This window comes from Rhineura floridana, chromosome 21 (assembly GCF_030035675.1).
Source record: "Rhineura floridana isolate rRhiFlo1 chromosome 21, rRhiFlo1.hap2, whole genome shotgun sequence".
Lineage (NCBI taxonomy): Eukaryota > Metazoa > Chordata > Lepidosauria > Squamata > Rhineuridae > Rhineura > Rhineura floridana.
This window is the reverse complement of record NC_084500.1, coordinates 3541732-3785953: the sequence shown is the minus strand read 5'-3', so window position 1 is coordinate 3785953 and position 244222 is coordinate 3541732. Positions and strand designations below refer to the sequence as shown.

At 45.9% G+C, this 244222-nt stretch overlaps 2 protein-coding genes, 1 non-coding gene and 1 pseudogene across 13 annotated transcripts; 1 reads left to right on the top strand and 3 right to left on the bottom strand.

Annotated features, from left to right (window-relative positions):
* Positions 1 to 9520: 9520 nt before the first annotated feature.
* P2RX1 (purinergic receptor P2X 1) lies at positions 9521 to 58844 on the bottom strand. 8 transcript variants are annotated; one of them, XM_061604713.1, is made up of 14 exons: positions 58716 to 58844; positions 50257 to 50561; positions 36599 to 36746; positions 32746 to 32817; positions 31338 to 31407; positions 30415 to 30511; positions 28165 to 28245; positions 25102 to 25243; positions 24239 to 24369; positions 22097 to 22187; positions 20526 to 20591; positions 17215 to 17316; positions 13075 to 13138; positions 9521 to 9832 (listed from the first exon to the last, which is right to left on the bottom strand). In XM_061604713.1, the coding sequence occupies exons 2-13, from the start codon at positions 50391 to 50393 to the stop codon at positions 13079 to 13081; spliced, it is 1197 nt and encodes a 398-aa protein (XP_061460697.1). In that variant the 5' UTR covers positions 50394 to 50561; positions 58716 to 58844; the 3' UTR covers positions 9521 to 9832; positions 13075 to 13078. The 8 variants fall into 8 exon arrangements, with proteins under 8 accessions (XP_061460697.1, XP_061460696.1, XP_061460695.1 ...); XM_061604712.1 differs by having other exon boundaries at positions 58720 to 58844; XM_061604711.1 differs by lacking the exon at positions 58716 to 58844 and adding an exon at positions 53885 to 54062.
* On the bottom strand, positions 12682 to 12799 carry LOC133374553 (5S ribosomal RNA; annotated as a pseudogene).
* LOC133374519 (5S ribosomal RNA) lies at positions 24645 to 24763 on the top strand. Its single transcript, XR_009759914.1, has one exon. It is a non-coding gene; the product is annotated as a 5S ribosomal RNA (ribosomal RNA).
* A 9752-nt stretch (positions 58845 to 68596) lies between the features above and the next one.
* Positions 68597 to 227740, bottom strand: ATP2A3 (ATPase sarcoplasmic/endoplasmic reticulum Ca2+ transporting 3). Of its 4 annotated transcripts, XM_061605528.1 has the most exons (23): positions 227573 to 227740; positions 208641 to 208765; positions 141376 to 141440; positions 139615 to 139632; positions 135795 to 135877; positions 127116 to 127220; positions 125795 to 125933; positions 125038 to 125118; positions 123656 to 123741; positions 122769 to 123233; positions 100150 to 100238; positions 93424 to 93526; positions 90533 to 90664; positions 89140 to 89265; positions 84833 to 85051; positions 84036 to 84371; positions 81698 to 81918; positions 79795 to 79997; positions 78011 to 78096; positions 76392 to 76525; positions 75196 to 75313; positions 74014 to 74131; positions 68597 to 68951 (listed from the first exon to the last, which is right to left on the bottom strand). In XM_061605528.1, the coding sequence occupies exons 2-23, from the start codon at positions 208667 to 208669 to the stop codon at positions 68932 to 68934; spliced, it is 2976 nt and encodes a 991-aa protein (XP_061461512.1). In that variant the 5' UTR covers positions 208670 to 208765; positions 227573 to 227740; the 3' UTR covers positions 68597 to 68931. The 4 variants fall into 4 exon arrangements, with proteins under 4 accessions (XP_061461512.1, XP_061461514.1, XP_061461513.1 ...); XM_061605530.1 differs by lacking the exon at positions 141376 to 141440; XM_061605529.1 differs by lacking the exons at positions 141376 to 141440; positions 208641 to 208765.
* Between the last annotated feature and the right edge of the window lie 16482 nt (positions 227741 to 244222).

Genomic DNA, 244222 nt, shown 5'->3' with positions numbered 1-244222 from the left:
CCGCAGTCCCATGGACTCTTCTCAGGGACTAGGGATGGGCAAGGATTTTGATTCAGTTCACATTTCAAGCCAAATCTTATCAAGCGTGCACTTTCCAAAACAACAAGAGAACCAGAAGACACACTTGTTTGAATTTTGCAACGCAGTTTGCCAACCAATGTTTACGAAAATGCATATATTAGGGGAAAGTGTGCATAATAATGAATATGAGTGAAAATAAGCAGTTTTGACTCAGGCACACATTTTTGAGGCCTAACCCACCTCACAGGGTTGTTGTGAGGACAAAATTGGGAGGGGGAGAGCCATGTCTGAATGCCACCCTGAGCTCCCTGGAGGAAAGGTGGCATATAGATGTAATAATAATAATAATAAACCATTTTTGCAAGCCATTTGACGTCTTTTCATGCATGCTTTTCCCTGAGAGATGCATTTTTGGAAACACTGCTGAGCTGGAGACCGCCAAATTCGGATAAGAATGAATTTTGAAGGATGGCTGTGTTTGAGTTCTCATGCTGTTTCAGAAAGGGCAGATTTGATAAATTTGGCTTTAAGTGTGGACTGAATCAAATTCCCCCACCCCCATCATGCCGAAGCGTGAGCAAGCCAGGAAAAGTTAAGATAAAATGAACCGGGAGGGCACAACTCTAATGGGATGGAAGCAGCTTCAGGTCCAGGGCCGCAGGTTGCCCACCTGTGATAAAGGCAATTATTCAGTATTTGTAGCCTTCCTTTTCCTTTGTAGGTCCCGGAGGCATAAGGAGAGCTCAGTCCAGCCGCTGGGATCTTCCTCAGCCTGTTCATTCATATTTTCCACACGGCTCTTTCCACAGCCTCTGACTCATTTGCAGGCTGCCTTTCACTTTTCGCAGACGAAATATCTGGAAAGTGATGGGGTCCCATGGGGAGAAGATGAATCTATGAGAGCCTCTGGAACAGCTTGAAACACACACCCCAGAAAAAGAGAGAGGAGGTCTTAGGGGGAGAACGAGAGCCGCCGCAACAAGGATGCTTGTACCCATACAGGGATAGCCCAACAGCAGGGCCAACCCAAGACTGTTTGGGGCCTTAGGCGAAAAAGCACCCAACATTCCACAGATGAAAACCGGGTCAATGCTGTGATGTCCCAAATTCTCCTACCAAGGAACACTATTGCCCTAAGCACTTTTAAAAACAATTACATATATCTTCCACCTTCTGCTTGCTGTATTTAAGTTGGATTCCTTATAGGCCCTTTCCAACTCTCCTATTATTATATTTATTTTATGGCGCAGGGCCACAGCTCAGTGGCCCAGCATCGGCTTTACATCCTCAAGGTCCCAGGATCAGTCCGCCACATCTCCAGGTAGGGCAGGGAACGACTCCCTGCCTGAAACTCTGGAGAGCTGCTGCCAGTCAGTGTAGACAATACTGAGCTAGATGGACCCACGGTCTTATTCGGTATCATAGATCACAGAATAGTAGAGTTGGAAGGGGTCTACAAGGCCATCTAGTCCAACCCCCTGCTCGATGCAGGAATCCAAATCAAAGCATTCCCCACAGACGGCTGTCCAGCTGCCCCTTGAAGGCCTCCAGTGTCGGAGAGCCCACTACCTCTCTAGGTCATTGGTTCCATTGTCGTATGGCTCTAACGGTTAGGAAGTTTTTCCTGATGTCCAGTCGAAATCTGGCTTCCTGCAACTTGAGCCCAATATTGAGGCAGCTTCCTATTTTCCTATGTGTTGAACGCCCTGGCATTTTGTTTTGGTTGGTTTTACATGTTGTTATAGTGCTGTCTTGCCAGTTTTCAGCTGCGTCGTTGTTTTAACAACATTGTTAGCTTTTTACATTGTAAATATTTGAGGTATTTGGTATACGAAGTGGGTTTTTTTGTTGTTATGTGCCTTCAAGTCAATTTCGGCTTACGGTGACCCTATGAATCAGCTATCTCCAATAGCATCTGTTTATAAACCACCCTGTTCAGATCTTGTAAGTTCAGGCCTCTGGCTTCCTTTATGGAATCAATCCATCTCTTATTTGGCCTTCCTCTTTTTCTACTCCCTTCTGTTTTCCCCAGCATTATTTCTAGTGAATCATGTCTTCTCATTACGTGTCCAAAGCATGATAACCTCAATTTCCTTATTTTAGCTTCTAGTGACAGTTATGCTTTAATTTGTTCTAACACCCAATCGTTTGTCTTTTTCGCAGTCCATGGTATCTGCAAAACTCTCCTCCAACACCACATTTCAAATGAGTTGATTTTTCTCTTATCCACCTTTTTCACTGTCCAACTTTCACATCCATACACAGAGATTAGGAATGCCATGGTCTGAATGATCCTGACTTTAGTGTTCAGTGATACATCTTTGCATTTGAGGACCTTTTCTAGTTCTCTCACAGCTGCCCTCCCCAGTCCTAGCCTCCTGATTTTTTGACTATTGTCTCCATTTTGGTTAATGACTGTGCCAAGGTAATCCTTGGCAAGTTCAATGTCCTCTTTGTCAACTTTAAAGTTACATCAATCTTCTGTTGGTTTACAAATGCTTTTAAGTAAACAAATATGCACCTGGATAATTAGTCCACACTTTAGCTAATGGGTTTTTTAAAAAGTGAAATAAAAGGAGAGGTTAGATGTTAGAAAAGATTTTAAAAGTTGAATGCTGCCACTCCTGCCAGGCCTCTCACTGGAATTAATGGACATGACTGATTTAGGCCTATTAATTTCAATGGGTCTACTCTCAGTAAAACTAACTTGAATGCCCAATATATTTCAGTATTATTTGTCAATCTCATTTAAACATCATGGGCAGGTCCACACACCATACATTTAAAGCACATGACTTCCCCCAAAGAATCCTGGGAACTGGAGTTTGAAAAGGGTGCTGGGAATGTGTAGCTCTTTGCAGGGGAAATCCACAGTTCCTCCAGATTCTTTGGGGGAAGTCATGTGCTTTAAATGGTATTGGGATGTGCTTTAAATGAATGGTGTGGATCAATAGTCTTCCCAGCTTGCTGGCAAAGGAGCCAGGGTTTAGGAAGCAGATGATGTTGCTTGCAAAACTTTAGATCTGAGCTATCTACCTGGTCTCCCAGCTGTGGCAAAATTAACTCAGAGATCAACAGAGATCTTGCAGAGATGACCTAGGAAGACTTGTAGGCTGTAGTCCCATAAGCACCACATCATGGTGCATTGAAACAGGTAGCCTCAAGATACCACAAGGCTCTTTGTTGACTTTGCCTCAATTAAAATGCGGTTGTGGCCGTGCACTGTCCCACACCTTTCAGAACCATGCCTGCAGGTCCATCTTGAGAAAAGCTCAAATTCTTGGCTTGAAAATGGGGTGCGGTGGAGGGGTGCAGGTGGGACACTCACTCACTGGAAGCAAAAATGTGATGCTAAGCATCTCTGTGTGAGAGTTTTGCAGTGGCGCTATTGCAAATGCTCTCACCCCCCTCTGCTGGCCATTTTCTGATACTACAAGGATGAGTCCTCCGTTGCCGCATTTTATGAAGGTGTTCCTTTGCAGAGCAGAGATTCTTTGGAGCAGTCCTTGTCCCTACTTAAAAAAAAAAAGTTGTGAAGGTAATAGCCTTCTCTCAGTGTTGCTTCCTGGCAACTGATATTCAGAGGTATACAGTCTCCGAACATGGAGGTTTTGTTTGAGCTGTTTGCTAGAATGCTTTCCAGCTGTGTTTTAGAATGTTTTTTTTAATTGAAAATGTTGTTTTGGATTTGTTTACAACTGTTTTTAGTATGCTTTTCTTGTTAAATTGTTTTGTTTGCTGCCCTGGGCTCCTTCAGGATGAAGGGCGGGATATAAATTAAATTCATCACAATCATCATCACCTTTGGTAGAACTCTCCTTTGTGGATTTGCCTCATTCCCTTATAAAGCCATCTAAGCCACCGCCATCTCATGGGGTGGAGAATTTTTTTTTTGTCCAGCCTGAGGGCCATATTCCTTTCCGAGCAACCTTCCAAGGGCCACATGTCAGCAGTGGGAAGGGCTAGAGGCAAAAGTCGCTCAAATGGGGAATGGTCGTTTAACCTTTGTCCAGTCGGCTCATTTCTACACGCATGCATACATCCCTCTCTATCCTCCGTTCAGCCAAGCAAGACGCATGATCGGCGTTCAATAGCACATTCCAGCCAACCAAACCTGTGAAGACAGGGGCAGTGAGAGGCATGGCCTGGGAAGCCTTGAGGGCCGGAAAGAGAGGCTTAGAGGGCCGCCTTTGGCCCCAGGCCTGAGGTTTGCCGCCCTTGACATATTGGATGGCAGATAATTTCAATAAATTAACGATGGGCCAACCAAGTCCTGCACAGAATAGACCCATTGAAATTGACTTCATGAGTGCACTGGCAAATTCAGAAGTGCAGGGTCCCTTCGTGACAGTCACAGCCATGCCCCCTGCTCCCTTGTTTTGCTGCTGGGTTGAGAATGAGAACCTTGTTAACGCCTTGTCTCACAACAACAGATGTCCGTAGGAGCCAATAAGCAGGAATGGGGAAAGCGTTAGCTACTGAGAAGATGGCTTCTTAATGGCTGACTCATCTCCTTTCACTCTGAGTCCAGTCAGCAGGAAAGAACAAGGAAGCAAGTTAGAAGACTCTTCTCAGTGGCTAATACACTCCCCTCTCATGGTGATTGGGTCATAAGATGCTGGAGACTTAGGGACCCTGTTCCTAAAAAAGCAAGGGATCTAACCCCCCCCAAGACCCTGTATGTCTACACCCCTGAACTTAAAAGACCTAAGTTAGTCGTGGTCATTAATTTTAAATGATCTACTCTGGGTAGAACTAACACAGGATGCAACCCTGTGTGATCAATCAAGAAATTCTTTCTTTAGGATCATATCTCATATCTAGTCCTAATTAGAGTAAATCTAATATAATGCATGTGTGTGTGTGTGTGTGATTCTCACCAATGCATTCATTTTTATGCACACTATCGCTTAAATCTGTTTCTTTTTGTAAACCTTGTTTGGTTGGTGAACTGCATTGCAAAATCTGGATAAGTGTGAATTTGCCCCCGGAGCACTGACATTTGTGCTTGCCTTTTTCTGACAACAGCAGACTTGGGGAGCCTTTCCCAAGAGAAGAGATGTCTCCTAGGAGGGTCTTTTTGTCCGTTATTGGAGGATTTTTGGATTTTTAAACAAAGTGCAGGCAGAGGTAGGTTAGTCTGCCCAGAGTCTTCATGGGGGCACTGAGCTTTCCAGAGTGGGTTGGGAAGGGCTGGGAGGATTGACTCAGGCTGGGCTGTAAGATTTGTGGGATGGAAGAAATTGTGGTTATGTTCTATGGGGTTGCTTGAGGAATGTGGGACACTGAGAGCCTCTAGGTGTAGTGAGTTGGGGCTGGCAGATTTGTCCGTGGGGTCTGTCCTTCCGAACAAGAATCTCTGGGTTGTGGTGTTGATCTGCTACCGTGTTCACCAAGCAGTCAGGAACTGCTACTACGGTATTGGCACCACCATTCCTTCATTCAAGGCAGGGAAAGGTGAGGCATGGCAGTAGGGCAGGCTTGGGGTGTGCCCACCAATGCTGAGAAGACGTTGCTTCTTCTGGGGCTGACCAAGATCATTCAGGGCAACAAACGTCATGAAGGAAATCAGAGGTACCGACAGCACTTGGGCGAGATCGTCTCCCACGGATTGGAGGCCTCTGGGCTACTCTGATGCTTGCCCCGTGGCCAGTGCCTCATCCTTTCCCAGCTCTTGGCTCTTCATCTTCATTTTTGGAAGGAGCATTGGTGGTGGTGCTGCTGGTGGGAATGTCAGGTCCCAGCCAGGGGCGTCTCCAACAGAAGAAGACCAGGAAGCTCCAGTCTTGGACCCAGCTATGGCTCAGGCTCCATCTGAGGGTGAGGGGCCAAGGTCCTATGATGAGGTCCAGGACAGGCCATCTGCACCTGGGGCAAGTCCTGGCCTTTGGCATTGAGGCTGAGCAGCCCCCGAGTCCAAGAGAGAGGTGTCACCTCCAACACCAGATGGAGACCTGGCCATCCAGAGGAGCACCTGACTACAAGCACAGACTCTTCAGGCCTGGTTGCAGGTGGTCTGTGGAAGTCAGCTGAGGTTTAGGGTGTGGTTCCAGCCGCTCCAGCATAAAACCCCCAGTACTGGACAGGAAAGGCTGCTGTAACAACTTCTAGATACCAGCTCTGTACTGGACCTGTCTGCTGATTGCCTGTTGACTCCAGACCTGGCCATGGCCTACTCTGGACATGCCTCTTGCCTTGCCCTTGACCTGCATTGTGCACTGGCTGCTTGGTTCCTGACCTTCGACTGCTGCTCTGACCTTGCTTCTGGCTTGACCCCTTTGTTGTTGCGGACTCTGACTTGGGACTGCCCCTCGATTCTGCCTTGGCGTTGCCCTCAACTGTATTAGGAAAAGGCAAGATGGAGGAAGAGGCAGTGAGTGCTCCTGTAATGTGTGAGGAAATATTGGGAAAGCAGGAAGAGCTGAGGAAAGCAGAGGAGAGCAAGAGGAGTGGATGAGCAGGCCTGCAAGAGGACTTGTACCTACATATGCACATGCGTGGTTGGTAGGTATATATATGTCTGTGTGGTGATCACGTGTGGGCAGCCACACCTGCTTTAGCCCTGTCCACCCCTGCTTCTGGCGTTGCGGTCCTTGGAGGGTTGGCTGATGAGGAATCCTTGGGCCTCCTGTGTTAGGCTTGTCTCCCTCCTTTATTGGAGGTCCTTACAGAGAGGGATGGTGGAGTTGCAGATTCCTACCCTGAGCAAGGGGTTGGGCTAAATGACCTCCAAGGCACTTCTCAGCTCTATCCTCACATTTGGTCCCAGGAGATCTCCGAAACCCACGCGGTCTCTTATACCCAGAGCACCCCCTGAGGGGCAACTTACTCAAAGGGTTCCATCGCCCCTTTTTCTCACCGCTATATTTATTTTGGATCTAAATTGTGTTCTCTTCTGTCTCCCCTTATCCAGCTCTTCTCCTGGCTTCCCTTGGATGAGGTCCAATCCTGCTCGCTTTTTCACCTCCTCCTTTCCGGCTCGACACTAGGGGATAACCACCCTAGACACTTCTTTCCTATCGCTCTGCCTCTTCATTGGCCTTGCTGAGGCAGCCCAAATTCCTTTTGTAGCTCACCTCTTTTCTCTCTACCACTGTTGCTTATTAATTTCTGTCTTGGGTCTCTAAGCCATCCCAGCTTCTTTGTCAGAATTTGTTGCTCCAGTCCTCCTCCTCCTTCCCCCTTCTAGGACTCCTCTCAGATGCTGACCTTTTATCTCTTGAAGAACACTCTCAGCGTCCACAAACACTTCTGGCTCCCGCTGGGCTGTGTGTTGGCTCAGCTGCAGAGTTAAACTGGGAGTGCCAGCATCCCAGTTGGAGTCCTTCCACAGTCCCCTCCAACCCTAGAATTCTGCGATTATGGCCTGCCATATGCACATAAGTGAAATCACTGAGCAAAGCAAGTGGAGGTAGTACCAAAACTAAAGGTTTTATTTTCTCTCTCTCTCTCTCTCTTTAAAAATAAAAAATGTATTATTTCAAAACAGGACTCCCCAACCTTCCTTTCCACAGATTCATGCAACAGAAACAGTAGTTGGTGATGTTGACTGAAAAGCACGGTGTGGAGGTGTGGGAGTGAAGGAGAGTTTCTCATTTTTCCAATCTCAAATTCAGCTCTCCATATTTCTGCAGCAATTTGCAGATTTTAAAAAAAATATCCTCGTGAAAACTCTCCAGCCTTTTAGTGCAATTTTTTCTCATAAATAGATTTTTGTGTACAGTTTTGACCAATGTAGACATTTTTGCAAGCGTGTTTGTATATTATTTTCACTCATATTTTTAATGCACACTTTCCCCTAACATATGCATTTTTGTAAACATTGTTTGGTAGGCAAGCTGAGTTGCAAAATTCAATTTAAGCGTGAATTTCGAAGGATGGCTCTGTTTCGGTTCCCACACTGTTTCAGAAACAGTGTCAAGCCAAACCGTCCAATTTGCACTTTCAGAAATTGGACGGATTTGGCTTGACATGTGAACTGAATCAAATTTCTCACCAATCCCTCGTGTAGTGTGTATCCAAACCGCTGAGTTGCACCATTAAGCAAGGGACCCATTCGGACTAGCAGACAGAACATTTGGGGCCACCAGCAAGCATTGTGCTCGGGGTGCTTGGAGCCTTGCATAGAATCACCATCTCTGTAGACTTAAGCTGTCCACCTGAGAATGGCCTGTTAGTCCACAGACAAGGTTCAGAACAGGACTGGCACAACGGCAGGTCACTGTAACAGCATTTTGCTGCCAGAGGTAAAGGCAAAGATGGGAACCTCTTCCATTTCACATACAGGATCTGACCGGAATAGCAGTTGAATCTTACATCATCGCTGCCAATGGAAAAACAGCATCCATCATACATAACAGCAGGCTAGCTTAGACAGAAAGGCACAGAGCTGCAACTCAGGCAGCTGCCTCGCTGTACCTAAGGCTAGGGGTGGCCCTGGGCTAGTTCAGAGATGGGCAAATCTAACCGTTTCATTTTCTTTGTTTCTCATTTGCCAGTCTTCCGTTCCATTCCCACATCAGTTTGAGAATGATTGGCAAGTCCTCACGGAAAACCCCGAAATACAAGTTTCTCCAAGTGTACACACTCGGGCATGCCGTTTGGCCTAGCATATACACGCTTGCAAAGCAGTTTCCCCTAATATAATGCATTTGGTATATGTGGCTGGAGAACTAGTCTGCAAAATCCAGGGAAGTGCAGATGCCAAGGGAGAGATGCGTTTCTGTTCAGGCAATGTGCAAATTAGGTAGGCTCGCCTTTAAATGCCAACTGAACCAAATTTCCCTCTCATTCCTTGGCTCGTGTGACGTTACTGGTTCCTATCTTCTGAAACGAACGAGGCACAATTTGGCTGGATCCAGAGGGCACCTCTAAGAACATGGAAAGCGGCCTTATACTGAATCAGTCCATCTAGCTCAGTATTGTCCACACTGACTGTCAGGGGCTCTCCAAATTTTCAGGCAGGAGCCTCTCCCGGCCCCACCTGGAGATGCCACTGGGGATTGGGACCTTCAGTACGCAAGGGAGATGCTCTGCCGCTGAGCTATGGCCCTTCCCAAAGGACCATCACTGCTTTTGGCAATGTCATTAGCACACATCTTTTGCTTTTGCACGGTCCATGTCTGGGACTCCTGACGCCTGTCCCCGCTGTGTCCGAGACAGCACCCATCTTCTGGTTTATATGGAAGTAACAAATTCCTGTGCTCCCTTGGAGTGACTCTTAAAAACACATGTCCGCTGTGTTGTTCCCACTGTTAAGCGCTGAAAAAAAATTAGAGCAGGGGGTCTGAAACTCCCCCCCCCGCAAACCACTTGAAAATTGCCAAGGGTCTTGGGGGACCCCTTAAGGATTTTTCTCCCTGTTGTAACAATTGCAACGCACTGTGATGGATGATACATTGTATTGCTGCTGCTCCTTCTTATATATTGCGTTTTGTTGTGTTACAATTTGAATTCCACAGAATAAAATATAAGAAAGAAAAGAAGCAATAAAAGGCCATTAAAAATCAATATGTATATTTAGTGTGATGGATGTGTCATCTCCCACCTTCAAGTGCAAATCCACAGGTGTGCCACAGACCGCCTGAATAATGCTTACGGACCACTGATGGTTCAACAAACCACGGTTTAGGGACTCTTGCATTAGAGGATTCTAGAAAATGCCTTCCCCCTTCCCTGGAAGGGCTGCAAGCCCAGTGCTTCAGAAGTTCAGCAGGTGTGTGCTCGGGAACAAATAGGTGGATAAATCTCTAGGGTCGCTGGCAATGCATTCAAGGAAGAGGAGATGGGGCTTGTGTTTGACATGCAAATCCTGCAATAAATGAAAAAATAAATATAAAAAAGAATGAGATTTGCTAACACAAAAAGATGCCATGCCTGGATGCTATTTTCCAGGGCTGTATGTACCCTAACTCAGTTCTACTCAGAGTAGACCCATTGAAATGAATGGACCCAACTTAGTCATGTCCATTTCAAGAAGCCTACTCCCAAGTATGACTAACATTGGATGCATCTACGTAAAGCCGCTGGGAGCTATCATCAGGAGATGTGGGCTGCAATGCCATCAGTATGCAGATGACATCCAGCTCTATCTCTCATTTAAGTCTTCTCCGGGGTTGGCTGTGGAAACCCTGTCCAAGTGCCTGGAGTCGGTGAGTGGCTGGATGGGAAGGAATAAGCTGAAGCTGAACCCTGACAAAACCGAGGTACTGTTCGTGGGAGACAAGAGAAGGTTGGGGGATGTTAAGTTGGTGCTTAATGGGGTACAATTGCCCCTGAAAGACCAAGTCCGCAGCCTGGGGTCATTCTTGACTCCCAGCTGTCCATGGAGGCTCAGGTCTCGGCTGTGAGCCGGGCGGCGCTGTATCAACTCCATCTAATACCATCTGCTCCCATTGGTGGTACATGCCCTGGTCTCCTCTTGCCTAGACTACTGTAATGCACTCTGCGTGGGGCTACCCTTGAAAACGGTCCGGGAGCTGCAACTGGTACAGAATGTGGCGGCTCACCTGATTAAGGGTAGCCGCCGGCGAGATCACATCACTCCAGTGCTGAAGGAGTTGCACTGGTTACCAGTTGCTTTCCGGGCCCAATTCAAGGTGTTGGTTTTGACCTTTAAAACCCTGCACGGTTTCGGCCCAGTCTATCTGAAGGAGCACCTCCAACATCATCAACGTTGCTGCCCAACAAGATCCGCCCCAAAAGACCTTCTCTCCATCCCACCAGTTAAAACAGCTAGACTGGTGAGAACTAGGGAGAGGGCTTTTTCAATCGTGGCACCCACTCTGTGGAACTCTCTCCCAGATGATCTCTGCCAGGCCCCCTCCATGATGAGCTTCTGCTGGATCTTGAAAACCTGGCTCTTCCGGCAGGCTTTTGGGGTGGGTTAGGTTTTAATGTTACTGTTGGAATTTTAAGGTTTTAATGTGAATTATATGTTTTATGTTGTACATCGCCCAGAGTGGCTGGTAAACCAGCCAGATGGGCAACTAATAAATTTAATAAATAAATAAATAAATAAATTTTGTGTGTGTGTGTGTTTTAGTATGTTGCTGTTTTAACTACTTGTTTTTATCTGTTGTATTGATAATTTTTGAGAGCCAGTGTAGTGTAGTGGTTAAGGTGTTGGACTATGACCTGGGAGACCAGGGTTCGAATCCCCACACAGCCATGAAGCTCTCTGGGTGACCTTCAGCCAGTCACTGCCTCTCAGCCTCAGAGGAAAGCAATGGGAAACCCCCTCTGAATACCACTTACCATGAAAAGCCTCTTCATAGGGTCGCCATAAGTCGAGATCGACTTGAAGGCAGTCCATTTCCATTTCAATAACACTCAGCACCCTCCACAATAATATTGCTAATAATGTTGAGAGTCAGTGTGGCGTAGTGGTTAGAGTGTTGGACTACGACCTGGGAGACCAGGGTTCGAATCCCCACACAGCCATGAAGCTCACTGGGTGACCTTGGGCCAGTCACTGCCTGTCAGCCTCAGAGGGAGGAAATGGTAAACCACCTCTGCATACCGCTTACCATGAAAACCTTGTTCATAGGGTCGCCATAAGTCGGAATTGATCTGAAGGCAGTCCATTTCCATTTCATTTTTCATTGATAATTTTAATGTCTTTTGTAAACCTCCTGGAGGTTGTCTTGATTTTTACAATCAAGCAATATATAAGTTTTTAAAACAAGTCAATTAAATAAATAACCTACACACACACACACACACACACACACAGACAGACAGACAGACAGACAGACAAACACAGAGAGAGAGAGAGAGAGAGAGAGGAAACACTAGCCTAACGGCCAAGATCTGTGATTGGATACCCTGGCTATATTTTTAACTCAAAGGCTGCTACAGTTAATCTGAAACGGCATCTCTCTCTTGATCAAAACTGCCCCCAGCCAGCCTCAGCTGCTGTTTAGCATTTTGTTTATTTAATATTGGTTGATCTCACTTTTCTGTTTTGTTTTTCTTTAAATTAAGCAGCTGAAAATCAAGAGAATGCAACGGAAGCAAAGCAAAATGGTAGAAAACAGGGCATCCCTTTCAGCAGTGAGCAGGGAGTAGGGCTAAAATTGGGGAGGGAAAGCAAAAATATTCCTCTGCTCAGTAGGTCTGACAGCAGTTTATTTATTTAATTAATTAGAATCATAGAATCATAGAGTTGGAAGAGGCCTTGTAGGCCATCGAGTCCAACCCCCTGCTCACAGCAGGAAATCCACAGCTAGAGCATCTCCCGCATATAGCTGTCCAAATTAATTAATTTGTATCCCGCCCTTCCTCCCAGCAGGAGCCCAGGGCGGCAAACAAAGCACTAAAACACTTTAAAACATCATAAAAACAGATCTTAACATACATTAAAACAAAACAGCATTAAAAACAGTTTCAAGGAAGGATGGGGGCAAGTTAGATCAGGACAGTGGAATCCTACATACACTTAATTTGGACTAAGTCCCATTGAATTCAGAGGGATTTGCTTCCCAATAGACATGCACAGGCTAGCTGTCATCTCATTTGATACTATTTTGTTTTTTACTGTTGTTATATGCCTTCAAGTCGATTACGACTGATGGCGACCCTATGAATCTTTTTTTGATATATTCATAGGGTTTTCATGGTAAGAGGTATTCAGAGGTGGTTGACCATTGCCTTCCTCTAAGCCTACGGCACCCGGTATTCCCAGGCGGTCTCCCATCCAAGCACTAACCAGGCCTGACTCTGCTTAGCTTCCGAGATCAGGCAAGATCGGGCATGTTCAGGGTAGTATGGCATAGCCTTGTTTTTTTATTTGTTGTTGTTATGTGCCTCCAAGTCGACTACGACCTATGGCGACCCTATGAATCAGTGACCTCCAAGAGCATCTCTCATGAACCACCCTGTTCAGATCTTGTAAGTCCAGGTCTGTGGCTTCCTTTATGGAATCAATCCATCTCTTGTTTGGCCTTCCTCTTTTTCTACTTCCTTCTCTTTTTCCAAGCATTATTATCTTTTCTAATGAATCATGTCTTCTCATTATGTGTCCAAAATATGTGTTTTTTTATAGCCACTTACAATTTCACTGAGAAACCTTTTCCTTCCCTTGTAAGTTGCAGGAACTGACAGCATCTTCTTTTCCCTATTAAAAAAACAACAACCAAAATGAGATAAGTCTCACTTTGGTTTATCCCAGCGTAGCATGCCAATAATTTCTTTTTTTCCATTGGATTCACAAGAGCAAAACGAAAGCCTTCCCCCCAAAATCAGTGGGGTGAGGGAAGAAAAGAAATTTATTTGCATGTTTTAGGAAGTTGTTGCCTGGTGGGCCAAAGGTCTCCCAGGCTTTTCCCCTTGCTTTTTGCATTAGTCAAAGTTCTGTATTTCCATTAGCCACAAGCTATTACAACTGGAATATACAGAGAAAATAGAAACCAGATAAACAGCTTGATCAAATTACCCAACTAAAATTCCTGCATTCACTGGAAATGCCAGCCAATAAAATTAATGTATACAGATTCCATCAGCATAAAACAACTAACAAATAAAATTATAAACTGAGCAAAAAAACCCCCAACTATATCAGATTAAAACTCCAGGTGCCACAATAGATCTTATTCTAATGACACCTGCTAAAAATTGGGCTCCTGCTGGGAGGAAGGGCTGGATATAAATCAAATAATAAATAAATCAAATAATAAATAAATAAATAATTTTTTTGCAGACTTTGCAGACCGTCTGCTCTTGCAACGACAAAAAGTGGCTAGCATCCAAACCAGGGAAAAGAAGGAGGGGCCAAAGCCAAGATGCTGGAAAAATAGAAAATTATTTGTATTGTAAGCCCAACCCGTTTCAGCCTGTTAATTTTCAGGCCTTCATCAGGGGCTATAAATAAAACAAGGATAAATTTACTCACATAAACACATAAAATCATACATATAAAATCTATAAATCAGTCTATGACTTACAATGGAGGATAACGAGATGTTTGAATGAGCAGACTGCTTACAACAGTATTTTTCCTTGTTGTTTTATTTACAGCCCCTGATGGCCTGAAAATTAACAGGCTGAAACGCGTTGGGCTTACAATACAAATAAATTTCTATTTTCCCAGCATCTTGGCTTTGGCCCCTCCTTCCTTTTCACTGTCTGCTCTTGGTCTGCAAACAGAAAAGTCACGTCAAAAATAACTGAACGCCCTGAAAAAGATGACAATACCAGGGTAATCAGCCCGCTTCTCCGATCTCTATAGAAAGAGCAAAATAGCGATACATGGGCTACTGTTTCAACACTGCACTAAAAAAAGAGAAACAAAACATAGCAGCACAAGGATCTCTCCGCAGCTTCCCACCAGAACGCCTCGGGAGCAACGGAACATGGTTTCGGATAGTGTTGCTCCCAAGGAACTCTGGGAAGTGTGGCTCTCAAGGTATTCCGGAAAGCGTGGTTGGGAGGAAGTAGAGAGAATGTCCATTTCAGTTAGTCTCGGTTTCTAATTTTACCACTCTTAAGTTCAGTTCACATTTCCACATGATGAAAATTCATCAGTGTTTTAGTGCGTCTTCCTCCAAATACACACATATTTTTATGCAATTGTGCCAAATAAACTCACTTTTGCAAAGCAGTCTCCTCTGATACAAGACATGTCTGTCTGTTACTTTCATGAATATAGACATTTTGATGGATACTTTACCATAAAGTATGGTGTGCAATCTTATACACCTTGCTTGACTGGAGGACTGCACTGCAAAATTCAGAGAAGGGCAAATTCTGAAGAACGGCTGTGTTTTATTTCACGTACTGTTCCGAAAAGGGCAAATGAGGTCGATTTACTTTTAAATGTGACCTGAATCAAACTTCTCCCCCATCTCTTATGGGAAGCGGCATGAGACACTCTCCAGAGCTTCCCAGTGCGGCTGGACTGCCGGGTTAAACTCACCAAGGGAAGCAGCAACTTCCTCTTAAAAATGGCAAAGAAATCCCCCCCACCACCACCAAGAGATAGGAATGGGGGAGAATTCAGTTCTGTTTGCATTTAAAGCTGAATTTATGAAATTTTCAGTTTCCAAGATAATATGAGAACTGAAAAACACTTCAAGAAGGATGCAGACACACTGGAACGGGTTCAAAGGACGGCAACAAGGATGATCAGGGAACTGGAAACAAAACCTTATGAGAAGAGACTGAAAGATCTGGGCATGTTGAGAAGAGAAGACTGAGCAGAGATTTGACAGCTCTCTTCAAGTCCTTGAAAGGTTGCCACACAGAGGAGAGCCGGGATCTTTTCTCAATCGTCCCAGCGTGCAGGACACGGAATAATGGGCTCAAGTTGCAGGAAGTCAGATTTCAGCTGGATATCAGAAAAAACTTGCTAACTGTTAGAGCGGTACAACAACGGAACCGATGACCCAGGGAGGTGGTGGGCTCTCCAACATTGGAGGCATTCCAGAGGCAGCTGGATAGCCACCTGTCGGGGATGCTTTAAGTTGGATTCCTGCATTGAGCAGGGGGTTGGACTTGATGGCTTTAGAGGCCCCTTCCAACTGTGCGATTCTGTGATTCTTTGAAATTCACATTTATCTGAATTTGTAATGCAGTTCAACCAAACAACATGTACAAAAATGCTTATATTAGGGGAAAGTGTGCATAGAATTGAATATATTAGTGAAAATAACATACAAAAATGCAACTGAATTTAGACAGGCACTCTCCCTGTTGAACTTAGACGCACGACTGACTTTCTTTTTCCAGCAGGCATTTTCAGGTAGTGATTGGTTTTATGAAGGTTTTATTGTTTCATTTTATGTATGGCTCCTTTATTTATTATTTATTTATTATTTGATTTATATCCCGCCCTTCCTCCCAGCAGGAGCCCAGGGCAGCAAACGGAAGCACTAAAAACGCTTGAAAACATCATAAAAACAGACTTTAAAATACATTAAAACAAAACAACTTTAAAAACATTTTTAAAAGCTTTCAAGACACGTTAAAAAAGGTTTAAAAACACATTAAAAAAGGTGTAAAAACATATTAAAAAGCAATTCCAACACAGAAGCAGAGTTTGTATACACACCACTCAGAAATGCGAGTAAGTGGTATATAAATGTCTTAAGTAAATAATGATTAGGAGACCTTGCTTGCAAAGACGTGCACATTACTCAAAGCTGCATACAAAAAGGTGTTCATTAAGAGAAATTTGCACTGAAAGGGTGAAGAATTTTCAGGAGGGTTTTTTAAAATAACAGAGAGATCCAAAACGGATGGATACTTCCATCCCTACCAAGATAGCAGCAGAGAATTACCCTCCCGGTCTACAGCTGGATAACATTTTCAGGAAACTGAGCCCCAGTGAGGGGGTCAAGGGGCAGGCAGAACATTTTATCATGAGCAGTGATCACGGCTCAGGTACCTTGATCTGAAGGGTACCTGATCATGCAACCTTGCTGAAGCTAAGGAGGTCTAGATGGACTCAATGTCTGGATGGCCTGAGGGAATCCTTACGCCTTTGAGCTCCCTGATGGATGAACTCCATTTGATAAAAGCAGTTTTGGGGTACAGGTTGGATCAAGGCCAAGCCGGCTGAAAACATTTTGCTGCCTTGCAGCAACGGGCAAAACAGTGCTTCTACAGAAGCTCACAGGACTGTGAGCTGAACCTCATGTCAACGCTGGCAATGGGGCAGCAGCCTTCACCCTTTAAACACTTTAAAACATCATAAAAACAAACTTTAAAACACATTCAAACAAAACATCTTTAAAAACGTTTCTTTAAAAAAGCTTTGAAAGCATCTTCTAAGATTAAAAACCTTTTTTTAAAAAAAAGGTTTAAGAATATATTAAAAAGCAATTCCAACACAGATGAAGACTGGGATAAGGTCTCTACTTAAAAGGCTTGTTGAAAGAGGCACCAAAAAGATAACAGAGATGGTGCCTGTCTGATATTTAAGGGGAGGGAATTCCAAAGGGTGGGTGCCGCCACACTAAAGGTCTGTTTCCTATGTTGTGGTGAATGGACCTCCTGATAAGATGTTATCTGCAGGAGGCTCTCACCTGCAGAGCGCAGTGATCGACTAGGTATATAAGGCTTCCCAGCCCTACCTTGAGACATCATTGGGGATTGAACCTGGAACCTTCTGCATGCATGTCAGGTGCTCTACCACTGAGCTTCAGCCCTTTGCCAAGAAGACATGAGAAGAAGAGGAATGTGACACCTACTCACCAGTTTGATAGGAACTTGTTCTGCATACTTGAATTTCTTCTGCTTGTAGTAGTCCCGATTGGATAGGAAGTTCAGGAGAAGGAGGTCACAAAGTACCGAGGCCTGCCAAAAACAAAACAGGTTGGGAAACCTGGGACTCTAACCTTCCAGCATTGTGACCGGAGCTGCTGAAAGCATATGTGGTGAGAAGGACCCAAGCAAGGTCTCCTCCCATCATCCCCACAGACATTCCTTCCATCCCTGTACAAGGTACTACCATCCCTGTCTCCTGGTATCTGTCCCTAACAAAGCACCATCCTGGTTTTGCTCCCCGTCTCCATATTCACCTGTTGCAGAAATATTGGGTCTCTAGAAGTTAAATCTCTGAAGGGGAGCAAATGAAACTTGGCACAAGAACATCAGTGCACACACATAAGAAAATAACATCAGCGCGTGGCTTCCCCACCCCACCCCATTTCCTTCCTCCTAGGCTGGCCACGTATCCTGCTGTACAGGTGAAACTCCTCTAGTTTCCAGTCCAGCGGGTGGAAAGCATCGAAAGCAAATGCGGCTGTGTAGACACAGAGTTTTACTCTAGAATCAACGGAGACTGAGTACTTGTTTTTCGTACGGAGTCCACACATTTTAGATCTACTGCATAGAGGGGGGTGGTTGTCCCTGAAAAGCGCTTCTTGAGAAAGGGGTTTCATTCAAAAAATAACACAGCTCATAATAATAATAATAATAATAATAATAAACTTTATTTCTACCCCGCCCTTTTTCCAATAGGACTCAGAGCGGCTTACAACTAAAAACAACACCATTAAAACATACAGAGTATATTATTAAAAAAGAATTAAACTATGAGAAAAATTAAAACCATAAAATATAGGTTAAAAACAGCGGACAATTTAAAATAATAAAATCATATAATGTAATCACCAAACCTATGACACTTAATCCTGGTCGTTCTTTATCCCAAATGCCCGTTGAAATAAAACAGTCTTTACTTGTCGCCGGAAAGACGGCAAGGAGGGAGCTGATCGCACCTCACTCGGAAGGGAGTTCCACAGCCTAGGGGCGGCCACCAAAAAGGCCCTATCTCGTGTCCGCGTCGTATGTGCTTGTGAAGGTGTGGGGAACACAAGAAGGGCCTCACCTGAAGATCTCAAATCCCGGACAGGTTCATGTAGGGAGATACGATCTGTCAAATAGTCTGGACCTGAGCCGTATAGGGCTTTGTAGGTCAAAACCAGCACTTTGAATTGTGACCAGAAACAAATTGGCAGCCAGTGGAGCTGTTGTAACAGGGGAGTTGTATGGTCCCTGTAACCAGCCCCGGTTAGCACTCTGGCTGCAGCTCTTTGTACCAATTTAAGTTTCCGAACAGTCTTCAAAGGCAGCCCCACGTAGAGCGCGTTACAGTAGTCTAAGCGGGATGTAACCAAGGCATGCATCACCCTAGTCAGATCAGGTAGCTCCAGAAACGGGCGCAGCTGGCGCACCAGTTTTAATTGGGCAAATGTGCTCCTGGATACAGCAGCAATCTGGGCCTCCAAATTCAAAGCTGAGTCCAGGAGTACACCCAAACTGCGAACCTGAGACTTCAGGGGGAGTGCGACCCCATCCAGCACTGGTTGAAACCCTATTCCCTGATCTGCCCTCCGACTGACCAGGACTACCTCTGTTTTGTCAGGATTTAATCTCAACTTGTTTGCTCTCATCCAGTCCATCACTGATGCCAGACACTGGTTTAGGGTCTGTACGGCTTCCTTGGCTTCAGGTGGAAAAGAGAAATAGAGTTGAGTGTCATCAGCATACTGATGGCACCGAACCCCAAAACCCCGGACAACCTCTCCCAGCGGTTTCACGTAGATGTTGAATAACATGGGGGACAAAACGGAACCCTGAGGGACCCCATAGGTCAATGGCCAAGGGGTCGAGCAGGAGTCCCCCAGTACCACCTTCTGGGTTCGGTCCTCCAGGAAGGATTGGAGCCACTGTAAAACAGTGCCCCCAAGTCCCATCTCGGCAAGGCGGCCCAGAAGGATACCATGATCGATGGTATCGAAAGCTGCTGAGAGGTCCGGTAGAACCAGCAGAGACACACTCCCCCTGTCCAGTTCTCTGCGTAGGTCATCCACCAAGGCGACCAAAGCCGTCTCTGTCCCATAGCCAGGCCTGAAACCAGATTGAAATGGATCCAGATAATCCGTATCATCCAGGAATCTCTGGAGTTGGGCGACCACCACACGCTCTATTATCTTGCTTAAAAATGGAATATTGGAGACTGGCCGGTAGTTACCTAGTAAAGAGGGATCCAGGGAGGGCTTTTTCAGCAGTGGTCTTATAACTGCCTCCTTTAAGCATGATGGAATTCTCCCTTGTTGTAGAGAGGCATTAACTACTCCCCTGACCCATGGTCATGGCTCATGGCCGATTGATTCTGCATTACCCTGCAACGTGTCCATTTGAAAACATAAAATCGGATGTAGGTGGTCATGGCAGTGGGGGGGATATCCACACCTGCCCAATGATGTTGTGGGTGGGTGCATACCAGGATCACAACCATCACTTCACCTGATGCATGCGCAGGGAGGAAAAGGTGTGGAAAACCTAATCGAGGGTTGTTGTTTTTTTCAAACGGGCATTACATAACCATGCTTTGTGATTTGTTAATGTATTATTATTGGATGTTGTAACTGCTGCTTTTTGTAAATTGTATTGTTTTTTATTGATGCATTTTTATATTTGTGTTTATTTTTTGTAAGCTGCCTTGGGGGCCTTTTGGCCAAAAGGCAGGGTAGGAATCAACCACCACAACAATAACAACAACCACCCCCCCATCCTTGTACTAGAACTCAAGGGGGTCACGCAATGAAGCTGAACGGTGGGAGACTCAGGACAGGCAAAAGAAAGGACTTCCATGGTTAACTTATGGGGTCCTCTCCTACAACATATAATGGTGGCCACCAGCTTGGGTGGCTTCAAAAGAAGACTAGACAACTCCATGGAGGATAAAGCAGAGCTTGGAAAAATTACTTTTTTTGAACTACAACTCCCATCAGCCCAATCCAGCGGCCCTGCTGGCTGGGGCTGATGGGAGTTGTAGTTTTAAAAAGTAACTTTTCCAAGCTCTGGGATAAAGCTGAGCGATGGCTAGTAGTCCCTAGTTCCTGATCAGTGCCTCTGAATGTCCGTTCCTGGGAATCACACCTGGGGAAAGTGGCACTTGCTCTCGGGCCCTGCTTCCAGGATTCCCATGGGCATCCTGGTAAGAACAGGATGCTGGCCAAATGGGCCACCGTAGGGGTCTTCTTAATAGCACTTACCACTCCAAAGATGCCAATTCCAGAGCCTATCGTTGTCATCGTTGGAATAATGTCAAATTTTCCTGCCTGGATACGAACAGAGAGAGTATGAAGAAGGTTCTGGGTGTAGCTGTCAGCATCCACTAGAGCCATCCCCAATTAAAGAAATCAAGTGAGCTTTAATGGCTTAATTCTTATGCCCAAGTGACTTACACAATGTTAAAACAAAACAAATAAATCTGTCAAATGCCCAGGAGAAAAGGTACGTCTTTACCTTTACGTCAATGACGGCACCTGGCAGAACTCACTCATATAGTCATTCTTATGCACACTTTCCCCTAAAATATGCATTTTTGTAAACAACGGTTGACGAACTGCATGCAAATTTCAAAGGACGGCTGCGTTCCGATTCTCATACTGTTTCAGAAAGTGTAAATTTGAGAGATTCGGCTTGAAACGCAAACTGAATCGAAATGCTCACTCACACCTAACTGACAGCCAGGTCATCCTACACAGGTGTATTTGACTGAGGTTACCCAAGCCAGTCAGAAGGAAGGCTCCAGTCAAAATTATCTAGGCCACAAGGACAAAACCAAGCAATTATTCAGCAGGCAGGGCCCAGAGGGAGATGATACTGGAGGGATTTCAGGAGCAAGCTGAGCGGGAGTCAAAGCTCACTGTACAGAAAATTCAACATCCTGTCCAGTGGGAAACTTCAGAACTGGCCTTTGCTCCCCAGGACTCAGTGGACAGGCATCAACTCTCCACCACAGTCTCCGACAAGAGGACTGAACAGGAACAATACTGCTCTATGAACCATTTCCAGGTGCTCCCCCCCCCATGCCAGTGAGCAGCTTGGGGCAATGGAGAGAGAAGAAGAGACCACTAGATTCTGGCACAGAGGGAGAAGGAAGGTGCTAGAGAAGGAGGAAGTCTCTTGCAGGGAAGATACTGCCCAAAGCCCTGCTCCCCTTCAGCAAGATCCCAACTGCCCTGTGGCTGCTTGTCACATTTCCAATACTCCGCCCCATCCACTTGCCAATGGCCCCTTGACAGCTCACAGGCCCTGTTTAACAACATTTTAATTGCTTAAATTAAAAAATTAATATACATATATATACATATTTACTCTCTGGACACATTGGCACCTCATGGCCTGAACCTGGAGGACAGTACAAACATCACTTAAGCTTCCGCAAAGGAAGCCCCTCTGAGCATTCCATCCTCCAAGCTCTGTAACTGCCACCTTGGTAACAGCGTTTGTATGGTGGCAGCTGATGAAGGCAGAAGCTGAAACGTTCTGTTAATGCAATAAAAACCTCTCTTTGGTTAAACACAATTACGTTTATATATACACATACACACACACACATATATATATATATACACACTGTACACACACTGACGACAACAGAACAGTGCCAAAACCAGAGTAGGGAGCAGGGGGAGGAGGGGAAGGAGGCAGACAGTTTCTTTACAGTAAAAACAGGAGTTCAATCTCAGCAGAAGAGGAGCGTGGGGTCCCCTAAAAATACCCATCTAGGGAGAGGGAGGTGGGCAAGAGGGCAATTATTGTGCAAAGGAAACATTACCTTTCCATTCACCAGAATGTCAAAGCGGATGCCAAACACCTTGTAGAGGGTTCGTAGGTCTCTCCCGTTGTCTCTGTAATACCTGGCATACCTGTCAACAGCAAAACGAGACATCTGTGCACACAAAAATACGCGAGAATTGCTATATCAGGAGGAAGAGCCTCATACCCATGCCCTCAGTCTGGCCCTTGAGATCTCTCTGTCAGGCCCTCGGAACTTTCCCAGGCCACACCCATCACTGGCCCCACTTCGCCCCCCTCCTCAAGTGTGTTTGGCCTGGCTGGGATGTGTTCTTGAACTCTGATCATCCTTCTTATTCACTGGGTGGAAGATAGACACGGGCAGGTGTGTGTGTGTGTGTGTGTGGAAGCTAGCCGAATGTAGAAATGTAAAATGTGCATTTGTTTTCCCACTCACTTTTTCCTCTGGCCGCTCCCACCACTGGTACATGGCCCCAGGGAGGTTTCCCAGAAGGGGATGCGGCCCTCAGGCTGAACAATATTCCCCTCTCCTTTGCAACAGGTAAGGATGGAAGGATCTGTCCATTTCCATTCTCTCCGTTCCTCATTGCCCAATCTGAAATGCAATTCTCCACATGTCTGCAGCAATTTGCAATTTCTTTTGCAAATCCTCATGAAAATTCATCAGGGTTTTAGTGTGAATAATAAACACACGTTATATGCAGCTTTTGACTAAGGTACAATATTTTGCAAGCCATCTCCCCCTAATATAATGCACTTGTGCATGTTATTTTAATTAATATCTTCATTTTTATGCACAATTCCCCCTAATATATGCATTTTTGTAAATCTTGTTTGGTCGGATAACTGGATCACACAATTCGGACATGTGCAAATTTTGAAGGATGCCTGTGTTTCAGGTCTCACATTGTTTCAGAAACTATAAATCTGATGGATGTGGCTGTAAATGGAATTAAATTTCTCCCCCATACCTAGCTACAAGATATAGATGACATTTGACCATGGAAAGACTACACAAGATAAGTGGGAATTTGGATCAGGAACACTGAAAAGGCAGACTAAGTGAGGGACGTTACAGTGGTGGCCGTGATATAGTAACAGACTTTGGGCTATTAATAAAGATTATAATAGAAAATATAGCAAGGGTACAATTACATTTCATTATATTTTCAGTACTCATTCCCCCCACCCACCCAACGTGCCTAATCCTGACCATTGAGGATAACACTTCATGAAGAAGTTCAAGAAAACTAGGCATGGGGAAGAAATTCAATTTAGTTCGAATCCATTTCCCCACGGTGGCTGACCAGATGCTATGGGAAGCCTGCAAGCGAGGCTCGAGTGCAACAGTACTCTCCTCACTTATGATTCACGGCAACTGGCATTCAGAGATAAATCAGCTCTGACAATGAAGACTGGTGACTATTATTATTACTTATTACATTTCTACCCCGCCTTTCTTTTCATGCTCGAAACCCAAGGCGGCCTACATATGGTTCCCAGGTGGTCTCCCATCCAGGCACTGACCAGACCTGACCCTGCTTAGCTTCAGCAGGGTGCTGACCTCATGTGCCTTCAGACCATAGCCTGGGACTAGTAGCCGTCGATAAGTTTTATCCTCCATGGATTTGTCTAATTCTCTTTTAAAGCCATCCATGTTGGTGGCCACCATCACATGTTGTAGGAGAAGATTCCATAGTTTATCTGTGGGCTGTGTGAAGCACTTTGATTTAACTCTCCTGAATCTACATGCAGCTTTGGGTCCTAGCACTATGAGAGAGGGAGAAAAACTTCCAATGTTTTCACACTGTGCATCGTCTAACACATCTCAATCATGCCCCCACACTTTCACAGTCAGAACATACAGTATGACAGTGTGCACAGCTTCCTCAAGGCATGAGCCACCAGGGTGCTGCAAGGTTAGAGTGCAGCAAAGTGTTATTTCGTTCAAAGAGACTCCCCACCCACTCAGCCAGCCGTTGACCTATAAAGGCTTCCCATATCAGTCCTAAATTTTGCCCGGGCGAGGAAAGTATCTCTTGGGTCATTTTTTGTCTCTGGTTCCTGGCTCTCACTCTGCATCTGCCTATGTGTTGTTGACATTGGCGCTCGCTGGAGTGCGAGTGGGACTGAGCAGAAGAACTCCAACAGGCCACCATACCTGAAGTTGAACCCTGGAGAGATGTTGTTGTCCTCATTGTAAAGCCCATGAAACTTGTAGACTGGCACACAGTACCTCACTGGCCAATCCAGGTCACAGTCCCAATTGATGGTGATTCCAACGACACCGCCCTGCCCAGACAAAGAAGAGGCACACCCTTTCAGTGGTCAGCTGGATCTAGGTAGGTTAATCCATAGACAAGTTGGTTAATCCATAGACAAAATCATGTCTGTGTTGGGGGTGTGGCTGTGGGGGTGTATGCAGAATTAAACTCTGCCCCAGGGATGTAGGATTTTACTTGTTTGGTCCATGTTGGAAAATGACTTGACCTAATTTGCATCCAATGGGGTAAAATACGTATTTAAATGTGTATTTTGTGTTGAAATACATATTTAAGCATGTGTTTGCCTACGGCCATACTGCCCTGAACACGCCCAATCATGTCTGATCTTGGAAGCTAAGCAGAGTCAGGCCTGGTTAGTGCTTGGATGGGAGACCGCCTGGGAATACCGGGTGCCGTAGGCTTAGAGGAAGGCAATGGGAAACCACCTCTGAGTGCCTCTTACCATGAAAACTGTATGAATATAATATATATATATATATATATATATATATATATATATATATATATATAGATTAGTAGGGGCACCATAAGTCATAATTGACTTGAAGGCATATAACAACAACAACAAAGGATGTATTTTAATGTATATTTAGTTTTGGGGATTTAAAAAAAATAAAATGGATCAGAAATCAATTGATCCCTCCCTCCCTCCCTCCCTCCCTAGCTTGGGCCATCTTGGCTCAGGTCTACCATCCAACCCAATTTCTGTTGCCCCGATTGGTCAGGAGGAAGCCAGCACCTTATGAGCGAGGATGGAAAATGTCTGTCCAGATTGCTCCACTATGTATCCCAGTTCAAAAACCGGGCACAAGGGGTCTCTGACTTTGTGATAGGTGCAGTTCCTCAGGTAGCTCTTGGTGACTCGCTCCACAAGGTTGCGTCTGCGGAGAATAAAATGAAAACCCAATGATCTCTGAACTATTTACTGTTTGGTTTGTTGATGGCTCATTGCATGATGGCTCTTAAATGATGGGCTGTCAGCCACTTTGAGCGCCGCACCTTGAGCTGAAAGGCAGGACACAAATATAATACTGAAAAGATGAGCAACGGAGGGAAACTAACATTGACAGATTCGCCCATCCCCAAGTCCTCCCCTCTGGGGCAGCAGAGAACATGTGGCAGTTTTTCAGGTTATATCCCCACTTAGAAGACTATTGTGGCATTAAGCAATATATTTAATAATATAATTCAGTACAGTATGAGAAATATTGGACAGTAAGACCACATTATACATTTAAAGCATTCCTATACCACTTTAAACAGTCATGGCTTCCCCCAAAGAATCCTGGGAACTACAGTTTGTTAAGACGCTGAGAGTTGCTAGGAGATCCCTACTCCCCTCACAGAGCCACAATTCCCAGAGTTCCCTGGGAAGAGGGATTAATCATTAAACTGCTCTGGGAGGGGGGATAGGAGACCTCATATATAACAGCTTTCAGTACCCCAAACATACTATGGTTCCCAGGATTCTTTGGGGGAAGCCACAACTATTTTAAGTGGTATAACAGTGCTAATGTGGCCAGGGAGGTTTGAAGCAACTAGCCAGGTTTAGGCCTCTGGTTTTTTCCATGTGCAAATCTGAGAAGCTACTACCACTACTACCACCACTATTACCACTTGCACTTCACTCAAAGGTCCCAGGGTGAGTTACAACAGTTTTAAAATACATCATTAAAAAACCCCAAAGTCACAACGTCACAAAAATAGGGTTATAAAATATGCATCTCAGGTGTCAAAGGCCAAGGTAAGGAGGTGCATCTTCAACATTCATCGAAAACTGAACAGTGACGTTGCCTGATCCACCTCTGTGGGGAGGGAGTTCCACAACTTAGGGGCTGCCACGGAGAAGGCCCTGTCCCAGGCCACCTCCCTGAAGCTCCTGAGGATGGTGGAACTACCCCAGAAAGGTCCCATCTGCTGATCTCAGCACCTGAGAGGGTCTGTAGAGATGGAGGCAGTCTTTCACATATTTGGACCTAAGTCTTTTAGGGCTTTCAACATTAACATGAGCACCTTAATTGGGCCTGGAAATGAACTAGCAACCAATGCCTCTGTTTTGAAACAGGGAATATATGAGTTCCAAAAGCATCTCAAGCCAGTAATCTGGCTGTTGCATTTGGACCAGTTGAAGTTTCCCAGTTGTCTTCAAGGGCAGCCCCATGTAGAGAGCATTGCAGTAATCCTTCCTGGAAGTAATCTAGAGCATGAACCATGTGCCTGGCAGAGGGCGAATGGGAAGATCTAAAAAAAAAAAATATTGGGCTTGGAGTTTTGGGGTCAGGGGTGTGTTGGCACCCTCTCAGTCAGCCTGGTGTTTTTGCCCACCCTTTCCCTGCTTAAGAACTTGCTGCCACCATATAAAGGAGGAAAATTACTATTAGGGCTGTCCTTGGTCAATCAGCCTAAAAAGCCTTCTGTGGGTCTTCCTGACACTTCTCAAGGTAGTGTAGTTTTACGGCTTCTAGGTGCGAGCATACTAAACTGAGATGGCAACAAGTTTATGAAACAAAGTCTAAAGACAAAAATAAGGAATTTTAGGGGAAAGTCGGACATGAAAAGGTTCCAGAAAACCCAGCATGTCCTCAGTGGAGCAAAAGCCTAACAAACGGTAAAACACAATCCTGTACCTGATCTCTAACACATTCCCTAAAGTTTGAATCTTGTGTTCCTTTTGTTGTGCTCTGTGTTATTCCCTGCGTGCTCTCGGGGAAAGGCCGTAGTTCTGTAGTAAAGGATCTGGTTTGCAAGCAGAAGGTTCAATCTCTCCAGGTACGGCGTCTCCAGGGATTGTCTTCCATCTGAAACCCTGAAGAGCTGCTGCCAGTCAGTGCAGACAATACTGAGCTAAGTGGATCAGTGACTCAGTATAAGGGAGTTTCCTATGCACTCCTCGTTGTCTGTTATCCAGGTGTACAAAGCTTTCATCTTTCTGGAGCTCCTCCTTGAACTGCCCATCTCCAGGCAAACTATCTGTAGATATAGTCTGTGACTACCTGTCCCCCTGCCAATCACAGGCTCTGCCTAGCAGGTGACAGGCACAGAGAAATCTGTAGTTTTTAATTTTCCGATCCTCAGACAAGAGGCATGCTGTCTCTCACACATACAATGGAGTTCTACTGCCTTCTCATCTGAGCCCCAGGTCAGGTCAGGCATAGCACGTTAACCCTATTATCCCCAAATGAACAAGGTATGTTTCTTAATCCCCAAATGAACAAGGTATGAATCTTAATTTCACATATACGCTCATGGGGTCTGAACTGGTGGTGACCAACCAGGAGAGAGACCTCGGGGTTGTAGTGGACAGCACGAAGAAAATGTCGACCCAGTGTGCGGCAGCTGTGAAAAAGGCAAATTCCATGCTAGCGATAATTAGGAAAGGTATTGAAAATAAAAAAGCCGATATCATAATGCAGTTGTATAAATCTATGGTGCAGCCGCATTTGGAATACTGTGTATGGTTCTGGTCGCCTCATCTCAAAAAGGATATTATAGAGTTGGAAAAGGTTCAGAAGAGGGCAACCAGAATGATCAAGGGGATGGAGCGACTCCCTTACGAGGAAAGGTTGCAGCATTTGGCCCTGAGCATATACTTCTGGTTCTGTCGTTATGCCTGCTCAAGCGGTGCATTTTATAGAATCAGCAAATGGTTGCAAAGACAAGAAATGCTACCGCTGTAAAGGTTAGCTCACATGTTCCATGACTGGGTGGACAGGGGAGCAAAAATAAGGGAGGGAGGAAATCCGTAATTGTTTGAAATGACGTATCGGGACTGTCTTTCGATATCACAAGGTTCTGGGCTTACCTGGAGACTTTGAACCTGGGGAAAGTGATGCTGTTCTTGATGAACAAGGTGAAGTTTTCAGCAGCTAGAAGCAGAGGCGGCCTAAAGACACAAGCAGGGTTAGTAAATGTGTGTCAAAATGCCGCTGTCCACAGGAGATGGGGAGACCTCCTTCCCCACTACCCAAATTCTGGAATACTAAAGTATTTATTACACATATCATGGAACTCGCACAGCTGGCATAGCACAGTGGGGAGAAGAGCCTGGCTGGGAGTCCAGAGTCTGTGAGTTCTAATCCCCGCTCTTGTCTCCTGGGTGTCAAGGGCCAGCTAAAGATCACCCCCACAGTGAGTGGCTCAGGGGTTATGTGCCCTGCCACCTGTGCAGCCGTGAGCAAGCTGCATAGTCCCAAGGAGCCCAGTTGTCCCCCAGCTGGCAGTTGCAGACAAGGAAGGTGCTGGCTTGTGCAGCTGTGTCAAGCTGAGCAGGCCCTAGCCAGCTGGTGAAGACTAGCCCAGCCTTTCCCAACTAGTGGGCCACCAGATGTTGTTGGACCACAACTCCCATCAGCCTCAGCCAGCATTGGCAATGGTCAGGAAAGATGGGAATTGTGGTCCAACAACATCTGGTGGCCCGCTAGTTGGGAAAGGCTGGACTAGCCTCAGAGGAAGGCAATGGTAAACCCCCTCTGAATACCGCTTACCATGAAACTATTATTATTAAAATTTATATCCCACACTTCCTCCCAGAAGGGCAGGAAACAAAAACACTAAAAGCACTCTAAAACATCTTAAAAACAAAAGACTTCAAAACGTGTTAAAACAAAATATCATTTAAAACATATTGAGAAGAGAAGGCTGAGGGGAGATATGATAGCACTCTTCAAGTACATGAAAGGTTGTCACAGAGAGGAGGGCCGGCCTCTTCTCGATCGTCCCAGAGTGCAAGACACGGAATAATGGGCTCAAGTTGCAGGAAGCCAGATTTTGACTGGACATCAGGAAAAACTTCCTAACTGTTAGAGCCATATGACAATGGAACCAATTACCTAGAGAGGTAGTGGGCTCTCCGACACTGGAGGCATTCAAGAGGCAGCTGGACAGCCCTCTGTTGGGAATGCTTTGATTTGGATTCCTGCATTGAGCAGGGGGTTGGACTCAACAGCCTTGTAGGCCCCTTCCAACTCTACGATTCTATGATTCTATGAAAACATCTTAAAAACAGCTTTAAAAAATACAGCTAAAAAAAATCTTAAAAAGCAATTCCAGCACAGATGCAGACTAGGATCATCAAAAGACTTGTTGAAAGAGGAATGTGGCAATCCTTCAAAATTCACACTTATCCAAGTTTTGTGACTCAGTTCTCCAACCAAACAATGTTTACCAAAATGCATGTATTATGGCAAAATGTGCATAAAAACGAATATTTTAGTGAGAATAACAAAAATGAATTAGGAAAAAGTGCTTGCAAAAATGTGCACGTTAGTCAAAATGGCATACAAAAATGTGTGCCTTAGGAGACACTCTCAGAAAGATGCTGAGGAATTCTCATTCAGATATTTTATTTATTTATTTAAAAGTCACGGATTGCTGCAGAAATGTAAAGAACTGAATTTAAGATTGGAAAAAATGAGAAGGTTAGAGAAGAGAAACTGATAGATGTGATCATCCCTACCCTCAACCCGGAACCTGCAAATATTCTCCCTTTCTCCCTCCTCATCAGGTAGGGGAAACCATAACTGAGGGGAAGAGCATGTACTTCATCTGCAGATGGTCACAAGTTCAAACCCAAGCCTCTCTGTCTGAGACCTCAGTGAGCCAATGCCACTCAGACTAGACCAAGGGTCCCCAACCTTTTGGGGGCACATTTTGAATTTTGAGAAACCGTCTAAGGGATCACCACAAAATGACTGCCGTGAGGAGGAGGTGTGGCTAATTAGGAAAGGGCTGCTAAGTCACAAAAGACAAGCAACTTGGCCACAAAAATGAGTTGGGTCTAAGTCCCAAAAGCAGAGCTACAGATTTGACCCCACAAAACACAACAAAATACCCATTTCCAAGAAGGGAAGCCCAGGGATGCCCTCCCCCACAAATGACACACAACTCAGACAACACCCCACCCCAAAATACAAAAAAAAATATCCAGTCCATGCTATGTTTAGGATCCCAGGAGTAGAGAGTCCTAGGTTATATGGACCAGTTGTCTAACTCAACTTAAGACCATGAGAACTAGTGTCATTTGGATAAGAAAGCAGAGACCTCCATCCCTTACTTAGGCACTTTGTCATCAATCTCCACTGGACACCATCCATAGATCTCACAGGTTTTCTCTGTATGGCTAAAATTCACACACTTCCCAGTCATGATACCTGCAGAAAGTACACAACACAGTCCAGTCAGTAGAAGAAGCTTGCCTAAAAGAGGAGCATGAGGCATGTGAAGCCTCTGGACCTTTAGCGGGCAGAGAGGTGGCACAAGCAGGGCAGTGTCGCTCATCTGCCTTCCCAATGCCAGCACAGCTGCTGGTTCGGGAGAGGGGGAAGGATGGGGCACTCAGCATGGTGTCGGCAAGCTGGAGGTCTCGCACCCCTATTTTTAAACATTAATATAACTTTGAAAATTTAATACAATTAATATCATTATTAAAAATAAATGGACCATGTACACAGGCAGGCTGCCTCTGTTCAAGATTTTTTGGGGTGGGTGGGGTGGAAGAGGATAGCTTTGGAAGACTCTTGTCTCCATCCCCTGCTTCTGGAATTTCCAGAATAGGCATCTAGTTGGCCACTGTGGGAAACAGGAAACTGGAGCAGATGGGCCTTCAACCTGATCCAGTTACAGAGCTCTTCTTCTATATCCTGTTCTATATTTGCCTAAGGATGTCATCATGCAGCAGTTCACCTGACCACTGACAAGTGGTGCTGCGAACTATAGCAGGATGGCAGACTTCCAAGAGCTGGCGTGCCAGCAGAGGAGGGAGATGGAGGCAGGGAGGCAAACAGGTGTAAAGGGAGGGATGGGTGGCAATGGTGAAGGGTAAAGGGAGGAGGGTTGAAAAGGGGTCGTTGTTGGGGTGTTAGGGGGTTGGTGAACGAAGCAAGCAGGGGCACAGACCCTAGAGCTGTTGAAAGTACATATGTAACAAGTCATATGATGGGCGGAACAAGGTTAATTGCTTATCCAGTTCCTTCTCACCTTGGCCCTGACGAAGGAACTTCCCTGCAACACATTTGCTGTCTTCATCACATTTCCCTGCTTCAGGATGCTGAGATAAGGAGGGGAAATGGGTGTCATTCAGCAACCAGGTTGCAAATTTACTGTAATATCTTCTTTGGCATCTTATATAACAGACATCAGGGCTGGGGAACTGTGACCCTCCAGTTCTTGACAGATTACATCTCCTAGCATCCTTGACCATTAGCCATGCTGGTTGGGAGTGTGAGTCCAACAGCATCTGGAAGGCCACAGATTCCACACCCATAGACACCCCAAGGAAGGCTAAAGTTATCTGGCTTGTTGCAACCTAATAAGTGCACATCGCGCTTTTAAAAAAAAGCAATTGAATTACCAATTGCAATTAACAGCAGTCACCTTCCGAAGCCATTTCCTCTTTCCAACTAAATGTGTTGCTTCCAAAGATTTCGTGATGATGAATACAATTATGCCCATGAAATGTGGGTGGGAATGGGCGAAGGGGTAATCAAATGTTTACCAGCATGCAAATTAAGTAGGCTGATTCCAGTTCCCCCCAATTTACATAATCATTTCCCCAAATATAAGGTTGTATCCAACGTTAGTCATACTCAGAGCAGATCAAATGAAATTAATGGGCATGACTACATTATAGTGAACACTGTTAGTTTGCACATTAAAATTGATTGAACAGTTCTCAAGATATCTGTAGATAAAGCATATAGGATAGGGGCCATTTTGATGCCATCATTACTGCTAGACATAATCTTTTCTGGAACTGTCTCCCAGCTGATTTTCAAAGTACAATATATATGCAACTATAATCTGCAATTTGGAGCCAGTAGACGGAAGTGAAATGTTTTTACACTATTTGCTGCTAAAAATGTGCACTAATACAATTTAACTAACACACACGTTTTTGCAAGCATTTTCTCCTAACATAATGCGATGTATGTTATTTTCATGGATATACTCATTTTTTTATACACACTTTCCCCTAATAGATGCATTTTCATAAGCATGGCTTGGCTGGAGAACTGCAACGCAAAATTCGGAGGAGTGCAAATTTAAAAGGATGGTGGGGTTTGTTCTCACGTTATTTTGGAAAGTGCGAATTTGATCGATTCAGCTTTCAGTGCAAGCCAAATCAAATTTCTCCCCCACCCCTCTGCAGAGTCCAGAGCTTGGAAAAATTACTTTTTTGAACTACAACTCCCGTCAGCCCAATCCAGTGGCCATGCTGGTTGGGGCTGATGGGAGTTGTAGTTCAAAAAAGTAACTTTTCCAAGCTCTGAACCCCTTTGCACATGATTATGTTTGCTGCTGGCTGTCCTGAACACAAGCTGAAGATGCAAATACAGATTCTTCAAAACAATAAATAACCAGTAATAATAAAAAAATAATAAATAACCTCAGGGCATGTTTCCTGTTTCTGTCCACGGGTGATAATGAAGTTGGTCATCACCACAAAGGAACTGTCTCCCTACAGAGGGAAATAAGACCAGATAAGTTGGGTTAGCAGATCAGCGATTAGACATCTTATGCCCATTCCCTTCCCCTGCTTTTTAGTTTGATGGCGCTGTTATCAAATGCCAGGTCAGTTCCTAATGAGTGTCCTGCATTCATTCTTCAACCGTGGATGTTGATGATTGGTTCATAATATATCAACCTGCTGTATTGACTTGCCTATGCTTTCAGATCAGCTGTTGAGGGGCCCCTGGTGATCCTTAACTATATGGTGTGGGGGCCCAGGGCAGGGCCTTTTGAGTGACAGCTCCTCACCTGTGGAACTCCCACCTAACTGAGGTGTGCCTGGCCCACTTTATAGTTTTAGATGACTGGTTAAGGTGCACCTTTTTTTTGGTGGGTGCTAGCAGGAAGAGAGAGACCTGATTAGACTAGATTAGTTGCTGCTGCTATTAAGAAGTTTGTATTAAATTGTTTGTTATCAAATGCTGCACTGTTATTTTCAAGGACTGTGCTATTTTATGGATTTCATGTATTTTAAAAAAATCTTATTTAGCTATGGCTTGTACAAAGGGCGTTGTATAAATCATCTAAATATATACATGCACAGAATCTCCCATATCCATTATTTAATCGTGTACGGTTATCCATTATTTAGATCTGGTAAAGCACAGTGGGGAGGGGAGCCTGGCTGGGAGTCCAGAGTCTGTGAGTTCAAATCCCCACTCGTGTCTCCTGGGTGTCAAGGGCCAGCTAAAGATCACCCCCACAGGGAGTGGCTCAGGGGTTACGTGCCCTGCCACCTGTGCAGCCGTGGGCAAGCTGCAGAGTCCCAAGGAGCCCTGTTGCCCCCCAGCTGGCAGTTGCGGACAAGGAAGGGGCTGGCTTGTGCAGCTGTGGCAAGCTGAGCAGGCCCTAGCCAGCTGGGGAGGACTAGCCTCAGGGGAAGGCAAGGGGAAACCCCCTCTGAATGCCACTTATGATGAAATCCCTATTCATAGGGTTGCCATAAGCCGGGATCGACTTGAAGGCAGTCCCCATCCATTATTTAATTGTGTATGGTTTGGTTTATCAAGACCTAGGTGGATGAGCTGGTGGAGAGTTAAGGTTGTATTCAACATTAAACATACTTAAGAGTAGACCCATTAAAACTGAAGGGTACAACTAACTTAAGTTCATTAATTTCAGTGGGTCTCCTCTGAGCAGAGCTTCCTGCATGCATGTCTCACACAGCAATCCAAACTCCCTGCTGCCAGGACAGGAAGAAAGGGTGAATGGCTGATTTCTGGGGGACGGGGGAATACAATCTGTATCTCAGAGAACAGCCTCTCAACAAAAAGACTTCTTATCAGCCACTAGGGATGGAAAGTTCTGTCAATTTTGCTCCTCTCCATTTCTCAATTTTCCAGTTTAAATTCAGTTTTCCATGTTTCTGCAGCAATCCGCGATTTTTTAAAAAATCCTCGTGAAACTTCATCATTTTTGTGTGAATTGACACACATATTTGTATGCGGTTTTGACCCATGTGCACATCTGTGCAAGCAATTTTGACTAATATAATGCATTTTTGCATATCATTTTCACTAATATATGCACATTTCCTCCTAATATATGCATTTTTTGTAAACAGAGAACTGCACTCCAAAATTCAGAGAAGTGTGAATTTCAAAGGACGGCCATGTCTCGGTTCTTGTACCATTTTGGAAAGTACAAATTTGACAGATTTGGTTTTAAACGCAAACCGGATCACATATCTCCTCCATCCCTATTAGCCACTGATGCACAAGAGGAATTATCTGGACACATTCCCCCCAAAAAGATAATTTAGAAAACTTTTCCCAAGGACTTAGGACATATCTGAAAAAGACCTAATGGTCAAAACAGATCTATATACAATTGTTCCAAAGTATCATTATTATCGGATCATCCCCACGGGTGTTGAGATGAACCTGGGGAAGGTGCACAGTGTGCTCTCTTGGCACCCTCCCCAAACCAAAAAGGACTTGCAGAGATTTCTGGGGTTCACCAGCTACTACTGATGTTTCATCACCGCTTTCTCCAACATGATGACCCCCTTAACCAGCTGCCTGAAAGGACCTAGACCCTTTTGTTGGACCGATGCAGCCAACAGGCGTTCAAGAAACTGAAGCTGTTGTTTGCCTCAGAACCCATACTCCAGCATACAGGCCCCCATTGACCTTTCATGGTGGAGACGGATGCCTCAGACGTAGCCATCAGAGTGGTGTTATTACAACCAGCCGAACAAGGGGGTGGGCTTCATCCCTACGTCTACTTCTTGCGAAAGCTGACTAGCGTGGAAAGAAATTACACTGTCTGGGAAAAGGAGCTACTAGCCATCAGCGATGCGTTTGAGAGTTGGCGGAACCTCTCGGAAGGGGCTCGACATGAGGTGGTCAGCACCACCCATCAGAATCTAGAGAGTGAGTCTTCAGACGGCACGCAAGTTGAACCAACGGCAGGTGCGATGGGCGCAGTTTTTCACTAGGTTCCACTTTCATATTACCTACATACCCCAGGCACAAAACCGCTGGGCTGACGCCCCGACCCGCAAGCCAGAATACAACGAAGCCCAGTCTCTGTCCCCGCTATGTCACACCATACCCCCTGAAAAGTTGGTGGTGGCAGCTTGCTCCAATCCTTGCCACACGCAAGAGCAAGACCCTTTTGCCCAAGAGAGGGTGAGGGAGTTGGAGCAGCACCCCAGGACTGCACGCCAGGATCGTCTCAGAGAGGGGGGTTGCTCTACCCAGAGCTTGGAAAAGTTCCTTTTTTTAAACTACAACTCCCACCGGCCCCAGCCAGCATGGCCACTGGATTGGGCTGATGGGAGTTGTAGTTCACAAAAAGTAACTTTCCCAAGCTCTGGCTCTATCACTATGAAGGGCTGTATGCGCCTCTAGGAGAGGCCAGGGCCAAGGTCCTTTGGCAATGCCACGATTCCCTGACAGCAGGGCACTTCGGAGTGTTTAAAATTTTACAGGTGGTCATGCAAGACTCCTGGTGGCCAGAGGTAAAGCATGACGTGGAGAGGTATGTCCAGTCTTGCCTTACATGGATGAGGGCTAAGCACGCCCCAGGGCGACCAGCGGGGTTGCTAGAGCCACTCCTCACACCTGAGGGTCCATGGCAAATGGTGACCCTGGACTCTATCACGGACTTACCCGCCTCCCAGGAAAGACACATTTGTACAAGTTTCCTGGCTGGAGAAGTGGATTGAAAAATTAGGAGGAGGGTAAATTTGAAGGATGGTTTTGGTTCATGTATTGCCTCAGAAAGTGCAAAGGACACCAGACATTTATTCCACTATCATTCCACTTTAAAGAGTCATGGCTGCCCCAAAGAATCTTGGGAAGGATAGTTTGTGAAGGGTGTGAGAGTTGTTAGGAGACTCCCTATTTCCCTCAAGGAGCTACAATTCCCGAGTTCTCTGGGAAGAGGGACTGACTGTTAAACCACTCTGGGAATTGTAGCTCTGTGAGGGGGAATAGGGGTCCCCTAACAACTCTCTGCACCCGTAACAAACCACATTCCACTCTAAACAGTCATGGCTGCCCCCCAAAGGATCCTGAGAAGTGTCATTTGTGACAGGGTGCTGAGAGTTGCTGCTGCTGTTTAGGTTCGTTTTAACCGTCTTAATTATGGGTTTTAATTGTTGTGACCCGCCCTGGGACCTTTGGGTGAAGGGTGGAAGTGGAACGAATTCCTTTTTAAACTGAATTTTCCAAGCTTTTTTTCCTTTCATTGGACACGCCCCGCCCACAGCCCTAATTCCTTACCTGAGGTGGGAAAACATAATCGGCCACATCCCATATGTAAGGGCCCATCTCACTGAAATTGGTAAGTGTTAGTCCTTTGAGCTTCACAGAGACAGAGCTGATGACGCCATCTTTAGACTGGTAGCCTTTCTCATAAAGGAAAACCCACCTAGGGAAGAAGTGGGGTGGGGGGAGGAAACAGAGATAATTAATAACCATGAGGGGTCATTGGTACTGACAACTCTTAAGGACAGAGCTTGGAAAAGTTATTTTTTTTGAACTACAACTCCCATCAGCCCCAGCCAGCAGGGCCACTGGATTGGGCTGATGGGAGTTGTAGTTCAAAAAAGTAACTTTTCCAAACTCTGTCTAAGGGTGCATTCACACAATCACATTGCAGATTTTATACCTGTCCTCTAGTTCTAGGAGGACAGTTCAAAATAAACCACAGCAGGTGTGAAAGAGTACATGTGGGCATTTACATCAGGAACTTTTGGCCCTCCAGCGGTTGGCGAACTACAACTCCCATTGTCCTTGGCCATTGGCCATGGGGCTGATGGAAACTGTAGTTCAGCAATCTCTGGAGGGCCAAAGTTTCTGCACCCCTGATTTACCTGCATGTGCAATAGAGGTAAAATAGTCTCTCCCCCCTGCATTAATGGAAGCACTTCAGATTATATATTTTTTGGACTACAACTCCCACAATCCCTGACCATCAGCTGGGTTGGCTGGGGCTGATGGGAGTTGTAGTCCACAACATACAATGCTGGGGTGTATCCTTGGCGATGGGGAGGAGTCACCTGGGCCAGTTCTTTGCCAGTTGTTCCTTGCATTGCCACTCATGCACAAGCTGATCTATGGAACCCCAAGGTTTGCAGAAGTATCCAAAAACCTTTAGAGAGGAAAAAAAACTCATAAGGGTAAATTCCCTAAAACCATCCAACTAGGAATGGAAAGATCTGTTAGTTTTGCTTCTCCCAGTTTCTTGTTTTTCCAATCTTAAATTCAGTTCTCCACATTTCTGCAATTTGCAAATTTTTAAAGAAAATCTTCACGAAAATTCTCCAGAATAAATTTCTCAGAATAAAACACATTTTTGTAGTCAGCTTTGACTAAAGTAGACAGTTTTGCAAGCCCTTTATCCTAATATAATGCATTTTGTATGCTATTTTCACTCAGTCATTTTTATGCCCACTTTCCCCAAACATACGCATTTTCGAAAAACAATGTTTGATTGGCAAACTGCATGGCAAAATTCAAATAAGCGCGAATTTCAAAGGATGGCTGTGTTTTGGGTCTCAGATTGTTTCGGAAAGTGCGGACTTGATAAATTCGGCTTGAAATGCAAACTGAATCAAATTTCTTGGCCATCCATCCCTACAGAGGACAACGCTCAGTGGCTGTGAAATGCTGATGGGGAGGCGGGTGGATGGGTGGTTGTACGCCACACTGAACAGGGACGTCAGACTTGCCATTTCATTTGTGTCCAAAGGATCCTCAAAACCCCTCGGCTGTCTTTTCAAGCTAGCGATAATTAGGAAAAGTATTGAAAATAAAACAGCCAATATCATAATGCCGTTGTATAAATCTATGGTGCGGCCACATTTGGAATACTGTGTACAGTTCTGGTCGCCTCATCTCAAAAAGGATATTCTAGAGTTGGAAAAGGTTCAGAAGAGGGCAACCAGAATGATCAAGGGGATGGAGCGACTCCCTTATGAGGAAAGGTTGCAGCATTCGGGGCTTTTTAGTTTAGAGAAAAGGCGGGTCAGAGGAGACATGATAGAAGTGTATAAAATTATGCATGGCCTTGAGAAAGTGGATAGAGAAAAGTTCTTCTTCCTCTCTCACAATACTAGAACTCATGGACATTCAAAGAAGCTGAATGTTGGAAGATTCAGGACAGACAAAAGGAAGTACTTCTTTACTCAGCGCATAGTTAAACTATGGAATTTGCTCCCACAAGACCCAGTAATGGCCACCAGCTTGGATGGCTTTAAAAGAAGATTAGACAAATTCATGGAGGACAGGGCTATCAATGGCTACTAGCCATGATGGCTGTGCTCTGCCACCCTAGTCAGAGGCAGCATGCTTCTGAAAACCAGTTGCCGGAAGCCTCAGGAGGGGAGAGTGTTCTTGCACTCGGGTCCTGCTTGCGGGCTTCCCCCAGGCACCTGGTTGGCCACTGTGAGAACAGGATGCTGGACTAGATGGGCCACTGGTCTGATTTAGCAGGCACTTTGTATGTTCTTATGTTTAAGGGGAGAGCCTTACTCGGGGAGTTTGGGCACCTCTGACATCACAGGATCTGCTGCCTTTGAGGTCTGTCATTTTCTCCCACTCGCCCCTCTTCCTGGCTCATCAATGGGGTTAACAACCCTGGATTCCCTTAGCTCTGCTTTCTGCTTTTCCTGCCATCTCTGTTTCCTCTGTGGCAACGGACTCTGCTCCTGGGTTCTCCCTGTTCCTTCCCTCTTGTCTCCGCTCCTCTGGTCCACCTCCCTCCCTTCCTGTTCCTCTGGTTCACCTTCTCTGCTCTCCTGTGATGCCTGGGACTCGTCTTTTCAATGCTCCCCCAGCCAACCCTTTCATGACGCTTGCTGAAGCATTAATGAGGCTTCAAATGCCTGGTTCCATTTCTGATCTGTCTGGCTCAGTGTCCAGTCCAGCTGTGGGCTCCACTTTTCAAGCCATTCCCATTTGATAGGGCTGGGTTAAAACCCATACGGGAAGGCTGTGCTGTTTTGCTTTCATGCAGGACCACAGTAAGATCTGGTTTAAAACATTCACTTCACGCCTAAGTTCATGGGAGTAGTGCTCACATTCTGCAGGGGGATGAAAGCCACATTTCTCTCCTTTTTTAGTCCGGCAGCCGCGAAGACACCATGCCACCCAGTCTTGGGTTTCAGCTTGAAAAGTAATGGCTTCCTCTACTGTCTCTGCAAACCAAGATTAATCAAACCACCGTGTTTTGCTTGTGACTTAACAGGCTATTTGCAGAATACAAATGGAAGAAATCTTGTTTAAGGGAATGTTAATCTAGCCGAAAGGGACATGTCCAGCCACATATGGCATTTCTAGAGTGAAGCAAAATTAGTTGCTGGATATTTTACATTTTTACTAAAAATAAGCTGCACTATAACTAGGGATGGGGGAGGAATTTGACTCCGTTTGCACTTATCGCCAAATCTATCAAAGTAGCACTTGCTGAAACAATAAATGGAACTGGACTGCCTTCAAGTCGAGCCCAACTTTTGGCGACTCTATGAATAGGGTTTTCATGGTAAGCCATATTCAGAGGGCGTTGACCATTGCCTTCCTCTGAGGCTGAGAGGCAGTGACTGGCCCAGTCACCCAGGGAGCTTCATGGCTGCGTAGGAAATCGAACCCTGGTCTCCCAGGTCGTAGTTCAGCACCTTAACCACTACACCACGCTGGCTCTCGATGCTGAAACAATATGTAAACCAAAATACGGCCATTCTTTGGAATTCGCACGCGTCTGAATTTTGCACTGTCTGTGACATGTATGACTATCTGCCTGTTGGACCAGGGCAGTGAGCTCCTGGCTTTCTGAAGGATGTAGTTCTGGAGGAAGTTTGCTCCCTTGAGGTCAAGGTGGCTGATCTGGAGAAGCCGAGAGAGGCAGAGAGATGTGTGGCTGAGTCTTTGTGGGACATTCTAGCTGTGTCCCAGGATAATAGCTCTCCTGCTATTGTGGAGAATGAGGGCCTCAGGGAAAGGAGGGCACCTATCCAAGGAAGAGGGAAATGATCCCTTAGAAGGGACCCATTCTTTGGGGGATGAGCAGATTTTGTCCTGTGCCAAGGACACTTCTCCAGGGGGTGGAGGAATCCTGGTAGTGGGCAATTCGATCATTAGGAACTGCGATAGCGGGATGTGTGATGGGCATGCAGACCGCAGGGTGATTTGTCTGCCTGGCGCAAAGGCTGTAGTTGTCACCCATCAGCTAGATAGCTTGGCAGATAGTGCTGCAGAGGAGTCAGTGATTGTTGTGGACATTGGCATCAATGACATGTGGAAATGCAATTGTGAGGTCCTGGATATCACTGAATACTTAAGTCAGGATCATTCAGACCATGGTATTCCTGATCTCTATGTATGGATGTGAAAGTTGGACAGTGAAAAAAGCGGATAAGAGAAAAATCAACTCATTTGAAATGTGGTGTTGGAGGAGAGCTTTGCGCATACCATGGACTGCGAAAAAGACAAATAATTGGATGTTGGAACAAATTAAGCCAGAACTGTCACTAGAAACTAAAATGAAGAAACGGAGGTTATCATACTTTGGACACAGAAGACATGATTTGTTTGAAAAGGCAATAATGCTGGGAAAAACAGAAGGGAGTAGAACAAGAGGAAAACCAAACAAGAGATGGATCGATTTCATAAAGGAAGCCACAGAGCTGAACTTACAAGATCTGAACAGTGTGGTTTACAACAGATGCTCTTGGAGGTCACTGATTCATAGGGTCGCCATAAGTCGTAATCGACTTGAAGGCACATAATAACAACAAGGCATGATGCTGAAAGCCAGGACTTCCAACATAGCTTTCTCTGAAATGCTACCAGTTCCACGTGCAGGGCCAGCTAGACAGGCAAAGCTTTGCAATTTCAATGCGTGGATGAGATGATGGTGTCATGAGGAGGGGTTTGGGAAGACTTTTGGACACGCTGGACCTTTACAAAAGGGTGGACTCTGCTTGAACTGGGATGGAACAAGACTGCCGGAGCTTAAAATCAAAAAGGTGGCAGAGCTCAATAAAACTTATTGAGGGGGGAAAGCTGACAGGAGCTGAGGAGGGCCTGATTCAGAACAAATCTCGTCCTCACGGCATAACAAAATGATGAAAATTTAAAAGGTCAGTCTAGGACTAGGCATTGTGAGGGCAGGGGGGCAAGACAGCAATCCAGAGAGGCTGAAATACCACAGGCCGAACCAAAAGTGCCAAAGATGCTCAAAGAGAGACACTGTATATCAATGTTTATATGCTAACGGGAAGCTCGGAGGATGGCAACAAGGGAGAGGGCCTTCTCAGTGTTGGCCCCCAAATTATGGAATGACCTCTATGACAAGATGCGCCTGGCACCAACACTTACCTTTTTGGTGCCAGGTCAAGACTTTCCTCTTCTCCCAGGCATTTTAACATGTGTTTTTAATTGTTTTATATTGTTTTTTGTGTTTTAAAATTTGTATATTTGTTTTTATTGTTTTTAATTGCTGTAAACTGCCCAGAGAGCTTCAGCTATGGGGCGGTATATAAGTACAATAAATAAATAAATAAATCCTAAGCCAAGATGGCAGAAATGGAGCGCTTGGTCTGAGAGTATTGGTACAGCTAACATAATGGAAACCTGGTGGAACAGAGAAAACCAGCAGGACATGGTTATGCAGAGCTTGGAAAAGTTACTTTTTTTGAACTACAACTCCCATCAGCCCCAGCCAGCAGGGCCACTGGATTGGGCTGATGGGAGTTGTAGTTCAAAAAAGTAACTTTTCCAAGCTCTGGTTATGCCTGGGTATAAACTCTGTCGGAAGGACAGGGAAGGACGTATTGGTGGTGGAGTCGCTCTATACGTGAAAGAGGGCATTGAATCCAGCAAGCTAGAAACCCCAAAAGAGGCAGACTTCTCCACAGAATCGTTGTGGGTGGTGCTACTGGGCCCCAAGAGTAATTTAGTACTGGGGATGTTCTATTGTCCCTCTGATCAAATTGCTAAGGGAGACCTTGAGATGAAAAATTAAATTGAAGAAGCTTCCAAATGTTGGTAGTAATGGGTGACTTCAGCTACCCTGACATAGACTGGTAACATATGTGTTCCAGTCACGGCAAAGAGGTAAAATTTCTAGATGCCTTAAGTGACTCTGCCCTAGAACAGTTGGTTATTGAACCGACCAGAGGGAAGGTGACCTTGGACTTAATCTTAAGTGGTGCCCAGGACCTGGTGTGAGATGTAAGTGCTGTCGAACCAGTTGGGAACAGTGACCATAGTGCTATTAAATTAAATATATATGTAAGTGGCCAATTGCCAAGAAAATCCAACACGGTCACTTTTGACTTCAAAAGAGGAAGCTTCCCCCTAATGAGAGAATTGGTAAAAAAGAATGTTGAAAGGCAAAGTCCATTATCACTCCATAATGCTTGGGAGTTGTTTAAAAAACACAATATTAGAAGCTCAACTGGATTGTGTATCACAGATCAGGAAAGGTATCACCAGGGCCAAAAGGATGCCAGCGTGGCTAACAAGTAGAATCAAAGATGCTATTAGAGGCAAGAAGGCTTCCTTTAAAAAAAAAAATATGGAAGTTTTGTCCAATTGAGAATAAAAAGGAACACAAACTCTGGCAAAAGAAATGCAAGGAAGACAATCAGGGATGCTAAAGAGAGAATTTGAGGAGCATATTGCTAAGAACATAAAAATTCTTTAAATACATTCAAACTGGGAGACTGTCTAGGGAGGTGGTTGGACCCTTGTATGACAAGGGAGTCAAAAGTGTGCTAACGCAGGATAAGGAGACTGCAGAGAAGCTAAATGAATGTGCTTTGGGCCACTTTGGTGAGAAAAGCATCCAATAAATTTAAAATATAACATAATACATAAGCAGGCTCCCCTCCCCTCCCCCTTTTGTTACAGACACAACCATTGAGAGGAGCATCCTACGAGCGAGTGTCCCCTTTCCCTTCCCTTGGTGTCTCAGATGATGATGGGACCCTGAGCAGTGAAGGACCTGGGCATCAGCTGGGACTGTTTTTCTTGGCTCATGCGCCAAGATGCCTTTTCATATTAAAAAAAAAACCCACCTTGGCAATGTGCCCATTGTTATGTTCTCCAGTAGAAACACGGAATGTCAGAACTTATTTTATGGATGGAACTAAAATTAATACACCCTGCCCCTCTTCTTGGCAGGTTTGCGTTCCCAGCCTTTTGAATGATGGGCAAAGGGCAGCTATGCTACAAGCAGGAAATGTCTGGAAGGTTTTGTATTTATATAGGAAATCCCATATATTCTAGGATGTTTACTTTTTTCAGTTGAGACCCCAGAAAGACTGGGAAGGCTTAAAGGATTTGCCATGCAAGCGTATGTCTGTCTACTTGGAAGCAAGTCCTATTGGGTTTACTGGAACTTACTCCCAGATAAATGTGGAGACTGCTGCCTTAGGCTTATTAATTTCACTGGGTCTACTCTGAGCAGGACTTAATTAAATACAACCCTATGTAAACCGAAATGCAGCAATCCTTCGAAATTGGCATTTCTCCAAATTTTGCACTGCCAAATCATGTGTACTGCAAATATTGGGGTTTGCATAAAATGAATCATATTCATGAAAATAACATTTTAAAATGTATTGATATCAGAACTCTGTAAAAAATATGGATATCAGGCAAAACTGCATTAGAAAACCTGTTTAACAGTAGAAATTGCACTAAAATGCTTATGAATTGTCATGTCTTTTTTTAAAAAAATAGCCAATTTAGGAATGGGGTAGAAATGCACTTCAGTTCACATGTAAAGCCAAATCTATCAATATGAGCAGAACCAAATATGTACCATATGTTTGAACATGTGCGGAATCACACTTCAGATTGGGGTGGAAAAATACCCAGACAGAAACAAACTGACAGATTTAGCCATCTCTAGTGATTTAGAAGATTTTTGGGAGAGGGGTGGAAAGAGATCTCTCTTCCATTACTCAACCTATCTTCCCAGGACAGCAAAAAGCAAAGAGCTGGCACACTGTGCAGTTCTGTAAGACAAGATAGCTTCCAGGTTTCTGTGTATTACAAACATTGACAAACAGAGAGTAACAGTTGTAAAACTATGACAATCAAAAATTTAAGCCACTCTGCGGGGTGCTTACATCTCCGGGAGTATGTTTCAACAAGGCAATGCAAAAAGTCCTAGAATGGTTGCTGGCAAGATGAATTAGGGATGGGCACATCTGTCAACTTCATCTTAGTTTTTCATTTTTTCCAACCCCAAGCTGTTCTACACATTTCCACATCTCTTTTTTTTGGGGGGGGGGAGGGAATTCTGCACGAAAACTGTCAGAGTGCGTTTCAGCTCTAATATACACATTTTCTATGCAATTTTGCCTAACATACACTTTTTTTTGCCAGCAGTTTGCCTTCATATACTGTTATTTTTGCATGTCACTGAAATGAGGGCCACACTGAATTTTCCCTCTCCATCTCTAAGACATTTTCGATATGTGTGGGCCTCTGCAGTTCAACAACAGATCATTCGTCAGACCTTTGAATCTTTAACTATTTTCTCCCCAAATGGTTGTGTAATGGACTGGGCATGTCCTTGTACTGTCAAGGTTGTAGCCAACCAAATTCTACTCAGAGAAGACCCACTGGAAGTAATAGACTTGTGTTACTTATAGGGATCGAAGGATTTGTCAGTGACAGTTCCCTCAGTTTCTCATTTTTCCAATCTTAAATTCAGTTCTCCATATTTCTGCAGCAATTTGCGGGGGTTTTCTAAGAAAGAGAATCCTCATGAATATTCAGCATTTCAGTGTGATTTTCTCCTAATAAATATGTGTGGGTGTAATTTTAACTAATGTACACATTTTTGCAAGCACTTTCTCCTACTGTAATGCCTTTTTGTATGTTATTTTCACCAATACATTCATTTTTGTGCACACTTCCCTCTAATATATGGATATATATTGCATACTCCCTCTGAAAGAACAGATTCGTAGTCTGGGTGTGCTCCTGGATCCATCCTTGTTACTAGAGGCCCAGGTGACCTCCGTGGCTAGGAGTGCCTTTCATCAGCTTCAGATGGTAAGACAGCTGTGGTTGTTTTAGGATAGCCTGACCACTGTTGTCCATGCACTGGTACCCCCAGACTTGATTACCATAATGCATTCTATGTGGGGCTGCCCTTGAGATTGGTTCAGAAGCTGCAGCTGGTGTAAAATGCAGTGGTGCAACTGCCCACTGGGGCAGGGTATTGTCAACATGTCACTCCGCTACTGAAAGAATTGCGCTGGCTGCCTATTAGCTACTGGGTCAAGTTCAAGGTTCTGGTTTTGGTGTAGAAAGCCCTGTACAGCTTGGGACCAGGATACCTGAAGGATCATCTTACCCCTTATATACCCAGTCAACCACTGCCCTCTGCAGGTGAAGGCCTCCTGCAGATATCATCTTATCAGGAGGTCCGTTCCACACAACATAGGAAGCAGACCTTTAGTGTTGTGGCACTGACACAACTGGAATTCCTTCCCCTTAAATGTTAGACAGGGGCCATCTCTATTACCTTATTGGTGCCTACTGAAGACCTTCCTCTTTCAACAAGCCTTTTAAGCAGAGACCTTATCCCAGTCTGCTACTGAAGACCTTCCTCCTTCAACAAGCCTTTTAAGCAGAGACCTTATCCCAGTCTGCTACTGAAGACCTTCCTCTTTCAACAAGCCTTTTAAGCAGAGACCTTATCCCAGTCTGCTACTGAAGACCTTCCTCCTTCAACAAGCCTTTTAAGCAGAGACCTTATCCCAGTCTGTGTCTGTGTTGGAGCTGCTTTTTAAAATGCTTTTAAAGCTTTTTTGTTTTTTAAAGATGTTTTTAAAGACATTCTGTTTTAATATATTTTAAAGCCTGTTTTTACGAAGTTTTAGAGTGTTTTCATTGTTTTGTTTGCTTCCCTGGGCTTCCTTCTGGAAGGAAGGGTGGGATATAAATTTAATAAATAAATTGTTTTTGCAAATATTGCTTGGTTGGAGAACTGCACCCCAAAATTTGAATAAGTGCGAATTTTAAAGGATGGCTGTGTTTCAGTTCTCATATTGTTTCGGAAATGCAGATTTGATAAATTTGGCTTGAAATGCGAACGGCATCAAAATTTTCAGCTATCCCTAGTTACACATGGACATTAATCCATGTATCACTAATGTTAGATACAACTCATAGTCTTAAGAGTACGAAAGATAAAACTACTCCATTCTACACAAAAAAGGGTGTCCTGTTTTATGATGAAATGGATTTGTTGCCTACACTCCTCCACAATGGCGATGTCACGTTTACTGTTCCACTGAGATCTGTCGTGGCCAAATGAATGTCAACCAAAGATGCTAATTTCTCACGGCGGATCGTGTTGGGTTTGTTACAGAACAGCTGATAAAAGCTGTAATATTTACTATTTTGACAACGGGGTGGACAGGATGGAAAAGTGCATCTCACACCTCGCCCACCTGCTTGCACGAAAAACATTTTCGCATTCTTCCCAAGGACAGGAAGGGTCAAAACTGGTGACCGGGAATAACTAAGAAGAGGTGCAATTCAATTTCTGCAGTTCCTTGTTTATGTGAAAGCCAAGGTGGGGAACAATTTTCAGTAGCCCAAGGGCCACATTTCCTTCTGCGCAACCTTCTGAGGGCCACATGTCAGTAGTGGGCGGGGCCAGGGGCAAAGCGGGCAGAGCAATGAATGAAAATTTTAACTTTGCACAGTAAATGTCTACACACACTCACACATCCCTCTCTGTCTTCCTTCCAGACAAGCAAGAGGCCGTTATCACAATCTGCATCTGTGCCGCAAGTTTTTTCAAAGACGTTTTCAAAAGTGGTTTGTTTTTTTTTTTAAAAAAGAAAAAGATCGCTTTTAACATGTTTGGGTTTTTATGACGTTTTCAAAGAGGTTTTGCTTTTAACATGTTGAAGAGCTGTTCCTAGTGGTTTGTGGTTTGCTTGCCATCCTGGGCTCCTTCTGGGTGGAAGGGTGGGATATAGATTTAACAACATCAACAACAGTTGAAGTTTCAGTTTGGAACTGGCTTAATGCTTTAAACGTTTTTTGTAATATCGGCTAATTATATGTATTATTATTATTAATTATTATTATTATTGAGGATGACGATGATATCTTAATTCAAAAGGTAAAAATAGGAGCATATACTGAATCGGCCCAGTCAGTCTACACTGCCTGGCAGCAGCTCTCCAGGCCAGATTATTTTACAGCCTTACGAAGAGATGCCTGATCTTGAACTCGGGACCTTCTGTATGCAAAGCTTGTGCTCCAGGGCTGAACTGTGCTCCATCCTGAGCTAATAAGCTCAAATGCTGGCTCTTCCTAGAAGGAAGATAGAAAGTGGCCTTCTACAGTGTCAGACCCTTGGTCTCAGTATTGTCTACACGGACTGGCAGCAGCTTTCCAGAGTTTCAGGCAGGGATGGTCCCCATGATTATTATCTAGTTCAGTTTTCTCTACAGAAATGGCTCTTAACCATTTTTGGGTCACTGGCCCCTTTGAGAAGCTGCCTACAAAAATGTGTTTGCTTGGAGAAATTCACACTGAAATGGTGGAGAATTTTCATGAGGATTCTTTCATGCAGAAGTGTAGAGAACTGAATTTAACACTGGAGAAATGAGAAACTGAGAGCACCAAAACCGACGGATCTTTTCATCCCTAGTTCAGAGAAAAGGCGATTAAGAGGAGACATGATAGAAGTGAGCAAAATATGTGTGGCATGGAGAAAGTGGATAGAAGAGCGTGTCCCTCTCTCATAACACTAAATCTCGGGGACGCCCCATGAACATGATGGCTGGAGGGTTCAAGGCAGACAAAAGAAAGGACTTCTTAACAGAGTGCAGTTAAACGACGGAATTTGCTCCCACAGGAGGCTATGATGGCCACCAACTTGGGTGGCTTGAAAAGACACAAATTCATGGAGAAGGCTACAAATAGCTATTCGCCATGCTGACTATGTATTGGCCTTTACTGGGGGAGGCACTATGCCCTGAAGACCAGATCCTGGGAAACGCGGGAGGGAAGAGTGCTGGTGCAGTCAGGCTCTCATAAGCATCTGGGTTGGCCACCGTGAGAAAAAGACTCTGGACCGGAAGGGTCATGGGCCGGATCCAGCAAGGCTCTGCTGATATTCTTATGTGGTGTGGAAGAGGGAATTTCAGCTGCACTAAAACTGAACACCAACGTCAGGATCATTCAGACCATGGTATTCCCGATCTCTGTGTATGGATATGAAAGTTGGACGGTAAAAAAAGCGGATAAGAGAAAAATCAACTCATTTGAAATGAGGTGTTGGAGGAGAGCTTTGTGCATACCATGGACTGCGAAAAAGACAAACAATTGGGTGTTGGGACAAATTAAACCAGAACTGTCACTAGAATCTAAAATGATGAAACTGAGGTTATCATACTTTGGACACATCATGAGGAGAAAGGATTCACTAGAAGAGACAATCATGCTGGGGAAACGTAGAAAAAGAAGAAGGCCAAACAAGAGATGGATTGATTCCATCAAGCAAGCCACAGACCTGAACTTACAAGACCTGAACAGGGTGGTTCATGACAGATGCTCTTGGAGGTTGCTGATTCATACGGTCGCCATAAGTCGTAATGCACCTGAAGGCACATAACAACAACAACAAAAGAGAGTCCTGCTCTCTTTTTTTCACCTGGCCACCTTGTCTGCCTGAGTGATTTAAACTGGAAACTTCCTGGTTTAAAGGACTACCCTGCTGTGTTGTATCAGCAGGCCGGCTACCATCACCAAGTCTGAGAGCCAAGGTGGGGTAGTGGGTAGAATGTTGGACTAGGACTGTGGAAATCCAGGTTCAAATCTCCACACAGCCACGAAGATCACTGGAGACCTTGGGCCAGCCACCATCTCACAGCCTGTCCTACCTCACAGAGTTGCTGTGAGGTTTGACTACAAAGAGGAAGGGAGAACTGTATTTGTCACTCCAAGCACATTTGAGGAAATGAAATGAGTTAAAAAATAACGAATGCACGCATAAATGTTAAGCAACTGACCCTGTCAAATCTGTTGTGGAAATGGGACAAAACTGGAGTCATACTGATCCCAGCACAGATCAAGTAACTGGGTGATCTTGGGCCTGTCACCATTTCTCGATCTAGCCTACCTCACAGGTTTACTGTGAGGATAAAATGGGGGGGGGAGAGGGCTCCTTGGAGGAAAAGTGGGATTTAATGGAAATGATTATAAAAACTCACTACTGCCCATTAGGCCAGTATGGAAGAAAACTAGGAACGGATGAGAAATTCAATTCAGTTTGCATTTCAACCCAAATCTATAAAATTTGCACTTTCTGAAACAATATGAAGACCGAAACATAGCCATCCTTCGAAATTCGCACTTAATTTGAATTTTGCAATGCAGTTCGCTAGCCAAACAACGTTACAGAAAATGCATTTGTTAGGGGAAATTGTGCAGAAAAGCGAATATGTGATTGAAAATGACAGGCAAAATATGATGAGAAATGGCTTGCAAAAATGTGTACATTAGTCAAAACTGCCTATAATAATAATAATAATAAATAAAATCAATAAAAATGTGTTTCTAAGGAGAAATTCATACTAAAATGCTGAATTGTCATGTGGATTTTAACAAATCACAAATTGCTACAGAAATGCCGAAAACTGAAGGTAAGAAGTGGAGAGAACCAAATTTGACGGAACTTTCCATCCTTAGAGAAAACACACTTCATATTTATTTTGCGTGGATGAATGCATCAGTACTCTGGTTAGTCAGGAGAATTAAATAGACTGGGGGAGGGGAGATGCAGTTGGCTAAGAGTCTGATACCAACTGAGTCACAGGACAGCCAGTGGTGCTCTGGTCTAGCTAAGCGGCTTATCCCAAAGTTGACCCAACCCTGGAGGATGCACTTACCCTATAACGTAGGCAAGGACCACCAGCTGGATTAATCTGAAGGTAAGTCCCACCTTCTTATTGTGCACCAAAACCATCCTCGGGGTGTCATATTCAAAGAGGAACGAAGACACCTTCTCCGAGAATTTGTTCCCCATGGAGAAGTGGTGGAGTGCCTCCGCCTGGTTCTTCAAACTTTTGTCTGCTCAAGTCCTGGGGATATTGTCTTGCGGCTCATCTGCTGTGCCTTTTGCCCTGCCGTAGGAGAAGACAGGGAGTTCTCTCTCATGGGCACAAGCAGGTCACTTTACATCGCCTTAGAAGGTCTGGGGGTGGAATATGGGTGTGTTTTAGGAAATGAATATAATTTTTTTTAAAAGCCCCGAGACACCACCCAGGAAATACCACCCAGTTATAGAATAGGCTGAAGGAGCTAAGACGACTGCGGCTCCAAACCCTCTAGCTTTTCGCAAGATAAAATAGGGACACGTGTGCAGTGCTCTGAGTCCCTGCCAAGGTTCTCCACTGTGACACATTACTCTGACTTCCGTGTGCTGTAAATATTTACTCTGCAACAGCAAATGATTTAAAACTCTGTGCTGATTTTTTTTAAAAAAATAATCCTTATTAAAGAAATGAAAAATACAAGAAAATAAAAATAAGGAAAAGAGAATTTTTTTACAGAAATAGATCTCATTCAACTTGTACATATATGTGTGTGTGTGTGTGTATAAGAGAAAAGGGATAAATAGCATATTATCAAAAGCAGAAACACAACTACATATATTGGATAAAGGAAAGCAAAGCAAAATAATTTGTATGGATACGTATTCTCCGGATTCATTTGGTTACAAAAAATAATAAAAATTGCCCAGTTTTCTATGTATTTATTTGCCCATTTTTTCCTCTTAAATAATATGTTACTTTTATCAAATTGTGCCAGTTTAAAACACATGTATCATGCATTCAATGAAGCTGACTGTTGGAAGGCCAACAGACAAAAAGAAAATAACCTCTTCACACAGCATATAGTTAAACTATGGAATTCGCTCCCCCGGGAGGCAGTGATGGCCACCAACATGAATGGCTTTAAAAGAGGATTAAACACATTCCTGGAGGATAAAGGCTACCAATGGATCCTGGCCACAATGGCCATGTTCTTTCTCCACAGTCGGAGGCAAAATGCTTCTGATTCCCAGTTGCTGGAAACTGCAGGAGGGGAGAGCTGCTCTCGCACTCGGGTCCTGCTTGTGAGCTTCCCATCGGGGCATCCGGCTGGCTACTGTGACTAGATGGATGCTGGACTAGATGGGCCACTGGCCTGATCCAGCCGAATACAGAAAATGATGCAGAAACTGGAGTGAGTGCAGAATGCTATGGCACCACTGCTGAAAAGAGGGAGACCCTGCCAGCATGTTACACCTGAGCTCAAAGATCTACACTGCCTGCCAGTAGTAGATGACGTGGTGGGATCCTGCCACTCACCTGACCTCCGGTCGATCATGTTGCTGCTGTTTACTGGAGGTAGTGGGGGGGGGCGGAAGAGAGCTGAGGTGGTGGGGCGGCTGGGAGAGTGCAAACGCGCTGGCAGGAACACCATCTTGGCTGCGGCACTGCGTCTGCATCGTACTGACCTCGCTGCTGTGTTGCCCCTCTGCCTCCCAGTAAGCAGCAGCAATGCAACTAACGGGAGAACAGCTGAACGGCCCTCCATGGTATCTGCAACAGCTGGCTGCTGGCTTACGATCAGGCCAAGTTCAAGGCTTGACTTTTGGTATCTAAAGCCCTTGACGGCTTGGGACCAGTTTGCTTGAGGGATCGCCTTGCCCAACTGCTTCAACCTTTAAAACTTTTAATTTTGCAAGTGCTTCTACAATGTTCGTCCCATATCTGTGTGGAACAGATTTTTCAGTGCGGCAGCACCTCTGCTGTGGAACTCTGCCTGTTAACAATAGCGAGGCCCTCTTAACAAGTATTGCCTTAGATGCTGGCTAAAAACTTTATTTCAGGAAGCCTACCCTGACAGATAAGATCCTTCGTGACGCAGAGTGGTAAATGGCGGTAACGCAGCCGAAGCTCTGCTCACGGCCGGAGTTCGATTCCAACAGAAGGAGGAAGTCGAATCTCCGGTAAAAGGGGTCGAGGTCCACTCAGCCTTCCATCCATCCGTGGTCAGTAAAATGAGTACCCGGCATATGTTGGGGGGTAAAGAAAGGCCGGGGAAGCAACTGGCAATCCCACCCCATATATACGGTCTGCCTAGTAAACGTCGCAAGACGTCACCCTAAGAGTCGGAAACGACTCGCACTACAAGTGCGGGGACACCTTTACCTTTACCCTGACAGATAACTCCTGTTATGTACACTGAGTTTTAATATTTATACATCATTTTTTATCTGTGCTCAGCTGACAATTCTTTTAGGTATACTTGCTTTTTAAAAAACAGACATGGACAGTCCTTTTTGAGGAACTCAAACGCGGCAAGAGGCTGTTAAATTAACCCCCCTTTGCATCAACAGCAAGGCCATCCACAGCCACATCCTGAAAATAATGCAGTCAACATCAAAGGGCCTGGATTTGCATACCCTTTGGGGCAAGAGGGACACCCCTTTGGGAAATTAGCATTTGACTCTTGGCTGTTTTCTGTTTGTCTGCTACCCGTGAAAGTTGAACAGGAACGAATTGAGAGCAATTTTTTTCCCCAGTTGTGAAAAAAAGTTCACTGGTTTGCAAAATACTGTGGAACAGCAGCGGCCAACCCCCAGCTAGGGATGAAAAGCTTTGTCAGTTTCATTCTTCCAGCCTTAAATTCAGTTCTCCGCATCTCTGTAGCAATTTGCGTTTTTTTAAAAACCCTCATGAAAATTCTCCAACGTTTTAGTGTGAATTTCTCCAAACACATTTTTATAGGCAGTTTTGATTAATGGAAACATTTTTATAAACAGTTTCTTATCATACGATGCATTTTTATGTTATTTTCATTCCTATAGTCATTTTTATGCCCACTTTCTCCTAACCATATGCATTTTTGTAAACATGGCTTGGTTGGCAAACTGCACAGCAAAATTTGAATAAATGCAGATTTCAGAGATTGGCTGCGTTTGCATTCTCATCTTGTTTCAGAAAGTGAAAATTTGATAGATTTGGCTTGAAAGGTGGACTGAATTCTGGTAGTAGTAGAAACTTTTATTGTACATAGCCAAAGGCCTTAACAATATATACAAGTATTGGTTAAAAGGCCCTTCTGGTCAGATCACACGGCTTAATTTAGCCTCCAAGGCCATTTTGACCAAGCTACGCCCACCTGTCCTACACATCGTATGTCCTGTCAAGTGTGGGGCAAGTAAACATTTGCTCCTTGCTAAAGAGAGGGTAACAGACACTACCAATCAATGGAGACTGGTGGCTCCAACGTCAGTGGGGCTGTGAATTCACGCCAAGTTTCATAGGCTCAGCAAGTTCAGAACGTTTGGACTAAAACCTGAAGTGGATTCACTGCCCCACTGACATTGGAGCCACAAGTCTTCCCTGCCTCCAGTGAACCAAGTGGAGATGTCTACAAAGACTGACACCCACCAAACTCTAGGAGATGACCCCAGAAGTAAGGGTCCCAGGGAGAGAAGATATAAGCCTTCATCAAAGTACTCACGCATCCAGACAAGACTGCTGATGCAACACAATGAGGTCAAGCCAGAGAACTGGTCAAAGCCCAGACATGATTCAAAGACAAAGTCAAGCAAGAGCCTAAGGTGAATGCCACAGGACATTCTGGCAAGCCAACACAAAAGCCATTCTTGTTTCCAGCAACTGTGAGGCTTGAAAGGCCTTCTACACTTTGGCCTCCTAAGCCACACCCCGACCACAGCTGCTGGCAGTGAAGGAGATCCAGGGATTGCTTACCCTTGAGTAGACCCTGTACTCATGAGGAGACGCATAAGTCTGAGTCCACCTGTCCTGCCGTTTGTCAGGTTGGACCAGAGGTTTCCGGCACTGGCCCTCTCAAGGACTTTGGGGGCTGATCTATCTCCTCCTCCAATGGTTTCAGATGTTCTTTGTTGGGTATTGTTGACCCACAGAGCCTCTTAAGGAGATCCTCAGCACTGGATTCAGGGTCTCTTGCCTGAAATCTCAGGGTTTGGGATGCTTCTGACCTGGCAACCCTACTGTTGTGTCTAGTTCTCACCTGGTACCAGACATGGAGGGTGAATCAGACACCCTCCTATTCTTAATGTCCTCAACAAGGTGAACATTCTTCATAGCAGTTGCTGACAGAGAGGTTTGGGATGTTTCCTACTTTGAGATTAGCTGGCCCTATAATCACATCTTACCCAACAGGTTTGGCCCTTGGGGATCAGAATTCTCCTCCACATGTGAATGGCATTTATTGATTTGTTTGTGTATTTTCCTGCCCTTTCTCCCAGAAGGAGCCCAGGGTGGCAAACAAGTGATTAAACACGAAAACGTCTTGAAAACATCTTAACAACACAAACACTAAAAAGTCTTCTAAAAAAATCTTCAAAAACATCTTCAGTATCAATTCCAACAGAGATGCAGACTGGGATAAAGTCTCTTTTGTTGAAAGTGGAAGGTCTTCAGTAGGTGTGAGAAAAACCACAGAGACTGCACCTGTCGACTGTTTAAGGGGAGGGAATTCCAAAGGGTTGGGGCCACCACACTAAAGGTCCACTACCTAAGTTGTGCAGAATGGACTTCCTGATGAGGAGATCCTCACCTGCAGAGTGCAGTGATTGACTGGGTAAATCAGGGGTAAGACAATCTTTCATCTTTGATGAGCCCACAGATTCCATTATACTAGAGGCTGAATTTTACAAGGCGTTACTGTTAAATTTAGACGTCGTTCATTTTCCTTATTGTCCCTGCTTTTGCATAGCAAGCCACTCGTCCTTCCTTAGAAGGCTTCCTTTCAGGCCATCAGTCCTGATCAGCTTCCTCCCATGGGCAGACCTTTCTTTATAAGGCCAGCTTGCTGCACTTGATCGCTAGATCGTAAATGATTGTCATCAGGTTCTGAAGTTTGCATTTGGCTGCCTGATCTGATGGTTATCAGACATTGTTTCAAGTTTAGGGGCCTGGCCAATGTCATGTCGACGGACCCGTTATCCTCTGATCTTGGCATCTCCCCATTGCTTCATGCCCCAAAGATTCAGAGCAAACCATTTCAAATGTATTTCCAGCTAAACAATTTCAAATGGCCATCCTTCCAAACTCATTGCAATGGCATGGGGGAAAGCAAGGCCCAGCCAAATGGATTGGTTCAGGTCTCTCAGTGACTTGCCCTGTCTGGCATACACTGAGCTCTACTGTGGAACTGTTGTCGTGCCTACATCCAATAAACAACAAGGTACAGGTCCTCAGTTTGTTTTAGAGTTGGTGGGCTATTCTGGGGCTTAAAAGATTCTCCTTATGTTGTTGTTATGTGCCCCCAAGTCGACTATGACTTATGGCGGCCCTATGAATCAGCGACCTCCAAGAGCATCTGTCGTGAACCGCCCTGTTCAGATCTTGTAAGTTCAGTTCTGTGGCTTCCTTTATGGAATCAATCCCCCAGGCACCTGGTTGGCCACTGTGAGAACAGGATGCTGGACTAGATGGGCCACTGGCCTGATCCAGCAGGCTCTTCTCATGTTCTTAATCCATCTCTTGTTTGGCCTTCCTCTTTTTCTACTCCCTTCTGTCTTTCCCAGCATTATTATCTTTTCTAATGAATCATGTCTTCTCATTATGTGTCCAGAGTATGATAACTTCAATTTCCTCATTTTAGCTTCTAGCGACAGTTATGGTTTAATTTGTTCTAACACCCAATTGTTTGTCTTTTTCGCAGTCCATGGTATCTGCAAAACTCTCATTCGACACCACATTTCAAATGAGTTGATTTTTCTCTTATCTGCTTTTTTCACTGTCCAACTTTCACATCCATACACAGAGATTGGGAATACCATGGTCTGAATGATCTTGACTTTGGTGTTCAGTGATACACCTTTGCATTTGAGGACCTTTTCTAGTTCTCTCACAGCTGCCCTCCCCAGTCCTAGCCTTCTTCTGATTTCTTGACTATTGTCTCCATTTTGGTTAATGACTGTGCCGAGGTATTGATAATCCTTCACAAGTTCAATGTCTTCATTGTCAACTGTAACGTTTGTTTTAGAGTCGGTGGGCTATTCTGGGGCTTAAAAGATTCTCCTCATAGATCCCACAAGTTCCATCTTGTCTCAAGCTGGGTTTAATTTTCATTGGCAAATGTTTTTGGGTCAAAAAAGAAAAGAAAAGGTGTTTGGATCCATTAAAGAACCCCACAACACCTCTTTTTCAAATCTCATTTTGCTGCTTTGGCCCTTTGAACATATACACACGTCTCTTCTGTTTGTTGGCTATAATGATCTAGCCAATCACGGCTCACGTAGCCTGCATCGTATCATGTAGCCAGTCAGATTCAGCGATGGTTGTGGTTAATGCTTCCTGGATTAGCTGCAGGACTGATTTCCCTCTCCCCCCCCAAAAAATCAGGATCAGAGTCCCTGTTGGCAAGTGGATTGAGAGTGAGGGCCAAGCCAGGGCAATGTAAATGAAAAGGGGCCAACATTTTTCACAACAATCCCAAAATGTCTCTGGTTAGAAAAGAGGTCGATGCCCCAGGCGTGTTGCAAAAAACTCCAAACAAAGCCTGAATAACTTTGACAAAACTAATTTTTAAAAAGCATTTGGTTGTGTGTGTTTTTTAACGGCCACAGTTTAATCATGAATACCTCCAAGAGCAGCCCTTAAAACCTTGCTTGGATTTGAAACATCAGGTGGTGCCTTTGTAGTGAGCAGTTTAAGTTTTCCTTTAAGGAAGAATATCTGCTGCTGGGAGAGCCAGTGTGGTGTAGTGGTTAGAGTGTTGCACTACGACCTGGGAGACCAGGGTTCGAATCCCCACACAGCCATGAAGCTCACTGGGTGACTTTGGGCCAGTCACTGCCTTTCAGTATCAGAGGAAGGCAATGGTAAACCCCCTCTGAATACCGCTAACCATGAAAACCCTATTCATAGGGTCGCCATAAGCCGGGATCGACTTGAAGGCAGGCCATTTCCATTTTCCATCTTTTGCTGGACTCCTAAGTTCCCACGTCCTTTTACATGCATTCCAACCTCCATTTACAATTTAGTATCATGATAATTATTTGTGTGAAGGAACAGGGGAGAAATTCTATTCAGTTTGCATTTGAAGCTGAATCTATCAAATTTTCACTTTCTGAAACAACGAGAATCAAAACACAGCCATCCTTTGAAATTCACACATATCCAAATTCTGCACTGCACTTCTCCAAGCAAAGAATGTTTGCCTAAATGCGTAAATTAGGAGAAATGTGTGCATAAAAATGAATATATTAGTGAACAATAACATATACAAATGCATTACTTTAGGAGAAATTGCTTGTAAAAACATCTACATTAGTAAAAATATGTGATTAGGAGAAATTTGCACAAAAAATGTGGAAGAATTTTCATAAGCATTTTTTGAAAGAAAATTTGCTCATTGCTGCAGAAATGTGGAGAACTGAATTTAAGACTGGAAAAAGGAGAAACGGAAAAACCCTAATCAGACAGCTCCTTCCATCCCTCGTTGTGTGCGACTTTTAAAAACTAAATTACCGAGGCTTCTAGAGAGCTAGGACAAGAACTGAATAAGCTGCAAGAGCTGGTTAATACAGATTCCTGTTTGCCTTGGGTGGGAAGAAATACAGTTTCCCACCTCCATATCCAAGTCTCAGGGTTGGCTGCAATTGGAATCTCCCTGCTCAAATGCAATGCTGACAGTCTCTCTTTATTTAAGTAAGGTTTTGGTTGTCCTGGTGATAAGAACCCACAACAGAGTTACAAATAAAATCCACCGTAATCTAATATAGGCAACCATCACATAAGCACAGGGGTGTCGTTGTCCAGAGTCTTACACCTCTTACTTTTTTGGGAGCAGGGTCCCAGCATGAAACAGGAGGATTTTACTTATTTATTTATTTATTAAATTTACATACCGCCCTATAGCCGAAGCTCCCTGGGTGGTTCACAACAGTCAATATCAAAATACAAGAAAACACATTTTAAAACAAAATTGGCCACTGAGGAGGGTCTTTGAACCTGCTGCCTTGTCCTTTCCTGCTGACTGGAACCAATCAGAGTGAAAGGAGGCGAGCCAACTACTGAGAAGACTCAAAACACGAAAAACACCTTAAAACGTCACAAAAAGACCTTAAAATACATTAAAACAAAACAACGTTAAAAACATTTTTAAAAAAACCCTCTAGAAACAACTTTACAAAAAAGAGAGGTTTATTAAATGGGTTTTATTAAAATGAAAGCCCAACGCGTTTCGGCCACTCAGGGACTCGGCCTTTGTCAGGGGCTGTGAATAAAATCATGAGAACACATTCAGTATCTTACAGCATAAAACCAGACAGTTGCAATGAGAAAACGTTACTTACTTACATATACAGGTCTAAAGTTTTCTTCTCCAACAAATCTGTACACATAGATATCGACCGTGAGGAAGTGTACATAAACAGGTCTACAAATTTTCTCCAACAAATCTATACAACTGGATAGTGACCATGAAGCGACATACCCTGGGAGTGTTAAACATATGTACACACTCAAGTGCCTGATTGAGGATAGACTAGGGAACTACTCACAGCTGGGGCAAAGGGACATATAAGGGATCATCACTATTTTGTGAGATCTACAAAAGAGGAAGAAACTCGAACCCCTCATTAAGGCCACCAGGGATCAGCATTTTTAATTCTAAAATCCATGCTAATTCTCTCCTTAATAAGACGAGTCTTTTCTTCACAGTAATTTTTTTCTAACACCCAAAATTTTAAGTCTACAAAGGAATGACCACATCTTGTGAAGTGCTCCAGCAAGGGAGCGCCAGATCTGTTATTTTTGATGTTGCTAATATGTTCTCCTATACATTTCTTAATGATTCTTGATGTTTGACCTACATAAAACTTTGGGCAACTGCACTGAATAACATAAACGACATTGGCTGTGTTGCACGTGGAGAATTGATTCAGAGTGTATTACTTATGGTTGACAGGATGAACAAATTCTGTCTTTTTTTTTTTTAATAATTTTTATTCAAATTTTTCAAAAGACAAACAAAACAAAGTCAAAAAAACAAACAAATTCTGTCTTCTTACACTGAGTGGCCAAAACACGTTGGGCTTCCATTTCCAAAAAAACTTTTTTCTAGCATCTTGGGGTTCCCCCCTTTTTCTCTCTCGTTGGATCATCTCCTCTGTCAGTGGGGCCCAGTCAGCTTTCCTGGTTGTGACAGAAGTGCTTCCAAGCCGTGTTCAGATGTTGAGGGTCTAGTCAGCCTTTTAATTTCCCACAATGCCCCTGAACAATGTTAGGTCAAGGACTCTTTGGGAAATGAAAAGGCCAACTAGATCCAGGTGCTTGGCATAGCTCAGAGCATTGAGCCAGTTGTTTTCTTAAAAAATAAAGTGGGGGGAACCAAGGTCCAGTCTCCCGCAATGGACCCTCCCAAGGTGGCAGGGTCCTGACAATTTCCCCAGGGATTCCAGCTGCTGCTGTCGGTCCTGGTAGCAGTAACAGATGCCCCCTGCTGACTCCTCTCCCCTGAGCCACTTGGCTGTGCCTGTTTGGACTAAGTCCCTGCTCGTGGCCCCGCGAACCCTGTCCTGCCCTCAGTATTGCACCCTTGTCTTGGCACCCAACAACCAACAGCGCCCCACTGCTGAGGGCTGGTGAGATCAGGTGCTGGCAATGTGCAAAGGGGTTTGGCTCTGGATGAGTAAATTAGAGAAGGCACAAACAGGGAGCCTTCTCCTCCTTCCAGTCCCTGGCCAATCTGACCGGCAGGAAGACCCTTCTCCACCTCTAAATGATTGTTGTGGGCGACTGTTGAGAGATGCGTCTCTGGGTGTTCCTCCTGTCGAGCACATAACCCCCGTCCTCAGAGCATATTTACATTCTAGGACTGTACATTTCCTGCCAGAGGGCGAGTTTGTGTGCATGTCTCTGTGGTTAGCCCCTTTCCACCGAAAAGCTTGTCACGAAAGCCATACAAGAAATAAATGGATCTATCCATGCCTTTGGGGGGGGGAAAGGAAGTAGTCCAGATGTTTTACTGGCTGTGCCCTTGGCCCATGACTTATCCTGTAACTCCAGCTAATATTGTCAGGCTCAAACTGTTTGCTAGGAAAGGTGCAACTCACGTGACTTGAGAGATCTGCTTGACGCACCGTGAGAAAAAACACCGTTACATAATTGTTGTGTACTCAAATTACTCGCGGCAACTCTGGAACAAAGGACACTGCCTCCTCCCGGATCTGCCTCTTTTGTCATTCCAACCCAGGTGCAGTGACTTGATCCTTTGAACTGGTTGTGCTGGGATTGAACTGGAGACCTTTGGCAAGCTAAGTGAGTGGTGATCCTTCAACAACAGGGTTGACAATCCAGTGCCCATGGATGCCATGACGCCTGTAATAAAAGGAAGTCTCTAGCCCTCCCAGAAAGTTATGAAGCAAACGGTGCAATTTCCTTGGAATGGGCCAGCCTGCCTGCTCCCACCTGTCAGCATTTTTAGCCAATGAGAGAAGTCAGAGCTGCAATTGATAAGCGAGTTGTTTTAGACACCAGGCAATTGGTATCAGTAAAAGCTGTTTTACCCTCCCCTTTAGTGCACTTTGCAGCCAGTGTGGCGTAGTGGTTAGAGTGTTGGACTATGACCTGGGAGACCAGAGTTCGAATCCCCACCAGCCATGAAGCTCACTGGGTGACCTTGGGCCAGTCACTACCTCTCAGCCTCAAAGGAAAGCAATGGTAAACCCCCTCTGAATACTGCTTACCATGAAAACCCTATTCATGGGGTCCCCAAAAGTCGGACTCAACTTGAAGGCAGTCCATTTCCATTTTTAGTGCACTTTTCCTGCTTCTGTCTTTCTAGTAGTCCTTGGGACTTTGCCCTTCCTTTTTTTCCCTTTAGCAACGAGGACGCATCTTTCCTGTGCTGGGTTCATCTGCTATCAGGTACTCCCTAGAAGTTGTTTTCTGCAGATACAACTACACAACAAGTGCAAGCAGATGTTAAAGAATCCCTTTCCCCAAATGACAAATGCAAAATGTGGAAACTTTGCCAAGAGGCTTAGGCATGTCTCCTGCTTTGCAAGAGCTGACCTCTGGGCACTCAGTAATAATTCACTGTGTAGTTACAGTGTAACTGTCTACATGTCTACTTCTGTGTTTAATAGGGCTTACTCCCAGGTAAGTGGGTACAGGATAGCAGCCTAGGTTTTGGTTGAGGAGTGGCATTGGGGAAAGCAGAGTTCTTGTGCCATTAATAGCTGTATCTCCACAGTCAGGACCAGCAAGCATGAGTTTGTCTGGGGGGGGGAGTGAGAGAATAAGTGTATTATTTATTTTATTTATATCCCACCCTTCCTCCCAGTAGGAGCCCAAGGAGGCAAACAAAAGCATTAAAAATGCTTTAAACCATCATAAAAACAGACTTTAAAATATATTAAACCAAAAACATCCTTAAAAACATATTAAAACAAAACATCTTTAAAAACATTTTTTTAAAAAAAGCTGAAAAAACTATCTTTAAAAAAGGTTTAAAAACATCTTAAAAAGCAATTCCAACACAGACTGGGATAAGGTCTCTGCTTAAAAGGCTTGTTGAAAGAGGAAAGTCTTCAGTAGCAGACTGGGATAAGGTCTCTGCTTAAAAGGCTTGTTGAAAGAGGAAAATCTTCAGTAGCAGACTGGGATAAGGTCTCTACTTAAAAGGCTTGTTGAAAGAGGAAGGTCTTCAGTTGGCTCTAGGGGCTAAATGGTCTCTGTCTGGCCCTTGGGACTCTCCCCAGGTCCCACCCCTCACCAGCTCTGCTTTATGCCTTATTTGAGTGTTTTTTGCCTGGTTGGAACGTGTCCTTGAAGTGTGACCTGCCTGGATGGAGGAGAGTCCGTGTGAGTGCATGCAGAATCTAGCCTGCCGTGCACAGGATAAAAACCATATTAGTTGCTCCACCCACGTTTCCCTCTGGCCCGGCCCATGGCAGGCATGCGGCCCCTTGAAGATTGCCCAGCAGGGAACGCGGCCCCTTGGCTGAAAAAAGTTCCTCATCCTTGATCTAGAGTAAGGATATGCTAGAATTCTGCCCAATTTGGATTGGGTACTAAATTTTCTATTAATTTGCTACTGTAGTGATTTTCCATGGCTATTTTGAGAAGCTTTTTTTTAAAAAAAGTCTGCATGTAAACTATTGATATTAATATTGATCTTTTTTTCCAAGGGGGAAAATGGATTGGTAAAGCTGTGACTTGCAGACAGAGAAAGAACTCGAATTGATATCAGCTTGTTAGGTTGATGGAGTGTTTTTGAACCGGCACTGGCCAATGGATCCTATCCCTAATCTAGATGCATTCCAGTCTGAGTCCTGAGTTAGTTTTGGAACACTACTGGCACTTAAGTGCCTGCTTTAAAACTCACCTCTCCACTCTGTCGGTGTGTCACTTTGATCTGTTGATGTGTGATGCATTTGGCGTTTGTCCATACAATTTTATTGCTGATTTTATTCTCTGCCTTACAGAATGTTGAGTGCGGGGGTTCCCCTTTTGGACATTTTACTAATTTTTTTTTTAAAAAAAATTAAAACGCCAACAGAGATCACCTTGGCCGAAAGAAAACACACATACAACACATCCAGAAAGTGAAGAATAAGTTTTCTTTCTGTTCCTTAAAACAAGTTTCCAGAAACCACACAGTATCTATAAAGGTCTTCCCCCCCCTCCAAAAGCTCCATATTAAAATTCCTTGAATACATTTATATATTAAATACAGTAACAACATTTCATGCAAGGATTTTTTTTTTCTGTACAGCTCAACCAACTCAGTAGTATATTCAAGTCTATACATTCCCAGAAGCTTGGTGACTCTCCCAACCTTTGAATGAACATTTTATTTTATACAGTGCTGGTGATAAAATAAGAAAGAGCGGCCTAATATTCTTTCGGCATACTGGAGGATTGTTATTTTTTTTAAAAAGTCTGATGTTTAAAGCAAGGCTGATGCGTGTGATTGATCTCTTCTTCGAAACAGGGTAAAACACACAGACGAACTTGTTAGGGGCAACTGTCGGACTTCAGCCTATTGAAACTATATTGTGAATACTTCAGCATATTGAGGGCCGGCCCAAGTCCTTCTCCCTGAGGCAAAAGACAAGATGGTGTCCCTTCTGTTCAACCTACAGCAGTCAACGGGGCTGCAGCCGAACCTTACGGCAAACATCTTCCACTGCACCAGAGGGCAGCCCTCAATTTAAAGGGTCTACAATGTGCATGGCAAAGAGAAGGGGTCAGGGGGTTCCAGAGGAATAGCTGAGGGCGCTGTCACTGCTGCCACACAGCACCAAACACTTCACTCTGCCCAAAAGCAGGGCCGGCCCTAACCACATGGGGAGCTTCTGGCTTACCATCCCCACCCTTCCAAAAGGCCAAAAGCGTTACCTCTAAGGCACCTCCCCACCCCGGTACAGAAATACTACAAATCAGGCTGGAAACTGGTTAAACCGCCATGGCTTTCCCTGAGACTTTCAGTAGCTTTTATGATCACGACTGCTTAAGGGACGGTGAGACTGTCGTGCGAGAATGCAGTCGGCCTTTCCTAACATGATGCCCTCCAGATCTTTTAGACTACAACTCCCATCAGCCCTTGCCAGCATGGCCATGGGTCTAGGATGCTGGTCATTGACTGGAATAAAGAAAGATTGGTTGATTGATGGGAAGAGTGGTCCAAATCATCTGGAGGGCATGGTGTGAATGGGTGGGGGAATTAGAGCTTCAGGAAAGGTTCTCCCATTTTGATTTTAAGTGGGAACTGGCCATTTTGGTACGGTAGAGATCCTTCCCTATGAATTTAGATGGCTCATGCTTTTAAAATCATCATCCTGTTTGCTGTCTTTGTTTCCCCAGTTCCTACTTCTTCTTCTAAGATTCATCTCATGGGCAATTCCATCCAATCGGGGATTATCACACAATGAAAAAGTTGCTGCCACAAGGCTATGAGTAGCCAGCACCAGTGGCGGCTCCAAGTCTTTGGGGCAGTGGAATCTGCTCTGGGTTTTAGTCCAAACTTTCAAAGAGCTAAAACCTGGAATGGATTCCACTGCCCCACTGACATGGACCCACCAGCAGCTCCTAGTCAACACAGTAGTGGCCTCCAGTTGCTATTTGATGACAAATCCCACCATAGCTGGCCATTGGCTATGCTGGGCTGGGGATGATGGGTGGCCTCATGGGTTGTAATCCAACAAGAGCTGGAGGGTGTTGCATTGGCCACCCCGGGCTATCTGATGACATCAGTTAGGGTAGAGCGAGAGGAAGGTAAACCAATAAGCTAACAAGCTTTGCAAGAAAAGGCATCCAAAAAGGGGGAGCAGTTTTTCACTACCCCTCCAAAACTTTCACGAAACAAGAACAACCCCATCATTTTGGCTCCAAGGATTCACAGCCTAAAAGATTACATTTCCCATGTGTCTTTGGGCTGAGAACCATGATTGATATGCAGGTTCAAAAAATGGTTTAAGTTTAGTGAGGGAGCCAGTGTGGTGTAGTGGTTAAAGTGTTGGACTACGACCTGGGAGAGCAGGGTTCGAACCCCCCCACAGCCATGAAGCTCACTGGGTGACATTGGGCCAGTCACTGCCTCTCAGCCTCAGAGGAAGGCAATGGTGAACCACCTCTGAATACCCCTTACAATGAAAACCCTCTTCGTAGGGTCGCCATAAGTCGGAATCGACTTGAAGGCAGTACATTTCCTTTTTCACGTATGGGTGTTTGCATGTTACATTAAGCCCAGTTTAGTACCAAAGTGCAGGAAATTATGGCTGCTTTACTTCACCCTGGTTGTTCTGCGGCTGTGCCACAGTAAGCTGAGCTATAGTTTGGGTTAGCATGTCATCTGAACCTGGGCTCATGGTTTATCTCTCTCCAGACTAAACATGAGTTGTAACCAATGCTTGCCCTAGCGGCCATGACTCATGCTTTGTCCAGGAGAGCTTAATCACTAACTCAGGTTCAAATGTCACGTTCAGCCAAACCATGGAGAGGAGCGAAGCAGCCACGACCTCCTCCCCTGGAGTCACCACATTCACACTAAACCATCGTTTCTCTTGGTGTGATCCATGAACCAATGCAGAGCCTGTCGAGACACAATGGAAGGCAAACTTGGCTACCAAGGAGATAACTAAAGGAACAGAGACACAACACACACGCTTTGGGTTGCCACCGGCCTTCCTGGTAGTGCTCCTGTCCACTTAACAAGATGTGTCGGTGACTTTAACTTGTCTGTGGCACGACAGACAAGAGTTCAACAGATACAGCTTTTGGGAGCCTGCAGATATGAAAGAGAAGTTTAGTCTACCAAATAATTTGCTGCTTGGCTCAGCTGGCATTCAGCTTCAGGAATGCCCTCAGATTGGTTAATAAGCCCCTAATTCTGCAGTTCCAAATGGTCCACTGAATTGGTTCTTTGCTGAACGTGACCAGTTTGGAAGGGTTCAAAGGTCTTAGAAAACCTTAACAGGAAAAAAGGGGGCAGAATTTCATGTCTTCACACAATACCCCACACCAAAATCTCCTCTCCACACAAAGCGTTTGTTGGATGCGTAATTTTGAAAGCAGCCGCCGTTGCAAGAAGCCAAACCCTTGAATTTGCGCAGAGGTAGGAGAAACCTGAAAGTGCCACGGAATCATCCCTGAGACGACGGTGCAACACCAACATTTGTTATGTCAAGTTGGTACGATGGTGACAGTGACCTGGCAATAGCATTGATTCCCCAGGGCAAACAGACCTACGCAACCAATTTGGGTTGGAACCAGCTTGAACTGAAATTGCACTTCTTGCATACAAACAGCAAAGGGAGAACTGAATAACAGAACCCTAAACCCTAGGAACTGTAGGATATCCAGAGGCCATTCAATTCAAGAACTTGAATCCCCAGGGTTCATAGACTGAAAGCCAGGACAAGTAAACAGAACTGAAAGTAAACCAGGTCCTTTTGGGTTGCAATAACTGCCCTGAGAGCATTTGCCAGTGTTCTTCAACCTTGGGTCCCCAGATATTGATGGACTACAACTCTCATCATCCTTGACCATGGGCCATGCTGTCTGGGGGGGTGATGGGCATTGTAGTCCAACAATATCTGGGGGCGCAAGGCTGAAGAACAGCGATCGAGGACAGCCTTGCCTAACATGGTTCCCTTCAGATGCTTCGGACTACAACTCCCACCTGCCCTCGTCAGCACAGCTCTGCTAGCTGGATCTGATGGGAGTTATAATCCAAAAAGTCTGGAGGGAATCTGGTTGGACAAGCCTGATCTAAGACATTGTTACCTGCTCAGTAGTAAACAGCGCCTCCAAATTTCAGCTCCTTCCCATTTACAGTTTTCTTTTGGTACTCAAAAAGCACCTGGGAGAAAAATGAAAATCCCATGAAGCCTGTTATTAATTTTTGCCATGGGCCCCCCCTCTTTTTGCCCCATGTAATGTGATGGGGATAACCCCTCCTCCCCCCAAAAAACTGCATCGCTGACTCAGTTTATGCACCCAGTTTTATGTTGTACTGAAATCCAAGAAGAGTGTGCAGGTAAAAATTATCCCAAGAAAATGATATATTTTTGCCACTGGGGTGATTTCTTTTTAAAGCTCCAGGTAATGTTATCAGTAAAGATGCCACATGCTGTTTTTCATCAAAAACTGATCAAGGGAAGTGATCCCTTAAGAACGTAAAAAGTTCTTATTGATTCAAGCTTTCCCGGATGTTTATCTGATTTTTTAAAATGGTTTTAACTTTGATTTTCTTACATTATGCTGATATAACTTCTGTTTTAACTTTTAAGCGCCTGCTGAAAACCTTTTTTTGTTTTGCCAGGCTTATGCAGGCAATTGAGAAGATGCTTTTTTCGCAACACCTGACCTTTGGTTTTTATTGTATTTTTAATGGTTTTTATTCTATGGTGGTAGTGGTAGTTTTAAAAGTGTTGTAAACTGCTTTGATCTTTTTAACGAAATAGCGGTATACAAATATTTTTATAAATAAAATAAATAAAATTTGTTGTTATGATTTTTTTTCTTGATTCACAGTTCACAAATTTATAAAATAAATAAACAATTTCCTCCTGACACCGCATTGCTGGTTTGATTTTGGGGGCATTTTCGCATCGCATCAATCTTTATTTACAGTCAACTGACCACAAATATAAAGCATAATAGGGACATTTTACTACCCTGAGATACATTGGAATGAAGCTTAGGGTAGACAAACGCCCCCAAAAACAATTTGTGTGATTTTTTTTTTAAAAAAAGGGTCTTGGTGAGGGTTAAATTTATAGTGAAATCATGCACTTAAAGCTAATTTGTAAATTAACCAGTGTAGGATTTTTTTGAAAAAGAAAATATATAGAAAATATCTCGTGTGAACGACGATACGAAGCAACCAATGACTATGAGGAGTCAAAAGCAGCATTTCCAAGAGTTATTTTAGAGCCTCAGAGATATACAAGAGACCAGCATTTAAATTATGTTGTTCACACAAACTGATGAGGCCCTGACTGCACTACACTTTTAAACCAGTATCATATCACTTTAAACAGTCGTGGCTTCCGCCAAAGAATCCTGGGAACTGTAGTTTGTTAAGGATGCTGAGAGTTGTTGGGAGAACCCTATTCCCCTCACAGAGCTACAATTCCCAGAGTGGTTTAACAAATAATCCCTCTTCCCAGGGAATTCTGGGAATTGTAACTCTGTGAGGGAAAGAGGATTTTGAGAGTATAAACTTAGCATGCAGGAAACTTTAGCTCCAGGAAACTCCAAAGGGACCTTTTCTGCTTTGGAGCACCTCTCCAGTAAGTCTGCCATTGCAGCAGCTGCAACAATCTCTCCAAACCCAGAGCTCCTGCATTTGGGAACCTGACCGAAGTCAGGCAGGGTAAAGTCATCATCCGGACAAAAGTGGGGAACTACAGGGCAACCAATCAGGCCAGCAAAAATGTCTCACGAACAGCGATAGGCCAGAAGAGGTCACCCGGCACTTCCTGACCCCTTTAAAAACTTGCAGGTCAGAGGATGAGGGGGGCACTGAGGACTGTCTTCATGCTCTCGCTTCTTCAGCAGGAGTTGCATCTCGGCAACAAGTCATCTGTAACTCACCCTGAAACTAACGCAAACTCCGTTTCTTTGCAAGACAGAATAATACAGTACTTAGGGCACTGATTTTTTGGGGGTGGGGGGAAGAAACACAGGGAGAGGGAAGAAGAAATTACAGAAAAAAAGAGGATAACATTTTAAGAAGCCAATATTTAAGGATCTGGGTTATCCTGCCTCCATTACATTGCAAATTCTACCCCCTAAACCATAATTTAGCTGTCCAATATTTGCACCACTATTTACAGGGGGCGCGGGGGAAGCTACGTAACAAAAGTTGAAAAGAAAACTAAAAATCAAATCAGTTTTTTCCCCATTTCTTTCAATGATTCACCCGCATTGTCCGAGACTTCCAAAGCATGTGTGTTCCTTGTTGCCTTCTGGTGATGTTCAAGCATGCAAATTCTTCAGTCCCAATCAGGAGCTCAGCGTTTATTTGCGGTGAAATTGAATATCTTTTTGTATCATTCATTTCTTAGCATCTTTGCCTGGTATGAGGAGGGAGAGGGGGGAGAGAGAGAGAGAGAGAGAGAGAAGAATAAGTTCTCTTTTTTAAAAAACAACCCTTTTTACCCCTCTCTTTTCCAGAATGGGGGCGACCCCACAAAACTGATAGGCAGCCAAATGAGGAGCCCCCTCAAAGGAAGTCATTCATGTAACAGATTATTGCTTTGTTCGCCTTGTTGCCTCGTGATGTGCCGAGAACCACAACCTCATATAGCTTTAAAAGGGCAGTTAGACAAAATCACAGTGCAGTGCCTCTTGCAGCAATCGTAACGCGCTGTCCTGGGTGCAGTCTGGTTTCTAAATTGCTTATTTTATTTCCTATGTTGTACGTCACTGTATTACAGTTTCCATTCCTTAGATTTCAAATTGCAACACAATAAAATGCAAGATAAGAAAGAAAATGAACAATAAAATAAAATAAAACCTGTTATGAATATTTAACGCACACAACCTGAATGGAGCTCACAGACCCCTGGTGGTCCACGGACCAGTTGAGGAAACCCCTAGTATAGACCCATCAGTGGTCCATGACTGATAAATGGAACTTCCATATTCCGGGGCAGTGTTACTTGCTGCGATAGCCATGCCAGAGTGCTATGTGCTGTTCCTGATGCCTCTGTTTTCAGGAGGGCATTGACAAACTAGAGTGTGCTTAGAGGGAGGCATGCCAGGATGATAATGGATCTGGAAGCCAAGTCCTATGAGAGCTGGTTGTAGCAGAACTTCCCTAATCCAACGATTAGCATTAATCTAAAAAAAAAAGCTTTTACAAGCTTATTTGTCCATGGTACTTTACACCGTTACGATCAAATCGTATTTACAGAACAGCAAGCAGTTTATGTTGGGCGTTGTTGAAAAATAAACGCTGACATGCAGCATATTTTCTGGACCTGCCTGAAAATAAATTCTGGGCCAACGTAGTCAGAGAAAATGAGATTATCACAGGGTTATTTACGCCCAATGGACCCATTGGTTGTTTTCTTGGGTTGCATAGACATTCAAGTCTTCTTAGGGGACAGGGAAATAGCCAACCCTTTATTGACAGCTGCTCTTTTTACAGTCTGCCATGACTGGGGGAAAATAAAGACCCTTGATAGCAGAAGATTATATGATCAACACTTGGGAAAGAGTAAATAACCAAATCTCATCCGACTAAGTGAAGGGACATAGCTTTAGAATTCCTTTGCAGAAAAGTGAAGTATGTTTATTTATTATTTATTAGATTTATATCCCGCCCTTCCTCCCAGTAAGAGCCACAACAGACTAGTGCAACAGAACAAAGGAAAATGCAAACGTATTTATTTTTTAGGGATGTTGTGAGTCACTTAATTATATGTATTCAGCTTGGATAAACAGCATTATTGGACTATATTTGCTATTCTCATAATCTGCTTTTTGCTGTTTATATACCTTATTTATATCAATAACATATCTCTGTTTCACCCCTTTTTGTTGTAATTACAGTTTGAGTAACTTGTACTTTTTAGCTGCAACCGCTTTAAAATGTTTTTAATTGTTTGGAGAATGTTCTTTGTTGTTGCTGTTAAATTGCTCTGTTGATGTGTTTTGGACAGTGACAAAAAGCGGATAAGAGAAAAATCAACTCATTTGAAATGTGGTGTTGGAGGAGAGCTTTGCGGATACCACGGATCGCGAAAAAGACAAATAATTGGGTGTTAGAACAAATTAAACCAGTACTATTACTAGAAGTGAAAATGATGAAACTGAGGTTATCATACTTTGGACCTTAGTGAGAAGACATGATTCACTAGAAAAGACAATAATACTGGGAAAAACAGAAGGGAGTAGAAAACAAGGAAGGGCAAACAAGAGATGGATTGATTCCATCAAGGAAGCCACAGACCTGAACTTGCACGATCTGAAGAGGGTGGTTTATAACAGATGCTATTGGAGGTCACTGATGCATAGGGTCGCCATAAGTTGAAATCAACTTGAAGGCACATAACAACAACAACAACATTGATGTGTTTGCTGCCCTGGGCTCCTTTGAGAGGAAGGACGGGATATAAATTCAATAAAGAATAAACTCTGATTGAACATAATAAAAAACTAGCAACAAAAGCAACAGCTTGAAAAGCCCTCTCCCCCAGCCCTCCCTTTGCGCATGTAGCTTTGGCTCCAAGGTAACAGCTGCGAAGGATTACCCTACAAGGTCATATTATGGCAAGGAGAACAACGGAGCAGACACAAAGGCTCATTCTGTGCCCACCGGTAAATGTCACAATGGAGATCCTGTTATACTTGCAAGGGGCCTTTTACGGTCTCCAACAGAGCAGGTTACACCGGCAGACAAATCCCATCACCATCGATTAAAGAGGATTTGTAAATTCCTGCAATGTGCTAGAGGGGAGGAGTGAGCGAGTTGGTCTTTAACCTGCTCTGGATGGGGTTGCATTCTTCCACAAGGATCAGAGTTACAATTTGGGGTGTGTGTCTCTCTCTCTCTGTTCCTGGTGATATATCCAGCCCTGTCATTGCAAGCTCAGGCGAGGTCTGTGGCACACGGCTCCTTCAAGCAGCCAAATGTGACCCCGCCTGGGCAGCGGTAGCTTAGTCAGTGCTTTTTGGTGTGATGGACCTCACCGGTACAGAGTACTGGCACCTCTTTTTTAGGGTAACCATTTTGTGCTGGCACTCCCAGCACTTTTATCAAAGTACGAGGGCTTTTTTAAAAAAAAAATGCGTGTTTAAATTTGTATATTTGTTTTTAATGTTTTAATTGTTGTAAACCGTCCAGAGAGCTTCGGCTATGGGGCGGTATATAAATGTAATAAATAAATAAAATCTCATTATTTTTTTTTACTAAAAAACCCCCACCACTGGTCAGAGTTATTCTATGCTCCAGCTGTTAAGAGTTTTCATTGCAGAGGAGTGAAGAAATAACTGGTCTGTTAAGACAGGTAGTTGGAAAAAATAAATAAACTTAAAGTTTACCAAGCGACAAAGTCACACATACTGAAGCAGCCCTGAGGCTTCCACTTGGTTACTTGCCCATCACAAACTAACCAAGAACAAAGGCAGGAAGGGGAGGCGCAAAGCCGGCAAAAACAACAAGCACCTTAGAGGAGGAATCAGCAGAGGGAAGAATAGATTGCCTTTCTGTCTATTGCCCCCCCCCCAGTTCAGGTCACTTGTAACATTCCTTGGTGCTTTACTCCCAATACCAGCAACCTCCAGAAACAATGCACTTGTTCATAGCAAGGTAGTCGTACGTGAGGATGCCTTTGAAGGCTGTGTGAGGACTCCAATCAAGTCAGTTCAAGCCACTGCTGGTGAGTTACCAAGTGGGTTTGGCTAAAGAGAGCACATCTCATCAGGTCTTATGTAACTTAAGCAAGCAGCTGGTTCATTTCCAGGCATAACAATAAAAACAGCATGTAACCACAATATCTGAAGGACTCCGTTTGGCTCCACAAGCTTGTCTGACTGCAACTTTTTCCATCAGATGCCTTTCTTGGTGCTCCTCAGCCTTCAGATGTAGAGCATGGTCAAAGCCCCCTTCCCAGCCTTTGCATAACCTTTGTCCCCTAGCAAACCCCCTCACCAGGCTTGAATCTGATGAAAAATGCTGGGCTGAAATTGTGAGGCCATCCCTATTCTCAAGTCAAGGCTCTACACACTAAACCAGGCCTGGTGACCACCCTGATGACTTTCTGGCACTTGGCAAAGTTTTTTAATTTTATTTACCTAGGCTTTCTGGAAAATCATCTAGCTAGTTTTAAATCAGCTGGGTTTTTTTATTGCTTTCGTTGGCCAAATGGGTCTTATCATGTGCAATTTCCTGCAGTCAGTGTTCTCTCATCATCACCAACGCAGAGGCTGCACTGGTTGCTGATTTGCTACCCAGGCAGTCTGAAGGTACTAGTGTTTATTCATAAATCCCTAAACAACTTTGGCCAACGGTCCTTTAAGGATCATCTGATCCCTTATGCCTCGATCTCTGAGATCTGACAGGGCACTTTGGGGAGGTTCCACCTGCCCCTGAGGTTTGGTATTGTTGAGCCTGTGTTCACCCACGAGGGCTTGGGAGAGGGAAGACATGAGCTTCAGACTCCCCAGCTGCCAGGAGGCGCGGAAGACGCAGGAGTGGTGCAGTCTCAACAAGACCTTGGGAGAGAGGGTGAGGCTGAGTTCGGGTCAATTCCCACGGATGGCGCGATATCCGAAGAAGAGAGCGCGCCACCCCCAGACAGATCAGAGGAGCCGTCGGAGGTTGCCTCCGAGCGTGCGTTAACTCCCTCTTCACCGAGCGGCTTGAGGGAGCCTCCAAGTGCGTCTCCGCCCCCCGACCTAGAGCCTGTTGCTAAGGAGCCGGTTCTTTCGGATGAGCCGCTGGAGGCACAACCCCCGTCACCCTGCTCGCGACGCCGTGAGAAACGGACAGGACAGAGGTCGGACTTGCGCAGGAGTCAGAGATTACGATCAAAGACTTTCCCTACTTAAGACTGCAGCTTTCCGGTTTAAGCTACTGAGTCAACTTCCTTCACATGTTGCAGAGCATGTCTAGAGTGTAGTTAGGGAATTCTAGTGAGCTAGCGTAGAGGTTCTTACGAAGCGCACTGCTTTTGATGTATCCATTACTTTAATAAAACAAGATTGAATCGCACCTGTGTCTCAGCCTTGTGGATCCCGCTCTGAACGGGGCAGGTATTTTCAAAATTTTCCTTTCAAAGGTGCACTGATTCTAACCAAATTTTACGTGCTGGTTCCTGAGATGAAGGAGGAGGTGTTCATCTATGTTTGGATCCAGTTGGACAACATTTTGAACCAAGAACCTGGACTGAATTTTTCAAACCTGCACTGGTGTTAACCACCGATTTCAAAACTGCTCTGATTTTCTTTTCTTTTTTAAAAAAATTCTTAGAATTCCCAAGCGAAGGTGGGCACTTTCTGCTAGTTCACAAATAAAATCAAGTAAGTTGGCATGTGGCTGCTTATTTTGTGTTGTACGTTCTGTCTCTGCTATTTAGGTTCACAAGGGACACAAGTGCTGTTTGGCAGCCCTACCACAGGGGTGCTCACCTTCTAAATGATTGCGGGAAAGGTACTTGAGGCCTTCATCCAGGAGGATAACCGGCAAGGAGATCTTCAGCACAGTCACCCATTGAGGCCAGCTTAGCGGCGTCACCTGAAAGATCAGCTGAAAAGCAAGAAGATGATAGATATCACATTCATCCTTCTATTTCCAAAGTTCAGTGGCAAGTGCCAATCCTTACGTAAGCAAAATGGCGCCATCCATATACAAGAGGGAGGAATCAGCGGACTTGTGGTAACCCTGAGGTTTGAACTAGTACAGAAAATCTTTAGAAAAAGATCCCTAGGAGTGTGTGTGTGTGTGTGTGTGTGTGTGGGAAGGACATGCCTCAGTGACTGGAAATGCACAAAGGAGTACTCCATGCTTCAATATTTTTCTTGCAGGACTTGCTGAATATCATTTTTACTTTTAAAAAACACACCTATGGATGTGCATTTTTAAAAAACACACACAAAACACACTAATGGACTGCCTTCAAGTCAATTCCGACTTATGGCAACTCTATGAATAGGGTTTTCATGGTATTCAGGATGGGGGGTTACCATTGCCTTCCTCTGAGGCTGAGAGGCAGTGACTGGCCCAAGGTCACCCAGTGAGCTTCGTGGCTGTGTGGGGATTCAAACCCTGGTCTCCCAGGTCGTAGTCCAACACCTTAACCACTACACCACACATATACATATACAAATTTAGCCCACAACGCTTTGCATGCACGAGGTTCTAGGTTCAATCCCTGCTCTGGCATCTCCAGTTAATCAAGGCGTACCTGGGGAGCAGCTGTCGGTCTCGATCAAGGACGGAGAAACTGTGGCCCTCCCGACGTTGCTGGACTCCAACTCCCATCAGCCTCAGCCAACATGGTCAATGATCAGGGATGATGGGCGATCCAACAACATCTGGACAGCTACAGAACCTCCATCCCTGCTCTTGATGAGCTAACTGCTGGCTTCAGTTACAAGGATGCTGCTTAACTTTACTCTGCCAGGCCCAGCCCTGAGAGGACTTTTGTGAAGGTGGGAAGGCAGGTGCCATCTTTTCTTGAGGTTCACGGCTTCCCTCTTTCAAGGCGTCCAGATGGCCAGATGCAGAAGAGGCCAAGGGGCTCCTGCACCTCCAATAGTTGAGAAGTTCTGCATCTGGTCACCCGCCACTGGGCAGATCGCGTTACTTACAGGCAATGGCTTCACGGAGAGAATCAGGAAGTGCAGAGCCATGGACACGACAATGGCTCCCAAGAGCCAGATGTTGAGCCAGGGTGGCATCCTCAGCAGCGACTGGTTTTCAGACACACTGCGGAAGAGACGGTCGTCAGTCCCCCGTCCCCTGTTCCCACAAACCTGGTTTCTCACCTTAAGGCAGACGAGAGGAAGAAAGCGGAGGCCCTCCAGATGTTGCTGGACTACAGCTTCCATCGCTCCTGACTCTGGGCCATGCTGGCTGAGGCTGACAGGAGTTGGAGCAATATCTGGAGGGCTCCATCCTTGCCTTACGGCCTCCTTGTCCGTAAAGCAGTCATAGGCAGAGCTTACCAAAACTCTTCATGAAGGTACCCCAAACCCATGAAATCCATGCTCCAATCTAAACCAAAGTGCAATGTACGCAATATATAACAACGCGTTATACTACTACTACTAATAATCTGCAAGAGAGTAAGCATACCCTACCAAGTTAATTTTGTCCATGCGTGGACCAGAAGCACACACAGACATCAAGATTCTCATGCTTTAGGTTAATGTATTATTAAGATATGTATTTTATATCTCTGTGTCAGCAGCGTACCCCTAACAAACCTTGATTCACTATGAGTGGGTATCTTTGGGTGAGCTCTTGTGATGTGAAGTAGGCAGACCTCTTTTTTAGTAGAATGTTTCTTCTCTCTAGGACAGGGGTCCCCAACACTTTTTGGGCCAGGAGCACATTTGGAAATCTAAGAAACTGCTATGGATACCACAAAATAGAGGAAGAAGGGGGGAGGAAATTGTCAGAGCTGTGTAGTTAAAGGTGTGGATTGGTCTTCTGTTTCCTTTGATTTTTAATTTGATTTAATTGACTGTTTTGTATTTTGTGTTTTGACATGTATCTGTATTATATTTTTGCTGTACGTCGCCTAGAGTGACAGGATTTTACCTGCCAGATAAGCGTCTAATAAATTTTAGATAATAATAATAGATAATAATAATATATCTACACACGATTTAGACATGATACAAAAATCCCCTTCCTGGACTACAAGGGCCACAGACTGTGCCTGTTTTAGTTAGTCCCCATTTGCCAGATCATTTCTTCTTCATTTCATATCCAGATCATTTGGGGAGTGGGGGAGAGAAAGAGAGAGAGAGAGAGAGACGCCTGGTGGGCAACGTCATACCTGTTAAGCGCATTGCACATCTCAATCGTCACTAGCACAGAGAGCGCCATGGTGGTCGGGTATCGAGACTCAAAAATGACACAGTCAATGCCTTCAAAGATGGGGTTGTCCTCTGTGCATCGCATGAAGTTCCTCTGCGGGCAGGAGAATACAAACACAAGGCTGGAGCAAGAGGCTGCTGCAAAACAAGGTCACTTCCACCTTTCACAGCCACCCCTGGGTTCTAGAGCAGTCCTTTGCTGCTAAAAATCACCCTGTACCTTGCTTTGACAGTGGGGGTCACAAAATAAGTTTCCTATGGGTTCACAACAAGCACAGCTAAGCTTCCTCATTGTTGGTTAAGGAGGAGGAGGAGGCGGCCACAGGTTCCCCATCCTTGTCAAAAATAATTCCTGCACAAATTTAGGGAATTAGTCTGATATATGGCGATGGACCACAACTCCCATCATTCCTGACCACTGGCCATACTGGTGGGTGGAGTCCAATAACTACTGGAGGCAGGGCTGGCACCAGCCTTCCCCGGGCCTGCAGCGCCCGTCCACCCGCCCCACCTACCTCTCCCGTCTCTTCATGTGAATGGCGTGTGTGCTGCACACACATGCCTGCCATCAACCAAGATGGCAGCCAAGGCTTCCCTAAGGGGTTGACGGCTCCGCTGCCATCTTGGTTGATGGCAGACATGTGTGCGTGCATAGCATCAGCCCCTTAGGGAAGCCCCCTTTAGGGGCCCCCCTTAGGGTGGGAGGGTGGTGCTCCTGTTCCACGATCCATGGCACAGTCGGCTCCCAACAGATTGTGGCAGGGGTAGCAGCCCCTTAGGGAAGCCTCAGCCACCATCTTCATTGATGGTAGGTATGTTCGTGCAGCACATTCACCACAACAGGAGAGGTAGGTGGGGCATGCAGGCGTGCTTGCGGGACTGCCTGGGACCTCCCTCTCTGCAATCTGAGGCAGGGTTGGGAGCCGACGCTGCCGCGGATTGTGGAACGGGAGCCCTACCCTCCCACTCTAAGGAGGGCCCCTAAAGGGGCTCCTCTGGGCCACAGGGCTCTCAGCCAGGGCCCTACCTGGCCGTCCTCTGGCGCCAGCCCTGACTGGAGAGTGCTATCTCTGCTGTAGCATCTGTCACTGTATACAAGAATAATTTCTTAAATTGCATAGGATTTATTTTGGAGCAGTTAAAAAGAAACAGCATTGTGTAAGATGGCAGCCTTAGACTTGGACTCATTATTATTTTTGTTCAAAATAATTCCTATTCATCTTAGGGAATTCCTGCACACTTATCAAGGAGTATGTCCCACTGAACTTCTGAGCAGACTTGTCATTTAACCAGCCAGGTAACTTTTCTTTTTTAAAAAAGGAAATCCTAACCCTTCTTGAGAAAGGATGAGGTGTACGTTAAACTACAGAACTAAGCTCTGAATTATGCCTTTGAATGCCAGTTGCTGGGAATCGCATGCGGAGAGAGCACCGTTGCACCAAGGCCCTGTTTCAACCGTTGTCAAACATGCTGGGAGTCTGGTGAGCCATTGTGAGAAGCTGGACTAGATGGACCTTTGGTCTGACCCAGTAGCCAGGCTCTTCTGATCTGTTTTGCTGGCTAGGGACTATCAACTTACCAGCTGGTGGAAAGTAACTTGTGGTCCTTCAGGGTCATACAAAAACCACCAGGTTGCTGAACCCACGGTTGCAAAGCCGACATACACTGCAAGAGAGGGGTGAAAAACAAGAAAAGGCAACTGAGAACAGATCACACACTCTAGTAGTCCTCATGGTGCTGTGCTGCCTTCAGAATGCGGCCATTCAATGGTAAGCACACATCCCCCTGGCAGACTTTACAAGGCAGGCCCACATCACTGGGTATCATTCATTCACTTCACAGGTGGCCGAATCAAAAGAGCGCCTCTAGCCACCTTACACCTTCTGCTATACCCGCATAATTTCTTACGGTGCAATCCTATACTCCAAAGTCAGAGCTTGGAAAAGTTACTTTTTTGAACTACAACTCCCATCAGCCCAATCCAGTAGCCATGCTGGCTGGGGCTGATGGGAGTTGTAGTTCAAAAAAAGTAACTTTCCCAAGCTCTGTCCAAGGTATATGTACCCCACCTAATGCAGGCCAGGTTTAACAGGTAGGCGGGGCTTCTACCTGTCAATCCCATGACATTGCAACAACATCAGGTGACCCATTTTTGTATAACGCTGTGCATGGAAGAACGTAAGAACAGCTGGCTGGATCAGGCCAGTGGCCCATCTAGTCCAGCATCCTGTTCTCACAGTGGCTAATCAGATGCTTCCATGGGAAGCCCGCAAGCAGGACCTGGGTGCAAGAGCACGCTCTCTCCTCCTGCGGTTTCCAGCAACTGGTCTTCAGAACCATGCCTTCTCCAACTGTGGAGGCAGAGCATAGCTGTCATGGCTAGTAGCTACTGACAGCCTCATCCTCCATGAATTTGCCTACTCCTCATTTAAAGCCATCCCTGTTGGTGGCCATTACTGCGTCTTGTGGGAGCAAATTCCATAGTTTGACTATGCGCTGAGTAAAGAAGTGCTTCCTTTTGTCTGTCCTGCATCTTCCAACGTTCAGCTTAATGGGATGCCCACGAGGTCTAGTGCTATGAGAGAGGGAGAAAAACTTTTCTCGATCTGCTTTCTGCATGCCGTGCATAATTTCATACACTTCCATCATGTCACCTCTTTCTCACCTTTTCTCCAAAAAAGTTGTTATATGCCTTCAAGTCGATTACGACTTATGGTGACCCTATTATTCAGCGACATGAACCGCCCTGTTCAGATCTTGTAAGTTCAGGTCTGTGGCCTCCTTTATGGAATCAATCCATCTCTTGTTTGGCCTTCCTCTTTTTCTACTCCCTTCTGTTTTTCCCAGCATTATTGTCTTTTCTAATGAATCATGTCTTCTCATGATGTGTCCAAAGTAGGATAACCTCAGTTTCATCATTTTAGCTTCTAGTGATAGTTCTGGTTTAAATTTGTTCTAACACCCAATTATTTGTCTTTTCCATGATATGCGCAGTCCATGGTATGCGCAAAGCTCTCCTCCAACACCACATTTCAAATGAGTTGATTTTTCTCTTATCCGATTTTTTCCCTGTTCAACTTCCACATCCATACAGAGAGATCAGGAATACCATGGTCTGAATGATCTTGAGTTTAGTATTCAGTGATACATCTTTGCATTTGAGGACCTTTTCTAGTTGTCCCAAAAACTAAACAGCCCCAAATTCTGCAACCTTTCCTCATAGCAGAAGCCATTGCTGGTGCTTGCAAACTCCTGGCTGGCCTAGCTGCGCCTTTACCTGCCCCCTGGATTAACAAAGTTCGCCTCTGTCATTAATTCCTAATGCTGGATGTGGCCCTGGTCTGGTTTTCTGGGTTGCCTCACCTCCAATCGCAAGGTAGCGGAAGAACAACCACCCACTGATGAGTGGCTCTTTGGGGTTCCGCGGAAGCTTGTCCATGATGTCAAGGTCGGGGGGATTGAAGCCGAGAGCTGTAGCTGGCAGGCCGTCAGTCACCAGGTTCACCCAAAGCAGCTGGACCGGGATCAAAGCTTCGGGGAGGCCCAGGATGGCTGTCAGGAAGATGCTGGAAGCAGAACACACAACTTAGTTTCAGCAAGAAAAATATCAATGACAAAGGATCAACACAGGGCCTTTATCTGTCTTTCGATTTGAGCAAATGGATACTTTGATGAGTGAGATTTTGGGGCAAGACAGACTTTGTATATGTGGAGCTAATGGAGTGGAAGATCTGGCCCACTATTTACCAGAATGTCAGCTGTCAACTAGGGAACATTAGTTACTCCCATTTGTTGGCCTTATGAGAAATTGGGAGGTAGTGGGTAAACCGAATTTTCTCTTAAGGCACTCTAACCAGTTTGTGACTCAGAGGGTTGACCTCTTTGCCACGAAGGAGGCTGGTTTAAGGGGGGAAAATGTCTGATCAATGAGCCATGTAACTGCCTTTAAATCATGTGGGCCATTTATAATTAATAAAAATATTTTAATATTTTAAATTTTAGATTAAGATTTTAGTTACTCATTTTAAGATGCATTCACCAATTGTTTTTTAAATATGTTTGTTTTTATTGTATTTGACATGGTCTGAAGACTCGTTCAATAAAATTTGATGGGCTGATTGGAAGCGGAACATACAGAAATTTGAACATTACATCTGACCATGATTTGAAACCTTTTATTTTAGGGGTAGAGAATCTCTGGCCCCTGGACCACGTTTGGCCCAACAGGCCCCCCCATTTAGCCTTGGAGGCTGTTTTCCCTAAACCACAAGCACCTGGCCCGCACCTGATGTCCTATATGATGTCAGGTGTGCACAAGGTGGAGATGCAGCTGAATCCTGCAGGATTGATCAGGTGATGGACAGGGGCTTCAATCCTGCTTTGCTTATGTGCTGACAGGTGGGTAGTCCCGCCCACCTGTCAGAATTGGCCCATGGGATTGGAGGGTAGTTTGCTCAGGATTGCACTCAGTAAATAGCATGAAACTAGGGATGGAAAGATCTGTCAGTTTTGCTTTACTCACTTTTCTCATTATTTCCAACCTTAAATCCAGTTTTCCACATTTCTGCAGTAATTTGCGAATTTTTAAAATGCTCATGAAAATTCTCCAGCATTCTAGTGAGAATTTCTCCTTAGACACATTTTTGTAAGCAGTTTTGACTAATGTACACATTTTTGCAAGCTATTTCTTGTCATAGAATGTATTCTTGCGTTTTATTTCACTCATATTTTCATTTTTATGCACACTTTCCCCTAACATATGCATTTTTGTAAACACTGGCTGGTGAACTGCATCAGAAAATTTGGAGAAGTGTGAAATTTGAAGGACGGCTGTGATTCATTCCTCACATTGTTTCGCAAAGGGAGAATTTGATAAGATTCGGCTTGAAATGTGAACTGAATCTAATTTCTCTCCCATCCCTATTGGCTAAAAATCTGTTCCACTGGGATAAGAAAGGCTCCCAAACATGACTTATTGTGACAAAGCTTATGAATTAAGGGTGGAATCCATGTTCAAGCCATGTTTGTTGGCTGGGGAGCAACATACGGAGCAAATGTTTCTGGAAAACAAGAAGCATTTACATGATAAATCTTGGATGGCTTTGGAATAACCTTCACCAACATGGTACCTTCCTGATGTTTTGGACTACAACTCCCATCATCGTGGCCAATGCCATTTGGCCATGCTGGCTGGGGCTGATGGGAACTGGAATCCACCAACACCTGGAAGGTTCCCCATCCCTGAATCAAGAAATCAAACACTTACCAGACAACTTCTCCAACGTTGGAAGAAATGAGGTAGCGGATGAACTGCTTCATATTGTTGTAGATGGCCCTGCCCTCCTCTACAGCAGCAACGATGGTAGAGAAGTTGTCATCGGACAAGACCATTTCCGCTGCTGATTTGGCCACAGCTGTGCCAGAACCCATCGCAATCCCAATTTCAGCTTTCTTCAAAGCAGGGGCATCGTTCACGCCATCCCCGGTCTGGAGCATAAGGAGAAACCCTGATTATCAGATCAAAGGTCTAACCTTCCATCCAGCTACATGCCCCGAGGAAACCCTTAATCAAGGCACAACACCAACAGCCATCTCCCACTGTTGCATCCTACCCCCCATCAAATAGTATTCAGAGCACAATTTCTGTACGTCAGATGAGGAAACTGCTGGCCCTGGGTTGCATGCGGCCTTCCAGGCCTTTCTATTCAGCCTTTGTGACTCTCCCACACCACGCCCATCTTCAGGTCACACCCTCTCTCCACAGGCCACGCCCATCTTCACGTCACATCCTCTCTCCACAGGCCACGCCCATCTTCAGGTCACACCCTCTCTCCACAGGCCACGCCCATCTTCAGGTCACACCCTCTCTCCACAGGCCACGCCCATCTTCAGGTCACATCCTCTCTCCACAGGCCACGCCCATCTTCAGGTCACATCCTCTCTCTGCAGGCCACGCCCATCTTCAGGTCACATCCTCTCTCTCCAGGCCACGCCCATCTTCAGGTCACATCCTCTCTCCGCAGGCCACGCCCATCTTCAGGTCACATCCTCTCTCCGCAGGCCACGCCCATCTTCAGGTCACACCCTCTCTCCGCAGGCCACGCCCATCTTCAGGTCACATCCTCTCTCCGCAGGCCACGCCCATCTTCAGGTCACATCCTTTCTTCTCAGGCCACGCCCATCTTCAGGTTACATCCTCTCTCTCCAGGACACGCCCATCTTCAGGTCATATCCTCTCTCTCCAGGCCACGCCCCTGACCAGCCCCCCTATAATCCTTTTTGCCAGGGTAGAATGTGACCCTGAACCGGGATAATGGTGTTTTTAAGATATTTTGTTTCAAAGATGTTTTTAATGCTTTATCATCTGTTTGTTAACCTGGACTCCCTTTGGGAGGAAGGGCAACACATACATTTAAATAATACTCAGTCTAATGATGATAATAATAACGTATGGACAACAGCTCACTTTCCATTTCTGTGGGTCTGTTGGCCCCCTGTGCAAACGGAGAGCAAGTCTCTGCAGCCTTCAAAGGAGAAGGGGGAGGATTTCCCCCACATTTTCAGGACTGCTCTCCTTGCCACAGGTCCTTTTAAGAATGCATTTGGGCCCACTCCCAGGACGAAATACATCAGAGTCTGTACGGCCTAGAGTGACTCACGCTTGCTCGAGGCCACTGAGCCACAGTTTTCAAAAAGTTTAAAAACCACTTTGTTGCCTAGTTTAAGATTTGAAAAATGTCCTGGGGACATTTCTGTCATTTCATCCCATTTGATGGGGGTGGGTGAGTTTTATATCCACTCCAACTCCTCCAAAAAACTTTTTTAAAAAAAATCCCTGGGTTGAAAATATTAGCAGAGCTCTAGACCACCGAGATTCCACTTAGATATTACTGGGCTCCTGCTGAGAGGAAGGGCGGGATATAGATCAAATAATAAATACAATAAATAAAATATTATGAGCTGTTGGTAATCTAGTTAGAATGTATTTAAATCCCTTCAATTCTAACAATATTATCTTGGATGCATTTAAGAACATGGGTAGCCAACCTGGGTCCCTCCAGATGTTGTTAGACATAACTCCCATCTACCCCGGCCAACATGGCCCAATGTTCAGGGATGATAGCAGTTGTAGTCCAACAGCATCTGGAGGACACCAGGTTGGCCATCCCTTAATTTAAAGGCAGGGCTGACCAAGGAAGAAACACTATAGCCTCATCTGCACTTTACAGTTAAAGCCGTACCATGCCACTTTAAACAGTCATGGCTTCCCCCAAAGAATCCTGGGAACTGTTGTTTGTTAAGGATACTGGGAGTTGTTAGGAGACCCCTATTTCCCCTTTCAGAGCTATAGTTCTCAGAGTGGTTTAGAAATCGATCCCTCTTCCCCAGGGAACTCTGGGAATTATAGCTCTGTGAGAGGATGAAAATCACACAGAAAGTATAACATTGGGCACATTTACCTTGCCGCGCTATTTTCTGAGACTCTTAGCAGGTCCAGCAACCAGAAAGGGGATTTCCACCCAACTCCAAAATCAGATTTGGGAACATGATTGGACATTCAGATCCAGGAAGGAGAGGACCCCATTGTCAAAGCCCGTGCTCACCATAGCTGTGATTTCATTGAACGACTGTAGGTATTCCACTATCTTGGACTTATGGGCAGGCTCCACCCGTGCAAAGCAGCGCGCTGAACGGCAGGCATCACTCTGGGCCTCTGGCGAGAGATCGTCAAATTCTCGGCCCGTGTAGGCTTTGTCCATCACCTGCTCGCCTTCCAAGAAGATCCCAATCCTCCGGCAGATGGCCACAGCGGTCCCCTTGTTGTCTCCGGTGATCATGATGACACGGATGCCAGCTTTCTTGCACATCTCAATGGACGACATCACTTCCTTCCGGGGAGGGTCCAGCATCCCCACACAGCCGACAAACGTCAGGTTAATCTGAAAGCCAAAGGACTGTAAGGTTCCCCCAAAAGTCATTGTTTTATCTTCTCCTTCCTCAGCCTGGTTGATTAATCGCACACAGCCCCCTAGTTCCAGTGGAGACCGGTGGCTCCAATATCAATGGAATCCACTCTGGATTGTAGTCCAGACTTTCAAGGATTTGTCCTAGGTGCTGAAACCTACGCCCAAAATAGGTTCAGCACCTTGGACAGCTCCCTGAAAGTTAGTCTGCTCTGAGTTTTAGCCCGGCCTTTCAAAGAGCTGACCAAAGTGTTGAAGCCTATTCCCAAAATATGCACAGCACCTTGCATAGCTCCATGAAAGTCTGGACTAAAACCTGAGTGGATTCCACTGCCCCACTGACATCAGAGCCATCAGAATCCACGCATTGCCCCACCCACCTCACCTAGACCTAACCCAGGCTGTTCTTTTGCCTCTTTTCCTTCAGCCAGCCTTACCTCATAGTTGATGAACTGGCTGGAGTCATCCAGACGCATGTCTTCTTTCCGGGGTGGGTGGTCTCTTGTGGCCAGTGCCAGGCAGCGCAGCGTGTCTATGCCAGTGCCCCATTCCCGGATTTTGGAGAGTATCTTCTCCTTGGTGGAGAGAGTCAGGGGCACCCGGTTGTTGCCGACCCGGATATAGTTGCAGCGCTCGATGACACTCTCTGGGGCTCCCTTTGGAAAGGTAAGAAAGTCACAGAACAGGTCCATTAAAGGAGAGATGCAGAAGGCAAACAAACTGGTAAGAGGCTGGAGGACAGCCACCTCAGGAGCTATGAGGTGTAGCCATCCTAGCTCTACGCTGCTTTTCCCAGCTTGGTTTCCATTAACATCCAGACACTGGACATCCAAGTAAAGGCCAGAGAGTACAGTCATCTTAACACTATCCTGCTTTTCCTAGCTTGGTTTCCATTAGCACCCAGATACTGGACAACCAACTAAAGGCAAAGAGGTACAGCCATCCTAGTGCTGTGTTGCCTTTCCCAGCTTGGTTTCCATTAACATCCATACACTGGACAACCAACTAAGGGGGTGCAGCCATCCTAGTGCTGTGTTGCCTTTCCCAGCTTGGTTTCCATTAACATCCATACACTGGACAACCAACTAAGGGGTGCAGCCATCCTAGTGCTGTGTTGCTTTTCCCAGCTTGGTTTCCATTAACATCCAGACACTGGACAAGCAACTGAAGGACTAAGGGGTGCAGCTATCCTAATGCTGTGCTGCTTAGGTTCCTTACTTCTTGCAACACCCAGACACTGAATATATGGTGCCCCAGGCTGAAAGGAATAGGAAAGACAGTTATAGCAGTGTTAGAACAATCTACCTGCCAAAAAGAAACTTGGGGGGGGCAGGATTTGAGGCATGCTGAGGTCCTGCCCTGGGCAAGAAACTGAATAGTGATTCTGCCATTGGTGGCTAGTGGCTCCACGTCAATGAAATCCACTCCAGGTTTTAGTCTGGACCTTGGACAGCTCCTTGAAAGTTTGGACTAAAACCCAGAGCAGATTCTACTGACACGGAGGCACCAGTCGCCACTGGCCACTACCAATGTAAACTCCGTTGTATGGAAAAGACAGAACACCAGGCCCGGTTAGAGCTCTTTCTCACTCTCCTATAATACTAGCACTCAAGGGTCAATGGATGGCTTTCAGAAGATTCAAGCCGCAGAAAAGAAAGTTATCTCCACCACCACCCCGACCAATGCCTAACCAGCTTACAGAACTCCGTGCCACAACCAGAGTGACAGCCACTTGCTTAGATGTGTGTGTGAGTTTTTTTAAAAACATGATTAGAGAAATTTATGGGGCATTCTGGGACAGAATGGGCATTGACCAGGAGAGCTCCACAGATTATCCACCGTGCCAGGCGCTAGAGATAAACAACAGGAGAGGAGTTTCCCCACAACACCCTGCTTGTGGGAGTCTTTGCTGCCTACTTCTGTGCATCTACAGAGGGGATTCTGACAGGTGGATGGGACAAACCATCTGCCATTCATGTGATACCATGAAAAATGGCCTGCCTTCAAGTTGATCCCGATTTATGGTGACCCTATGAACAGGGTTTTCATGGTAAGCGGTATTCAGAGGGGGTTCACCATTGCCTCCCTCTGAGGATGAGAGGCCGTGACTGGCCCAAGTTCACCCAGTGAGCTTCGTGGCTGTGTGGGGATTCGAACCCTGGTCTCCCAGGTCGTAGTCCGACACTCTAACCACTACGCCACACTGGCTCTCATGTCATACCATGATTGTATTTAATTTACAAAGCCCTGAACAACTTAGGGTCAGGGTAGCTTAGAGGGTACCTGAACCCTTAAATCCCAGTTATTACTGAGATCATCTGCATGAGTGGCTTTGGTTGTCCCCTGAGTTGATGAGGCTCATTTAACATCGACACGAAATCGAGACTGCCGTGTCGTCGGCGCAGTTCTCTGGGACGCTCCGCCAACAGAGAATTGGCAGGCACCTTCTGTCTTAACTTTTACATGCCTGCTGAAAACCTTTCTGTTCCGCCAGGGTGATGCAGGCAGTTAACAAGATGTCTTTTGGCAGTAGCAGACGTCTATTTTTACAGTATTTTGAAAACGGTTTTTATTGTACAGTTCCTGTCCGTTGTTAAACCACTTTGATTTTTTTCTCGTTTAAAAAGTGAAATGGCAGCATGCAAACAGGCGTATAAATAATTAACAAAGAAATAAATATTGTAAGGGTGTCATTTGATTGGCATGTGCTGATCTGTCAAAGTTGGCCTGTGGGGTGGCGTCACTGGATGTTGGACTCCAATTCCCATATTCTCTGGCCATTGGCTACATTGGCTGGATCTGATGGGAAGCGGAAGTCAACCTCATCTGGAGAGTCACAGGTTTCCCTACCCTGCCATGTCCAAGGATCTCGTTGTTGTTGTTGTTTTGTTTTACTTAAGTCACCTTTCCCCAGCCTCTTTGGACATACAAGCAACTCTCCCAAATGAACAACAGGGGAGGTATCTGCCCTTTTCACAATGATGCACTTCACTCAATACCCAGTTGAAGCACCTTAGCCTCCCCAAGGCTGGCTCAGCTCACTGGAACTCAGGTGATGCCCAGCATTTCCTCTAGATGGCGCTGTTTTGCCATTCCTCAATGCAACAACTTGCACAGTTGGCAAGGCTGGACAATGGGGCAGTTATGGGGAACACAGTACAAATGAGTAATAAGAAGAGCCCTATAGCTGGATCAGGCCAGTGGCCCATCTATTCCAGCATCCTGTTCTCACAGTGGCCAACCAGATGCCCCAATGGGAATCCCGCAAGCAGGACCACGGTGCAAAGAACACTCTCCCCTCCTGCGGTTTCTGGCAACTGGTATCCAGAAGCATACTGCCTCTGACTATGGAGGCAGAACATAGCCATCGTGGCTAGTAGCCACTGATAGCCTTATGAACTCAAATTGATATGACTTGTTAGGTCAGCGGAATGCTTTCGAACCAGCATTGGCCGACGGATTCCATCCCTAGCCAGCACTGGGATGGATAAGGTGCTTCAACTGCGTATTGAATGGCATGCTTAATTTATTTTCGAAACACACTCACATGCACACAAAACCTTTGTTTTTTGTACACTTAATAGACCCCACTCTATGCCAAACTTGCTCATGGGTGAATGAGGCCCCTGCTCAGCGTTCTCAATATCAGAAAAGTCAGAGGGTTCTACATACTCAATCACACCTATCCATCCATCCATGTAAGCAAGCAAGAGGCATCAGCAGAGTCAATAGACACATCCTGGCCACTCAAGCACCTCCAAGAAGGGAATGGAGTAGGCAGGGCTGGTGCTAAAGGGTGGCCAGGTCGGGCCCGGGCCACAGGGGCCCCTCAATAGGGTGAGGGAGGAGTAGTGCTCCTCTTCCGCAATCCGTGGCAGAGTACTGCTGCGGATTGCAGGGAGAGAGTTTCCCAGCTGCCCCCGTTCGCTGGTTCCACCTACCTGTCTCTCCTGTCTTTTGTGGCTGTGTGGGCAGGGCTGTCATTAACCAAGATGGTGGCTGAAGTTTCCCTAAGGTGCTGATGCCCCTGCTGCCATCTTGATAAATGGCAGGGATGCGCACACGTAGCATGCATGCGTGCCATCAACCAAGATGGCAGTGGAGGCTTCAGCTCCTTAGGGAAGCCTCGGCCACCATCTTGGTTAATGGCAGCCCAGAGCGCACAGCCACAAAAGACAGGAGAGATAGGGGCCTAAGGCAAGCTGGTGCCCAAGGGCCCTGGCATGCCTGGTGCCGGGCCTGGGAATAGGGCCAGAGAGAGGTATACCTTGAGGAGAGGGTGTATAACCTAGGGAGGGTCCCGAGGGCCAGATAAAGAGGGCTGGAGGGCCACATTTGGCCCCTGGCCTGAAATTCCCCGCCACTGGTGTAAAACCAATAGCAAACTGTATCTTACATATGTGGACCCTTATATAGCCAAAACAGTGCCACTTTTGCATGACAGAGAGATGTTAAGCAGACGTGGGGGAACCCCAAGATTTTCAGAAGGATTAAAAAAACCTTTCAGGGGGAAAAACGTTAAGTCGACTGAAGAGTACTGAGAATGCTTAGCGGGCATGGGTGGGGGAAATCGAATCGAGTTATCTTGGCTAGCTGTCAGGAGCCCTCAACAAGACAACCCCACACTGCAACATTGTGTTGCCGGCTCCACTTGTCTGGCCCTCTAATGCCAGCTCATGAAAGCCCGGTGCAGCATTCCATGACAATTCAGCAGAGCCGGACTCCGCATGCGCAGTGCCGATACCTTGACAAAGAGCTTGCTGCTGGAAGAGTTGCGGCTGGAGGCCACCGGCGTACAGTAGACGGACATGGACTTGCGGTCGCGGGAGAATTCAAGGGTACACTCCTTCTTCATCAGCTGTTTGATTACCTGAGCAGGGGGGTAGGGGAAAGGATGCAGTTGTGGAATCATCAAACCTACAGAGACATGAATTTCCTTCAACAGAGGCAAGAAAAAGAGAAAAACAGGCCGGTCCACTCCTAGGTCACTCATCGTCAGGGCAGAACTTCATGTGCGCCAAACAACGTCCCTCTGAGCATACGTGCCCACCCTCCCACTGTGGACAGTTGCAAAAAGACCTCTTTGAGCCTTCACAGCTAGCAGGATTTGGAGCATTGGGCCAGACTAGACAGGCTGTGTCATTTGCACAGTGGCTACCAGCCACGATTGGCTGTGGTCTACCTCTACTATCAGTGACAGCAGGCCTCCGAACGTCAATTGCTACAAATCGCAGGTGGGGAGAGTGCTGTTGCACTCATGTCCCGCTTGCGGGCTTCCTACGGACATCTGGCTGGCCACTCTGGGAAGAGGGCGCTGGACTAGATGGGCCACTGGCCTGATCCAGCAAGGCTCTTCTTGTGTTCTTACGGGATAAACTCTCTTGGTTCCCACCTGGAAATAATCTGGTAGGCCTGAGAGCTTGGAAAAGTTACTTTTTTGAACTACAACTCCCATCAGCCCAATCCAGTGGCCATGCTGGCTGGGGCTGATGGGACTTGTAGTTCAAAAAAGTAACTTTTCCAAGCTCTGGCACCCCATGCACCACTCCAACGTCTTATGTGTAGCCACAGCTTGAGGAGGCTATCCAGCAGCGTCACACATAAATGTCGGGCTTAAGCTATCAGTAGTTACTAGCCAGGGTGGCTGGGTACCATCTCCACAGTCGGAGGACGTATGACTCCAAATGCCACCTGCTGGATAGCCCAGAGTGCTCAGGTCCTGCTTCCAGGTTTCTCTACAAGAGGTATCCGGTTGGCCATTATAAGAAACAGGATTCTGGATTAGATGGACCTTTGGCTTGGCCCAGCTAGAGGACTCTTCTCAAGTTGGATTCCTTGTCAGCCATTTAATGGAACATAATCAGAAAAAGCTCGAGGAAAGAAGATGGGAAATATTTATTTTTCTCACTGGGCCATCTGGTTGGCCCCTGTGAGAACAGGATGCTGGGATAGATGGGCCACTGGTCGCATCCACTTAGCTTCCTCTCTCAAAGATACTAGTCCTGCTTATCTTGCCAAACAAGCACAGAGATCTAAACTGGTGTTTTTAGTGCTTTTGTTCACCGTCCTGGGCTGCTGCTGGGAGGCAGGGCGGGATATAAATCAAATGATATATAAATAATGAACACCCTACGCACTGTATTGCATGCGTTGGCCCTCTCAACTTTAGAGACACTGCTTGTATCCGTGTCGAAAACGTTCATCTTCTCCACCAAGCACGTCAACGCTGTCTCCGTGGCTTCGCCCACTTTTTCATAGACTTTCTTGGACTGTTAACAGGAAGAAAAACGGACAATGAGGAGAGGAGACAGAAGCTTTCCACTATAGTTCCCGTGGAACCAGTGGCGCGTTTCCAAAAAAGTGATGAAAATCCAATGCTCAAGATCACGAACAAGGTTCAGCGCATTTATTCAACTCATATTCGAAAACAACACTTTACAAAGGACGCCATGTTAATTTGATGTGTCGTACACAATATCTCACGTTTTTCCAAAAATATGAGAACCTAAATATTTGACCGGAGAAAAACATATACTCAGTGGAACAACCCTGTACTCATTTACTCAAGAGCAAATCCACTGAGTTCAATGGATCTTCCTCCCAGGGAAGTAAGTACAGGTCTGCAGCCATACAGTGCAATCCTACAGAAGTCTACTGAGAAGCAAGCCTTACGCTGCAATCCTATACTCACCTGCGACTAAGCCCCATTGAACTCAATGGGGCTTGCTCTTGAGTAGACCTGTACACAATTGCACTGGCAGCAGCTGAAAAGTTATCTTCAAAGCAAGTTCAAACCTTTATGTAAAAACTATTTTATTGGAATATGTTTAAATGCTTAAGGGCATTCTAACATAATAGCATGTTCTTCCTTTACATTTTTTTTCCAAATTAAGGTGTTGAAAACCTTTTAAACATACAGATAATCAACTGCAGAGGACAGTGGAATGTAAAAATAGAGGCAGACTGATGGAATGCTTGGGGGCAGGGCTGGCGCCAGGCATGACTGAGCCCTTGGGCACCAGTCTGCCGTGGGTGTGCTGCTCCTATCTGTTCCACCTACCTCTCTTTTGTCTCCCGCTGGTAAATGCGCAGGGCTACCATCAACCAAGATGGCAGTGGAGGCTTCTCTAATGGGCTGATGTCCCCACCGCCATCTTGTTTGATGGCAGGCATGCGCATGCCTGCCATCCACCAACATGGCGGTAGAGGCATTAGTACCTTAAAGAAGCCTCCCCCACCATCTTGGTTGATGGAAACCCTGTGCACACAACAACAGGAGAGAGAGGTAGGTGGAATGAGCGAACAGCCACATGGCCTGGAGGCTCCCTCCCTGCAATCCACGGCAGGGTCCCTGCCGTGGATTGCAGATGGGGAGTGCTACTCCCCCACCCTAATGAGGGGCCCCTGTGAGCCATGGGGCCCTCGACCAGGGCCCGACCTGGCCGCCCTTTGGCGCCGGCCCTGCTTGGAGGTGCTCCTAGCTTGGAGGCTCAGGTGGTCTCGCTGGTCAGGAGTGCCTTTCTCCAGTTCTAGCTGGTTCATCAGCTTCAGACCCTTTTGGTCAGAGATGACTTGGCCACTGCACTCCATGCTGTGGTATCTTCCAGATTAGGTTATTGCAATGTGCTCTAAGTGGGGAAACCCTTGAAGACTACTTGGTCATTTCAACTGGTCCATAAAGCTGCAGCCAGATTACTGGCTGGGGTTCCATTTATATCTCGTATAACCACTGCATTGGTTGCTTGTTCATTTCTGGGCCCAAACGAAGGTGCTCACGCGAGTGTTTAAAGCCCCAAACGACTAAGGCCCCAAATATCTGAAAGACCACCTCTTTCCCTACAGACCTTCTTGGGAGTTGAGATCGGCGGGGGGGGGAACTTAGGGTAGTTCCTCCACCCTCAGAAGCTCATGGGGTGGTGGCCCAGGAGAGGTGGCCCCTAAGTTGTGGCAGCCCATAAGTTGGGGAACTCCCTCCCCACTGAGGTGCATCTGACAACTTCACTGTACAGGATTTGGTGAATGCTGAAGAAGCACCTCTTTACCCTTACCTTGGACACCTGAGATTAGGCATGGGAGAGAGATTCAATTCAGTTCATGTTTAAAGCTGAATCTATCAAATTCACACATTCTGAAACAATATGAGAACTGAAACACAGCCCCATCCTTCAAAAGATGCACCTTACCAAATTTTGCAACGCAAAAATTCATTATGTTATTATTTATTCATTTATTGCACTTGTCTGCCGCCCCACAGCCGAAGCTCTCTGGGCAGTTTACAGCGACCAAAAACATTAAAACAAATATACAATTTAAAACACATATTTTAAAAACAATGTAAAACACAATTTTAAAACTGAAAACAATATAAAAAACATTTAAAACACATGCTAAAATGCCTGGGAGAAGAGGAAAGTCTTGAACTGGCGCCGACAAGATGACAGTGTTGGCGCCAGGCGCACCTCATCCACTATTTCATTCCATAATTTGGGGGCCACCACTGAGAAGGCCCTCTCCCTTGCTGCCACCCTCCGAGCTTCCCTTGGAGTTAGGGGGAAACGTGCGCAAACGTATTAGTGAAAATGACATACAAAAATGCATTATATTAGAGGAAATTGCTTGCAGAAATGTGTACATTAGTCAAAGCTGCACACAAATTTATGTTTATTAGCAGAAATTTGAACTAAAAGACTAATGAATTTTCATGAGGATTTTTAAAGAATCACAGATTGCAGCAGAAATGTGGAGAAAGACTGGAAAAAACAAGAACCAGCGAGAATCGAAACTGACAGGTGCTTTCATCCCTACCTGAGATGCATATTTTGAGAACCCAGCCTACTTTTGTGAGTGTATGCTATTTTAAATTGTTTTCAAGGATGCATTTTTGCTGTAATCCACCCTTCACACTCAATAACCGTTGAAGGCTTGGGTGGCTGATTGGAACCTTAAACTTCATTCCATGCTGCAACATTTTGCTGCAGGTCCCGCTTGTAATCATCAAGCAAACAAACAGGTCTCAAGGTCAACTCACCTCATTGTAATCTAGGGAGGAGTCATTGCAAAGGGCACAGATTGTGGCAAGTTCCACCAAGCCATCAAACTGTCCACATCGAACAGGGCTATCGTTCTTCAAGCTGCCATTGAGGGGAGGGAGGAGGAAAATTGTTGCTATTAACTATTACAATGCATTAGATCTGTTCATCGCTTTTCACAAACCATCTCAAAGCAACTTACAAACTATTAAAATACAGAACTACTAATCAAACATTTTAAAATCCATTCACGTGGAACAAAACCTAAGAGCAGCCTTTCCCAACCGGTGTGCCTCCAGATGTTGTTGGACCACAACTCCCATCAGCCTCAGCCATTGGCAATGCTGGCTGAGGCTGATGGGAGTTGTAGTCCAACAACATCTGGAGGCACACTGGTTGGGAAAGGCTGCCTAAGAGTAGTAAGTGGTCATCCATCAACAAGGATAATAAGGACAAATTCTATCCACATTGAAATCTGACTAGGAAAAGCAAACCATTGCTGTTTGCACTCAAGGTGTCATGAACAATGAGACGGAACAACATGTTTAACTATTGATTTATCACTGCATTTCTGTCCCTCCCTGCTATGTAAAGGATATAGTTAATGTGGCTCCATGTCAAGACAAGTTCCATATCCTGCAAGAGAGATATTCCTCACGGCATCCAACAGTATTTGATGTTTGGCAGTTAGTGCTGACGTGTGACAGGGCCTTTTTGGTAGTGGTTCCTCATTTGTAGAATGCCCTCCCTGTCTCTCTCATTATTTGCAACCAGGAAGAATTTAAAAGCATGTGAGGGCTGACAGATGCTGCCCCGAGCAACCTTGAGACTATTAGCTATGTAACTGTTTTTAAAAAAATTCTTTTGATGTTTTTAAACACATTCTTTGTTTTATTTTAATTGTAGCCAAAGACGACGGAAAGTTTGAGTGCGGCAGCAGAGCAAGCCTCCCCCCCCCTTCTTCCAACCAGATGTGAGTTTGGAATTGATTGGAGTACCTCAGGGGATGGATCCACCGGGGCGTGTGTCAGAACTAGTCATCCAGGCTGAGCCACAGGCATATTTAAGGCTCAATCTGAAGTAATATCCTTAAATCCCCTCCAGTTTCCACCTCAAGCAGAAGAGGCAGCTTCATCTGCAGCGTCCGGCTGTGATTGCTCAGAGATACTGAAAGCACACTTTGCACATTCTCAGAGGCTGCCTTACACTAAAGTCAGGCCTCTGGTCTACGTAGCTCAGTCGTGTCTAATTTGGCTGGCAATGGCTCTCCATGGGTCTTCGGCCATCTACTCCTATGGCAACTGCGATTTAATTGGAGGTGCTGACCTTGGGGGTTGAACCTGGGACCTTCCGCCTTCAAAGAAGGTGGTCTTCCTCTGCGCTGTGCCCCCCTCCCCACAGTCACAGCCCTTCCCACGTCCCCGGCCAAGGCCTGGCCCAGACAACCAGCTCCAAGGCCAAGCGCTGCTGAACTTTGTTTCAAATTAGATCCCGAATCTGCCCTAATAAATCCCTGTAGAAACGCCATTTTTGGAAGGCCGGAAGACAGCCTTCTGTCAACGAGCTGTTTCTAACCGAGTGACAAATTGTACCCTTTCACGAGGCATTAACAAATGTCTCGGACTAAGCACAGCTGTGATGGAAAAGTTCCTTGCTAATTAAAGAATCATCAGAGTCTCGGGGGGGGGGGAAGGAAGAAAAGTTTATATAACCAAAAGGAGAAGAGAATGAACACAATTCTGTGCTCAAACAATCCCAGATCTGTTGGCAAGGTTTTGTCTTTGCTGAAGTTCCATAGGAAGGCATAAAAAGAGCTGGGTATTTCAGCTTGCTTTAAATAAAGGGAAGTTTCTTGCCCTTATGACTGCAGAGATCTGCTTGAAAGTGGCCAGTTTTCTGGCTGCTGAAAATTTAGAGGCTGGAGAGGTGTCTGAATAAGATTTCCACTGGTGGGGGTAGTGTTTCAGTTAGCTCTTCAGCCGGCCTTCCGAAGAGCAAAACCAGTGTTAAATATCAAAAAATATAGTACAGATTTCAGCATCATGGCACAAATGTAACCTATGGCCCAAATGCACACAATTTATACACATGGTAGAATTGAGCTCTAAATTGTTTGTCTCGTTGCAGAATTTTATAAATATCTCTCCAGCATAGAACTGGTATTAACCTTGGAATAAAAAGAAGAGGTATCACTTTCTAGGCATGCTTCCGAATTTTTCCTCATCGGAATTCCTCCTGGGATTTTTGGATGTCCGCGTTACCAGGTTATGCTTCCTAAAGTGGAACCCTTGTGATAGACACACTCTGTTTTTTTTATTTTCCACTTATTGTACAGAGTACTACGCACCCACTAAGTTGCAGTTCACAGTTTGACTCTCTCCCCACCTTCTGCACACACAAAATTTACATCACCAACGGGACTTCTTGTAAGCAGGAACACAAGTAAGTGAAGGCAGGCTACGCACAGGCTGGGGACATGCTAGAATTGCACCCAATTCAGATTTGGTACCAAATTTTCCATTAATTCGCTTACTCTCAATCTTTGAGTATTGGATTTTAATGTAGCAAATTTCCGCTGCTATTTTTGAAATGGACTTGAAAAAAAATCCACCTCTAACAATGTCATAAGGACATAAGAAGAGCCTGCCAGATCAGGCCAGTGGCAAGTCTAGTCCAGCATCCTGTTCTCACAGTGGCCACCAGATGCCCCAATGGGAAGCCCACAAGCAGGACCTGAGCGCAAGAGGACACTTCCCTCCTCTGGCTTCCAGCAACTGCTTTTCAGAAGCATCCCACATCCCACTATGGTGGCAGAGCATGTCGATTTTAAGAACGATCATTTATCAATGTTTCCTTTAATAATACTGATTTTCCTTCAGAACGTCAATATTTTTAAAGGTAATCTTGACATTTCCTTCAAAATATCGACATTTCCTTCTGTATTTTTTATATCTGTATTTTTTTCCAAGCCAGAAAACCCCACAAACCGGTAAAAGCAGCGGCTAGCAGAGAACGAATGAAGTTCTATTTCTTTCTTTCTTTGATTTATATCTCCCTCTCCCTCACGGTAGGAGCCCAGGGGAGCATCAATGCCAACCTGTTAGGCTGACAGAATGCATTTGAACTGGCACTGGCCGACAGATCCCATCCCTCGTGCAGACTGAGGTTGCCCTAATGGATCAGTCTCCACTGCTGGCTGGGACCAATGGGGGTTGTAGTCCAATGGCGACCGGACGGCACCATGTCGGCTTCACCTGCTCTAGTTAAACTGGAATTCAAGAGGAGTGAATGGTAATGCAGAGCGATCCCAAGGCACGGGACCCTCTCATGGCTATCACATTCTGTGTTGTGGGACAACCTAATTTGATCAGCCAGCCTCTGCTAAAGTCTTCACTAGCTAATATTTGCCCTTCAGCATTTGGATTCCATTTCCCCATTGGTCCCTGCTCTAAACCGTTGTCCTTTCTACGTTATACTCAGGGAGGGTTGAGGGAGAAATTGCATATTAATGCAGACCTAATTCTCATTGCCCCATATACCAGCTGCAAAGCAGGTATTCTTTTGACATCCGAATTTTGCAATGAGGTTCTCCAACCAAAAAAAAAGTGCACGCAAAAAATGCACTATTAACACTAGCACACTACATCAAGGAGAACATACAATGTATGTATTAGGGCAAAACAGCATACCAGGAGAACATCATCTAAACTGTTATGTACCCAGTTGATCACTGCACTCTGCAGGTGAAGACCTCCTACAGATGCCATCTTATCAGGAGGTCCATTCTACACAACGTAGCAATTGATTCTTTAGTGTGGTGGCACCTGTCCCTTGAAACTCCCTCCCCTTAAATATTAGACAGGCGGTGTCTTTTCAACTCCTGCTGAAGGCCTTCACTTTTCCACAAGCCTTTTAAGAAGATGCCTTTACCCCTACCTGCCTCTGAATTGGAACAGTTTTTAAGACGTTTCGCTTTTAAGATGTTTTGTTTTAAAGATGTTTTTAGAGTTTTATGACTTCTTGTTTGCTGCTCTGCACCTTGGACGGCTCCTTGAAAAGGTCAAGCTAAAACCCAGAGCGGATCCCACTGCCCCACTGACATGGAGCCACCTGCCACTGATCTCTAGCTATAATTAGCTACTTTCTAGGCAGTGAATCCAACTTCTGCAACATTTGGATGCTCCTTCAGGATAGGATCTGTGAGTTCCCACAGATCCAGGGGAAGGGAAGTATGGCAAAAACTGCGGCTGATCCATCCAGCCTTGTTTCCAATCATTCTTGAGTCGGAAAAGCTACATCCAGCACACATTCTTCTGCAGAGCTTTATTTTACTTGCCGTTTCCCATGGCATGATCTTTTAAAATAGCCAGAGAGTTAAAAGTGGACAAAAGGTTACTTGACCCTTGGTGACTGCAGCCTCGTGAACTCCCATCGTGAAGTCCAGCTGGGGTAGAGCATGATCTGAACACGTTACATAACCCAGAGCTTGGAAAAGTTACTTTTTTGAACTACAACTCCCATCAGCCCAATCCAGTGGCCATGCTGGCTAGGGCTGATGGGAGTTGTAGTTCAAAAAAGTAACTTTTCCAAGCTCTGAATAACCTAATGGTACTGTTGCAGTATTCCATGGCAAACTAAATACAACAACTTTAAAAAGTGGAATGCGACGATTGTATCCAGTGTTAGTCATACACAGCGGAGATCCACCAAAATTAATGGACGTATGTTAATCATGTCTATTAATTTCAGTGCGTCTACTCTGAGTAGGACCAATGTCAGATGCAATCCTGAATTCCTCAAGGAAGCACTCATACAAGGATGGATGAGGGCGAAATTCAATTCCGTTTGCACTCGAGGGCGAATCTATCAAATTTACACTTTCCAAAACAATACAAAGGCCTGAAACACAGCCACCCTTCACAACGTTGTGATGCTCTTCTCCGGCCAACATTTAAAAAAATGCATTGCATTAGGAGAAATTGCCTGCAAAGGTGTGTACATTAGTCGAAACTGCATGCAAAGACGTGTTTATTAGGAGAAGTTCACACTAAAACGCTAAAGAAATTTCATGAGTGTTTTTTTTTTAAATCACAAATTGCTACAGAAACGTGGAGAACTGAATTTAAGACTGGAAAAGTGAGATTCTGCGAAAAACGAAATGGACAGAGCCTCCTGTCCCTAGTTCCAAAAGATTCTTTTTCGAAAATCAACCAGGGTGGGCTGGGGACAGTTAGATCAAGGCTGTGGCACGGGGGTGGGGGCCATCCCAGGGATGGGACGCCTCAAGATGTTGTAGGACACCAACTCTCAACACGCTCAACCAGCATCCAAAATCCCTTTTTTGAAGTAAAAGTCACAGAACTCTCATTTAAAAACTAGATTGATCATAGGCATTTCTAATGTTTTAAGTAAGGCCAGAACAAGCCTCACGTCTCTGTGAAGTCTAGGCCATCTGGAAATCAATGCACCATGGGAGAATTGGAGAGTGGGGTTTGTGTGTGTATGTGCGTCTTGAGGGGGGAAGACAGCTACTGGAAGTTTCTGGGAAACCAAACCAAACGGAGGGGGCGTTTTGCAACATTTGTGGAAGGGATCTTCCTGTTCTCTCCTCACACCACATGGCACGTTCTGGGGCTAAATGACAAATTTAACTCTGGGTATCCCCAAGGCCGCCACTGCAAATATGGAATTTTAATTTTATATCTTTAAAACACTTTTGCCTTGTTTCAAATTTATAGAACTTTCCAAATCTACTATATATCTTGGATAGCGCTTTGTTTGTCCACTCTGCAACCACATTTTGCATGATAGCTCCTGAGATCAAAGAAAAAGCAGGTTTTTGTCTATGTTTAGTAGGGATGTGCAATAAAAGGTGAAGGTGTCCCCGCACTTATTGTGCGAGTTGTTTCTGACTCTTAGGGTGACGTCTTGCGACGTTTACTAGGCAGACCGCCAGTTCCTTCCCCGGCCTTTCTTTACCCCCCAGCGTATGCCGGGTACTCATTTTTCGGAAGGATGGAAGGCTGAGTGGACCTCGACCCCTTTTACCGGAGGTTCGACTTCCTCCTTCTGTTGGAATCGAACTCCAGCTGTGAGCAGAGCTTTGGCTGCGTTACCGCCGCTTACCACTCTGCGCCCAATTCGGATTTGGTACCGAATTCTCCATTAAATCACTTAATCTCAATTGGATTCTAATGTAGTGGATTTCCGCAGCTGTTTTTGAAAATGGACTTTGTTTTAAAAAAATAGCTGCCACTAAAACATTGATTTTAAGAATCGATACTTCCTTGAAAAATATAAGTATTTCCTGCAAAATTGTTACAGGAAATATCAACATTAATTCTGATAAACATGAATTGGTAAAAGCAGATGCTAGCAGAACTTGAATCAGTCTAGTAGGTCGACTGAATGCTTTTAAACTGGCACTAGCCAACCGATCCCATCCCTCATGTTTAGATGCAATTGGATGCTATTTTGATTCAAGGTGGCAGACTAAGCCTTTCCAAACTGCACTGATATCAAACACTGATTAATTCATTTATTTTTTTGCTTTCTTAGGAATTTCCAGGCAACGGCAGGTACAATCTTGCTAATAAATACATAAAATAAAAATTAAACATCTAATCTCCCCCTCCCCTTAGCATTCTTTTCCAAGGCTGTCTCTGCAGAATTTTGCCAAGCCCTTAAGTTATAAATAAAGATGAACAGAAATGCCAAGTGCTTACACTTGTCCCTCTGGGGTGTATGTGGACCCAGTGATGGTGAACTCGTGAAGGCTGCAGTGGATTCCTTCTATCTTCTCAACAATGAACATCTGCAAAAGAGAGAGAGAGAGGTGAGCAATGAAAGGATCACACATTGCTAAACAGCCATTTGCAAAATGTAATCAGTCTGTTTCTTCCCATTTATTTGTGCCCTTTTCTTCAGCTAAAAAGAGAGGCTTGTATACAATCAATTAAAACAAGCTCACAATCTGAAAAGACACCACACAAAAGGAAAAAGGGATGGGGAGGGAAGAAGAGAAAAATCCTTCATCATTGTCTTTTATTTGTATGCCATTTTCCCACCAAAGTGTCCCCAGAGTGACTCACGACATATCAAATGAACAATGAGTACAATAATTGAAAATAAATACTAGAAACAATTAGAGTTGCTGATGTCGCTGAATTGCTCCTCGTGTTGCTGAATCCCAGCTCTGATCAGCCTCAGCCAACATGTCAGAGATAGTGGGTGTCCCAATCCAACAGCATCTGGACAGATTGCCCACAGATTACCCATCCCTGCTTTAAGGGGTTTGGTTGGCTCTGCACCATTTTATCCACACAACAACCCTTGAGGTAGGTTGGGGGGAGGGACAGAGAGAGACTGTCCCAAGGCCACCTAGTGAGCTCCACGGCCGAGTGGGGATTTGAACTTGGATCTCCCCAATCTTTGTCCAGCACCCTAACCCACCCTTTCCCAAATGTTGGGTTCCCAGATGTCGCTGGACTACAATTCTCATTATCTCTGACCATTGGCCATGCTGTCTGCGGCTGACTGGTTGGGAAAGGGTGCTTTTAACCATTACGCCTCCTTATGTGCACCGAACCTTCTTGACGGTGAAGAACTACAGATTTCAACATCATTAGTTCTGCTCCAGCAAAGCTGAAGCCGAAAGCACGAGAATCCAGGGAGAAATCCAGCAGAGGGACCCTTTTTGCAAGCAGCTCTGCTAATGAATGGGAACTGCAGCTTGACACCATGGTCTATGAATGCAACAGCTCAGTCGCAGAAACTGACGGGTTTTTCAGAAGGCCCGCGGCCTCTGCAGAAGTCCCCAGATGGAATGAGCAACAGATATGGGCTGTGATCATGACTTCAAAGCTACTCAACCTCATTGGCATGGATGGCCACACCTGCCTTTGTCGGCTGTGCTCCTGTGCCTTTTGGTGGGTGAGCGTCAGGAGCTGCTGGGATCTCTGTGCAGCTGGTCCCATGTGCTGATCCTTTGGCTTGCAGGTAGCAGCTTCTCGGTGAAGCACCCTCAGGCCCTGGACTGAGTCCATTCCCCCAGCACCAGGCTGTCTGTTGGATTCTTCTGGCTGGGAAGGAGCACAAGACAGGTTCTTGAGCCTTGCTTGAGTAACAAGGTTCTCCTGAGCTCTGACATGTCCCAGCATCCTTGGTTGGTCCTGAGTTTGGGTTTGTCCATTAGGCCTGACTCCTTGTTTGAGCCACAATACTGGCTTTCTCCTTGCTCCCACCTCATTTGCCCTTCGGTCCTGACTTCTGGCTTCCTCCTGGCTCCCCATTTGTCCTTCGGTCCTGACTTCAGGCTTCCTCCTGGCTCCTCATTCGTTTCGGTCCTGACTTCTGGCTTCCTCCTGGCTCCCCATTTGTCCTTCAGTCTTGACTTCTGGCTTTGTCCTGGCTCCTCATTTGTCCTTCGGTCCTGATTTCTAGCTTCCTCCTGGCTCCCCATTTGTCCTTTGGTCTTGACTTCTGGCTTCCTCCTGGCTCCCCATTTGTCCTTCGGTCTTGACTACTGGCTTCCTCAACCCTGCCTCGTTCGTCCTTTGGTGCAAGCTCCCAGCTTCCTCCTGGTCTGCGTTTGTCCTCTGGTCCCAGCTTCCGGCTTCTTCCTGGCTCCGTGCTTGTCTTTCGGTGCTGACTTCTGACTGCCTCCTGGCTCCTGGTTTCACTTTCAGTTCCAACGTCTGCTTGTACCAAGTTTATCCTTTGTTCCTGACTTCCACATCTTCTGGTTCCCTCCTCCTGGCTCACCTGACACAGCAGTCCATGGACCCAGCCTGGACAGTGAGCAAGAGCGGCGTACCTGTTCCCACAGTTCTCTGGGAAGAAGGACTGACTGTTGAACCACTCTGGGAATTGTAGATCTGTAAGGGGAATAAGGGTTTCCTAACAACTCTCAGCACCTGTCACAAACTAAACTTCCCAGGACACTTTGGGGGAAGCCATAACTGTTGGGATAATTGTGGAATAAATGTATGGTGTGAATGTGGGCCAAGACAGGCCAGTGACTATGGTCTGCTAGCTAACGCATGTAACTCTTGTGCACCCATATCATTTACTATCCGTTTCACTACGGATTTGGCTTGAACTAGAGAGCCAGTGTGGTGTAGTGGTTAAGGTGTTGGGCTATGACCTGGGAGACCAGGGTTCGAATCCCCACACAGCCATGAAGCTCACTGGGTGACCTTGGGCCAGTCACTGCCTCTCAGCCTCATGAAAACCCTATTCATAGGGTCGCCGTAAGTCGGAATCGACTTGAAAGCAGTATATTTACATTATGTCCAACATCAGGAGATAATGTATTTTAAGATCTGTTTTTATGATGTTTTAAAGTGTTTTTAGTGCTTTGTTTGCCGCCCTGGGCTCCTGCTGGGAGGAAGGGCGGGATACAAATTAAATCATAAATAAATAAATAAGAAGGGGTCAAACCAGCAACAGTCCCTATTAATTCTCTTTTCCGTATAGACTTAAAAGACTGGAGCCCTAGCAATGGTTGGAGAATTTCTCCTTTCCTTGGAGAAATTGAGCACAACGATTGCCCCTGTCCCAACTCCTCTGCCCTCAAAATAGGGTGGAGAATTTCAAGAAGTCACTTGTGACACCTCTGCCCAAAAGCAGACCTCCGAAGACCTAACAGACACTACCCCACACAAAGCCAAAGAGCATTTCCTATTTTGAATCCCTCGCAGCTGAACAATGTCTTCTGAAGCGTCGCCACATGCCGTTAAGGAACCCAGCCCTCTGGAAGTCAAGCCAGGAACAAAGACGCCCATTGCTTTGTGTTTCAAATAAAGAGCTGAAAAGACACTGTTCCAACTTTCTCCAGTTTCGTCTCTGAAAATTAGGCAATAGAGAATAAACAGCAAACCGTGCAAAGAGTCCACCTTCAGTGGGCAGAGATGAAAGCTCGTGAAAAACAGCTGGCTTTGGGGGCGTTGCTTTTTTAAAATCTAAAATAGCTGATAGAGATGGATCCCCTGACAAGTTAATGTCCGCCCAGCTCACATTTATTTGTCTTATTTCTTACATGCATATGCCATCCAGGCACTAACCAGACCAAGACCTGCTTAGCTTCAGCAAGGTGGCGGCCTCATGTGCCTTCAGACCACAGCCTGGAAGATGAGCTTTTGGAGGGTGATGGTGGCACATTGACAAACCCTTGAGGCCTATGCATGAGGATTTTAAGGGTGTCTACCATGTTCAAAGACCCTCCGTGGCGCAGAGTGGTAAGCGGCGGTAACGCAGCCGAAAGCTCTGCTCACGGCCGGAGTTTGATTCCAACGGAAGGAGGAAGTCCAATCTCCGGTAAAAGGGGTCGAGGTCCACTCAGCCTTCCATCCATCCGTGGTCGGTAAAATGAGTACCCTGCATATGCTGGGGGGGGGGGGTAAAGAAAGGCCGGGGAAGGAACTGGCAATCCCACCCCATATATAAGGTCTGCCTAGTAAACGTCGCAAGACGTCACCCTAAGAGTCGGAAACAACTCGCACTACAAGTGCGGGGACACCTTCACCTTTTTTTTACCATGTTCAAAGATGACACCCAAGGACTGAAGGGTCCCAGAGGGCAGGGACCTCCCATGAGTGGGACAGGAGGGCCTGATTTCATTCCCTCAATGCATGCTGGGAGTGGATAAGATGGCATCATCTAAACCAAACCAGTGATTATCCTGGTTCATGTTCCAAATTTGCATACTTGGGCTACAGCTAAGTAAGTTCTACTCAGAGTAGACCCATTGAGATTAATGGACCTAATGAATTTCAGTGGGTCTGCTGTGGGTATGATTAATGCTAGCTACAACCGTAAAGCAACATCTGACACATGGGGAAGGTTTGACGGTTATCTAGGGCTGGGATGAAACATCTCAGGGAATATTTCTCTAACTTTTTTTAAAAAAAGTTTTCTATTTCAAGATTCTATTGAACTGTTGGAGAATTTCAGTTGTTCCCTAGAGAATGTATTATTATTATTATTATTATTATATTGCCACATTTATATCCCACTTTTCCTCCAACGAGCTCAAAGTGGCGAACAAACCTGGTTTTCCCCCTCCTGATTTTATCCTCAAAACAACCCTGTGTGGTGGGCTGAGAGGCAGTGACTAGCCCTTGGATTGAACCAGGCTCTTTCCTAAAGACCTGAATTGGGGACAGTACCAAATCTTGTAGGCAGCTCTACAGATGGGTGAGAATTTCAATTCAATTTGCATCTCAAGCCGAATCTCTCAAATCCACACTTTCTGAAACAATAAGGACCGAAACATATCCACCCTTTGACATTCGCACTTACCTGAATTTTGCAGTGCAGTTTGCCAACCAAGCAATGTTCATAAAAATGCAAATGTTAGGGGAAAGTGGGCATAAAAATGGATCTATGAGTGAAAATAACATGCAGAACTGCATTATATGATGAGAAATGGCTTGCAGAAATGTGTACATTAGTCAAAACTGCCTGCAAAAATGTGTTTATCAGGAGAAATCCATCCTAAAATGCAGAATTTTCATGAGGATTTTTTTTTAAAAAAATTGCAAATTGCTGCAGAATTGTGAAGAACGGAATTTAAGATTGGAACAACCAGAACTGAAACCGACAGCTCTTTCCAACCTTAGTGCACACCCCTAGTAAATAATACACAGGCAGCAGAATGAAGTAATAGAATTCCGTCAGGGTAGAGTGGATTGTACCATGCACAGACTTTGGCTGGGGGAATATATTTTAAAACAATTATTCTGCCACATATCAAGCACAAAGCAAAGGAGCTAGCACCCCAGGGAGAAAGGGCCTACCCTAGCACTCTCCCTGCCGCTCTAGGTTTCCGGCTGCAGAATGTAATTTATGCAGGGGGGATATTCGATACAACGATTCCCCGCACACAGCTGGACATGAGACAGTCCTAAGAACTCCTCCACCTCACTCTTCTGGATGTGTTTGACCCGACCCAGAAGAGAATCCAATGACGCAAGAAGAAAAACAAAACGGAGCTCTTGCGAGTTGTATACATCTGTGTGTCACATGCCTGCTGGCTCACCCCACAAACATGCAGTTCCTTCCTCCTGGCTTTTGTTCGGTGTCACTGGACTGTCAACCCTGCCAAAACCTGCTTAGTGTTCCAGAACAAACCTGGCCTGGAAGATGCATCTCAGGGGAAATGATAGACAGAGCATATCAAAGTGGGGCTGAGCTGCTGCAGACAAAGGCAGCTTGCAATTTTATTTTATTTTATAAAAAGAAATCTTTCTGAGAGAGCAAGAACGAGGGAGAAGCACGGAGATCCAAGGAAGTGTGTACAGCAGTCTGGTCCATACACTTGTACCTACTTTCATGGGCATGACTGCACAGGCGCTGTCAAAGTTGCACAGGTGCTTTCAAAGTGAACATATCTCACCAGTTTTGAAAAGTCTGTGCTAGATACCACTTCTCGGCCCAACTCAACGGCTATACCCTCAAAAGTCCCGGATGGCATCAGAGCCCAGTTCCTTAAGAAGACTTATTTGTGGGGTCTATGTGGGTTTTTTAAAACAAGAATCCCAATTAGTTTAAGGACTGTCTCCTTCTATAGAGTAGTTCCACTGAAATTAATTTATCTCTGAGTTTAACTAGCACTAGATCCAACCCCCAGTTCTCACGAAGCCGGGCAAATCTGAATTCAATATGTGCAGACCACCTAAGCATGATGGATGCGATAGAGAGGGACTTAGACTACAAAATCCAGCTGGCTGGCAGAAAATTCTGAGATTAGGCTCCCAGGGTTATGGAATTTACCCATCTCTGCATTAAGTCTCTCTTTAAGAAGCTGGTTTATACTGAGACAGACCACTAGTTCATGTCGCTCAGTACTGTCTACACTGACTGGCAGCGGTTCTTCAGGGTTTCCGAAAGGAGACATTCCCAGCCCTGCCTGGAGAAACCAGGGATTGAACACAGGACCATCTACATGCAAAGGAGAGACTCTACTGTTGGGCTACGGCCCTTCCCCTGACTTTTTAGGAAGCAGCCTGGGCATTTTGAGATCCATCCAAGTTGAAGATTAAGCCTGTGTCATTCAGAAAGGCAATGCCATATCCTATGGCAACCAAGAACATGAGAACGTAAGAAGAGCCTGCTGGATCAGGCCAGTGGCCCATCTAGACCAGCATCCTGTTCTCACAGTGGCCAGCCAGATGCCCATGGGAAGCCCACAGGTGCAAAGTTGACTCTCCCCTCCTGCAGTTTCCAGTAGCTGATATTCAGAATCATACTTCTTCCGACTAGAGGCACAGCGTAGCCACTGATAGCCTTATCCTGCTTGTAATCATACTCAAAGAATGCTTATCAATGGTTCCTTCACAAAGTGGGGGGAGGTAATGAGCGAGGTACCGCAGGGCCCAGTCCTGGGCCCACTGCTCTTCACCATTTTTGGATGAGGAGGTGCAGGCAACGTTTATCAAATTTGTAGATGATACAAAATTGGGAGGGATAGCTAATACCCTGGAAGGCAGAAACAAAATTCAAAAGGACCTTGATAGGCTGGAGCATTGGGCTGAAAACAACAGAATGAAATTGAACAGGGATAAGTGCAAAGTTCTACACTTAGGAAAAAGAAACCAAATGGACAGTTATAAGACGGGGGATAGTTGGCTCAGCAATACTACATGCAAGAAGGATCTTGGGATTGTTGTTGATCATTAGCTGAATATGCGCCAACAGTGTGATGTGGCTGCAAAAAAAGTAAATGCTATTTTAGGCTACATTAACAGAAGTATAGTTTCCAAATCATGTGAAGTACTAGTTCCCCTCTATGCGGCACTGGTTAGGCCTCATCTTGAGTACTGCATTCAGTTCTGGACACCGCACTTGAAGAAGGATGCAAACAAACTGGAACAGGTTCAGAGGAGGGCAACAAGGATGATCAGAGGACTGGAAGCAAAGCTTTATGACGAGAGACTGAAAGAATTGGCCATGTTTAGCCTGAAGAAGAGAAGGCTGAGGGGAGATCTGATAGCACTCTTCAAGTACATGAAAGGTTGTCACACAAAGGAGGGCCAGGATCTCTTCTCGATCGTCCCAGAGTGCAGGACATGGAATAATGGGCTCAAGTTGCAGGAAGCCAGATTTCGACTGGACATCAGGAAAAACTTCTTAACTATTAGAGCGGTACAACAATGGAACCAATGACCTCGGGAGGTGGTGGGCTCTCCAACACTGGAGGCCTTCAAGAGGCAGTTGGACAGCCACCTGTCGAGGATGCTTTAAGTTAGATTCCTGCATTGAGCAGGGGGTTGGACTTGATAGCCTCACAAGCCCCTTCCAACTCTGCTATTCTAGAATTCTAATCCTCTTTTAAAGCCACCCAAGCTGGTGGCCATCGCTACCTCTTTGTGGGAGCTTTGCATCCCATTGCCTCCCATCGCAAACCATTTGGTGACTAACGCAACCGAAGGTGGGGCTCAAAGTGCAGCAGCAAAGAGATCCAGTAGTAGGTATTCTGCGGTATGTGCTGTTTGTGTGCGTTTCATGAAAAGTTCATCTTTCCAGGATGAATGTAAACAGCCAAGCAGAAATAGCCGGCGGCTAATCCCCAAACCGGATAGGCAAGTGTTCAATCCTCCTCCAGCCACTCTAAAGGGACCTGGAAGGCAGCCAGCTCCACAAAGCTCCGTTTACTTTGAAAGGCTGAAGGGTGCAAGCTGACAACTGCGTCAAAAAAGATGGAAAACTCCACTGGCACAGGCCCAAATGCTCACTCATCCAGAGAAGCCAACGTGAGGCCTTTCCTCACAACCTTCCAAGAGCAAGGCAGCTGCACACTGACTTCCAATTGCACCCATTGTCCAGACCTTTGTTATTCCTCCCTCTCTGGGGATGAACTCTTTTTGTTTAATGTCAGGTTGCCATCACAGCTGTTGCTCGGTTGAGGATGCTCAAGGGCTTTGGGAATCTGGGAAATCTGGGAAGCCAGACTGCGACTGAACGGAGCAACAATTCCCAGAGTTTCCTGGGAAGAGGGACTGACTGTTAAACCACTCTGGGAAACTGTAACTCTGCCAGCGGATCTCCTAACAACTCTCAGCATCCTTCACAAACTACACTTCCCAGGGTTCTTTGGGGGAAGCCACGACGCTTTCCAGTGGAATAATAGTGGAATAAATTTATGGTGTCACTGTAGAGCAGGGTTTGGAAACTGACAAGCCATGGGCTGGATGAGGCACATGGGACAGTCCCTTCCAGCTTTCACCCTCCCCTCCTCTCGACCCCCAGCTTGTAAAGAGTCTTCTCGCAGTGCAAAGCCCTTGCTGCCTGTGAGGAAACACAGCTCTCATGCTGAAGCAGCCCCCCTCCCTTGCTAAATGCCACGGGTTGCCAATCTTTCTTATATGAAACTACCCGTACACTGCGCTCAACATCTAAGGCCCTCCTCCGAGTACCATCCCATCAAGAAGCTCGGAGGATGGTGACTAGAAATAGGGCCTTTTCGGTTGTGGCTCCCGAACTGTGGAATGGTTTCCCTGATGAGGTGCGCCTGGCGCTGACGCTGCTATATTTTCGGCACCAGGTGAAAACCTTTTTATATGCCCAGGCATTTTAAAGTGTATTTTTACAGTATTTTATTACTATGTTGTATTCTGGATGTTGTTTGGTTCTCGTATTGTTTGTGTGTTTTTGTTTTTTGAGTTATTATATTTATTGTATTTATATATTGTGCCTGCTTTTACCTTTTATGTACACCGCCCAGAGAGCCTTTGGGCTTAGGGTGGTATATAAATAAAATAAAATAAATAAATAAATACAAAATATGCATAAACTATTTAATTATTTATTATTTGATTGATATCCCTCCCTTCCTCCCAGCAGGAGCCCAGTATAAACTATGGATACTGGCTTTCCGGCTCAGGCAAACAAAAACCACATGAGGCATCTTTTTGTCTCTGAACAAATTTCCTCCTCCCTGAGAGAGAGAGAGAGAGAGAGAGAGAGAGAGAGAGAGAGGAGAGAGAGAGAGAGAGAGAGAGAGAGAGAGAGAGAGAGAGAGAGAGAGAGAGAGAGAGAGAGAGAGAGAGAGAGAGAGAGAGAGAGAGAGAGCCAGTGTGGTGTAGTGGTTAAGGTGTTGGACTACGACCTGGGAGACCAGGGTTCGAATCCCCACACAGTCACGAAGCTCACTGGGTGACCTTGGGCCAGGCACTGCTGGTTTTGACCTATAAAGCTCTATACGGCCTAGGTCCAGGCTATTTGTCAGACTGTATCTCCCCATATGAGCCTGCCCAGGCGTTGAGATCCTCAGGAGAGGCCCTTCTCTCAGTCCCAACACCTTCGCAAGCGCAATTGGTGGGGACGCGAGATAGGGCCTTCTTGGTGGCTGCCTCCAGGTTCTGGAACTCTCTTCCTAGGGAAGCACGAATGGCCCCTTCCTTGCTATCCTTCCGTCAGCAGGCAAAGACTTTTTTATTCTGACAGCTTTTGGACTAGAAGATGATTAAGATAGGACCTCATAAGGTCTGTTGTATGGTCCTATTCTTAATGTTTTAAATTGTCTTAGTATCTTAAGTGTCTGTTTCATGGTTTTAATGTTACGAATAGTTTAATTCTATTTTAATTGTATATTTTTGTATGTTTTTTACCTATGTGTAGTTTTTATTTGTAAGCCGCCCTGAGTTCCAGTTTTGGAAAAAGGGTGGGGTAAAAATAAAGAGTAATAATAATAATAATAATAATAATAATAATAATCACTGCCTCTCGGCCTCAAAGGAAGGCAATGGGAAACCTCCTCTGAATACTGCTTACCATGAAAACCATATTCACAGGGTTACCATAAGTCGGAATCGACTTAAAGGTAGTCCATTTCCATTTCAAGAGAGAGAACGTATGCACACCTCCCATCCTTCTATCATCCCTTTAAAATGCTGAGCCTGAATCTGCAACTGCTTGAGCCGTGAGCCATCATCCCTAACCTCCAATCAGCATACCATCAGTGTTATGTTATGTTAATGTTTATTTATACCCCACCTTTTGGCCAAAAGGCCCTCAAGGCGGCTTACAGAAAAAGTAAATGCAAATATAAAAATACATCAACAAGGCAATACATCAACAGAGCAATACATTGTACAAAAAATTAAATTAAATAGCAAATAACATTATATTAAGAAAAAATATCCAGGAAGGCATTCTGTCAGTGGTCTCATCTCCTAGCCAGCAGCCTGAACAAGCACTTAAAAGCATGCTGTTAAATACCTTATTGATTAGGAGGGAACTCAGACAGACCAATACATTTTTTTGCTCAATCCCAAAGGCCCTGAAGCCTCTCCGAGGCACCTACACGAAAAGGCCCCCATTTGCAAGAAGAGATCAAAGATTCTAAGAAGAAGAGTTCAGCTAACCTTCTATCAAGAAGGAAGACCTAGAAATATTGGCCAGCGATCTAATACTCTGCACCTAGAGAGGGCAAGACGGCTGCAAATGCACATTCTGTCCCAACTCGCCATAATTAAAAAATAGGGGCATGGCTATTAGGTTCAGCACTTTGGACAGCTCCTTGAAAGTCTGGACTGATACCCAAAGTGCATTCTACTGCTCCATTGATTCAGCCACCATTGAATCTAAACATGAGACTACAAAGGAATAACCATGGCAAAATTATCGTTATCCAGGAACGGCCGTGATGGCTGATAGACAGTCCTTGCCACAGAGGCCACCTGTGCCTTTGGTGACAACGCTGGATCCAGGAGTAGCCCCAGCCTATGGACCTGCTCCCGTCATCTAATTCCTGGTTATGGGAAGCACCTACCAGGAGAACCATGTGATGGTTCTGAAAGTGATTTTAGATGGACAGATTTCCTCTGGGCCACTGACAGGTCAGCACTAAAACAGAAAAAGTAGCAAGAGAAATCAGAAAAGAAACCATCCTTGCATGCTAATTAAATTTAGCGAGGTGGGAAGAGCCGTGTGATTCATATGCTGGAAGTGTTGCTGACCCCAACCTACACATTCATGCAGAAATTGCATGGAGGGGGGAATGAAACAGATTGCAGCCCTGATCAATCTGCAATGAAAGGCATTTCAGCAACTCCTGGAGGGCAACAAGAGAGCTCAGTCATTCATTAATCTTTTAATTAACTCTACCCAGGGCGGGATGTTCTCTGTTTTGTTAAAAACAAACTCAAAATGTTGCATCAAGAAAAAATGAATCTCAAAGACAGATCGCAAGGGGTCCAGCAACATCCAGTTCCCCAGCCCTCCTTTGACTGTTTCAGTTGGGAAGTACAGTTCTACCTAAATTGAGCATTAATCTTGAGCCACCATCTAATGAGTACAAAGCCACTGGGATAAAGCCAATGGGGTATAGAGGTCAGAGTGTCGGACTAGGACCTGGGAAGCCAGGGTTCAAATCCCAACTCAGTTATGAAGCTTGCTGGGTGACCTTGGGCCTCTCAGCCTAATCTACCTTGCAAGGTTGTTGTGAGGACAAAATGGAGAGGGAAGAGAAGCATGTTTGTATGCCACCTTGGAGGAAAGGTGCGATATAAATGTAATAAATAAATAAACTGGGCCTGCATGAGGCCCTCATATTTGGGTTGCATCCAATCAAAATATCACTTTATTAATGTTTAAGACAATTTAATGCCCCTTCAGCATATCCGCATATCAGGCTACCTGCATTTATGTTCAAATGAAGCGGGGGGGGGCAGTGGAAGTCAGCCCTGGGCAGGGATGGAAGGATTGGTCCATTTTCAATCTGTTTCTCATTTTCCCAATCTTAAATAAGATATGGATTATTACACCCACTTTTCCCTAATGTAGACAGCCAGTGTGGCGTAGTGGTTAGAGTGTTGGACTATGACCTGGGAGACCAGGGTTCGAATCCCCACACAGCCATGAAGATCACTGGGTGACCTTGGGCCAGTTGCCTCAGAGGAAGGCAATGGTAAACCACTTCCGAATACCGCTTACCATGAAAGCCCTATTCACAGGGTCTCCATAAGTCGGAATTGACCTGAAGGCTGTCCATTTCTATTTTCCAATGAGAAAACATGATTCACTAGAAAAGACAATAATGCTGGGAAAGGCAGAAGGGAGTAGAAAAAGAGGAAGGCCAAACAAGAGATGGATTGAGTCCATAAAGGAAGCCACAGACCTGAACTTACAAGATCTGAACAGGGTGGTTCATGACAGATGCCCTTGGAGGACGCTTATTCATAGGGTCGCCATAAGTCATAGTCGACTTGAAGGCACATAACAGCAACAGCACTTTTGCATATATGTTGTATACATAAATCCATTCCCTCCCATCTCTGCATTAATCTGTGATTTTTTTTAATCTGCACAAAAAATCACGTTCAAATATAATTATTTAAATCATATTTTTGAAAATATTTTAAGTCACAATACAAGCGTTAATAGGCATTTTGAGCCAAGAAGCACATTGCATAACCCAAGGAAGAGCAAAAATCACTGAATGCACACCATAGGAGGATTTCAAAAAGCTTAGCTGTTTTATTGTCTTAATTTGGCTCCCTGTGGTATATTGCAATTGTTAACAGTACCATGTAAACTGCCCTGGTATTCTGAATGGATGAATACATGCAGAATAAATCTCAGAGGGTTCCTACATTCTGTTCTACACATTCCCCCCAGAGATGTGGATCACAGCAGTTCAGTTCACGTTGGAATTTGCAAAAACACCAAATTTCTCAAGCATCCCTAAGTAAGAGTCATCAAACACAGTGGGATTTCACATTTTAAAATTAAAACGTTAAAACTGTGCAAATGGCTTTTAAAAAGGTAAACAAGCATGCCCCCCAAAAAATCTGGATTGGAAACCTAGTGGGGAGCAATTTTCACATATAAAATTGTGTGCATTTTTAAAATTGAATGGGTTATATTCAAGTCTTACTCAGGGTAGACCCACTGAAATTAATTAACCTCAGTTAGCCACATCCATTAACTTCAATATTTATGTATGTATGTATGTATGTATTAAATTTATATCCCACCCTTTCTCCCAGAAGGAGCCCAGGGTGGCAAACGGAAACACTACAAACATTTTAAAACATCTTAAAAAAGAGATTTAAAAAGACTTTAAAACATATTAAAACAAAACATCTTTAATAAACAAGTTTAAAAGCATCCTATAAAAAGCGATAGGTCTACTCTGAGTAGGACTAGCGTTGAACACCACCCAGTGATGATAACCCTACGGGGACCACAATTCAGATCTGCTTGGCAAAAAATATCATTATCTGCTCTTAGGGATCAGTGTCTCTTAAACCTGCAGCCTCAGTGTGCAGGAAGCAGAAATAACAATGAAAAACAAAAAAGAGGCCAATTCAGGCACCAGCAGTTATTATTACTGAAGCTGAGCTGTTCCTCAAAATGCTTGAGGAGAAATGTCAGCGTGGAGAATGTGCACAGATGCTTCTCATCTCCAGGAAGATAAGCAGCTGTGCTATCCCAAGTCAGGCCACCACTCTGTCTATAAATATCTGGCAGCGGTTCTCAGGAGTTTCAGACATGCTTCTCTCTTTTTCCCAGCCCAGCCTCAAAATGCCAAAGTGGACTGTTGGTCCCAAGTTAATTAATATGGTCTACAAACTGTCTGTTTATAGGGTTTTCGTGGTAAGAGGTATTCAGAGGTGGTTTGCCATTGCCTTCCTCTGAATTAGGATGCATTTTAGTCCAAGGAGATTCAGAAGAAAATCACCCTGTGCTTTATAGATTACAGCAAAGCCTTTGACTGTGTAGATCATGAAAAACTATGGAATGCTTTAATAGAAATGGGGGTGCCACAGCTTCTGATTGTCCTGATGCACAACCTATACTCTGGACAAGAGGCTACTGCAAGGACAGAATATGGAGAAACTGACTGGTTCCCAGTCGGAAAGGGTGTGAGACGGTTGTATTTTATCACCCTATTTATTTAATTCTCTACGCAGAACATATCATACGGAAAGTGGGATTGGACCAAGATGAAGGAGGTGTGAAAACTGGAGGGAGAAATATCAATAATTTAAGATATGCAGATGATACCATACTACTAATAGAAACCAGTAATGATCTGAAACAAATGCTGATGAAAGCTAAAGAGGAAAGCACAAAAGCAGAACTATAGAAGACTAAAGTAATGACAACAGAAGATTTCTGTAAGTTTAAAGTTGACAATGAGGACATTGAACTTGTCAAGGATTATCAATACCTCGGCACAGTCATTAACGAAAATGGAGACAAGAGTCAAGAAATCAGAAGAAGGCTAGGACTGGGGAGGGCAGCTGTGAGAGAACTAGAAAAGGTCCTCAAATGTAAAGATGTATCACTGAACACCAAAGTCAGGATCATTCCAGACCATGGTATTCCTGATCTCTATTTGTGGATGTGAAAGTTGGACAGTGAAAAAAGCGGATAAGAATACAATCAACTCATTTGAAATGTGGTGCTGGAGGAGAGATTTGTGCATACCATGGACTGCAAAAAAAGACAAATAATTAGGGGTGTTAGAACAAATTTAACCGAAACTATCATTAGAAGCTAAAATGATGAAACTGAGGTTATCATACTTTGGACACATCATGAGAAGACGTGATTCATTAGAAAAGACAATAATGCTGGGAAAAACAACAGGGAGTAAAAAAAGAGGAAGGCCAAACAAGAGACGGATTGATTCCATAAAGGAAGCCACAGACCTGAACTTACAAGATCTGAACAGGGTGGTTCATGACAGATGCTCTTGGAGGTCACTGATTCATAGGGTCGCCATAAGTCATAATCGACTTGAAGGCACATAACAACAACAAAAAAGAGAGTCAGCAGTTCTGCAAAGTTTCCACCAGGGAGTCCCTACAGTTGGATCAGGCCAACAGGGGCTTGTCTAGTCCTGCATGCTGTAGCCAACCAGATGCCTCTTCCAGGAAGCATGCAGGCAGGACCCGAGTGCTTCCCAGCAACTGGCATTCAGAGGTGGCTAGCGGCCACTGGGAGACCAATTCATGGAAGAAAAGGCTAGCTCTTTTCAAGCCACGCAAGTTGGCGGCCATCGCTAACTGTTGTGGGAGCACATTTCATAGTTTAGCCCAAGAACATTCCAGTGACTGCAATTTGTTTTAACTGTTTTTAACCATTGGATTTTAAATGGTTGTAACCCACCCTGGGAACTGCTGGTGTAGGGTGAGCAATAAATGATTTTAACAACGATGGACGGTAGTGTAGTAGCAAATTCAGCAGTGCAGGGTCCCTTCATGATAGTCACACCACACCCCCTTACAACCACTCCCCCTTCTAAGATTATACAATAAAATGAGCTTTCGGTCTCTTACTTTGGAGTATTTTCTCTTAGTGATGCATGCAATGACCAATGCAGATCCCCTTGTGTTGCCTTTCAGCTAGCTCTGCTATTTTCTGCGCGCATACATGGGCAAATGTATTAACATGCTGTAAGGTAAGGAACTTCCGTTGCTGAGTTTCCTTTTTTGGTTGCCATACTGAAACTAAAGGGGAGTGTGTTAGCTACTGAGAAGAGTCTTCTCAGTGGCTGACTTGCTTCCTTTCACGCTGATTGGCTCCAATTAGCAGGAAAGGACACTGAAGGCATAGGGACTCTGCTCCCAAAAAAGTAAGGGGACTCTTGGATGCTGGACAACTACAGCCCTGACAATGGAAGCTGCCTAATACTTGAGCCAGACCATTGTCCCATCTAGCTCAGTGCTGTCTACACTGACTGGCAGTGGCTCTCCAGGATTTCAGGCAGGAGCCCTACCTGGGCATGTCAGCGATTGACGCTGGGACCTTCTACATGCAAGGCAGATGCTCTGCCACTCAGCTATGGCCATTTCCAGAGGAACTCTGTGCTTTGTGAAGAAGCATACTTGGTCAGATAGGGAAAGCGCAGGCAACAGTTCTTTTATGATAGTTGGTGTCTTACAAACATGACCTTATTTTTCGGGGGGGGGCATACTATGTCAAATCGGATGCTGTGAAATCGGTGCTTTGCATGCAAAAGGCCCCAAATTCAATTGCTTGCATTTCCGGGTAGGACCGGAAAGAACTCCGCGTCAGCCTGCTAGCATGGCCAACGGTCCGGGGTGATTCGAGCTGCAGTTCAACAACACGTGGAGGGCCACAGGTGCCCCACACCTGCTGCAGACAACACTGGACTAGATGGACCAATGATCTGCTCAGCATCACATAAGGACGCAAGCCAAGAGCCCTGTTGGTTCAGGCCAGTGGCCCACCTAGTCCAGCATCCGGTTTTCACTGTGGCCACCAGATGCCACCAATGGGAAGCCCATAAGCAGGACCTGAGCGCAAGCGCACTCTCCCTTCCTGCAGTTTCCACCAACTGGCACTGGGAAGCATGCTGCCGCTAACAGTGGAGGGAGATCATAGCCATCGTGGCTAGTAGCCACTGAAGGCTTCCACCCCATGTCTACAACGGAATCAAGCTAACCATTTATTCAGGATCTTCCCAGGTTATACATTGCTAAGGGCAGGGCATGAGTTAACCCAGCCTTTCCCAACCAGTGTGCCTCCAGATGTTGTTGGACCACAACTCCCATCAGCCTCAGCCAGCATTGCCAATGGCTGAGGCTGATGGGAGTTGTGGTCCAACAACATCTGGAGGCACACCGGTTGGGAAAGGCTGAGTTAACCTGTCTAGTGACAAATATCACCTTCGCTGGAGAAGAGGCTGTTCCACAGAGGCCGGGCAAATATTTAACTTTTTTAAAGAAGTGTGCAAACTTATGAATGATCACCATATTCCTGCCGTTAACATTTGCCTTTATTTAACCAGGGAACTCCTGATGGTTAAACATTAACTAAAAATTTGCACCTTGTGCCTGGAATAATAAATGTTTACCTAAGGGACCCACCATTTTGCTCTCTGAAATTCATATGGCACCTATTCATAGCTTGGATTTGAATGCGGATTCTCCCCAGAGAAGCTGATGTGAAGCCCCAAACTTCTTGGGATCTGAGTTCGTGAAGGATGCAGACAGGTTCAGAGAAGGGCAACAAGGATGATCAGGGGACTGGAAACAAAGCCCTCTGAGGAGAGACTGAAAGAACTGGGCATGTTTAGCCTGGAGAAGAGAAGACTGGGGGGAGATATGATAGCACTCTTCAAGTACATGAAAGGTTGCCACACAGAGGAGGGCTGGGATCTCTTCTCGGTCATCCCAGAGTGCAGGACATGGAATAATGGGCTCAAGGTGCAGGAAGCCAGATTTCAGCTGAACATCAGGAAAAACTTCCTAACTGTGAGAGCCGTATGACAATGGAACCAATGTCCCAGAGAGGTAGTGGGCTCTCCGACATTGTCAGGAATGTTTTGATTTGGATTCCTGCATTGAGCAGGGGGTTGGACTTGATGGCCTTATAGGCCCCTTCCAACTCTACTATTCTAAGGTTCTCAGGAATGCATCCGCCTACCCCAGCCTGCCTGCATTTCAAGAACTTCAGAGGAGGCCTTTTGCACTCCCAGCTTAACAGAATTAGAACTGAATACTCTTTGGGTAGTTACAGTGCCGGTATTAACACATAGGTTTGTAGAAGCCATCTTTCCTCAGCACAGGACTTGAGTTCATTTGGCACAATTATTTTTTTAAGCTTTCAATTCAGTGGTGGCTGGTGCAACTTGTGACTGGTGGGGCGGAAGGCAGGGAGCCCAACTGTAGGCGGAGCCAGAGCGAATGACAGGCGGAGCCAGCTAATCCCAGTCTTAACCCCCATTTTCCTCTTTGCTGAGTTCGACAAGGCACCAACACCGAGGCTAAGGTGGGGGAAGCCGGCAGGCAGTGTCAACCACCTGGACTGGTTATAAGTAAAAAGGCAGGCAGGTGGTAGGGGGCTGGCTGAGGTTGTTGGGGCAGTGCCCCATTTGCCCTTCTAGAGCAGCCTCCAGCGGCACATGTGATTGTGGTGTTTCAATCTGACTGGTAGATCTCGAGAGCAGATCAGAGGCCTTGCTTATGCGAGAATCAAAGGGGGAAAAAGTTGTCTCAATGCTCTCAGATCCTAAAAACAGGTTCCTAGAGAGATGAGCTGTTCCCTCCCACCATCACCATTACTAAGAGACGTTTCCATCACTGGGCATGACCTCATGAGTTCTGCAAAGGAACGGCTTGCCGCCTCCCCCACATTCAACGCAGAGAATCAACACAGGGCGATCACACGGCTGCCTCTCCAAGGAGACAGCGAGGAGATGCCTCCTCTCTACCGCTCACATCCCAATCCCGACACGTATTTGCTTTCTAGTCCCAAAGGAACACATCAGAAGAACATCGGAAGAGCCTGCTGGATGAGGCTGTCTGCACTGACTGGCAGCAATTCTTCAGGGTTTCAGATAGAGACATTCCCAGCCCTGCCTGGAGATACCAGGGATGGAACCCAATACCTTCTACATGCACAGGAGATGCTCTACTGCTGGGCTGCGGCCCTTCCCCTGACTTTTTGGTCACTTCAGGAACCAGCCTGGGCATCTTGAGATCCATCCGAGTTGAAGACTGAGCCTGCATCATTCAGAAAGGCAATGCCGTATCCTATGGCAACCAAGAACGTAAGAACATCAGAATTGCTGCTGGATCAGGCCAGTGGTCCATCTAATCTAGCATCTTGTTCTCACAGTGGCCAACCAGATGCCCATGGGAAGCCTGTAAAAGCAGGACCCGAGTGCAAGAGCAACTGTCCCATCCTGCAGTTTCCAGCAACTGGTTTTCAGAAGCCAGCTGCCTCTGACCATGGAGGCTGAGGATAGCCATCGTGGCTAGTAGCCGTTCATAGGCTTATCTTGAATGAATGTGTCTGGTCCTCAAGGGGGTGGGAAAGAGGCAGGAGGGGGAGAAGGGGACCCCAAGGGCATCAGGGAAACCCTCTATGGGTGCATGGGTGCCCACGGATACCATGTGCCACATTTAGCCCAATCCTATGTATCTTTATTTGGAAGCAAGTTTCATTGGATTCAGAGGGGTGGGATGTTGTCTGCAATTAAGGGGAAGCCTTTCAGATTACCTGCAACAAACAGTGTCTGCATATTTATGATGCAATCAACAATCCTCTGCAAAGTCCCTAAGTAGCTGAATTCTCAGTGTTCATTGTATTGAATTAGGAAGGGAAAGGAAAGGAAATATTATAATCAGGTAACTGACCCAACAGCTGGCAAATACAGCTGATGTAGAAAAATGTAAAACAATTTGTCTGGGACCAGCAACTAAAGAAAATGCACTATGTGCCTCAATGGAACAATAATTCAGCATCCAAAAAGGATTTTAAATGGTCTTTGATGGAATAAAATCATTGGGTCTAAGCAGCTAGTATACAGCTGCAAGAAAGTTCTACACTAAACTTACAGATGGCAAGAATGCAAAAACAAAAGGTGATATAGTACAGGAGCTCTACAGCTTCACACAACGGCACATGGCATACTTTGTCGATCACACAAGGAAGACAATATTGCAGTGTGGATAGTGCAATTGGCAACAAAGATAAATTAGCAAAATGGTAAAAATTATTAGTGCAAGGAGTTGATGCAGAACACAGTTCTGTGTTCTGCATAAAGTATGTGTTACAGAATAACTGAAAGCTGATTTTGCATTGCATGTTGACTAGATAATTCTTATTCTCCTAAAAACTTCAGGGCTGTTTCTCACAGTACTGCTTTTAAAATACAAATATGTTCTTGGAAACATATATGTCGGAAATTGCACCAGAATATAAATTGATGGAAGCCTAATTCCCGAATTTGTGGATATATAAAATCTTGTTCTGTGTTAACTTTATTTGAAAACAGGAATGTGTATGACTAGGTGTGCCATATTGCATATCAACTGATATTGTGATACAAATTCAGCTCCTTTCACTCAATAAGTAGCCCTCTCAATGGTAGCCTTCTGTTTTAATTGGGAGAAATGTTATTTAGAACATGATATATTTTTTACCATGATATATTGTATTTTACCTTGTTTGTTCACCGCCCTGAGAGCTATTCTGCTAAGGGCGGTATATATAAATTGAAATAATAAATAAATAAATAAATGTTGGCAGCCCATGTACAAAATACTACAAAAGCAACAGCACAATGCCACTTTGAGCCAAGCACGCGCATGCAAGCGCGCAGGGATTTTCACAACTGCAAATAAAAGACCTACTGAAATGGCCACTTGGACCACTGAACGACTCCCATACGGAGTGGAATCCTAGACTGCACGAACAGACCACCCAAAGGAAAAAGCCGTGCCCCAACATGATTCAGGGAAGCACTAACACCATCCAGCCTCTGCAAACCTTTATTTATTTATTCCATTTATTAATTTTATATCCCACCCTTCCTCCCAGTAGGAGCCCAGGAGGGAAATAAAAACACTCCAAAACATCCAAGACTTTAAAATATATTAAAACACATCTTTAAAAACATCTTAAAACAAAACATCTTAAAACAAAACATCTTTAAAAACATCTTTTCAAACAAGCTTTAAAAAGATCTTAAAAAGCAGTTCCAAACCGTACATGTTGGTTGGCGTTAGGGGTGTGCTGCAATTCAACCCAATTTGGATTTGTTACAGAATTTCCCATTAATTCGCTTCTGCTCCATAGCTGAGGATCGGATTTTTAATGTAGTGATTTACCACGGCTACTTTCAAAAATAGTTTTTTTTAAGCAAACAATCCGACTCTAAAATATCAATATTAAGAATTATAATTTTATCGGCATTTCCTTTCAAGATAGGGATATTTCCTTTCAAAATATCAGTATTAATATCATTTTTTTTTTTTGCAAGAAAAAATCAACTCGCGAAAAACAGCAGCTAGCAGACAAAGAATGAACTCAGATCGATACTGGGGCTTGTTAGGTTAATGGAATGTTTTTGAGCCAATGGATCCCATCCCCAGTTGGCAGCCTTAGCAATTTCTGGAACAGGCCACAGCTGAACAGCAGAGCCCATGCTTTGCAATCAGATGATCCCAGGTTCAGTCCTGGGATTTTCAGTTTAAAAAATCTCTGGTAGCAGGTGATGGAAAAGACCCTTCCTCTGCCTGAGATCCTGGAGTGCTCAACAGCCAGAGTAGACAATATTGTGCTAGACAGTGTGTGACATGGTATAAGGCGCCTAGGATCACTGGCGCCTAATAGAAATAAAAGAGTGCATCTGAGCATGTGTGTAGTCTTTGCCCCTTGGCAAGTCTGACATGGCATAAAGCAGCTTCCCAAGTTTACTTATTTATTTATTATTTGATTTATATCCCACCCTTCCTCCCCGCATGAGCCCAGAGCGGCAAACAAAAGGACTAAAAACACTCTAGAACATCATAAAAACAGACTTTAAAATACATTAAAACATCTTTAAAAACATTTTTTTTAAAAAAGCTTTGAAGACATCTAAAAAAAGGTTAAAACATATTGTTTTTTAAAAAAAAGGTTTAAAAACATATTAAAAAGCAATTCCAACACAGACGCAGACTGGGATAAGGTCTCTACTTAAAAGGCTTGTTGAAAGAGGAATGTCTTCAATAGGTACCAAAAAGATAACAGAGATGGTGCCTGTCTAATATTGAAGGGGAGGGAATTCTTAAGATAGCATATTGACACCTAGAAGAAACAAAGAGTGTCTCTGAACATGATTTGCCTTCCAGTGAGCACAGCCAGACCATCGTGATCTTAACTGGCAAAGGGCTTTGCATCGTGACCTGTAGGGACAGCCAAGCCTAGGCAAATCCCTTTGCATAAATGAACCACAGATAACAGCAGACTGTGGGGGCTGGGGGCTCCATGTCAGTGGGGCAGTGGAATCCACTCTGAGTTTTAGTCTGAACTTTCAAGGAGCTGTCCAAGGTGCTGGAGGGCTGCATGTAGCCCTCCAGACCTCTCTACGTGGTCCCCAGAATTCTCCCTAGACCACACCTTCTCTCTCCAGGCCACACTCCTCGCTGGCCCTGCTTTGCAACCGTAAGTGTTGGCGGAAATGTCTCACTGAACTCTAGCAATGCCTTTGCCTTGCCTGAATCAGAAGGACAGAGAGGTGCGTGTGAGTGTGGGTAGAAACCAGCCTACTATACAAAGAAGCCATTCACATCCATTTATCCCCCCACTGGCTCCCCCACCACTGTAATGGGGCCACAGAATGCTGTCCAGAAAGGAATATGACCCTCAGACTTTCTCTACCCCTGCAGTAAAGTGGCAGCCCCTTCCCAAAAATATTGGAAAAATGTTCCTAGGAGGAGGAAAATCTCAGAGAAAGTGTGAGAGGGGGGATTCGATCCAGCCTTACGGGAATCATAGAATAGTAGAGTTGGAAGGGGCCTATAAGGCCATCAAGTCCAACCCCCTGCTCAATGCAGGAATACAAAGCAACCCGCGCCCAATGCTCAAAACTCACCCTGCACACGGACATCTGATTGGTTGTTAAAGTGCCCGTCTTGTCGGAGCAAATGACTGATGTGCAGCCCAGGGTTTCCACGGAAGGGAGACTCCTCACAATGGCATTCTTTTTGGCCATCCGACGGGTCCCCAGCGCCAGGCAAGTGGTAATGACTGCGGGGAGCCCCTCGGGGATTGCAGCCACGGCCAAGGCGACGGCAATCTTGAAGTAGTAGATCGCCCCGCGGAACCAGGAGCCGCCGTGGACGGGGTCGCTGAAGTGGCTGATGTTGATGACCCAGACGGCAATGCAGACCAGAGAGATGACTTTCGACAGCTGCTGGCTAAACTCATCCAGCTTCTGTTGCAAGGGGGTTTTCTCCGGCTCAGTGGCAACCATCTGGTTCCTAATCTTCCCGATTTCCGTGTACACCCCCGTGGCGATGACAATGCCGACAGCCTTGCCAGCAGCAATGTTGGTACCCTGGAGAGAAGCATTGATGCTTTTGGATTACAAAATTCAGGTAAGTGAAAATTTCGACAGATGGCTGTGTTTTGGTTTTTGGATTGTTTTGGAAAGGGCGAATTTGATAAGATTCGCGAACCGAATTAAATGTCTCACCGATCCTTACTTGAGAGTAAACGAACTTGCATAGCAGGGAGACATTGTGCTAGCCCACCTCACTCCCAGCCGAAATGCTTTCCTCCCTGCAGGGGCTTTACAATATATGATGAAAGGAGCAGTCAGCAAATGGCAGGATGTACCTGCAGGCTGAAGTACACCTGAGAGTCCCCCGAGGTTCCCAACAGGATGGCCATTCAACTGCATAAGGTGCATACAAGTTTATCTATGCAACTTGCTCCTGGAAGCAAAATCTCCCAGCGGGGAGGCATGAAGATACTTACGGAAAAAAGCATGTTCTTTTTATCCTGGTTGACAGCCCTGGGGTCAGGAACGGGATCTGTGTGTTTGATGACAGAAATGGATTCTCCTACAAAGGAAAAGGAGTTGAACATAATCTTAACGATTAATACTGAAAAGGTACAGAATGATTCGTTTTCCATCCATGGCGTTGAGCAGGAACTGAGTTGTTGTTGTTTTTTGGCCCACGGGCCCATTCCTTTCTGGGCAACCTTTGGGGGGGCACACGTGGTCATAAGCCAGTGGCGGGCGGGTCCAGGGGGAAAAGTGGGCGAAGCAATGGATGCAAGTGCTACCTTTGTACAACCGGCTAGTTTCCTACTCACTCACACACCCCACTCTATCCTCCATGCAGCAAGCAAGAGCTCAAGGTCATATTTCAGTCAGGCAAAACCACTTAGGGGGCGCAGCAGAGCTAGTGAGGGGTGTGGCCTGGGGAAAGGGGGCGTGGCCTGAGGAGCATTCCAAGGGATACAATTCTTAGAGTGGTTTAACAATCAATCCCTCTTCCCAGGGAACTCAAGGAACTGTGGCTCTGGGAGGGCAACAGGGGTCTCATAGCCATTCTTAGCATCCTTCACAAACTACATTTCCCAGGACTCTTTAGGGGGAAGCAATGTCTGGTGACAGTGGTGTGACACTGCTTTTAAAGGTATAGCGCAGGTGGAACCTTAGTTAGAGGACAATCCTCATCGCTGCACCCAAAGTAAAAACAATATACTGTATTGGTTGCCTGTATGTTTCCAAGCTCGATTCAAGGTGCTGGTTTTAACCTGTAAAGCCTTACACAGCTTGGGATCACAATACCTGATGGAACGCCTCTCCCAATATGAACCCACCCGTGCACTGCGCTCAACATCCAAGGCCCTCCTCCGGGTGCCTACCCCAAGGGAAGCTGGGAGTCTGGCAACAAGGGAGAGGGGCCTTCTCAGTGGTGGCCCCCAAATTATGGAATGAACTTCCTGACGATCTGCGCAGGCGTGAACAGATGGAGCCAGCTCACCAGCCCATCTGCCGGTGCAGCCACTGTTTGGCCCAGTCCCGATCTGGAAGACAGTTCTCGTGCAAGTAGCGAGCCCGCCCCAAGCTTACTTAAGTGCTGTCAGGGTGCGTATTGAAATTGTGGTGACGTGTTCGCTTGAGTAGACCTGCCTAGAAATACCATGTAGAGACCTGGAGACCTGTGTTGCCTGTAGTCTGGTCTATGTGCTGCTCTAGAGTTAAAGTTCACATTGAAAATAACAGAGAAAAGCAAGTCAGCGATCCCAAGTCTGATTGCGATGGGGTGAGTTAGGGCATGGACACAGAGGTGCCTCAGTAGGCATGAAAGACGGTTCTGTGTGCACCGTGGCAAACACACGCGTACCAGTGAGAATGGACTGGTCTACCCGTAACGTCGTGGACTTGATCTCAATGATCCGGATGTCAGCAGGCACTTTATCACCAACTATAAGAGAAAAAAAGGACAAGGTTTGCAAGTAAAAAAGTGTTTACATCTGATCTCCAGCGTAGAATGATTTAAAGCGGGAAGAGAGGGCTGTCCTTGCTCCGACACCTAATTCTTTGGTTTACTCTGTCCTGCATTCCCATTCTTAAAGCCCTATTTAAGCATGGCCACAGTTCAACCTTGCCCAGAGTTAAAATCTGGGATCTCCTTGGAGGAAAAGCAGCGGGGCCAGTAGCCCCAGCAACAACCAGGAATGATGGAGTTGAACATCTGGAGGGCCACACGGCCATCCCTGCCAACACGGCATAAGGGAAATGCAGTTGCTGACACTCTATTGTTGTTCTTATGTGCCTCCAAGTCGATTACAACTTCTGGCGACCCTACGAATCAGAGACTCCAAGAGCATCTGTCGTGAACCACCCTGTTCAGATCTTGTAAGTTCAGGTCTGTGGCTTCTTTTATGGAATCAATCCATCTCTTGTTTGGCCTTCATCTTTTTCTACTCCCTTCTGTTTTTCCCAGCATTATTGTCTTTTCTAGTGAATCATGGCTTCTCATTATATGCAAAAAGTAGTGTGCTAAGGCCTGGTTCTTAGCTGGTCATCCCCCCCAAATAAGAAGGAATACAAGGAAAAAGAAAACATGACACAAAGAAAGCACGCCTTTGAGATCATACCTGCCACCTCTACAATATCTCCTGGGACAATGTCTCGTGCGCGGATCCGTTGAACGCCGTTCCTGTCTGCCCTGATCACCTTCCCCATTTCTGGTTCATATTCCTTTAAGGCTTCAATTGCACTTTCTGCATTCCTCTCCTGGAAAAACAGGCAGTTTTTAAATGTACAAGTTCCCCCCGTCAATTTAACAGCTTCCTGAAAGGTCTGGGTATGCCTCCTTCCATAAGAGCCTTCCCCACATTTGAGATCAGTCCATGAAGACTTGCTTGAGGTGTCCATCCTCTTTGGATGCCCAGTTCAAGCCCACAAGGAGCAGGGCCTTTTTGGTGGTCGCCCCAGAGCGCCTTCTCTGCAGCCATTCATTTGGCTAGCAGACCGATGTCATCTCAGAGACAGCTGGGATGCTCTTGTCCCATGGAACTTAAACATCCAATACCACTTTGGACATGTTGGCTTGAAAAGCAGTATAAACATTTCATATATCAGAGGTCGGGTACATCAGGCCCCTGCAGGGGACAAATGTGGCCCTCTAGGTCTCTGTACCCAACCCTCAGGACTCATGTCAGGCTACTCCCCCCCCAACCCAGGCTATGCCCCAAAATGGCCCTGATCCATGGCCTCCTCAAATTCTTTTGCCTGGCCGAATGTGTCTTTGAACTGAGATAATGCTCCTTGTGGCCTAAGCGGAGGATGGAGAGAGATGGAGTGTGTATAAAATGCTGGAGAATTTTCATGAGGATTTAAAAAAAAAAATCACAAATTGTTGCAGAAATTTTGGAGTACTGAATTTGCAACTGGAAAACTGAGAAACAAAGAACTGAAACTGACAGGTCCTTCCCTCCCTACCCACCAGTGACACGCGGCTCCCAGAAGGTTGCTCATCGAGAGACTGCAGCCTACAGGCTGAAAGAAGTTCTCCACTTTAAACCACTGGTTCCCAAACTCCCCACCCGCCGCCTCCATGGACCGCTTGAAAATTGCTAAGGGTCCCGGCAGACCGCTTAATCATCGTTTTGCCTGTTACAGCAATAGTAACGCTTCTGTGTGAGGTGCAGGATGATTTCCAATTGCATTTTTAATGCTTCTCTTGTTTCTTAGATTGCACCTGCGTTCCACAGAATAAAATGCAATATAAGGAATGGAAGAAACAATACAAACGCAATTAGAAATCGCTGTTAACGCTTAAGGCAGACACGCCACCGTAGCCATCTGAATGAAACCTGTGGACCAGGGACCACGGCTGGGCAACCCTGCTCTAAACAACGCAGCTTTCCCAAAGTTCCGTTTTGGAGCTTACAGAAATGGGAAGGCCCCCCGTACCTGCCATACTCCCACCACGGCGTTGGCAATAAGGATCATGATGATGACCACAGGCTCCACGAAAGCTGTTGTCGTTTCTTCACCTTCCTCAAACCAGGCCAGGACCTGCAGAGGGAAGGAAAAGGTACAGGAAGGATGGAGAACTCAGGCCGTTCCTCCCCACTCCCCCAAAGAAAGTTCAACATGTGCCTAAACAGATGCAGCCATACACAGTGGAGACTTGTCGTTCCAATGTCAGTGGGGAAGTGACTCTGTGGCATCTTTTAGTCCCAGCTTTCAAGGAGCTATCCAGGGTGCTGACGTCCATTCCCAAAACAGGTGCAGCACCTTGGACAGCCCCTTGAAAGTTCAAGGCCACATTCACACCAGACATTTGTTCCACTATTATTCCACTTTAATCAGTCATGGCTTCCTCCAAAGAATCCTAGAAGTTGTTAGGAGACCTAATCCCCTCATAGAGCTACAATTCCCAGAGTTTTCTGGGAAGAGGGACCAACAGTTAAACCACTTGGGGAATTATAGATCTGTGAGGAGAAAAGGGGTCTCTTAACAACTGTCAGCACCCTTCACAAACTACACTTCCCAGGATTCTTTGGGGGAAGCCATGATGGTTTGAAGCGGAGTAATAGTGGAATAAATGTCTCATGTGGATGTGGCCCAAGATCCACTGTCCCACTGACATCAGAGCCACCAGTTTCCACTAGTCATAGGATTGGGCAGGTCAGTCTAAAATCATTAGTCTGGCATCATCATCATCATCATCACCACCACCACCACCGTCATCTATTATTATTATTATTATTAATTATTATTATTATTATTATTATTATAATATCCCGCCCTTCCTCCCATAGGAACCCAGGGCAGCAAACAAACACACTAAAAGCACTCTAAAAATCTTAAAACAGACTTTAAAATATATTAAAACATCTTTGAAAACATCTTTTAAAAAAAGCTTTTAAAACATCTTAAAAAGCAGTTCCACCACAGACTCAGACTGGGATGAGGTCTCTACTTAAAAGGCTTGTTGAAAGAGGAAGGTCTTCAGTAGGCGCTGAAAAGATAACAGAGATGGTGCCTGTCTAATATTTAAGGGGAGGGAAATCCACAGGGTAGGTGCCACCACACTAAAGGTTCGCTTCCTATGTTGTGCGGAAAAGACCTCCTGATAAGATGGTGTCTACAGGAGGCTCTCACCTGAAGAACTCAGTGATCAACTGGGTATACAAGGGGTAAGATCATCTTTCAGGTATCCTGGTCCTAAGCTGCATAGGGCTTTGTACATCAAAACCAGAACCTTGAACTACAGACCATCAAAACGATTTACAAGAGAACGCACAAGATACAATGAAAACCATATCAAATTATTACATAACAAAATATGTGAACAATATCCATTTGTATAAACACAATATACAAGTCAAAAAGTATGACAAGGCAGTATAATATAAAATGCCAACCAACACATAGCTCATGCAACTGCTTAGCACCCATTCCATGCAACCACTACCATCAGTCACTAGCTCAAACGTATCAACCCATCACTCATACAGCCGTCACCGTGCACAATGTTATAACAACCTACAAACAAAAAATCGCTACCAAGCATGAAAGATGCTGTTTTTTAAGAAGAAAAAACAGCATGAAAAACTGCTTTTCAATAGCATGTTTGAACGTACTTCTCTCGCCCAAATTGCTCATTTTTATATGCTGGTAATTAATTTTTTTTTTTGAGCCGAGAATTTGGTTAAAATGTGCACAAAAACGCAGATTTTAGATTTTTTTTAAAAAAGACAGGTACAAATATTTTTAGGGGAAAATACATAAGCGTGCATTTTCTCCACAAAAAGATATATAAATGTGGATTTCCATGTGGGATTTAAAGTAAAAGTATTCGCAGGTTGATTCGGAAAGATCAATGGATTGAAATGGACTTCTAAATGAGAAACTGATACAAACTGGAACTGGACTGAACTGTCCGTCCCCACCAGGGATACGTGTTTCAGTTGTGGCATTGCAGCTCTGAAATTCAAGCCCTAGGGAGCCTCCCCTGCTGCCAAGGTCTTCAAAATTCAGGAAGCACTGTCTTGTGTGGGTTGGGAATCCCAGGCTAAATACGGCCCTCCACGGCTGTCTACGTGGCCCTTCAGGTTTCTCCCAAGGCCACGCCCCTCACTGGCCCAGCTTTTCACTATCCTTGATTGGTTTTGCCTGGCCGGCTGATTGTGACTCTTGCCTTCCTGGCTGGAAGGTAGAGGGGTGTGTGTGAATGTGTGTAGAAACCAGCCTACCATACAAAGGTAAAATGTACCTTAGTTGGTCCACTCACTTGTGTCTCTGGCCCTGCCCACTCCCAGTATGCGGCCCTCAGAAGGTTGTCCAGAAGGGAATGAGGCCCACCAGTGCGGAAAAAAACCCTCGCCCCCTGCTCTTTCGGCTTGAGAACAGCATATAATTCACATGTTCAAAGTCAGAACTAGGGGTGGGGGAGAATTTTGATTCAGTTCACACTGAAAGCCAAAGCGAACCAATTTCCAAAACAAGACAAGACCCAGAACGCAGCCATCCTTCAGAACATGCAGCTATCCGAATTGCGCAATGCAGTTCTTCAACCAGGGACCAGTTTCAAAAATGCCCAAGTTAGGGGAAAAGGGGCATAAAAATGAACATATTAGCCAAATATAACACACAAAAGTGCATTTTGTGAGGAGAGAGTGCTTGCAAACATGTGTCTGTCAGTCAAAATGGCATACAAAAATGTGTTATTTAGGATAAATTTATGACCCTCCGTGGCGCAGAGTGGTAAGCGGCGGTAACGCAGCCGAAAGCTCTGCTCATGGCCGGAGTTCGATTCCAACGGAAGGAGGAAGTCAAATCTCCGGTAAAAGGGGTCGAGGTCCTCAGCCTTCCATCCATCCGTGGTCGGTAAAATGAGTACCCGGCATACGCTGGGGGGTAAAGAAAGGCCGGGGAAGGAACTGGCAAACCCACCCCATATATACGGTTTGCCTAGTAAACGTCACAAGACGTCACCCTAAGAGTCGGAAACGACTCGCACTACAAGTGCGGGGACACCTGAACCTTTTTTAGGATAAATTTGCACTAAAATGCTGAAGAATTTTCACAAGGATCATTTATTTATTTATTTATTTATGCAAGCTGCTGCAGGCTGCTGCAGAAACATGGAGAACTGAATTTAAGGATGGAAAAATGAGACAGTGAGAGAACCAAAACTGACAGATCCTCCCATCCCAAGGAGAAAGGCCTGTAGGGCAGGGATGGGGACGCTCTGACCTTCCAGACTTTGCCAGCATCTCTATCGGCTATGCTTGGTCAGTGCAGCGGGTGGGATTTGGGAACCCAACAAACTCTGGGAGGACTTTTTTTAATGCCAAAAATATCCCCCACCGTTGGCATAAATCCTTTCTTTGTCTTATTCACGGTCGCTGAATCAAGCCATTCAAATATAGTGCAATTATTCATTTCAAATGGGTTTGCTGCTGGTAAGACAACTTGGACGAGACCCTGGTTAAACAAAACAACCACCCTCCAATGCTCAGGCATTGTTTTAGGCATTGTCGAAATGGACAAGCTAAGAAGGATGTGGTGGAAACCTACACATCAGGATACATCTTTTGGGCAGAGGCAGTTGGTGGCTGCATGTCAGTGCAGCAGAGGAATCCGCTCCAGGTTTTAGGCTGAAGTTTCAAGGAGATTTCAGCACCTTGGACAGCTCCTAGAAGTTCGGGATGAAACCAGGAGTGGATTCCACTGCCCCACTGACTTTTTTTTTTTTTTTGAGATCACCAGCCATCACTGTTTGTGGGCATATAAAACTGGAGAAAAGTTTATTTTTGTGAACCAGGAGTGGGGAAACCCAAGCCCAGAGGCCTCCTTATCTAGCCCTCTGGACTCTTTTCCAGGCCACACTCTCCACAGGTGCCTTTTGCCTGGCTGAAATGGAACGGTGATAATTTCTCTTGCTTGCTTAGATGGAGGACAGAGAGACACGTGTGTGTGTGTGTGTGTGTGTGTGTGTAAACCTCTGACTTGACATGGCTGGAATGTGTCCTAAGGCACATTTCACACCATAACATTTATTTCACTATCATTCCACTTGAAACAGTTATGGCGTCCCCCAAAGAATCCTGGGAAGTGTTGTTTGTGAAGATCCCTATTCTCCTCACACAGCTACAATTCTCTGAGTAGTTTAACAGTCAGTCCTTTTTCCCAGAGGATTCTGGGAATTGCCGGCCTGTAAGGGGACTATGGCTTTCCTAACAACTCTCAGTATCCTTCATAAACTAGCCTTCCCAGAATTCTTTGTTTATAATGGAATAATAGTGGAATAAACGTAGAGTGTGAATGTGTCTCTACTCTACCTAGAGTCACAACCATTGTTCTACCACTTTTGCAACTAGCCCCACCACTGTTGGCCTATGGCCCCTGGAAGATTTCCTGCAAGGGAATATGGCCCTTGGGCTGAAAACAGTTTCCCACTGCTGGCTTAAACCATCCCAGCTGTATCTTTGGGGCTCAGCAGTTCACATATATGGGCGCACATGCTATATATTTTTTCTGTTTTCCGGGTTGCGTGTTTTTTTAAGTACAAAAACAATTTAAGTACAACAATTTGTTCTGGGGTCCCTTACGGTGCAAAACAGAGCTTGGAAAAGTTACGTTTTTGAACTACAACTCCCATCAGCCCAATCCAGTGGTCATGCTGGCTGGGGCTGATGGGAGTTGTAGTTCAAAAAAGTAACTTTTCCAAGCTCTGCAAATACGTGCATTTTAAAGATCACAGTCAACAAAATTAAAAAGGGGAAGTTGGCTTGCATGCTTCAATAGAAGTCTCTCTCCCTCCCCCCCCCGCTCAAGCACAGCCAGCCTTCTGCAAATACTTTACAGCTTCCACTGACCATTAGGCCATAAGCTTTTTAAAAGCTTTGAAAGGGTAATCTGGAAATTGGACCAGTTTATTTTTAATGGCTTATTTGGTGAAAGTGGTGGGTGGTGCCGGCACACTCAATTCCTCTAGCCAAGTATTTTTCCCAGGTGGGGGTACATCAAAAGAGAGGAGAGTGGCTCTCCTCACTCAGGAATCCCTTCCAACTTTCTGTTTGATGTGAAGAGAGAGGCTTTAAAAACAGCGGTCCCCAAGTGGAAATTGACTTAATTCTCTGTTATTAGTTGATGTCTTTTTAAAATTCCATTTCAGCTAAGTTTTCCCCCCCTCAGGGAATATTCCTCAGGCAGCTGCAGAGCATAATTCTCCTTTTTTCAGGTGGGAAGCCAACTTGAAAAGCAAAGGAATAGGTGCCCGTCGAGTTAATGCTACGCTTGAAGAAGGAACAGAGCTGTTTGTGCAAGCACTGTTGCGTTCCCACCCAGTTGTTCAGCATTCCCTGTTTTCATTTTTATCAGATTAAGTAATTGGCGTTAATAAGGAAACAAAGGGAGGGAGGAGAAAGGAAACCCACCGGTACTAATCACTCTTTCATTCAAAACCTTTTAATTCTGCAGAGTGGGAGGGGGGGAAGTGTTAAAGAAAAACAGGACATCATACTATTTCAGACTCAGTTTTTGAAGGGCTTTTTTTTTTTTAGCAAGCCACAATTCTGCTCACAGGACACATATAGAATCATAGAATGGTAGAGTTGGAAGGGACCTATAAGGCCATCTAGTCCAACCCCCTGCTCAATGCAGGAATCCAAATTAAAGCATCCCCGACAGGTAGCTGTCCAGCTGCCTCTTGAACACCTCTGCTGTCTGAGAGCCCACCACCTCCCTAGGTCACTGGTTCCATTGTCATACCGCTGTAACAGTTAGAAAGTTTTTCCCTGATGTTCAGTTGAAATCTGGCTTCCTGTAATTTGAGTCCACTATTCCATGTCCTGCACTTTGGGATGATCGAGAAGAGATCCCGGCCCTCCTCTGTGTGGCAACCTTTCAAGGACTTGAATAGTGCTATCATAACTCCCCTCCTTCCTGGGTCACTGGTTCCATTGTTGCGCTACTCTAACAGTTAGGAAGTTTGTTGTGATGTTCAATTAAAATCTGGCTTCCTGCAAGTTGAGCCCATTATTTTGTGCCCTGCACTCTGGGATGATCGAGAAAAGATCTTGGCCTTCCTCTGTGTGGCAGCCTTTCAAGTACTTGAAGAGTGCTATCCTATCTCCCCTCAGTCTTCTCTTCTCAAGGCTAAACATGCCCAGTTCTTTAAGTCTGCCCAGATCTTTACGTCTATATTTCTTGATTGCGGCAGGTCTGCCCACTTTGCCTTGGGCCCTTGGAGTACTGCAGGTGTGTCAGTAAAAGGGGCACTTTTTTGAGATCACCAGAATGATGCACATTTTTTCAAATGCAGAGACAGTGCAGATTTAAATAAAACTTTGCGATACTGTCAATTTTCTTTTCAATGCCCTTTCCTGTTTTCTTTAATTATTATTATTAATAATTAAATTTATTACCTGCCCTTCACCATCAGGTCCCAGGGCGGGTTACAGCAATTTGAAATTCAGTGTTAAGAACAGTTAAAACAAATAGCAGTCACAGGAATTGTGTGGGACTTGGAAAAAACATCTCAGGTGTCAGGGTAAAGTGATGAATCTTTAGCATTCCCTGAAAACTGTACAGCGAAGTTGCTAGACTTACCTCAGTGGGGAGGGAGTTCCACAACTAAGGGGCCACCACAGAGAATGCCCTCTCCCAGCTTCCGAGGGTTGCACAACTACCAAAAGGGTCCCCTCAGCTGTTCTCAACACCCGAAACGGTCTATAGGGAAGGAGGTGGTCTTGCAGATATTTGGGACCCAAGGCATTTGGGACTTTAAACACTCGCATGAGCACCATGAATCAGACCCATAAAGAAGAAAGAAAGAACCAATGCAGGTGTTTGAAAACAGTGGTTATATGAGATCTAAAAGGGACTCCAGCCAGCAATCTGTCTGCTGCATTTTGGACCAGTTGAAATTTCCAAGTAATCTTCAAGAGTAGCCCCAAATCTAAATCTGGAAGATACCAGGGCGCAGAGTACAGCGGCCAAGTCATTTGTCCAAAAGTGGCCAGAGCTGGTGAATTAGCCAGAGATGGAAAAACACATTTCTAGCCACCAAGGCAACCTAAGCCTTCAGTGACAGTTTGAATCTCAGGAGCCCCCCCCCCCAAGCATTCCATCAGTCCACCTCTGCTAGCAGAACTACCAAAAGGGCCCCCTCTGCTGATCTCAACACCCGAGAGGGTTTTTAGGGAAGGAGGCGGTCTGTCAGATATTTGCAGAGCTTGGACGATTACTTTTAAAAAGGAATAAATTACAATTACAATTGCTCTGAAAAGAATTGATTACTTTACCGTTACTCAAAAATAATCACTACAATTACACTTAAGTTACTTTTTTAAAAAAAACTAGAGTGCGTACAAGGTGCTGGCCTTGGCTGCTGCACACCTAAGTAGCCTAAAACAACATTAAAAATAAACACACAGAGGTAGCAGTATAATTCTTTTTATCCATAAGATAGAAGCGGTGATCTCTCTGCTGGTAAGGGAGGTGGGGAGGGAGGCAGAGGCCACTATTCAGATCTTTGCATGTCAAACCAAGTGCAACCCCCCCTCACTCAGCCAGCCAGCATAATCTCTCTCACTTCACCACCTCCCGGACCCTGCCCTTCCACCAACTAAGGGACACTCACTCAAGCAAACATTTTCCCCTGAGATGCAAAAAAGTTAAAATACTGCAAATGCAGCACAGCAGCCAGAGAGGGCGGTGGAGGCCACTTTGCGTGCCAAGTGCAAACACAGTATTCACACACACACGTTGTCATCTTTCACCTCCACAGTCCTTTATCTCCATTCTGCTGCTGCCTCCTTCTCCTCCTCCTTTATCCATGTTCTTGACCTCTGGATCCTTTTCCCCTCCACTCCATTCTTCACCACCACCGTCCATTTTTTAAAACACTTCCCCTGCTCCCCCCCCCCAAGTAATGCCCCAAAGCGATGCTGGAAACATTACCATTACTCCTCAAAAGTAATACAATTACTCCTCGTTCTGTTCCAATCAAAATGTAAAGGAATTACCCACTCGTTCCTTAAAAAAGTAATGAATTACAAGCAAATTGTTTTTTGTAACTAATTACTTCCAAGCTCTGGATATCTGGGACCTAAGTCCTTTAGGGCTTTCAACCCTAGCGTGAGCACCTTAAATTAGACCTGGGGACAAACTGGCAAGCAATGCAATCTGGGCTTATCGACCATAATTGTTACATTTCTTGATATGCTGCTCTACTTAAAAGTAGTTTACAACAACTCGCCCTCTACTAGTGATATCAGCTGGTGAGCACTGAACAGATGGGACCACTGAGGATCAAGGGGGGGGGATTCGTGTTCTCAGGAGAAGTCTGAGATTTGCACAGGCACACACACATGCACACAAAAAAGATGTGGGGGACTAAAGATGGAGCAGGCTCAGTGGCCACATAACGTTGCTTTGGGCTCAAATTCATGGGGTTGTAATTCAACTAGGCCCTACTCAGAGTAGACCCACTGAAATGAATCCACCTAAGTTATTCAACTCCATGAACTTCAGTGGGTTTTCTCTGAGTAAGACTAGCCTCGAATGCCACCATGGCCTTGACATGATTAGTTACACGCTCTCGGCAACTGAGGCAGTCGGCAACATACTTACAAATGAAACAAAGGCAGCCAAGAGAAGGATCCGCACCAGGAGATCTTCAAACTGCTCTAATATCAGCTCCAGAAGTGATTTTCCTACGAAGAACAATTTAAAAACAAGCAAGTCATCCAAGTCTATCAACCAGCAGAGGGTTGTGGCCCCGATGTCAGTGGAGCAGTAAATCTGCTCTGGGTTTTAGTCCGAACTTTCAAGGAGCTATCCAAGGCACTTTGGACAGCTCCTTGAAAGTCTAGACAAAAACCCGGAGCAGGTTCACCGCCTCACTGGCATCAGAGCCGCCAATCTCCACTGCTTTCAATAATGCCAAATACTAACCACCTACTTCATCCCACAAATTCCTTCTCTTTCCCACCCACCCAAAATGTAGAAGGCATAAACCAGTGATTCTCAAATGGTGCGCCCAGGCACACTGGTGCGCCCTAAGGGGTGGCTAGGTGTGCCTCAAATATTATGAAAGTATATTTTAAAAATGAGAAGAAACCCATTTGTATGGTGATTGAGCGAGTGGCGGCTGAACAGTTACAGACACACTTGGAGGAAGCAGATTATTTACCAATCGGGCTTCAGGACTGGACATGGAACTGAAACAGCCTTGGTCGCTCTGGTAGATGATATGAGGAGGGCGTTGGATAGAGGAGAACACACTTTCCTCGTCCTCCTGGATCTCTCAGCGGCTTTCGATACCGTTGACCACGGTATCCTTTTACATCGCCTGGAGGGACTGGGAATAGGAGGCACTGTTTTACAGTGGTTCCGCTCCTATCTCTCCGGCAGATACCAATGGGTAGCGTTGGGGGATGAGGTTTCAGACCCTTGGCCACTCAACTGTGGCATGCCACAGGGTTCTATCCTCTCCCCCATGTTCAACATTTATATGAAACCGCTGGGAGCCATCATCAGGAGTTTTGGGCTGCAGTGTCACCAATATGCGGATGACATGCAGCTCTATCTCTCATTTAAATCTTCACCAGAGTTGGCTGTGGATACCTTGTCCAATTGCCTGGAATCCGTAAGTGGATGGATGGGAGAGAACAGGCTGAAGCTCAATTCCGACAAGACTGAGGTGTTACTAGTGGGGGATAAGAGAAGGTTGGGAAATTTAGACTTGGTACTTAATGGGGTGAGATTACCCCTAAAGGACCAAGTCCGCAGCCTAGGGGTCATATTGGACTCCCAGCTGTCTATGGAGGCTCAGGTTTCGGCAGTGAGCCGGGCAGCTTGGTACCAACTTCATCTGGTACAGAGGCTGCGACCCTACCTTCCTATACATCTGCTCCCACGAGTAATACATGCCCTGGTCTCCTCTCGATTAGACCAGTGTAATGCGCTCTACATGGGGTTACCCTTGAAGACGGTCCGGAAACTGCAGTTGGTACAGAATGCGGCAGCTCGCTTAATAAAGCAGAGCCATCGCCGGGACCACATCACCCCAGTGTTGATAGAACTACACTGGTTGCCAGTTGTGTACCGGGCCCAATTCAAGGTGTTGGTACTTACCTTTAAAACCCTATACAGTCTCGGCCCAGTTTATCTGAAGGAGCGCCTCCAGTATCACCAAATATGCCGCCAAACAAGATCTGCTTCACAAGACCTTCTCTCAGTCCCACCGATGAAAACAGCTAGGTTGGTGTGGACCAGAGAGAGGGCTTTTTCGATCGTGGCCCCCACCCTCTGGAATTTACTTCCATTTGACCTCCGACATGCCTCCTCCCTGATGGTTTTTCGCCGAGCCTTAAAGACCTGGCTATTCAGGCAGGCCTATGGGATCTCTGGGGTGGGTTAGGTTTTTATACTGTATTACTGAAGGGATGGTCTTAGATAATGTGATCTTAATACTGTGATTGTTGATTTTATGTGTTTTATTGTGTTTTGTATTTTATATTGTTGTACGTCGCCCAGAGTTTCCGTTAATTCGGACAGATGGGCGACTAACAAATACAATTATTATTATTATTATTATTATTATTATAGGGTAAGTAATAGTTTTCTAGTTTGTTATTTTTATTCATCGTTTAAAATATATTAATATATTTTTAATTTTGTACATGAAGTGCGCCAGAAAATTTTTATGTTTTACAGTGCGCCACGAACCAAAAAACTATGGGGTTTAGCCTGCTAAGTTTTACTCAGAAATTAATGAGTTTTACTCAGAAATTATTGAAATTAATGTATGTGACTAACTTAAACCCATTGATTTCAATTGGTCTGCCCTGAGTACAAGTAATGCTGGATACAACTCTGTATGGGCACTTAAAATCCACTTCCATGCATTAGTTTTATTGGGAAAATAAATATCCCAGCATGCCACATTGCCTGGGGTAAAAAAAAAGGGGGGGCAGATAGGTTTGGGTTGTTTTTTGTCACAGCCTATTTTTGAAGAAAACTGTACAGAAAAAAGTATAAATAGGAAGTGGATGCAATCTAGCCACATTGTTTACTACTGTACAGGTGACCATATCCTTGAACAAAGGTGCCAACATGGTACCCTGCAGATGTTATTGGACTACAACTGTCCTCACTTCAGGCACCATGGTGGCCTATAGTGAGGGATGATGGGAGATGTAGTCCAACAACATTTGAAGGGTGCTACATTGGCTACCTCTGGAATGAGCTGTCTGATAGCAGAACAGATGGCCACAGGAGAGGGCAGGCCCTTTCTCTCTAGAGGAATCTCACCAGAGGCTGGATGGCCATTTGCCAGAGGTACTATAGATCAAGGATGGGGAACCTGTGATCCAACAGACGCGGTTTGGAGTCCAACTCCCATCAGCCCCAGCCAGGATGGCCAATAGCCAAGGATGACGGAGGGGTTAATCTATAACATCTGAAGGCTGCTATGGTGGCTACCCCTGTTCTAGGCCGCATCCACACCAGACATTTATTCCGCTTTAAACAGTCATGGCTTTCTCCAAAGGAAGTGCCGTTTGTGAAGGATGCTGAGAGTTGTCAGGAGACCCCTATTCTCCTCCCAGAGTTACCGTTCCCAAAGTGGTTTGACAGACAGTCCCCCTCTTTCCAGGGAACTCTGGGAATTGCAGCTGTATGAGGGGCATAGAAGGGTCTCCTAAAAACTCTCAGCACCTGGAGCTTGCAGCAAAAGAAGGACCTGTTTTTGTCCAAGGAATAAACACAGGGCACTGAGCTGTAAATGCATTTCTTTGGAGTGGGGGCAGTGTGTGCTCATTACATCAGAGCCCCTACACCCATCGGAGGTGCTGGTTCACCCAATCAATGTCCTTTAAGCAGTGGAGCCTGGTGGCTCTGATGTCAGTGAGGCAATGGAATCCGCTCGGGGTTTTAGCCCAACGGCTCGAGGAGCTGTCCGAGGTGCTGAGCCCATTTTTGAAATGGGTTTCAGCACCTTGGACAGCTCACTGAAACCCAAAGTAGATTCACTGCCCCAATGAAAAGGGAGCTATCAGACTCCACTGCCTTCAAGCAAAGACATGAAGCCAGTTTGAACTAGGCCAAGACACTGGATATCTTATTTTATTGTCACATGCTTACTCAACTGGCCTTCCCAGTATACTGTAAGTTTTTCACTCAACTTGCCTTACTAGTATATCGTAAGCTTTCATTTTGTAAGCTGCTGTGGGAGCCAGGTGGTGGAAAGTGGGGTGTACATTTTAAAAAGAAATGTATGAAAGAAACAAATGCAAAGTGACCTTCATGGCTGAGCAGAAACATAAACCAGAGTCCTCCCAAATCCTTCATTCTCTCCAGAGACAGACCTGGGTGCCACCCTGAGCTCCATCCCCAGCCCAAACAATGCGGCTCTTAATGATCAAGCTGGATAATTAAGTCTACCTACCTTCTTCAGCAGGGAGTTCTGCAGGTATCCAGTGGAAGATCCCCAAAAAGAGCAGAGAGGGACAGGAGGGAAGGGAAAAAGAAAAACCAACAGTTATTGATTTGCAAAGACACACCATCCCAATCCTTCATAGGCCCCATCCGCACTATACATTTAAAGCAGTTTCATACCACTTTGAACACGCATGGCTTCTCTTAAAGAATCCTGGGAAGTGTACCCTACTCCCCTCACAGAGGTACAAAGCTGTGTTGGAATTGCTTTTTAAGATGTTTTTAAAGATTTTTAACCCTTTTTACCGCTTACCATGAAAACCCTATTTGTAGGGTTGCCATAAGTCAGGACTGACTTGAAGGCAGTCCATTTCATTTTTTGAAAAAAAATGTTTTACAGATGTTTTGTTTTAATATGTTTTTATGTCTGTTTTTATGCTGTTTTAACGTTTTTGTTTGCTGCCCTGGGCTTCTACGGGGAGGAACGGTGGGCTATCAGTTTATTAGCAGTAGCACTATTAGTATAATTTCCCAGGTTCCCTGGGAAGGAGGATTGATGGTTAAACCACTCTGGGAACTGTAACTCTGTGAGGGGAAACAGGGGTCTCCTAACAACTCAGCGAGGCCCCCAGAAGTGATCCAAAGAGAATAAGCCCCCCCAAACTCATCAAAGATTTAAAAACCCATAATCTAAGCCAGGCAGTCCATCTCCAAAATGACAGGAAAAAATGTAACCACCACCATATATAGTAAGAGAGATGCCACGGTGGGAAGAGGAGGAGTTTGCTCATTGCGAAATCTATCTTCCAACCGAGATCTAGAATCTTACCCAACACTCTCGATTCACAATGTTTGTGGGGTGGCGGTGGTGGATGTTGATTCTACAAACCCTTTTCCCACAGTGCCTTTTTTCTCACTCTTTGGCTAGTTCTTTGAACTTTACAAAGAGATTGCCGGTGGCATTTTGAGTCATCTCGTCTCTCATCTCTTCGTAACCCAGCCTTGCTGCCTGTTTGCTTTATTTCAATTCCTTTCCATCCGTCCCAGTCCATCCCAACCCGTTCTTACACACCCACGGCCACAACTTTTTTTGCGTGTCGATATTGCGGCCCCTTTTTGTTTTGCTGCCCAGGGCAGCCCTTTTATCGACACTTTTATCAAGTACCGGCACCTCATTTTTTATGAACAAGAAACCACTACACACACACACAGTTTGTGCTCTCTTGTCTGTGTCTAAACTCCTTATGCTATTCAGTTAGAGGCAATGCCACTTCCTTCTCCCTAATTCTGCTCAGTGTTAGATTTTATTTACAGCTCTGTCCTCTCTCAAACAATCATGTTCCTATAGCTTTCAGTTCATCACCAGCCTGGTTCTTTGTCTGTCCTTTTCTGCCTTTCCCAATCCAACACAATTCCTTTTTTATTATGATATGATAAAATAAAATAAGAAGATCAGAAGAGCCTGGTTGCTAGATCAGACCCAAAGGGGCCCATCTACTTCAGCATCCTGTTCTCACAGTGGCCAACCGGAAGACCCAAGGCAAACTCCAAAAGCATGACATGAGGGCAACAACAACCCTCCCCTCCTGTCCGTTGTTTGTTGCCTGTGTCTTAACAGTTACTTCTACTTGTTAGTCTTCTGTTCCGAATTACATAGTCTGTGTCTCTTCCTTCCTCTCCCCTTCCAATGCCCCCAAATGTTGGCCGCTGGTTACGGCTATTTTGAAACATTATTTTATTTTTGGAAAAACAGAAAAACCCCTGGATCTACCTCTCTGAACTTTGGCAGGGTCAATCCCTTCTCGGGGGGTGGGTGCATCTGCAGGTTTCACGCGCCTACGTGGACAAAAAAGGTCACAGCCACTTTGGTTTCTCAGGGCAAGTCCACGGGAAGATGGAAGCTTCGGTTTTCCAAATATTGTTTCAGATTCGGCGTCCGAAGTGATCTGAAGTGAACCAAAGTGTGGGGGGGGAGGGATTGCACAGCGCTAACAGATCCCCCCATTTGGTGCATACTTCGAAACACAGAAAAGTTGTCAGTGGATATAGACAAAGGAAGAGAAGTTGATTGATCGATCGATTGATAAATATATTTGCTACTGTTACTTCGTTAAAAACATCCTTCCTCTTCTCCCAGGCATTTTAGCATGTGTTTTTAAATGGGTTTTTTAAAAAAAAAAAATGTGTTTTTAAATTTGTATATTTTTAATGTTGTAATTGTTGTAAACCGCCCAGAGAGCTTCGGCTATGGGGCGGTATACAAATGTAATAAAATAAGTAATAATAAAAACATCAAAGCGGTTTACAAGTTGGGGGGAAAACCCAACCATACAATAAAAACATCAGAAATGCCTTAAAAACAAAGATCAGCTGCTGTGAAAAGACATCTTCTTAATCGCCTGTGTAAACCTGGTGGGATAGACAAGGTTTTAGCAGGCAGTGGGGAAGAGAGCCTGGCTGGGAGTCCAGAGTGTGTGAGTTCCAATCCCCGCTCGTGTCTCCTGGGCGTCAAGGGCCAGCTAAAGATCACCCCACAGTGAGTGGCTCAGGGGTTACGTGCCCTGCCACCTGTGCAGCCGTGGGCAAACTGCACAGTCCCAAGGAGCCCAGTTCCCCCCAGCTGGCACTTGAGGACAAGGAAGAGGCTGGCTTGTGCAGCCATGGCCCTAGCCAGCTGGGGAGGACTAGCCTCAGAGGGAGGCCATGGGAAACCCCCTCTGGATACCGCTTACCATGAACACCCTTTTCATAGGGTCGCTATAAATCAGGATCGACTTGAAGGCAGTCCATTTCCATTTTTAAAGGTTAAAACTGAAGGCGCCTGCCGAATCTCTGTTGGCAGAGCATCCCAGCGAGCTGATTTCAGATGACACTGAAGGCTTGATTTCATGTTGATGTCAAATGAGCCTCGCCAACTCACTGGATGACCAGCGTCGCTCCGACAGATGATCTCAATGATCGAGCTGGGATACAAGGGTTCAGGCGGTCCCTAAGATAATTTACAGGGCTCTGTAAACTAACACTCTGTAAATGGTATTCATTTACAAAGCCCTCTTACTCAAGAGTGGTCCACTTTTGTTATGTTCAAGTAATCAATTTTTGCAATGACCAGTGTGGTACAGGATGAAACACAACTACTGGGTGTGTCGTGACTTCGGCAAAATTATTATCAAAATGTATTTGGAACGAAGGGAATGGTATCAAGTAATAATAATGGGCTGGATCCAAAGTTTCTTCTACTCAGAGTAGACCCACTCAAATTTACAGGCATGGCTAATTGAGCACCGTTAATTTTAGGGGCTCCTCTCTGAGCTTGAACAATGTCAGAAACAACCCAATAACAACAGGCAGATTGATTATATTTTTCGGAGCCCTGGATTTATATTTTTTAGAGGAGAAAGTCTCAAGAAGCACAGTTCAGCTGCTTAAATTGCATTGTTCCACGTGCACAAATCTGAATGTAACTGAACCTTTGCCGTTTCAGGGCTGAGTAAGGTCTGGGTGGTTCTTGAAAACTGATGCCCGTGGAGTAGAGGGCCACCCTCTGTTTCTCCTCTGTCAGAAAGCTCCCCAAACACACATCCCACTTCACCACTTCTCTCCCCCATCCCTTTGTACACTGTTGAACATCCTCTCTCCCCCTCCCCCCCCAAATTGGTGGATTATCTCCCCTGTGTTTTCCAGAAGGAAGTCTTGCTGGGTAGCTTGTTTCCACAGCAACCAGTGCTGCGACTCCTGTTAACGCATTGAGAAGTGGCGTGCAGAGCTTCAGAGCATTCCAAGCGCCTCGCAAGAATTCTCTTTGTAATCATCTCACAACTCCCTTGTAAGGTAGGCCAGCATTGCCTACTGCAGATGGGCTACCGATGCTGAGGGGGGTGGGGAGTGCCTAAGGCCCCACAGCAGTAGCTGGATTTGAAATAGGGGCTGGCTGCAAGCTAAAACTCGCAGCCAGGAGATTGTTATCTTTCACATGTGCGCACACAGGACATTAGAACTGTGTTCATTCTCTCTCTCTCTCTCTCTCTCTCTAATGCAGCCTTTCCCAACCAGTGTGCCTCCAGATGTTGTTGGACCACAACTCCCATGAGCCTCAGCCATTGGAAATGGTGGCTGAGGCTGATGGGCGCTGTGGTCCAACAACATCTGGAGGCACACTGGTTGGGAAAGGCTGCTCTATTGCGTGCACAGGCTGCCGATGGCCAGTCTAATTTAGTCTCTTTCCTCCTTCCAGACCCACCAAGTCCTCTTGAAAGAGGACTTCCCAGTGGCCAGATCAGTGGTGGGCCACTGAACCACAAGTTGGGCCACTTGTGGAGAACCACCAGACTACAGATGGCAGCTGTCTCAGTGAAATACCCTCAGGCTCGAGGCCAACACCACCCACTCAGACTGGCCATTGGATCTTCCCAGGCAGAAAGACGTACAAAAGAGGGCTTTTTGTTCCTGTTGAACAACAAGGTCTTCCTGAGATCTGGTGTGTTCCTGCCTCCTGGCTCACTCATGATCCCTGCCTCCTGGCTCACTCATGATCCCTGCCTCCTGGCTCGCTCATGATCTCTGCCTCCTGGCTCACTCATCATCCCTGCTTCCTGGCTCACTCATCATCCCTGCCTCCTGGCTCACTCATGATCCCTGCCACCTGGCTCACTCATCATCCCTGCCTCCTGGCTCACTCATCATCCCTGCCTCCTGGCTCGCTCATGATCTCTGCCTCCTGGCTCACTCATCATCCCTGCTTCCTGGCTCACTCATGATCCCTGCCTCCTGGCTCACTCATGATCCCTGCCACCTGGCTCACTCATCATCCCTGCCACCTGGCTCACTCATCATCCCTGCCTCCTGGCTCACTCATCATCCCTGCCTCCTGGCTCACTCATCATCCCTGCCTTCTTTAGTCTTGAATTTTTTATTTTAACACCTGGCTTGTCTCGCTGTTCCTAGCTCATCTCACCTATGGCCCAGCCCTGACATTATAGCCAACAATGTGCCCTGCAGATGCCTCTGGACCTCATCCTTTGATGTTGACCACACCGGTTGGAGATGATGGAAGTTGAAGTTCAACAACATCAGGAAGGCAGCATATTGGCAACCTTTCCACTCATGCCAAGCAGCAGAAAATGAGCAGGGCCAGTCCCAGAGCTGCAGGTCAGGCAACCACCAGGGTGGCTAACCTGTGCTCCCTCCCAAGATGTCACCGGATTACTATCCCCACCATCCTTGACCATTGGCCAAGGGGGTTGGGGCTGATGGGGGTTGGAGTCCAATGAGATCTGCAAGATCACCAATTAGCCAGGCCTCCTATCCAAACTGGCCTGGTCCGCGCTTTCGCTCATAGGGTTCATTGGAACACACAAGCCCACTCACCATGGCGGTAAGTTCAAGGGAGAGGAAACAGACAAAGAATCATCCAAGAATGTCCTCAACAGCAGAACAGGCAGAGGATAACAATGTGTACGTTACAACAGCTGCGAAGGCGGATGAAGGCTGCAGCAGATAAAAGACTTCCAATCCTCGTGGTATCTATGCCATTGGATCAAAGCCTTTTTCTGTCAAGATCGTGTGTTGATCGTTGTGCGCCTATCTCCCCACATAAAACAAATGCACGCACAGGCGTCTTCCAACCAAACCAATCTTGGAAGACAATCTCACTCGGCCAAGAGCGATCGCCAATGAATGAATGAATGAATGGTCCGCGCTTCTCAAAATGAACCTTCAGATCAGCGTTTGGCTCTGCAACTGTTGCAATACAGTCCTTGGCCATTGAAAATGAATCAAAACTATGCATTTAGAGAGAAAATGCACATGCTTAAATGTGGGGTGCACACACACACACACAGAGAATTTTTAAAATGAGGTGCGGGTACTCATAACTTGATAAAAGTGCCATGGGTGCCAGCACAAAATGGCGGCCATGGGCAGCAAAAAAAGGTGTGCCAGTACTTCATACCAGTGAGTATTGTCACACACACACAAGTCCTATATATTAGATACTTGTCGAGTGGAATCGAATTCAGGGTAAAAACGTCCCAAAATGACATTGAAGGAAAACAAACAGGAAGGATCCTCTCTGACAGTCCTCTTAAAAAGCTGCAGCAACATTTTTACTGCAAACAGCTGAATCATATTGGAGAGAGGACCAAATCCCTGGCATTCTTACTCTATTTTTTTTTAAAAAAAAGATTAGCATTCAGTGAATGAGTTCTCAATTCACAGCAGGCGCTCAAGTGACTCACAACTGCAGACAACATGGAAACTCTTTCCGGGGAAAAAGGAAAGCCTACAGAAAGGAGAGAGAGAGAGTGAGTGTGCATGTCATCAGAGACAAGCTGCAATTTTCATTTTCGGTGGAAGAATCAAGCGGCACTGAGCAACACAAGCCACGTGACCGATCCAGAGACATGCACGCGGAAGGCATTTACAGCACCGTCGCAGACAAAGATTTGGGGGTTAAGTCCCACATTGTGCAAGCGAGGTTTGCTCTCTAGTACAGCTGTGGATAACCTCTGGCCCACAGGCCAGCTGTGCACCCCCAAGCAACATGTTCTGCCCCTCCAAGATTCCACCACTTTATGTTAGAGTATCTATCTGTCTGTCTGTCTATCTATTGCAAGCGGAGCGCAGAAATAAGTGGTCTTTTAAGACTGGTAGTTGAAAGAAAGAAAAAATTAAGGTTTATTACTACAAAAAGGAAAAATCATACATGCTGAAGCAGCCATGTGGTTGCCACTCAGGGAGCCATGACTAACTGACTGAGAACCAAGACAGGAAAAGAAGGGAGGAAGGGGAGGAGCAAAGCCTGCAAAGGCAACAAACCCTTTAGAGGAGGAATGAGCAGAGGGAAGAACAGATTGCTTTTCTGTCTATCGCCCCTCTGTTAGTTCAGGTCATATGTAACATGTGTTGGTGCTTTACTTCCAACACGGTTTCGGTGGCAAAAAAACAAAAATTGAGGTAGACACAATGAGAGATGAGGCAGTGGGTGGAGGGGATTAAAACTCTCTGCTCAGCCCTGCGCCCTGAGAGGGATACAAACTCCGCACTTCCAATCTACATAATCGACTGAGGAGGGAGGTTCTGGGTGTGTGCTTGCTTGCTTGCATGCAGGCCACATGGGCCAAAAAAGATGAACCACCCCTTCCCTAGCATAGTCAGGTTTGCAGTTCTATTTTATTGCTGTCTTTGCTTTCCCAAAGCAAACGGGCCACGGAACGTGGAAGCTTTCACTCAGGGCTTCTCTACCTGCTTTACTCCCAACACGATCGCTGGATCGTCACCTTGCAGCGGTGAGTGGCCTTGTGTGTTCCAATGAACCCTGTGAGCGATGCCGTCGGGAGTCATGTACTCCCAGCAGGGTCAACCACGGCGGTAAGGTCAAGGGAGAGGAGCCAGACAAAGAACGATCCAAGAAAGTCCTCAAGGGCAGAACAGGCGGAGGATAACAATGTGTACGTTACAACAGCTGGGAAGGCGGATGAAGGCTGCAGCAGATAAAAGACTTCCAATCCTCATGGTATCCATGCCATTGGATCAAACCCTTTTTCTGTCAAGATTGTGTGTTGATCGTGGTGCACCGATCTCCCCACATAAAACAAATTCACGCACAGGCGTCTTCCATAGCAAAAGTCCCATGGAAAGACTATTTTGGAAGACAATCTTACTCGGTCACGAGTGATCGCCAAGCTAGCTAAGCTGAACCTGCTGTAGAGTTCTCTTCCTGCAGTGCCAACCTATGAAAATCTACGAAAACAAGCCCCGCCATCTCAACTACAGAGAGGGGAGAAATTCAATTCGCTTCACATTTGAAGCCGAATCTATCAAAATCCACTTTCCGAAACAACATGAGAAATGCAGCCCTCCTTCAAACTGTAGACTTCTCCAAATTGCGTGCTCCAGTTCTCCAACCAACATTCAGAAAAACGCGTAGATTTGGGGGGGGGAAGGGTGCCTTCCAGTGAACATATGAGTGACAATAACATACCAAAAAGAGCTTTACATTCGGAGAAACGCCTCGCACAAGCGTGCACGTTAGTCAAAACTGCACACACAAAAATGTGTTTTAATAGGCTAAAATGCTAAAGAATGTTCATGGGGATTGAAAGCAAAACCACACAAATTGCTGCATAAATGTCGGAAACTGAATCTAAGACTGGAAAAGAATGAGAGCTGCGGGCACGGGGAGGCTGATGGGGCTTTGCTCCAATGGGCCAGCCTCCACTCCCCCACTTACCTGGGAGTAAGCCCCATTGAATTCAATAGGACTTGTTTCTGAGTAGAGATAATTAGGACTGTGCTGTCATGTTTATGATGGTGGTTAAGGTGCTGGACTACGACCTGGGAGACCAGGGTTCAAATCCCCACACAGCCAGGAAGCTCACTGGGTGACCTTGGGCCAGTCTCTGCCTCTCAGCCTCATGAAAACCCTATTCGTAGGGTCGCCCTAAGTCAGAATCGACTTGAAGGTAGTACATTTACTTACAAGCTTTCATGGACGACAACAGGGGTGGGGTGGGGGACCTCAGTGGCCCTCCAGCTGTTGTTAAGGACTCCAGCTCCTGTCAGCCCCAGCCAGGATGGCCAATGACCAGTGATGCTGGGAGTTGTAGTCCAAGAACATCCACAGAGCCGCAGAGGTTCCCCAGCCCTGAACCAGAGAGATGCATCTGATGAAGTGGACTAATGCACCTTTGTTCATGCATCTATTAATGCATTTCGTCATGCATCTATTGGTGCATCTGTTAATGCATCTCCATTAGCCTCTTCAACAGCAGATGCTTCTAATGAAGTGGACTCAGTAGACGGCTCCCGAGGAGGGCAACGAGGATCATCAGGGGACTGGAAACAAAGCCCTATGAGGAGAGACTGAAAGAACTGTGTATGGTTAGCCTTGAGAAGACTGAGGGGAGATATGATAATACTTTTCAAGTACTTGAAAGGTTGTCACACAGAGGAGGACCGGGATCTCTTCTCGATCGTCCCAGAGTGCAGGACACAGAATAATGGGCTCAAGTTGCAGGAAGCCAGATTTCGGCTGAACATCAGGAAAAACTCCTAACTGTTAGAGCCATACGACAATGGAACCAATGACCTAGGGAGGTGGTGGGCTCTCCAACACTGGAGGCCTTCAAGAGACAGCTGGACAGCCATCTGTTGCCTATGCTCTGATTTGGATTTCTGCATTGAGCAGGGGGTTCCCTTATAGGACCCTTCCAATTCTATGACCACAAAAGCATCTTCATTACCAAATGAATCTGATGAAGTGGACTAATGCATCTCAAAAGCTTATGCCGTTACAATGTTATTAGTCTCTAAAGGTGCCCCAGGACCCTTGCTATTTTTGCAGCAACAGATTTGCACTGCTACCCCGTGGGGAAAGCATTACATTTTAACAAAAGTTAACATCTGCTTTTCATTTTAAAAAAAATCAGAAGCACCTTTTTGTAGTCACTGAAAATGTTTTGAATGGATTATCCTCATTGATTAGATGCAGCAACCCCCTGGCACTGACACAACGCTTGGGGTAGTATTCAACACTAGTCCCACTCAGAGTAGACGTATTAACGTTAATGGACATGACTAAGGCTGCAATCCAATATGTGTCTACTCAGAAGTAAGCTCCATTGGGTTCAATGGGACTTACTCCCAGGTAAGCATGTATTGGATTGCAGCCTAAGTTAAGTTCATTCATTTCGGTGGATCTACCTTGAGTCAGTTGGATGCAACCCTTGGACACAGAAAAATCCAAGTTAATCCTGAACACTGAAAATTCCAATTAATAAAGCCCATGCTTTCTTAATTAAATAAATGCTAATATATCCTGTAAATCATAGATTCAGAGAACAGTAGAGTTGGAAGGGGCGTTATAAGGCCATCGAGTACAATCCCCTGCTCAATGCAGAAATCCAAATCGCCTTGCTATTTTGTATGAAAGTCTAACAATAACAATCATACATTTAAAACACTTTGCTTCTCCGTTTTATTAGACAAGGCTAGTTTAACTTTGGATAAACATGGTAAAAATTTGCTACAGGCACACATAGGTTAAGTCTCTCCAAGATTAAATGGCGGGGGCGGGGAAAGTCACTTGAGGAACTGGAACTCCAACTCCAGCTGGTATTTGACTAGAGCTGACATTTCAGCTGCTGCCAACTCAAACATCCTTTTGCGAAGGGCAGGCCTCAACCCGGCATCCCTTGTAAGCAAACATACAAGAGACAGGTGACGGAGAGGAGACTCAACAAATATGGGCAGGGATATTTGCGTTTCATGCTTTCAAAAACTGTCTGCCCAATTGCACCCTGCCTGAACTGGACCGGATATAAGCATTTGCACCTTGCAGAGTTCATTCTGCTTCTGTTAGTTATAGGGAAGGGCAAAGGCACACCTCAACTACAGGAAATTCTGCTGACCCTTACACATCCCTAATTGCTCCGTGATACAGATTTCCCCAGGCTGATCTTTGCAGCCATAGGGACTGAAGCTTATGGTTGGTTTATTTAATGAAAGCTGACCGCAGGAACAAACATATGGTGGCCAGTGTGGGTTTAGGAACCTCCTGGTCGCACATCTCTGCTGCAAAGCAGTGCAGGGAAGAATCACTGAATGGGAGTGGAATGCCACTAAGTATTCCTTTATTTATTGTATTTTATTTAAAGAAATAGAAACAGCTTAACACCCATCACTGTAGCCTTGGAGCAGCAGGGAATAGCCAAAAGGCGTTTTCCTGCCTTCGGTGAATTAAAGTTTCCTTTAAAGTGCTTGAGGAATTGACTTTCTGTAAATTGTGAAGTATGTTGACCTGTTCCGCACCCAGGCCCGGCACCAGCAGGTGGCCAGGTCAGGCGCTGGCCAAGGGTCCCTGAGGCTTGGGCAGGGAGGGTGGAGCTCCCACTCTGTGATCCCTGCTAGCACTGGGCCACGGGGCATGATCACAAATTGCAACCAGATGGTGGCGCGGATCACAGAGTGGGAGCTCTGCTCTCCCAGGCAACACCATCTCCGCATGCACGTCAACATTCCTCCAATGCTATCTTAGATGATGGCAGGCAGGCATGCTAACACAGTGATGTAAGAGGTGGCACCATTGGGTATATTTAAGTGGGGGGGTCAGTGGCCCGCTGCGGTCTGGTGCCCAAGGGCCCACTGTGATCTATTGCCAGCCCTGCCTGCACCTTGCAGACTAAAGTACAAATTTGAACGCAACTGATTTTGGACATTTCCATGTTTTGCAACGCAGTTCTCAACTCAGAAAAAAAGGAGCACAATGCATTAGGATGCTTATTTTAGGATAAAACGTTTAGAAATGCACACATTGAGCTAAAACCCACACTTCAATGCAAGTTTCGATGCAGAATGTGTTTTTTAAGAGGACATAATAATGCCAAATGAAATGGACTTACAAAATTGACACAGAGCACAAATATATATAGACTGGGGATGAGGAACCCTTTCCATGTTGAGGGCCACATTCTCTTCTGAAGGCCAGATGCCGGCGGTGGGCGGGGCCAGATGCAAAAATGGGAGGAGGCATGAAGGTAAATTTTAGCCTTTGCGCAGTGAGCTGGTTTCTACCACACACTCCTCTCTGTGCTCCATCCAGGCAAAGAAATGGCACGATCAACGTGCCAGGCGCTCAGAAACCAGGTTATGAAGCAGGCAGCACACGTTAAAATGATCAGAAGCCTCATCTCTTTGGCATCAAGCGGTATATAAACCATAATATTATTTTCTGATATTCCTTTTATGATGCTTGTTATTTTGGGCCTTACACCAAGTCAGTTGATCCATCTAGCTAAGCATTTCCCCCGACAGAGCACCTGAAAACCACTGAGGGTCTTGGCGGCCCACTGAACAATTTTTCCGGCTGTTGTAGCCATGGGGAGGCGCTGCGTGCTTTTTAATTGTATTTTCATTCCTTTTTTTATTTCTCCTACATTTGATTTTATTGCATTAGAATTTGTACTGCACAGCGTTTGCTAATGCAATAAAATACACTATAAGCAATAAAAGGGGCAATAAAGATTCAGTAATCATCCACATGAATAATCAGTGCAATGGATTATAGTCTCATTTTCAACCACAAAGCCCCAGACACGCTGCGGACCACCTGAATGAAGCTTGCGGACCACTGGTGGTCCATGGACCACGGTTTGGGAACCCCTGGTCTAAACAAAAAAGTCTCGAATGCTGCAACCTTTCCTCGTAGGGGAGTCGCTCCACCCCCTTGATCATTCTGCTTGCCCTTTCCTTAAGCTTTTCCAACTCCCGAGTTCAAGAAACACGGTGAAGAGTCTGCCCTTCGCTGCAAGCACGGCAAGGTGGGGAAAGGATTTTAAAAGCGGAACGGGGAGCTACGGCTGTCCCCTCCCATTCAGAGACCTTTCTTCCTTGCACACCGCAAATCCAAACAGAGCAGGGAAAAATTGACAAGGCAGACAAAGAACAACCCTCTCCGGATGACACCACTCTTGGGACACCGCTCCCAGTTGAGGTGCTTCAAGAAATAAATTGTTATTTCAACCCGCTGTTATTTCAGCCCACACTTTCATGGAAGAAAACCACATCACAAAGGGAGACTGTCATGTTTCAACCACAGTTGGCAGCTCAATGCCAAACGTCAGGCTGCCATGTTCTCCTTCAGCTCTCAGTTCCCAAGTCCCTTCAAGGGAATTTATGCAGGATCTGAGAGCCAGTGTGGTGTAGCGGTTCAGGTGTTGGGCTACGACCTGGGAGACCAGGGTTCGAATCCCCACACAGCCACGAAGCTCACTGGGTGGCCTTGGACCAGTCACTGCCTCTCACCCTCAGAGGAAGGCAACAGTAAACCCCCTCTGAATACTGCTTACCATGAAAACCCTATTCAGAGGGTCGCCCATAAGTCAGAATCGACTTGAAGGCAGCCCAGCCAGCTGCATCATTTCTCTTGGAAGAAAGTCTTTAGATGAGGGCATGAGTGTAGTCATCTAGGACTGAGGGGGGTCACAGACCCTTTAGTTTTTGGGAAGCAGCCAGGTCCCTATGTACAAGCCAATCAGCATGAAAGGGGGAGAGTGTTAGCCACTAAGAAGAGTCCTTATCCTTTCATGCTGACTGCAGCCAATCAGAGGGAAAGGAGGCGAGTCAGCCACGGAGAAGACTCCTCTCAGTGGCTAACACTCAACCTCCCCTTTCATGCTGATTGGCTCCTAGAGATATCTGTTGTACTCGGAGATGACACGGAAAGCAAAGGTGACGAGGGAATATGGAAAGGGGGTGTGGCTGTGAGGGGGCGAGGCTGTGACTGTCATGAAGGGACCCTGCACTTCTGAACTTGCCTCTATGCTACTGCATCAGAGATAGCCAACCTCGTGCCCTCCAGGTGTTTTGACGCTATAGCTCCCATAATCTCTGACAAATGCTGATGCTCCCTAGAGCTAGAGGGAGTTGTAGTACAGGACCATCCATGTCGCTCCGGTGCTTAAAAGCTTGCCGTGGATCAGCAACTCCGTCCCGCTTGCGATTCTCTGCCGCTGGAAGTCAGAGACATGCTGCCTCCAAGAGAGGAAGGGGGACACAGCCGTTGTGACTAGTAGCCATTGAGAGAGTTACCCTCTGTGAATTTGTCTAATCCTCTCCGAAAGCCATCCAAGTTGGTGCCCATTGCTGCCTCTTGTGAGAGCGGATCCCATGGTTTTATCCCCTATCCACTGCACAAAAAGTCCTTCCTCTTGTTTGAGCCAAGTCTGCCAACATTCAGCTCCACTGGATGACCCCAAGTTCTAGAATTATGAGAGAGGGGGAAATGTCTCCCTTCGCACTCTGACTATGGAATCTTCTTTCCAACAAAGCTTACCTGGTGTCTACTTTAAGATCCTTTTTGGCACCAGGTGAATAGAGTTTTTGTTCTCCCAGGTCTCTTAAAATAACATCCCCACCCCCGGAACAGATTTCTGCTAGGTTTTGAAAGTTGTTTGCACTGGTTTTTAGGCAGGAATCTCAAACGGATTGGTTTTTTTAAAAGGTTTTAATCCATGTTTGTTTATTGCAGTTTTTTTTTAAAAAAGTAAGGTTTTAATTTATGTTTTAATTATGCATTGAGTGAGCTTAGTATAAAGTACCCAGAAGTCACTGATAATGGGGGTGGTCCATTTAATCTTCTTAAATTGTGTCCTGCGGACCACCAAGTAGTCTGCATTTGTATTGGAATTGCATTTAAATATGTAAACCTGGAGACTGGGCCTGGCAACCAAGAGGTCTTCTGTATCTTTAAAAGTCGTGCAGGGGGAAGGGAGAATTCCACCTTGTGTTTTTTGCCATTACAGTGTTGCAAGAACACCTGCACTTGGTTGACTTTCTCTTCTCCTAAAGACACAGGATCAGGATCAGGCCCTGAGCCTGGCAATCCTAGATGGGATACAAATTTAATAAATGAATAAGAATAAATAAGTGGTCCGTGAGCTTCATTCAGGTGGCGCACAGCACATCTGTGGATTTGTGGTTGGACACGGCACATTCATCTCATTAAATGTTTGTACTGATTTTGAACTGGGTTGTGGGGTTTTTTGCTTCTTTTATTTGTTAGACCATTTGAACTCCATGGAATACAATAAAATAGTATATATGAGAAATGGAAGAAGCAGTTTAAAAAGACCATTAAAAACCACACTGCATCTAGCACAGCGCATGACAATGTGGAAGAATTTTCAGGAGGATTTTTAAAAAACCCACAAATTGCCGAAATGAACTGAAGACTGCAAAAATTAAAACTGAAATGGATTGATTCATCCGTTCCTAATTGGGAAACCTTGCCAATCGACTGCAAATCACCCAGAGATCTAGCAAGAAGACTGCGGTCTGCCTTCTACTCACTCCGGCCTACAAAGTCTCCTCCCGCTCTACAATTCTGTGAAGTTTTTCGTTACGGTGCCCCACTGACAGGAAAGGGAAGAGAACAGCAACCACAAGCACAGCACGGGGCATCTCATGCATGCCCACGCTCACAGCAAAGATCCCTTGTGTATGTGTGTGTGCGTGCGAACATGTACACAAGTTTTGCTACACTCACACCCCAGAAAACCAACCTGAAAGGCCCTCCTGTAAACCACAAAAGAAAGTGCATGTAAAACGCTTTCAAGTAGGAAACAGAAGAAGGGGGAAGGGAGATGGAAAACATATACAGTGTCTACGCCCTACTCAGAGCAGACCCACTGAAATTAATGAACCTAACTGCACCATGTCTGTTTTCAGTGGGTCTAACTCAGAGTAGGCCGAGGGTTGAATGCCACCCGTGGCGTTGTACTTCGACTCAGTGACAGCCAGTGTGGTGTAGTGGTTAGAGAGTGTTGGACTGGGCCCTGGGAGACCAGGGTTCAAATCCCCGCTTGGCCGTGAAACTCACTGGGTGACCTCAGGCCAGTCGCCGTTGCTCAGCTTAACCGACCTCATGGGGTTGTTGTGAGGATAAAAATGGAAGGGGGCCATGTTCGTACGCCACCTTGAGCTCCTTGGAGGAAAGGTGGGATATCAATGTAATAAATAAATGGAAATGAAATAAAATGCAGTCTGGTACTGTCTGCTCTGACAACGGCTCTCCTGGATCTCCAGCAACGGTCCTATCACTTCACTATCTAATTTTTTTTTTAATTGGAGATATACAGGAAGTTGCCTTGTACTTGGCAGACCTTGGTCCATCTAGCTCAGTATTGTGTACACTGATTGGCAGCAACAGTCCAGGGTTTAAGCCAGGGGTCTCTCCCAGCCTTGCCTGAAGATGCCGCTGTGGACTGAGCCTGGGACCTTTGACATGCAAAGCCTGCGCTCTACCACTGAGCCATGACCCTTTGTTAAGCCCCTGCACATCAACACTCCAGGGCATTGTAGGGATGGCGACCGTCTCAAGAAAAAAGAAAGAATATTTGCAGAAAGTTCTGCAACATGATTTTGCTTTTTTGGAGGAAGGAGAAATAAAAATCTCCGAAATTTTCTCAGAAGAAAAGTCTACTGAGAAAGTCCAGCTCAGCTCTGGTTCTGACATAGAAAGGTCTGATAAAGGAACTATGCACTTTCGGAGACCGGAATATCAATGGCTACTAGCGACAACGGCTATGTTCTCCCTCCATTGTTGGAGACAGTGGGTTGTATTCAACTAAGCCCTACTCAGAGGAGACCCGCTGAATTAATTAGCCTAATTTAGGCATGGCTATTGCCTCCGATGGGTCTACTCAGAGTAGGATTAGAATACCACCCAGTATGCATCTGAACGCCAGTTCAGAGCACAATTTGGAAGAGTGCTGTTACACTCAGGCGTTGCTGAGAGGTTTCCCATTAGACCATCTGGTTGGCCCCCATGAAAACAGGCTGCTGGACTACATGGCCTGATCCAGCGAGGGACAGGGGAGAAATTCAATTCAGTTTCCACTTCAAATTCACACTTCCCGAAACAACAGGAGACCCGAAACACAGCCATCCATAGGAATTCACACTTATCCGAATTTTGCAATGCAATTCTCCAACCAAATAATGGGATACAAAAATATGTATGTTAGGAGGAAGTGTGCATAAAAATAATATATTAGTGAAAATTACACAGAAATGCATTATACTGGTTTCCCCTCCATTCAGCACTGGTTATCTTGAGTACCGCGTCCAGTTCCGGTCTCGGCACTTCAAGAAGGATGCTGACAAACTGGAACAAGTTCAGAGGAGGGCAACAAGGATGATCGGGGTCTGGAAACAAAGCCCTATGAGGGTAAAGAACTGGGCCTGTTTAGCCTTGAGAAGCAACTTTTATAAGATCTATGTATTTATAGGGTGTAGATACCCTAAGACGTAGGAAAAACCTACTTTCATATCAATTTAAGAGATACAGTACAGCACTTTGTTGTTAGCTCTGCAGCCTTGCCCTGTTTGTCTTTTAAGTTTGACAATAAATTTTAATACTTGTTGAAATTTCCTGAAGATTTTATAATGAAATTTTCAGGTTTTATCTTGCCTTATTTTAATCTTAACTGGCAATATTTCTTTTAATTTGAATTTTTTAGAATCTTTGGATCTTAAGTCGATTTCTAATGACAACTGATGTTTGTAGAGATGTAACATTGTTCTTCTGGTCTATGACCGTAATAAATTTGTTGTTGTTGTTGTTGTAGCCTTGAGAAGAGAAGACTGAGCGGAGATATGATAGCACTCTTCAAGTCCTTGAAAGGATGTCACACAGAGGAGGGCCGGGATCTCTTCTCATTCATCCCAGAGTGCAAGATGCGAAATAATGGGCTCAAGTTACAGGAGCCGGATTTCAGTTGAACATCAGTGAAAACTTCCTAGCTGAGTGGTACGACAATGGAACTAAATGACCTAGGGGGGTGGTGGGCTCTCCAACATTGGAGGCATTCATGAGGCAGCTGGACAGCCACCTGTCAGGGAAGTTGGATTCCTTCATTGAGCAAGGGGTTGGACTCAATGGCCTTACAGACCCCTTCCAACGCTACAATTTTATATCACCACACTGTGGTTCACAGTGGCACCTGTCTGCGGTAATGTGAACTTTAGCATCATGCTTACAAAAATATTATGGAGATTGGGAGCCACGGCTTGCAAAACTGTGCTCATTAGTCCAAATTACATACAAAAATGTAGGAGAAATTTGCATTAAAATGCTGACAAATTTTCACAAGGATTTCCCCCCCCCCTTTTTTATCGCAAACAGCTGTAGAAATGTGGAGAGCTGAACTTCAGGCTGGAAACTCAAGAAACACAGAAAACCAAAAATGACAAGAGTCTCCCACCCCTAGATCCAGTAGGACTCTTCTTAGGACATGAGGAAGCTCCAGGACACCTAACCAGCTGGCTACTAGAGCGCTGCAGCTTTCAGGAAATCCTGGCCTTTGTTTGTCCACCCACACCAAGCTGTATCTAGTGTTTACTTGTCGCTACTCATCAGCATACACACACCTTACCCCCACCCTCCGCTCATGTGGGTGCTTGTGCAGACTCCACCCGGGAGGGACAGACAGCAGACAGCCTGCCAGAAACACTCTCTTCTCCCTAGCAGTGTAAACGGAAAGCCCCCAAACAGCCGGGATATCCCTTGATGCCAAATCCAGGGAACTCCCTTGGCAGCTGGGCTTGACCGATCAGGTTCCAAGAGGGAAAGGCAAAGCAAAATGCGATTCCTCCAGCCCAGCGCATTACATAAGAGACAGAAAGGTCAAGTTCAACTCCGGAGATCTCCCATTGCCGGCACGAAGTTTCAGGTTTCCCCTTTATCCACAAAGGCAGGATTCAGACGGCACAACTGAGGGTCTCACCTCAACCCTTTCCAGCCGGAGACAGCTGTCAAACGCCTCACACTTGCAAGAAGTCAAAGATTTAAAATCTGGAATAGTAGTCCCCTTCCCCACCCCAGGAAGCAGATTCATTGAGAAAGCTAAAAAAGAGGCGTTTTTGTCCTCCGGTCTTGAAGTAAAACTCAACAGAAATAATTTCCAGCGAAATCCCTGAGGCGGAAACAGTGCTAATTTTTATTTTAAAAAGGCATTTGCATTTTGAAAGAGAGGCACAGAGAGGAAACCCTGAAATAAAGTGAAGCTGGAAACAAACATATTTAACTGAAGAAAGTAAGATCAGGCCAGTGGTCCATCTACTCCAGCGTCCCATCCTCGCAGTAAGCCAACCAGATGCCCTTTACGGGAATCCCACAAGCAAGATCTGAGCGCAACAGCAACTGTCCCCTCCTGCAGTTTCCAGCAACTGATATTCAAAGACAACTTGCCTCCGACAGTGTGAAGGCAGATCATAGCCATCCTGGCTAGTAGCCATTAGGGATGCAAAGATCTGTCAATTTCAGTTCATTTTTCTAACATTCAGTTCTCCACATTTCTGTAGCAATCTGCAAATTTTTTTTTTAAATCCTCATGAAAATTCTCCACCATTTTAGTGTGAGTTTCTCCAAATGAACCCATTTTTGTAGGCAGTTTTGACACATGTTGGCAAGCCATTGCTCATCACATCATGCCTTTTGGCATGTTACTTTCACTCAAGTATTCATCGTTTGCGCACACTTTCCCCTAATATACGCATTTTTGTAAATGCTGTTTAGTTCGCGAACTGCATCCCCAAATTCTAAATAAGTGTGAATTTCAAAGGATGGATGTGTTTTGGTACTCATATTGTTTCAGAAAGTGCAAATTTGATACAATTCTGCTTGAAATGCGAACTGAATCGAAATTTCAGCCATCCCTAGTAGCCATTCATAGCCTTATCCTCCCTGAATTTGTCTCACCCCCTTTTGAAGCCATCCAAAATAATATTTTGTTATTAAAGCACACTCCCCAGTGAGATCTATAAAGTAAGCTAAAAGACAAATTCCTCCTGAAAAAGTTGAAGCCACTAACTCCAAGGAAGCGGCAGAAAATTGGCCCCTATTTTGCACTGGGGAGGAGGTATTTTTTTGAAAGCTGGCAGAGAAGGGAGAGAGATTTTGGGTTGGCTTTAGCCTGTTTCATTTTTCTAGTTGCTCCCCTAGATATTCTGCAATTGGGGTAGGTAAATATTTTGGGCCAAGGGCCTCATTCACACTCAGCAAAACCTCCAAGGGCTGCATGCCAGCATTGGGTGTGGCTAATAGTGGTGTGGCCAACCCACTCTGCCACACCCATGCCTGCCCATCAAATGATGAGCAGGGAAGGGGCACTTTGCATCCCTACCCAGACATTGCGAAGGGGGCAGAGGTGCAAAGGACTGAGTTGAAGAGCCCAGGATACCAGCCACGATGGCTATGCATTCCCTCCCCTGTTGGAGACAGTATACCTCTGATCTAGAGATGGGTGAGAATTTCTATTCAGTTCACATTTCAAGCCAAATTTATCAAATTTGCCCTTTCCAGAGCAAGGTGTGAACTGAAACACTGCCACCCGTTAAAATGTGCGCCTCTTCAAATATTGCGGTGCAGATCGCCAACCAACCAGTGTTTACAAAAATGCATCCACTAGGGGAAAGTGTGCACCAGAATGAAAACGTGAGTGACCATTACAGGCAAAAATGCACTCCCCGATGAGAAATGGCCTGCAACAGTGTGTGCATTAGTGAGAGCTCCTGACAAAAATGCATTGATTAGGTGAGATTCGCACTAACATGCCGGAGAATTTTCATGAGGATTTTTTTTTTTTTAAGGAAAGAAACTTCTCAAATTGCCGCAGAGACGTTGAGGACCAAATTTAAGATTTGAAAAAGGAGGAAGTGAGAGAACTGAAATGGACAGATCTTTCCATCCCCCCTCTGAACACCGGTTGCTGGAGACCACAAGTGGGGAGGCCTTGCTCTTGAACTCAGATCCTGCTTGTGGGCTGCCCAGTTGAGGCATCTGGTTGTGAGAAGAGGTGGGCCTCCTCTTATGTACTGTCTCCATTTTATTTTTGCTGCCGCCACCACCACTGGTGGGGTCTTGGGGGGAGGGCAGAACAGAGGAGACCCCCCCCCAGTTTTACAGACTAGGCTGTTAGTTAAAAAGATCCAGAGGGAATGTTAACCAGTGTTGCAATGTTAGCCAACAACACCAGCCGAGCACAAAGCGTATAATTGGAGAAACGGCACCAAACACTCACAGGAAACCACAGCATCCCTGCCCCCCTCCCGATAACAGGCTGGTGCTTTTGAAATGGAGGTCTCCCTTCTGAGGTATTTTCCATCCCCGCCCCTCCACAACACACACACATTCACATTCACACTCACTCACTGGACGTTTGTTTAAAACCTGGCAAGGAAATGCAAAACAGGCTTGACTCAGGGAGGTTTCCGCAGAAGCTGATAAAATTATGACTTGCTTTTGCCCCCACCTGGGCTGAACCTGATAAGATCTCCCTAACGACTCTCCGTTCTGCCAGCCTGTTCTTTTGCAAACAGATGCCAAGGAAACCATTTCACCCTGCTGAAAAACCCTGATCTCCTTAAGTAAAGAGGGCCTTATCAGATGCAGCTATGAAGCTTTCAGGAACCTTTTGAGAATCGATATAAACACAAGAAACATGAGCAGAAAAATTGCATGCCAAGCAAGGTGGCAAAGATGACCAACTGCCCTGCCAATGCAGAGCATTTTTGACTTGCAAGCCACCATGTTGGAAAGGGTGCAGACTGAGAAGGTTAGAGACCATTTCTCATAATGCTGGGACCCAGGGGCACCGGACAATGAAATGAATACAGAGTAGATCCAAGATAAAGAATCCTCCGTCACGTAAAGCGTAGGGGAGCCCAGGGGAATGTCACTTTTTCCCTAGATCAGTTAGTCTGCCCAAAGGTAACTGACAGTTTCTTTGTGACAGATCAACCTAGAGGAAGTCTGAGAATGAGGGGAAATCAAGCAGAGACTGGAGCCTTCTTTCCTTTTATGGGGAAGGATGTAGCCGTCCAGGGTCTTGGGGGGCTCTTAGACTCCCCCTTACTTTTTAGAGAGCCAGCAGGGTCCCTATGTCTCCAGCATCCTACGAGCCAATTGGCATGAAAGGGGAGTGTGTTAGCCACTGAGAAGAGTCTTCTAACTTGCTTCTTTGCCCTTTCCTGCTGATTGGAGCCAACTAGAGTGAAAGGATTCCCTATTAGTTCCTCCCTCCAAAAGCCGAGTTGTGGAGAGGGAGAATTCTGTCACTGCAGTAGAAGAGGCAGTGAATCCCGAGGATAGCATCCCATCTACAACATCAAGCAATTTGGTATCAACGGGAGATAGATGTGTAGATGCGGAATCCAGCAATTCAAGCAGTATCTCTCAACAGGGAGAAAGGACAGTCAAAGGGTGACGGTGACAGAGAAGCAGAAGGCAGCATGCAAGCCTGGCCAGATTATTACTCTATCATCTTAGAAGGTTGAGTAATCTTAGGAGGGGGCACGGCTGTGACAATCATGAAGGGACCTTGCAATCTATATTGGCCACTACCCTACTGTTTATGGGGTTGGTGCTAGCAGCCCAACGGTGGAGGCCAGTCCTTTACGGCATGTGCAGCACCGCCCCACCAACCTCACTCTGCCCTCAGCCAGTCCCTGCCTGCCCACCTTCTTACCTACAACCAGTTCAAGGGCTGGATCTGCCCGTCACATCCTTACTCCTGAGTTTCGTCGTCCTCCTGGTAGAACTCAGCACGGATGAGGCGGACGGGGGCCAAATTCGGACGAGCCGCCTCTGCCTGTCCTTGGCTCTAGCGCCACCTACTGGTGGGCTCCCTGCCTCCCATCTCACTGGGTGCTAGGGGTTCAGGTAGGGAACCTTCCCCGGCTCTCCTTGAAGATGCCAGGGAGTCAGACGGAGACCTTCTGCAATGCAAGGCCGATGCTCCTCCACTGAGCATCTGGTTAGCCATTGTGGGAAACGGAGAGTGAGAGGAGATGGGCCTTTTGTCCAATCCCTCACAGCTCTCCTTACGAGCAGCCGTAGGCAGCAGCTTTATACAGAGTCAGACCATCGGCCCATCTAGCTCAGGGCTGTCAACCCTGGCTGGCAGCGGCTCTCCGGAGCTTCAGACGGAGGGCATGCCCGGCTGTACCTAGAGATGCTGGGGGTTGAACCTGAGGCTCTCTGGGTGCAAAGCAAGGGCTCTACCCAGTCTGGGAAATGGACTGAATTAGGATGGGGCAGAGCCTGCGTCTCAGCATCGTGATGCCCCATTTTGAGGGCATGACGGTGGCGGCCCCAAGAACCCACATTGCCAGCAAGAGTCAAGCTTCACAATCCCTGCATTTTCGGCGGGCACAGCAGGGGCCTCCATGGAGCTGCAGCAGGTTGCCCCCCCACATTCCAAGGATTTGGGTTCAGCAACTCTATGCAAACAACTAACAAGCTTCTTGAGTAGCTGCTTAGAATCCCTCTGTAACCAATTTTATGTTTGGTATTTTAAAAATATATAATGAAATAGGAACTAAGTTTCGTGGTCCTATTTCTTAGCAGAGATATAAAATGCAAGCGTTTGTGTTGCTATATTTTTATTCCAACTTTCCGTTGGGAGTCAAGCACTGACGCATGTTAGAAGTGACCTGAACCAATGCGTTAGACAGAAAAGCAATCTATTTTTTCCCCTCTGCTGATTCCTCCTCTAACGTGTTTGTTGTTTTTGCAAGCTCTGCTCCTCCCCTTCCTTCCTTCTCTTCCTGTCTTGGTTCTCAGTTAGGTAGTTATGGCTCCCTAAGTGCAAGCTGCACAGCTGCTTCAGCATGTATGACTTTACTTCTCTGTAGTAATAAACCTTTATTCTTTCAACGACTGGTCTTAACAGACCAGTTATTTCTGCACTCTGCTCCAATATGCATCTATTAAAAAGTAATGCTTTCCTCCAAGGAGCTCAAGGTCACATAGACAGTTCTACCCCTTCCCGTTTGATCCTCACAACAACTCTGTAAGGTAGGTTGGGCTGAGAGACTGTGAGTGGCCCAAAGTCACCCAGTGAGTTGTGGCTGATTGGGGATTTGAACCCTACTCTCCCAGGCCCTAGTTCAACACTCTAACCACTACACCACAATGGCTGTACGATTATCATCCTCATTGGCCGCTGACCACGTGGCTGGGGCCACTGGGAGTTGGAATCTGGAAGGCCACTGGGATTTATACTCTCTCATCATTCCTTCCAGAATCAAAGAGGAGAATGACGCATTCAAAACAGCAAAGGAAAACTCATCATGGCCATCAGCCGATGTTTAGGGAAGAAATTCCCATCTGTGGCTTTTGCCAGGAACTGGAAGGGAAAGGTCAAACATTGAGGTTTACGAATCTATGTACTTAGCACTTTGGCTGAAACTTATTCCTGGCTTGGGGCGCTTGCCCGGTTTATTTACTCAGTGCAATTGCACCCCGCTGATCCTCTCTCAGAAGTTCAAGGGGTTGTTTGCCAGGAAATCTCCCAGTCCGGCCCGAGGCTAGGGATGGCCGCATCTGCCCAAGGCACTTTTTCATGTTTTGACCCATAATGCCCTTCTGTTCTGACCTTAGCCAGCATTTTAAAAAGTCCTCTAAACATATGTATTTTCAGACATATTTAAATGCACATTTTCTGCCCATAATCAAATGCATTTTTCATACTTTGAAACCCACCTTTGCCATCCTAGTGCCTCCAGATGTTTTGGAGCACAGCTCTCATCAGCCTCAGCCAACATGGCTAGACTTCCCCCCCCCGGTCCCCCTCCTCAACCTGGTTTTATGGCCTCTATTCACTTAACAGTTCTGTAATTTCCTTGGCTTTCAGTTTCAGTGCCTGTACAAAGGACATTCTGTTATTATTTCCATTATCGTACACTGCCCTGGAATCCGTTTTGATGAAGGGCTGTGTAAAATTTATTTATGAGTATGATCCAATTTGTTTGTTATGGCTATTTCACTTGCCTCCCCTGGACCGCTCTGAGCACTGCAGGTGTATAAACAAGCAAAAAATCAGAAGAAGGATGAAACAAATCTATGGAGGGAAGGTCTGCTGTGAGCCACGACAGCTTAAAAATGGAGCTTCCATGTATAAAGGCAATCTACCTCTGACACAAGACACTGGTGATAAACACCAGGAGGTGGGCTGTCAAACTTAGGACCTGGTTATCAACCCAGGAGCTGGTGATTGCTGAAAAGAGAGTGATACTAGGCCACTTTTGGTCTGATCCAGAAATTAAGAACCTAAGAACAGCCCAGCTGGTTCAGACTAAAAGTTCATCTAGCCAAGCATCATATTTCTAGAAGCAACCAGGCAAATGCCTCCAGGGAGCCCAGAAGACCTGCCCCCGTTGTTTGCTTCTCGGCAACTGGCATTCAGAGATACACTGCCCTCAGACTTGGAGGCATCACAGACAACAGCCATCCGTACTAATCCTGTTTCTACATTCTTTTGGAAACACAGCAGCAACAGGGAAAGCCGTGGCCCTCCCCAAGCTGCTGAATTCCCAGCATCCCTGACCACTGGGCATGCTGGCTGGAGCTGATGGGAGCTTGGATCTAACAGCATTTGGAAGGGCACAATCGTCCATGAAACACAGCACACAGTCAGACAAGAGAAGCCCCGGTGCATGCCCACAAGCCACGTTATCAAAATGTGTGTCTTCCTCTACACAACAGATGCAGTGCATTCTGGGAACAGGAAGGAGCCCCGTGTTTTGATAAAAACCGCTTACATATCGACTGCTTCTTTTCGCCTTTCTTTGCTGTCAACCCCCCTCCCCTGCTCTCCCCATAATCATTTTCCATTTAGTAACCTCCCAAGGTCAACAGCGAGAGGAAAATAAGGAAGGTGGGTGAGAAAAGTGGAGAAGGCAGGGCGTGTATGCGTGGAGGAAAGCAGAACAGCCTTGCCTTTGCAGCCTCTCTCACAGGAAACCAGCAGCGCCCATAGAAAAGTTGCAAAGATCAGCGCTGAAACACAGGGGCCGACCGAGCCCACAAAGCAACAGGAACAGCTCCCTCGGAGAGCAGCTTCCAAGGGACTCCAGGAACACCAGAAAGGGACAAAACTCCTCGCATGCACATTCACCCCCAGGGAAGGGCCGTAGCCAGGAGTAGCCGTCCAGGGTCTCAGGGGGTCTTAGACCCCTCAGTTTTTTGGGAGCAGGGTCCCAACCGTTTGAGCCTGGCCGCCCTTTAACTATGGAGATTATTCGAGAATGTTTATAACAACAAATTATATGACAAATTTGTCAATCCTCAAGTGTAGAAAAGCTGTCGTGCTTTCTAGGCTCAAAGTTTTACCTTCTAGAAGGCAGATTTAACAAGGTGCCGGTACAAGAGCGCTTATGCCCCTGTGATATGGGAGATGTGGTGCTCATGTGCGGCAATATTGTCGTTTTTATCGGGACTCCCTGTTTGATCTCATCACCTCAGGGAGGTCTGATGCATTTTATTTTGAACATTTACTCTCAGATAGGGTTCGAATCCCCACCCAGCCATGCAGCTCACTGGGTGACTGCCTCTCAGCCTCAGAGGAAGGCAACGGGAAACCACCTCTGAATACCGCTTACCATGGAAACCTTATTCGTTGGGTAGCCATAAGTCAGAATCGACTTGAAGGCAGTACAGGGTCCCGCAGGTCACAGTTAATGTGGCAAGATTTTGTGCATCAGCTGTTACCTATAGGAGAGTGATGACGGAAAACAGTAATAATAGCTAACTTTCTGGGGGCTTTTTCCATGTTGTTGTATTCACCCAACACCATTCGTGGCCATATTATCTTGTTGCAGCTGTTTGTTTCTTTCTCTGTATAATATTGATATGTTTTATTGTCTTAATATTTTATAATTCTGGTCTTTGACTGTAATAAAGGATTGATTGATTGATTGACTATGTCTCCAGCATCCTACGAGCCAATCAGAGCGAGAGGGGGCGAGGCAGCTAGTGAGAAGACTCTTCTCAGTAGCCAACACTCTCCTCTTTTGTGCTTTTTGGCTGCTAGGGACGTCTGTTGCTGTGGGAGGAGGCATTAAAAAGGATCTCATTCTCAACCCAGCAGCAAAAAAGGGGGGTGCAGCTGTGACTAACGTGAAGGGACCTTGTACTTCTGAATTTGCCACTACACTACTGGCCATAGCTCAGTGGGGAGAGCATCTGCCTTGCATGCAGCAGGCCCCAGGTTCAATCCCCAATGGGATCTCCAGGTAAGGCTGGGAGAGAACCCTGCCTGGAACCCAGGAGAGCTGCTGCCAGTCAGTGTAGACAGTACTGAGCTAGATGGACCAGAGGGGTGACATTGTCAGTTTCGTCTGTGCCTTGGGGAAAGTGGATCTGGGATGGGGGAGATTTTATGTCTCCCCCCCCCATTTCTCAGCTGATTTTTCCCAGCTGCAACATTTTTGTACGTTATTTTCACTGGTATATTATGGCCATGCACACTTACCCTTAACGTATGCATTTTTGTCGACATCTATTTGTTGGAGGACTGCAGTGCAAAATTCGGAGAAGCACGAATTTCAAAAGACAGACGGGTTTCGATTCTCGTACTGTTTTGGAAAGCGCACGTTTGACAGGCTCGCCTTTATGTGAGATGTAGTTCAAAAAAGTAACTTTTCCAAGCTCTGATCCTTCCTGAATCAGACTGAAGGCCTATCTAGTCCCGCATCCTGGCTAGGGATGGAGGAGAAATTTGATTCAGTGCACATTTAAAAGTGAATGCATCCAATCTGCACCTTCCAAAATAATATGAAGACTGAAACACAGCCATCCTTCGAAATGCACACTTATCCAAATTTTGCAGTGCAGTTCTCTGACCAAGCAATTTGTTTATAAGCATGCAAATGTTGGGGACAGTTTGCACAAAATGGAGAAATGAGTGGAAATAACATACAAAGATGCATTATGTTAGCATACATTGCTTGCAGAAATGTGTACAACAGTCAAAAGTGCCTACAAGGTTAGGAGAAATGTGCACTATAATCAGGCCCGGCACTAGCGGGTGGCCAGTTTGGGCACTAGCCGGGGGACCCTGTGGCTGTCTGAGGGCCCCTGTGGCTGGGAGGGTGAAGCTCCCGCTCTGAAATCCCTGCCAGCATCAGGTCGTGGGGCACGACCAGCTAGTGACACAAATTGCAGAGCAGGAACTCCACTCTCCCAGGTGACACCATCACCACTCATGAACGCAACCGGCACACACTTAAATACGCCCGGTTGCACCTTCTCTTGCATCGTTGCATGCCGGCCATCACCCAAGATGCTGGCAGGGGCGGGCGCCACCTCAGCGTGCATGCCTGCCATTGGCCAAGATGGCTGTGGGGGCATGTTGGCATCCCCACTGCCATCTTGTCTGATGGTAGGCATGTGCGTTGACGCCACACAAAAGGTGGTGCACCTGGGTGCATTACAGCCCATGCATGCGTGCGCACTGGGTGTGGCCATCTGGTGCACAAGGGCTTGTGGCGGTCTGGCACCAGCCCTGACTATAATGTTGAAGAATTTTCATGATTATTTTTTAAACACACACACACAAACTGCTGCAGGAATGTGGCAAACCAAAGTTAGGATCAGAAAAACAAGACGCTGAGAGGACTGGAATGGACAGAGCCTTCTGTCTCTAATTGTGGCCGACCCAGCAACTGGTATTCACAGGTGCTCTGCCTGTCCTGCCACAGTTAGTCCAGAGTCCATTCTGGGAGCAGCACACCTATACCAGTGTGATTGGGCCATGGGGCTATAAAACTGGTCAAGTCGGCCTCACACTGGCCAAACCTGTCATGTGGGTTGCAAAAATCCTTGCCAAAACTAGGGATGCCTTCCTCTGAATAACGTGGCACAAAGCTCTCACCCCCCCATCTTGCCAATATGCCAACTTCTTCATGAGAATGAGTGCTTCAGGGGTCTGATTTGCATCAATACCTAATTGCCGCTACCCATGCAAAATCAATCGGCAGAATCAAGCACCCGCTATCTCCGTGGTCTGTATATCTTGTTTTTTCCAGGAAGGAAAGAATGGGTGGAGACGTAAAAAAGAAAAAGACTGACTTTAATTCTTCCATTTCCTCCCCCCCCCACCAAATAACCAAACCAAGAGCTTCAGCTCTTGTGTCAGGGATGGTTGCAATACAAGCCTGCAAACCTTTCAGGTTTTTATATATATATATATTATTATGTATAGCATTTAAATCCCGTTTTTCCTTCACAAGGGCCATCGGGTCGCAGATCTGGTTTCCAGTCCAGTGGCCAGAGAAATGCTTACAGGAAGTCCACATCAGGAGATGCAGAAAGAGGTATGCAGAGGTACACTGCTTCTAAACATGGAAGTTCCATTTACTACCCTGGTTAAGAGGGCAGTATAAGATGCAACTCTCTCTCTCTCTTTTCCAGGGAGAGATAGAGACAAAGGGTTAGAGTCACATTACTGGCTTAAAAGGCAGTAACTCCTGTTTTTTGTCTGGGTACACACAAAGGTACCCACAATAACCCACAGTCCACTGGTTTCTTTTGAAATACTGTATTTCGATGCAATAATCACAAAAGCAGCTTCACTCCAATTTTTAAAAGTGGCTGTCCAGATGCCTCTTGGAGTCGCCCAGTGTTAAAGAGCCCACCACCTCCCTAGGTAATAGGATCCATTGTCGTACATCTCCACCCATTCTTTCCTTCCTGGAACAAATATTGTTTTAAAATGAACAAGACTCGCAATCCTAACCCACTTACCCAGGGAGTAGGCCACACTGAATTCAATGCAGCTTACTTCTGAGTAGACATGGGTAGGATTGCAGCAGGCAGGCAGCGGGTTGGAGGGAAGTGGGACACTCCCCCACGTCCCACACACATGCACACGCATCAGGAATGTAGGACCACCCCCAAGAAGAGTTTCCACTTTATACACCTGGGATTCACCACACAAGCCATTTTAAAAGACTAAGGGGAGATATGGTCACACTCTTCAAGGACTCAAAAGGTTGCCACACATAGGAGAGCCCGGATCTCTTCTCGATCATCCCAGAGTGCAGGACACGGAAGAATGGGCTCAAGTTGCAGGAAGCCAGTTTTCGACTGGACATCAGGAAAAACTTCCTAACTGTTAGGACAGTACAACAATGGAACCAATGACCTAGGGAGGTGGTGGGCTCTCCAACACTGGTGGCGTTCAAGAGGCAGCTGGACAGCCACTTGTCGGGGATGCTTTAAGCTGGATTCCTGCACTGAGCAGGGGGTTGGACTCAATGGCCTTAAAGGCCCCTTCCAACTCATAGATTCTATGATTTCCGGGGGGGGGGAGGTGGAGTTGGAGAAATGAAAGCTCCATCCATAGGCATTGGGGTGAGTGGTGGGGAAACTGGGTACAGTCCGGGGGCAGCTGGAGACACCAGGATTTGCAAAATTGTATTGAAAACACAGCTAGGGGGAAAAAAAACCAAATAGCCTTGCTTTGTTTTAAGCCTGTAATGGGTTCCTCCCCCAAGACATCAGCCAACAGAGTTTTGTCTTCCCTTACAGGTGCTCAAAGGCTACCCTCGCTGTCAAGTCACAGGAGAGGATGCAATAGGCCTCCCAGGCAGAATGCTGACAGTGGCAAGAGTCAAAGCTCCTTTCTCTTGAGGACAGAGAGAAAAAAATGTCACACTCAGAAAGGGCAGGCTTGCAAGCTCTTGAGATACTATTCAGACCTGTTTTGCCATGCAGGTGGGCAAAGAGCCCCACTGATCAGTCTTAAAAAATAAAGGAAGGGGCCCAGCAGTCCCACTTGTTCATAAGAACATAAGAAGAGCCTGCTAGATCAGGCCAGTGGCCCATCTAGTCCAGCATCCTGTTCTCACAGTGGCCAACCAGGTGCCTGGGGGAAGCCCGCAAGCAGGACCCGAGTGCAAGAACACTCTCCCCTCCTGAGGCTTCCGGCAACTGGTTTTCAGAAGCATGCTGCCTCTGACTAGGGTGGCAGAGCACAGCCATCATGGCTAGTAGCCATTGATAGCCCTGTCCTCCATGAATTTGTCTAATCTTCTTTTAAAGCCATCCAAGCTGGTGGCCATTACTGCATCTTGTGGGAGCAAATTCCATAGTTTAACTATGCGCTGAGTAAAGAAGTACTTCCTTTTGTCTGTCCTGAATCTTCCAACATTCAGCTTCTTTGAATGTCCACGAGTTCTAGTATTATGAGAGAGGGAGAAGAACTTTTCTCTATCCACTTTCTCAAGGCCATGCATAATTTTATACACTTCTATCATGTCTCCTCTGACCCGCCTTTTCTCTAAACTAAAAAGCCCCAAATGCTGCAACCTTTCCTCGTAAGGGAGTCGCTCCATCCCCTTGATCATTCTGGTTGCCCTCTTCTGAACCTTTTCCAACTCTAGAATATCCTTTTCAGCGGTGTCACTAGCGGAAGTGCAGGGGGGTGCGGACCTCTGGCACGCGCCCTCCCAGGGCATGGATGGGGGTGGGGAGAAACACCTGAATGGAAGGAGGCTCTAATGGTACGTCTTCAGTGGCCTGGAGACTAGCTGTAGGTTTACTCCCAAAACATTTGAGGATTGTGATCAGTTTGTTTAATTATTGAGGAATGTGCATGTGAGTGACAACAGACTCCAAGAAATATGCATCAAAGTGCAAAAAAAAAAAAAAGATCTATCAGGGTGCATTTCTCTTTGTTCAGCAGGGGAAAAAAAAGGATAGTCCTGAATTTCCCCAGGTTTCCACATTTGGAGGAGACAGTCAACCAGTCTGGCTTTCCCTCTTACCCTGTTTCAGACATTGACTCATTGTGGTGCTGCAAAAAGCAGGCATTTAACTACAATTCAGCCAGTGGTGCCTTGGATGGATAGTGTCATTTTTATAATGTGGCCACTAGGTGGCACTGAACTTAGTTGTATCTGGGCAGAGGCAGGAGCATCTTGTGTCTGTCCATGTGAAAGACACAGACAATAAAGTTCTTGTCTAACTTTCTGATTGGCGGGTCCTCAAAGCCCTCCATGACAAGCTCAGTTCTGCTAAGCTAAATCACGGCTATGGCTATAAGTCTTTTTGGACAAGTTGCCTTTGAGTATTCAAACTGGGCTCCTGCTGGGAGGAAGGGAGGGATATAAATCAAATAATAAAATAAATAAATAAATAAAATAAACTGGGCAGATTTCACCAACGGCCAGATCCGAACATTGAATAGCTGCTATTATAAAGGGTATGTAAAGAATATACCGAATCCAAACTGCAAGTGCATTTGTAAAAGTGCGGAAACTGTGGATCTGTTGTATTCCAACAGAATTATCTATCAGACATTTCATTTCTGTTGAAAGAAAAAAAGTGATCCACCAGCTTCTCCAAAATTTTTCTTAAATGAAATCCAGAAAAGAGTTCAGTTATGGACAAGGCGGCAGCCTTTCCTACATTGGCACAGTTGATTTCCAAACAAAACATTTCAAAATGCTGTTGACAACATGACAACTATTTATTACTTATAAACAAGTCAATTAGCAACTGCAAATGTTTCTCGGTGTAGGTATCAACATGAGGAAAATACATTTATTTAATTGCTGATGGTGCTTGATTCTTCCTGTCAACTTTTGATTTGTTTGCTGTAATGCATTTTGCTATTTTGTTTTCTGTTGCAACAACTTAACAGTCCTACAGTAAATAGATACATGCAGGGTACAGGGTTCTAAGTACATAGGAAGCGGCCTTATACGGAGTCAGGCCATTGACCTTTCTAGTTCAATATTGTATACACTGACTGGCAGCAGCTCTTTGGGATTTCAGACAAGGAGCCTTTTCCAACCCCACCTGGAGATGCCGGGAATTGAACTTGGGACCTGTCAACTGAGCTAAGGCCCTTCCCTGGCCCAAATTGTACGGCATTACTTTAAAATCATAACATCCAAGTTTAAAATCCTCCAGGTTAGATTACTGCAATGCGCTCTACGTGGGGCTGCCTTTGAAGACGGTTCGGAAACTGCAGCTTGTGCAAAATCCAGCGGCCAGATTGGTAACAGGGACCAGATGGTCCGAATGTATAAAACCGATTCTGGCCCGCTTGCATTGGCTGCCTGTACGTTTCCGAGCTCGATTCAAGGTGCTGGTTTTGACCTATTATAAAGCCTTACACGGCTTGGGACCACAATACCTGATGGAACACCTCTCCCGATACAAACAGTTCGGAGGCTGGCAATAAGGGAGAGGACCTTCTCAGTAGTGGCCCCCAAATTATGGAATGATTTCTCTGATGAGGTGCGCCTGGTGCCAACACTGTTATTTTTCTGGCGCCAGGTCAAGACTTTCCTCTTCTCCCAGGCATTTTAGCATGTGTTTTTAAATTGTTTGTTTTTAAAATATGTGTTTTTAAATTTGTATATTCGTTTTAATGTTTTTAGTTACTGTAAACCGCCCAGAGAGCTTCAGCTATGGGGTGGTATATAAATACAATAAATAAATAAAATAAATAAATAAACATTAATTTTGTTGCATTTTTCTTGATGTGTGTATGTTTAGTGTGGGAGGGCGGTTAGTTACAGGCAACCCGAAGATCACTGACGAAATGATGTTTTTTAAACGGTGTTTTAGAATCGTTTTCTTTTCTTGTTAAATTATTATGTTTACGTTTGGGAAGAAGGGCAGAATGTAAATTCTATACTGGCAACAGCTCTCTAGGGTTTCACATAGGAGACATCCCCAACTCTACCACTGATGCCATTGAGCACTGAACCTGTGAACTTCTGCCCCCCAAAACGATGTTCTACCACTGAGCTATGGCCTTTCCATTATGTTCCATTTTGTGTAAACTACTTAGAGCTGTTTCCTTTCCACGAGTTACATCAACAAAATAAAAATGTCATACCATTGCCAGGCTCATTAAAACTGCTGCTTCAGAAACCCACATCTCCAATAAATAAGTCTTTTTCTACTCTTGGAGAGATGGTAGCCGTTTCGCCTCACCTCCACTGCAACCATTTTGTGACAGGAGCCCACGGGACCTTCTTTCTCAAAATTCCAAATGTGCATGTTTGCCCTAATAAGTCAGTGATCCCCTGTCTTTGCCAATCTTGTATTGCTACCGTGGGGTTGCAGTCAACTCAGTCCTAATCAGAGGAGAGCCGCTGAAATGACTGAGTCTGAAGTTAGTCATGTCTATTAACTTCAATGGGTCTACTCTGAGTAGGAGTAGCATTGAATACCACCCCATGGTGTTTTCTCAACGGAAGCATGATGACTAAATTGTACACATTGTTGCAAATTGTATCCAATGCTAGGCTCCATTCACATGAGCCATTTCGCGACTGTTATTCCACTTGAAACATTCATGGCTTCCCCCAAAGAATCCTGGGAAGTGTAGTTTGTGAAGGGTGCTGAGAGTTGTTAGGAGAGCCCTATTCCCCTGATAGAGGTACAATTCCCAGAGCAACGGACTGTTTAACTCTTCTGAGGACTGTAGCTCTATGAGGGGAATAGGGGTCTCCAAACAACTCTCAGCCCCCTTCACAAACTACACTTCCCAGGATTCTTTGGGAGAAGTCATGACTGTCTCAAGTGGAATAATAGTGGGACAAATGTCTGGTATGAAAACATTCCTAGTCCTGCTCAGAGTACACCCACTGACATTAATAGGCAAGACTAACTTAGGTCCATTCATTTCAATGGGTCTACTCGGGGGAACAGGTTAGCTGGCTACAACCCCATGGGCTTTATACCTTCTTGATGCTGCGTAATATTTTCTTTGGTTTTACAACATAGGTAACCAACTCTGGGACCGCTACTGAAGGCTGGGCACCTACCCTGTGGAATTCCCTCCCCTTAAATATTAGACAGGCACCATCTCTGTTATCTTTTCAGCGCCTATTGAAGATCTTCCTCTTTCAACAAGCCTTTTAAGTGGAGACCTCATCCCAGTCTACGTCTGCATTGGAATTGCTTTTTAATATGTTCTTAAACCTTCTTTTTAAAAAAATTTTTAATCTTCGATGTTTTGATAGCTTTTTTTAAGTAACTTTTTTGAAGATGTTTTATTTTAATGTGTTGTAAAGTTTGTTTTTATGATGTTTTAATGTTTTTAGTGCTTTTGTTTGTCGCCCTGGGCTCCTGCTGGGAGGAAGGGCGGGATATAAATCAAATAATAATAATACATGTAATCAGAACAGGCTGACAGAGTCGACGGAGTCTTGTTCTAAATGACCTAGAATTAGGAGTGAGCAGTGAAGTGGCCAAGTTTGCTGACGACACTAAATTGTTCAGGGTTGTTAAAACAAAAAGGGATTGCGAAGAGCTCCAAAAAGACCTCTCCAAACTGAGTGAATGGGCGGAAAAATGGCAAATGCAATTCAATATAAACAAGTGTAAAATTATGCATATTGGAGCAAAAAATCTTAATTTCACATATACGCTCATGGGGTCTGAACTGGCGGTGACCGACCAGGAGAGAGACCTCGGGGTTGTAGTGGACAGCACGATGAAAATGTCGACCCAGTGTGCGGCAGCTGTGAAAAAGGCAAATTCCATGCTAGCAATCATTAGGAAAGGTATTGAAAATAAAACAGCCGATATCATAATGCCGTTGTATAAATCTATGGTGCGGCCGCATTTGGAATACTGTGTACAGTTCTGGTCGCCTCATCTCAAAAAGGATATTCTAGAGTTGGAAAAGGTTCAGAAGAGGGCAACCAGAATGATCAAGGGGATGGAGCGACTCCCTTACGAGGAAAGGTTGCAGCATTTGGGGCTTTTTAGTTTAGAGAAAAGGCGGGTCAGAGGAGACATGATAGAAGTGTATAAAATTATGCATGGCATTGAGAAAGTGGATAGAGAAAAGTTCTTCTCCCTCTCTCATAATACTAGAACTCGTGGACATTCAAAGAAGCTGAATGTTGGAAGATTCAGGACAGACAAAAGGAAGTACTTCTTTACTCAGCGCATAGTTAAACTATGGAATTTGCTCCCACAAGATGCAGTAATGGCCACCAGCTTGGATGGCTTTAAAAGAAGATTAGACAAATTCATGGAGGACGGGCTATCAATGGCTACTAGCCGTGATGGCTGTGCTCTGCCACCCTAGTCAGAGGCAGCATGCTTCTGAAAACCAGTTGCCGGAAGCCTCAGGAGGGGAGAGTGTTCTTGCACTCGGGTCCTGCTTGCGGGCTTCCCCCAGGCACCTGGTTGGCCGCTGTGAGAACAGGATGCTGGACTAGATGGGCCACTGGCCTGATCCAGCAGGCTCTTCTTATGTTCTTATGTTGTTCTCAGGCACAGAGTGACTAGGTGCAAAAGAGAGCAAAGGTGACGGGAGCTCTCAAAGCTGTGCTTCTGATGCTTGCTTAACACTCAGTTAACACCTGCGAAAACTTGCTGTTCCACACTTTTTTTTCCATGGAGGCAGGTCCACTCTTCCTTTGGTGCAGCCACGTCAACTGTTGCTCCTATCGAAATGTCCCCCAGCCGCCAAGACACCAAAGAATTTCCACCTACAGCCTGCAACCTATTTCCTCATCGCTCTTTTCTGAAGAAAGTAACTGACAGCTCTGAGCAAAGGCAATCCCCGAGAAGGTGAAATGAAAGGTCCACCCAGCTCAGTAACGTCTCCTCTGATTGGCTCCTTTCTTTGTGAAGCCAGGGAGTCATTTAGCAAACCACACCAGAGGTTGAACCTTTGGGCTTTACCTTGGCAACAATAAATGGTGCTTGCTTTCCATCAATGCACACCGGGGTTTTCCAGAGAATGAGAGAAATTTCACAGCCAGTGTGGCAAAGTGGTTAGAGTGCTGGACAATGACTTGGGAGGCCAGGGTTCAAATCCTGACTCGGTCATGAAGCACATTAGGTGACCTTGGGCCAGCCACTGCCTCTCAGCTTAACCAACCTCACTGGGTTGTTGTGAGGATAAAATGGAGGGGGGGAGAACCGCATTTGGATGCCTCCAAGTAAATTCCAAAAGAGGGGCGCAGAGGGCAGGTCTGAGCCCCAAAGACATTTTGCTGCCGATGACAAAACTGGCACACAAACACCCATTCCATGTTCAGAAGCCAACCGGACTTGCAGCTGAACCTTACTTCAGCACTGGCAATGGGTAAGCTGCCACCATTGCTCCCAAGGGCTCAGGATGATGGCGAACATTTATGACCCACCCTGGGGTTCCAGGGGAGGTTACAAGGTTTTCAAAACACAGCATTCAAACCATCTGCAATCCCCAAACAGGATGGGTCCTAAAAATACACATCTCAGGAATCAGAGGCCAGGGTAAAGAGGTGCACCTTTGGCACTCGCCTAGCACCGTACAATGAATTTGTCAGATGCACATCAGTGGGGAGGGAGTTCCACAACTTAGGGGCTGCCCCAGAGAAAGCCCTCTTCTGGGTCACACACCCCCTGAGCTTTCCGAGTGTGGCAGAATTACCAAAAGGGCCCCCTCTGCTGATCTCAACACCCAAGAGGGTCTGCAGAGGGGGGGTCTCTCAGAGGTCTGGGACCCAAGTCGCTTAGGTCTTTAAACACTAACAGGAGCACCTTGAACTGGGCCCAGAAACGAACTGGTGACCATCTTAAGGGGACCAAACAACTGGCAACAACTGGCAACCACCTTAGAGGTCATTTGTAACACACCTTGGTGATTTACTCCCAACATCATATGGGAACTCTACGGCTTAATCCCACGACTGGGGTGTGTGTGCTGAATAGGACATCTATAAACACTTAAAAAAAAAAACACCACAGAAAGCTGCCCTGTGTGGAGTCAAACAGTTGTTCCATTTAGCGCAGTGATGTCTACTCTGACTGGCAGCAATTTCCCACAATTTCATACAGAGGACATTCCCAGCACGACCTGAAGAAGCCGCGGACCCAACTTGGGACTTTTTGTATGCAAAGCTCTGCCACGGTGCTAATGCCCTTCCCTTTACAGCTGTGAAGAAAATGCGTCTCATATGTTTCACAGCCATAAGGGCTAGAAACTTAAAATAAAAGTTGAGGGCCGCTCTGGTGTGGTGCTATTGGACGTTATCCCTGACCGTTGGCCATCCTGCCTGGAGCGGATAGCAGTGGGAGTCCAACAACCTCTGGAGGTCAGAGACTAGGGCAAAGAGGACCTGGGTTCAAATTCACAACCAGCCATGAAGCCTACTGGGCAGCCCTAGGCCAGCAACTCTCCATCAAGCCTACCTCACAGGATTGTTTCAACAAGCCTTTTAAGTTGAGACCTGTCCCAGTCTGCATCTGTGTTAGAATTGCTTTTAATATGTCTTTTAATAATATGTCTTTAACCCTTTTTTAAAAGATGTTTTTAAAGTTTTTTTTAAAATGTTTTCAACGTTTTGTTTTAATGTATTTTAAGGTCTTTTTATGATGTTTTAAAGTGTTTTTAGTGTTTCTGTTTGCCTCCCTGGGCTCCTGCTGGAAGGAAGGGCAGGGTATAAATCAATTAATAAATAACATAAAAAATTGTTGCATGGGAAAATGGGGAGGAATGGTGCAAGCGATGGTGAGCTCCTTGGAGGAAGCTGTGCGACAGGCAAGAGATTCGTAGAACGCAGATTTTTTCCACCCATGCCACATTCCCAGGGAATCTCAGTGTGCACATCATTGTATCTTTTCTTCTCCAGTGGCCTTTGTCCTTTTTACATGTCATCACAAAGACAAACACAACCACCACACACACAAAAACCCCAACGACAAAAACAGCAGCTCATTCCTTTGAATTCCTTTTCATGCCGTCGCACCCTCTTGAGATTGTGTTAAAAATACATATGTACAAGCTCTAAATGCCAGGAAACAGCAGGCCCCAAAATACAAGCCGGCTAATGTCAGGGACAGGAACCTGGGGAGTTAAACTGAAAAGTAAGAGGGCCCGTGGGGTGGGGGTGGGGAAGAAAACGGATTTCCTCCCTCCAAAGCCACACCTCAGACACAGCCTGAATAACTGAGTGCATGTCTCATTGCAGCCATTTGCAAGGGCCCTTTGCCCCAAAGCATGCCCGCCAATCAGCTGACGAGCTGAGAGTTCAATCCTGCAAGGAATGCGCTGGTGGAGCAGGACCCCGCCTTCCCCACACCCGTGGGCCAACTTTGACAGGTGGGTAGGATGGCCCACCTGTCGCTGAGCTGACATCAGATGATTGACAGGTGGGGCCCTACCCGCCCTGTTACATTGGCCCGCAGAGTGGGAGTGAGGAGGAGATAAAGGTCTGGCCTGCCGGGCCAAAAAAATAATAAAGGTTCCCACTTTTATGATCTGCACTTTTCAAGCTCGCTCTAAAACAAAGGACCAGAAAACATTAGACTTTAACCAGGGTCGTTGCTTTTTAACAACATGAGGGCAAACTAAATCTTAAATCCAGCCTTCCTTTCCTCTGCACCAGACTGCATCCATTCCTTCCTAACTAAAGGAAATTAAGAAGGCTCGATTAACCAGCTCCGATGCATTGAATGAAGGGACCCGAGTTAGCAACGACCCTTCATGTTTACTCCAAGTATGGCACAGCGGTTGATAGGACCCGCATTTTCCACAGTCTGGGAAACAGCTGGCAGCTCTCCAGCGCAAAAAACGGTGAGAGAGGTTTTAATCTTACGGAAGAACGAATCTTACAAACACAGCGAGTACGTCATGGAAACACTTGCAAAGCCACCAAATCTCTCCACCCCCACCCCCCGCAGGGCCTAGTCAACTCACGCTGACTTCAGAGTCACAAAGTTTATACCTTGGGCTCTCGCTTTCCAAAAGTTACACTCGCTGCGCTCTAGAGATCAACGCCTTAAGTTGAGAGATTTGTTTTTAAAGAGAAAAAACTATTCAGAACATCATTACAGCAGGGGGGGAAAATGAGCATCACGCACCAAGGGTGTTATGATTTAAGGGGATAACTGTCCAACTGTCTTGATTTACCAGGGACAAGGTGAATGTCTCCCAGGTAAATCCTTGTCCCTATTTGTGGTTTTGGGAAACGATAAATTTTTGTTAAGGCAAATTGTCCTCCTTCACGCTGCCCTACCAGATTGAGGGTGATGATTTCTGCCCTCATTCTGCAGACTCCTGGGAAAGGGCGATATGAGAGCTACTAGTGTGTTCATCTCTAGGTTTGCCCCTCCCTTGTATGCTTCCCCTCTCAAAGTTACCCTTTTAACTCCACACCCTGCAAACAGGGTGGCACAAAGGGTGGAGGCATCCCTCCTCTGCATCAGAATTAAAAATAAGAAACGGGTTAAAAATCTGTAAGCAGAGGCATATATAAAAAATTGGCCATCAAGTGTTTGAGAGAAGCTCAGCTCATCTTCAAAACCAATGCGCTCTGGACAATGCCTACAGGCCTCACATGAGGGACCCTGAAAATTCAGGTCAAACTAGCCCCCCTGACAAACCTGGCAACCTGACAGACAATCACAGCAAATGCTGGACCCTCAGCTCTCTAACCTCACAGCCTCGTTGAGGTGCGGAAGATTGCAGAGAACTTCCAGTGGTCCCAGCCTCTTTAAGTGCAGGTGTGTACAGAATGGCATTAAAACTAGGGAGGTAAGTTGGTGTCATTTCTGTTCTGACCTGTGTTTGTCACAGACGGGTATAGTTGTCTAGCGCCTCGGGAGGTCTTAGACCCCTTACATTTTTGGGAGCAGGGTCCCAAAGTCTCCAGCATCCTGTAAGCCAATCAGCATGAAAGGGGAGTGTGTTAGCCACTGAGAAGGGTCTTCTAACATGCTTCCTTGTTCTTTCCTGCTGAATGGAGCCAATCAGAGTGAAAGGAGGTGAGAGTCACCAAGAAGACTCTTCTTAGTAGCTTACACACTCCTCTCATGCTTATTGGCTCCTAGGGATGTGTATTGTTCTGGGAGAAGGCATTAACAAGGATCTCATTCTCAACCCAGCAGCAAAAAAAGAGGAGAGAGGAAAAAAGAGGAGAGGAGTGGGTGTGGCTATCAAGAAGAGATCCTGCACTTCTGAATTTGCCACTACACTATTAGTCCTGTGGGCCAATCAGCATAAAAGAGCCACCAAGAAGAGTGTTCTAATGTGCTTCTTTGTCCTCTCCTGTTGATTGGAGCCAATCAGAGTGAAAAGCAGATGAGTCAGTCGCTGAGAAGACTCTTCTCAGCAGCTAACACACTCACCTTTCATGCTGATTGGTTCCTAGGGGTATTGGAGAAAGTGCACGCAGGAAGGACTGAGGAGCGTGGAGATAACGACGGACACCAAGTGAGTGGGGGGCGCGGCTGTGAGGGGGTGTGGCATGACTATCATGAAGTGAGCCTGCACTTCTGAATTTGCCTGTTGTCACATGCAACACTGTTTCTGTCCTCCTGCAGTTCAGCTTCTAGCAAAAACTACACTATTTGTCTCGCTGGCCACTGCAGTCAAATTTTCCATAACGAATTCTATAATTTCACACCATTCATTTCAGTGCAAAGGAAAAACACAAACCAGGACAGGGGGCAAGAGGTAGGGGGGAGGAGAGACATTGATATGCAATCAATGACATATTTGTGGTACATTTGTGAACATGTCAACAGCGAATGCCGAACATATACACCGGCTTGATTTGCACCCGGAACATGGAATGGATAAGTGAGCATTGCTCCTGTTTCTGTGGGATTCACCAACATCCTTTGCTAAAACAAGGCTGGGCCTTTCTGCCACACACTGCTTCATTTATGCTCCCGAAGAAATTGGCAGACAGCAAAAAGCTTCGCCCCCCCCCCAATAAATAGAAGCTCTGGCCCATTTCATATATATGGTTGCAAAAAAAAAAAAAAGTATATAGAGGGACTTTCCTGTAATGGCAACAACCTACAAGTCCCATAAAGTCAATAGCTGACAAGCCACTTCTCTCTGTGCCAGCCCCCACTTACATCTGCAATATGGTGGCAATCATAATGGCCTACTTTGCATGGTTGTTGTTAAGAATGAAAAGATCATGCATGCATACACCTCTCTAGCGGTCGCACTTGATCAGGGCAAGTTCCCCAGTTTCTGGTCACTGTCCCTATTAACTAAGAGATCCTGTTTCAGCCTGTTGGTGGATACCTCCTTTCGGTATTTGCTAAAACAATCATTCCTCTGGGTGCAGGTTCCCTCTAGAAGTGAAATCTCTGCATGGTAGGCACATCTGCCAAGATCTGATCCAAAAGCTCCATTTGTGGGGCCCTTGTAACATCAATAGCTGGCAGGCATGTGAGAGGGAGAGATCCTGGCCCCCAGATGACACAGGAAGCTGCCTTAAACAGAGTCAAATCCATGGATCACCTAGCTCAGTCTTGTCTACAGCAGCACTCCAGGATTTCCGGCAACAGCCCTACGTAGAGATTGAACCTCGGACTTCGTGCATGCAAAGCAGGCCACTGAGCGACAGCCCTTCCCCAAATTTCCTCCCCGCAGAAGCACAGATAGCCTCAACCCTGCAAAAAATTTAAGGGTTGTTTGTTTATTTTAAGAGCCACTTTTTTCCCTAATGGAAGGCCTTTTCATTGATGAGCTTAAGAAAGCTGTTTTAGAAAGCAACGCTTTTTACAGTTGTTAGAACCTACAGCGCCGTTTCATCCACCGATGGGGGCCGCTTGCTTCAGAACCCCAGTTGCTGGAAATCGCAGGCGGGAAGTGCACCATTGCACTTGTGGGCTTCCCGTGGGCATCTGGTTGGACACTTGTGAGAACAGGATGCTGGACTAGAAAGGCCTTTGGTCTGATCCAGCAGGCTTTTACTTACGTCTTTTTTTATGATTATTTTTAACCCACCCATGCTTTTAAAATAATTCTGCCCTTTTGCCATTTACGCTGCCCGGCTTTGATAGGAAGCGGATTGTGTTTGCATCATAAGGGGGCTTATAAACAACTTCAGAAATAAAACAAATAGATAATGCTCATCCTTAGTGCGGAAGGTATTCTTAGAGACAAGGTCAGGAATAAAGAACGGCACTGTCATTTAGGGTGGGAGCAGGATGAGGCAAATGCATGGCGGATAAGGCTACTAGCCACAATGGCTAGGCTCTCCCTCCATGACCGGAGGAAGGATGCCTCTGGACACCAGTTGCTGAGGGTCACAAGCGGGGAGAGCTGTTGCTGTGCTCAGATCCTGCTTGTGGGCTCCCCCAAAAAGGCATTCGTTTGGCCAGTGTGAGAACAGGATGTTGGATTAGACAGGCCTTTTGTGTTCTTATTTCAAGGGAGCCAAATGAGTTGCAGTCACGGGCAGGGATGCATCAGGGTTTAAGAATGGCAAGATGGAGGACTTTTGAGGCACGGATGAGGAATTTGTGCAGGACCAGAGCCAAAAAAAAAAAACCCCAAGACATAAAAGATGGACATAATTTGAGCATCTGATTGGTCAAAAGGCAGGGTACGCCGTTTTCTATTTTAAAAGCAAGTGTCAAACAGCCAGCCCCCAGACATGAGCAACAGCCCACCCACTCTTTGATCCCAAGGGAAGTTTCAAAACTGGGCGAAAGGGGCACAGCTCCACCCAACTCATATTCTTGCACCTAGCTGCACTAGTGCCAACCCCAACCCCCCCTCCACAACCTTTCCCTGTTCAAAAGACATCGCACAGGGTTTGCTTAAATTATCAGATATCCAAGGCATTTTAAATGCAATCCTGATTTCCCCAAAGGAGAGGAATTGGGAGAAAGGGAGGCAGAGAGAAAGGGCAAGGAATTGGATGTTTATGAATCAGATGGTTTCAAGCGAGTGCATTTGGAGGCTGGAAGGTAGGCGATGTGCAGAAGAACAGAAAGTTGAGCTAGATGAGTCAGGATGTGCGGTTTTCTTTTATTTTTTAAAAAATATGTTTTCTTTATGCCATCGCTGGAAGCTGAATACTTCAAGAGAGAAAAAAGGATGCCAGTGATATTTATTATTGTTATGATAAAGGCAAAAGTGACCAACGAAGCACCATCTAGACTTTCTTGGACTACAGCTCCCAGCCAGTATGACCCACGGCTGTGGGCCCCCAACATCTCGGGGGCACCACATTGGCTATCCCTGTTAAAAGGGATTTGCATAAGCCGGAGAGAGTTACTCCTTGCCTGTTAAAAAAAGAAAGTCTGACCCTCTAGCCAAATCTTAGTAGGCAATTAACACACCCCAAAGGAGGTAACCTATCACATATCAGTGGCGGCTGGTAGCTCAGGTCAGTGGAATCCACTCTGGGTTTTAGTGTGGACTTTTAGGAGCTGTCCCAGGTGCTGAAACCTATTCAGCACCTGGGACAGCTCCTTGAAAGTTCGCACTAAAACACGGATTACACTGGCCCACTGACATGGAGCCACCAGCCACCCGAGGTTAATATCTGCTTTTGCCTACAACAAGGGTGGGACACTTTTTACAGCCACATTTCCTCACGGAAAACCTTCCCACGGAACCTGCATGCCAGTAGTTGGTGAGGCAAACGGCAAAAAGTGGGCAGAGAAGCAGATCTGACTCCTTACTGACAGGCTATATCCTACACAAACATCTCTCTAGGCAAACAAGATGCATCACCACTGTTTAAAAGCATATTCCACCTAGGCAAAAGCACTCAAGGAAAGTGCAGAGGAGAAGCCCAGATTCAGAAGCCCAGGTGGCCACATTTGGGACCCGAGTTTCCTCATCCCAGGGGACGGAAGGCTCTGTCGATTTCCATTCTCCCAGATCCTCATTTTTCCACTCTTGAATTTAGTTCTCCACCTTGCTGCAGCAGTTTGCGATTTTTTTAAAAAAAATCCTCATAAAAATTTGTCAGCATTTTAGACTAAGGTACATGTTTTTGCAAGCAATTTCTCCTAATACAACATATGTATCAATGAAAATGTCGACCCAGTGTGTGGCAGCTGTGAAAAAGGCAAATTCCATGCTAGCAATAATTAGGAAAGGTATTGAAAATAAAACAGCCGATATCATAATGCCGTTGTATAAATCTATGGTGCGGCCGCATTTGGAATACTGTATACAGTTCTGGTCGCCTCATCTCAGAAAGGATATTCTAGAGTTGGAAAAGGTTCAGAAGAGGGCAACCAGAATGATCAAGGGGATGGAGCGACTCCCTTACGAGGAAAGGTTGCAGCATTTGGGGCTTTTTAGTTTAGAGAAAAGGCGGGTCAGAGGAGACATGATAGAAGTGTATAAAATTATGCATGGCATTGAGAAAGTGGATAGAGAAAAGTTCTTCTCCCTCTCTCATAATACTAGAACTCGTGGACATTCAAAGAAGCTGAATGTTGGAAGATTCAGGACAGACAAAAGGAAGTACTTCTTTACTCAGCGCATAGTTAAACTATGGAATTTGCTCCCACAAGATGCAGTAATGGCCACCAGCTTGGACGGCTTTAAAAGAAGATTAGACAAATTCATGGAGGACAGGGCTATCAATGGCTACTAGCCATGATGGCTGTGCTCTGCCACCCTAGTCAGAGGCAGCATGCTTCTGAAAACCAGTTGCCGGAAGTCTCAAGAGGGGAGAGTGTTCTTGCACTCGGGTCCTGCTTGCGGGCTTCCCCCAGGCACCTGGTTGGCCACTGTGAGAACAGGATGCTGGACTAGATAGGCCACTGGCCTGATCCAGCAGGCTCTTCTTATGTTCTTATGTTCTTATATATCTGTATGTTCGTTTCAGAAGTATGCTCATTTCTATGCATGCTTTCCCTTCATGCATGCATTTTTGTAAGCACTGTGGCTGGTGAACGTCCCTGCAGAATTCAGCTAAGTGTGGATTTCGAAGGGTGGCTACATTTCGGTTTTGGAACGTTTTGGAAAGGGCAAACTGGATAGATTCGGCTTTGAATGCGAACTGAATCAAATGTCTCAGCCATCAACGGGCACCAACATGGCAAATGAGTGCAAGTGCAAAGTGATTGGAGCACCGCACCTTTTGCAAACACACACAATGAACTGGAGCAACTAGCCAGGAAAGAGGCCCTGTGGTCCTGGTGGGTAGTTCAGCAAATGGCACAGTGTCTGTGAAAGAGTCCGATAAACGAATCCTCCGGAAAGTCACTTCTAGTTAGAGAGTTCAGTACTGGGCCAGAAGCATCCAAGTAGCCTACAAGCAGAAGGTGAAGGCAACAGCCTCTCTCTGCTGTCGTCCCCACACACAGTGCCCCACTAGGCACAGAGGATAGCCAGGGTGGTTAGAGAGCTGGACTAGGACCTGGAAGGCCAGGGTTCAAATCCCCACTCAATTGTGAAGTCCACTGGATGACCTTGGGCCCATCACTCTTTCTTAGCATACCTCACAAGGTTGTTGTGAGGATAAACATGGAGAGGGAGGAGTGCCACAGACGCCACCTTGACCTCCTTGGAGGAAAGGTGGGATACAAATATAATCATTCTTTCTGTAGGAGGAAAAGCAGTTTGGAGACAGCCTTCTTGGGTAGAGAAGTGGCAGAGAGAGGAGAGGGAAAAGCCCCCTTTTCCCACCCCTCCACCCTCCCAATTGCCGCCCTCCGACTGCCACTTTTCCAAACCACCAGGAGCCAAGTTCGCGCATCTGCCGCATCTCCTCTCCTTTGGCTCTCAGCTGTTCCACAGCAGAAGGATGCCAAGACGAAAAGGCAGAAGAAAATCTGGAAAGCCTACAAACGCACTGGCTGAGGTCTGCTTCATCCCTCCCGACGCGTTTTACAGATCAAACTGTTCTGTGGCTTAGCCGGCACTTGAAGGAACAGAGCACGGCTGGAGCGGAAAGGGTGGGGTGGGGGACACAGTTACGCGACAAGCAAACACTTTCATCCTAGCAACCAGTTCTCACTTTAAAAAAAGGTACGTTGCAGGTACGCAGTGCGAGCAGAGGAGGCTGGCCTAAAGTGGGGTGGCGCCCTACCAACTTCAGTCTGCCCTTAGCCAGCCAGCCCCTGCCTGCCTCCTAATTTATAACCAATCCAGGGGGTGGCCCTGGCTGTCAGCTTCCTCCTCTTCCTCCTTCTCCCTCCTCCTCCTCTAGTGCTTCCTCTTGTAAAACTCAGAAGTGGGAAAGACGGGGACAAAACTGGAACTAATTGGCTCTGCCTCTCATTGGCCCAGCCTCTGTTTGTCACTGGTTCTGGCTCCACCTCCCATTGGGCTCCTGGCCTTCCGCCCCACCAGTACCAATGGGCACCAGCCATCACTAAATCTAGGCATGCCTCCTGTGCAATGGGCTTGTCGAACGTAGGGGCATCCCTCTTGTAAAAGGAAATGGAATCACTCCACGTCAGTTTTTCCACTCTGGTCAGGTCCAGCAAAGTAGAAACTGGTCCACCTAAATTCAGCGTCCACTCTCTTAGAGGAAGAGTGCCTTACAGAAGATGATGATGATCATCCTCACAATTATCATCTGAATTTACATCCTGCCCTTCCTCCCAAGAGAGCCTGGATGGCAAACACATCAACAAAACAATTCAACAACAACAAAAGCATTCTTAAAATTGGTTAAAACATTCTAAAAACAGCTATAGTCAAAAACATTATTTCAACTCCGGATTGCCAGATCAGTCATGAAATGCCTGGGTAAACAGGAACACTTTCAAATTCCTCATAAAATTCAGCCGCGATGGAGACAGGTGCACCTCACCAGGGAGGATATTCCACAAACATAGAGCCGGCACTAAAAAGGCCCCATCATGGATCAACGGCAACGAGGCAGTCCCAGTAGCAGTGCCACTGACAAGGCCTCTTACCTGCCAATCATATCACAGTCTTTCTTTCCCAGGGAACTTCTGGGAGGGGAGATGGCCGCCACTAGCCAACCCACTAGCCACTCCAAAGAAAATCTTAATTGATGGGCTGGCAGCTTGCCCGAAGTCCCACAGTGAACTCTGTGGCCAGAGAGTTATTTGAACGTAAAACTCTACCGTCCAAGCCTGAAGCCACATTTTAAGGAGATATGTGCATTTAAAAACAGTTGCTTTGTAGACCAGGATGTTGTTCATTTGTGAAAAAAAAGAGTCACATCCCTTGTTTAAGTGCCCAAAGGATTATGGAACAGGGTTGATCCCCCCAAATAATGTGGGGGTTTTTTTAATGTGAGAAATCACCACCAAATGAACTTCCCTAGCCAAAAAGCATTAGGGCGACTCCCTTCAGGTTGGCTCTGCCTGCTCTCCGAAAGTGTTCCAGGATGCAGCAAAGAGCAGCCGTCTTTTAATTACAAATGACAAATAAATACCTTGCCAAAGAACCGCTATCCTGTTAATTTATAAATGGGCTGCACTCTAACGGCACAATCACCTGTCCTAAAGAAGTCATCTCTCATTTGTGTCACCGAGATGACAGATTGTGAAAGGGACAATTTACATCTCGGGAGTCAATGGCCAGGTTTTTTAGATGCTGAACTGCAACAACCACCATCTTAGAAGGGGCAGCACTCTGTGCGTGGGCGGGCGCACCTGTGCCTGTATGTGTGTATGAGGAGAACCATTACATAGGAACACAGTAAGTTGCCTTATACAAATGTGACTTGTGAATCGCGAGCAGAAATCACATTGTGCAATGTCACACATTTACTGACCCTCCGTGCCCCCGTGCATTGCCTTGGCCCACATCCAAGCAAAGAGGCTCCATATTGTCTTGGTCCATCCTGTATTGCCTTATGAAGCATCTGAGCCTTTAAGATTAGACATTATTTTTAGGAATTTAAGACCCTACCTTAAACAGAGTCAGACCATTGTTCTGCCTAGCTCACTGTTCTTTGACCTTGGGTCCCCAGATGTTGTCGGACTACAACTCCCATCACCCTCGGCCACTGGCTAGGCTGGCTGGGGTTGATGGGAGTTGTAGTCCAACAACAACTGGGGACCCAGGGTTGAAGAACAGTGACCTACCTCATTGGAATCAACACTGACCAGCAGCAACTCTCCAGAGCAGGGGTCCCCAAACTCTGGTCCGTGAGCTTCATTCAGGCGATCCGCAGTATCAGATATTTATTTTGGCTTTAACCTGCATTTTTGTTACTCTTTTTATTTCTTGCATTGTATTTTATTACATTGTATTGTATTCATTACAATCTGAACTACGGTAGGTACGATAAGGCAGAAAAAAATAATCCAGTGGTCCACCAAGACCGCCAGCAATTTTCAAGAGGTCCCGGGGGGGGGGGGAAGGTTTGGGAATCACTGCTCTAGAGTTTCAAATAGAGGACATTCCCAGCCCTAGCTGGAGACACTAGGGACTGCACCAGTACAGCAGATGCTCTCCCCTGAGCTGCAGCTTTTGCTTAACCTCCTGTGTCACCTGCACAGAGTTGGCCCATCCCATTTTGCAGCCTGAGGGCACCCCTTCCCCTTCCACGTCCCAAAGCTCATCAGATTGGCAGCTGAATTTTCCTTCAACACTGGCGATGTGGCAGCGTCCCTCACCACACCCAAGAGCTGCAGGTTGCCACAGGAGAGGCGATGTGACACACAGCTCTGCCCGCCAACAATGTGCCGCCCCTGCTGCCTCCCATTTAATACCGAATGTTAAACTGTTGTAACCTGCAGGTGAAGGCCAGATTATTAAGATTATTATCATTATCATCATCCAGATGGACCAACGGTCGGAATCAAGGCCGCTTTGTCTGTTGCTAACCAGGGATTGGAGAGTGCTTCCTTCTCTTGCAGACCATCTTGGGGATTGTTCCATGGTCCTCCTACTTTGCTATGGAGCCACCAAGCCCACCAGCAGCTTAAGGGGCAATTCAAGAGCTCTTGATCTCACCAGGGGTGGTTAACCCACATGCACCTCAAACCTATGCAGGCTTGCCCAGAAGTGAGCACCACCAAGCTCAGAGACCCCTGCGTCCCAGAAAGAGGGCACCAGACTGCAGCCTTCATTCATTTCAACCACTGATCCACCCTTTTGAGTCTGTCAAGGCGACAGGGGGTGGAGCGAGTTCAGGAGTCCCCAGCCTGGTAACGGAAAGACATTGATCTGTGTGCCGATATGCCAGATGTGGAGAACCTTTGGCCCTCCAGATGTTGCTGAACTACAACTCCCATCATGCCTGGCCACTGGCCATGCTTGCTGAGGCTGGTGGGAGTTATAGTTCAGCAACATGTAGAGGACCACAGGTTCCCCACCACCTGACATATGCCCAGGAAGCGTTCCCCGGTATCCACAGGGTAGCCTCCCCTGTCCCACCTCACTGAAATTAGGCTTGAAAGAAGCATTCAGTAGGACAGGTAGGGTTCTGTGCCTCCTTGGGGTGTCTGTGGGGCACCCCACACCCATTCCTCATTTGCAAGTGTGCCCATGAACCCCAAAAGGTTGGCAATCCCTGAGATGCCTTGGCGGGCCCAAGACATTTTGCGACCCGAGCCATAGCTTAAGATGGTGTGCCACCCCCCATTCCTGCACTGAAGCTAACAAGATTGGCAGCTGAATCTTATCTCAACCCTGAAGACAAGATACGGTGCGTCATGGCACCTGAGGATAGCAGGATAGCAGAAGGGACACGGCGCGGGCTTTATAACACACACACACAAGTTGAGTTCACTATCTGCCTCTCAGCCTCCATGACTCTAGGCAGCCATGTCACTCTGCCCAACAGTAGGGCTGGCCGTGCCCTCCAGAGAGCCTTGCAAGACAGGACTTTGTGGTAGAAATACAATAGGCTCCCCTTGGCTCTAACTACCACCAATAAATAGCACACACACAGATACAACTATGCATCCTCTAAAAATAGGCTGTGCAGATGAGCACCAATTGCTTCTGAAACTCAGTTTAGTTTAGGTTATTTTTTTTTTAAAAAAAACACAACTGTCACATCCCCTCCTCCATCTGTTTAATATTTTCCTACGCACACACTTTTCACTTCAGCTTCATCAAAGCTATTTGCATATGCAAATATCAGTCGGGCTGAAAAGGACCTTTCCAACGAGCTCCTTAACATGAGACAAATATTGACTCAGGTGTGGTCGTGCAGGGGCTTGCAGGCCAGTTCCACCCTTGTTTGCACTGGATAACCAAATTTTCTCCCGTGCAGTCTCAAGGAAAGCTGGTATCCACCAGAAGCCGAGGTCACAGGCCTATTGCCTGGGTCTGATCCCGGTGCATCAGGGGCGAGGAACCTTTTGCAGGATGAGGGCCACATTCCCTCACAGGCAAGCTTCTGGGAGCCACCTGTCAGCGGTGGGAGAGTCAAAAGTGCATGGGGAGCAGCTGATGCAATTCTTACCATTGTATACTAGGATATACTCCTACTGTGCAAAAGTCAGGTTTCTTCTATTATTATTATTACATATGTTTTAATATCATTATTATTAATTGAATTTATATTTCCACCACATTCCCTTATGGGGAAGTTTTTGGGGGCCGCATGTCAGCGGTGAGTGGGTCAAAAGTGCATGCAGAGCAACCCATGCAGTTCTTACCATTGTATAACAGGATACACTCCAATCATGTAAAGTATTATTAGAAGTTATATCCCGCCCTTCCTCCTGAAAGAGCCCAGCTGTGGGGAACCTCCAGCCTAAGGGCCCCCAAAATCTCACCCACCTGTCAATCAACTGATGTCACTTGCAATGTCAACTGATCAGCGGGAGGGCAGGGGCTCGATTGCATTGGCTGCAGGTGCCTGTTCCCAGGAGGGAAGACAGCAGGATTTAAGCCCAGCTCATCAGCTGATGCCGGAAGTGACTTTCTCTCCTTTGCGCCACCGCCGCTGTTCCCAAGCCCCCACTGGCTGCCGGGCAGCCGGGAACCCCGTGCAAGAGATGGTGACAGGTGGGTGGGATGACCCACCTGTCCATCAGGTGATGCCATAGCGACGCCACCTGATGGACAAGTGGAGGGCACCCATCCACCTTTCACGTGTAGCCTGCGAGGCCGATCTCAGCAAGGATCATTTCCTCACCCCATCTGCAGACACACACATCCCTCTCCATCCTTCATGCAATCAAGCAGTGCCAACACTGTTGAAGGGCACATTCCAGTCGGGCAAAAGCACTCGAGGAGGGCGAAGAGCAGGGCCAATAATGGGTGTGGCCTGGGGAGATTCCTGAGGGCCAGAAGCCTGAGGGGCCATATTTGGCCCCCTGGCCCGAGGCTATCAACCCTTGGTCCATTTCCTTGCTTTGATGCCTGCACATACTTCCAACTGAACCTCTTAAGTTATGCTTTAATTTTAAAAATTTACATTATTTAATACAATGCTATTCTGCTTCCTCATAACTATATATTTTTTAATCCGTTGTTAACGATTTGTATATGCATGTGTTTAAAACAGAAAAACCTCTACAATAAAAAAGCTATAAGTCAAAAATAAACATTCTCCCCACCCACCCACCGTCCAAAAAAAGCAGCAAGCCACTGAACACCCGCCCAGCGAAGCAGGTTTTCATCTCCTGTTCCGAACCCAAGGGAACCCAACTGAGCTCCTCAAGGAAGCCACTCCAAAGTTTTGGAGCCAACACCAGGAGGACCCTGTCTCTGCTCCCATATCCTTAGAGGTAACAGGTTAGTCCCTGACCCGTCTCTTCTTCCAACTCTTCTCCTCCTAACTCGACCCTACATTTAAACTTTGACCCCTGAGCAAAACGTGCTTCCTGCCCAGACCACTCTGTGGCTCGCATGCCTCCCCCTTTATTCCAGATGCCCCCTACCCCAAACCTAGTGGGTTGCATCCAGTGTTGGTCCTACTCCTAGCAGAACCCCTTCTTTTAGGAACACAGGAAGGAGCCATAGACACATTCATGGACATGGCTAACTTAGGCCTATCCATTTTAAATAGGTCTACTCTGGGTAAAATGTAGCTGGATGGAGTTCAATGGTTGGTGGAGGCTTATGGCTCAGAGATAAAACATCTGCTTCGCATGCAGTAGGCCCCAGATTCCGCTCCCCCCCCGAAGCATCTCCAGTGAGGGCTGAAAGCAATATCGGAGAGCGGCTGCCGGTCAGTGTGGACAATACTGACTTATATGGACCAACAGTCCGACTCAAGGCATTTTTTTAAGTAACAGTTGTGCGTCCAAATGGACACCCAGGCTTACCTTTCGGACCGCCAGCGGACACAAGAAATGTAATCAATGAACCAAGAGTGCCAATTCAGATTGGGAGCCGCCGATGCACTGGCTAGAGGGACGATTTTCGTGAAATGGAATATAGGGGCACGTTACACAAGAAGTATTAGGATTCTTATAAACCCATCGGTCTTCCTGAAAAAAACTACTTAACAAAATCTTCCCTGTATCTTTGTTTAGAATTTTGCCACAGCAGGGTGTGGATCACAAGAAAAATGGAAATGGGCTGCCTTCAAGTCGATCCCGACTTATGGCCACCCTATGAATAGGGTGTTCATGGTAAGCGGTATTCCGAGGGGGTTTACCATTGCCTCCCTCTGAGGCTAGTCCTCCCCAGCTGGCTAGAGCCTGCTCAGCTTGCCACAGCTGCACAAGCCAGACCCTTTCTTGTCCGCAACTGCCAGCTGGGGGGCAACTGGGCTCCTTGGGACGATGCAGCTTGCCCACGGCTGCACAGGTGGCAGGGCACATCACCCCTGAGCCACTCCCTGTGGGGTGATCTTTAGCTGGCCCTTGACACCCAGGAGACATGAGCGGGGATTGGAACTCACAGACTCTGGACTCCCAGCCAGGCTCTCCTCCCCACTGTGCTATACCAGCTGTGGATCATAAGCACCTTTGTTTAATTTAATTTGCATTTTAATTCATGTATTTACCGGTGGGTGGGCAGGCTAGTGAGGTTTTTAGGCTAGCAAGATTTCTGCTAGACTAGTCACTCAGGTAAATGTATTTGGAAGGAGATGGGGACTAATATAACTCTCTGAATTTTTGAAGTTTGAACCACTTTGGTCTCAATCCAAACGTCAGGGGCTGTCCACGGCCGCGAGGCTTCTGCCCGCAAACCACAGGGATGAAAAAACGGACCCTCGAGGAACAACTCCTTAAAAAATACCTGGGTCTGACTCTGTATAGGGCAGCTTCGTTTTGGGGACGGGGCCGTAACTCAAGGGTGCAGCATCTGCCTTCCGTGCCAAAAATCCGGGGTTCAAACAGCGTCCCCTTCCGGACACTCTGCACAGGCGCTGCCGGTCAGTGTAGCCAATACTGAGCTGGATGGACTCGGCGTAAAGCACCTTCCTGCGCTGCTAAATCTGAAAGTCCCGGCTGCCCAACAGAAGGGGGGCGGGCAGCGGGATGGATGGGCAGCGGGATGGATGTCCCCCCCGCACTCACCGTTGGCGCCGTACTTCTCCCGCTGCCGCCGCACCTGCTCCGCGCTGAGGCCGCAGCTCTCCCGCACGCCGAAGCGGCGAAGGACTTCCTCGGCCGTCGAGCTGTGCGCACTCTCCATGCCGCGCAGGTTGGGTGCCCCGGCGCTCGCCCGCCTGGCTGGGGTGGCCCGGGGAGGCGGGGGGAGAGCGGGCTTCCGCCGGCTGGCGAGCGCACCCCCCTGCCCGAAAGCCAAGGCGCGCCCTCTAAGGGGCCGAGTCGCCGCTCCTCTCGGGGCGCCGGATGGGCGTCGCGGCCGCTCCAGCCACCTGGCCGGAGGAGGGACGGAGGATGCCTCTTCAGGGAGGGAACCCACGCGCCGCTAGGAACCGAGGGGGCGCCCGTCCGCGGCGTCCCGCTTGCCGGCTCCCTTTCAGTCCCCCGACGGGGCAGGGGACTCCTCAGAGCCTGCTGGCCGCCCGTCCGCAGAGGAGCCTCAGCCTGCCCCGACGTGACGCCGCCGCTGCCATGCCGCGCCTTGCAAAGTTACTTGCGCCCCTCCGGGGCTGCGGGTCTCCTCTCTCCCCTCCGCCACCTCCCTTGGGCTCCCGCCAGGCGCGCTCAACAGCGAGCGATCGACCGGCTGGATCGAGCGCCCTTTGTAGGCTCCCGAGTGTGAAGGCTTATTCCGCCTGCAGCCTGGCAGAGGATCGCGCCTCCTCCCTCCCCGGCCTTCCCCATTCACAAGCTGCCTTGCCGCCTCCCGATTGGCCCCGACGCTCCCTTGCTCCCTTCCTGCCCTTCTCCCATTGGCCGAGGGAGGCGTGCCGATTTGCATACCTTTTCTCCCTCCTCTCCCCGTCCGTTGCTTTGGAGAAAGGCACTTTTTTCGACGACGCCCACCTGGGCCTTTGAAGTTTGCCTTGGCTTTTAAAGGAATTTCCCGTCGCTGCAACGATGGGGGGGGAGGGGCGGAGCTGCACCTGCTGGATTCCTGTCTGCGGTACACCTGCTATGAACAGGGCTAGTCCCAAGGAATCTTTCTGCCGAAAGAAAGGGAGGGGGGAATCGGATTTTTATTTGTATGTCTTTATCGACACACACAAAGAAGGTTGTATTTCTCATGTGTGCATGTGAGCCTCTGGGTGGCCAGGCCCACTCTTTATTTATTTATATATTATATTTATAGCGTGCCTTTCCTCCAAGGAGCTCAAGGTGGTGCACACGGGTCTCCCCATTTTTATCCTCACAACAACACTGTGAGGTAGGTTGGGCTGAGAGACCGTGACTGGTGCCCAAGGGCCGAACTTCATAGATGAGTGAGGTCAAACCCGTGTCTCCCAGGTCACAGGCAGACACTCTAACCATTACACCACACTGCCCAAAGCGAGAGGTGGAAGGTGCTCCAGAAAGCAAGAGGAGGTGGACTCACCCCCTCGCAGAGTTTATCCCATGGCAATCTTCCAGGTACAGTAGGCTATATTCCACCCATGCAAATATCAGTGGTTTCCACACACCCCTCTCTTACAATATAGGCAAGCAAGAGATTTCAGCCAGGCAAAAGGACTGGAGGGTACACAGCAAGGCCAGGGAGGGGTGGGGCTCTCTTGAAAGAGGGGGTGTGGCCTAGAGAGAGAGGCTTGGACAGCCGCATCCCCAAAAAAACTTCTTTTTTTAAAAAAGTAACCTGGAGCCACTGACCATTTTACTGAATTGTCCTGATGGTCTAGATCAACCAGATTTGTGATTGAGATTCATTTGCTGGCTGCTACAATTGCCTTGGCTCACAAACCTGCAGTCTGGCCAACGGCTAAAAACCAGTTCATTAAGGTTTTGGACTCAGCCGAAATGAAAATTAACAAGCAATGTCCACCCAAGAAATGGTTCCTCGGCCATTTGTCTCCAAATGACAGAGCCGGTAAGTCACCGGGGCCAATTCAAGGTGTTAGTGCTAGCATATAAAGCCCTAAATGGCCTACAAGATCGCCTTCTCCAGAATCAGCCATCTCAGATGCTCCAATCAGCAGGCAAGCCCTTGTTAGTGTCACTGCCACTGGATACTGCCTGGTTGGTGCTGACCCACGACAGGGCCTTTTCAATGGTAGCTCCCTGTTTGTGGAATGCCCTCTCCATCACTATAGCCTCTCCGGAGGAACTTGAAAATATTCCTGTCTACCCAGGCATTGGATGAGTGAAGATGAATGCAAAGATGAATGCAAAGATCACTGATGAAAGCATGTTTTTAAGCTGTGCTTTAGAATATTTTTTGACAACGTTTTAGAATATTTTAAACTTTTTTCTATTGCTGTCTGGAATGTTTTCAACTCTGTTTAGTATGTTTTTCTTTTTCTTTGTTCAATTGTTTTGTTTCGTTTGCCGCCCTGGATTCCTTCGGGAGGATGGGCAGGATACAAATTCTTCCTCTTATAAAGATAAAGATAATGATGATGATAATTTATTATTATTATTATTATTATTATTATTATTATTATTATTATTTCACTCCTTTTCTACTACACTGGAGCACCCTCAATACATTGTATGTCTTTAATACTTTTTTTTAAAAAAAAGAAAGAGGATATCGAAACATTCAGGAAGAAAAGTATGTATCCTGACCATTGCAAGGCCAGCTTGCAAACTAATGGGCCCTCGTTGTTTATAACAGAGGTGGAGAATCTCACAACCAGGAGCCAAATGCAAGCCTCTCTGCCTGGCCCTCATGACTCCTGTTAGGCCACACCCTCTCTCTGCCCAGGCCACACCCCTCACCCAGCCTGCTTTGCATTCACCTCAAAGGATTTTTGCCCGGCCGAAATGGGGCCTTGGTCTCTGCCAATGCCTCTCGCTTGCTGAGATGGAGAGGTGCTCCACTCAAACCTTTGGATTGTGCTTGACTGGACTGTCCAAAGGTGAGTGTCACATCCATGGCTGTGGCCCCACGCACCACTAGCATGAGGCCCTGGAAGGTTGCGCTCAAGGGAATGTAGGGCTCAGGTTGGAAGAGGGTTCACCGCCTCTGAAATACAAGTCCTGTTGAATACAGGGAGATACCCTTTCTAGTCAACGTTATTTTATCCCATTTTAATTTTTTTACATTTCTGTCCCACCTTTCCTCCAAGACGGTCAAGGCAGCATACAAACGTGGTCCTCCACCTTTTAACCCCACAACAGCCCTGCAAGGTAGGGTTAGGCTGAGAGACAGTGACTGATGGTCACCTGGTGAACTTCATGGTGCAGAGTTGGGATTTAAACCCTGGTCTCCCAGGTCCCAGCCTGACACTCTAACCACTACACACTGCTGTGTGAGATTGCAAGGACACTACTGATAGGGACCCTGGGGGGGCAGCATTGTGTCTGTTTAGAGTTCATAGGATACTCCGCGTCCTCGGCAGTATACAGGCTGTCCTTTTACACAAGGGTTGGGCGAGAAATTCTATTCAGTACACATTTAAAGCCAGAAAATTTATCAAATTCGCACTTTCCAAAACATGAGAACCGAAACATGGCGATCCTTCACAACTCACACTTATCCAAATATTGCGATGCAGTTTTCTAACTAAGCAATATTTATAAAAATGCATATATTAGGCACAAACGTGGGCAAAATGAAGAGATTGGTGAAAATAATGTAGAAAAATGCATTGGATGCGGATAACTTGCTTACAAAAATGTGTACATTAGTCAAAACTAGATACCAAAACGTATTCATTGGAAGAAATGCGTGCACGCTAAAACGCTGAAGAATTTTCATGAGGATTTTTTTTAAAGGCACAAATTGTTGCAGAAATATGGAGAACCAAATTTATGATTAGAAAAATGAGAAGAGAACCAAAATTGGCAGTTCATTCCACCCCTTATTTACAGAGAGAGAGAGAAATCTGTCATGTTTTAGTAATGATAGTATCAAACAACTTTCACACAAATGTCTAAATAATAAACCACCGTTTGGTAACAGGTTGTGTGAGGTGCACTAGGATCAGTTTTGGCAGTCAAATCAATAAGCACGCTTGAGCACATGGAAATCTAGGCAGGGCACATTTGAAGCATTCGACAAGGTAAAAAGGCATTTACAACAAAGAGATCAACAAGCAAAGGCTGACCGTCATAACTGAAAAGGCAGAAAGAAGCGGTTGATATGGGTAGAAACACAAACCACCTAATTTTTGGCGTATAGTAGTATGTGTGTGTATAATATCATTTTGTTTTAGTTTTTTCTTCTAAATTATGATGGTATTGAAAACAAATAGACCCCCCAAAAAACCCCAACCATTCAGAAATCACGAGTATTTCATCAGCAATCATGTGTGCAATGTCAGAAGATAGGTGGCCTTTCTCATTCCGAGAGATTGTATCTTCTGTGTACTTAACAGCAAAACTGGTTGACTAAAATGAATAATTTCACCTTCGCTCATTTTTGTGTCTATAGCTGCATTCCTTTTGCTCCAATATTTTTTAACCATGTGTCATAGTATTATCATCATCTCAGTGTCACAGTATCAATCAGTCAGTCAATCAATCAGTGGGACTGTAAAAGCACAGGCCCCCTTTCCGAGGAGCTGGTTGTTAGTAGATTCAGGACAGACACGCGCCCACAAAAAAATACTGTTTTCATAAAACATATAATTAAATCATCCACACTCTGGTCACATCCTATTTGGAAAGGGGCCATTGTCATCATGCCCCCCCCCCAAGCCTGACCCTCTGTGTTGTCCCAAGGAAGACGCAGATGAGAAAAAAAATATACAGGCTGCTCTCCCCAGGGGTGAACGTCTGTTCCCCATCCCTGTTGTACACAGAGACAAAAAAAAAACACCTTGCAAGCTCTCCAGAAGGATGCTCTGATTTCATTTTGTATTAGCCATGATTGCTAGGAATGCAACCTCCCTGTACAGCAGCAGTCTACCACAAACGTTTCAGAGGCTGGGAGGCAAACAGGGAAAGGCTATTGCTTTCATGCCCTTCCCAGGGGCTTCCCAAAAGCTCCTGACTGGTCACTCTTGGAGGTGTAATGCAGGCACTTTGGCTGGATCCAGCAGGGCGATTTCTCTGAAGGGGAAATGGGGCTGTGGGAGCCCTCCGTCGGCTCAGCTGAGAGACCAGCTCTTGTCAAGTTCCTTTCTTTATCCCCTGTCCTCTGGCAGCAGCCATTCCAACAGACTACACCAGAGGGAGGAAGGAAAAGGCAAGTGGGGCCACGTTATCGGCAAGCAACCTTTGACTCCTCCTTGAACTCTTTCCATTCTAGGGGGTCATGACAAGAACTCTGAGCATCTGAGCTTGCTTTCCTTCTCCTCCCTCCTAAACACTTTTCTTTTTGTGTCACATATTTTCAATTGCAAGCCTGAGGGAGGGGACTGTCATATTGTTGATTTCTGTAATGGGGCAGGGCGGGGAGAACTTCAATGCGGTTCGCAATTCAAGCCGAATCCATTTTCCAAAACAATATGAGAACGGAAAGACAAAATTTGCTCTTATTTGAATTTTGCAATGCACTTCGCCTACCAAACCACGTTTACAAAAGTGCACATGTTTGGGGACAGTATGCGTAAATATGAATATATGAGTGCAGATAACCAACGCAAATGCATTACATGATGAGAATTGACTTTTGAAAACGTGCACATTTCTCAAGTGTGCCTGTAAAAATGTGTTCATTTAGAGAAATCCGCACTAAAATGCGGGAGAATTTTAATGAGGATTTTGTATTTTTTTAAAAAATTGCAAATTGCTGAAGAAATGTGAGCTGAATATAAAGCTGGGAAAATGAGAAACTGACAGAACGAAACCTCACAGCTCTTTCCATCCCTCCTCTGCAAGCCACTCTGACAGCCTTGTCTTCCCTTTTTCTGCAGAATAAAAACACTTTAAATAAAATAGCTAAATACATTTCGAATATAGATTTCATTACAGATCTCTGGGAGCCTCTCTGGGAGCCTCTCTGGGAGCTTTCACCCCCACCCACCCCAATGAAGAGCAGCCAAAAATGCTTGAAATAAAACAGGCAAATAAACGTGTTTTGAATGTAGTCGTGCAGAGTCTTTTTTAAAACCCGCCACTTGTTCCAAAAACCGCTGCCCCAGGTGAGGCCAAACTGTAAACAGAAAGGCCTTTTCGACCTGAGCACAGAAGCAACAGCCTGTATCCAGGAGGGCTGGGTCATCACAGCTGACTGAGACAGCTCTACAAATATGAGAGAATGTGCAAAAGCGAATGCCACCCCCTGCACCCTGACTTTTAACTATCTAGGCTTGCAGAGCTGGACTTTTGGCACAGAAGCTGTGCAAATCCTTCTTTCTTGCAAGGGAGGAGTTTTTTGCTCTCCCCCACCCCCTCCCTGCCGGCTCCACACCTTGCGTTTCTATTTTCATATGAGTAGTAGGAGAAAGGTTCAGAGGCTCTGGAGAGCTGCAGTGGAGAAGAGGGGAATGAGGCAGCCACCACCAGCGTCATCGCCCCCCTCCCAGCATGCTGTGCTGTGAGCAACCTCTATGACAACGTCGACTAAAGAGAGTTGCACAACGTTGCAATATTTGTGTTTTGCCCTCCTTCCATCATCATCCCCCCCAATTTCCCTGCACCCACCTCGCAGGTGAGCAAGGCACACAGATGGAAAAGCTGGCAGGAGGGAGGGGCTGTAAGTCAGGGGGGTGGAACAGACCCTTTGCATGCAGAAGGGCCCAGGCATCTCCAGGCTGAGGTGGGACTATCCCTTGACCAATAGTTTGTTATGTGCCTCCAAGTCAACTACGACTTATGGCGACCCTATGAATCAGCGACCTCCAAGAGCATCTGTCGTGAACCACCCTGTTCAGATCTTGTAAGTTCAGCTCTGTGGCTTCCTTTATGGAATCAATCCAACTCTTGTTTGGCCTTCCTCTTTTTCTACTCCCTTCTGCTTTCCCCAGCATTATTGTCTTTTCTAGTGAATCATGTCTTCTCATTATGTGTCCAATTGACCAATAGTATATAGTGGCAAATTCAGAAGTGCAGGGCCCCCTCATAACAGTCGCAGCCACACCTCCTTGTAAGTTTACACAACCTTCTAAGATGGTAAAATAATCTGGCCAGGCTTGCATGCTGCCGTCTGCTTCTCTATCAGTCACCATTTGACGGTCCTTTCTGACTGTCAAGAGATATTGCTTGAATGACGTTTATCTCATAGGATGCTGGAGATAGAGGGATCCTGCTGGGACCTGGGTCCCCCCCAAAGTAAGACCCCCCTGAGACCTTGGACAGCTACACCCCTGCGTCATGACCCCAGGATTCACTGTCTCTTCCGCAATTACAGAATTAGAGAACCAGAACAAAACTGGTGTGTGCATAGGCTCTCCCCACCGCCAGTCTCTCTGCTTAGGGTCTAAATGTTGCCAGAAACCTTTTGATTTGAAGAATTGTCAAATGAAGCTGTGTGTGGGACTAGGATTTGGGAGAGCAGGGTACTTTGCCATGAAACTCACTTCTCACCCTAGGAGCCCATCAGAATGTGTTCGCTACTGAGAAGAGTCTTCTCAGTGATTGACTCACCTCCTTTCACCTGATTGGCTCCAATCAGCATGAAAGGACAAGAAAGTGAGAAGACTCTTCTTAGTGGCTAACATGCTCCCCTTTCATGCTGATTGGATTGCACACAGGGATCCTGCTCCCAAAAAAGTAAAGAGTCTATGACCTCCCCCCATGACCCTGGACAATTACACCCCTGCACCTGACTGAGGCCCAGGAGAGGTGCTGCCTGTCAGTGTGTGGAACAAACTGAGCTAAATGGAACAACGGTCTGACTTGGTAGAGGACAGCATCTTCAGTTCCTTAAGTTAAAATGCATTTATTTATTTAGGATTGGATTTATATCCCACCCTTCCTCCCAGAAGCAGCCCAGGGCAGCAAACAAAAGCATGACAAACACTTTAAAACATCATAAAAACAGACTTTAAAATACATTAAAATAAAACATCTTTAAAAAACATTTTTTTAAAAGCTTTCAAGACAACTTTTTTTTTAAAAAAAGATTAAAAACATATTAAAAAGCAATTCCAACACAGACGCAGACTGGGATAAGGTCTCTACTTAAAAGGCTTGTTGAAAGAGGAAGGTCTTCAGGAGCAGGGCTGTGGAGTTGGAAGCAATTTTGGGTGGAGTCGGAGTTGGTAGAAATGTACCGACACTGACTCTGGCTTCAAAATAAATTTTGATCGACAATTTAAAAAAAATATAAATTCAAAATGTCAAAGAAGCTTCCCATGAAGTCAGCTGTAGTTGAGCATTTCACCATAACTCAAGATGGAAAACATTTTGTGTGTCAGTGTATGGCACAGGACCCAGATGAAGACAAATGCTGTGATGCCAAGATCAGCGCATATTCAGGCAGCGATAAAAATGCTCCTACGAGAGCTTCCAATTTAAAAAGACATTTACAGCCCTTTCCAGGGCTGTAGAGTTGGAAGCAATTTTGGGTGGAGTCGGAGTCAGACAGTAGAAAAATAGAGGAGTCGGAGTCTAAGGTTTGGCGTACCGACTCCACAGCCCTGTTCAGTAGGCACTGAAAAGATAACAGAGGTAGTGCCTGTCTAATATTTAAGGGGAGGAAATTCCACAGGGTAGGTGCCGCCACACTAAAGGTCCGTTTCCTATGTTGTGCAGAACGAACCTCCTGATAAGATGGGATCAGCAGGAGGCCCTCACCTGCAGAGCGCAGTGATCGACTGGGTATTTAAGGGATAAGACAGTCTTTCAGGTATCCTTGTCCCAAGCTGTATAGGGCTTTGCATACCAAGACTAGACCCTTAAACTTGGCCCAGTAGGAACAAGGGAGAGGGCCTTCTCAGTGGTGGCCCCCAAAGTATGGAATGATTTTATTGACGAGGTGCGCCTGGCGCCAACACTGTTATCTCTCCGGTGCCAGGTCAAGACTTTCTTCTTCTCCCAGGCATTTTAGCATGTGCTTTTAAATTGTTTTAAATTTTTTAAATTGTGTTTTAAATTGTTTTTAAAAGATGTGTTTTAAAATTGTATATTTGTTTTTAATGTCTTTAGTTACTGTAAGCCACCCAGAGAGCTTCGGCTATGGGGCGGTATACAAATACAATAAATAAATAAATGGGCAGCCATTAATGAAAATAAAATACAAGGAGGCACTAAGCTGGCGAAAAATGCTTCCAAAGAAGTGTATATTAGATGAAACTACATATCAAAAGGTGCTTATTACGGAGAAATGTGAACTCAAATGCTGATGAATTTTCATGAGATTTTAAAAAAAAAACCTGCAAATTGCTGCAGTAATGTGGGGGACTGAATTTAAGATTGGAAAAATGAGAAACAGCGAAAACCTAAATTGACAGGTCCTTGTTGTAAGCAAGCACAATTTGTGACACGGCACAACTTAATCACAGATCTATCACAGGGCGTGTCTCTTAAGGCATTCAGCTTAGCTCTCTATTTCCTGGCTTTGCAGGGCTTCAAGGAAACAAAAAAGAAGACATGCTCCAGTGCTATTGGGGAAGGACTGTTTATTATTAACGCATTTTGGAACGGGTTCAGAGGAGGGCAGCAAGGATGAACAGGGGACTGGAAACCAAGCCCTATGAGGAGAGACTGAAAGAACTGGGGCCTGTTTATGCTTGCAAAGAGAAGACTGAGGGGAGATAGGATAGCACTCTTCAAGTACATGAAAGGTTGTCAGAGAGGAGGGTCGGGATGTCTTCTCGATCATCCCAGAGTGCAGGAGATGGAATAATGGGCTCAAGTTGAAGGAAGCCAGATTTCGACTGGACATCAGGAAAAACTTCCTAACTGTTAGAGCCATACGACAATGGAATGCCTAGAGAGTTATTTATTTATTTATTTTATTTGTTGAATTTCTATACCGCCCAACTAGCATAGCTCTCTGGGCGGTGTACAACAGAGGAATATAAATATACACAATAAAATCCAATAATTCAGTGCAAGGAACATGTATGTAGGCATCCACAAATCTAAGATCAGTTAAACATATTTAAAAGACTAAAATAGACTAAAATGCCTGAGAAAAGAGGAAGGTTTTAACTTGGCGCCGAAAAGATAGCAGCGTCAGCACCAAGCGCGCCTCATCGGGAAGACTATTCCACAGTTCGGGGGCCACCACTGAGAAGGCCCTAGTTCTTGTTATCATCCTCCGAGCTTCCCTATGAGTCAGAACTCGGAGGAGGGCCTTCGATGTGGAACGTAGTGTACGGGCAGGTTCATATCGAGAGAGGCGTTCCAGCAGGTATTGTGGTCCTGCGCCGTATAAGGCTTTATAGGTTAAAACCAGCACTTTAAATCTGGCCCGGAAGCATATTGGTAGCCAGCGCAAGTTAACGGGCTCTCTGACACTGGAGGCCTTCAAGAGGCAGCTGGACAGCCCTCTGTCGGGAATGCTTTGATTTGGATCCTTGCATTGAGCAGGGGGTTGGACTAGATGGCCTTGTAGACCCCTTCCAACTCTACTATTCTATGGTTCTATGATCATAAGATAAAACACGGGAACTATACATTCCACAACGTAGATACGTACTGCGCCATTCAATCACACTGAAAAAACATATGACATGTTTACGACAAACCTTCCTCACTTCAAAACTCCCATTCCTAAGAACCTTTATTATGAATATGCATGAATAAGTATCTAAGAACGCCAAATAACCCACCAAATAAACTTAAAGCAATGGTTTGCCACGTCTCTCTGCACAAACTGTCCAGTTCTTGTAACGTGAACACATTCTGTAGAGCTGCAAACCTTGGACAGCTCCTTGAAAGTGTGGAGTAAAACCCGGACCGGATTCACTGCCCCACTGACATCAGAGCAACCAGTCTCCACTGGTTACAACTGATCAGGGGCTGGCTCCGACTCCACCTACCGCTGGCCTCCCTCCCATTGGGCACCAGCCACCACTGAACAGGAGTCCTGGCTCACAGCTCAGATTGAGGGAAGTTGCTCTGTTTCACCTACAGACGATTCCCTGTGCTCTGGCTGGCCGTATCTTTTGAAGGCCCCAGGGGGAGGCCTTCCCAAGGATTACCATCTGAAACCCTGGGGCCTTCCAGATGCAAAGCATGGGCTGGGACCCTGAGCTATGGCCCTGCCTCTTCCGAGGCCAACCACCTGGTGGAAGTTAGGCAAATTCGCCCACATGGGGCTCGCTCTAATTTGTGTAATGAGCCTCACGATCCGGTTTGCATGAGATGCAAATGCTAGAACCCAGATTTGGAGAACTTCTTGCAGATGGCAATCTCTCCCCGTCCCTCCCCACACCTGCCCTAGCCTACCTCTAGGGACATCTGCAGCAGTCTAAGGGTGACGGGAAGCGACACTGGAGGCTGGTCCATTAGGGCAAGGGTAGCACTACCCATCAGCCTCCTTGCATCTAGTCCAGGGAACGGTGATCCGCACTTTCCAAAATAAAGTGCGCGCTGAAACACCGTTTGAAATCTGCACTTCCCTGGATCTTGTAATGCAGATCTCCAGCCAAGGAATGCATACATTTGTGACAAACGCATGCAAAAAATGCATTATATGAGGGCAAATCGCATTCAAGAATGTGCATATTGGGAGAAATTTGCACTAGGCCTAAAGTGGGATACATGGTCCTCCCTGTTTTTATTCTCACAACAACCCTGTGAGGTAGGTTAGGCTGAGAGGCAGTGACTGGCCCAAGGCCGCCCAGTGAGTTTCACAATCAAGTGGGGATCTGAACCCCGCTTTCCCAGGTCCTAGGCCCAGCACTCTAACCACTGCACCACAGCACCCCATGAGTGTATGTGAGAGAGAATGAGTGTGGTTATTAATGATCATCTTGGCCCTGCCCCATACCAGCTCCGGCCCCACCTATCACTGCTATGCAGCCCCAACTCTCCACCCATCTCTGGATGTGACCCGGAGATCAAAAGGCTCCCCCACCCATGCCAAAAATGTACTGCCGGTGTGTTCACATGTGCATCCGGCATGGAATGACCGATCCATTTCAGTCGTTTCATTTCTCTAATCTTAAATTTGGTTCTCCAGTTTTCTGCAGCAATTTGAGGTTTTGTTTTACAAAATCATGAAAATTCATTGTTTTAGTGCAAATTTCTTCTAATGGGTTTTGCATGGCAGGTTTGACTAATGTGCACATTGTTTGCAAGCCAATTAGCATAACAGAATGCATTTTTGTACGTTATTTTTACCAATATGCTCCTTTTGTGCACACCTTCCCCGAATATATGCATTTCAATAAGGATTGCTTGGCTTGAGAACTGCATTGCAACATTTGGAGAGGTGCAAATTTCGAAGGACGGCCGTGTTTCAGCCCTCATATTGTCTCCGAAAGTGCACATTTGAAAACTTCGGCTTGAAGTGCAAACTGAATCAAATTTCTCCCCCTAGCGTGCATGTACATAGAGGTGACATCCCATAGGGATCTCTTTTGCTTGCAGTAGGTCAAGATGCAGTCCCCAATGGCGTCTCCAAGTAGGACTAGGACAGGTCGCTGCCCAAAACTCTGGGCCACAGACTGAACAAAGGCACCCTCCCTCTCTCCTGTGCACGCTCATTTGTTCCAAGCAACACATCATCATCATTTAGGAGCAGCAGCAGCACCATTTCTCTCCGAGTAATTTGTTCTGCAGTTTGCGTTTAGATCTGATGATCCCTTACTTTGCCCTTCTGCGGTTCAGCGGCTGGGCGGGGGGGAGATTCTCACCCAGGGCACCTGCCGTTCACACGCCCCAAATGCTTATCTTGCAAAGATTTCAAGTTCACCTTTCCAATTTGCAGCCACCCAAAGTGATCAGGTTTCATTAAAACATGTTTATCATCATGAGCAAAAAAAGCTGTTTGCTCAGAGGCAGTTCCTCCACCACCACCTCTTTCCCTTCATTAATATGTTTTGTCATGGAAACAGCAGAAAGACAGTTTGATACCATGGAAATAGATGCAAGGAATCGCAGGGGAACTCAGAAGACTAATCATTTTGGACTCGGTGCGAGGTAGATGCTGACCCTAACCCCTTTTACATTAGCAGGACAGTCCTCTCACTCGGTAAGGTAGTGGCAAATTCAGAAGTGCAGGGTCCCTTCATGATAGTTACAGCCATGCCCCCTCTCCCCCCATTTTTGCTGCAGGATTGAGAATGAGACCCTTGTTAACGCCATCTCCTACAACAACAGACGCACCTAGGAGCCAATCAGCATGAAAGGGGAGAGCGTTAGCTACTAAGAAGTATCTTCTCAGTGGTTGACTCACTTCCTTGAACTCCGATTGGCTCCCATCAACAGGAAAGGACAAGGAAGCATGTTAAGAAGACTCTTCTCAGTGGCTAATACACTCCCCTTTCATGCTGATTGGCTCGCAGGATGAGGGAAACATAGGGACCCTGCTGGGATCCCACTCCCAAAAATGTAAGGGGTCTAAGACCCTCCAAACCCCAAGCAACTACACCCTTGCTCTCACCTCTGGTTTTAAGGCTAATCACTCTCCCAACCCCCCCTCCCACCTTTAACATTTGACATGCTGAACTGTGCCTTTGTTTTGGTAGGTATGAAATACTACCCAAACCAGCAATATTATTAGCACCCAAGACAAGTTCTCCATGAAGTCAGCTTGAGGGATCAATTCAAAGCATCCCGGCTGCAGCACCCATCTATGTTTCTCTAGGGTAAGCTTTGCTAGACCTCATCTGCATTGCCAGTTAATGGGAGTAACAAAGTGTTCTAAACCTGAGCTCCTCAATTGCTCCAACCCAAGGACTTTTAATGGGGGGGGATGGTAATAGAGGAAAGGGTGAAGAACATTGCAAAACATTTGTCTAAGCTGGGGGTGGATAATTTCCTGAAGGAGGGAGAAGGGGGCTTAACCAAATTGTTTTATTGGATTTTAATATGACTTCATATTATTTACGCATTTGTTACATTTCTATCACACCTGCCTTCCAAAGAGCTCAAGGTGGTACACATGGTGGCTCCCCCTCTCAGTTTGATACTTACAACAACCCTGTGAGGTAGGTTAGACTGAGAGACTGCACCTGGCCGGAAGTCATCCAGTGAAGTTCATGGCTGAGTTAAACTTTGAATCTTGGTCTCCCAGGGCCTAGTTTGACACTTTAACCACTACATCACACTGTCCACATACAATTATCTATCTATCTATACTCCGCCCTTCCTCCCAGAAGGAGCCCAGGGCGGCAAACACACACACTAAAAGCACTTTAAAGCATCTTAAAGACAAAAGGCTTTAAAACACATTAAAACAGGACATCTTTAAAAACATATTAAAATAAAAACAGCTTCAGATCATATTTTTTAAAAATCAACAACTTTAAAAACATCTTTAAAAAGCACAGATGCAGACTGGGATAAGGTCTCTACTTAAAAGGCTTGTTGAAAGAGGAAGGTCTTCAGTAGGCACCGAAAAGATAACAGAGATGGCGCCTGTCTAATATTTAAGGGGAGGGAATTCCACAGGGTGGGTGCCGCCACACTAAAGGTCTGTTTCCTATATTGTGCAGAACGAACCTCCTGATAAGATGGTATCTGCAGGAGTCCCTCACCTGCAGAGCGCAGTGATCGACTGGGTATATAAGGGGTAAGACGATCTTTCAGGTATCCTGGTCCCAAGCTGCATAAGGCTTTGTGCACCAAAACCGGCACCTTGAACTTGTAACCTGCCCTGAGTCCATGTGGCAACGAGTGGGTAAGAAATCCCTTAAATAAAGCAAAGAAAACTGGCAAAGTGGCCAGACAGGCTGGTGCTGCATCCTTGCTAGCAACCTTGATGCGTTAGCAGGAGTTTCCGGAAGACCCATAGCTATTTCAAGAAGTGTGAAGAGTGCAATTATCCCGTTAAGTGCCTGTGTTTTCCTTGAGTGTCCCGGGTGCGTAGAGAAAGGGGGGGAGGGAAGTTCCCCGACATCCATCTAAAGGGAGAAGAGTTGGCTGCCTCAGCTGCAAAAAAAAGTCACAAAAAGTGGTTTGCTTGTCCTGACATTTATGCTGCAGGGAGGATGGAAAGGTGAACAGTGAAGAGCGATGTGACAACAGAGGGTGTGAAGGAAGGAAGGAAAATCCTTTCTTTGGCTCAGAGACCAGAACAGCTGGAGGAAAGTCACACCCTTATTTATTTATTTAACTTGTATACCACTTTAGAGTTCGAAAAGTCTCAAAGTGTTTACATTTCAACAAAAATCAATATAAACTCCACGTTCAATACAGTTGCTAATAACAACAATAATCCACCTTTTTAGTAACACAATTGAAGAATAGATTTCTAAACAATGTACAGAAGATGAAAACAAAGCAAATCGTATACAAAACCAAACCAAAACAAGAGGATATAACCGTTACAAAATATATCTAAAAATTCACATGAATATCACAGTCTGCGTCTGTGTTGGAATTGCTTTCGATATGTTTTTAAAGCTTTTTTTTTTTAAAAAAGATGTTTTTAAAGATGTTTTGTTGTAATATATTTTAAAGTCTGTTTTAATGACGTTTTAGAGTGCTTTTGTTTGCCAACCTCGGCTCCTACTGGGAGGAAGGGTGGGATATAAATCTAATAAATAAATAAATAATAAAAGCATTCTCATATCTAATAATGCAGATCAGGAAATGAAATATATATATATATATATCACCTGTTAGTTGTCTTGCATTGACAAGACATGCTTGTCAACGCTCCATGCTTCTGCTATGGATAAACAAAGCTATAGGAACACACAGACTCACATCGCTCATTGCACATTAAATGAAGCAGCAGAACCTGTTGGATGACAAAATGACCCTGTTAACGACCCTGGAGGAGAAGCGGGAGCGATAAGGTTGCTTGGCACGCAGTATTTCCCTAACCAGACAAATAAAAACGGTCTTCTCTTTAAGTAGACAGGATCAAGGCCTGACAAAGGCAATAATCTCCAGACAGCTGTCAAGATCCACCTTGTGATTCAAGGAGGCTCCACCCACAGGTCCCTCTTTGGCTCCGTCCCTGGATCCTGCCAGATTCCGTTTTGATTCAGTCCCCTGGTCTCTCCTAGGAACCAGGGATTCTTGTCAAGGGGCGGCGGGGTGGGGACTCTGTGGCTCTCCCTGTTTCTCAGTTTTCCAATCTGAAATTCAGTATTCCACGTGGGTGCAGCATAAAAATTATTCAGCCTTTTAGTGAGAATTTCTCCTTAATAACCACATTTTTATAGGCGGTTTTAACTACTGTGCACATTTTCTTTTTTGCAAGCCATTTCTCTGCATAAAATGCACCGAGAGCTAGTGTGGTATAGTGGTTAGAGTGTCAGACTGGGACCTAGGAGAGACCAGGGTTTGAATCCCCACTCAGCCACAAAACTCACTTGGTGACTTTGGGCCGGTCGCTGTCTCTCAGCCTAACCTACCTCGCAGGGTTGTTGTGAGGACAGAATCATATAAACATAGAATAGTAGAGTTGGAAGGGGCCTACAAGGCCATCAAGTCCAACCCCCTGCACAATGCAGGGATCCAAATCAAAGCATTCCCGACAGATGGCTGTCCAGCTGCCTCTTGAAGGCCTCCAGTGTTGGAGAGCTCACTACCTCTCTCGGTCATTGCTTCCATTGTCGTATGGCTCAACAGTTAGGAAGTTTTTCCTGATGTCCAGTCGAAATCTGGCTTCCTGCAACTTGAGCCCATTATTCTGTGTCCTGCACTGTGGGATGATCGAGAAGAGATCCCGGCCCTCCTCTATGTGACAACCATGTTTGTGGGCCACGTTTACCTCCTCGGAGGAGGAAAGGTGGGTTACAAACGTAACCAAGAAAAATGTTATGTTCACTAACATGCGCATTGTTCTGCCCACTTGCCCCTAACATATGCATTTTTGTAAACAATGCTTGGTTGGAGAACTGCATTGCAAAATTCAAACAAGTGTAGATTTCAAAGGATGGCTTTCGGAAAGTGCGAATTAGATCGATTTGCCTTTGAATGCAAGCTGAATTGAATCTCCCCCCCCCCATCCTTCTCTGGGGCCCTGCAAACGTTGCTGGACTTCCAGCCGCCATCCTGCCTAGCCATTTACCAATAGGGAAGAGTTGTGGCCCAGTGGCAGAACATCTGCCTTGCATGCAGAAGGTCCCAGGTTCAATCCCCAACGGCAGCATCTCCAGGTAGGGCTGGGAGAGATTCCCGCCTGGGAAAGCCCCTGCCAGTCAGGGTAGTCAATACTGAGCTAGCTGGCCCAATGGTGTGACTCAGTATAAGCTTCCTATGATATCAGGGGTGTAGTCATCCAGGGTCTCTTTTTAGGGAGCTGAGTCCTAGCAGGGTCCCTATCACCACTGTCCGATGTGCCAATCAGCATGAAAGGGGAGTGTGTTAGCCACTGAGAAGAGTCTTCTAACTTGCTTCCTTGTCCTTTCCTGTTGATTTTATTTATTTATTTTATTTTATTTTATTATACTTGTATACCGCCCCATAGCCGAAGCTCTCTGGGCAGTTTACAGTAACCAAAAACATTAAAACAAATCCAATTTACAACAGATCTTATAAAAACAATTTAAAGCACAATTAAAAAATTTAAACAGTATAAAACACATGCTAAAATGCCTGGGAGAAGAGGAAAGTCTTGACCTGGCACTGAAAAGATAACAGTGTTGGCGCCAGGGGCACCTCGTCAAGGACATCATTCCATGACTGGCGGCAACCAGAGTAAAACAGACTTCCTATTAGTTTCTACTTTTAAAAGCCAAGTTGTGGCGAGTGAGAATTCTGCAACTGCAGAAGAAGAGTTACTGAATCCTGAGGATAGCATCCCATCTACATTACCCAAGCAGTTTGGTAGCAGCAGGAGATAAACGTGTAGATGAGGAATCCAGTAATTCAAGCAGTTTCTCACTGTCAACAGTGAGAAAGGTCAGGGAAATGGTGGCAGTGATAGAGACGCAGAAGACAGCAATCAAGCCTGGCGAGATTATTCTATAATCTTAGAAGGTTGTATACTTTTAGAAGGGGGTGTGGCTGTCACTATGAGGAAGGGACCCTGCACTTCTGAATTTGCCCCTACACTACTGATGATTATGCTAGCTGGGGGTGGCTGATGGGAATTGTAGTCCAACAACATCCAGAAGGCCACAGTGAATTCTTATAAAGCTACACTTCGCAAGCAGAGCAAGGAAGGAGGAGAACAGGACCAGGGGTGTCAAGTTCAGAAGCGCAGGGTCTCTTACTGATAGTCACAGCCACACTGCCTCACAGCCACGTCCCCTTCAAAGGTTATACAGCCTTCTAAGGTTATAGAATAATCTGACCAGACTCGAAAAGTGCTTTCTGCTTCTCTATCTCTGCCACCATTTGACTATCCTTTCGTGCTGTCAGAGATATTGCTTGAATAACTGAATCCTGCTGCTGAAGTCTTCTCGGGGGCTGACTCGCCTCCTTTCACTCTCATTGGCCCCAATCAGCAGGATGCGACAAGGAAGCAACTGAGAGGACTCTTCTCGGTGGCTAACACACTCCCCTATCATGCTGATTGGCTGGTGGAATGCTGGAAACAGAGACCCTACTGGAACCTGGCTCCCCAAAAGTTAAGAGGTCTAAGACACTCCAAGACCCTGGATGACTACACCCCTGAACAGCACAAGGCTTAACTCTACCCTAAACAGAAACTTCATTCCCACCCTGAGACCAAGCGGAACGTAGCACCCCAATGGCTAGACAATTTTGCCTAAAGTTGCTACGTTCTCTTAAAAACAGTTGTCTTCCTTTAAGCTTGCTAAGGGGATTCTCTCTCCTCCCCCACCCCACCCCGCCTCCTGTCTGCTCCCCAGTAGATCTATTTTCAGGCTTTTACTGGAGAAAAAAAGAAAGAGGAAGGAAATAGATGATCACCAAGCCTGGAATGCAACCATAAAGTGTCAACAGACACTCTGAGATGGAGGACTCCCACGCTCAGTAAAGGTCACCTTCTTGAAGACTCAGCGTTCGAAAGATAGCCCTGAATCTTCCCCCTCTCCAGTGGCCTAACGACATACCTTCAAGCATTTTCACAAATTCTCCTAAGGAGGAACACAGTACCATCTCCCTTGGCATCCGTCCCACCGCACAGACACGCCCAGCCACCCTTTCGCATTATACTTAAGTAAGGACACGGGAGAAATCCAGTCCTGATCTTATTTAAAGGTGACTCTACCAAACGCGCACTTTCCGAAACACAAAAAGCTGAAACCGCAGCCAGCCTCCAAAATCTGCACTTCCCTGAGTTTTGCCATGCAGACCGGCAGCCAAGAAACGTGTACAAAAAACCATCTACCGGGGTACAGTGTGCTTATGAATTGCATCAATTTGTGAAAACAGCAGGCAAAAATGTCTTGTAGTGACCGCTGCTTTGCAAAAATGTGTACATTAGGCAAAATTGCACCTAACAATGCGTAGGGTAGGAGGCCTTCGCACTCACATGAGGACCTCTTTCGTTGCAAACTGATGTAGAGAAACCGAATTTAATATGAGCAAAAAGAGAAGCCAGAATTGAAATATTTGCCCGTTGTAGTCAAGTCCTACAAGGAGTAGACCCACTGAAATGCATGAGCCTAAGTTAGTCATGTCTATTAACTTCAGTGAGTAGTCCTAGCATTAAACGCCACCCTTATAATATAGCTTCAGTCCTATGATTTCAACGGGTCTCACCAATTCATGACTTAGTTTGGACGCAACCAGTTAAACATTAGCAGTGAATTGGTGCATAATTGTTCCTTGAATGACCTCTAACTACACCAATGTCAGTTCCTTTTCCCGTAAGTGGAGGAGTGTTCAAGTCCATGCCTACACAGAAATAAACCTCACCGAGTTCAATGGGATTTGCTCCCACGTAAGTTAGGATTTACGGCCTTAATTGCACGTCTTTAAAGTAATTGAAGCTTTCTGTCCTTATCTTCCTCCCAAAATAATCTGAAACTGGGGCAATTAAAAAGCCCTGAGCACCAAAAGAAAAATGAGCTGAACCTGCAAAACAGGAATCATTTTAATTATTGGAAAGGACCCTGCTGAATCATTTACTCATGAGCCTTTGCAGTGGTGGCCCCATTTGTGGAATTCCCGCCCCAGTGAGGTGCAACTGGTAATCTGGGGAAGGGAGGGGTTGGCAAGCAGGGGCAGAGCACCTAGTAGTATGTGTGTGTGTCTGTGTATATATATATATATATATATTCTTGTTAAATTGTTTTGTTTACGTTGCCACCCTGGGCTCCTTCGAGCGGAAGGGTGGGATATACAGTAAATTCAAATTATAATAATGATAATAGGGGGAGGAGCTTGGCCATGGGGCCAAGGGTATCACTGGGTAATATAATGCTGTATTTACTGACTGAAAGGAGATGAGCCTCTCAGCTTCTCCTGGGCCCATGGATTCTGGTCCATTAGGGCGCCTCCAGCTTCATCAAGGATGCCATGCAACAAGATCAGCCTCAAAAGGCCTCCTCTCTATCCCACCAGTTAAAACAGCTAGACTGGTGAGGACTAGGGAGAGGGCTTTTTCAATTGTGGCCCCCACTTTGTGGAACTCCCTCCCAAATGATCTCCACCATGCTCCCTCTATGATGAGCTTCCACCGGGCCTTGAAGACCTGGCTCTTCAGGCAGGCTTTTGGGGTGGGTTAGGTTTTATAATTATTGTTGAGATTTTTAATGTTTTAATGTATTTGTATGTTTTTATTTTGTATGTCGCCCAGAGTGGCTGGACAATCAGCCAGATGGGCGACTGATAAACCAAATAAATAAATAAATAGGACACCGTCCCAAGAACTGCAGCCAGACCCCCCCCCACCTGTCGGCCTCCTCACCAGTGGTGGCAGGTGCCCAATAGGAATGGTAGGTCAGGAGACAGGTAGACCAACTGCAGGTGTTGCCACAGCCAAAGGAAGGCAGAGGCACTCCCCGATTGGTTGGAAGCAAGGCGGCAGGCTGCAGGCAGACAGATCCATTTATTTATTTATTTCATTTCTATACCGCCCCATAGCCGAAGCTCTCTGGGGGGTTTCCAGCAATTGGTGGGGCAGTCCCCCACTTGTCTTAATGGACCAGCCTCCACCGTATGGGCCTTTGCTAGGATAATACTGTCGCTCTCTGTGGGACCCCCACGGGAATCTCGTCCTAGCGCTGGTCCAAGGTACAGGGAACTGATGGTGGGCACTTACAAACCTCCAGTTCCCAAGGAAGTTCGTTCCATCACCAAAGAGCTTGCCCCTATTCTTTTGTTGAAATCCTTTTTTCTTGTCATTTGAACCCAAAAACGGCAAGAAAAGGGGTTTAGGCAAAACTTTCTGGACATTATTGTACACAGAGCTTGGAAGATTACTTTTAACAAGAAATGAATTACAATTGTTCTGAAAGGAATGGATGACTTTGCCGTTACTCAAAAGTAATCACTACAATTACATAAGTTACTTTAAAAAAAACAAAAAACCTGGAGTGCCTACAAGGTGCTGATCTTGGCTATTGCAGTCCTAAGTAGCCTAAAACAACATTAAAAATAAACACACACATACAGAGGTAGTAGAATAGTTCTTTTTATCCATAAGATAGCAATGGGGGTCTCTCCGCTGCTAAGGGAGGTGGGGAGGGAGGCAGAGGCCACTACTCAGATTGTTGCACGTCAAACCAAGTGCAACCCCCCCCCCTCAGCCAGCAAGCAGAATCTCTCTCACTTCACCACCTCCCGGACCCGGCCCTGCCACCAACTAAGGGATACCCACCCAAGCAAGCATTTTCCCCTGAGATGCAAAAAAGTTAAAATACTGCAAATGCAGCAAAGCAGCCAGAGAGGGTGGTGGAGGCCAAGTGCAAACACAGTATGTACGTACGCACATACATACGCACGCACGCACACAGTCATCTTACACCTCCACATTTCTTTATCTCCATTCTGCTGCTGCCTCCTTCTCCTCCTTTATACATGTTCTTGCCCTCCGGCTCCTTTTTCTCTCCCCGCTCCATTCTTCACCACCACCATCCATTTTTTTAAACAATTGTTTTCTCCACCCCACCCCGTCTCACTCTCCACCTCCTCACCTCCTCCCCACCCACAGAGCACAAGGGAAGAGCGACGCTGCACAGAAGCCCAGTTTGAGGCACATGATTTTCATCCACGAATCAGAGGAGCAGAAGACTTCCCCTGCTCCCCTCCAAGTAATGCCCAAAAGTAACGCTGGAAACATTACAATTACTCCACAAAAGTAATAAAATTACTCCTCGTTCTATTCCAATCAAAATGTAAAGGAATTCCTTTCCCGTTCCTCAAAAAAATAATAAATTACAAGTTATTTATTTATTTATTGCACTTGTCTACCGCCCCATAGCCGAACCTCTCTGGGCAGTTTACAGCAACCAAAAACATTAAAACAAATATACAATTTAAAACACATATTTTAAAAACAATTTAAAACACAATTTGAAAATGTAAAACAATATAAAACAATTTAAAACACATGCTAAAATGCCTGGGAGAAGAGGAAAGTCTTGACCTGGCGCCGAAAAGGTAACAGTGTTGGCACCAGGCGCACCTCGTCAAAAACATCGTTCCATAATTTGGGGGCCACCACTGAGAAGGCCCTCTCCCTTGTTGCCAGACTCCCAGCTTCCCTCGCAGTAGGCACCTGGAGGAGGGCCTTGGATGTTGAGCATAGTGTACGGGTGGGTTCATATTGGGAGAGGCGTTCCATCAGGTATTGTGGTCCCAAGCTGTGTAAGGCTTTAAAGGTTAAAACCAGCACTTGAATCGAGCTTGGAAACATACAGGCAGCCAACGCAAGCGGGCCAGAATCGGTTTTATATGTTCGGACCGTCTGGTCCCTGTTATCAATCTGGCCGCTGCATTTTGCACAAGCTGCAGTTTCCGAACCGTCTTCAAAGGCAGCCCCACGTAGAGTGCATTGCAGTAATCTAACTTGGAGGTTACCAGAGCATGGACAACTGAAGCCAGGTTATCCCTGTCCAGATAGGGACGTAGTTGGGCCACCAACCGAAGTTGGTAGAAGGCACTCCGTGCCACCGAAGCTACCTGAGCCTCAAGTGACAGAGATGGTTCTAGGAGAACCCCCAAGCTACGAACCTGCTCCTTTTTGTAACTCATGACTTCCAAGCTCTGATTGTATGTCTCCAGTTACTGGTGCTAAGAGGTAAACTACTGCAGCACATGGAGGCTCAGTTCTTGCAATGGCTAATAAGAGGCAGATTGGGGAGAGGGGCCAAACACAGCCTTACAGACCTCTCTGTCTGGCCCTCGGAACATCCCCCATGGCTCCACCACCTCTCTACAGGCCATACCCCTCATTGCCCCTGCTTGTGGCCAAAGTCTTTTTGCCTGCCTGGAATGCACCCTTAAACTCAGGTCGTAGGCCTTGCTTGCCTGGATGGAGGTCAGAGCAGGGCATGCAAATGTGTGTAGAAACTAGTGTACTGTACCAAAGTAAAAAAAGTGCCCCTAGCCCTGCCCACCACAGACACATGGCCCTCAGAAGGTTGCCCAGAAGGCGACGCGGCCCTCGACGCGAAAAAGGCTTCCTGTCCCGATCTACGTCCTGCAAGGATCTCCTTATGACTCGAGACCCAGACCAGAAGGCTCAAGTCCTGGCTGGCGCAGTAAGCAGGGGGAGTCGGAAAGAGGAGATTGCCCTTTCCTTCACCTCGCCGCCAACCCACCCATCTCCCAGAGGGGAATTAAGAGTCTGCGATGTGCTATAGCACCATTTTAGGACTGCGGTTAGAACGCAGGGAAACCTCTGGCCGCACAAAGTCATGGAACAGACCTTAGAAAGGATGTTGTTGAAAGGATGATGGATTGCTAAGTCTCTCCCCCCCCCCCCGAGCTATATAAAAAGAGTTGACTCAATCTTGGCACCAGAGTGGAGGTGGGTACTGTTCCAGCGTCCGTCCCCTCGCCGAGGACATAAAAATGCAGTCCTGCTGGAAGGAGGGCGGGGGGCTGACTTGCAATAATAGCACATAGACTTCCCAAAACAGATTGTCTGCTGTCAATTAACAGAGGCTTCCCCGAAAACAAATCGAGTGTACAAAAATAGCCTCTTTTGTTTTCCAGTTTGGGGAAAAGCCGAGGGAACAGCCTTGCTCTCTGATTAAATTAAAGGATCCGGGCAATTCATGGTTGAGGAATGGCGGGGGGCGGGGGAAGGAAACAGGCCGAAATTGAAAAGGGCTCACTGAGCCCAGGAACCATCTTCCAGTTCAACAACTGAATACAGTGCGTTTGTGATTCTGTGCATGTGCATTGTTGTATGCATAGCCCTTCCCACAATGCACAGATGAGTTATTCCTATAAGAAGATACTAAGACAGGTTTTCTATCAGTTTACTCTGAGTAGCACCATCAGTGCCTCTAGATGGCCACTTATCTGTCACAAACAAAGGATCAAACCAGGGTAACAGGGCTATATCTAGGCATGGATGAGAAATTCAATTCAGTTCGCATTTCAAGCCGAATCGATCAAATTCGCACTTTCCAAAACACAGCAAGAATCGAAACAGTCAGCCTTTGAAATGTGCACTTGTTTGAACTTTGCAATGCAGTTCTCCAACCACACAATGTTTACAGAGATGTATATATTAGGGCAGCCTTTCCCAACCTTTGGGTCCCCAGACATTGCTGGAGTACGCGTCCCATCATTCTTGACCTTTGGCCATGCTGGCTGGGGCTGATGGGAGTTGTAGTCCAGCAACACCTGGGGATGCAGTGGTTGGGAAAGGCTGTATTAGAGGAAAGTGCACATAAAGATGAATATTAGTGAAAACAACAGGGGAAAAATGTATTGCATTAGGACAGTGGCTCCTAAACCTTTCCCCCCATGGACCACTTGAAAATTGCTGAGGGACTTAGTAGACCACTAGATGGTTTCTCTGCCTGTTGTGGCAATTTTAATCTGCTAGATGCTGCATGGTTTTAAATTGTAGTTTTGCAGACACACTGCGTGAACGGAGCTTGCAGACCGCTGGTGGCGTGTTAGAAGAAATTGCTTGCAAAAATATGTTTATTAGGATAAAGTCGTTAGAAGTGTGGCAAGAGCAACTCCCATTTGGTCCTCTTTGCATGGGGAGAGAGACAAAGAGATAGTCCTCTTAGCAGGCTAAGCTGCCCCTGACCTGTGATCATCTTTTCTGTCTTCCTTCCGCGTAAACTGATATGTCTCAGGGAGCTAGTCATACCTCACCTTCCTGTTTCTCTCTTCTCTGCAGACCACCGGAGGAGAAGGAGCCATGCTCTCTTTGTCTCCTCTCCTCTAGCACGAGGGGAACGTCCAGGCATGGTCATTGCAGCTTCCAACTTAGGTAGCTAAACAGAAGTAGCACCTTTCCTATCCAGTACGTATTTCCATTAATAAAGTAGTCTTTGCTTGTTCTAATGTTAGCATATTGGAAGAAGCAAAGACCACCAGTGTTGAAACAATGATCCTCCAACATCAACGTCGCTGGACTGGCCATGTTGTCTGAATGCCCGATCACCGTCTTCCAAAGCAGCTACTTTACTCCCAACTTAAGGATGGAAAAGGGAATATCGGTGGACAGCAAAAGAGGTTTAAAGATGTTCTCAAAGCTCATCTAAAAAAAGGTAACATGAGCATTGGGAACTGGGAAGCTTTGGCCCATGTGCGTCCCAATTGGAGGTCGGCCATTATCAAAGGTGCTGTGGAGTTTGAAGAAGCACAGACAAAAGGGACAAACGAGCTAAGCGGAAGGCGCGTCAAGCAAATCCTCATCGTGACCATCTTCCATCTGGAAGCCTATGTCCTCACTGTGGGAGGCTGTGTGGATCCAGAATTGGCCTCCACAGTCACTTACCCTGGAAGACAATCTTACTCGGCCACGAGTGATCGCCAATGAGCTTGTTCTGAAACCAAGTATAAGTCGGAGTGATTTAAAGCAAAGTAAAAGCCCACTTTCTCTCAGGTAAAATCACATCCATGCAGCACAGAGCAAACTACACTAAGCTAAACTCTGCTAATTTACTAAAACTTTAATTGGTCCACCAGCCACCGGAGAACCCAACAACATTCAGACTAAAATGCTGAAGAAAACAAATGGCAAAGCGCTGCAGCAATGTGGAGGACTGAATTTAAGGCTGGAAAATATAAGGCCCATCCATACCTAACCACAAAACCCGCATTTTCCATATTTGGTTGGTGGACTCAAGATCCATACATGTCCTGTTTGTGGTTGGATTATTGTGAAAGCCCAATTATCAAGCATCCACATGTGTAGGCTTCCCCCCCTTGTCTAAATTGCTTTAGCACTGGCCACTCCCCTAAGCCCACCCCTTTTCAGTGACTGGTCCATGACATCGTTTGCTTTTCGTGCGCTTCTTCTTCTTCTTCCCACGCATGAGCAAGTTTGTGAATGGGCTCTTGGGTGGGAAAGCATATGGGTTGTCATATGACGGAGGAACACCTGTGGACCACTTATTGCAAGAAGGTTTGGGGCATTGTGGATTATCGTTACAGGAAAGCTATCAGTTTTTCAGTCGTGTTTCTAATGCGGATTTGTGAACGCAAAAATCCGTACTGGCTCGCAACATCGTATGGACGACAGTGAATTAATGAGGACACAACTTTGCAGAATATACAGTCGTATGGACGGGCCCTGAGAGATCCAAAATGACAGATCCTTCCAGCCCTAGTTGTATCCATTATTAGCCCTACTCAGAGTAGACCCATTGAAATTAATGGACATGATTCACTGAGATCCATTCATTTCCATGGGTCTGCTCAAAGTAGGACTAAACATTGGATTAGGATTGCTGGAAAATACCAGCAAAATGGAGAATTTATTTATTTATTTATTACATTTGTATACCGCCCCACAGCCGAAGCTCTCTGGGCAGTTTACAACAATTAAATGGTACCAAGAACGGCCTCAGACCATGCAGCCATCTGGAAACCAAAACGGAAATCAGGCAGGCAAATATGATCAGTATTTGCGGTTGTCATTTTTCTATCACTCTTCAATTTGCTGTTGTAATCCCCCCCCCCAGTATGTTATTGATGACGCCCCCACCACCTCAAAATGAATGGCATGGAATCACATTCACATCATAAAGCATAATAAATAATAGCATTATTAAATTTGGCCACAGTGAACAGTGAGCCAAACAACATTGCTGTTTGCGGAACCCGAACAGCAGTGGAACGGAAACATCAGTGCTGCTGCATCCCTGCACTGGATACTCATAAAATCTCGTTTATAACCATAAGCAGTAGCATAGTGGCAAATTCAGAAGTTCAGGGTCCCTTCATGATAGTCACAACCACACACACCCGTCCTTTATTTTCTCCTGCTGGGTTGAGAACGAGATCCTTGTGTAATGCCTTCTCCCACAACAACAGACATCCCTAGGAGCCAATCAGCATGAAAGGGAAGAGACTTAACTACTGAGAAGAATCTGCTCAGCAGCTGACTCATTTCCTTTCACTCCAATTCCAATCAGCAGGAAAGGACAAGGAAGCAAGTCAAAAGACTCTTCCCTGTGGCTAACACACTCTCCTTTCATGCTGATTGGCTCGCAGGATGCTGGAGAGAAAGGGACCCTGCTCCCCAAAAAGTAAAAGGTCTAAGACCCCCCAGAGTCCCTGGACAACTGCACCCCTGCCTATAAGATGCACGTTTAGAAATAATTACTATAATTTAAATACAAATGTAATACCTCTGACCCAAATGGAGAACAAGAGGCTGCCCAGGCAAGCTGTGTGCCTGCTCAGTCCACCATCCAGGTGCTCACCATTGAGGGACAGCTTCAAGGCTCTTCCTGCTCACCATCTGATGGGAGCTTATTTTTTAAAAACAAAACACTCCTTCAAACAGACAATGCCTCACATGCCTTTACATTTATTTATTTACTTTTATAGACAATGCCACAGGATCCAAGGTAAGGGAAACCACACAAGACAAAACCGTTAAGCCACGTCTAATTAAAACACCACATTAAGCCAGTAAAGCAGTTCTGCCTGGCTCAGCCACTCCTAGTCTTTCCCCTAAATACCTGTGTGAATCAAAGTGTTTTAGACTGAAAACCATCAGTGAAGGGGGCAGACTTATGTCCAGAGAGGGAGGGAGCTCCACAAACAGGGGGGCAACCACAAAGAAGGCCCTGCACGTCACCATATAACGCAGCAGCGAGGGATCTTTTTTATTATTATTTATTTAGACCATTTATGTACCGCTTATATTTAAACAGCTGGTCTAGCCCAGTGGGGAGGAGAGCCTGGCGGGGAGTCCAGAGTGTGGGAGTTCCAATCCCCGCTTGTGTCTCCTGGGTGTCAAGGGCCAGCTAAAGATCACCCCCACAAGGAGTGGCTCAGGGGTGACGTGCCCTGCCACCTGTGCAGCCGTGGGCATAGCCGTGGGCAAACGGCATAGTCCCAAGGAGCCCAGTTGCCCCCCAGCTGGCAGTTGTGGACAAGGAAGGGGCTGGCTCGTGCAGCTGGGGCAAGCTGAGCAGGCCCTAGCCAGCTGGGGAGGACTAGCCTCAGAGGGAGGCAAGGGGAAACCCCCTCTGAATACTGCTTACCATGAACACCCTTTTCATAGGGTCACCATAAGTCGGGATCAACTTGCAGGCAGGCCATTTCCATTTTATATTTAAGTAAAACTCTAACCCTAACCCTAATGTCTATTATATCATTTTTAAACTAGTTTGAACTTTTTTAGCTATATGTGTGTATGGTTTTAATATTGGAAATAGTTTAATCTTATTTTAATGTAGACTTTGTATGTTATTAATTATATGTATTTTTTATCTGGAAGCCGCCATGAGTTCCAGTTTTGGAAAAATGGCGGGGTATAAACAAAGATAATAATAATAATAATAATAATAATAATAATAATAATAAGTGGTGCACAACATAAATCAAACATCTGAAGACAGCAGGCACAAACACAATCGATAAACTACAATTAACTGAACAACACATCCTCTATAGTAGCAACATCGCATGTAAAATTAAGTGCAAAATATGCAAGGAAAAAATCGCAATAGGCGTCGTAGACTAAGCAAAACATTCCCTAGGAATATTTTTTTTTCCATTTGAGGACCCCATGGCCTTCTGGGCAAATTTCTGGGGGGCCTCCTGCTAGTGGTGGGTGAGGCTAAGAGGAAAAAGTGGGCAAAGCAACAAACTCAAATGTTCCTTACATAGCAGGCTCGTTCCGACATAGACACACGCACCCCTCTCCTGTCCTCCGTCCAGGCATGCAAAAGACATGATCAGAGTCTGAAGACATGCACCAGCCAAGGCAAAAACACTCCTGGAAGCAGAACCAGTGAAGGGTGCCGCCTGAGGACCGAGGGTACAACTGCAGAGAGGGTGTGGTATGGAGAGAGTTCTGAGGGCCAAACAGAGAGTCTAGGAGGGCCGCATTGGGCCACCTGGCATGAGGTTCCTCAGCCCTGGAATAACGGGCTATGATCGCTACCGGGGCCACAAGATGGGCATCCCCCAGAGTCTGTAGGGCCCAACCTGACAGATATGAGGAGATGAACAAGCGCTGATAGCTCATGATGTTCCAGTAACGCGTCTCCGTAGAAGCTAAGATTAGCTCAGGAGGGCTAGGAGATGGTTGGAGAGGATGATTCATTCATATTCTCCTCTCCCCCACTTAGGGTGGGCGAGGCAAGGGAGCTGTGAGCCGAGAATATTCGGCCACAGCTTGAAGAGAGTCCGGGGCTCTCTAAGCTAGCAGAGTTTGGAGGGGCTGACTGCCTCTCCTTGGAGATCTGATCGTGGGAGCAGCGGGCTTTGGCTGTCTGTCTGAGCGTTTACTAAGCCAGGCCTCCATCTCAGCGCAACCTGTATGTTTGTAAATAAACTCTGCACCTCCTCAGCTGCCCTGTTGCCTTAGGTACAATTTGTGATTTAAAAAAAAAAAAATCTTCTGAAACAGCATTTTAATGGCTTCTCCTAATAAAACACATTTTTGTATGCAGTTTTGACTCACTACACATTTTCGCAAGCCATTTCTCGTCATACAATGCACTTATACGTTATTTTCACTCCTGTATTCATTTTTCAGCACACTTTCCCCTAACATACGCATTTTTGTAAACCTCGTTGGGTTGGCGAACTCCATTGCAAAATTCGAATAATGCAAACTTTCAGACGATGGCCGCTTGTTGGTGCTCATATTGTTTTAGAAAGTGCAAATTTAATAAATTCAGCTTGGAACGGGAACAGAATCAAAATTCTCACCCAGCCCTGGCCTCAGGCAGCAAAATGTCTTGAACCTGCCTTGGGTCTCTGCTAGAAACAGATAGGCCTCACTCATTCCACATTAGAAAGCGTACCACGTTTCTTCCTGAACTGAAAACGGGGAGGCTTGATCCCTCCTAAGCCCCTTGCAGACCCTTGCTCAACAGAAAACACCATCTTCTCTTTCTGGTATGAGGCTGTGTTTTCTAGCAAAGCCATCGCCAGAGCTTGCTCTGATGGCAGAAGGAGGCTGGCAACTCTTCAGAGAAGGGGGGGGGAATCAACATAAACAGGATTTTTTAAAAAAAGAGAGAGGGAAATTAATTTTAACATGGTGAGTGGGAGGCTCAGATGGCCTCAGTAACGAATTTACACTCTTGCTCGAGAAGCGTATCACCCTTTCTGGTCGTCTGGAAAAGTGATGCAAATATAGAAAACTACGTGACTGTTGCTAGGTTAGCCATCCTTGGCGAGGAGGGAGGCCATTTTGGCTGTGCCGCCCTCTGCAGAGGAAGGATTTATAAAAGTGGTTCTAGCTCAAGGGTGGGAATCCACCCAAGCGATGCGTCTGGGAGATTGTTTGGGGATGGATTCTATACTTTGGCAGAAAGCGTCTGGAAGAATTGGATGGAGAGGAGACTTAGCTCAGTGGTAGGGCATCTGCCTTGTACGAAGAAGGTCCCATGTTCAATCTCCTGCTTCTCCAGGAAGAGACTCTGCCTGAAATCCTGGACAGCCGTAGCCACTCAGAGCAGACATTACTGGTTCAGTATACAGCAGTTTCCTATGTGCAGAGACTGTGCATAAGAAGCCTTTTATTTTGAGGGGGTACACAATAGAGGCATAAAACAGTGGTTCCCACACTTTGAAAATCGCCAAGACGCTTCACGATTTTGTCTGCCTGTCGTAGCAATCATAACGTGCCCCGCTGGACACTGCGTGTGTGTTTTTTAATTCTATTTTCCTTGCTTCTCTTACATCTTATATGATGTACTGCACTTCACAGAATTCAAATTGTAACTCAGTAAAATACAAGAAATAAAAGAATAAATACATACACTACTAGAACTCAGTATGAATATTTAACGCCAGGAATGCGTCGCCTTCCATCTTCAGCCAGAAATCCAGAGACAAGCTGCATGAGGCTTGCAGAGCACTGGTGGCCCCCTGGCCATAGTTTGGGGGCCCATGGTGTCTTTTTCATAACACCGTACCCCAAGGCAGAAACAGTAAAATCACAAGATGGAATAAAATGGAGCATATGCCTGCAGACAGAGTTAAAAAACGTCACCATGATAATCTACTGGAATCGTACTGAACACCAGCAAAAGCCTGGAAGCATAAATCAATTGTTAAATAGGCGCCAAAATACCATCAGTGTTGATACTTGTCTGAGCGTAGAAGGGAGGCAGTTTCATAGAGAGAGCATCATTGCAGGAAAGGTCTCTCTCCCTGCCACCAGCAATTGGCACGTTACAGTACAACCTCAAAGGAACCCTTCTTCATAGAAGGCAGGTTCTCTGCCGCTGAACTACTGGGGCCTTATAAGAGTTTTTTTTTCCTGATTGGCATTGAAATACACAGTTCAAGCATGGTAAAGCATGTAAGCACCCACTAGAGATGAGCGATAAATTCAATTCAGTTCACATTTCAAGCTGAATCTATCAAATTTGCACCACAAGAGAACTGGAACACAGCCATCCTTTGAAACGTGCACTTGATCAAATGTTGCAATGCAGGTCACTCCACAAAAAAATGTTTACAAAAACGCATACGCTCAGGGAAAGTGGGCAGAAGAACGGATATAGGAGTGAAAAATAACACACAAAAAACCATCGTATGATGAGAAATTGCTTGCAAAAAATGTGTACATGAGTCAACACCGCTTACAAAAGTGGGTCGATTAGGAGATATTCACGGTAAAACACTGGAGAATTTTCACGAGGATTTTTTTTTTTTGCAAATCGCGGCATAAATGTGGAGAACTGAATTTCAGACTGGAAAAAAACGAGGAACTAGTAAGCGGTCTATAAATCGAAATGGAATGATACACTTTTAATATTGTGTGTACATTTATGGACATTGTTCATGTATTTTGCTTTGTCAAGTAATTTGGTATGGTTTTTATTGTACTTTGTGTATTCTGTTGTAAACAGCTTTGAGATCTTTCAGACAGTAAGCAGTCTATAAGTAGATTATAATAATATTAATATAAATATATTATTATTAATTTAAATTATTAATAATGATAACAACAACAACTGAGAGAACTGAAATTGGCAGATCTTTCAATCCCTAGTGAGTTTACAGGGGCAGGGGCACTGTAGCCCTCCAGGTGGCTGGGGCTGGTGGGAAGACCAGCCCAACAACTTCTGAAAGGGCCACGGCTTCCCACCACAATCTCCATGATTAATATTTATGGTTACAGAAGAAGGAAAACAATCCAAAGTCTCTTTTTGTTGATGTCAGTCCCTTGTTGGTTTTACACAATCGCATGTACCCCAGGGGTACAGGACTCAGAAACTGTTTTCATAGAATCATAGAGTTGGAAGGGGCCTTGTAGGCCATCGAGTCCAACCCCCTGCTCACAGCAGGAAATCCACAGCTAGAGCATCTCCCGCAGATAGCTGTCCAGCCTCTGCTTGAAGACATGCAGCGAAGGGGATCCCACCACCTCCCTAGGCAGTCCGTTCCATTGCCGAACCGCCCTTACTGTCAAGAAGTTCCTTCTAATGTCCAATCTGAATCTACGCTCCTACAACTTAAAACCATTAGACCTAGTCCTACCCTCTGGGGCAGCAGAGAACAAATCTGTACCCTCCTCTATGTGACAGCCCTTCAGGTACTTAAAGAGTGCAGTCATTTCACCCCTCAGCCTTCTCTTCACCAGACTGAACATGCCAAGTTCCTTCAACCTTTCCTCATAAGACTTGTTCTCCATACCGGCTATCATCCTCGTCGCCTTCTGGACCCGCTCTAACTTGTCTATATCTTCCTTAAAATGAGGCGCCCAGAACTGAACGCAGTATTCCAGATGAGGCCTGACCAATGCAGAATATAGTGGGACTATTACTTCCCTCGACCTGGAAACTATAGCTCTGTTTATGCAGCCCAAAACCGCGTTTGCCTTTTTTGCCGCAGCATCACACTGCTGGGTCATGTTCAACTTGCGATCAGGGTGCTGGAGGCAGAAACCATGAGACTCAAGACTGATAGACCTTTCTATCCCCAGTCCCTGCACAACAGCAGTACTGAAAGGAGAGTCAGTCCCCCAGAATCAACAACATGCAGGCTTTTCAGCTTTCAGAGCTAACGAACAAGGAAGGAGGACCAGTAACCTCCAGTAGGGACGGGTGAGGATTTTGATTCAGTTCACAATTCAAGCAGAATTTATCAAATTCGCAATTTCCGAAACCGTATGGGAACCGAGAAGCAGCCCTCCTTCAAAATTTGCATTTATTAGAATGTCGGGATGCAGTTCCCCCAACTAAACAACCTTTTACAAAAATGCCCATCTGAGGAGAAAGTGTGCATGCAGATGAATACATGGGTTGACAACAACATGCAAGAAGGCATGAAATGAAGAGAAATGGCTAACAAGAAGTTGTACCTTTCTCAAAACTGCCTACAAAAATTATGATGATGATGCCACATTTCCCACAAATCCACATGTGCTCAAAGCAGTTCACACAAACAGTTCAAATGCAACAGCACACCACGTAATAAAAAGTATAATCACTACCTTAATATATATATATATCAAAGCATAAATGAGCATAAAGCTCAACAAGAAAGCCAAAGCAAAAATATTAAAAAACTAGCCGATACAAAAATCTCTCCCATCCCCCCAACCTCCATAGCTCAACCCAAAGGGCCCGAAAGTCTTCTGAAAGAAGCTACGTTTGAAGGCTTCCAGGGCTGGAGGGTGGGGCAAGGCAGGTGGAGCTAGCCCTCCCCCGATGACAAACAGAGTCTGTCTTCTCTCAAATAAAACAAATGCGTTTTATTTGGAGAAATGCACACTCAAATGGTGGAGAGTTTTCACGGGAATTTAAAAAAAAAATTGCAGACCGCGGTAGAAATGCAGAGAACTGAATTTGACATTGGAAAAATGAGAGGCCAAGCGGACCGAAACAGACAGGTCTTTCCATTCCTAATCTCCAGGCACCTGTTTGATCTCTCACTCTGGGTGGTGGTGCACACTGAGACCAGTAAATGGACGGTGGTGGTGGCGGCAGCACTGGCAAAGGGGTGGGAGGAAACATGGCTAGTCAGGGAAGGGGAACCAGCTGAGAGCATCTCATGGAAGGGTCCTGCTGCCCCTCTAGGAACTGAAGTGAAGCTCCCAGAGAGCCCATTGACTTACCGGATGCCCAGAGAGCAAGGTTAGGTCACAGTCCAAGTCAATAAGAGAAGCAACGATTCAGTCACATGCCACAGTCAGGCACACAAGTCAGGTTCCCAGCAACAGTCTCTCAAGAAAATGGAGCACAGAAATGGTCACAGCTGCTTTCTGAAGGGACTGGAGACTTTCATCCAGAAGCCCCACCTAAGGCACAGCTGATGACCATCAGAGCTATCACAGGAGACAGATCTACTCATGAGGAATCAGCTCCCCATGAGTAGCCCGCTACGCTTGAGGCTTTCAGCAGGTGGGATATAAATGTCACAATAAATTAATAAGTAAATAAAATATACTCCTATGCCCGATGCAGAGGGATTCCTCCACCTTTAATGCTCATGTCTCTGTTATCTTTTCGCCACCTATTGAAGACTTTTCTCTTTCAACAAGCCTTTTAAGTTGAGACCTTATCCCTGTCTGCGTCTGTGTTGGAATTGCTTGTTAAGATGTTCTTAAACTTTCTTTTTAAAAATGTTTTTAATCTTAGATGTTTTGATAGCTTTTTTTAAGTAACTTTTTTGAAGATGTTTTTTTCAATGTGTTTTAAAGTTTGTTTTTATGATGTTTTAATGTTTTTAGTGCTTTTGTTTGCCACCCTGGGCTCCTGCTGGGAGGAAGGGTGGGATATAAATCTATATAGATATATCTATATTTATTATTATTATTAATGATGATGGTGATGATGATGTCCAAGAAGAAGCAATGCCTGCTTTTGGACCTGGCCACCCTAATCAAGATGCTCAGTAACCCAAATGAGAACCGCAGAAGAATGTTCTGTGCCGACTTCCATCAGTGGCTGCAAACTGGGCTTACGATGGTGCAGTTCAAGTGATCAGTGTTTACTTGGCAAATGGCCTTTTTTTCCCTTAAAGGGTGCAGTCATTCTAACCACCATCTGAATGCCTGAGTCCACCTTCCCTTCAAGTTCTCTCAAAAATGAGAGAGTCAGCAATACATCCCGTTCCTTTTCCTCCTGTTCCTCCTCACCCCCCCCTCAACAGCATGACATCACCATTTTCATTTTAAATGCTAAGAGACAGCCAAGAAAGCCATGACGATGGCTTTGGAACCAGCTCAAGCAACCATTTTGGAAAAGAAACTCTGAGCAATTGGGAGGGGGGAAGCATTTCTTAATTTTTCCACTTGCAAGTTCTCTCTCACTTCATATCCTTGTCTCTATTTTTCTTCTTTTTCTGGTGCTGTATTGTTATTTTAAATGGCATAGCTGCCCTGAAGACTTTTTTTAAAAAATGTGGCAGCGCACGGAACACATCTTTTCTGAAATAGGTTGCAGACCAAGAGATTCATGAGCAAAAGAGAATCATAGAATCGTAGAGTTGGAAGGGGCCTATAAGGTCATCAGTCCAACCCCCTGCTCAGTGCAGGAATCCAAATCAAAGCATTCCCGACAGATGGCTGTCCAGCTGCTTCTTGAAGGCCTCTAGTGTCAGAGGACTGATGTCAAATTTCTCAGAAAATAATTTTCTCACCTTTAAAAAAATATTTTCTTTTTCAAGCTCTTCTTGAACTCTTGCAGGTCAGACCTCCCCTGGAAAATATTTGATAACACGGCTTCTTGATTTGTGAATTTTGCGTACAAAATGTTGGTCTAGCTTTGATTTTGTTTATTAGCTTAAGATTGTTACACAGCTTAGGACCAGGATCCCTGGAAGATTGTCTTACCCCTTATATACCCAGTCAAGCACTGAACTGTGCAGGTGAGGGCCTCCTGCAGATACCATCTTATCAGGAGGTCCGTTCTGCACAACATAGGAAACGGACCTTTGGTGTAGTGGCACTGATCCTGTGGAATTCCCTCCCATTAAATATTGGACAGGAGCCACTTCTATTGTCTTTTCGGCACCTGCTGAAGACCTCCTTCTTTCAACAAGCCTCTTAAGTAGAGACCTTATCCCAGTCTGCATCCATGTTGGAAAGAGAGTGTCATCGCCGCACAACAGACCCCTAGTATTTTGTACCTTTGCGTGGGTTTTAATTGGAAGCGGCTTCGGAAACCAATCCCAGCTGAAAAGTGAAGAATAAATGCAAATGAAAACCCAGAGTTTGGAAAAGTCACTTTTTTGAACTACAACTCCCATCAGCCCATGCTGGCTGGGGCTGATGGGAGTTATAGTTCAAAAAAGTAACTTTCCCAAGTTCTGTGAAAACCTTAAAAGAGCCTTATAGCTGAATCAGGCCAAAGGGGGCTCATCTGGGCTATGATCCTGTTCTCACAGTGGCCAACTGGATGCCCACAATGGGAAGCCCGCAAACACAACCTGAGTGCAAGAGCACTCTCCCCTCCTGCCGTTTCCAGCAACTGGCATTCAGCAGCAGTCTGCCTCCGACAACGGAGGGAGAACGTAGCCATCATGGCTAGTAGCCATAGGTAGCCATGAATTGGCCTAATGCCCTTTTAAAGCCACCCAAGTTGGTGGTCATCGCTGCCTCTTGCGAGGAGTGAGTCCCATACTTCAACTTATGAGACAGAGAAAAGCTTTCTCCATCCACTTATGTAACTTTAAGGTTGACAGCAAGGACATTGAATTTACCTCGGCACAGTCATCGACCAAAATGGAGACAATAGTCAAGAAATCAGAAGAAGGCTAGGACTGGGGAGGGCAGCTGTGAGAGAACTAGAAAAGGTCCTCAAATGCAAAGATGTATCACTGAACACTAAAGTCAGGATCATTCAGACCATGGTATTCCTGATCTCTACGTAGGGATGTCAAAGTTGGACAGTGAAAAAAGCGGGTAAGAGAAAAAATCAACTCATCTGAAATGTGGTGTTGGAGGAGAACTTTGAGCATACCATGGACTTCGAAAAAGACAAATAATTGGGGGTTGGAACAAATTAAACCAGAACTATCACTAGAAGCTAAAATGATGAAACTGAAGTTATACTTTGGACACATCATGAGAAGACATGATTCATCAGAAAAGACCATGATGCTGGGGAAAACGGAAGGGAGTAGAAAAAGAGGAAGGCCAAACAAGAGATGGATCGATTCCCTAAAGAAAGCCACAGACCTGAACTTACAAGATCTGAACAGGGTGGTTTATAACAGATGCTCTTGGAGGTCGCTGATTCATGGGGTCGCCGTAAGTTGTAATCGACTTGAAGGCATAGAACAACATCCACTTATGCATAATCTTACCTCTGTCATGCTCCCCTCAGACTCAGTTCCCCTCCTGAAACTTAAGAAGCCTCAAATTTTGTAAGCTTTCCTCACACAAGGGTTGCTCCAACTCTTTGATCATTTTGGTTAGAAGTCAGCCTGACTGAACCCAATACTAATATGAATACAATTACAAATAAAGGATCCCTTCTCACTAATCCCAGTTCTGTCCATGATGTTTGTGTTGAGGTGGTGATGGTGGGGAAAAAGCACTCTGTACATGTTTGGAGGTACGCAACTGGATTCATCTTAATCTTCTTATTGTTTTAGCTGTTCCTCGCAGGATCTGTAAGGTGTGATCCCAGCTGTGCAGTTACTTAACATGATCCAGAAAGGCCCTTTTGGTTATTCAAAGGACCCAACCCTGTTTCTGGAACGCATTCCTCAGCAGGAAAGGGATGGTTTGGGAGACCAATGTTGCAAATGCGGCTTATAGGGTCACTATCCTAGAACGTCAATCCTCCCATGAAAATGATGCCTACCCCCCCTTTTTTTAAAAAACACATTTATCTTGCGCTCTCTCCCGTGGCATACATAAATAGCACAATCCTCCAAACAGCGGCTTATTCCCTTGACAAGGGCAATGCCTACATCTGATAAGGCTCGATTGGACCCTTGAGCGAACTGTTGACATTTCCCCGGCTAACCTCAACTGACTTCCTCCGCTTGGCTCTTATCTCCCCAGCCCAGGGTGGCCCCACGGAAATGTGCAAGCTGCTTGCAACGGCTGTGCTGAGGCAGATTTGCAAGGGAGCCGACTTGTGGATGGGAACACACAAAACTCCCTGCTACCGAGTCAGACGGCTGGTCCATGTAGTTCAGTGTTACCTGCTCTGACCTGCAGCAACTCCCCAGGGTTTCTGGTGGAGATCTTTCGCAGCTCTGCCTTGCAGTGCCGGGCCGTTGAACCTGGGACCTTCTGCATGCAAGGCTGATGCTCTGCCACAGAGCTAAAACCCTTCCCACAATCAGCAGATGAACAGAGCTTGGTGAGACTTGCATGTTCCTGAGCCCATTTTTCAAGTTGAACGTAACGTGAAAGTCTTGCAGTGCAGGGTTCCTTTCTGCCCTGCCGCGTCAGAAATCCAGGCATAGCAATGCCACCTCTAGACAGCCACATGGCTCAAAAACTGGTTGTCACTTACATCCCTCGCTAGGGGTAGGGGGAGAATTTCAATTCAGCTCACATTTAAAGCTGAATGTATACATTCCCACTTAAAAAAAAAAGATTAAAAAAAGACACAACCATCCTTCGAAATTTGCACTTATCCGAATTTTGCAATGCCGTTCTCCAACCAACCATTTGCAAAAATACACATACTAGAGGAAAGGGTGCGTAAGAATGACTATGTGAGCGAAAGTATCATACAAAGATGCATTATATAAGGAGAAAATGTTTGCAAGTATAGGTACATTTGTCAAAACCGCAGCCAAAAATGCATTTGTTAGGAGAAATCCGCACTAAAATGGTGAAGAATTGTCATGAGGATTTTTTTTTAAAAAAAAATGCAAATTGCTGCACAAATCTGGCAAACTGAATTTAAAATTGGAAACATGAGAAGGCAAGGGAACTGAAATGAACAGGCCCACCCATCTCTACCCACCACTGACACTCAGCTGCATTTCTTCAACCATTTTTTAAAAAAATAATTGTGATCAGTTTCGACAATGAGGTTCCTGCCCTAATTTACAGCCGCTCAGAACCTGATGAGAGACCTTTGTGAATGCCTTCCATTCAGGCACTTCTGGCACTTGTGTTTTCCTTGTTGAATTCATCACAAGTTTCCCAGGGAATGCAAGGAAGGGAATTGGCTCACTGCAGACTCAGCCAGAAAGCGGGCAGAGAGGAGATGAAATCCTGGGTGATGGGTGGGTTTGGGGTACAAGAGAGCCTTAGGGACTCCGCCAGGAAGCAGGCAAGTCAAAAAGCATTGGGATCTGCAACCCCGGTGCATCTTTTGCTTCCTATTCTACTTGGAGAAATTAGATGGGCTTAAAACCTTGCCAGTTTCTTTAATGAAAGCGTTGCCTTGGCAACCGTCTTTGTCACATTAGGGCAACATGGTGATGGACAGAGAGGTTTGAATACTTGCTGAGGGCTCTGGCAGAGGGCTCGGGGAGGAAACAGCCAAATTACCAGGTGGACGCATGAAGAACAGGCCTGCCAAGGAGCGAGAAGGCACAACAGCATGGCCATGGGGATGGGGAAGAGATCAGGGCCGGCCCTAGCGATAGGCAGAGTGAGGCGGCTGATACTGGGGTTTGGGCAGTGCCAATGAACATTGGAGGGGACAGAGCGGTGTGTGATCCACAGCCTTCCTTGCCGCCCTTCAGCTAACCTGTTGCCCTCTCACCAGCACTGAAGTAAGATGTTTCTCTCTCAGCTACGGATGGAAGGATCCAACCATTTGTGGGGAAGCCATGACTGTTGAAAGTGGCATGATAGGGCTGGAAATTCTGGGGAGAGATGGGGCCTAAGCTGAGTTGTCCCAGGGCACTGTGGGAAGAAAAAGATCTGGTCACCATGTGGCAATGGCCATCCATTCCACCCCGCCCCCCTGACACATTGTCCCCAAATGATTCACCTTCAGGAGCAGTGTTGGAAAGGAAAACAAAGATGGCAGCTGCTAGCCACTTGGGGCCTGGTGAGAGCTTTGGTCAGCTGTAGATAAGACCTTGGAACAGTTGGTATGAGATTTTTCTTCCCTTTTTTTAACGTCAGCCCTGATAAGGTCACATCACAGCAGCTCTTTCATTTACGAAGGGCCCTCACAATAGGAGAGGGCACTGCCAACTTTCCAATGTTGACCGGCAGTTGGATGAGAAACTCAGACTCCACGGGCTCCCTTTGCCTGGGGAGCTGTCTGCCCTCAGCACTGACAAATAAACATTTCTTGGGACAGCAAGGGTGGTGTAGTGGTTAGAGTGTCGGGCTAGGAGCTGGGAGACCTGGGTTCAAATTCTCGCTTAGCCATAATGCCCACTGGGGTGTGTGTCCAATGCTAGTTTGACTCACAGTAGACCCCCTGAAGAGAATGTTCCACTTTGTCACATCTCTCCCCCCCCCCCAACAAAACACTCAAGGACCACCTAAACAAACTGTAAATCAATCGGAGCAAGCCATTTCCACAGGAACTGGGCAGACCCGGCTGGTGGCGTGTGCTTTATTCTCCACGGCCTTCCAAAACAATGCGGCATTGTTTGAAGTCTGCCAGGCCAAAACAAGCCTGAGCAGATCTTGCTTTGCACACCGGTGTTTTCTCAAGCCAGTCTTCTTGAACAGGAAGTCCTTGATTTAAAAAAGATCTTTTGAAAAGCTTGCCCCCCCTCCTCAAAGCCAGCGGGCTTGGCGAACTACAGCCTCGACCATCAGCAGGGTGTGCCTAGGCTGCGTTAGGAAGTATGAGCGCTGGAAGCGAGAGCTCTCACCTCTGCAGGTGGATGAACTGCATGGCAAGCCACCCGGGCTTCAGATTTAGGGCATCTCCCTATGCTAGGGAGGTGGAATTTGTGGTCCTGGAGATGCTGTTGGGCTCCATTTCCCAACAGCCCCGGCCAATGTGGCCCACGGTCTTGGATGATGGGAGTTGTAGACCAACAACATCTGGGGACCCAAGGTTGGAGAGCAATGCCTTAAGTGCAAGGCTTCAGCCACAAGCTGGGACTTTTCTTGGACAACTTTAGCAGGGAGTGGGCAGTTGTGGCTCTCCAGAAGTTGTGGTATTCTAGCTTCCAGCAGTCTCAGCCGGCATGGCAAAAGAGCAGAGATGATGGGAGCTGTAGTTCAGCAACATCTGGAGGGCCAAAGGTTTCCTACCCCTGAATTATCATCTTTCCTGGCTCTTCGTTTAATATGATGACTGTCTACACCCCTTTCTCAGAAGTTGCCACAGCTTCTTGCTAGCCAGATGTCCTGCTGAGACCCAGTAAAGTCAGTGGCAGCCCCCTTCCCCCCCCAAATTTGGATAATTTCCACCACCCCTGCCCCCCAAAGCAGCACAAAATTGGCCTTCATGTTTCAGGGGGGAGAACGTGTTTGGGGAGCTTGGGTTGGTGAACCGCAGTGCAGCCTTGACATTGAACAGAACAAACGGCGTCATCGCCCCCACCAGGATCGCAGCAACGCCCTTCGGTGGAGGAAAAATGCAATGCTGGAACCAGCTTTGGTTTTTTTTCTGTTTGGAAAAGGTTAAAAAAAGAATTCGAAAAGGCTGGATGTAGAAGGGACTCTGCTGGCCTTCACAGCCACAGAGTAATTTCCCCCGTTGTTCCATTTGCTTTGCTGTAGAAGTCTTCTGCCTTTCCCTCCCAGTGTCAAGAGGTTGTGCATTACAAGTTTCTAACTTCAGAAAGCTTTCCTAGGTGGAAACTCATTTTGCGGCTGCTTCAAACACTCGACAACCAGAGCTCGGCAATCCGGATGCGACTAGCGTGGCCTTGTGGCTCCCTTTACCGAAGGCAGGCCTCCGTTTGAAGCTGACAGGCTGCCTGGTCCAAGTCTGGTTTAAAGATAAAGCAATGGAACCAATGACCTAGAAAGATAGTGGGCTCTCCGACACTGGAGGCCTTCAAGGGGCAGCTGGACAGCCGTCTGTGGGGAATGCTTTGATTTGGATTCCTGCATCGAGCAGGGGGTTGGACTAGATGGCCTTGTAGGCCCCTTCCAACTCTACTATTCTGATTCTATGAACCCTAAGGAGGGAGAACAGGAGGGGCCTTGAGGCAAACCCTGGGTGGCAGACTAAGGCCAGCTGGATTGCATTGCTGTTTAAATTAGGGCAATCATTTCTAAATTTCCATCTGACCATAAGAGTTGTACAATATGCCACTTTTTATGTAAATCTGTGCTGTTTTGTTCTCTTTTTAAAGGTAATGCATAGGTGACTGGCCACCATGGGGAAGATCCACTAGGCCATCTGGTTGGCCACTGGAAGATCCATTGAGGCATCTGATTGAAAACAGACCGCCGGATAAGATGTGCCCTTGGCCTGATCCAGCTACAGCAGGTGTGGGGTACCTTTAGCCCCCCCAGATGTTGCTGAACTACAACTCCCATCACCCCGGGCCATTAGCCAGACTTGCTGGGGCTGATGGGAGTTGTAGTTCAGCAACACCTGGAGGGCCAAAGGTGCCCCACTCCTGAACTGCAAGGCTCTTCTGTAGGATGACATGCTATGAGTAAGAGTGAGGCAGTATGGGGGTACTGAAGCCCCCCTTACCACCCCAACTCTCTCCTGAGAAGCTCAGGCTGTTTATAATTTTCACCAACCTCCCAGATTCTCAGGGGATTATTCAAAGAGAAGATTGGTGCCGTACCTCAATTGCATGGAGAAGGTCCCAGGTTTAAGATCTGGCATCGCCCAAGTAGGGCTGGGAGACACCCCTGCCTGAAGCCCTGGAGAGCGGCTGCCAGTCAGTGTAGACAGCACTGCGCTAGATGGACCAATGGTCTGACTCTAGAAGGCGGCTTCCTAGATTCCTACAGTAATATTTTCTTGCAAATACCCTTTCAACACACACACACACACACACACAGAGTCTGCACATTCACATTAGTCTGTCGAACACAAGTCCAGGAATGTGCCTTTGCCGAGAAAGCATTGTTCGGCCCTCCAGATTCCAGGGATCTTAGGCAAAAAGAAAAGCATAAATGAATTATCTCCCTTGCCAACCGATTTCCTTAAAAGCATGTCAAGAAACAGTGGGAGTTTTGCGTGTGACTCACAGCTCCCGCTCTGCACCTCCTGCTCCAAGCAGAAGAGATTTGTGCTGCAAGAGGCAATTTGGAGTGTCAGGGTTAGATCACAATGGCTTTTAGTCACTCTCGAACTCAGCATTCTGCGGAAAGGCGGTGTGGGGCTCTCTCTGAGCGTCCACCACACTGACCCAGGGACGGGAAGACGTTCCATTCAGCCTGCATTTCAAGGCAAACGTCCCAAATTCATACTTTCCAAAGCCACATGCAAACCCAAACACAGCCATCCTTTGACATTCACACTTTCCCCCCTAATTTTGCAATGCACTTCTCCGTACAAAAATAAATATACTGACCGGAAGCAAAGTGTGCATGAAAAGGCACATATTTGTGAAAACAGCCTACAAGAACTGCGCCACGCTGAGAGAAACGGCTTTGCAAAGCAATGTGTAGAATAGACCAAGTTGCATACAAACTCAGCGCCGGGTACAAGCCCTCTGATCTGGCACCAAAACACAGCTGTCCTTCAAAATTTGCACTTCTCTGAATGTTGCGATGCAGTCCTCCGATCAACAAGTGTTCACTAAAATGCATATATTAGGGGAAAGTGTGCACAAAAATAATATATTGGTGAAAATAATATACAAAAATGCATTATTCGCCATGCCCCTTCCCTGATAGGTTTCCGCCGGGCCTTGAAAACCTGGCTGTTCAGGTAGGCCTATGGGACCTCTGGGGTGGTTTAGTTTTAATACTGATATTATTAATTATTATGATGATTTTTGTGGTTTTATTGCATTTATTGATGAAATTGTACGTCGCCTAGAGTGGCCGTTGATTCGGTCAGATAGGCGACTCAGAAATAAAATTCATTATTATTATTATTATTATTATTATTATTATTATATTAGGATAAATTGCTTGCAAAAAAAGAACCCAGAGATATAACAAATGTAAATAAATAAATAAATGTATTCATTAGTCAAAACTGCACACGCAGATGTATTTATTAGGACACATTCGCACTAAAATGCTGAAGAATTTTCATGAGGACTTTGTTTTTTAAAATGCAAACAGGAACTGCCTTCAAGTTGATCCTGACTTATGGCGACCCTTCAAATAGGGTTTTCATGGTAATAATAATATAATAAAATAATAAAATTTTATTTCTAAGTCGCCTATCTGGCCGAATTAACGGCCACTCTAGGCGACGTACAGAAAATTAAAATATAACATATAAATACAAATACAACATCAGACTCTACTTAATCTAAACCCACCCTCATCTTTACAGAATAAAACTAAATTACCCAAAAGTCCCGTAGGCCCGCCTAAACAGCCAGGTTTTCAATTCTCGGCGGAAACCTACCAGGGAGGGGGCATGGCGAAGGTCACATGGCAGAGAGTTCCAGAGGGCGGGGGCCACAATCGAAAATGCCCTCTCTCTGGTCCGCACCAGCCTAGCTGTTTTAACTGGCGGGACCAAGAGAAGGTCTTGTGAGGCTGATCTTGTCAGGCGGCATATTTGATGATGCTGGAGGCGCTCCTTTAGATAAACTGGACCGAAAGCGTGTAGGGCTTTAAAGGTTAACACCAACACCTTGAATTGGGCCCGGTAAGCGGTATTCAGAGGGGGGTTTACCATTGCCTCCCTCTGAGGCTGAGAGGCAGTGACTGGCCGAAGGTCACCCAGTGAGCTTCATGGCTGTGTGGGGATTCGAACCCTGATCTCTTAGGTCGTAGTCCAACACTCTAAATTGCTACAGAAATGTGGAGAACCGAATTTAAGACCGGAAAAATGAGTAACTGAGAGAACCAAAATTGACAGATGATTCCATCTCTAGTGTGCGCACACAGATGCAGGCACATCTTTTCCCATGCATGAACAATCCCAAGTGGGGATGCACATGGAGAGAAGAGTCATTCTTTTCCTCGTCTTAGACCATCTTCTTTTCCTGTACGTGTAATTCAAAGAAAAAATTTGGCCACAGGCTTTCAAAAAGCGATTCTACAAACTAGTGGCTAGCTAGATCTATCAAATGTCTGTTAGTCACGAGAGACGGGGCCGGCCCTCCCATTAAGCAAATTGTCTCTGGTGGTAGGGGCAGAAAATTAGAGCCCCCCTGGGTAACCTGATGGAGGGGCTCTCGAAAGGCCTGTGAAATTGCAAGCGGTTTTATGGAAAGCCTGGAATTCTAATGATGGACTGCCTTCAAGTCAGTGCCGACTTATGGCGACCTTATAAATAGGGGTTTCATGGTAAGCGGCATTCACAGGGTTCATGATAACTAGATGAAAAGTTTCCAGTTTTTAAAGTAAGTGTTGCTATTGACTTCCCACACTTTTCTGGGCAACCCTAAAATACAGAGAGGGAGAGAGAGGGTTGGCGATATGCTGCTGCATATCAGTTGCTAGAACTGCAGGACAAATTCCAAATTCTGGAATATGCTGCCAGGGCTGTGGAGTTGGTACACCAAACCTTTGACTTCGACTCTATTTTTCTACTGTCCGACTCCACTCAAAATTGCCTCCAACTCCGCAGCCCTGGAAAGGGCTGTAAATGACTTTTTAAATCGGAAGCTCTCGTAGGAGCATTTTTATCGCTGCCTGAATATGCGCTGATCTTGGCATCACAGCATTTGTCTTCATCTGGGTCCTGTGTCATGCACTGACACACAAAATGTTTTCCATCCTGAGTTATGGTGAAATGCTCAACTACAGCTGACTTCATGGGAAGCTTCTTTGACATTGTGAATTTATATTTTTTAAAAATTGTCAATCAAAATTTATTTTGAAGCCGGAGTCGGTACATTTCTACCAACTCCGACTCCACCCAAAATTGCTTCCAACTCCGACTCCACAGCCCTGGTTGCTGCACTCATTCCCATTGGGGCATCTGGTTGGCCACTGTGAGAACAGGATGCTGGACTAGATGGGCCACTGGCCTGATGCACCAGGCTCCTCTTATATTCTTATAGGAAAGGGCGACCCAGGAATTGAATGGTGCAGAGATATGGCGGGTCAGGGCCCGCGGGTGGTTTTGAGAGAAGCCAGCTTTCCAATGGGGTTGCCGTCAGATTCCCGAGAGCTCGTTGCTACGCTCACGCTTTTAGCAACTGGTCTTTGTGTCTTAGCTACGAGAGATACCTCACTGAGAGGAAGGGCTTAGCCAGTCTGGACAGAAACCAAACAAGCGGCACTGAGCATGAATGCTAAACCCCGATGTTAATTTACCCCATGGTGAGACCGAAGGTGCAGGGCAAGTGGTGGAGAAACCAATGCACACTGAAGGTTTTGTATTCAGAAGGAACCCGTATGTGGGTGTCTGGAAGAACTGTTGACTGGGGCCATTTTACCAGATGCATCATAGTGCCGAGGGGAAGGGGGGGGAGTTCATGGGACTGCGACAGACACAAGGTCTGAACATGTGCAAGAATGAAGAGGACAAGACGTTGTGTGTTACAATCCAGATTCAAAACCCGGTTGAGGGGAGTCGAATCAGGAGAAACTGGAGTTTCATTGGTCAACAGGAGCCACTGAAAGCCTATAGCCCAGTGGTAGAACGCACTCTGCATGCAGAACCTCCACCTCAATCTCTTGCTTCTCCCGTTAATAAGGAGTGGGCAGTCAATGATGTGAAAGACCCTCTGCTGGGGATACCTGGGGACTAAATGCCATTCCGAATAGAACCGGGGGGGGGGAGAGATCCTTTTCGGCTGGAGAGCCAGATCCAGAACCGGCCCACCCTCCCCGGACCATTTTTGACAGGTAGACGGGACCACCCACCTGCCAATCACCTAACCTCACATAACACTTGGTGACTGGAAGTTAAAAGTTGAAGCAGGCCAAGGCTTCTCTCTGCTCTTAGTACTGTAGTTCCACAGCGCTAAGACTGGAGACAAGCCTTTTGCCTGCTCCCTCTTGAAGACAGAAGCTTATCTCTGATAGCAGCGCTGTGATCCCACAGCACTAACATTGGAGATTAGGGAAATCAGGATTGTGATCCCACAGCACTAACATTGGAGATTAAGGAGATGCCCTGCCTGTTCTTTGATTATTCACTGCAGCAGTGGAGAACCTCTGGCCCTAATTAGCTTCACCCAGGCCACTGGATGTGGCCCACAAGGCCATTCTGGCCTAACCTCATGAGCCTGTCCATCACCTGACATCAGGCACAGACATCTCCAATCTAAGTAGTAAGTGTGAAGTTCAGAGATAAACCTCTGCCTGCTCTCTGACAGTAAAGCAGGGGTGGGAAACCTTTTTTCCGCTTGAGGGCACTTTCCTTTGTAGAGAACCTTTCAGTGGCCACCTAGCAGTGGAAGCAAAAAGTGAGCAGGTCAATCGATGTGACTTACATTCCAAGGTGTCATTTGTGCGTAGGCTACACTTGAGTCACACAAAAGTTAAAGGTTTCTACAGCCACCCATGTCAGTACATGAATAACAGAGCCGGGCAGCGGAGATTGCCAAGCAGATGAGAGGCTGAGAAGTAGGAGGAGATCAGGGCAGGAGGCAAAATGAGGTTGGCATGGATGCCAGGGCCTGGAAGCAAGATGCAGGCTGTGCATCTTGCTGAGCAAGGGAAAAGTGCAAATTGAAAGAGGGGAAAGGGGAAGCAAGGCTAACGTGATGAATACCTGCTAGTCATGATGGCTACGCTCTGCCTCCATAGGCAGAGATCACATGCTTCCACATGCCAATTGCTGGGAACCGCAGGAGGGGAGAGTTGCTCTTGTGCTCAGGTCCTGCTTGTGGGCTTCCCATGGGCAGCTGGTTGGCCACTGTGAGAACAGGAGGCTGGACAAAAGGGGCCACTGGCCGGATTCAGCAGCCTCTTATGTTCTTACGTGGCCAGTCACGTGCTGAAACGTGGCAATGAGGATATGGGGCAGGCAAAGGGGCCCAACCTGCCAGCGTCAGTAGGCGCCAAAAGAACAAAGCAGTCACCGCAGGAACCATACTCAAAAGCCCCAAAAGCCAAGCACACTTTTAAAAAACTCTAAATTCAGTGGACTTTTGGCATTTCCGATTTCTATGTATGGATGTGAAAGTTGGACAGTGAAAAAAGCGGGTAAGAGAAAAATCAACTCATTTGAAATGTGGTGTTGGAGGAGAGCTTTGCGGATACCGTGGACTGAGAAAAAGACAAATACTTGGGTGTCAGAACAAATTAAACCAGAACTGTCACTAGAAGAAGACCCTCCGTGGCGCAGAGTGGTAAGCGGCGGTAATGCAGCCGAAAGCTCTGCTCATGGTCGGAGTTCGATTCCAACGGAAGGAGAAAGTCAAATCTCTCATAAAAGGGGTCAAGGTCTACTCAGCCTTCCATCCATCCGTGGTCGGTAAAATGAGTACCCGGCATACGCTGGGGGGTAAAGAAAGGCCGGGGAAGGAACTGGCAATCCCACCCCATATATACGGTCTGCCTAGTAAACGTCGCAAGACGTCACCCTAAGAGTCGGAAACGACTCGCACTACAAGTGCGGGGACACCTTAACCTTTATCACTAGAAGCTAAAATGATGAAACTGAGGTTATCTTACTTTGGACACATAATGAGAAGACGTGATTCACTAGAAAAGACCATAATGCTGGGGAAAACAGAAGGGAGTAGAAAAAGAGGAAGGCCAAACAAGAGATGGATTGATTCCATGAAGGAAGCCACAGACCTGAACTTACAAGATCTGAACAGGGTGGTTTATAACAGATGCTCTTGGAGGTCGCTGATTCATGGCGTCGCCATAAGTCGTAATCGACTTGAAGGCACATAACAACAACATGCCCCTCCTCAACACCATGACCCGACAGACACGCATACATTCTTGTATTTCCATTTTTAATAGACTTTTTTTTACAATATATCTCTCTATTTGCATATATCCACCGTATCTATATATATATTCTTAAAATACATATTAAACGAAACAAGAATAAATTTAAGGGGTTGCTTTTAATAATGTTCAACCAAAACAGAGAGACCCCCCCTCCAAAAGTGATTAAATTTTATGAAGCCAAAAAGAAAAAAAGGGAAAATTAGTAACCATCCATTTTAAATGTTCACGTCAAAAAGCAAAGAGTTATGTTTGAACGTTGGTGGTGTCTCAATAAGATGCAATTTAACACACACAATTATTGTTATAGGCACATTTCATTCTCCTCCACACACCCCTTCCCCATTTGTAAAGTCCAAATCTCAGATTTTGTATTTGCTTGAAACTACTAAAGATGTGTGTGAAAAATAACTTAGTTCCGTTTATAACCTGCTTCTTCACATTACTGTTTCCAGTAAAAAGGAAAGTCATACTTTGTGTGTATGTGTGAGGCAAAAACATGTGAAGAGTATCCAACAAAAGGCGAAGGGAGAAGTCAACTTCAGCTAGCAAGTTCCATAAAGAGAGAGTTGAAATGGGGGGGGGTGCATTCTACACTGGCTCCAAAACCCCCGCTGAGTGTAGGAAACAGGGCCTGCCTTGGGGCCACCTAACGAGTCTTGTTTTTTTAATATGTGTATGCAAGAAAAGCAAACTTAGCAGCCAATCAGAAACAGAAGGGAGAGAAGCCATGACACAGCAGATTAGAGGCCTTTGTGTACATGCCAGGAGTAGCCAACATGGCGTCCAACCGCATCTGGAGGGCACCAACTCCCATCCCCAGGTATGGCCAATGAGCAGGGATGAAGAGACCTGCAGTCCAGCAACATCAAAATAAATCTATCTCCATAGCACCGGAGCTTGTCTCTTTTCCCCCTCAACCATTATTTAATGCATTTTCCCCCTTTGTTCCTGTAACATCAGCAGATCAACACTGTGGCTACCACAGCTGTAGAATGTTTGGGATCTTTTTGTTGAAAGGGGGAGAGAAAGGAAGGGGGGAAAAAAAGGAAAAAAGAGGGAAGACTTCAGCTGTGTCTCTGAAGAGCCCCCTTACCCTTCTTTGCCAAGGGACTCTTCCTTGCTTCTTTTGCAATGGACTTTTTCAGAGCTCCACAATTCCAAAAGGAAAAAAAAAGAAGTGATCACTGTGTCTCTTTGGATACGCTAAGGCAGGCTTCAGAAAACACCTGACATTTTGCTGTCACAGATCCAGATGCTCCCGATAAGCTAGGAAAACGATAACATAGTTTTTCTCCTAATAGGGAAAAGTTCTCCCTAAGACCTTTCAAAGAAAACCCTGATGCTGGGGGCCGTGTACACATGAGAGAGGAAGAGAGAAAGTGTGACCAAAAGTCTACCTTAGGGACAGGAAAGCCGTGGCCCTCCAGACATTTGTTGGATTTCAACTGCCATCAACCCCAGCCAGCACAGCAAATGGCCAGGGATGATGGGAGTTGTAGTCCAAAAACACAAAAAGAAAACGCACCCCATCTGGAGGACTCCACAGCAGAACTCCTGCTGTTGACAGGGAGGTAACAGGGCACACGACTGAGGCCTTTCAGAAGAAGTGTCCTCCCATCCTCAGGCGACGTGTTTGTCCCAACCTCCACATGTTGTTGTATCACCACAATCAAGCCAGCAAGGTTCGTGCCCCTTTTCTTAGCCATGCTCCTCGAGGCCTTAGATATAGATGCCCCATCTTCCCAGAATCCTTTTCACCTGGCAAGTTCAGGAAAAGAGAAGCAGCCCTTTTGGAGGCACCTGCCGCCTTCAAAAATCAGAAACTAGAGCATGGTTTTCTTGGTGCCTCCAGGGAGAGGCAATGCTTTGGGACAAAGTGTCGCTGGAAGTAAACCCAACTGCCCC

What these genes read in the sequence shown, in the direction of transcription:
- P2RX1 (XM_061604713.1), bottom strand. Translation starts at nt 50,393, where the DNA reads ATGGGGAACAAATTCTCGGAGAAGGTGTCTTCGTTCCTCTTTGAATAT. An exon ending in TCTCCAGGGTTCAACTTCAG is followed by an intron (nt 22,188 to 24,238) that starts GTATGGTGGCCT and finishes TGCTGTTGACAG; the next exon opens with GTATGCCAGGTATTACAGAG. An exon ending in AACAAGTTCCTATCAAACTG is followed by an intron (nt 13,139 to 17,214) that starts GTGAGTAGGTGT and finishes TTTTTTTAATAG; the next exon opens with GGAAAAGAAGATGCTGTCAG.
- ATP2A3 (XM_061605527.1), bottom strand. Translation starts at nt 193,165, where the DNA reads ATGGAGAGTGCGCACAGCTCGACGGCCGAGGAAGTCCTTCGCCGCTTC. An exon ending in AGATATTGTAGAGGTGGCAG is followed by an intron (nt 125,119 to 125,794) that starts GTATGATCTCAA and finishes TTTCTCTTATAG; the next exon opens with TTGGTGATAAAGTGCCTGCT. An exon ending in CCGCTACCTTGCGATTGGAG is followed by an intron (nt 78,097 to 79,794) that starts GTGAGGCAACCC and finishes CCTCTCTTGCAG; the next exon opens with TGTATGTCGGCTTTGCAACC.